This window comes from Hypanus sabinus, chromosome 2, assembly GCF_030144855.1.
Source record: "Hypanus sabinus isolate sHypSab1 chromosome 2, sHypSab1.hap1, whole genome shotgun sequence".
In the NCBI taxonomy this organism is placed as follows: Eukaryota; Metazoa; Chordata; class Chondrichthyes; order Myliobatiformes; family Dasyatidae; genus Hypanus; species Hypanus sabinus.
The window spans coordinates 162,278,355-162,557,196 of NC_082707.1; the positions used below are offsets into that span (position 1 = coordinate 162,278,355).

Genomic DNA, 278,842 nt, shown 5'->3' on the forward strand with positions numbered 1-278,842 from the left:
AGTTTCAAGAACAACGTTTCTCTGGCTTTCCACCTTCATATGTGAGTGATGTCTGCTGTAAGCATGGATGCTTCTGTTTAAGTTTCTCCAAACCTTTTCAAGTAGATGTGCATTAATGCAGCTCTGTTAGCATTTTTAATATGATGCTGGCAAAGCATTAAAAGGATTTGAGCCTTTATTCAGTTTGAGTTGGAACTGCTGCTTATTAAACGCCCACATGAACGAATGATTGTGGTAACTATGGTAAGCTGGTTACTTATATACCGCCAGAGGCATTCTTCTATCTTTAAATTTTGATTGCACAACCAAAAAACAGTTCACCTTTCTACCAATTAAAATTCTTTCCTCATGCTGTCTTTATTTTTGTATTTTCACTGGATAGTTATGTTGTAATGGAAAATATTTTTCCATCAATAATGTTGTTGGCAGGATACACAATTTCATTTATTCCAAACAGAACAACAAGAAAATATCCATCACATGTCGTTATGCAAAACGTACATAGCATCTAATGTGAAATATACTTACAGGAAGTATTTGCAGAATTTAGCTGTTATTACATTGTTTATATATTTCAGCAAAACATTGTACGTAATGGAAACTGAATTACTTATGTCAGACCTGGTCAAATTACCAACTGTACACATGCACAGTTGAACTGAAAAACTTCAGTTACTGGCCCTATTAAGATAAGCTTCATCGTCATTTCTCGCTTTGTTTACAGTCTTAAATTTGACGTATTTTGTAATTCCTAGAGAAGTCACAAGGTGGCAACATTCAGGGATTAGTGGACATTCATAATACTCATTAATATTAATAGAAGTTAAATTGTTTACTAAATCAACTTAGCTTGTCAGCCTTTCTTTCAGAGTACATGAATTTTAAGAATATTTTGAACAGTAAATATCGTTAAACAGTATGCTGCGACAAATGGCAGTTAAAAATTGAATCAAAAACAAAGAAATGTAAATCATTCAGTAGATCAAGCGGTATCTATGAAGAAAAAGAGTTAACGTTTCGAGTCGAAGTGAGAATTTTTGAATTTTCATTTACTGAAAGAAATGAGCAATTGTTAACGTTTGGACTGCAGTTGATTTCAATGTTCATCAGAAGGAAATGACATACAAGTCACAGTTGAAAACGTAACAATCAAGTCACTGTGCTAGTAGCCATAAGTGTGCACCCTTGTGGAAATAGTTTTTTTGAGCGTCGGGTGGGTGAGGGGGAGAAGAGGAAGATGGAGTGAGAGACAGGCCGTGCGGAGCGCCGCTGTAGGCCCGCCGCCGCCGCCGCCGCCGCTCGAGGAAACGCGCAGGAGCCGTGGGGCAGGAAATGGAGCGGGAGCCATATTTGGAGGCAGTGCACAGTTTACCAAGTGACGGCTGGGCTGCACGTAGCTGAGCGCACACGCAGACGAGCACTTTCGGAGGGATATTCGCGTCCGGAGACGGGCAGCGGGTGCTAGGGAAAGAAGTGGGAGTCCGAGGAGGGGAGAGTGAGCGATGAACCCTCAGGGCCGGGCGACCGTCAGCGGGGATATTCTGAGGAAAAACCCGCAGCTGGACTTCGAGCTGATCCAGAGGGTCGGCAGCGGTACCTATGGCGATGTGTACAAGGTTTGTGTTGAGTTCTCTTGTGTTGAGCCTGGGACTGGGCATGTGGCCTTTCCAGACGCCAATTTGCCACTGGTGGAGGGTGACGAGCCGTCCGTCGCGGGTTTGAAGATTCCGTGTTTTGGACCAGACGGGATCACCAGAGGGAAGTGGGATTAAACTGTACTAATCCTGCTTGCCTTGGTCCATTAATCAACAGTCCGCTAAAACGGCTTCAGCTGGAAACTGCTCATTTTGTGCCGGCGTTGAAAAAAAAAAGTTATGAAGGAGTTATTAAGTTATCAAGGACTACTCATTTAGCAATTGACAGTTCTTTACTAGATCAGTAGTGTACTGAATTACAGAGCAAGTTTTTATGTTACTCCGTTTGGCAGAAAGTTAACCCATATTTGCGTTACGAAGCGGCTAAATGCAAATGGTTTTGTAAAAGTTCACATGCTCGGGCACCTAGTAAGTCTCAGGAAGAAATATACAGAGTAAAGTAACTACGTTGATATATTGAGAAATCTTGGGTTTCCGAACAAACCCGCTTTAGAACCATATCCTCCACCCAAACTTGTTGCCGATTTTAACCACAACAGGTATATCTTGTCTAATTTTCGCGCGGGACGTCATTCTCTTTTTGTTTTGGGGAACTGATACAAAGCGTCTAAATTGCAGAGGAATCTTTAGGGAAAATTGCATTAAGCAACTCTTTGCTTCTGGAATCATTTTTTTCCCTTTAGTAGATGAAGTAGATGCTCTGTCTATTGAAAACATTTTTATCTTGTGCTTAGTCTGTACATCGTTAAAAACTTGGCAGATGATCAGATGAATTTTAATAGTAAATGGTTACTTTGTTCGAGCATAGAGATTAGTTTTGCGTATTGGTATTGAATTTTATTCTGTACTTTCGAAGAAACCTTAAACTTATCTGAATTCCTAGGTGGGTTTTGTTTTCGGGGGTTATCACTCACTGTCCTACTGGACAATGTTTATGTCTTCTTGCTCAGTACAAAAATTACAGATTGTTCTGTCATTTTCAGATTGCTGTTTATAGGAGCTGCGCCTGTGCAAATGCTACAGCAGTGACTAAGCTTTAAGAACACTAACTGATTGTCAAGTGTGTTGGATGGAGTATTTTGAAAAGTTAATTAAAGATTTTGCCCCCTAAGTTGTAAACATAGTGCTGGAATAACCAGTTTCTGGTATTATATTGCAGGTTTAATCACTTAATCATATTCTTACTCAATTGAGACAAAATCTTAAATTTTGTGGGTGGGGTTGAAATATTGTCTTGGTCTGCTCAGTAAGTAACTGCAGGAAATTGTGGCCTGTCCAAGCCAGGATGTCAGACAAACAGTCTAACAGATAGCAAAGAACTGGTTGCACAAGTATACATGGACTCTGGCATGTTTGTTGCTGATATAATTGAGCATCAGCATGTAGATGTGGGAAAGGATCAAGGAGTGTAAAAGTGAGATGGAAAACCAATTCTGTCACTCAAATTGGATAGATTGGAATAAAATCTAAAAAAAAAGACAGTCCTTGTGAGGTAATACTAAGAGTATAACCATTATGGGCATTATAATGCATTATCATGACAAACTTTCAGCTTAGATTCGAGTGGCTTTTAGGAGGAAACCTGATTTGAGATGCTGTGGGGAAAGCTGAGAATAGATTTGAGAGGTGATGAGTTTGCATCTTTGGACAGGAAGGAGATACAGATTGTAAAGATAAGAGTGAAGTGTGACTGGTATCTCTGCAAAGTGGTTTTACAGTTTTTTGCATTTTCTATCTTCTGCATCAACGTGGGTACACAAGTTTTCTGCTATTGTTAATATTATAAAGGCTGTCTAGTTTTTCCACTCTAAGGTGTACAGTAGTACTTGGGTAGTATATTAGCATTTGTAAGCAATTATAGCTCTCATTAGTTTTATGAGTGGACTGTAATTGTTACTTTTTTCAGTGTTTTCTAGGCTTTAGTAACCCTTGCTTCAAACCAAAATATAGTCATATTACTATATATGAAAAAGTGAAATTTTAATCTATTGCTGCAAATAATTTTAATTAAAATCTGAATAAGTAGTAGTCAAATATGTTGACACCACTGGTAACCTGGTCTCTGATTTGATATTTATTTCTCTGTAGCATCAACCAGTTAACAATTACCACCTTGTATTTTCAACAGGAGTTTTAAACATGATTCTGACTTTGAAAAAATATTGCCATTGTTTTATTTCCATTGAGTCAAAACTCCAGAACTATCTTGTGTTGCTGTGGAAGTAATTTGACTTCATATGCTGTAGTGGTTCAGGAAAGTAATTTAGCCCCAATGGATTTCATGATGGTGGGCAAGAAATCTACCTTGCTAACAGCAGCCGCATTCTATGAATGAATATATTTTTAAAAATATTATATTTTTAAAATGATCAACTTTGCTTTTGTCCTGTACTTTTTAAATTCTATGTATACCATACTTAGCTTTTCCTTTAATTCTATATCTATCTTGGGCTTCTGAAGTATATGCAAACCATGCATCTTTTAGTTTTTTTTCCAAATGATTAGTAATACAGTGAAATCAATCATGCAGCTCCCAAATTAATCGGGTTTGTATGCTCCATTCAGCCCACTGGTGACTTTGGAAGTGGACCTAATCAAAATATATGGTCATGTGCCTGGAAAATCTAACCCTTGTTCCTGGAAATTCTTAAAAATCTTCCAGAGCTTTGATTTTCCCAGGTGGGCAACAAGCCCCTGCTTTTACTGGGCATATTGATACTGTGATGCACCTGATAGACCATGAATAAGGCAAGGTTGATGCTGAAAGACCCTCATCTATCTTTTTTTCTTTGAGAAATGTTGATAAATTCTGAAGAAGTTTTGCAAGTTTCACCATCAGCAGAATACTGAGCCCTACTTATCTATGTGTCAGACTGATTTCAAAGAATTCAAGGATTCAAAGTACATTTATTATAAAGGTATGTATAAATGATACATTCTTGAGATTCCTCTGCTTACAGGCAACCACAAAGCAAGAAACCTGGAAGAACCCTATTTAATAAAAAGGCCAACACCCAATGCACAGAGAAAGAGAAAAATAACACACTCAAATCATGCAAACAACACAAGCAAAAAGCAACATTCCAAACATAACAGTGGCCTTCCTCTGACTCTCCTGTTGTCATCTCAACAATTGTGTGCCAGAAAATCTCCTGATTTGACCAATTTATCAATAATCCAGATTTGCATTCAAGGTATTCTGATTGATCAGGTCATCTTTATGAAGATGGAAGTCAATTTTGTTCAAGTTTTCAGTAACTTGCACAGTTTCAAAAAGCAGCACTGAAGATTCATTAATTTTCCTATTTTGGGTCCTAAAATGATTGGTGCTGATTTGATGGGGCAAAGGGGTTGTTTCAATGCTATTTGACTCGAACTGCACTGACCATAGGTTTGATATTTATGCACAATTGTGCCATAAACCTGGCTACTCAAAATTTTAGCTTGTTTTTCCATTAATGATCCTATGGAAAACTTTTTCAATCTGTCTTAATGTTTTGGAAATTGGGAACAGGAGTAAGTCATTAACTTTAGTTATCAAAAGTCTTTCATAGTCTAATTTAATATTAACTTTTGAGCTGTTATCAAGTATGATATGCATGGAGAGCTTCAGGTTTCCATCACTTCTGCACATAATGTTTCATAGCTTCTAAAAGTCATTATTCTAATTTTTAAACCATGCACTTTGTCCTAAATTTTCAATCACGCAGAAACGGTTTTTCTATTTATCTTCCCTTTTAATGGATCATATGGTCTCAAATGTCAATCAAATTACTATAAATTGCCAAAATATATCATTAGTTTTTGCAATCTTTCTATAATTCTCTAGACGCTATTTTGCTGAATCTCTGCTCTCCAAAGCTAATATACATTTTCTAACCGATGCCTCATTATTTTGAGTAATGATATAAAGCGTTAATCAAATGCAGCAGCAATACTGTCAAACGATGTATGGGATTCAGCTCTCAAGTTAGTTAACTCAACCTCTTTATGTGCCTGCCATTGCCTATTACAGTTCAAGGTCGTACACAGGGCCCATATGTCTAAAATTAAATTATCTCACATTTACCCAGATGTTAATCCCTGCTGCGACAAATGCAAAACGGGTGAGGCTTCCCTTATTCACGTGTACTGGACATGCCTGAGCTTAGAAAAATACTTGAGATGTTTTGCAAATTCTATCGAAATACTTAATTGCAATCTGGAACCTAACCCTTTGATTGCTCTTTTCGGCACCTCTGGAGAAGGGGACATGCACCTAAGTCCGATCAAACATCGCATACTGTCTTTTGGCCAGGCGCACAGTCTTGCTCAGGTGGAGGGGTGCTGCTCTGCCCACCCATCCTCAGTGGCTTAGGGACATCATGTCCAGTCTATACCTTGAGAAGATCCATTATTCAACTCTCAAATCGGGCATAAAGTTCCAAAAGGTGTGGGGACCTTTTCTTGAATATTTTCAGAATTCCCAGCCAAACTAAAGGTTCACCCCTTCTTCCTTTCCTCTGCATATAACTCCCTAACTTTCAGCATTCTCTGGTAAAATTCTACGCGCTCAGACGTGTAAACGTACAGCAGTTTATGTGTTAGGAATATACGCCTTCTCTATACCAAGCAGCTCTGTGGGGATAAAGGTTCTGTTTAACCCTTTTTGCTAATGCAATGATGGCTTGGAGATGGGAATTGGGAGCGTAGGTCAGGGCAGGGAGGCAACCAAAGCATGATTGTACTATGGGTGCTTCTCTTTCATAGATGTGAATTGTACATTTGTTATGTACTGCACAAACCTCCTTTGTGCTCTGCTTTCTTGATTTAAAAAACCAATACAAATATTGCTGAGAAAAAAAGCAATAGCAATAAAAACAGAAAATGGATGAAATACTGAACTAAGGCAGCATTGTAGTAAAGATAAAGAGTCAGGTCAAAGACCTTTTGATTAAACTGAAAAGAGAAAACAACTTTTCTACAGATGGTCAAAATTTCACAATGAAAGTTGGGTTGTTGCACTTACACCATGTCAAAAATATCCTCCTTTAAAAGGCCATTATTGCATGCGTAACTCCAGATGGGTTATTGCCATGCTATTTATTATACCCTTGCAGCAAGACATCCTTGCTCTTGTCCTTCATTGTGAGAGGGATTCAGTACAACATGTTTGTTTTCCTAATTACGTGTTGCATCTGAGCACTTGCCGTTGACTGGTGTACCGTGATCTATTACTCCTCCTCCTTTCCCACTCTATCATCGTTTAGCAAATCAGTCATTTTTTTAGAACCTCATATCTTTTCACATTAAACTTCATCCGTGTTTATTGATGGACTCACACTGCTTATCTCAATCACTATGGACCCTCTGGTATGCTGGTCTGGAACCAGCAGCATGGTAGGTTGGTCTAGAAGGTTAGGTCTCATGAAAAACAGGGAGAGTTAAGTGGATTCAAACTTAGCTCAGAGGCTGGAAGCAGAAGGTAGTTGAAGATTGTTGCTTGGATTGCTGGCTGCTGTGTAGTGTGCCACAAGGGTTGTTATTTGTTACTTATATAAATGATTTGGATGGAAGTGCACAAGAGTTGATCAGTAAGTTTTCAGATGTGTTGATTGATAATAAAATGAATTGCAGAGGGATCTTAATGAGTTAGGGAAATGGGCTGAGGAATACTAAATGAATTTCAATAGTCAAGTGTCAGGTGATGCATTTTGGAAAGTCAAGCTAATGTAGGACTTGTACCATGAATGGTAAGGCACTTTGGTTGTGTAATGGATAGAGGGACCTTTGAGTACAAGTGCATAGTTTATTGAAAATTTTTCACAGATAGACAGGATGATACAAAAGGCACGTATCGCACTGGCCTTCATCACTCAGGGCATTGACTATAGGAGTTGGGACATTATGTTGCATTTATGTTGGTGAGTCTGCAGTTGGAGTACCGCACACAAAATGCTGAAGGAACTCAACAGGTTATGCAGCATCTGTGGAGTGGAATAGTTGATGTTTTGGGCTGAGATCCTTCATCATGTTTGCAAAGAAGATTTGAGGACTAGGGGGCCTGAATTACTGGAGAGGTTGGCCAGCCGAAATCCCTATTCCTTGGAGCACAGCAGAATGAGGGGTAACCTTAGAGAGCTGGGTGGTAGCAATTTTCTCCCAAGGATAGGGGAGACCAAAATTAGGTGGCATTGATTTAGGGTGAGAAGGGAAAGTTGAGGGGCAACTTTTTCATACAGAGGGTAGTAAATATATGGATCAAGCTGTATGAGGGAAAGGTTGAGGCAGGTACAATAGTATCATTGAAGAGCCACTTAGAAAGGTACATGGAGTAATGGGACCTGGAGGGATAGTTGCAAGAAAAAGTTAGTGAACTTTTTGCAATTACCTGGTTTTCTGCAGTAATTACTCATGAAATATGATCTGATCCTCATCTAAGTCACAATAATAAACAAACACAATCTGTCTAAACTAATAACACACAAACAATTGTACTTTTCATGTCTTTATTGAACTTATTGCTTCATCATTCACAGTGCAGGCTGGAAAAAGTATGTGAATCCTTGTATTTACTAACTGGTAGCAGTTTAGTAGCAGCACCTTTTAGCAGCAGCACCCTTCACCAAACGTTTCCTGTAGCTGCTGATCAGACTTGCACAATGGTGAGGAGGAATTTTAGACCATTCCGCCATACGAAACTGTTTCATTTCATCAATATTTCTGGGACACCTTGCATGAACAGCCATAGCATTTCAATAGGGTTAAGGTGTGGACTCTGACTTGGCAAATTTTCTTATTTTCTTATTTTTAAACCATTCTATTGTTGATTTACTCTTGTGTTTTTGATCATTGTCTTGTTGCAACATCCAACTTCTATTAAGCTTCAGGTGATGAACCGCTACCCTGCCAATCTCCTGTAAAATGTCTTGATACAGTTTTGAATTCATTGTTCCCTCAACAATTCCAGGTCCAGAGGCAGCAAAGTGGACCCTAACCATATGCTGCTTCCATCATGTTTCACATTTGGGGTGAGGTTTTGCTGTTGGTGTGCAGTGCCCTTTTTTCCTTCATTTTTTTTGCACAAAAGTTCAAATTTTGTCTCATCTGTCCACAGAATGTTGTCCCAGAAGCATTGTGGAGCATCCAGGTAGACTTTTGCAAACTTGAGATGTGCAGCAATGTTTTTTTTTTTTTGGAGAGCAGTGTTTTCCTCGGTGGTGTCCTTCCATGAAAACCATTCGTGTTCAGTGTCTTTCTTTATAGTGGACACATGAGCAGAGACTTGCAAGGTCTAGAGATTTCTGTAGGTCTTTTGCTGTTACTTAACACCATTCAGGGCTCCAAACAGTCCTTCCAGGTGAGGCAACACTTCACTTGTGAGTCTGTTGGGGTAATCTATTGCATTCGGTGTTCCTGGTGCAGCCTCCTCTACATCAGCGAGAGCCGACGCAGATTGGGAGACCACTTCTTCGAGTACCTACGCTCTGTCTGCCACAACAGACAGGATCTCCCGGTTGCCACTCACTTCAACTCTCCTTCAAGTTCCCATTCAGATATGTCCATGTATGGCCTCCTCTACTGCCGTGATGAGGCCAAACTTCGGTTGGATGAACAACATCTCATATACCATCTGGGTAGTCTCCAGCAATGAACATTGAATTCTCTAACTTCTGGTAATTCTCTTCCTCTCCCTTCCCCCATCCCACCTTCACTCTGTCTCCTTTTCTAGCTGCCTATCACCTCTCATGTCTCTGCCTTCTTCTACTACCCATAGTGCTTTCCCCTTAGATTCCTTCTTCACCCCTCCTGCCTGCTTCCCCTCCCCCCACTCCTTGATCTTTCCTCTGATTGGTTTCCACCCTCCCCCTCCCATCTTCTTTATAATGCCCCTGCCCCCCCTTCTTTAGTCCTGATGAAGTGTCTTGACCTGAAACGTTGACTGTTCCTTTCAACGGATGCTGCCCGACCTGCTGAGTTCATCCAGCTTGTTTGTACGTGTTAATTTGACCACAGCAACTGCAGTGTACTTTGTGTTTTGCTGTTACTCTTGGGTTCTTTCTCAACTCCTTCAGCATTACACGTTGTGCTGTTTGCAGGGCGCCCACTCCTAGGGAGAGTAGCAAGGATACTGAATTTCATCCATTTGTAGACAATTTCTCTTACTGTGGGCTGATGAACACTCAGGTCTTCAGAAATGCCTTTTTTGTAGCCTTTTCCAGCTTAATGCATCTCTACAATTCTTCTACGGTCCTCTGAAAGTTGTTTAGATCCAGGTATGTTGGACATAAACAGATCTTTTTTGAGAAGCTCTGTCAGTACCCTGACTGTATCTTTTTTATAGGGCAGGGCACCTCTACAGCCCACACCTGCAATCTCATCTCAGTTACAACTGCTTCCAAATAGCTTTTGTAGAAGGCATTACTCCAGACTGTAATTGTTTAAATGATGTATTCAGTATTAATGAGAAGTACAATTGTTTTTGTGTTATTTGTTTAGGAAGATTGTGCTTGTCTATTATCGTGACTTGAGACTCGTACCACCAGGTTAAGAAACAGTTACTACCCTTCAACCATCAGGCTTTTGAACCAGAGGCTATAACCTCACTCAGCTTCATTTGCCCCTTCATTTAAATTGTCCCACAACCAATGGACTCACTGTCAAGGACTCTTCATCTCATTCTCGATATTTATTGCTTATTTATTTTTATTGAACATCAGACCACATTTTGAATAATTAATGCAAAAAAAGAGATAATTGCAAAGGGTTCACAGACTTTTTCTTGCAGCTGTATATTGGCTGAACGTAGGAAATTAGGATTAGCTGGGTGGGTGCCGTGGTATTGGATTGAAGAGCTTTATCTGTGCTGTATACTCAGACTCTATAGTCTCCTTGCAACTTGCATTTCTGTGTTAAATTTAGTTTGCTCATTGAAATTATTTATTCATTTTATATATTGTGTCCAACCCCTGATCTCTGCATCATTTCATCAGTCACTGCCTGTCACCAGGAAAAAAGACTTGTTGATTCATACTTGTGTTTCCTCTGCTGCCAGCAAATTTTCAATCCATTCCTGTTTAAATATCCTCGGTCCCTTTTATTTTAATTTTACAAATAACTTCTTTAAGAGGAGCTTCTTAAAGATCTACTGATAGTCCAAAAACATGACATCCAAACCAAGAAATGTTATTATACATCATTAATTTTACTTTTTATTGTAGCTTGTAATTTTTTTTGTCTTGTACTGTTGCAACTAAACAATTTTCACGACATTTGTCAGCGATAATAAACATAATTCTGACTCCCTTATTTGTATCAATTACATCTTCAAAAAAATCTACTGTAAGTTTCTGAGTTACATAAGAATGATGATGGAGCTTAAGAGGTTTGTATATGAGAACTATTTCAAATGAAAGTTATTCACCCAAAAAGTCAATTGTTCTCTTTCCATTGCTGATGACTTCCTGACTATTTCTAGCATTTTTGTATTTTACAGTTTATGTAAATTTGGCTTGTAGTCCCTTTAATTTGGAAGCTTGTGAATGTTATTGAGAGTGGGGTGGGGTGTATAACAATCAAAACAGATAATTGTAAACCGCTGGCAGGCATTGAATTTTCTGGACTTTGTTCACACAAAGAAAGGAAGGAATGGAAGGATACACTGTACATGTATTCTGGCATATAGAGTAGTAGTAGGAGGAGTTCAAAATAATAGGTGCAGACCTTTGCATTTGTAGTCCCAGGAATGAGTTATGGTTCTACAGTGCCTGAGTTGAGGTAAAAAGGCTTGGAACTATTTGAAAATTTTGAGTTTCCTAGTTAAATGCATGGCATGTACAGAATTAAATTGGTTTCTGTGAATTTGCCTTTGTTTATTGGTTGAAGCTAAGAAAGTTTATAATGCTCTTCTGGTTTTTAGTGCTGGCTAAAATAACAGGATTTTGGAGAGTGAGGCCTTGCAAATATTTGTTATCTGAAGAATAACAAGCAGTGTATATAATTAATTAAAAACTGCTTTTCAAGTAAATTTGACTTCAATTAAATTGTTGTTCAAATCAACAATAAATCTTGTGTAGAACTGTTTTGCAGCAGTTCATGTTCCCTTGAAATCAAAATTCCCTGAAGCTTTGACCTTGTCTCAGACCAAAGTAGGTAATTTTTGCAAACATGGTTGAAGAGAATGCTGCATTATGAAATCTGGAAGGAACCCAACTGTAGAAAAGTTATGCAGTAGTATTTCAAGATTGGTCAATTGCCATTTTAAAATTAGAAAAAATATTTCTATCAAGTACAATTCATTTCAATATCTCAGGTTGTCTCTCCTTTTGTTTGAGCCAGTTATTAATCCATGTTGCAGATAATGTTATGACCAATTGCACATAGCAGAGTGACAATAACCAAATAATCCAATTCTAATCAATTTAATTGAAGGATAAGTAATATTCAGATCACAGGGGATACATAGATGAGAGATTACAGATGCTAGAAATCTACAGCAACACACAGAAAGTGTTGAAATGTTAGACATTTTAGCTGAGTCCCTTCATTAGGACTTGAAACAAAAGAAGGTAGAAGCCAGAATAAAAAGGGAGGTGGTGGAGCATGAGTAGGGAGGTGGTATGTTTAGAATTGGAATAGATTTATTATTATTTGATGTGCCAAGATACAGTGAAAAGCTTGTCTTGCACTTTGTTTATACAGATCAAATCAGTACACAGTACATTGAGATGGAACTTGGTAAAATGATAACAGAATGTAGAAGTAAAGTCGAGCAGCTACCGAAAAGTGCAGTGCACTCCAGGAGAATGCAGGTAGCTGGGGGAGTGGGAAAAGGGGAATGATGTAAGAAGTTGGAAGGTGATGTATGGCAGAGGCAAAGGTCTGAAGAAGGAATCTCATAGGAGTGGACAATGGAGTAATATCAGAAGGTAGGAACCAGAGAGAGGAAGGTGATGGACCAACATGCTAGCATAGTGGTTAGCACAAAGCTTTACAGTGTCAGTAACCCAAGTTCAATTTCTACTGCTGTCTGTAAGGAATTTGTACATTTTCCCTGTGACCATGTGGGTTTTCTCCTGGTGCTCCAGTTCCCCCCTCAATCCAAAGACGTACCAGTTAGTAGGCTAATTGGTCATTGCAAATTGCCCCATGATTAGGCTAGGGTTAAATTGGGGGTTGTTGGGTGATGTGGCAAATAAATAAATAACTCAGATTAGACCTAGTCTGTGGAGAGAGAAACTTGTCAATGATGTACATCTTTGCTATTTGCTTACATTTAATCTAGAAGACACACACTTGGATGTTGCCACGCAGTCTTGAACACTATGCAGCTGTTAATCTTGCAGTGAATTTTATTTTTTGAAAATGCATGTGTACAGCACCCATTGTATTTCTTTTATAAACATCCTTTATCCTCAATTGCCACATTTTTAGGACATTTTATAAACTGCATGTGCGCTGCTTTTAAATTTGTAGTTATTTTCATTTGTTTATAAATTGACCATGTAAAGAATAGAAATCAGTTTTAGCATTTCATGGCTTATACCTTGCCTTGATAACAGCTTTGTTTCAGAATTGTGAAGTGAATTAGACTTTTTTTCTAAAAACATCTTCTGGTTTTCATTTACAGGCTAGGAATCTGCAGACTGGAGAGCTGGCTGCAGTTAAAATTATCAAGTTGGAACAAGGTAATTATAAGTTTGGCACATTTCAAATATAATGTTTTATACTTTTGTACTCATGGTAGAGAACTTTATTAATGAATACATTGCTATTGAATCATTTTACAAATGTAGTTTCATGAACATAAGAGATCCTGTAAATGCTGGAAATCCACAGCAACGCACACTATGATGCAGAACACAGCAAGTTAGGCAGCATCCATGGAAATGAACAAACAGTTGACATTTAGGCTGCAGCCCTTCTTAAGGAAGGTGGAATTGAGGAATGAGCAAGGCAGCTGTAATTGGTGGATTATCTCCAGTCCAGTAGTAGCTGTGAGAATATGGAATGGCTGGGATGTTGGGGATCTTTGGATGTTGATGTTTTGAGGCAGTACCTCCTATAGATAGTAATGGCGATGGGGGATGTGCCCATGATGTGTTGGGCTGAGTCCACTACTCTCTGCAGCTTCTTGTGTTCCTGTGCATTTGAAATGCTGTACCAGACATGATTCAGCCTTTCAGCATACTTCCAATAGTACACCTATGAGGGTATTTTCATACCAAAAGAATTTGGGTATGAAAATATTGGTAAGATAGCACATCGTTAAATATTAACATTTGAAGTTCTTGTAACTTATTTTCCTGGTTGAGAATAGAACTGCTCCAAGAAAAATGCATTTTTGTTTATTGTTACTAATCATCTTCAAAGAATCTCTATTGTTAACATTTAGCTAGTTTGATTTCTCAAAAAAGAATGTTCCATATTAGGGATTTCGAAGGACAAATATTTCCTTCCTGGCTGGTTTAGTGTTATTGTGATGAAAATGCTGTAGATGCTCTCAACTGTAAAGTCCTAAGTGACTTGTCTGAAACTTAATAAAGAGAGGTTATACTGATTTTTTTTGAATTGTTACATTACAATAAACAACAAATTATTTTCAAGTATAGAGCATTTATGTTTTCAGTATGTTATGAATGGGAATATTATTTTAATGCTTATTGAAATTCATAATTTTCCTGTACTCATTTGAAAATGTTCCATTTTTACACTAAAAAGCCCTTGCCATACTTGGATCTTTTCAAAATTTCAGAATTCAGTTGATTCCTTGATTTAAATGATCCAAATATAAATTGTTGACCGACTGCACAAGCCATGTAGATGGTTGATATGTTGTCAATCAGAGATGATACCATTTTATCTTCAGAACTTGATTGCCAAAATCCATAATAGTAAATATTATCAGATTGTGACTTCATGGTAAAAAGTATTTTTAAGTCATGTTTAAGAGAATGGAACAAAAGATGTTCTGGAGGTATGAGGACCAGTTTGGCTGGAAAAAACTGGGGACAAGTTATTGAAGCTCTTACAGAAATTATGCGTGGTTTTCAGTAAACATACATTCTTTTAAGACAAAGTGTCAAACTGAAAAGTAGCTCCATCATGATCACAAGTTAAAAATAGTATTACATCCAAATCAAAATCTTTAAAAAAAACAGTAAACTTGAGAATTGGGGAATGTTCTGGAATTCAGCAAAGCAAAAGCAGAATACGGGTTATCTGAAAAGAAAGACGGATCTGGCAGCAAATCATAAACATGAGATTCTGCAGATGTTGGAAATCCTTGCACACTTACATGCACATATACACCTGGAGAAACTCAGCTGGTCATGCAGCATCTGTGGAGAAATTAAATATTGATGCTTTAGACAGAGACATTTCATCAGGACCAGAAAGGATTGGGGTAGAAGCAAGAATAAGACAATGGGGAAGGGGGTGAAGTACAAGCTGGCTGGTGATAGGTGAAACTAGATGAGGAATGAGGTGTGTTAGTGAGGGATGAAGGATTGTAGTGAGAAGCTGGGAGGTGATAGGTGGAAGAAGCAAAGTACTGAAGAAGGAGGAATCTGATAGGAGAGGAGAGTGGACCATGGGAGAAAGGGAAGGAGGATGGGTAGGTGAGGAGAAGAGGTAAGAGGGAAAGCAAAAAGGAGGAGGAGGGTGGAGAAACTACCAGAATTTAGAGAAAGCGACATTAGAGAAGCTACCCAGACGGAGTATGACGTGTTTTTCCCAGAGAGTAGTGAATCTGTGTAATTCTCTGCCCAGGGAAGTAGTTGAGGCTTCCTCACTGAATATATTTAAGAAACAGTTAAATATGTTTTTACATAATAAGGGAATTAAAGGTGAAGGGGAAAAGGCAGGTAGATGGAGCTGAGTTTACGGACAGATCAGCCATGATCTTATTGAATGGTGGGGCAGGCTTGATGGGCCAGATGGCTTACTCCTGCTTCTGTTTCTTATGTTTATGTAACCCACGTTATGACCTCCTCGTGGTAGTAAACGAGGCCATGGATCAACATGTCGGTTTTAGTATATGGAAAAGGAAAAGTATAATATGTTTTCATGATCTTTTTTCTGAAGGTAGTTTAATGTCTTTTGACCAACTTTCTAACAAATTTAAGTTACCTAAATCTAATTTTTTTAGATATTTACAAATTAGAAATTTTTTATATAAAGTTTTACCATCCTTTCCTAATTCAACTTTGATAGATTTTTCAGATATGATTTTTACTTTAAATCCCTCTCAGAAGGGATTAGTGGCTTTTATTTATAATATGATTATGAAGATACAACCAGAGGTATCGGGTAGAATTAAACAGGAATGGGAAAAAGAACTTCAATACAATATATCAACGGAAAAATGGGAAAAAATTTTACAAATGGTTAATTCTTCTTCTATATGTGCTAAACATGTTTTAATACAATTTAAGGTCGTACATAGAGCTCATATGTCTAAAGATAAGCTTGCTCGGTTTTATTCTCATGTTAATCCTCAATGTGACAGATGTCATTTAGATATGGCTTCATTGACCCACATGTTTTGGTCATGTCCTACCTTACATAATTATTGGAAGGACATATTTGCCACCATTTCCTCAGTTTGGAATATTGATTTACAACCTCATTCTATTACTGCAATTTTTGGTATACCAAATGAAGATGATAGTCGACTCTCCCCTTCAATTAGACGAATGATTGCCTTTGTAACATTAATGGCCAGGAGGTCTATATTTCAAAATTGGAAAGAAGTAAATCCTCCTACCACATTTCAGTGGTTTTCCCAAACTATTTCTTGTTTAAGTTTAGAAATAATTAGAAGTACTATTTTTGATTCATCAATTAAATTTGAAGGAACTTGGGGACCGTTCATTCGATACTTTCATATGAATTAATTTGGCTTATTCCGGACCTTTACTCTTTTTATTCTGTTCTGGTGTGGAGTTCCGGAGTTTTTGACACTACCATATATATATAAACTATTATTATTGCCCATGTTAGTTTGTTTATTTTTTTTCTATTTCTTAATATACATTTTTTCCTGTATTTTATATATTTTTTTCTTTTGACGATTATCTTTAATCTTTTTCATGTGTAATTAATATAGGTTAGATTGATTATTGTTCAATTTTCATTTTTTGCTGATAGTTTAATAAGATATTATCTTATTACTAATTTAATTTCAAATTTAATGTATTCATAACCTATTTAATACAATACAATGTTATGTTTTTTTATATATATGAAACTTAATAAAAAGATTGAAAAAGAAAAAAGGATCAACATGTCGGAAGGGAAGTAGAATTATAATGAGTGGCCAATTCACCTTTTGTGGTGGATGGAGCAAAGGTGCTCAACGAAGTGTTCCCCAATCTACATTGGGTATTTCCTGACTGCACCAGGAGCACTGAATACAATAAACGACACCAACAGACTTGCAGTGGAAGTGTCACCTCACCTGGAAGGACAGTTTGGGGCCATTAATGATGATGAGAGATAATGTATAGGAACATTTGCATAGATAAGTACCAGGAGGGATAAGTGGCGAAGGGTCTCGGCCCGAAATGTCGACAGCGCTTCTCCCTATAGATGCTGCCTGCTGTGTTCCACCAGCATTTTGTGTGGGTCATGTAGAGTATGCTCCCTTCTGGAATGTGATGAGTTGGAGGGGAGAATGGAAGGATATATATTTAGTGGTAGGACCCCTTTAAAGATAGCAAAAGTTGCGGAGAATGAATGACATGTTGGATGTAGAGGCTCATGGTGTGATAGATAAGGACAAGGGGAACTCTATCCCCATTTTGGCGACCAGAAGATGGGATGAATTCGGAAGTCCGGGAAATGGAGGAGATGTGGATGAGGGCAGCAAAAGAAGGGCTGCAAAATCTTGTTCAGGTAATGTGAAGAGGTAAAATCCTGAGGACAAATGTGGGTGCCTTGCATTTAGAAATAGGAGAATTTTTAATTGCTGAAAAGGAAATGGCAGCCAAATTGAACAAATACTTTGATACAAAACCACGGAGACCAAGGAAAGAATACATTTAGTTTTCTAAATTTATTCTAAACTCTGTTTTATAATAGGGAGTGAATTCAGAAATTGGAGGTACAAAGAGATTTGGGAGTCCTATTGCACGATTCAGTAGAAGTTAACTTGCAGATCAAATTGGTAGGAAAGCAAATGTAATGTTTGCATTCATTTTGTGAGGACTAGACTATAAACACAATGCTTTTAATGCTGAGGCATTATAAAGTGTTGGTTAGACTATATTTGAAGTATTGTGAACAGTTTTGAACACCACATTTAAGGAAGGATGTGCAGGTATTGGAGAGGGTCCAGAGGAGGTTTATGAGATTGATCCCAGGGTTGAAAGGGTTGATATATGCAGTATGATTGATAGCTCTCGGCTTGTATTAGCTGGAGTTGAAAAGATGAGTGGGGAATTTCATAGAAACCTACCAAATATTGAAACGCCTTCTAGTGGATGTCAAGGATGTTTTCAATAGTGAGAATCTTCAGATTTGTTGTTTTGTGGCAGTGTTACATTGTGATACACAATAAAAAAGGCTATGAATTACTCGGGAGAGGTGTTATTTCTGATCCATACTGACTGTGGTCCCCCAGCGTGGAAGTCAACAATCCAGATGCTGTGAGAGGTATGAGGCCCAGGTTTTGGAGCTTGTCTAAAGTAAATTTATTATCAAAGTACGTAAATCACTGTATAAAACCTTGAGATTCATTTTCTTGTGGGCCTACTCAATAAATCCAATAACTGTAATAGAATCAAAGAAATACTGCATTTACAGGGTGGACAACCAGTGTGCAAAAGAGAACGGTGTAAATACAAAAAGAAAGGGGAAAAATTATAATAAATAAGCAATAAATATTAAGAACAAGCGATGAAGAGTCTTTGAAAGGGAGTCCATAGGATGTGGGAACAGTTGAGTGAAGCTATCCCCTCTGGTTCAAGAGCCTGATGGTTGAGGAGTAATAACTGTTCCAGAATCTGGTGGCATGAGTTCTGAGGCTCCTGTACCACTTCTTAATGATAGTAGCAAGAACAGAGCATGACCTGGGTTGTGGGAGTCCCTGATGATGGATACTGCTTTCCTGTAACAATGCTCTGTGCAGATGTGCTCACTAGTGGGGAGGGCTTTACCTGTGATGAACTGGGTCATATCATTACTTTTTGTAGGATTTTCTATTCCAGGGTATCAGTGTGTGCACACCAAGCTGTGATGCAGCTAGTCAATAGAACTGAGGGTGTGATTGTATTGAATACTGAGCTGGAGTCAATAAACAGCAACCTGATGTAGATATTTTTACTGTCCAGGTGATTCAAGGCTGAATCGAGAGCCAGTGAGACGGAATACACTGTAGATGCATTATGGCGATTGCTTAGGTGCTTGTTTAGGCAGGAATTGATTATGGGTATGACCAACCTTAAAGTACTTCGTCACAGAAGAATTAAGTGCAACTAGGCAATAATCATTGAAGCAGCTCACCCTACTCTTTTTGGGGACTGGTATGATTGTCAACCTTTTGAAGCAGGTGAGGACTTCCGAATGCAGTGGTGAGAAATTACAGGTGTCCTTGAACACTCCTGCCAGGTTTTCAGTGCTCTACCAGGTACAATATCAGGGCCTGATGCCTTGTGAGGGTTCAACTTAAAATATGTTCTAATGTCAACCTCCAAGATAGAGATCACAGTGTCACCAGTTGCTGCAGGGATTCACACAGGTGTACAGGCAGTTCCCGAGTTACGAATGAGTTCCGTTCCTGAGTCTGTCTTTAAGTTGGATTTGTACGTAAGTTGGAACAGGTACATCTGGTATTATTTAGCATCAGTCAAACATTTGTCTTGGTATATAGCATATATTTTACCTTTCTATGCATATAAAATATTTAAGAAATGTATGTATTTCAATAATTAAACCACTGCGTTGCTTAGTAATAATTGTAGCTTTCATCGGGGCAGAGCCTTGCTCACTTTATCCTTTAAAATTGTTCCGATCGTTGACCGACTGTAGCCTAATGCTTTTCCAATGACCGATGGCATTTCACCTCTTTCCGATCGCTTTATTATTTCCACTTTATTTTCAATTGTGATCGTTTCCCGCAACGGAACAGAAACATTGCAGATTCAGCAGCAGCTGCGGGCAGCTGGTCCTGAGCTCCCCCCGGGTCCTAAAGTCCATCCGCACTGAGACAGGTTAAATGGGACAAGTGGGGGCGGTGCTGACTGAAAAGGGGGGGCTGTCAGGGTGAATCTTGCTAAGAAAAATTTAAGCCAAGTACAAAGTTACACACTCAACACAATGTTAACGGCAACATGATCGACTTAAAATGGCAGACGGTGATGAATTTTTAATATAGTAGGCTTTATGGCAGGCTGCTTGTAAGTATGAGTTGTTCATAACTCGGACATTCGTAACTTGAGGACTTGCCTGTAGTTTTATTCTCCCTATATTATTTCTTTTTCTGTGTCTTGGTTGTCAAAAAAGTCTCAGTCTTTCTTCAAATTTTGTCCATATGTATATTCAATATAATTGTTGGTGAAGGGATTCTGTGATTTCAAGCTGAATTATTTTAAGCATACTATATCTTAAAATACCTGCTTGGAAAAAAAAAGTTGTACAGTTCTGGATTTTGTTAAAATGTGTGTCTTTCGAGACCAGAAGTAACTACGGCATATGTGATAGCTCGACTGCTGATTGCTTGACCTTAATTCAGGCAAAAAATTTGCAACTGATTTTTTTTTAAGTTCTTAATTTACATTGTTTTATTCTACTGTACATTTTCTCTAACACTTTCTATTTTGCAATGGATTCTAATTGAATTGCTTGAATACCTAACATGAAGATAAATCATGATTTTGATTTAATTGGTTTATGTAACTAATCATTTGAAATCATTTCAGTTGTAGCCTTTAAATATGGCTCTATATTTGGTAAATTTGGTGAACTAAAAAATGGAAGTTAGTCTTAACTGTTAAAGTTGTGGTTTGTTGGGGTTTTAATTTATAATTTTGAGCTCTGGATTGAATTATATTTAGCCAGTAGTCTAGTCTGACTTCAACCAAGAACTAAGTGATTCATTCAGGCCAACTGTTCAGAATGTTTTTTCATACAGGGATAATGGTTTTACAATTTCTATTGTATTATTGTCTATGCATTCTGATTCTGCATTGTAGCTGGTGTATGAAAGCAATGTTTGCCAATTAATTCGCCATCCTGTTATATTGATGATAAAACCAAGTTACTGGTTATCAACTCTTAAGAGATAGTGGAAGGGTGTGTATGTGACTAACCAAAGATGGTGTTTAGATTTGGAGACAATTCCTTGACCATGGGAAATGTGAATCAAAACTTGCCTTCATATGCCTCTACCTTCCCCTAAAATCACACCTTAAGTTCCAGCATTTAAAATATAATTGTTGGGCGTTCAAGTTGCCTGCACAACATAGCATGTTAAGAAAAGGAGTCACAAGAGATTGCAGATGCTGGAATTTGGCACAACACACAACAGGACACCATGGTAGCGTAATGATTAGTGGGACAGTATTACAGCTTGGGGCGTCGAAGTTCATTTCCGACACTGTCTATAAGAAGTTCGTACATCCTTCCTGTGGAGCGTCTTGTTTTTCTCCAGGTCCTCTGGTTTCCTCTAACAATTGAAAGATGCATGGGATAGTAGGTAAATTGGTCACTGTAAATTGTCCTGTGATTTAGGCTAGAGTTAAAGTTAAAGTGGGTTGCTGGATGGTGCGGCTCATTGGGCCAGAAGTGTCTGTTCTGTGCTGATAAAATAAATAAAACTAAAGACAGAGGAACTCGTCAGGGAAGGCAGTATCAATAGAGAGAAATGGTCAGTTGACATTCCAGGTTGAGACTCTTATCTGGACTGAACGATGGATGGGAGGTGGCCAGTATAAAAGGGAGGAAGAAAGCAGGTGGGGCAAAACTGACAAGTGATGGTGGATCAAGATTGATGATGGATGAGTAGATGGGGAAGGGGAGAGTGAATCGTGCCAGAAAGTGGGAAGTGATGGATAGAAGTGACAAAGGGTTGATAAAGGAATCTGATAGGAGGAAGGTAGAACATAGATGGGGAGAACAGATAGGAGAAGTGCAGGAAGGAAACCAGTGAGAGTCTATGGATATTGGGTAGATGGAGAAAGTAGCGGAGAGGAAAGAGACAAGGTGATGCACTGATAGATCATGAGGGGAGAGAAAAGGGCCAATTACTTGAAGATGAATGTCTGGGCATATCCTAATTGTATCTTATTTACTTTCTGCCAGGTAAATATTAAAATTTGAACCACTATATGGATAATACAGCTCAGCATTGTTTTGATCATTCTCCAGACCCACTTCACATTGTTGCATTTAATTGTGTTTTGAAATGGCTAATTAACTTGTGCCATCATTTCTACATTCAAATAAACAACTTAATTTTGAGCACCAGGCATTCATCTGTTAACTGAATTTGGCTGCAACTAAATCGTGGTTAACTTTGCAAAGATCTTCATACAAATATCTGGGACTGGTAGCTTAACAGGGAAGACTGCCACACGAACAAATTGAACAGCACCCCAACATAGTTGTACTCTCAAAATTGTACCTTGTAGATAACGTACCGGACTTCTCTGTTACAATCCTTGGACATGACCTGTCCTCTGGCGGAAAAGATCCACCAAGTACAGTCGAATGTAAGTGGGAGGGAGCAGCCATGAGTTCTCAATATTAACCCCAGAGATTATCATTACATTAGGTCAAATAAAAATAAGGAAGCCTTGATAAGCACCTTCTATCCATTCTTTACCAATGAATCAATGCTTCCTCGTATTGAACAATGCTCTCTTGTTACTTTTTAATGCCTTTTCTGAGCAATGTATTGCAGAGAGGTGCTATGATTGTCCATCGTCAAGAGTCTTGGTTGTACTGGTACTAATTTGATTGAATTTGAAAGAAGTAACTACAGAAAATGCCGTTTTTATTATTTTGTGCTGTAGCTTTTCTAGATTTGTACCTCAGTTTCAGGTGTGCCTGAAACTGCTTGCAGCATACACTTCACTTCTTTTTGAACCAATGCACTTGGCTTTGCGGCAGTTAATAAATGGTGTAATATAAAGAATAAACTTCTAGAACTGATCCTTGCCAATTTGTCAGTGGGCAATGTGTATGTCTGTAACAACATTGATTGAAGTGATCACTACACAGTTCTTATAGAAGCAAATCCTATCTTCACTCCCATGGACACACTCCATTGTATTGTGTGGCATGGCAGTTGATAGACTCCACAAATCCTGCAGTGCAAAACTGGGTTTCAGTGAAGACCCATGGACCATAAGCAGCAGCAGAAATGGACACCGTCACAACCTGTACCTTCATTCTTAGCATATTGTTCACTCCACCATTTAATACCAAGCTAGGTGATTAACATTGGTTCAAAAAGGACTGCAGAAGTGCATGCTGCAAGCATTATCATACATACCTGAAACTGAGGTGTGAATCTAGAGTAGCCTGCAGCACGGGACTACATAGAGAAAACTACATAATCTAGCGACCAGCATTTAGTGTTGCCTGAAGTCCAAAGACCAGTATTTAATCCTGATATATTCAGTTGTCTCCTTTTACTGTGTGCATTAACTCTGGGTGCTCTAGTTTTATTCAGTGCCCCAAAGGCACTGGTAGTTTAACTGTCTACAGTTAAATTACTCTTCGGTGTTGATCAAAGGAGTATTGGACATCTTTATTTGAACTTAAGAAGAGAGTTGTCCAATATTTCTTATGACAATGTTCACTATAACACAAGAAAAATTGGAGCAGGACTGTATCCTCTCAATCAATATGATCATGGTTGATCTGTGCAACCCTTCATTCTTCTTGTTCCTGTTCTTTCAAAAATGTATTTACCTTAACCTTAAATATGTCTAATAATCTGGCCTCCACCACCCTCTGCATAATTACAGAAATTTTTTACCCTCTGAGAAGAAACTTTAATGTACCTCTTTATTGCACCTTTTCATTCTGGTATTTTCCCACATTTAGTCCTTAGTATTTTTAGTCCTGAAGAAGGGTCTCAGTGCAAAACGTTGACAGTTTACACTTACCCATTGATGCCGCCTGACCTGTTGAGTTCCTCCAGCTTTTTGTGTATGTTGCTTTGGATTTTCAGCATCTGCAGACTTTCTCTTGTTTAATGCACCTCTTTAAACAATGAGCTGCTTATTTTGACACTGTTTACTCATAATTGGGACTTTACCAGAAATGAATCCAACATCATCTCAGCATCTACCCTCTCAAGCCCATTTAGATCTTGTCTGTTTGAATATGTATCTAAACTCTAAAGGAGTACAGAACCAAACTATCTAGCCTCCCTTGAGACAACCCTGTCACTCTGATAAATCTCTTGAGACTGCCTTCAGTGTTACTATATTTTTTTTCTCTCTTAAGTAAGGGAACCATAACTGCATAATATTTGAGATGTAGCCTAACTAATAAAACCTCCATAATTTCAAAAGTCCGGTTCCACCCCCACAACATCACTAGCCTTATGAATGAGTTTGTTGATTCTGTTGGTGTCTGCTACCCTCAGCCTGCTGCCCCAGCACACAACAGCAAACATGATAGCACTGGCCACCACAGCCTCGTAGAACATCCTCAGCATCGTCCAGCAGATGTTAAAGGACCTCAGTCTCCTCAGGAAATAGAGACGGCGCTGACCCTTCTTGTAGACAGCCTCAATGTTCTTTGACCAGTTCAGTTTATATTCCATTCGTATCCCCAGGTATTTGTAATCCTCCACCATGTCCACACTGACCCCTTGGATGGAAACAGGGGTCACCGGTACCTTAGCCCTCCTCAGGTCCACTACCAGCTCCTTAGTCTTTTTCACATTAAGCTGCAGAAGACTCTGCTCACACCATGTGACAAAGTTTGATTATACAGGAGACCTCTCATGTTAAGACAGTTTGGCTTACAGAAATACACCTTTGCAGAATTTATAAAGCACTATCCAAAAATCCAAGATGTAATACAACGTGTGGGGGAGGGGGGAGGGAAGCAAATTTTGTGGATTTTTATTTTTAAATTGCTTAGTATGTTAAGCAATGAAATTTGACTGCACAGATCTTGACAATTGAATACCTAATGGTGATTGCTATCCCTGTAAACGTGATAACATTGCATTAAAGTCTTATTGGCTGATAGTATTGACTATAAATAAAAGCTGAGTAATTTTGCTGCTCTTTCACATGAGCCTTGTCTATCCTGAGTCTAATGAGAACGGTGGGTCACTTTGCCATACATAATATCTATAAATTACAATAAGTATATATAAAAATGAAAATTAAGTAAATAGTGCAAAAACAGTGGGGGGAAATACTGGGGTAGTGTTTGTGGTTTCATTGTCCATTCAGTAATCTGATGGCAGAGGGAAAGAAGTTGTTCCTCAAATGTTGAGTGTCTGTCTTCAGGCTCCTGTACTACCACCTTGATGGTAGCAATGAGAAGAGGGCATGTCCTGGGTGATGGGGTTCTTATTGATAGATTCTGCCTTTTAGAGGCATCTCCTTTTGAAGGTGTCCTGGATGCTGCGGAGGCTAGTTCCCATGATGGCTGACTTTACAATTTTCTGCAGCTTATTCTGATGCTGTGCAGTGGCCCTTACAAACCAGATTTTGATGCAACCAGTTGGAATGCGCTCCCTGGTACACCTGTAGAGATTTGCCTATGTTTTTGTTGATGTACCAATTCTCCTCAAACTCCTAATGAAACAGTTGTTGTGCCATCTTTGTAATTGCACCAATATGATAGATCCTCACAGATGTTGACATCCTGGAATTTGAAGCTGCTCAGCCTTTCCACTGCTGATTCCTCAGTAAGGACTAATGTGTGTTCCTTGAACTTCCGCTTCTTGAAGTCCATATTCAGTTCCTTGGTCTTACTGAGTTTGAGTGAAAGGTTGTTGTTGCAATACCTCTCAACCAGCTGATCTACCTTGCTCCTATATGTCTCCCCATCATTGTCTGAAATATTATGTATATATTTTATTAGTAGTGGTTTCTCTAAAATTATGATGCAGCTGCAAGTGTCAAGCATATTGGGAATGTTTCTTGAGGATCTTTGTACCAGCATTATATTTTAGATGGTAGTGTGTAGGAAACAACGATGGTGAGCATCAGGGAGAAAGATGCCTTCTATATTACCAGTAGCAAGATTTTTGACAGCCTTGTGACATTCAGATCACTTTTGTTTTGGACAGTAATTGCACACTTCACCATCTTGAACAAGGAAGAAAGTATTTGGTAGAATATTAATGTACATAATGTGGTTTGAAGAAGGAATCTGCAGAATGATATGATGGATGGAGAACAAGGTTTCTTAATCACATTCTGAATTAGTTAATTTTACCCGCTTTCTCCATTTTGTTTGTTGTATCATGCACTTTGCCAAATCTATCAGGAAGAAAACGGATGTTAGAGGAGCAATTTTAAAAACATAAAGGGCTGTGGATGCTGGAATCTGAAACATAAAAACTAAATATTAGAAGAACTCAGTGGTCAAGAAGCATCTTTTCTTTTTCAATCTTTTTATTGAATTCCATATATAAAAAACATAATATAATAATAAATAGGTTATAAATGCATAAGACTTGAAATTGAATTAATAGTAGGATAACAATATCCTATTAAAATATCAACAGAAAAACATAGTACATTATCAATCGTCTATAATAATTATATGAAAAAATAAAAATAATAATCAAAAGAAAAAGAAAAAATTATAAAAATACAGGCAAAAAATATTTAAAAAATACTAAACTAAACTAACATGGGCAATAATAACAGTTTATTTGTATATGATAGTGCCAAAAACTCCGGAACTCCATACCTGAACAAGAATAAGTAAAGAGAAGGTCTGGAAAAGGCCAAATTAATTCATATGAAAATGTCGAATGAACGGTCCCCAAGTTTCTTCAAATTTAATTGATGAGTCAAAAATAATGCTTCTAATTTTTTCCAAGCTCAGAAAAGAAATAGTTTGAGAGAACCACTGGAACGTGGTAGGACGATGTACTTCTTTCCAATTTTGTAATATAGACCTTCTGGCCATTAATGTTACAAAAGCAATCATTCGTCTAATTGAAGGGGAAAACTGATTATCATCCTCATTTGGTATACCAAAAATTGCAGTAATAAAATGAGGTTGTAAATCGATATTCCAAATTGAGGAAATGGTAGCAAATATGTCCTTCCAATAGTTATGTAAAGTGGGACATGACCAAAACATGTGGGTCAATGAAGCCACATCTGAATGACATCTGTCACATTGAGGATTAATATGAGAATAGAATCGAGCAAGCTTATCTTTAGACATATGAGCTCTATGTACAATTTTAAATTGTATTAAAGCATGTTTAGCACATATAGAAGAAGAATTAACCATTTGTAAAATTTTTTCCCATTTTTCTATTGATATATTATATTGAAGTTCTTTTTCCCATTCTTGTTTAATTCTACCTGATATTTCTGGTTGTATCTTCATAATCATATTATAAATAAAAGCCACTAATCCCTTCTGATAGGGATTTAAGGTAAAAATCATACCTAAAAAGTCCATTGAAATTGAATTGGGGAAGGATGGTAGAATTTTATGTAAAAAATTTCTGATTTGTAAATATCTAAAAAAGTTAGATTTAGGTAACTCAAATTTGTTGGAAAGTTGGTCGAAAGACCTCAAACTACCTTCAAAGAAGAGATCACGAAAACATTTTATACCTTTCCTTTTCCATATGCTAAAGGCTTGATCTGTCAAAGAAGGTTTGAAAAAAAAATTAAGTAAAATAGGGCTATCAAGAACAAAGTTTTTCAGAGTAAAAAAATTTACAAAATTGAAACCAAATTCGTAATGTATGTTTGACAACAGGGTTGGATATCTGTTTATTGAATTTAACTAAATCGTCAGAAAGAGAAGAGCCCAGAACGGAGAATAGAGAATATCCCTGTGCCTCATTGCATTCTAAATTTACCCACTGTGGGCAATGGTGAATCCAAATCTGATTTCCAATAAATTAAGTTATGAATATTATTCGCCCAATAGTAAAATCTAAAGTTAGGTAGAGCTAAACCACCATCTTTTTTAGATTTTTGTAATTGCCTTTTACTTAACCTAGGATTTTTATTTTGCCACACAAATGAAGAAATTTTTGAATCAATGTTATCAAAAAAAGATTTAGGAATAAAAATTGGTAAAGCTTGAAATAAATATAAAAATTTCGGTAGAATCATCATTTTAATAGCATTAATCCGACCAACTAATGATAAGGATAAGGGAGACCATCTTGTAGTAAGTTGTTGAATTTGATAAAGCATAGGTAGAAAATTCAATGTAAATAAATCTTTATATTTCTTAGTAATTTTTATACCTAAATAGATAAAGTTATCATCAACAACTTTAAATGGTGTCCTTTCATTCAATAAAGTTTGCGCGTTTAAAGGGAATAAATCACTCTTATCCAAGTTTAGTTTGTAACCAGAAAAACTACCAAATTGAGCCAACAAGGATAAAATAGCGGGAATAGACCTGTCAGGATCAGAAATATATAACAACAAGTCATCAGCATAAAGTGATAACTTGTATAATTTCTCATTACGGGTGATACCAAAATATTAGGAGATTCACGAATAGCAATGGCTAAAGGTTCTAATGCAATATTAAACAATAAAGGACTTAAGGGACAACCTTGTCTCGTACCATGAGATAATTGAAAAAAAGAAGATCTGTAATTATTTGTAAGAACAGAAGCAACAGGTTTATGATATATTAGTTTGATCCATGATATAAAATTAGGTCTAAAATTAAAATATCTCGGTGTTAAATAAGTATACCCATTCAACTCTATCAAAGGCTTTTTCAGCATCTAGTGAAATAACACATTCTGGAATTGTGGGTGATGAAGTATACATTATATAAATCAATTTTCTAATATTAAAAAAGGAATACCGATTCCTAATAAAACCAGTTTGGTCTTCTGAAATAATCTGTGATAATACCTTTTCTAACCTAATAGCTAAAATTTTTGTAAGAATCTTAGAATCTACATTTAATAGTGATATAGGGCGATAAGATGCACATAAAGTGGGATCCTTATCTTTTTTAAGAATTAAAGAGATAGTAGCTTCATAAAAAGACTGAGGTAATCTCTTCTTAACAAATGCATCATTAAAAATTTCACATACATAGCCAAGGGGAAAGCAAAGAAGAAAAAGTTTTAAAAAATTCTATAATATAACCATCAGGACCAGGAGCTTTCCCTGAGTTCATTGATGAGATGGCCTCTCCTATTTCGGCCAGAGAGATAGGAGCATCAAACAAGCTACGATCTTCATCTGTCAGTTTGGGAATATTCAAATTGTTAAAAAAGTTATCCATCATGGACAGATCGCCGTCAAATTCTGATTGATATAAAGATTTATAAAAATCTTGAAAAGTGTTATTGATTTCTTTATGATCAGTAGTCAGATTGCCGTCTTGTTTACGAATTTTAATAATTTGTCACTTAGTCGAAATAGCTTTTAATTGGTTAGCTAATAATTTACCAGTTTGATCACTATGGATATAAAATTGGGCCCTGGTCCTAATTAATTGATTCTCAATTGAAGAAGATAATAATAAGCTATGCTCCATTTGAAGCTCAACTCTTTTCTTATAAAGTTCTTTGATAGGAGTCACGGAATAAATCTTATCAATTTCTTTAATTTTATCCACTAATAAAGCAATATCTAAATATCTTTGTTTTCTTTTACCGACAGAATATGAGATAATTTGTCCACGGATAAAAGCCTTAAAAGAATCCCAAAGTATTCCTCTGTCAATCTCTTCTGTATAGTTTGTTGAGAAAAACAAGTCAATTTGCTGTTTTATGTAGATGATGAATTCTGGATCTTGAAGCAAAGTAGCGTTGAGTCTCCAAGATCTAGTATTATTAGAAAAGTCCGAAACCTTGATAGATAACTTCAAAGGTGCATGATCCGAAATAGCAATAGAATCATATTTACAATCAATAACATCTGTTAATAAACGATGATCAATAAGAAAATAATCAATTCTAGAATAACTGTGATATACATGTGATACATATACATGTATCTTCAGGGTTCAAAAACCGCCATATTTCAGTAATTCCCGAATCAACCATAAAAGAATTAATAAGTGAGGCTGATCTATTTGGAAGAATTCGAATAGGTTTAGATCTATCCATTGAAGGATTCAAACAACAATTGAAATCTCCACCCTTTATCAACATATATTCATTTAGATTAGGAAGGGAAGTAAATAAACGTTTAAAAAATTCAGGGCAGTCAAAGTTTGGAGCATAAATATTAACTAGAACCACTTTTCGATTAAAAAGTGAACCAGTTATCAACAAAAATCTGCCCTGTGGATCAGAAATAATTTCATGATGTGTAAACGAAATTGAAGGGTCTATAAAAATAGACACACCCCTAATTTTGGCGGTAGAATTCGAGTAGAATTGTTGATCTTTCCAGAACCTGAAAAAGCGTTGATTATCCTCCCTCCTAATATGGGTCTCCTGTGCAAAAATAATATTAGCATTTAGTCTATGGAATACTTTAAATATTTTTTTACGTTTAATCGGATGATTTAAACCATTAGTATTCCAAGAGATAAAGTTAACAGACTTATCCATCATGCCAACATTAATTGTGTATATCATAAAAGGTTAAAATGACACATAACCCATAAATCAGGAAGAAGGAAAAATGATTCAGGAGCAACTGGAGAGCATGACACCTCAACAATATTAATAATTTAAAGTCGGCCCATAAACTAAAAGCAAAAAAATAAAAAGCAAAAGCGTGAAAGAAGATCCCTACCCCCTCCCCCAACCCCACGGAAAAAAGCCAAGCGGCAGGCGCACAAACTAACACTAATATTAGCCTCATTTTCAAGATGGCGACTTCATGAAAAGAAAGAAAAGAGAAACTATATAACACCCAGATATAAATACAGGGTTGTAAACAAAAAGAATATATATCAATCAAAATGGAAAAAAAAATATAAAAAAGCAAAAAATCATTAATAAAAAAAGGATAACCATTGAAGTTTAAAATAGTGTAATATGCCTTTAAAAAAAATTCCATATTCAAATATAAGGAAATGACGTTTCAAAAACAAAGATTTATGTGAAGAAAAAAACGACATTTTGAAAGGACCATATTACAAAATATAGATGTAAATTCACCAATCTTTTTTTTAAAAAAAGGTTATCAAAATGGAATTAAAAAAGGGTTCAATAACCACTACAATATATATATAAAAAAGTTCAAAAATTCAAAACATTCGTCCCATTCTCAAATACAGGCAAATAAATGCTTACGGAAAGCAAAATCTTATGGGAAGAAGAAACGACATCTTAAAAAATAAATCATTATTACAAAGTCTTAACATGTATATCTAATCCAGAGGGGAAAAAAAAATAATTAAGACAAAAGACATTATAGTAAAGTTAAAAAAGCATCTGTAAATCATGATAATAATAATTTAAAAAAACCAGGTCTACAGACCAAAATAAAAAGCTATACCGCAGCTTCATAAGTTAAAGCCTAAAACGGAATGGCGTCTTCTCTCCAAAAGTTCTTCCACATAACACATAGTTCAAGTTGTACTAGAAGAGCAATATTCTTCAACGAATTTCTTCGTTTCTTCCGAAGTATTAAAGAAACGCTGACTGTTGTCGTTCAACGTAATTCTGAGATTCGCTGGATATCTTAAAGCTTGTTTAAGTCCAATCGAATGAACCTCCGCCATCACCGGTTTAAAAGCAATTCTCGCCCTCATTACCTCGAATGAATAGACCTCCACAATACGAAACTTGTTGTCTTTGTGAGAAATCATACCTTTCTGACGAGCTAATCGAATTAAAAGCTCTTTCTCCTGAGGATAATGGAGACGGACAATCACAGCTCGTGGCTTGTCTTTCGCAGTCGAAAATCTCGAAACTCTGTGGGCACGATCAATAGTAGGTTTAACCTGCAAAGCGTCCTTGCCAAAAATTTCCCACAATAAATTAGAGAAATATTCAGTTAAGTCACCAGACTCGAGATTTTCGGGAAATCCAATAATACGCAAATTCTGTCTGCGAGACCGGTTTTCAAGATCGGTGATTTTAAACTTATACTGCTCCACTATTTTAGCGGTCGATTGTACCTTCTCCTCCAAAGTTTCGATTGTACGTATTTTTTCCACAAATTATCTTGTCAAGAGCCGCAAAATTTTCTTCATGGCGTTCAATAACTGCTGCCTGCGATTGAAGCTTGATATCAAATGATTTAATGACTTCTTCAAGCTCCGATATTTTCGCAGTAAGTTTGTTTTCCAGACTTGCAAGTTTAGTATCCAGTTTAGTATCCAGAAGACTGGAGATTGCATCGAGAGTTATAGGGTCTTTAGACGATATCTTAGGTACAGACATTTTAAGTTTGAAAAAATTAAATCCAGTGTTATTTTTAAAAAGAAAAATAAATCATAAATATCAACCCATATGATTAAGTACGAAAAGATTTGATTAAAGGGTAATTATAGCTTAAAAAATGATGAGCGCCTAAAAGGCAGGTGACTACTTCGCCATCTTGAAACTCCACCGGTCAAGAAGCATCTATGGAGCCAAAAGATGTAAATCAACATTTCAGGTCAATACCCTGGATTAGGGTAAAATAACCAGTATATATTGCAGTATGAGGGGTAGAGACTGATAGGTGATAGGTAGAACCAGATGGGGAAGGGGTAATAGGCAGGTAAAGTCTGCTATTGGGGAAGGAGGTAAAGGGTGATGGGAAAGATGAACAAAAAGAAAAGAAAACTTGGTGAATGGGTAACTCTGGGGGAGAACAGCATGGGGTGATGGTTTATCTGAAATTTGGAATAATCACTGTTGAACTTCAAGTAACCTATGCCTCCTGTGCTCTCCCCCACATCATCCACTGCCAGAAGATTGTCACTTCAGTGAGTATGTCCTCCAGTCTTCCTAAGTATTTTTTATTCCAGTGAAAGTAGCTCTCCAAGACCAAATATTAAGGATCGGTATATTCTGTGGTCCAGGATGGTGCTCCGCAGAGTGCACTGAAACTTGGTGTGGCTGCTGTAAAGGCTCAGTGGGGAAAGGCTACAGTTTTTGCCACCCCTTCCTTCCACCATATCATATAAATAACATTGTAAGGGCTGGAATCAGGTTTTTGTTTGTAAAAATATTTGTTCAAGGAATATATGCAAAAGAAAAGTGATCTAATTAATTTGGGGTTTTTTTACTGAGAATTGTGACATAGACTTTGACTTTATCTCACAAAAATAAAATGAGAAAAGGAAATTGATTTTTTCCCCCTTTCTTATTGTCTACCTCTCTACCAGACTTCCTTTGTCCCTATAAATGGATGTGATCTCATTGACAGACTTCTTGTTTGTTGGTTCCACTTTCTCTGAAGCAGTCTGTAACTGGGCAATTTTGTAGATGTGCAGCTTTGTTTCAAAACAACTACAGTAGCCTAGTCTGTTATAGCCCAACTTCAAGATAAATAGGTTTTTGTCTGTAATTACAACCATGCCGGCATTACTCGAGCTGCAGAAAGTTGAACAGTGCCTTTCTTTGGTTTGAACACAGCTTCTGTGTTTTGAGTATTGGAATACAAATGCTTCATTTGCGTTAGAATTCACACAATTTTAAATCTGAGAATTAAATTTTTTGTGCATTTTTTTTTACTCCTGACCCCAGCTGATTTTTAATTAATTTAATCTGTCTCTTGATTTATTAAAGCAGAGCTGCTAGTAATTATGTTTGCATGATTAGTTCTTCATTTAGTTTCAGGTTGAGGCACTTCAGTTTTTCATGTTCTTTATTATCTATTGTTTCCGCATTCTTGTTCCATTGTATTTTTAGTATGTCAAGCCTATTAGATTGCTATTTGCACTGATGGCAATTACTTTTGTAAATGTTATCAACAATTTGATAATTCTTTAAATAATTAGTTAAAGACACCTATGTCAGTTTATTGATTATATTTCTGCCATGCAAACTCCTCACTACTTCAGGCCCTTGAAGCCATTGTCTCTGTCTGCAACTGGATCTTTGACTTCCTGACCAACAGAGTGTAATCAGTAAGGACAGACGGTATTTAAAATAATCAGATGGGGCATTGAATGCAGGAGATGGAATATCATATTACAACCATACAGAACAGGGATGACAAACCTATGGCATGTGTGCCCAAGATGGCATATGCAAAAAATTTTGCTGGAATTTTTTGGGTGCCACCCCACAATTCATTAAGCCCCACAAATAATAAAAAAATATTATTATTATTATTATTATTATTATTATTATTATTATTATTATTATTATTATCTTTACTACCAAACAAATAATTGAGTCTGGGTAGTGAGGTTCTGCAGCTCTGGAATTCCATTCCCGAAAATTTTAACTGGCCAAAAACCTTGCAATGACAATATTAATGGTATTTTCATCAACATATATTCATGTGAGTCATTGTTTTCAGCAATGAAGTTGGTTGTCTAATTATAGGAGTAGCTTACTGATGAAGCTGTACATGCACAGCTCTCAACCAACCAACCAAAACAACCAAATACAAGCTGTATATAAAACAGATTGTGCTGCCACAAAAAGTCTCAGTGAGAGTAAAGAGTCTTTATTTTCTGTTCCTTGATCTTTTATGAATATACACCAAAGCTTAAAATTTCATGTTCATGTTTCTTGTTACATATGAGGTACAGTTTTGAAATTGCCACAATCTCCATCAGTACAGATGCAATGCAAGGTTGTCTGCTTAGTCCCCTGCTATACTTGCTTCATACATAACTGTGGCGAAGCACAATTCCAATACCATATTCAGGTTTGCTGATGATACCACTGTTGTTGGCCGAATCAAAAGTGGTGAAGAATCAGCATATGGGGGGAGATTGAAAATCTGGCTGAGTGGTCCCACAACAAATCTCTCACTCAATGTCAGCAAGACCAAAGAGCTGATTATTGATTCCAGGAGGAGAAAACTGGAGGTTCATGAGCCAGTCCTTATTGGAGCACAAGAGGTGGAGAGGATCACCAATTTTAGATACCTCGGTGTTATCATTTTGAAGGTTTGGTCCTGGGTCCAGCATGTAAGTGCAATTATGAAGAAAGCATGCCAGTGCAACTGCCTTAGAAATTTGCAAACTTTGACAAGCTTCTGTCGATGCATGGTGAAGAGTATATTGACTGGTTGTATCAATCAATATGGAAATATATTGGAAATGTCAATACTCTTGAACCTAAAATCCTTACAAAAGTAGAGTATATGGTTAAGTTCATTACAGGTAAAACCCTCCACATCACTGTGCATGTCTACATGAAATGCTGTTGCAGGAAAGCAGCATTCTCATCAAGAATCTCCACCATTCAGCCTTGCTCTCTTCTCACTTTTGCCATCAGCAAGAAGGCACAGGAGCCTGAGGACCCACACCACCAGGTTCAGAAACTGATAATACCCCTCAACCATCAGGCTCTTGAACCAGAGGGGATAACTTCATTCACCCCAATCACTGAAATGCTCCCATAACCTATAGACTTAATTTCAAGGACTCTTCATCTAATGTTCTTGATATTTATTGTTTATTTATTATTATTTTCTCTTCTGTATTTGCATAGTTTGTTGTCCTTTGCACCTTTGGTTGTTTGTCTGTCCTGTTGGGTGTGGTCTTTCATTGATTCTGTTGTTTCTTGGATTCATTGAGTATGCCTGCAAGAAAGCAACTCTCAGGGTTGTACTACAACCTTGTATATTATCTTAATTATACATATTTAAGCTAGAGAGTTTGCAGAAGATTCTCATAGATGTTGCTGGAACTTGAGAGTTTGAGTTATGTGGAAAGACTGAGTAGTCTGGAATCGTTTTATCTAGGGCATATGAGGCTAATTGACCTTACAGAGGATTATGAAGTCATAAGGTGAATGGTCAGTCCTTTATTGCAGGGTAGGGACTCTAAAGCTAAAGGATGTAGATTGAGGAGGGAAAGATTTTAAGGAAACTTGAGAGGCAAGTATTTTCCCCATGCAAAGGGCTGTTGGTATATGGAATGAGCTGCTGGAGAAAGTTAGAGGTGGGTACAATTACAATATTTAAAAGGTATTTTGACATCCTCATGAATTGGATAGGTTCAGAAGAATATTGGCCAAAAGCAGACAAATGAGACTAACTCAGGAAGGCACTGATCAGTACGGACGAGTTGAAGTGACATCACTCCAACTCTAATCATACCTCCAGCATTCCCATGCAGGTTGTTAATATCTATAACAAATAATGTTCCCAACACTGATTTGTGCAATGCAGTACTGGTTGTCTATAGGCTACCAGGTATAAAATAGTTCTTTGGTTCCTATCATCTTGTTAGTATTGGATCTATTTTGCCACATTTTCCTGGATTTTGTATTTTTGGACCTGTCTTCTGTGTGGGACATTGTCAAAAGTCTTTCTGAATGCACTACCCAGATGAATATACTTGTCTCTTGAAAAGTCAATCAAATCAATCAGAAAAGACTTCCCCTTAAAGATGTGCAGATTAAACCGGACCTCCGAATTCTTTCCAGTAATTTTTGTACCACTGATGATGGACTTTCCAACCTGTAAATATCTGGCTAATTTTTGTTAGTCTTGAATAAAAGTACCACTTTCATTGTTCTTCAATTTTCTTGCCTCTTTTGTAGTTGGAGAAGGTTTGTATCTCTCTGTCAGAGCCTCAATAATCACTTCTCTTCCAGCATTGCAGGCTGGGCATTATAGATCTTATCAAGTTCTGGGAATTCATCTGCTAAGGCACCTAATACATTTTTGATGATATTTTGTTCCAGAATTCCACCATTGCTTGAACTCTCCAATTACAACATACTTCTCCAGAGTGAATACATAGAAGTATTAATGTATAGCTTCCTATACCTTCTCATATTTCATTTTGGTGTGAGAAGTTGAGGAAACTTTATCAGATAAATGTTCTTAAAATATGATGTACTTATTCTTGATGAATGTTCTTGGCCTGAAGCTTTGACTGTTTATTCCTCTCCATAGCTGTCTGACTAACTGAGTTCTTCCAGCATTTTGTGTGTTGCTCTGGATTTCCAGCATCAACAGGATATCTTGTGTTTAAAATACTTCTGGAATTTCTATAATTCTATCTGCAAGTGTTATTTCGTGGCCCCCTTTACCCTCATAAATCTAGACAGAAAAATTGATTACTGCCTGTAGGGTCTTGCCTGTTTTCAATTCACTAAACTCATCATCTTTTTTTAAAATCATCCAACCATTTTTGTCCCGGTCCATAGAGGGTTCCTTGCACTTTTTGATCTTCATTCCATTATTGCAGGAACACATTAGAAACAAGCTATCTTTTTTGAATGCCTTCTGCTGAATACCTTTTGACTTGCTTACTCCCAATCCATTTTTAATAAACTAGACCAGAGATCTTCATTATTTTCTAGTTAGAATGCCACTTTGACAAACTATCGTCAATCTGAGGGACACATTAACTACTAAATTAGCACATTTTCACTACTAACTGATGTAATTTTAAAGAATGATGTAGAACTAAAACAAAGACTGCCTGTGCAATAAAATATCTTAGAATTAAAACTGTGGTGATAAGGAATAGTTCATCCAGCTCTGAGCCTTTTCTGCCATATATTAAGCTCATTGCTGAGCTCTACCCTGGCACTCTCTTTTAGCATATTCTCATGTCCTAATTCCCTTAACATTCAAAAATCTCTCTCTCTTTATTTCATATGAATAAAACTATTGAGTCTTGAGTCTTCCCAAAATTTACTACCCTCAGAAATGGAAAAAAAATCTTCAATCAATCCTAAGTAACCTGCCTCTTATTCTAAAGCTGTGCTGCTGGTCCAGGGTTCCTCATTATGGGAAAACTTAGCAATGTCAAGCCTTTTAAGCTGTTTTGGAAACAAAAATGCTGTGCGTCTATTGCAGTCCACACAATTACTTCTTGCACAGCAAAACAGATGTTCCTAGAACTGGTATAATTTATCTTTGCTACACTACCTCTCTGAGGAGTACATTCCTCATCGAGGGATCAGCAGTGGAAAGAGTGAGCAGTTTCAAGTTCCAGGGTGTCAACATCTCTGAAGATCTATCCTGAGCCCAACATACTGATGTAATTACAAAGAAGGCATGACAACAGCTATATTTCATTAGAAGTTTGAGGAGATTTTGTATGTCACCAAAGACTCCAGGAAATTTCTACAGATGTGCATTGGAGAGCATTCTGACTATTTGCATTACTGTCTGGATGGAGGATCCACTGCACAGGATGAGGAAAAAGCTGCAGAGCTATAGCCAGCTCCACCATGTGCTCTGGCCTCCCCAGCATTGAGGACATCTTTAAAAGGCAATGCCTCAAAAAGGTGGCATCTGTCATTAAGGATCTCTATCACCCAGAGGACATGCCCTCTCTTCTCATTGCTACCTGAAGATACACACTCAACGATTCAAAACAGCTTCTTCTGCTTCGCCATCATACTTCTGAATGGACTAAACCACCCAATGGACACCTCACTATTTTTCCCTTTCTTTATGTACCACTTATTTAAATATATAATATTTATTTTAAACGGGACAAAGTATTGGACAGATCTATTGTAGGCAGCAGAGAGAGAATTCTGGAGTTGAGGAAGTGATAGGGAGGCCAGGTACCTCCTCATTGGCAAAAATCGTGGCTTATAGAACATGGTGGGAGGAACAACAGGAGAAACAGTCAATTGACTGCGAGTACCAAGGGTCCTCACATTCAAGAAGATTGAAACTGGATCTGGAAGCTACGTGGTACATGCTCTCTGGAAGGATGCGTGGCTGAAGTAAAGGGTTTGGGTGAGCACATAGTCGAAGAGTCAGGGGGCAGGGGAGATCACAGAGAGCAGTGAAAGAGGGTTTCACAGAACTCCAATGGTGCGCATCCCTGGAAGAGACTTCGCAGTATAGTAGTAGAATCACAAACATGAGAAAATCTGTAGATGCTGGAATTTTTATTTTTTTGCTATATTTGGGCTTTTTTGTTTTTGAAAAAGTGGATTTATCTAGCTGGACTCTACCTGGAATGAGCCATTAGAAAAAGTGCTAGAGACAGGTGAGATTGTGACATTTAAGATGCATTTGGTTAGGTATGTGGAAGGGAGGGGCTTGGAGGGTTAAGGGCCGAGTGCAAACAAACAGACCTTACAGGGAAGATGCTGTGGTTAGTATGGACCAATTGGGCCAAATGGCTGTTTTGTGCTGTATTGCTGTGAATCTATCTGCTGTATTCTCAAAGTAAAAACTTAATTTAACATGGTTGCGAAATTTCAGCCACTTATTACTCTCATCTTGTTATTCCAGTATTTGATGTAGTTCTGCCTATGCAGGGCAATCAAAAGCATTTAGAGATGAAACAACAAACCATCTGCTGGAGCAACTCAGCAGGTTGGACAGCATGTTATATTGCAGGTTGGGAAGGAACTTATAATGTTCTTGGACTGGGGAAATATGGCCAGTAGAAAGTGAGGAGGAAAAATAGGAACACAGAGACTAGAGATGATAGATTGATTAGATGTCCTCATTTGCAGGTGAGTTTCCCCCTAATTTTATGGCCTATCTACAATAAATAACATTTTGATAATAACTGATGCAAATGAAGGGAGAACCTTTATGGGGGCATATCACTTCTGAAGATCTATCATTTGGACGTACTATCGTTTAAGTAGAAATTGTTGCACAGTTGAGAAACATAGAAACCACAAATTAAAATTAAAATCAGTTAATTTGTATCTGATGGTTTGGTTGAGATGCAGGGAAACACCCATCCCTTTAAATGTTGCAATAGAATTTTTTTTAATGCCTGCCTACATAAACCACGAGAAGAGTTAAATATATTCTGTTTAGGTCATCAAAGAGGTATCTACCATTGCAGCAATCCTTCAGCATTGTGCAGGTGCCTTGTATATTATGCTTTAGTCATGCAGTAGGGTTTGACACTTCAATCTCAACCTGACTTGGATGAGAAATTGCCATATAACATGAGCTGAGCAAATTTACTTCATCTAAGTAGTGTTGCTATTCCTAGTTTGGGGAAAAAATTCTCATTTCTTTCATGAAGGTCCATAAGACATAGGAGCAGAATTATACCATTCAGTCCATCAAATCTGCTCCATGGCTGGTTTATTCTTCCTCTCAACCCCATTCTTCTGCCTTCTGTCCTCACTACTTGACACCTTTACTAATCAAGAATCCATCATTCTCCACTTTAAATCTATCCAATGACTTGGCCTCCAGAGCTGTCTTTTTGTTTTGTTTTTGCAATGAATTCCATAGATTCGCCATCCTCTGGCTAAAGAAGTTCACCCTCATCTTTGTTCTAAAGGAACATCCTTCTATTCTGAGGCTGTGCCCTATGGTCCTAGAATCTCCCAGCATTTAAAAACATTCTTTGCATGTCCATTCTGTCCAGGTCTTACAATATTTGGTAGGTTTCAATGAGCCCCCCCCCCCATTCTTCTGAACCCCAGTGAGTACAGACACAGAGAAATCAAATGCTCCTTATATTAACCCTTTCATTCCTGGGATCATCCTTGTGAGCTTTCTCTGGACCTTCTCCAATGCCTGCACCTCTTTTCTAAGATGAGGGGCCAAAAACTGTTCACAATACCTCATGGTGAGGCCTCACCAGTGCTTATAAAGCCTCAATATTACATCCTTGCTCTTGTATTCTAGACCTCTTGAAATGAATGCTAACATGGCACTTGTCACCACAAACTCAACCTGCAAGTTAACCTTTGGGGTGTTCTGCACAAGGACTCCCAAGTCCCTCTGCACCTCAGATTCCTGGATTTTCTCCCCATTTAGAAAATAGTCCACACATTTATTTCTACTACCAAAGTGCATGACCATGCATTTTTCAACATTGTCTTTCAAAATGCATCCTTTTATATTCTAGCCCTCTTCAAATGAATGCTAATATTACATTTGTCTTCCTTATCAGTAACTCACCTGCATTTTAACCTTTAGGGTATCTTGCAGTCGAGTTCCCAACACATACAAATGCTGGAGAAACTTGGCATCAGGCAGCATCTGTGGAGGGGAATAAACAGTTGATGTTTCGGGCTGAAACCTTTCATCAGGTACTGAGTCTTGAGTTGCTGAGTTCCTCCAGTATTTTCTGTGTGTTCAGGATTTGCAACATCTGCAGAAGCTTTTGCGTCTAGGACACTCAAATCCCTTTGTACCTCCAATTTCTGAATGTCTTGTGTTTAGAATGCCTTTATTCCTTCCACCAAAGAGCATGATCATAAACTTCCATATTCTGTATTGCCACTTCTTTGCCCATTCTGCTAGTCAAAGTAAATTTTATTATCAAAGTCCATATATGTTACCACATACTACCTTGAGATTCATTGTCTTGCAGACATTTACAGGGAAAAAATAAATACAGAAATTTTATGAAAAATTGTATATAAACAGACTGACAATCAATGTGAACAATAAATAGTACAAGTAAAAAAAATACTGTGTCCAACTCCTTCTGCAGCCTCTCTGGTTTTCAACACTAACTGCTGCTCCACCTATTAATGTTGCATCTTCAAACATGGCCGCAAAGCTGTCAATTTCATCATCTAGATCATTAACATATCGTGTGAAAAGTAGCAGACCCTAGCCAAGCCCTGCAGAACATCACTAGTCACTGGTAGGTAACCAGAAAAGTCCTTTTTTTATTCCCACTTTTCACCTTCTTCCAGTCAGCCAACCTTTTGTCCATGTTAGTACCTTTCCTGTAATACCATGGGCTCTTACCTTATTAAGCAGCTTCATGTGTAGTACCTTGTCAAAGGCCTTCTGAAAATCGAAGTAAGCAACATCCACTGACTCTGAAAATCGAAGTAAACAGCATCCACTGATGAATAAACTCTCCTCAGGCTTCCTTCCAGGTGCGGGTATTGATCATAACCGGTGTTTCAAAGAAAAACTCTCATCTTCATCAGGTATGATGCCTGGGCATGTCTAGTCTGGTGGTATTTATACCCCCGTAGTCTGTCCCTCTTGATTGGTTAGTCCTCGTCTAATTAGGTTTCTGCCCTTCCACCTTGTTTACAATTGAATTCCAGAGCAGGACCTTTGTCTTTGTTAAAATTCTTTTTCTCTAGTTTTATTTCAATGGCTTCCTTTATCAGGCGGCCCCAAAAGTCATTGGTGCACCACCGTAATTTTGTGCCATCAAAGTCAATTCTATGGCCATTACAAATGCAGTGTTCTGATATCAACGATTTCTCCGGGTACCCAAATGGATGCACCTCCTGTGCTCCTTGATGCGGGTTTCGACTGTGCAACCAGTCTAGTTGATACATGGTGCTCCACATTCACAAGGTATCCTGTAATCTCCGGCCATCCTGAGTCCCAGGTCATCTTTGACCTGCATGAGTTGTGACTTGAGCTTTGTTATGGATTTGTGGATGGTATTAATTACAGGAGGTTTGGACGAGGACTAATCAATCAGGAAGGATGGACTACAGGGGTATAAATACCACTGGACTTGATATGCCCAGGCATTCTCCCTGATGAAGATATATAGTTTGCCATTGAAACATCAGTTGTGATACCTGTGTCCGGCTGCAACCCGAGAAGAGTTTATTCGTCATAAATGCCAGCAAAGCACGAGATCCTTTTCCAGCATCCATGGATTCTCTTTTATCTATCCTGCCTGTTATCTCCTCAAAGAATTCCAACAGATTTGACAAGCAAGAGTTCCCCTTAAGGAAACTGTTGACTTTGCCTAGCTTATCATGTACCCTGAAACCTCATCCTTAATAATGTATTCTAATCTGGTCCAGGTGACTTGTCTCCGTTCAGACCTTATAGCTTCCCAAGCATTTAACCCTTAGTAATGGTAACACCACTCATTTCTGTTCCCTGGTTCTCAAATTTATGTCATGTTGCTGGTTTCTTCCACAGTAAAGATTGACACAAAATACTTAAGAGTTCATCCACTTTTTTTTGTTCCCCATTACTACCACTCCAGCATCATTTTCCATCAGTTCAATGTCTATTCTTGCCTCTCTTTTATTCTTTATATATCTGAAAAAACTTCTGGTATCCTCCTTTTATAGGTTCAATAGATTCAATTTAATGTCAGAGAAATGTATACAATATACATCCTGAAATTCTTTTTCTTTGCAAACATCTGCAAAAAAAGTGCCCCAAAGAATGAATGATAGTTACAACGTTAGAACCCCAAAGCCCCCACCAGCTCCCCCTCCCATGCACAAGCAGCAGCAAAGCAACAACCCCTCCCCATCAGCAAAAAAAGCATCTGCGCCCCTCCACCGAGCACTCAAACATGCAGCAAAGCCTCAGTAAAGACATACTTACGGTACCCCAAAGACTACTTGTTCACCCAGTAATTTGACATACCATAAATGCGCTCTCTCTCTGTCCCTTCCCCCCCCCCCCCCAAATAGGGGAAAAAGAAGTGTTCCCATTTCACAGCAAGAGGGGAGACATAACAAAACAACTCTTTGATTTTTATAGTGTTAAAAGTCTGTTGAGTCACTTTTTCCAAGCTCTGCCAAAGATCTTGGATCTCTGGGCACACAGCCAGCAGCCAGCTCGCTATTCCATCTCCTATGACACACCAGTTTTCTGCAGTGGCACAAACCTCAAATCCACCTGCCTCCAGAGCCACAAAATTCCAGCACTCTGAAGGTGAGTTAGTCTTCTAGGCTGGGTTCTTGGCATATCAAAAAAAGGCCGGTTGTGAGGCCCTGAGAGCGGGTCCCATTTCTGCAAAAAACTGAAGTCTGTGTATAATTCCAGGTTGGTATCTTCAAAAGCAGGAGTCACCAACCTTTTTTGCACCGCGGACTGGTTTAATATTGACAATATTTTTGCGTTCCGGCCACCGAGGGGGGTGGGGGGGGGGAGACCAGAATATAGGTGATAAGTCAACTGTAAGTCACTGATAAGTGGCTAATACACTCAATTTCATTTCTAAAAGGGTTTATCTAACGAACCTAGTATTAAACACACAGTGCATATTTTCCTCGCATGAATATAGTGATAAGTCAATTTTAACTACTTATAAGTCAATAGCATCACAACATTTTAAATAACATCTGGATATTAAACACACAGTGCATATTTTCCTTGTATGAACATATAAAATCATTGCAACACACCAGCGAGAGGACAAGGTAAGGGCCGGAGGTCCCCGTACCGGGGCCGTGGCGGTCGCAGTCCGGAGAGAGCGGCCAACCAAGTGAGGAGTGCGACAGGGTGCATGCCCACCCCCCTTGTAGGTAGGTAGGATCTATCGGCTGACAAAAGTTTGGCTTGAGGGATGACTTTCAGTAGGCCGCAGTGAGGTAGTGCTCTGCTACTTAGGAAACCCTGAGCCCGAATGAGGTCATCTACAATATTTTAGCACCGGGTTCCCCACGTCATTCAGTGTGCTAAACAGGTTTAGAGGTGGCACCCATTTGTCTGCGCTCCATGCCAGTAGCAAGGGCACTTCTTGCCGGCTGTGCGAGGCAGCTGGTTACCTGAGGTCTACCAGTGATCCCTGGTGCTAGGGTATCACTACGTTTAGGTGATTGATGACTTCGCGTGGGTAATGACTCTGCGTGCGTTCAAGTTCAACAGTGAGCGTGACATGGAATGAGGAAAGGTGTAACTGACACATATTGTTTCATATCATCAAATCATATCGTTTCCTCGCGGCCCGGTAGCACATGGTGGTTGGGGACCACTGTTCAAAAGAACCCTGAAAAGGATAAAGAGATATTAAAGATAGAAATAGAGCTGCTTCCAAAGATGCAAGCAAAGGAGTCACCATTCAGCACCATCATCCTAAGCTAACTTGCCTTCATATTTCATCTTTTCTGTCATTGTTTTTTAGCTGTCTTCTGTTGGTTTTAAAACCTTCCAAATCCTCTAGCTTCCCACTAACTTTTGCTAACAGGTGGGTGCTGCAAATTTGCATTTCTAGTAGGCATTCAATAAAAGTGCTGAATGAAAGACTAATCCATACAATTCTGATGTGTGGAGTTGGGGTAATGCATTGGCGTGATTAGAGCCTTGCCCCTTTTGAACACACTACCCTCCAATCTCTGCAGTAATTCCAACCTTGCCATCAAGCCTGCAGACAAAGTTGGTGTTGCAGTGTGGCGGACTGACCTCTACCTTTCTGAGGCTAGGCAGCAACTCTCAGCCACCACCTCCTGTCTACCTCTTGAAGAGGACCCCACTCCGAACCATCATAGAACTGTCTCCAACACCATCACTGACCTCATAAATTCTGGAGAACTCCTACCTACTGCCACCAACCCTCACTCCACATTGCTTACTTGGATCTCCTACCCAAGGTTCACAAGCCTGACTGTCCAAGTAGGCTCATTGTCTCTGCTTGCTCCTATCCCACTGAACTTGTGTCCTCTGCAACACTTATCATGTTCTCGATCTCCTCATTAACTTTCAATTCCCTGGCCCTGACTGCCTCATTTTCACCATGGTTGTCCAGTCCCTATACACATCTATCCCCCATCAAGAAGGCCTTAAAGCTCTCTGCTTTCTCAATAAAAGAACTAACCAGTTCCCCTCTACCACCACCACCTTCTGTCTGGCAGAACTGTCCTCATGCTCAACAGTTTTTCCTTCAGCTCCTCCCATTTTCTCCAGATTCTAGGGTAGCCATAAGCCCCATCTACACCAGCCTTTTCATCGGCTACATAGAATAATCCATGTTCCAAGCTTTCCCCAGTAATGCTCCCCAACTCTTTCTCTGCTACATTAATAATAGCAATGGTGCTCCTTCATGCACTCACATTGAGCTCGTTAAGTTCATCAACTTTGCATCCAGCTTCCACCTTTCACTTAAATTTGTGCAGTCCATTTCAGACACCTCCCTCCCCTTTCATGATCTGTCTGTCTCTGGAGACAAACTGTTGAATGACATTTTTAAAATATATAAACCTACTGATTTCCACGATTAACTTGACAATATCTCTTCCCACTCAAAAATACCATTCCCTTTACTCAGTTTCTTCGTCTCTGTTGCATCTATTCCCAGGATAAGGCTTTCCTTTCAGAACATCAGAGGTGTATTCCTTCTTCAAAGAATGGGGGTTATTTTTCTTCACCATTGATGTTTCCCTCACCTGCATCTCCTCCATTTCCCGAACATCCGTGCTCACCCCATCTCCCTGCTGACTTAACAGTGGTAGAATTCCTCTTGTCCTTACTTACCACCCCACGAGCCTCCACATCCAATACATTGTATCTACAACTTCTGGCAGGGATTGCTCCCTCTGTCATTTCCTTGTCCATTCATCCCTCCCAGCAATTATCCCTGCAAGTGGCCAAAATGCTAGACCTACCCATTCAGCTCCTCCCTCACCTTCATTCAGGGCCCAAAACAGTCCTTCCAGGTGAGGCAATACTTCACCTGTGAATTATGTCTGGTGCTCCTGATGCAGCCTCTTCTACATTGGGGAGACATGTCGTAAATTGGGTGATCACTTCATTGAGTACCTCTGACTTCTCCCAGTGGCCAAACATTTTAATTCCCATTCCAGTTCGACATGTTGGTCTATGGCCTCCTCTTCTGCCACAATGAGTTCACCTTCAGAGTAAAGGAAGAAAACCTTGTATTCTGATTCTGTCTTGGTAACTTTGCAACTCCTCCCTCGGAGTGTCAGACACCCTGTGCCAATAGGCTGGTCCTGGACTTATTTCCACTTGACATGATTAACTTATTATTTAATTATTTGTGGTTTTATATTGCTATATTTCTTCACTATTCTTGGTTAGTGCGGCTGTAACGAAACCCAATTTCCCTCGGGATCAATAAGGTATGTCTGTCTGTAATCTGCAATCTCCAAGGGATTTACTGCAGTATTCAGCTGGGTCTGACTTTGAATCATGGTGGGATGTTACAGGTCTATCTGTCTGTAACCTCCAACCTGATGGCATAAATATTGATTTCTCCTTCTGGTTTAAAAAAAATTCCCTCCCCCTCCCCTCTTCTTCTATTCTCCAGTCTGGCCTCTTACCTCTTCTCACCTGTCCCATCACCTTGCCCTGGGTCCCCTCTTCCTTCCCTTTTTCCTGTGGCCCACTCTATTCTCCCATCGGATTCCTTCCTCTCTATCTCTTTATCTTTCCTATCACCTTCTATCCTCCTTCCTCGTCCTTCCTATCCTCCTTCCCTCTCCCCCACTTTTTTTTTATTCCGGTGTCTCTCTTCCCCCACTCCCTTTTCCCCCCCTTCTTTCCAGTCCTGAAGAAGCATATTGACCTGAAACATTGACTGTTTGTTCATTTCCATAGATGCTGCCTGACCTGCTGAGTTCCTTCAGCATTTTATGTCTGTTGCCTTGGATAAATAGTTGTTCTCTGGATGGCAATCAGTGGTGAATGGGGTACCAAAGGGGTTAGTGCTGTACCTGCAGTTGTTTGGGATATAAATTAATTATTTGGAAGAGGGCACCAAGTGACTTGTATCTGACTTTGCTCATGACACTTAATTTTATGGAAAAGCAAATTGTGTGGAGCATGTGAAGAGTCTCCAGAGAGAGTAGATAGGTTAAGTGAGTGGGCAAGGGTCTGGCAGATGGAGTACGATGTTGGTAAATGTGAGGTCATCCACTTTGGAAGAAAAAAGAGAAGATCAAATTATTTAAGTAGGAAAATTGCAGCATGCTGTTGTATGGAGTGATTTAGAAGTGCTTATGCATGAATCACAACGGGATGGTTTGCAAGTTCAACAGGCTATTGGGGAAATCATTTCTGGAGAGACTGGATTTAAGAGCAGCGGTGTACAGTGTTATATGCTGTTTTGATCTCCTTGCTTAAGAAAAGATGTACTGGCTTTTGAGGTAGTACAGAGGAGATTTCTAGGTTGATCCCAGAGATGAGGGGTTTAGCCTATGATGTGAGATTGAGTCATCTTGGACTCTACTAGCTGGAATTCATAAGAATGAGAGGGGATCTTATTGAAACATAAAATTATGAAAGGGATTGATAAGCTAAAGGCAGAAAAGTATTTCCACTGGTAGGTGAGATTAGATTTGGGGAACATAGCCTTATGTTTTGGGGGTAGTGGGGAAGAGAAGTAGCTTTAGGACGGAGATGACAAACTGCTTTTCCCAAAGAGTAGTGAATCTGTGGAATTCTCTGCCCAGAAAATCTTATAGAGGCCATCTCAATAAATATTTTTAAGACACAGTTAGATTTTTGCATAGTAGGGAATTAAGGGTTATGGGGGAAATGGCAGGAAGGTGGTGTTAAGTCTACGACTATGTCTGTTGTGATCTTATTGAATAGCAGAGCAGGCTCGATAGGCCAGAAGACCTATTCCTGTTGATATTTCTATGTTCTTATATTGTATGTCCCCTCTCTTGCTTTCATGCTGTCTTTACTTCTCGTCAGCCATAATTGACAGCATCTCGTTCATCAATGCTGACGGCAGTCTGTCTCCCAAACCATCCAGGTGAAGCAGGCGGGCACCTCGCTCACGCCGTGAGAGGCCAAAGGTCTCAATGAGCAGCGCTTTGAATGCTTCATATTTGCCGCCTTCTGGGGGCGACTGTATGAAATCCGCAACTTGGGCGGCCGTCTCCTGGTCAAGGGAGCTCACCACGTGATAGTAACGCGTGGAATCAGAGGACATCTGTCGAATCTGAAACTGGGCTTCTGCTTGGCAAAACTACACACGTGGTCGCAGCATCCAGAAAGTCGGCAGTTTTAGCAAAACTGCGTGAACAGATGAAGAGTCGGTCATCTTTGGTCCAAATCCTGTTTGGACTGTCGGGGTCACCAATGTAGTGATGTGCTACACACAGTGCTGAAATAACGACACGCAGTTGGTAAGCCGTTTCGAGACTAGTTTATTCAAACTTCACGGCGCTGGCATTTAATCCCTAGCGCCCGCCCTCTCCGGGTGGAAATGAAGTCAGAGGTGCATTACCAAAGTCTCTCCCTGCACGCAGGATATTTGTGAGCCGGTTCGGCTGCGCAGAAAGTGGGTCACCACAGTATCTTCCCTTTCAAATGCTGCTGCTTCTTTGGTTGAACTGATCCTGCATCTTTCGAATTACTCCTAGAAACTCTAGCTTTTGCTTCTCTACCATTACTGTCCTCTTCCAATCATCATAGAAAAAGGTCAAATGTCCTTACAAACCAGGCTAAATAAAAACAAGAATAGAATTGACAAACAAGAGAAAATCTGCTGCTCCTGGAAATCCAAGCAACACATATTAAATGCTGGAGGAACTCAGCAGGCTAGGAAGCGTTTACGGAATAGAGTAAAAAGTCAATGTTTTGGGCCAAGACCCTTCATCAGGGCTGGAGAAGAAAAGGTAAGTCAGATTAAGAAGGTGGGACGAGGGGAGGAAGAAATAGAGGTGTCAGGTGAAACCGGGGTGTTGGGGGGCGGTGGGGAGGAAGAAGTGGAGGTGTCAGGTGAAACTGGGGTGTGGGGGGGCGGTGGGGAGGAAGAAGTGGAGGTGTCAGGTGAAACCGGGGTGTGGGGGGGTGGTGGGGAGGAAGAAATGGAGGTGTCAGGTGAAAACGGGGAGTTGGGGGGGGCGGTGGGGAGAAAGAAATGGAGGTGTCAGGTGAAACCGGGGTGTCGGGGGGCGGTGGGGAGGAAGAAATGGAGGTGTCAGGTGAAACCAGGGTGTGGGGGGTGGTGGGGAGGAAGAAATGGAGGTGTCAGGTGAAACCGGGGAGTGGGGGGGCAGTGGGGAGAAAGAAATGGAGGTGTCAGGTGAAACCGGGGTGTCGTGGGGCGGTGGGGAGGAAGAAATGGAGGTGTCAGGTGAAATCAGGGTATGGGGGGGATGGGGAGGAGTGACGTAGAGGTTGGAAGTCGATTGGTGAAAAAGATAAAGGGCTGGAGAAGTGGGGAGCCTCATAGGAGAGGACAGAAGGCCATAGAAGAAAGGGAAGGGGGAGGAGCACCAGAGAGGTGATTGGCAGGCAAAGCGAGAGGAAAATGGGAATGTGAGCGGTGAGGGGAAGGACGGCATTAATAGAAGTTCAAGAAATAGATGTTTATGCCATCAGGTTAGAGGCTATCCAGACAGAATGGCGATGGTGCAGGACTTGAGGCCTCCTTCTTTGAAGAAGGACATCTCTTGGTTCTGGAATGAAATGCCTTGTCCAGAGAGCAGATGTGGTGGAGATGGAGGAATTGAGAGAGCCAGTGGTGTTTTTACAAGAAACAGGGTGGGAAGAGTTATAGTCCAGTTAGCTGTGAGAGTCAGTGGATTTATAAAAGACATCAATGGATAAGCTGTCTCCAGAAATCAAGACAGAGAGATCAAGGAAAGGGTGGGAGGTATCGGAAATGGACCGAGTAAATTTGAGGGCAGGGTAGAAGATGGAGGCAAAGTTGATGAAGTCGATGAGCTCTGCATTGGGTGCAGGAACCTGCACCAATGCAGTCATTGATGTAGCATAGGAAAAGTGAGGGACAGACAGCAGTGTAGGCTTGGAACATAGACTGTTCCACGTAGCCGACAAAAAGGTAGCATAGTTGGGGTCCATGTGAGTGCCCATATTGTTTCATCTAAATTGTTATCCCCACAAAGACCAGTCCACTGGCCTTTGTGAAAAACAAATTAAATGAAACAGTCCATCGGCCTTTGAATGCAGTGGTCCCTTTGGCACTTACCAGAAATACCTGGTGCCTATCCTGGACTTTTGTGTTCGGTTATATGAGGGTGTAATAAAATTTTCTCTAAATGCTGCAAAGAAGAGTGATACTTATACGTAGTGTCATAAAATAAGCATCAAGCTTGATGGTGGTAGTAATATTCAAAGTGATATCAGATTGAGAAAGAGGAGAGAGCTAGGAATTGTTTTAATATAGGTAAATTGATGTTGAAAATTAGTACATGAAAGTGGATTCCTATTAATAGAGCTAAAATGAAAGTTTTATTTCTGGTGAATGTTTCATAAAATGTGCTTCCTCAGCCTGAGCTTGTTTTCATTTGAAGTCTGGTAATTTGACACTCGTCTGATGGGACCCATCCATACAGCTTGGTTAACCTAGGGCAACCACTATTAGCTCTTATATACAAATATGTTTGCAATACTTATTTGTGCATTTTTCTGGTTTTATGCTGCCTGACCAGAAGGTACAATTTGTGCCAGGGATATTCAGTCATTGTGTAGGCAATGAGAGCTGTTCTGTTTGGGATAGGTTCCTGGAGGAAATCAATACGTGTTGCCAGGTTGGAGACAAGTGGTTGGAGGTGGAGTCTGAAGGATCCAGGAAAGGAGAGTCAGGAAATTTGGCTTAGAGAGTGAAAAACAAGTACAAAGGGTTTTGCAGGCAAGTCTAAAAACTTGAAACTCTGGCAGGTTAGGTTACTATTTTCCCACATCGACTGGGGATTCTTGCCATTAGTTGAGTTGGATTGAGTGAGTATGTTTTAAGAAAAAATATCCAGGTCCTCTGACTTCATGGCCATAGTGAGGCAAAGCTTGTGGGGATCTTTATTATTTCTAGGGCAAAGTTCCAATCTTCATATAATTATGCAACAGGATTTCTTTAGGTTTATGATAAGTATTGGTTTATTATTGTTTATACAATATAGTGAAAAAAATTGTCTTTCATTCTGTTATTTGTATTGTGTGTTTTGGATTATAAAGTTGAAACTTGTTCTTTTTGTATTTAGTTCATATTTATTTACCTCTGATTTTTTTTAAACACAGCTGTGTAGTCCAACCATTGCTGTAAGCAGGAAATTTTTGCACAGCCTGAAATCTACATGACACTTTTATTTTTTTGCAATATGCTTAGTATGAATATTTAGAATGAAAATTTAAAAATCACATACTTCTGATGTTTATTAATTGAAGGGTGTGATGAAATATAGTACAACAAAGAAAATCTCTATCATTTCATAAACTTTTTCTAGCTGGATCCAATTCCAGCAATGTGACAACAAAAGCTATGTGCCTGGGAATATTTCAGTTACTGTGTGGCCACACACCCGCACAGCTTGGAAGGAGCAGTGTTTATAGGTATTTTTGATTAATAACCCACAATCTTTCCATAGATATCACTTGACTTGCTGAGTGTTTCCAGCATTTTCTTTTGTTTATTGATTTCCAGCATCTGCAGTGCTTGACTTTCATACCATTAAGTTCAGCTGCCTTGCAGCATGTACTTCATCCAAGCCTGCCAGTGCAACCTAATTTTCTTTTGTACTGCATTTATTTTAAATTTCCTTTTGAACATTTATAGTAGTAAGTTCCAGTTTTATCATAACTCTGTGGAGGAGTGGAATATATTATGGTTGGCAAATTTTGATTAACTTGGTGTTTGAGTACAGTGGTCCTAAAAGGTTTGATATTAATCTTGCACATTGTTATTACAGTATAAAGCAGGGTGGAGAACCATTTTAAAAGTGTGTGCCCAAATTGGCAATAACCTTTATTTAAAATAAAATCTCTCTTGTCATGGTAATTTTGAACAGAGATTATCATTGATTAATGAATTATAACAATAATTATGGGCTTTTTCAAGGGAAAAGAATGAGTCCTATTGCTTATTTACATCTATTCATTTACTATTGATAAATGTATTAGAGGTTGAAATAAATGATGCATTTTTTAAATGTTTAAAGTTAATATTAATCTTTCAAAAAGAAATTCAAAAATAAAATTTCCAAATAGTATTGTTATACATGATGTATCACATTTGTTATTGTACCTGATATATATCATAAGAAATGTCAACATGAAATTAAAGCTTTGGTGATCCATATAAAAAAAATAAAGGAAACAAAAATAAACACACTTTACTCTCAGTGAGACTTCTGTTGCTGTACTAATGATGACAAATATTTTATATCCAATTTGTATTGGGTTGTATTTAGAGTTATGCTCAGAGTACTAGTTTCATCAGTAAGTTTACTCTTATAGTTAAACATGTTCAAAGCTCATTACTGAAAATGACACCTCTGAATATCTTGATGAAAATATGGTGAATTTTAGTTAATTGGGACCAGTACATTTTGGTCCAATTGCATGGCTGTCCCAATTAGTCGAAGTTTCAAGGAAATGATTAAAAAGGTATAAACAAGACAAACTGCTGTTTAACTGAGTAACAATTTATATATTTAAATGAAATTCAGAGCAAATTAGAATGCTACCAATACCTCTGCAGTACTGTAAAACTGTATTAGTTCCTAATTATCAATGGAGGAATTCCATAGTATGCTGTCATGCTCTTTTGATTGTAAATGAACAAGATCAGCATAAACACCTAGTAAAGGTAGCTTCCAACAATGCCTTTGACGATTGCCTCCTCCAAATCTTCATTTTTATTGTAATGTTCAAGATTATTATCATTAGCTTCAAGTTCTTCATAGTTTCTAACTTACCGAAGTAATGAAATCATTGTATGTATTTTCACTCCTGGCGGCCATTTCTGGCATCTCCAAGCCTGAATTCTTGAAATTGTGGGGATCAAAACAGTTCTGAATTATTTTGTTGCTTGTTTTCTTGCCAACTATCAGTGACAAAAATCACTGCTTTTTGAACCCAAACAGGCACAGATGACACTTTTAAAAACTGTCTGCTATAAATACAGTAGAGTGTCTAATGGCCACACAAGTGCACACAGCCGATGCTAGTTAGAAACTGTTTGGCAACAGTCTCCTGTCCCAATTAAACAGGATGGTGTTCCAAATAAATGAAGGGAATCCCAGCTATTTTCTCAATTTGTTTTTGTTTCTTTAAGTGTTGTCCCAAGCAAATGCCTGCCCTGGTTAACCAGTGGCCCATTTAACTGGAATTGTCCTAACTATTCATATTGCCACGACAGGAGTTTTTGCAATGCAAGGTTAATCTGTGAGGATGTCAAAACCCATTATTCAAAGTCATGTGTTCTTGCAATTGTTTAGCTAGTAGCAAGCCAACACAAGACACTTCCTGTGAAAAGATCTCACTGCTCTGGTTGAAAAAAGTCATTTGCTGCTTTGTTTGCCAATAAACATTATCAATATTTATCTTTTTATTATGGGTGGGCAGTAAAGAATTGAGAGGTAGCACTGCATGCCATGTGCCAACAAAATTGTTGTGCATGTCATCTTGGGCATGCATGCTATAGGTGTGCCTCTCTGGAATGGGGCCATCAGTAGTGACACAGTAAACAGAAAAGGGTGGAAACGCACACCAGGATAAGCAGCATTGTGACACAGTAAGTAGTGTACATGGAAGCATGGGTTACAAAGCCAGTCAAGAAAGCTAAAATGTGGGAGATAGATCATCCACTTCCTGTTGAAGAAAAGTTGTATTTTCCAAATGGTGAGAAGCTGCAGAATGTGCATGAATAGAAAAGATAAAGGACAGATTTGATAAACAATTTTGAAAGCTGGTGTAATGGTTACATGATCATGGCAGCACTACAATACAAAGTAAGCCAACTATATTATAGATGTGATACTGAATTTTGATTATATTTCATTTGAAACTGGGATTCAATTATCAGCACCCTAATGTTTGAAGATCAGCTTTTGAAGAGTTGCAGCAAAAATTGTCAGGATGGTATGAGGGCTAATATGACATTGATTATTTTAACTTTACATGCTCTGCACAGAGAACCTTAAGGCATGATCAGAGTGAGATATTTAGATCAACGGAGGTGTTCAGGTAAACAAGGTATTTTCTATGGTGGTTTTAAAGGCAAATGTTTTGGGGTTGGGTGGCAATGTAAATGAGTATAGGAGGGAATTAAATTTGAGCTTAACTAAGTCTAACCTTTTTTTTAAACAAATGGTACTGGGTCAACTGAAATTTCCAAAATGTGTTAATAGATTCTTATTTTTCAATTATTTAACATAACATAGAACAATATCTGTCAGTTATATTTGTACTGGCCTGACCATTGACTTATGTAAGAAGAAGGTATAAGAAATTGGTGGGATCAGGCATGCAGCCCCTTGATCTTTCACCTGTTAATTATACATGAAACTTTTCTCCCTGAATTAATGTAAAAGTCGGACCACATATTTTGCGACTTTGCACCCAAAATTTGCAGATGAAGGAAATAAACACTTGACATCTGTCCTACTAGCTTGTCTCAAAATCTTATGCCTCAATCACTTCAGTGTATTAAATTCCAATATGTTAATCTTATCCAATTTCTTCTTCTAGTATAACCATTGCCCTGGAGCAAGGGTTCCTAAGCTAGGGTCCACAGACCCCTTGCTTAATGGTATTGGTCCATGTTAGTAAAAAGGTTGGGAACTGCTGCCCTGGAGAAATGAAAAGTGCCCATAATAACTCAAATTAAGTCTCACAAAGTCTTGTGCAATTTCAGCAAGACTTCTGCACTTCGAGCAGCCTGGCAATAAAAGCTAAGAAACACTTGCCTTCCTGATATCTTGCTGTACATGTATGTTCTACATAAGCACCAATATACCCCACCAAAATACTTCTGTGCATTGATGACTTTAATCATCTAGAATTTTTAAATTTCATCCTACAAAAGTACAAAAGCATTCATTTTTCTATATTATACTCCATTTATCACACTTGATTAGTCTACTTGTATCTCTGCATGCTTACTGTGCCTTCATTTAAAAACCTCAAATTTATGTGTTATCGGAAAATTTGGAAATGCCACTTTCTTTTCATCTGTGTTTATTCATATAAATTTAAATCCCCTTGAACCAAGGAATTATTCCTTCTACTAATGGTCTGACCTGAAATTATTTATTACTACTTTTGATCTTTCAACTAATCTTCTATGCAGGACAGTTTAAGGCAACCACACAACAGCCATATTTGTGTGATTGTAATTGAGGCAGTTTGATGTTTAAGAAAACTTGTTCATCTTAATTAATTGAAAGAAAATCTTCCTATGTAGGTGAATCAAAAAGTGAAATAAAATCAAATGCTTTGAAGTTAATAGAATAAGGAAAGTAATGAATGAAGAGTTATGTTCTGTGTGTGTTTGTGTTCTCTTGCCCCCTCAACCCCCCTCCCTTCCCAATGTTGTGTGCAAGTTACAATGTGTAGTATCATTTGAGATATTGTAGCATGTCAACTTTGTCAATGTTTGAAATCGTGCTGGTGTTTTGAAAGACTGCAAAATCTACAATAGAAAATTTTCTGTTCAGTGGAACAATTGATGCATACTACTTGATACTACTAGGTGACCGATATTCTTTTGTATACTGCACAAATTTGTGTTCATTTAAACAATGTAATGTTGAATATTTCGGGCTTTCCTTTGCAAGAAATGCATTATCTTGAATGTCTATAGTGCAATTGGCAGCCATATGGCCTACCAGCTTTGCACTAGTTTTATCTAAAAACAATCCAGTGAGGGAAATGATAAAAATCATACTGGTATTTCCCCCTCTCCTCCTCTTCCCCTTGACTTTGGGTTACAGGTCTTTGGAGCTTATGTAATACTCTCTCCAAACTTGGATCAGCAGATTAAGTGTAATAAATGAGGGAAGGGAATGATGAAAATAATTTGAGAACTAATGTACACTTTGGATCAAGTAGCAGCCTCCTTCCTCTTTAAGAAATTAGAGAAATAATGAATATTAAATTAACAGCAAAGTTTAAAATATTTTAGCAACTGAGTTATTTCTTGTACATTTTTAATGATTACAATCAAGAGAAAGATCATGATTTCAGTTAGGATAAAATCAAAGTTTTGAAATGTCTTTCTGGTGGTTGAAAGTTGCATATTGAGAGGCAGCTGAATGTGTAGTAGGGGGAAGGGAGTGAAATGTAGAAAAGGTGTGTACGCTGCACGCTTTGACCTGCCTTTTGCAGCAGCTGCTGGTAACTAACAAGCGGCATCAGCTGAGGCTGGGTCAAACTGTCATTTTAAATACAGGATGTAGGTTAGCTGGATGTCCGGAGGGGTGAATCTACTTGATCCAAGTGGAGAAGTTAATGTTAATGCATTTGGGAATGGTGCAGTGGCTGGAAAATGCAGTATTGAGGAATGTACAGAAACAGACCTGGAAGCATATAGCACACAAAATATTAACCTTTGGTTCTGGCATATATACAGGAGCAGGAAGGTTCAGGTACATGTTACGTCCCATCAGAATATTGTGCACAGATCAAAAGAAGCATACGATAGCAGTAGATGAAATGCTCAGGAAATGTGATAGAATATTGACCAAAGATGTAGAATTTTACTCGTGAAAGATTGGTTAGGTTGGGGCTATTGTCTAAAATGGATTTATTTTTTGTCATTGTGTTCTGTCTAGTAAAAGTTATGTGTACCTTGTGATTAATTTGCTTATCGTGTGAGGGCTGCTTACATGATGCTATGTGCCCCTGACGTTCCTGCAAATAAGTTTTTCATTTTATTTGTGCATGCATGTATTTGTGCATTTGACCATAAATTTGACTTCACTGCAGGCAGGACTTCACATAATACTATTTGGAACCTAGTAGCTTCTGGCAGTCCTCTGAGCTTTGCAGAATATCCATGCAGCAATATTCACTGGACTAGGGAGGTTTAATATCCACAAGAAGGATAGCACAGCATTGGTTGGGACAAGCTGAAGAAATCCATGTAACTGCACCTAACCAATATTCTGTGCTGTGTTTGCTTCACATTTTTTTTCAAACCAAGGTTTCAGTGTAAAGCTTTTACACATTACATGCTGCATTGTTGAAAAAGTTAATTTTGTTTGGCATAATTAGTAAGCAGAGACAACACTAAAATAGGCAGTGAAAAGTTTATCTATAAAGGTAATTGTTGATAACAAGGCATCTTGATTAACTGGGTAAATGGGCTGAGGAATGGACCTGTTTCCAAATTATATAGCTCTGATTTTAACTGTGCATAATACATATTAGTAAACAGGAGTAGGCTGTTCACCCCCTTGAGCCTGCTCTGCCACTCAATACGGTCATGGCTAAATTAATCTTGAATTAATGCTTTTTGATGTTGAATTAGTGTATTAGTATCCTTCCACGTGTGAGGATGTGTTTTATTTACATTTGACATTTGCACAAAAATTAAGACAATTGTATATAAAATGCTTGAAGTCCCTGAGCCTCAGTACATTTAATTACCTGGGGATTATTCTTTCTCCAGCACTATCATAAAGATTTTAAAGTATTAGTACATTGCACTCATGCATTTAAAATTATATAATGGTGACAATTTCTTAATGTAGAGAAAACATTGGTTACATATATGAAAAGTGACGAAGGATAGAGAGAGTAGTTCCCAGCAAGAGCTCCACACTAACACATCACAATTTTTTGCTTTGGGACATACTTATTTCATTACTCTGGAGAGAGTTCGATTCTAGATTATCAAATGAAAATCTTCTAGGCTGATAAATGACTTCCTATGTCTTGAGTGTGATATCAATCATATTATGTTGTTGGGTGTAAAATGTCATATGACAGGAAGACTGAAGAGCACGAAACCTAATGCAAATTAAACAGTAATTTTAACAGTTTTCTCACTACTTTGAAGGCATGCATTGTTTATTATTTTTAAGACACTGGAACTACTGATGCTCCTTTTCACCTTAGCTAAACATGTAAGGGAAAAAAAAGTAAACTGTGAGTTAGTTGTGAAGAGGTCAAATTTTGGATAAATTAAGAAAGCAGGCTGTTGGAGAAATGTGTATTGAAAATGGAAGTATGGTGACACCTAAAGGCTGAAATATGTAAAACATGTTAGATAATAAAGTATGTATTGATAGCTGCCTTCTATCATTTATGTACTATACATATGTGGAATGTGTGCCTGTAATAGTGCTACAAGCAAGTCTTTCATCGTACCATACTTATACCAACGGCAATAAACTTGAAGATCAAAGATGGGTGAAAAAATGTGACAAGAAATTTTCAGTTGAAATTGAATAAGATAAACTTTTTTGAAAAATACTGCAGATCATTAACTTTTGTGTGTCTCTCCCTGTTCTGTCAAAGGTAAACATTTCTCTTTATAAAGGTGTTGCCTAAGCTACTGAGAGTTCCCAGATTTTAAAATAAAATTATGTTATACAGTCGGCCCTCCTTATCCGCGAATTCTGCATGCGCGAATTCAACCAACCGCGAATTGTGAAAGCCTGGAAGTGCTTTTCCAGCACTTGTTGTTCGAGCATGTGCAGACTTTTTTTTCTTGTCATTATTCCCTAAACAATGCAGTTTAACAACCATTTTACATAGCATTTACATTGTATTAGGTATTGTAAGTAATCTAGAGATGATTTAAAGTATACGGGAGGATGTGCGTTGGTTATCGTGGATTGGGATGGAAAAAAATTGTAAGTTCTCTTACTAAGTAAGTCAGAACAGGTACATCCAGTATTATTTAGTGTCAATTAGTCAAATGTGTTTGACTTAGTATATAGTATATATTTTACCTTTCTATGCATATAAAACACTTAAACGTATGTTTCAGCGCTGGGCTCGGGAACGGAATTTCCTGAGTTCAAATTAGTGACAGATCGCTCCCGACTGCATTCTCCACCGTGCCGGGTTGATGTGGAGGATCAAAAACCCAAAACCCCAAAACCCAATAATTAAACCACTGTGTTGCTTTGTAATAATTGTAGCTTTCATCGGGGCAGAGCCTTTCTCACTTTATCCTTTAAAATTGATCGTTGACCGATTGTAGCCTAATGCTTTTCCAATGACGAATGGTGCTTCACCTCTTTCTGATCGCCTTATTATTTCCACTTTATTTTCAATCGTGTTCGTGATTATTTTCGTGAACAGAAACACTGCAGGTTCAGATCCATGCCACTGGGTCCTACTGACCACCTCACTGAGACAGGTTAAATAAGGTCTGGGGTTCAGCTGGATCCTAAGGTCCACTGCATTGAGACAGGTTGAATAAGGGACTTGAGCATCCGCAAATTTTGGTATCCGCGGGTGGTCCCAGAACCAATCCCCCTATGTTAAAATATTGCAGATTTTAAAATACGAAATAAAAATGAAAAATGCATTAACGATGAGCATCAGGCATCATCTGAAAAGAGCAATGAAATATCAGGTCATGGAAAACTAGGCAGGAGAGAAGATGAGATGACAGAAAGGTGGAGGAGGGACAGGTAAAATAAAAGGAGCATCTCCAATCTCTCAAACAAATGGGGTTAAAGTGGCAGTTAGAAGCACACTATGCTTCTTTGTTAGTGTTATGTTACACATGTTTTGCCAGCCTGTCTGTAATATTGAACAGAGAAAATCTGGGGCAAAACCACAGTTGGAATACTGGCAGAAATGGCTACTTCTGAAAAATAAAGCCATTTATCTAAAATTGGAGAATTAAGAAGCGGCTGCTAAACATGAAGCTGCTGCATTCAGAACCTTATTCAGCTTGGCTGGTTGAGAGGTGATCCATCTTTAACAGACTAATTTAGAATACTGGATATGAAAACACTTGAACACTGTTCAATGTTGAAGCTGAGATGTTCTTTGTCCTTGAATTCTTCACAGAAGTTGAATTTGGATCCCAGTCAGGAAACTATTGGTGAACTGTTGCCAAAAAATTCAGGATTTTGGTATTTGTGCATTTCTGTGCAAAATCCTAGGTCAGAAGTTCATGTTGTAATTGTATAATTATTAATTTTAAAGTTAAAGTCTGTCCCGAGCCTTATAAGCTCATCAGGCTGGTGCTTATGCTGGTTTCTGTGGCGTGAAGTGACTGAGAGTACGAGACTCCCCCCCCCCCCCCCCCCCCCCGGATAGGATGCCAGTCTATCGTAAGGTTAACCCCAAGCATTTTGGCAGTACCCATTTTCAGCTGGGTGGACTGGAGCAATGTGTGGTTAAGTGCCTTGCTCAAGTACACAACATGCTGCCTTGGCTGTGGCTCGAACTTATGACCTTCAGATCACTAGTCCAATGCCTTAACCACTTGGCTACACGCACACAATTATTAATTTTCTGAAGATAATTTTTTGATTAAAATTAATGATTAACCAAGGTTTAGCACATCATACTAGACCTTTTTCCTATTTGGTGCAACCTGTTATTTCAGAAAACTGCCAGAGGTATAATCCATTAACTTGCCTTCCAAACTATTTTTGTCAAATTGATTTGCCCGGTCTTGTGATTATTATATTGCCCTTGCTTTGTATTCTCTGCAACATTTATTGCATGGAGCCTATTCAAGACTTGACTGGTATTTCTGATCCTTATAGTGAATCCCTATCCTTGCACCAGCCACTAAGATGCTGGTCTAGTTTTGGATGTCTTTCCCAATGGAACATCTTCTGTTCTCTCCAGCATCAGTACTAGTGCCAATGACTGCCTCACAATTAACTCCATCTGTATCTCCATCTTCAGTATGAATATGCTGTCATCAGCTAGGATCATTGTGGTGCCTTTATTCAGAAGCTGTAACAACCCCTCCCACCCCCCTACCATTAATATATTGGCATGACTTGCTGAAAGAATTCTTCAACAGATTATCCAGTGGAAGTCCTAGGAAAATGTAGCTAGTTTGTTTGATGCAGCTGAGCATTTTGTGGAATTTAGTGTCCAAGAAAAACTAGGAAATTGCCAGAGCTCAGCCAGTAACTTTGTTTTTGCACTGGTCTTGTGCTGTGTTCTGTGTGGAACTGCCAATTTTTCTCAGGCAGTTCCAGTCCATTATTTCAGGAAAATTTTCAAACTTGTAATCTTTTGTCCTTTGCCAATTGTACATAGCTTAATTGCCAAAAGATTATTTTGCTTATTAAGTTGTACCTCATCACTTCAAGTTACCAAGAATATCTCCATTTCTTACTCAAGCTATACAGTTTGTTAAGCCAGAATAAGGTCCTCCTCCTTTACCAGGTTCTGCACGCCTGAAGAATATGTCTTTGTCTTTAGTGCTGGTTAGATTTGATAGCTTCAAACCAAGCTGAGCTAGCTGAGTCAGTATAGCATAGGACTCAATCCCAGGGTTGTTGGTTAAGCCCCCTGTTGGGCGCTGACTATTTATGGGGTAGCATGGTAGCGTAACAGCATAACACTTTACAGTGCCAGCTGTAAGATTGGGATTTAAATCCCACCACTGTCTGCGAGGAATTTGTGCATTCTCCCTGTGACTGCGTGAGTTTCCTTTGGGTACCAAAGTTTCCTACCACGTTCCAAAGATGTACTAGTTAGGGTTGTTAAGTTGTAGGCGTGCTACACTCGTGCTGGAAGTATTGCAGCGCTTGCAGGCAGCCCCCAACAAAGCCTCACTTCAGATAACATTTCAATGTAAATGTCACAAATAAGGCTAATGTTTAATCTTTTTAACCAATCATGATTCTTCTATCCCCTGCACTATACATATTTCACCCAGCACCTGTCATCATTCTCTCTATTTTTAATCATGCCTTAAATCTCCAAAAGTATTTACCTCTGCTTACAAAGAAACTTGAATGCATTTTAGTTCACTTCTTCATAACTAGTTCATTTAATATTTGACCCTTGAAAATTTTTAAAGTAGAAAAGATCATTTTCCTTCTTCAATTGCCAGCTATGATCACAATGCCCTCATCATTTTACCCATTCTCTCTTCAGTATTTGTTTTTGTGCTCTGATTAAAATGTACGTGCTTTGTTCCAGTTTAGGAGGAATTGGCCGCCTAGTTCCTTGAACTGTTTTGCAACTTAAGTTCATGATTGATTTGATTTATTCCCATCTATCCACAATGACTTTAAATACCCTTCTCAAGAATCTGAGCTAAAATTATAGATATTTAAGTTCCTGCACTTCAGTCTTCATTTATTTGCTTGAATCATATTTAATACCTTCTCTCTCTGACTACGGAGGTAACCAGTAATCTAGCTTACCTGATTCTGAGAGCAGGTTGAGAAGCCATGAATGTTTTTCTGCTTGCATAGTAAAGAATGGAATCAAATAAGGCCAGACCCATCTGCTCTGGTGAGTGCATGGTATGATCAACATTTGTCTAAAATTGAATTTGTTGAGGATACTATCACACGATGTAATTTATGATCTTGAATGTAAATAAGTGCTAATGTAAGCATTTATAGAAGCGCTGTAATATTTTTCTTTTCACAGGAGATGACTTTTCCATTATACAGCAAGAAATATTTATGGTAAAGGAGTGCAAGCATTCCAACATTGTGGCCTACTTTGGAAGCTACCTAAGGTAAATATGGAAAATGAACATCCAAAAAAAAGTATCATTGCAAGTGTTTTACTTAACCGAGTAAAATGATTGCATGTTTTTATTTCAGAGCTGTCGAGTTTCAAAATTCATCTTTTAGTGAAATATTGCATTGATTTCAAGCAATGAATTACATTCATTTACTATATACTACACAAAATTGTCTCAAACACAGCTCTTCAAGTGCAATTGCATTTAACCTAAGTAAAATATAAGTACAGTAAATGCAAACTATGTCGCAGTGTATTTTCAAAGAGTTGACTTTTTGGGCATAAACAACCTGAGGTAAAATCCTGTTGCTTTTTCTAAAGTTAAGCTTGAGAACCCTTTCCTGATAGAATGCATCTCTCTGCAGCTGGGGAGATTATGTAGGCAGTCAGCAAAACATACCAAATGAAATAGAAGCATTGATGTGGATGGTCACTATCTTTTTCCCAGGATAGAGGAATCTAAAATAGAGGGCACAGGATAAGATGGAGGGGTGGGGGGCAACTAAATATTTGGATGCATTGTTATCTTGGAATCTTTTGAATTACATTTTTCACTCAGATGAAGAAATGGAAATCCATGATCATGCTTTTCTTCAAGCTATTTTACCTGAGATAGTAGCTCCATCTGTCTGCTGCCTGATCTCCAGGCTGCTTTGAGCATTCTGTTTTAATGTAGATTTCCAAAATCTGCAGGGTTTTTTTTTCAAAATTATGTGTTTATTATGTAGCTTGCATGTTCAGTTCTTAAGACTAGCCCTCCAAAAACATTCAGGTTATTAGTACAGAACAGTGGTTAGCTTCTATCTCCATGTCTACTATGATGTCATAAATCTGCAGAATTATAATGTAATTTGTTTCATTAGTTTATTAATTTGGTCATCTTCTGTTGGGATGGGATGGCAGTGGGTTCGCTGGCAGTGGCCTCTCAGAGGTGGGGGGGGGGGGGCCAAACAAAGATGCTTTTTTCTTTGTTAAATGTGCCTTTTATGATTATGTTCTTGAAATTCTACTTCAAGAACTTCGGATGCTGCAGGGCTACTCAATCAGTGGGCTCCTCGTTGATCAGAGAAACTGGAATGGTGTTGGTGGAGCAGGACATGATGTCGGGAAAGGAGCCAGTTTGGGTTCAGGGGAGCTAACTTGACTGCAGATTGGGTTGCTGACCACTACACAGAAGCATCAGATTTGGTGCATGAAGACAGTGTGCAGTATAACCGTGGGCGACTGTCTTGGATATTTCATTAGTGATCACAAGACTCTGTTAGACAGTGATAATTTAAGTTGCTGCAGACCTGTCATCCTGGTCTGGTGACACAACAGATCACATGGAGGCCGTGTAGCCTCTGTTGCAATAAGGACTATGTCTCAAGCCCCATTGGCTTGCCAACTGCTGCAGACCAGGTGAGGAAGCACCAGAGGTGGTGCAGCAAGGCATCTATGCATGGCAGGTGGAGGCCGGCCTTTCCTGTCACTGCTCCCTCTTGTCTTCGAGCAGTGGAATGATAGATTGGTTTGCGTGCCTCTGCGCACTGCTGGCAGATTGTACCAACAATTGCGGGACATGTCGCTGAGAGCCTTGGACTAAAGTGTATATATATGCTTTTTTGAATGTGCTGTTTTGTTTGTATTGCACCTTGGCTCCAAAGGAACGCCATTTAATTCACTGCATCTGTTATGGTTGAGTGATAATTAAATTAAATTTAATTCAATTGATTTGATCATTCACTGTATGAGTTAATCATTAACTGTTTGATATGACAAGTACATGTTTGAGTCTATTCATTACATTTCAGTTTTTAGTCAGTCCTAAATTGTCTAGTCTAGGAAATGTTTCTTTACTCCAGGCAGATTGAGTTTTCTATTGAAGATTTTTTTTTGACATTTAAATAGTCATCTCGAATAACAGCTCAGAATAGCCAAAAGAAGTTTCTTTTCCTGTATATGGTTTTGTGAATCTACGAGAGAAGTAAAAGGAAAGGAATGCTCTATGTTCTTATAAATTCACATACTGCCAAACTTTCAAGTAAATGTTTAGTCCGTTTGATCTTAGTTTTCCCTGAACCTGCAGCAGGTTTTAAGGTTGTGTTCTGCAGTGGGAACGTGGTCAACCATTTGAGAACAAACATTTTTAAATTGTTCTTAAAGCTGAGAATTGAAAATTAGCTTGACAAGGCCTTTTTACAAATGTTCAAATAGACTTCACCTATACTTTTGAGTTCTAATATTCTAGGAGAGGAAGAAGAAGAAGAAAGCCCTTAACTCTGAGTGGAGTCATCGGGACGCCGTCGTAATGGTGTTTTTTAGCAGGCTTTCTTATTTTTACAAGGCTGAGTCGCTAGCTCGACGCTCAACCCAGCACAGATGGAAAGCGTGCAAGGGTGCCGGCTGAATTCAAACTTGGCAACCTTCGCTCCGAGGTCCGGCACTGATGCTGCTACGCCACTACCCGGCTAAGGAGAGGAGAGAAAGTATATTAGTATAAACTCATTGGACAAGTCAACCACCATATCCTGTGTTGTTGGCAGTTACCACCTTGTGATGGTGTAAAAAGATTTTTCCTTCCATTGAAAAGTTAAGGAAAAGTGGAAAGGAACTATTTTTCAGTGTGAGGTCTAAATAGATGTCAGCTTTACATAAGACCATAAGACATAGTAGAATTCAGCTACTCAGCCTTTCTGAATCGGTTGTGCATTTCCCCAGTGCTCTGTAAAGGACAACTCACCAAAAATGAGCTTCATAGCAGTGTTCTCTTTAATGTTCTTTGATGTTACTTTCAGCAGAGTGAAATATTGCTAGTTTTTACATTTGGTAATCCTTAGCTTTGCGGTTTTGATCTCTAAATCCAGCTCTTAAAGGGTCTTGAGTATTGAGCAGCCAGAAAAACCTATAGGCAGACGGTCCTGACAGATTTTCAGGAAGGAGTTCTGCAATTGTTTAGTCAATAATTCTGTGTTGTTTTGGAAAGCTGCAATGTAAGTGTAGGCAAATTCTGTGTCTGGTCTGTCTGCTTTAGTGTGCTGGTGAAAAACAATAATAATCTTGAAAGTGGTTTTCTGGTAACTCTCCCTAATATACCAGTAAGCTGAGATCTATGAGATGTAGCAAAGATTCATATCAGAAACAGCCTGGATGATCATGAGGCTCAAAATATGAGATTGACTAAGACCTTGACCTCCATAGGCAAAACATCCAGTGCATTCTGTGTCTGAATTGGCAGGAGGCCATACATTAACATGTATGTCAGGTTGGAAAGCAGTTTGTATTGAGTCTTTAAATAGCATGATTTCAGGGAAACAAGGATAGCAAAAACTACTTGTTCTAAGAGTAAATAACTGACCTAATAACATCAAAAGTTGTATTTTACTTCATGCTTTTAACATGGGGGCTGGGTAAGGACTGGAACAAAAAATATCTACTAAAAAAAATTATGTGTTGGCACTACTTGTGGAGACTGAGAAACTCCAAAATGGATAGAATCTTGATTTACTTAAGGTATTGCTGACTTACCACTAACCATGCCTTTCTTCTTTAATCCTGTCTATCGATGGTAATGCAAAACTGTTTTGCTATACGTTTTGAGTTTTCAAACAAATTAGAAAGACTAATTGTACAGTTATACATGTCATAATTTACAGCTGCTCATTTGTCACCTTCATTTGTAATTTGATACATTTTTGACTGACTATCTCATCCAAGAGACAAATTTCATGTTCCTTCAAAAATTTGGAATGGTTCACCTATTTTTTGTGTGAATTTTGTTAAATCTTATCTCAAAAACTAAAAAAAAAATTAAAGGGAAGTCATATGCTAAAACATTTGTCATAATTGCCACCTGGTTTAAGCATAAGCTTCATTTTTTTTTGCCACTTAGGCAAATCTTTCTTTTCCTGTGGAAAAATTCTCTTTGACCACTAGACTTTTAAAAAATTTATAAGTTCTTGTCAAAACAGCTGTTTAATTTCTACATCAGACATATTTGAATATTACACTTATATAGGTGAAAAATTAGATTTACTACTTTAGCATAATGATTGTATGTGCATAAGCATGTTTAGTGGGGTGAATGAAAAAGAAATTGAGCTTGCTGCTTCTTTGGATTGTGTCTATTAAGATGGCCTACTTTTCATTTGGGTAACATCACCTTTGCTAAATTGCCCATCAGCTGCTCTGGTACTACTGAGCTCAGTTATTCCGAAGTCCTCTAGCTGGTTGCTTAGCTTTCCATCTTGCACTTCAATAAATATATTCATCTATCCTCTACCACCCGAGTCCTAATTTGCATATATAAAATCTTTTAAAGAATATTTAACCTTTTGAGATTACTCCACATTTGTCTTGTTTTCTTTGTAACCGTCTTTGGACACTTCTTGTGGATCCTATTTTATTTCTTGTTCCTTTCGCAGTTGTGCAGCCATACACTGCATTCTAAATCCCAGAATTAGTTTCCTATGTCTCCTCATCCAGAATGAAAGCATGCTCTTTGGCCTAGCTGCCCCATGGCTGTTCCTTTAAGATGCTCATTAAAATCTGTTTTTGTTTTCATGCTTCTAGATTAAGTTAATCTTTTTCCTCTGAAATACATTGGAATGTTTTACTATATAAAATTATGACAGTGCCTGTCATGAAGGAGCGGAAAATGGGTGGAGATAGTGGTGGTTGACTAAGCTGCTTACACTCTTTTCAGAATCAGGTTTATTGTCACTGTATGTTATGAAATGTGTTGTTTGGTTGCAGCAGTACCTAGTCATGAATGTAGGGAGAGTAGAGCAGTGGGCTATTCTTGCATGCTTTAGGTGCATCTGTGTTGATCAGTGAGGGGGAGATGTTAGCAGTTGCAAAGACATATGCAGAGGCCCAGGTTTTGAAACATAGATTAGTGCTGAGGGAATGGTGAGTATTGAATGTCAAGCTGTAATTGATAAGCAGCACCCTGACATTTGCATTGTTGTTATCCAATTTTGAGTGCAGAACCAGTGAGCCTGCATTTGCTGTAGAACTATTGTGGTGGTAGGCAAATTGCAGCAGCTCCACACCATTACTCAGGTAGGAGTTAATTCCAGCCATGATCAACCTTTCAAAGTACTTCATCAGTTAAGATATGAGTGCTACAGGGCAATGGTTGTTGAAGCAGCTTAACTTGTTCTTGGCCATTAGTATGATGCCCTTTTGAAGCAGTTCAAAACCTCCGACTGCAGCAGGATGCCCTTGTATACTCCAGGTATTTGGTCAGCACAGATTATCAGTGCACTGCCGGGTAGCCAGGTACAGTTACAGAGCCTGGTGCCTTATGAAGTTTCACCCTCTTGACAGATATTCTGACTTTGGCCTCTGAGACAGAGTACAGGGTTGACAAATTACAACATTGCCAGATTCTGAAGGAATTCTTACAGATGTAGTGTTATTCTTATAATGTACATAAAAGATCATAGGGTTAGTGAAGCAGCACTGCCATTTATACTGTTAGGTTTCACCTTCTAGGAAGTAATTGCATGCCAGCCCTGCCACAGGTGTCATGCATCCGATTGTGTGTCTAACTTTACATGGGATTGTGGCGACCCATTTCCTGGCACATCCGAACCAGCTCACAATTAGCCAGCGTTCCGGCTAAGGGAGATAGCCTACGGGGGTTTGTGAGTACGTGTCTTTTGGAGCATCTGCCCCCACAGGGGGCAGGTTGAGGGAGGCTTAAAAGCAAGGCTGTGTAGTTCGAATGAAGTTATCTTTGACTGCAGTTTACCGACTCCGTGTTGTTATTTTAGCGCTGCGTGTAGCACACCACTACAGGATTGCCTTTTCACACTCAAAATGACCTGTTGATTGTACCTGGACATCTTGTAGAGTTGTGGATTGCTGATCTTGAATAAGCCACAGAATTATTGATTAGTAATTACTTACACAACTTGTTGGGTTTTGCCACTATTAAGAAGAATTTTGGGAGTAAAAGCATGAATTGGCAAGAGTAATAAAAAATTGGAGAACTCTCCTCCTACATTGAATTGCCTTTTCTCACCAAATTTGTCTTTATTGATTTTTCACCAGAAATTTTTTTTTGAGGCGCTGGTCTTGCTTTTAGAAATTAGCATGATTAGTGACCCAAATTTTCTGTTCAATTTATAGCTTTCCAAAACACTGTAAGCACACAAGCATTAAGTTGGTAAACATTTTAAAAATACAATGTATGCATTAAAAAATTAATTTTTTATTACAATATGGGGGGATGTGATATTTGGCATTTGCCCTAGGATTTTTTTTACTCAATTCTTTCAATCAAATGATAGCAATTAAATAATTTTTTTCTATTACTACTTTATGAATCTTTTTTCTTTGGGTTTGCTTTCAGCTTTCATACATACTGTCATTTAACATTGTTAAAAGAAAAAAATATTAGTGTTCTAATGTTGTTAATTTATCCCATTTGCCTTTAAACAACTAGTAAACTATGATGTTTATGCTAATATTGTCTAAAAGGGTTTTTTTCTTACTTTTATTAGCCGTGAGAAGCTATGGATCTGTATGGAATACTGTGGGGGTGGATCCCTTCAGGATATATACCATGGTATGTTGCTTGAGTTTGCATAGTTTTGTTTTCCTTATTTATAAGCAACTTGTCAACTTCCTTTTTTCTTTGTCACTGACCATCCACGATGATAGCTGCTATTTCTTATCATTTATCTTGATCCAAGGTGCTGCTTATGCTTTGGTTATATCTGCAATAGTAATTGTCTTTCAGTGATAAACAATCTTGAATCTTGATTGGTGTCATAGTTATAGAGTATTACAGCACAGATGCAGCCCTTAGGTCCAAGTCCATGACAACCACAGTGCCCACCTAGCTAGTCACAATTCCTACTGTTCAGTCCACATCTGTCTAAATCTTGCCCTCTTCTCCCTACCCCATGTGCCTATCCAAATGTGTTTTAAATTATACTGCAGTACCTGCCTCAACTGCATCTTGTGGCAGCTCGTTTCATATACTCACCACTCTCTCCATGGAAGAAGTTGCCCCTCAGTCCCTTTTACAGTTTTCCCTTCCTACCCTAATCTGTGCCCCCATATTGGACTCCCCCACCCTGGGGAAAAGGTGCCATCTACCTTTATCTGTGCCTTACATAATTTAAAATGATTCTTTAAGGTCATCTCTGTTCTCTTGCATTCCAAGGAATAATGAACTAGCCTGCCTAACATGTCTCTATAATTCAGACCCTCTTGTTCTTGTAAATCTTTTCTGCACTCTTCCAGTTTAGTGTTATCTTTCCAAAGCACATTGAGCACATTGGTACACAATACTGCAAGTGTGACCTCACCAATGATTTAAACAACTGCAGCATAGTGTCCAGACTCTTGTGCTCGAAGTCCTGATTGATAAAGGCCAGTGTGCTAAACACCATTTTTATCATCTTATTTACTTCTGTCACCTTCATCGAACTGGGCACCTGTACTCCTTGAATGTTCCATTACACTAGTACCCTAGTGTTCCTAGTACAAACCCTATGCTGGGTTGATTTTCCAAAATCCATCACCCCATGCTTACCTGTATTGAAATTCATTTGCCTCTCCTTGACCAGTTAGGGAAGTTGGGCCAAGATCCCCCTGTAATCTACGATGACCGCCTTCACTAGCAACATCATAACCTAATTTCATGTTATTCGCAAACTTGTGTATTTGCACTTGTGCATTGACCCTTGTGCATTTGCATCCAAATCATTTACTTTTCTTTAAAAATCTTTTTATTAATTTTAAACAAAAGTAAATGAAACATGAATACAAAGAGCTTGAGAGTACATAATTAATAGGTTAAAATATAAATACAAATAGATGATAATCCATATATAATAACCTCCCAAACTCATAGTAGTTACACAAAATGGAGTAAATAAGAACCCCCCCCCCCCAAAAAAAAACCTAACCAACATGAGCCATTGCATTATGTCAAATGTACACAGTAGCGTCAATAACTCCGCACCTCCATCCAAATAATTAAGGAAAATAAAAGTAAGGTTTAGGAAAAATCAGTTTAGCTCATATGAAAATGTTGAATAAATGGTCTCCAAGTTTCTTCAAATTTAACTGAAGGGTCAAAGACAACACTTCAGATTTTTTCTAAACTCAAACAAGATATAGTTTGAGAAAACCACTGAAATATAGTTGGAGGATTAATTTCTTTCCAGTTCAATAGGATAGATCTTCTAGCCATTAATGTAACAAATGCAATCATCCGCTGGGCTGAGGGGGATAAACAACCATTGGTAAACCGAAAATTGCAGCAATAGGATGTGGTTGCAATTTGATATTCAGAACTCTTGAAATAATACCAAAAATATCTTTCTAATAATTTTGCAAACAGGAGCAAGACCAAAACATGTGGGTCTATGAAGCAACTTCAGAGTGACATCTGTCACAGGTTGGATTAACATAAGAATAAAATCCAGCAAATTTATCCTTGGACATAGGAGCCCTGTGTGCAACCTTAAATTGGATTAGGGCATATTTAGCACAAACAGAAGAAGAATTGACTAATTGTAAAGAGCAAACATGAGGAAATCTGCAGATGCTGGAAATTCAAACAACAACACACACAAAATGCTGTGTTCTACCAGCATTTTGTGTGTGTTGTTGACTAATTGTATAATTTTCTCCCACTGCTCAGTGGGTATAAGACAGTGAAGTTCTTTTTCCCATTCCTTCTTAATTTTTTCTGATACTGCTGGCTGTATTTTCATGATCATGTTATAAATGATGGCTACTAAACCCTTCTGGCAAGGATTCAGAGCTAAAAAATTTTCGGTAATGTCCTTTGGACATAATTTCGGAAAAGACTGTAACATATTATTCAAGAATTTTCTAACTTGCAAGTATCTATAAAAATGAGTTTTAGGCAAATTATATTTATTGGATAGCTGTTCAAAGGACATAAAACTGTTATCTAAAAATAGATCACGAAAACATGTTATACCTTTTGTTTTCCATAATACACAGGCTTGATCCATAAAAGAGGGCTGAAAAAAAAAGTTAGATATAATAGGGCTTGATAAGATAAACTTATTCAAGCCAAAGAATTTACAAATTTGAAACCATATTATGTTTAACTATAGGATTAGTTATTTGTTTATTCAATTTAGATAAAGCAAAAGGAAGCGAAGATCCTAAAATAGAAAACAATGAGAAGTCTTGTACAGATTTACATTTCAAATTTACGCATTGTGGGCAAGGTGCTATAATCAATTCTTGTGTCCAAAATATTAAATATCAAATATTAACTGCCCAATAGTAAAATCTTAGGTTTGGCAAAACCAAACCTCCTTCCTTCTTAGGCTTCTGTAAATATTTTTTACTTAATCTAGGACTTTTATTCTGCCACACATACGAGGATATTTTGGAGTCAATAATATTCAAAAAAGATTTAGGATTAAAAATTGGTAATGCTTGAAATAAATATAAAAATTTGTTTAATACTATCATCTTAATAGCATTAATTCGACCAACCAATGACAAAGATAGTGGGGACCACCTGGTAATAAGGTGCTTGATTTGGTCAGTTAAAGGTAAAAAATTAACTTTAAATAAATCCTTATGTTTCTTGGTAATTTTAATACCCAAGTAAGTAAAATGATCTGTGACAACTTTAAATGGTAAGTGTTTATCGATTGTCAAATCATTTACTGCATATAAATAATAACAAAAGTCCCAACACCAATCTCTGTGGTACACCACGAGTCAATTGCCTTCATTCCAATAAACAACCTTCAATCACCAATCTCTGCTTCTACCACTGAACTGCAGAATGAAAGAAACCCCTCTGTGAGTTCTGACAATGCACTGGTAAAGCAGCATTTGCTTTAATAAAAGGCAATAGTGTTTTTTGAGTGTTGGAAGTGACTTGCACCCAAAATACTTCCCCAACATTTCTAAGAGATGATGATTGATTGGCTTAGTGCTACAAAAATGTTTTCCTTGTGAATTGATTAGAGCTATTTCTGTTTAGTTTCTATATAAATGCCACATTGCCCTTTACTTTATGGAGGTTCACTTGATGATTTTCATTGTTTATTTCTTTATTTTACCCCACTTTGTTTGCCCGGTGCAAAAGATAATTATGTAACTGGATTGATAATTCCTCCAGAATACCTATAAAATTAAATATGAATTGTGTACAAAATAACGAACTGGTTATACCTTTTTGAGCAGAGGTGTTCTGGAATGTCCACCATGATGATGATTGAAAATTTCCAAAGTCCTCCTTTCTTTTGATATTGCATATTTCCTGATTTCAGTTTAATGTTTAATTATTTACTGTTTTGTGTCTTCATACTTTGTGATCATATTTTCATCTAATTTTCCCCATCTCACCATTATATTTTATGTATAGAATACAACTCAATCATTTTGTGTGTGTAGTACTAGGTAATTGAGATTAATTTCTCCATGATAAAATTTCATTTTACTATCTGTTCCTCACCCTCCTCTGGTTATAGAATCAATTAGTTTGAAAGTTTGCAAGGAGAGGCCATTCAATGTGGAACATGGAAGCAAACAATTTTACCCACCAGATCTTGCTGGTGTTTGTACTTCAGTTGAGCTGCCTCATGTCTTTAATCATCTAAATCTGTTAATGTAGCTCTTTATCTCAACCCGAGCCAGCCCCTTAAAATGCATCAATGCTATTTCAACCGCTCCCTCTCATTTTCACCATTCCTGTGTAAAGAAGTTTCCTCTGAATTTCCTGTTGAAGTTTTGAGTGACTTTCCTGCATTGATAGCTTCCAGTGATTCTCTTCCCCTCAAATGGAAATACAGTGGATTTCTGGTTCATTGAACCATCAGCTAATTGGGACGGCTGCTTATTTGGGACAACTCTTAAAGGACAAAAACTAATCAAGAAAATAGCCAGGATTCCCTTCATCTATTTGGGATAATATGCTGCTTTATTGGGACTGAAGGCTGTTGCCAACAGCTTCTAACTAGTGGCAGTTGCATGTACTTGTGTAGCCATTAGATACTGCGCAATGCTTAGAAGAAACAGTTTTTAAATAGCAATAATTGCATGTTTGTGTGAAAAGCAGCAATATTTGTCACTGGTTGATGAGAAATAAGCAGTAAGACAATTCATAACTGTTTCGAAACTGATACAATTTCAATACTTCAAGTTAGGAGCTATGATGGATTTGAAGCTATCGCCAATCATCTTGAATGCAGCAATGAAAATGAAGATTGTTGATTACTGGCACTGATTTTGTTCATTTACGGTCAATCAAAAGAACATGGCAGTGTACAGAGGATGAATTCCTCCGATAACTATTAGCAGCTATACAGTTTTATAGTACTATTGTAGTATAGGTAGTGTTCTAATTTGTTCTGTATTTTATTTAAATACATATTACTTAGTTTGTCCTTTTTATCCCTTTAACTGTTTCCATGAAACCGGCTAATTAGGACAGCTGCTTAATTAGGCCAGAATGTACCGGTCCCAATGTGTCCCAGTTGACCAGAATCCACTGTATGGTCTTCATAACTGCCTTATAAAAAATATTTTGTAATATTAAATGCCCTTGAGATCACTCTTTAGCTTTCTTATTATTAAAAAATCTGATCAATCTTTATGATGGAGCCTTCGGAGGCCTTTTGTTCTTTTTTCAGAAGAGAATTCGAAAGATTCATCGCTCTGTGGATGAAGAAATTTCTTTTCCCTTTTGGGAGACAGTGATTGCTGGTTTTAAATGCTCTTGCTAAGGGAAATAATCAATTCCACATTTAGCCTTTAGACTTTTAGATTGCAAAAAGAGAGCAAAATAATAAGGTAGTGTGTTCATGGATGGTTTCATGGACTGTTCATAAATCTGGAGGAGAAGAAGCTTTTCCTAAAACATTGAGTTTGTCTTTACTATCCTGTACCCCCTCCTTGATGGTAGTAATGTAAAGAAGGTATGTTTTGGGTGGTAGCACGTTCTAAATGATAGATGCTGCCATTTTGAGGCAGCACCTTTCGAAGATGTATGAAAATTATGTACTTTCAAAAAGCTGTGTGAAAATCAGTTACTTTCCCCATCTGCTATCTAGGAATTTGTCATCCTTGTGTGTCCAGTTATCATCTTAAGTCATTATGTTATGGTCAGTATGCCCAAATATTTCCCCCTTTTTTTTTTAGCTACAAATTCAAATTTATTCCCTATTATGAAATCTACTTGCTTATTTTGCATCAGCCATCAGTGACAAAAATTGCTGCTTTTTGAACACAAACATGCAAATATTGCTATTTTAAAGACTTTTTCTCCAGCTGTCATTCACTCCTTACTCAGGCACCACACCTTTTACATTAACTATGCCCCTCATTATAGACTCTCCTTTCACTATCACTTTTCTGTTCTGGTCTTGGCCCTCCTTACTTGAACCATAGTGCTTTATTCTTCATTGTGGTTGCTCATGCAGAAGTCTTTCTCCTTTCTTATGGATGGTATAATATCATACTTTGACCCACAATGCTGTGCCGTACATGTACTAACTTAGAAATTACCTAATGTTATCCATTGCTCTCTATTTTTCTAGCCTCCATGTAGCCATCCAGGAGTCTCTTAAAAGTTAACTAATGTATAATTATCTAATGAGTGTTCTGCTTTTCCAGTAACAGGACCACTGTCAGAACTGCAGATAGCTTATGTGTGCAGGGAAACCTTGCAGGTAGGACAATAATGTCTCTGAATTTACTGAACGTTAAGCACTTCTTGTCAGTAACTGAAACAATTGATTTATTATTGTCACATGTACCAATATGCAGTGGAAAAACTTCATTTTGTATGCCATCCATACACAATTTCAAACCAAATGCATCAGGTGATACAAGGGAGAAACTTAACTGAATATTACAGTTACAGAGAAAGCACAGTGCAGGTATACAGTAGGGTGCAAGGGCCATGATTCAGTAAGTTGTGAGATCAAGAGTTTATCTTTAATGTTCAGGGTCTTATAACAGTGGGATAGAAGCTGTCCTTGAGCCTGATGGTGCATGTTTTCTAGCCTCGTGTCTTCTGCCTGATGAAGGAAGTGGGTGGGAAGAGAGATTGTTCAGGGCGTGAGGGGTTATTGTCTATGTTGGCTACTTTTCTGAAGAAATGAGGTAAGGACTGAGTCCAAGGGGAGGAGGCTGGTTTTTGTGATGGACTGAACTGTGTCCACAACTTGCTGAAATTTTTTGCCATTGTGGGCAGAGCAATACCATAAGAGTGTGAGGTATCCAGATAGGATGTTTTCTGTAGGTACACAATAGTGATGTTATGCTAATATTCAAAGCAAATATAAATAATATTTGCCTACTGAAATATTTTTTAAATAGCCAAATAGACTGTGGTGTACATGTCCTACTTTTCCAACAAATTGCTGCCCAAGTAATGTCTCATATGATGCCTGCTATATCTGATTTTGTTGAATAAAGACACTGTTTTGAATCTACCAGTACCTTTCTCCAGTGACTTCATTCTTGCAGCAGGTTACTGGGTATTGATCAGTCTGACTGCTTGGTAAAATAACTATTTTTGAGTCTGGACGCCTGAAGAGCTCCTGCAGCGCTTCCCCAGCGCAAGCAGAGACGTAAACAACAACAGTCACATGAGACCCTCGGAAGTAGAAGGGTCTGTACTTCACCATTTTAAAAACTCTTATTTGCAGTGAGTAGTGGGCCCTGCTACCGAGGAATTCACACACAAGTTCTTACTGACGCACAGACTTCTTCCGTGGAGGTCGCAGCAATTCTGTCCACACAAAAGGTCTTCTAGATAAACAGCTGAGTCTGGAGCAATGTCCTAGAGCCACGTTTCTGTCAGGACAAGTGTGTAGCAATCCTCATAATTGTAAAATGATGCACTTTGGATGAATTAGTAAGGGTTAGGACTTGATAGTGAATAGCAAAGTCATAGAAGGATCTTGGTGTGCAAATCCAAGGATCACTGGAGATGGAGCAACGTAGAAGTCATATGGATATTTGTCATCATTCGCCAGGACATTAAATACATTGAGGGAAGTTATAGTACAAGTTTATAAACATTTTTAAGGTGACACTGGAGTCCTGTATAGTTTTAATCGTCGTATTATCGGAAGTCTATGATCACTCTTGAGGGTGCGGTGGAGATTCACTGGGATGGAGTGCTTTCCATAAGGAAAGGCTGAGTCTGTTCTCTTTGGAGTCAGTGAGCCTGATGGAAATTTACAAAACTGAGGGACATTTTTTAAAGTTGATAGTAGGAAGCTTTTGATAGTAAAGGTGTCCAAAAGCAGATGAGTAAATTTAGGTTAAGGGGCAAGAGCTTTAGCAGGGAACAGGATTTTCTTTTTAACTCAGAGGTTGGTCAGATTTGGATTATATTGCCTAAGGGGATATCAGAATGGGTACTCTCTCAAAGCTTAAATATTTAAACATATAACTTCATTTTTTTAAGTGAATTGGAAAAATTTTTGAGATTACTTGGTACGTTAATACCACTGGAAATGCAGGATTTAATCAAGAAAAGTGAAAAATTAACTGGGTTCCAAAAAACTATTGTTTAGAACTGAATGGAGCATTGAGAATGGTTAGATACTGGTTGGAAAGAAATAGGATCCTGGTAACTTTAGTCTGATTTTGTTTGTAGAGTTTATGTTTTGGAACTAGAGATTAAGTTGGTCAACTGAGACTGGCTGAAGTTGACTATGTAACAGTATTTAGCAAAGAAATAGAAATTTTGTATAGCTAGATAAGTAAGATAGTATATTAAAACAGTGGCAGAGCAGCACAATATTTAGATTTAACTATCTTTAATATTAAAAGGGGTATTTACTCAAGGGACGATTGAGTAATGTCTTAAAAAAGGTTATTTGAAACTTTTTTCTATGGGGCAGTGAAACAAAAAACCATAGTTGTAAGAGAATTGTTACAAAGGACTGCATTTTTTTTTTGGATAAGAGGAGACAAATGGCTGTCCCTGTCTGTGTTTGTTTTTCCAGAGTTGCCTTGTGAATACTTTTTATTTGTATTTAACAACATCTACCTTGCTTTGTAGGGTCTGGGTTATTTGCACAGCAAGGGAAAAATGCACCGAGACATAAAGGTGACTTTGTTTTACTGAATTTATATTTTATTTAGAAACATTTTAAGTGGCTTTTTTAAAAAAAAAGTCTTTTATTGTGAAATCAAACTGTATATATCAAGTTAGTGAAAATGATGTCTTTGAGCGAGTATACTTGTTGAAAGTATAGTAATATCTTTGATATGTAAAACAAAAAAAATTATGGGTGGTATTAATAGAAACTTGAAAATATGCTGTCTTGACTGTGAAGGAAAATTAAAATTAAGAACTGAACTGCTCTTAGTAGTTGCTGTTGACCTGGAATTATCCATTGGACCTCTAAAATTGATCTGTTGTCCTCCAGGGGGCCAACATTTTACTGACAGATCATGGTGATGTAAAGTTGGGTGAGTATTATAGCTTGAGATTCGGGACATTCCTCAAACGTATGTTATCTTTTAAGCTGAAAAGGCAATGCTGATCCTGTAAGGTTCAGAACTGGGTGAATTTACTATTATGTACTTATTATTGCCCTATCTTGGGAAAAGAGTAAAGGATCAAGTCAGTTTATAGAGGGCAACTATAATAGTATATGACATCAGTATGCAGGATCAGACCCACTATGAAATGCACAATTGACTTTTCTTGAGAATTGTTAATTGGTTATCAATATCATTTGAGATGATAATAGCTATTTATCAAGCAGTTAGTGACAAAATATCAGAAAATAATTTGGCATTGCAGAAAATTTATGGAAATGTATACTTGACCAAGTGCAAAGTACAGTCAAGGTACCTTTTGAGTAATGAGTATGTTGGATGTTTGAGGCTATAAAGTGGTATGATCAAAATCATTTGAGGATCAGTTGATACACGGAATGTCTTTAGTAGAAGGTGATGAAGTATATTTTAAAGGATGGCAACATGGAACTAAAAAAAATCTTTGAAACAGAATACCTTCAAATTAATACATTGGTTCGGGATCCTAATTATAACTCTATGTGCATATTTACTGAAAGCTGTTTTGAATTTTGCATCCTTGCCCAAATAGTGCTCTACTATGCTACTGTGCCACACAGAGAATCTCTTGTTTGGTGTTACACCTCTGCTGAATTAGCAGATCTCACATGGGTGATCTCCCAGGTTGCTTATTAGTGGTCAAGTTGGGAAGATGAAACTCCAGTATGATCCCAGGAAAGTGTAGTCATTGATTAAAAGAAATAGGATTGATTGTAATGTTAGTTCACTTTTCCCTTTGTGCCTTGTCCCTTTTCCAATGATTTTAGAAACATAAACAGGAAACCTTTCAGGCAACTACTTGCTTAGTTGAGAGGCAATTAGGAATGGATAATAAATGCCAGTATTACAGGAGAAATCCACGTTCCTCTAATGAATAAACAACTGCTCTTGGAACTCCTGATGCTAGGAATGCAAGAATGCTTAGTCACATCTTTCCAAAAGAATGGAAGGAAAATGCATCATCTTCTGGTGTTTATTTTTCCTAATTCAGTAAGACCTCGAGTTTTTAATGAATAACTAGATTTAATCCAATCAGAATGTGTAATCCAAGTCTAACCAGAATTATTGAAATCTATCTTGTTTAAATAAAATTTGACATAATTCATCCAAAATTCACCTTTAGTTTGCCCAATAAATTGCCAGTCTTGTAAAACTGTAGAATCAGCGTGTGGTGCCCAAAATATACCAGAGTCTCATGGAATATTAACAGCTTAGAAACAATCATGCAAAATTGACAAATCTGCGCAAAAATGTTAGGTATTTAATTCCATAATTTGCTCTTTGTGAATTTTTCCATAAGTTTCTTGTTATTGTTGCAACAGAGAATCATTATTTTTTTAAACCAACCATGTGACCATTATCCTCACTAAAATGCTTAGCTTGTATTTGTGTGAACTAGATCTCAAACACTGTTGAACTATTTATTCTCTCTGATTCCAGAATGTTTTGGGAACATCATTTTTATAAATTGGCGAGAGAAAAATTAAATTTTATAATTATAGACTCTCATCCACCTGCAATACTTGCAAATAACTTTGTTATTTATACTTTTTTACTTAATCATGTTATCTCAACTTCTTCTTTCTCTAAAATCATTAAGTGTGACTTTTATTCTCCACATTGTTTTCTGTGAAAATTCATTAATCTGATTTGCTAGTCAGCTTGCCCCTTTCACTGCCACTGATTCCCTTATGGGTGGCATCATCTGTGAAAATGGTGATAGGATAAAATAAATCTATCCTCTAATCCTTTTGATTCTCTATGTGGATACTGTCAGCAACTAGCACTGTTCTGACATTGTACTAAATAAACTGACTTAGCCAATCATTGATAACTGATCTTTTGTCAAAAAAAAGTAAGTGAGTATATTGATTTTACATTTCAGCTGACTTTGGTGTGGCTGCCAAAATAACTGCAACTATTGCCAAGAGGAAGTCCTTCATTGGAACCCCATACTGGTAAATAAAGTCCCTGGAGTAAATAATTCGAAAACCAGTCTTAAGCAGCTGCCTCTCATTCACTGATTCATATAATAGAAATAAAGATTTGAAGAATGGTTGAGAGAAGCCAGCTTTTTGTATGTGTTCCTGCACAATTGCATTCTGTACCTAATTTCACTTTAATAGTTGGAGGCCAAGATTTTATTTTAATTTGTTAATGCCTTTAAATGCATTTAATGAGCACACATGTCTGTGGCTAAAATATTAGCCAGAGGCATGTACAAATGAGCTGCAATATTATAGTAGTACATTCCAGACCTACTATAAACTTGTATCACTGCTGTATTCATTAATATATCTGCACAACACCATGACTAATGTACTAATTAAATAGTATATTTGTAACTTAGTTCATGAAATTATTTTGTTGCTATTTTTGAGTTCTATGAATTTTATAAGCCCTTAATTTATAATGGCTATCTGTACCTTTTGCAATTTTATTTCAGCAGACACATGCATTTTTAAAACTAAATATTTAGCTACAAGTTAATTATGCTCTTGAAAGTGTGTTTCATTGAGTTTGAAGCAAATATTTGTTTATAGGATGGCTCCAGAGGTTGCTGCAGTAGAGAAAAATGGTGGATACAATCAGCTATGTGATATCTGGGCAGTTGGAATCACAGCTATTGAACTGGCTGAACTGCAGCCTCCAATGTTTGATTTGCATCCTATGAGGTATTTTATGTTTTTTTTTACTGTGAAGTTGACAAGTTCTCTTTTGCATTTAGTGATGGAAAAAGCCTGAAGAATTTAAAGCCACATTGATGTGAATAATGTTATTTATGCTCTGTAGCAAATAAGTATAGATATCCTCCATAAAAATACATTATATCGGGTTTAATTATATTTCATGTTACTGATTTTCCTGCTTTTTCATATTCAAAAATGATAGCAAGATATTTTAGGAAAGTAAAGACATTAGATAGATACGTAGATACTTTATTGATACCAAAGGGAATTGTAGTATTGCAGCAGCATTATAAGTGCACAGATATAAATATTAGAAGAGAAGTACAAAGAATAAAAAATAAGTTACCACCAACAGTCTAACAGTGGCTAAATAACTTTGATTCTCCAAAGTTCTGCCAACTAAATTATCTTGGGATTTCCCCTTCCCTCAACTTTGTCTATCCCTTTTTCATCACTTTAACTCTCATCCTTCAACTAACCCAATTTGTTTTGCATGTAATAAATCATGTTTAGGCATTCCTTCCAGCTCTGTACATTGCTATCACCCATGCATTTTGTATTTTTCTCTCAAAGCTTATGGAAACCAACCCCAAAACTCCCTCTTCCCATGCAAGGTAATGAACAACTGTCTTTTCACCATTTTTCTTTTATACAGTCCATAGGTGAAACAGAATATATTTGCACACTCAGTTTAGCAACCTACATTCACTGCTAAGAACATGATCTCCGTTATGTTTGAGACAAGACAAATTTTAGGTGATTGCTCCATTCAAGCCTCACTCTTGAGTCTTTTTAATTGCTGGTAACTACAATTTGCTAACACTTGCTGACTCATACCCTCCAAACTTTACCAATGAAACTCAGACATGCTGTGGAACAACAACTAGTATTCTTTTATAAGGTGTATTACAATCTCCGTTACCTCGACCTCAACTTTTCCATGGATAGTTTTTGTGTTAATTAGACCCAGCAGTTACTACATATAAATCTGCTTTTGGTTTTGATTGAATGATAAATGTTACTCAATATGCACAGAGCATTTTACTGTTTGAATGATTTCATGAGAATTCTGCAACTGTCTTTGATAACTAAAGGATTTTTGATGGATGTTTTCAAAGATTCCTTTATTATCAAAGTATGTATGCAGTATACAACTGAGATGCTTCTTCTCCAGATAGTGATGGAAGCAAAAAAAATGCATGGAAGTCAGTTCAGAAAACAGCAAACTGAATCCCTCCCCACACAATACACAACAAGAACATCAGCCTCCAAATCCTCCTCTCCCCACACCAAATAATAACAAAAAACATCAACCCCAAATCTGCTCCCCTCCACACAAAATAGAAGAAAAGAGCAGTTGAAAGCACAGAATATAACAACTATAAAATGGTGGTAAAATGTCCATTGTCCATATTTTATATAAAAGATTACACAATTGGCAGGACAACGTGCCTGCATTGACGCCATGCCTGGACTTGGAATTAACTACTGATCACCTGAAGTGGGAGGGAATTCTATCACTGAACCAAAGTTAATAGTTAAAATAGTAATCAAATTGTTTTAATTATAACTTGTTTTCTTTTTCTAAGTATATAATGACTTAAGATTAAAAATAATTTTAATGCTGACTCAGGATATAATACAATTCACTTATAATTAACTGATTTCAGTCATCAATCTAATAACTTTGCACCTTGGATCTAGTGGCAAGTACAGATTTGGAATGAAAGGACAGGCTTGTGTACATCCAGCACATCCCATATCTCCACACTGCAGGGAAATATCTCAATGTATTTAATTTACAATTAAAGAATGCGTGTAGCTGTAGCAGCTAGGGACCAGGTGGATTGAATGCTGGTTACAAAACAGAAGTAGAATCTCTAAATTGTGAGAAATGTTCTGGATTGGCAGATTAGGAGTAATGTTGTCCACAGTGTACAGACTTGATTTATGCACATGTTGAAAATGCGAGTTCAGAGACTGCTGCTGATATTGGAGTTGTCGATGTGGGTAATAAAATAGAAAATGGTAACAAGAAATAACCAGACATTAAAAACAAAGGAGACTGCAGATGTGGAAACCTTGATAAATAAGTAATGTGTTGGAGGTACTCAACAGGTCAGGCAGCATCTGCTGAGAGAAAGAAATTGTCAATGTTTTGGGTTGGAACTGCATTAGAATTAACAGTGGAGAGGGAAGATAGCTAGGAAAAAAAGGAGATGGGGAGAGTCAAGACAGGGTCAGTGGATAACTGATGGAAGGAAGAGAGGTGAAGGATGATAGATAGATTGACAGGCAGAGGAGGTGGTATTCGGAAATGAGAGTATGTGGAGGTAAACATGAAGAGCCAGGTTCGGAAGGCAGGGAGTGGTGGAATGGACAATTAAGGTAGAGGCAGCTTGCAGGGTGATAATTTACACAAAAGCTACCATTAATGGAATCTGATGTAAGGAAGATGATAATAGTAGCCATTAGGGGAATGTTGAAGGAACAGGAACAGATGGAAAGGGGTTTCTAGTGCCATCAATGCTGATCATCTATTTCAGTACCCTGTTCCTGCATACCACTCAGTTCCTTTTAATATCAGGAACTATATCTGCCTTGTCCTTTTTTAATGTACTTAATGACTTGACCCCCACTATCTTTGGAAGAAAATTCCACAGTTTCAGCAACCTCAAGTGAAGAATTTTTCCAGGTCTTGGTTCTAATTGTCATCTTCTGTGTCCTTTGGTTCTAGACTCTCCAGCCATTGGGAGCAATTTAGATAGATAGATAGATACTTTATTCATCCCCAAGGGGAAATTCAACATTTTTCCAGTGTCCCATATACTTATTGTAGCAAAAGTAATTACATACAGTATTTAACTCAGTGTAAATATGATATGCATCTAAAATCACCCTCCCAAAAAAGCATTAATAAATAGCTTTTAAAAAGTTCTTAAATAGTTTACTAAAGTGCATTGAGTGGTAACTTAAGCTCAGTCCTAACCCCGGCACTTAACATGTCTTGCCCCTGGTGGTTGAATTGTAGAGCCGAATGGCGTTGGGGAGTAATGATCTCTTCATCCTATCTGAGGAGCATTGCATTGACAGCAACCTGCCGCTGAAGCTGCTTCTCTGTCTCTGGATGGTGCTGTGCAGAGGATGTTCAGGGTTTTCCATGATTGACCGTAGCCTACTCAGCGCCCTCCGCTCTGCAACCGATGTCATACTCTCCAGTTCTGTGCCCACAACAGAGCCCACCTTCCTTACCAGCTTATTAAGACGTGAGGCGTCCCTCTTCTTAATGCTGCCTCCCCAGCACGCCACCACAAAGAAGAGGGCGCTCTCCACAACTGACCGATAGAACATCTTCAGCATCTCACTACAAACATTGAATGACGCCAGCCTTCTGAGGAAGTACAGTCGACTCTGTGCTTTCCTGCACAGGGCATCTGTGTTGGCAGTCCAGTCTAGCTTCTCGTCTAACTGCACTCCCAGATACTTGTAGGTCTTAACCTGCTCCACACATTCTCCATTAATGATCACTGGCTCCATAAGAGGCCTAGGTCTCGTAAAGTCCACCACCATCTCCTTGGTCTTGGTGATATTGAGACGCAGGTAGTTTGAGTTGCACCATATCACAAAGTCCTGTATCAGTTTCCTATACTCTTCCTCCTGACCATTCCTGACACACCCCACTATGGCCGTGTCATCAGCGAACTTCTGCACATGGCAGGACTCCCTGCATCTAATCTGCCTCATGTTATTAAAAAAGCTTTCTATGATTTCACTTCTCATTCTTTTAAATTCGCAAAACTATAGATCTAATTCAACCAATGTCTCCTTGTGTATCAGTCACATTATACCAGATCTAGTAATTAGTATAGTAAATCTTTTGTTGTAGCTTTTCCATAGCAAGAACATCCTTTCTTGAGTAACCAGATGCTGCACATAAAACTTCGGTTGGGGTTTCACTAAGATGCAGTATAGCTGAAGCAAGACATCTTGGCTTGTATAATCAAATCTCTAACAAAGACGGCTAAGAAATTTGAATCTGATGTCTAAGGATTTCTAGATCTTGTTGCATCTCCCTCTTTCTTAATCTATGGCCATTCAGATAATAATTTTTTGGAGTCGGGATAACTTTACGTTTGTCCATAGCTTAGTGCACCAGCCATTCATTTGCACCTTTATCAAAATTGCCAAAGCACATTCGTGATTTTGCTTCCTCCTCATATCTCACATCACCACCCACATGCAATCTCTGCAGCTTTATCTGGTCTGCAAACTTGAAGATGTTACGTGCAGGTCCTTCATCCAAATTATGAATAAATATTGTGAATACTTGGAACCAAAACATTTATTCTGTAGCACCTCACTATGCCATGTCTGCCACCCTGATAAAGACCCATTTATTCCTGATGAAGGCTCTCAGCCTTACACTTCAACAGTTTATTTCCCTCCATAGTTGCTGCCTGACTTGCTGAATTCTTGTAGCATTTTGTGTGTGTTGCTCTAGGTTTCCAGAATCTGCAGAATCTCATGTTTGTGCCCATTTATTCCTGCTCTGTTTCCTGTCTGTCAACCCAATTCCCAATCCCCCATAATTTAATTTTCTGTAATGATCTCTTACTTGAGCTCTTGTTTGAGCCTTCCAAAATTCTAAATGCAGTAGCCACATTGTATCTCCCTTATCTAACTCTTAGTTACATCCTGCTTCAGCAAAAGAGTAAAATTAAGTCAGATCAAAATGTTAGGAAGAATACCTTTATGCATGTTTGAAGTGTATCGTTGCCACATCTGGTGGATCTTTGATGTCCACATAAGGAAATAGAGCAGTACAGGGGAAGAGGCTAACAGATGCAATTGTTACTGATTTCATTAAAACCTGTGTGGATGAGTGTGTGCCTACAAAGACTTACTGTACATTCCAAAACCAAAAGCCGTGGATGAACAAGTAAGTACGTCGTCTGCTGAAGGCTAGATCTGTAGCATTTAAGTCTGCCAACCCAGTCCTGTAACAGAAAACCAAGTATGATTTACAGAGGGCTATTTCAAGGGTGAAGAGACAATTTTGAACGAGCTTGGAGACAACATCAGCTGTACGGCAACTCTGGCAGGGGTTGCAAGACATTATATCCTACAAAGCAAAACCAAATAGCAGGAATGGCAGCGATGCTTCACTACCAGATGAACTCAGTGCTTTCTATGCCCACTTTGAAAAAGGGAGAATATAACTACAGCTGTGAAGATCCCTGCTGCACCTGATGACTCAGTGATCTCTGTCTCAGAGGCCGATATTAGGCTGTCTTTAAAGAAGGTGAACCCTCACAAGGTGGAAGGTCCCGATGGAGTACCCAGTAAGGCTTTGAAAACTTGTGCCTACCAACTGGCGGGAGTACTCAAGGACATTTTCAACCTCTCACTGCTATGGATGGAAGTTCCCACTTGCTTCAAAAAGGCAACAATTATATTGGTGCCTAAGAAGAATAATATGAGCTGCCTAAATGACTATCGCCCGGTAGCACTCACATCTACAGTGATGAAATGCTTTGAGGGGTTAGTCATGACTAGCCTCAACTCCTGCTTCAGCAAGGACCTGGACCCATTGCAATTTGCCTATTGCCACAATAGGTCAACAGCAGATGCAATGTCAATGGCTCTTCACACAGCCTTAGACAAACACCCATGTCATCAACTACAGCTCAGCATTTAATACCATTTCTACAGTAATGATTGAGAAGTTACATAACCTGGGCCTCTGTACTTCCCTCTGCAATTGGATCCTCGACTTTCTAATTGGAAGACCACAGTCTGTGCGGATTGGTGATAACATCTCCTCCTTGCTGACAATCAACACTGGTGCACTTCAGGGGTGTGTGCTTAGCCCACTGCTCTACTCTCTCTATCACCCATAACTGTGTGGCTAGGCACAGCTCAAATACCATCTACAAATTTGCTGGTGATACAACCTTTGTTGGTAGAATCTCATACAGAGACGAGGACGTACAGGAGCGAGATATGCCAACTAATGGAGTGGTGTCTCGGCAACAACCTTGTTCTCAATGTCAGTAAGAGGAAAGAGCTGATTTTGGACTTCAGGAAGGGTAAGACAAAGGAACACGTACCAATCCTCATAGAGGGATCATAAGTAAGAGTGAGCAGTTTCAAGTTCCTGGGTGTCAAGATCTCTGAGGATTTAACCTGGTCCCAACTTATCAATGCAGTTATAAAGAAGACAAGACGGTGACTATACTTCATTGAGTTTGAAGAGATCTGGTATGTCAACAAATACACTCAAAAAATTCTATAAAAGTACCGTGGAGAGCATTCTGAAAGGCTGCATCACTGTCTGGTATGGGAAGCTACTGCACAGGACTGAAAGAAGTTGCAGAGGTTTGTAAATTTAGTTGGCTCCATCTTGGGTACTGCAAAGTACCAGGACATCTTCAAGGAGTGGTGTCTCAGAGTGTTCATTATTAAGGACCTCCAGCACCCAGGGCATGCCTTTTTCTCACTGTTACCATCAAGTAGCAGGTACAGAAGCCTGAAGACACACACTCAGCGATTCAAGAACAGCTTCTTCCCCTCCACTATCCGTTTCCTAAATGGATATTGACCAAGTGAACACTACCTCACTTTTTTAATACAGTATATATTATTTCTATTTTTTGCACAATTTTAATGTATTCAATATAAGTATACTGTAAATTGATCTACTAATTTATTTATTATTATTTTATTGTATTTTTTCTTCTATATTATGTATTGCATTGAATTGCTGCTGCTAAGTTAACAAATTTCACAATAAATACCGGTGATAAACCTATTCTGATTCTGAGATTTTTAAATTGAGAAGAGGTTTACTGTATAAGTATTGTGCTAAATGAGTTGACTTATTTACCTTTAAATGTTATGCAGTGCAAATCTACTGACTTTATATTTTAATATTGTGACTATGCTTCTACCATAGGGCTTTGTTTTTAATGACTAAGAGTGGATTTCAACCCCCTAAGCTGAAAGATAAAATGAAATGGTGAGTATGCCTCTATTAATAGTTAAATAAAGCTTTGGTGAAGCCACATCTGCATATGTATCCACATCTGTATATGCTTTAGATCATCTTGTTTATGAGAGGATATACTGCTCGGAGGGGTCTAGAAAGATTGTTTCTTGGAATGAGGGCTCACCTAACTGAAGTTGCTTTTATGATTAGCAGTATACCACAGTGATTAGTACTGGAATCCATATTGTTTGTCATGTGCATTAGCAACTTAAATATGAATTTAGGAGTTTGATTATTAAGTCCAAGTGACATGAGACTTGGTAATGTTAATATTGGGTAGGATAGGTTTAGGATACAGAATGATACAGTTGGGTACTGAATTGGATAGGGTGATGTCAGATGAAATTTATTTGTGAGAGGTATGAGATTGTCCTTCTGGAAAGGGAAAGGGGGTGGGTGGATGGCTGATCTCATAAGGGCAGGGTATTAACCTTGTATGGTACCAGTTGTAACAACATTCTAAACTTAATTCATATGATAAATACAAATGAAGGAACATTATCATTTAGCTCATTTTAGTTAATATAGTTAAACTATTCGGACCTATACTCTTTTCCATAGATGCTGGCTGGCTTGCTGAGTTCCTCCTGCGTTTTGTGCGAGGTGCTTGGATTTCCAGCATCTGCAAATTTTCTCCTGTGTATGTTACTTATTTTAAGTTTTGCACACTCATCAGGAATCCAATTTTACTAATCATTGAATATGGGATCATTTCTTTGCATTCAGATTTGCTTTTATTACTTTGACCAATGCCTCTAGTTGCCCTACTTCTGCAATTTATCTTGGAGTTTTATTATATGTAGTATCTTGCCTAAAAGATTAGTCTCTGTTTTCACCTTTTTAAGATTGGAAATCTTCACTCAAAAATTAAAACATTCATACTTGGAATTATTCTTCTGACTGCTTCCAAGTCTTAATTATTTTAATGACCAAAGTTCCTTGGTAGTATAGTGGATAGCACGAAGCTATTACAGCTCAGAGCATTCCAGAGTTCGGAGTTCCATTCTGGTGCTGTTCTGTAAAGTGTCTCTGCATTTCCTCCCTGTGGAATGCGTGGGGATTTTCTGGTTTCCTCCCGTAGTCCCAACACCAAATAGGTTAATTGGTCATTGTCAGGTTGTCCCATGATTAGGTTAGGGTCAATACAGCCTGTTGGGTGTTTCTAGGGTGGAAAGGACCTACTCTGCGCTGTGTCACTAAATAAATGCAGGACTTGGTCGGAGTTTACCAGAATACATACAACATGAGCATAATTTTATTGTATTAATGTACGTGTGAACAGTATATCATTCAGCATTCTATTTCATTTGCCTGACAGTTGGATGTGGTTGGTAAATTTGCTGAGCATAGTCTAAGTACTTCCAACTTTGTCTAAATTCAGCTTGCAGAATATACTGTATTTCCTTGTTATTGTGTTAGTGCATCACTTTACAAATGTTGTTTCAAAGTTTGTTTACATACTTGAAATTGTGAGAAACCAAAGAGATAGTAAGAACTTACTGTTATAGTAAACAGAAAGTCTGGTGAAATTAAAATGATGCATTTCGTCAACTTAATATTTTAAAAGTAGCAGCAGCATTGGTTTTCATCTTCCAGACTTTTAGAAGGAAGTGAGAGTGGTATTGAATAGCACTAATATAAAAATGTAGCTTGTAACTTTTCAGTTTCACTTGTGGCACGTGGTATATTTTTCTCAAGGTGCAAATATTTATCTTTAAGTTTTGAAGGATCTTGGTGGGCTGGTGGCGTAGTGGCATCAGCGCCGGACTTTGCAGCAAAGGCTCCCGAGTTCAAATCCAGCTGGCTCCCTTGCACGCTTTCCATCTGTTCTGGGTTGAGCATTGAGCTAGCATCTCAACCTCGTAAAAATAAGAAAGCCTGCTAAAAAAGCACCGTCACGACGGCGTCCCAGTGACTCCACTCAGAGTTAAGGGCTTTCTTCTTCTTTGAAGGATTTTATGCTAAGTTGTTTATCACAGATAAACAATAAAATAATGATATTTGCATTTGTTCTGACTATAGTTTAATTATGAAGGAACGGTTAACGCAATTACTGTTTAAGGCCATAAAAAGAACCCTGTGATAGTTACATTAATTGATGAGACTAAAAGTATCTATATTTTCAAAAAAGGTCTAATAATTTAATATGTTACTTTCAGGACTGCAACATTCCATTCTTTTCTCAAAATAGCATTGACAAAAAATCCAAAGAAGAGACCAACAGCTGAAAAACTACTGACTGTAAGTAAATTTTAGTTGATGTCATTTAAGGCAGCTAACCTATTTTCTAAATCTACCCTCAAGGATAAAATTCTACTTATTGTAGAACAGATGCATATTTTAATAATTCTGTATTGTTCAAAGTAAACTTGTTGTTAAAGTACAACCCTGAGATTAATTTTTTGCGGGCATATTCAATAAATCCAATGGCCATAATAGAATCAATGAAAGACACCAACTGGGCATACAACAGGATGCAAGAGATGGCAAACTACAAATAATTAATTAACAAACAAACCAGCAATAAATATTGAGCACATGAAATGAAGGATCCTTTTAAGTGAATCTGTTGGCTATGGGGACATTTCAGTGACAGGCAGGTGAAGTTGAATGAAGTTATCCCTTTTGATTCAAGAACCTGATGGTTGAGAGGTGTTAATTGTTCCTGAACCTAGTGGTGTGAGTCCTGAGGCTCCTATACCAGCTTCCTGATGGCAGCAGAGAGAAGAGGGCATGACCTAGATGGTGGGCATCCTTGATGGATGCTGCTTTCTGCATCAACACTCCATGTAGATATGCTCCATGATAGGGCTTTACACTACTTTTTGTCGGGTTTTCCATTCAAGGGCATTGGTGTTTCTTACCAGGCTGTGATGCACCCAGTCAATGTACTCTGCACCACAAATCTATAGAGGTTTGTCAGGGTTTTAGTTGTCATGCCAAATCTTTGTAAGCTCCTAAGGAAGTAGAGGTGCTGCTGTGTTTTCTTTGTAATTTATAAGAAGATACTTGTGTGCTGGGCCCAGGACAGATCCTCTGAAATGATAACACAGAGGACTTTAAAGTTGCTGGCCCTCTGCACTTCTGATCCCTCTGAGGACTGCCTCATGGACCTCTGATTTCCTCCTCCTGAAGTCGAGAAATCAGCTCCTTCATCTTGTTGACATTGAGTAAGAGGTGGTTGTTGCAGTACCACTCCACTGATTTGTCACCACCTTTGATTTGGGCTACGGCAGTGGTGCCATCAGCAAACTTGATTGAATATGCCATTGGAGCTGTGCTTAGCCGTGTTAGTCATAAGTGTAAAGCAAGTAGAGCGGGGGCTAAGCAAACTCCACTATGATATAGTCCACTGGGATGGACTGTTTCTTGTTTTGTTAAGGTGTCATGCAGTATCTCAAGCAGTTGATAGATGTCAGCCGCTGGTATTTAAACTGCAGCTAAGTTCACGGATGAGAACATCCTTGGTAAGTAGAGCGGATGGCATTTCATCGTTAGGTGTTTAAGTTCAGGGGAACACAAGTTCAACAGAATTACTACCACAGGGAGTTTATCATGAAACCTATATCTCCATCTTTTGCCTTTTCTGAATCAGCAGTTTGGTCAATCGTTTGTATCAAGAAGCCTTCAGGTCTGATCACTGTATCCAGTGTCCTGGGAATAATCTCTGTCTTGGTAAAACACAGAACACATCAGTCTCTTGTTTGCCTTTGATATACCAATCTTACCCTCAGATCTTCCAATTTTGTTCTCCAGCAACTACATATTTGCTAACAAGATGGTGGGTAGAGGGGGTCTCATTACTCTGTGTTTCAAACTGGCTTGGAGACCCCTTTCTGCCTGGCTTCCAACCATGGTGATCTGCGTAAAGGTGCCATACCAGCATGCTTAAGCATTAAGTCTGCTGAGTCATTTAGAAGATGGTGAAATCTGTAGTACATTGTTATGGGGAAATTGTATAGCACAGCTTGCAGTGAGAGTAATTTAAAAGTATGGCATGCAGCCTGCAGCCCGTGGTTCATCTGCACCATCTTGCTGTCATATATTGTATGTGCTATTAAGTTATTAGCTGCTTAGCCATATTTCCTTTGGGCAAGATGATAGGATATTTTGCTCTGGAACTACAAATATTGTCATCAGAAGATGCACTTAGGAGGCGTTTAGGATGATGCAATCTACCCACTTGTACTTATGCATATTTCTTGTAAGCCTCCTCCATTCTAGGGAAAATAAACTCAGCCTGACCAATCACTCCAAAAATGCTGCAATCCCAACACTGTTCTGGTGAATTTTCAGTGCATCATTTCCTCCTCATAATGTGAAGATCAGAATAGCATTTGGCAATATTGCTCCAGGCATGGTCTTGACAATTTTTCAGTTAAGTCCTAATATCTCACCCTTGCTCCCCCTCCCCAGACTCTTCAGCTGATCCATATCATACAAAGTAATAAGGAGAGTAGAAAAGAGATTGAAAGCTGGAAATAGAGTAGAAGTACACCTTTTATTGTTGGTTTTAATTAAGTAGTGCTTAGTAGAAATATGCATCTGAAAACTTGAATTTGGCTTTCATATTTTTGTCTTAAAAGTATTTCAGAGTGTAAATAACTTTGAGATAGGATGGGCAAATAGATTACTGATATACTGCGATGTAGTTACTTTTCTGTGCAAACAGATTGGAAACTTCATGGGGTTTTTTTTGCAGTATTCAAATTGTTGTAAATTGTAGTAAAAGCATTTTGCATACTATAATAATAATAAAAGTCAGTCCTTATTATAAAATGCATATTTGTATACCTTCCAATATTTGTTTGATATACAGTTTTGAGAATTTAAAATTCCATTTATGGTCTTTTTTTTCAGCATTCATTTTTAACACAATCAACCTTATTCAGATCACTGGCAGTAGATTTATTGGACAAAGTCAATAATCCTGAAAATCACCATCTTTTCAATGAGGCGGATGATGATGATCTTGAGGTATGATACATTAGTTGTGTAATATTTCACCTTTTGTAAATTGGGTTGATCTGCTCCCAAGCATTTCAGATTCAAGTGGGCTGATTATATGTAGGTTAAATATAAAATCAAAAGTATCCAGATGTCTATTAATTTCACTGGAAGAGAAATTCAAGGATAAGAGTAAAGTACAAAGCAGAGAATGAAATCAAGCTTTGTTCAAATGCCATAACTGTCTACACCCAAAATGAGTCTAGTTCAAACTTGAAATTTCAACTTGTCTGTTTATTTACCATTTACTGCATAAAATATGCCACCTTTTCCCATACTATTAAAAGAGCTGAATCACTGAGTCTTATCAAGAATTCAGGACAATTCAGTTCAAGCCCTGCAGCAGTTACTGAGGTTGGATAGATTAATACAACACAAAAATTAGCCATTTAGCAGACTTTTGTTTTGGACCTTTTCAGTTGCTTCAGACATTGAATTTTTTTATCCGTTGAGATGTTATGTGGGCTAAAGATTTGTTGCTGGCAATGAGCTTAGTTTCATTTCTAAAGTAATTTTGTTTATAAAAATATTCAGCTCTATCAACCCATGTTCGTCTAGGGGAAACTGCTGTCTGCCCGCCAAGCTGTATCTGACGTTTGCTGTGTATGCATCCTTACACAACCCGCAACGTAAAATATCAGTCAGTACACAATGTACATTTAAATGATTACATTTTATAAATTTTACTGTGACTATTGGGGTTAGTAAAGAAACAAAAATATAAAATAAAAAGGCACCAAAAATAGAAATTATACAGTTTGTGCACACGTTGGAGCTCACCCAATATCTTTGGTCCACCATTTGATTTCCTCCGAACTCCACAACCTCGGACTGGGATCAACCACGGTGGTCGACCAGAGCGCTTCCCTCTTCGCTTCTCCTCGCCGAACTTCCCACGCATCAACTCCAGTTCCCACCCATACAGATAGAATAATAAGACTCATATTGGTTAGTCTCCCCATTATCAATAGTTATAACCCAAACATTTCAGCTACAGAAGACATTACCTCATAGTTAACATTACAGACAAGCCATTTCATTATAACACTTCAGAGAAGCCATTTTATGATTAGCAGTTAGCATTACAGTTAATATTACTGAGAACCCTACATTTGTCTCCCCTTTTTCCCCCTGCTATTTTATAGCCCCTCTCTGCTGTGCCTCATACAATTCGCTCCATTAACAAGAATACAAGAGCAGAAAGGACACAATCGGAGATCAACTGTAAGTATTTGCTGTCTATGGAATATTTTTGCTACAAAACCGTCAGCGCATGATGGCAAGAGATTTTTTCAAAGGAGTTTAACAATAAAACTGTAATCAGCATCAGTACTACTCTGCATTACAGTGAAGTCATTATCTCTGAAAATATTCTTGCTGGTATCTTGGAATTGATGTCTTACTTCCTGAATTGTTTTGTGAGGTTTGAAGTTCAATGTAGGAACCATAGACTCTTCCATATATGGAGCAGATGATGGCTGGGTGGTTTGAGGTGGATCACTCCTCATAGGCTCCTGATATGTAGCTTCCAGGTTCTCAATACCATTCCGAAGGCTGCTTCAGTTTGAGCGGTCATGGGTCTGTGATTCCTGGGAGTCCATAGTATGTTTGATTTCTTCCAGAGGCCTGGTAATGTCGTCCCTTGATGGAGGTCAGAGTGGAATGTCTGCTTTGATAGCCTAGTGTTGGGCATGTTATCAACATGGCTAATATGTTTGACTGAGTGCCAGAGCCTGAATACTGGAGATATTGGCCTGGGAAAGGAAACTGATGTTGGTTTGCAGTGTCCTTTAAGTGAACAATATTTGCAAAGAGGGATCTAGTGCGTTCCTGGTGAATATGACAAATATGCTGTTCTCGGGCTTCCAGTCAGGTACTTAATATGTTGACGTGGATACGCTATCCATGTCAATCCTGAGATCATAACCCTGGAAGTCCTGTCCTTTAAACTAGCACCTTACTCTCTGAACTTACTTTGTAGGACCTCGTCACCCTAGTCAACATGCCATCCGGGAATCTTGTTATTTATACTGGTTGCTCCAAAGTTGAAGATTTTAAAAAAATCTATATATGTTCACATCAGAGTTTAAAGGAGGACATGCAGTGTATCCTGAAGCACTTTAACATCGCAATCAATTAAATTTCACAGTTAGGTACATACCTACTTAGAAAATCTTATTTAATATATTTTTTATTTTTACTGTGTATATTACTAACAAATTACATAATTTTAACACCACATTCATACGTGTAATATTCATGGAATACTGTGTGTGTGTGTGTCTTAGATAAAACCCAATGTATGCAAAGGATGCAAATATCATTGCCATTATAATAACATGAATATTGCTGGCTGTAGCAACTATAAACAAATAACATTCTTGCTCCATTTCCTTTATTTTAGAATTGTTGAAAAAAATTGGAGTTATCGCATTGAAACTAATGGCACCAATATCTTTGAATTGAATAAAATTTTGAAATTTAATGAAAAAGCATATTTGTTTCATCCTGGTCACTGATGGAAGACTCAATTAGAGCAGGGGTACCCAGCTTGGGGTATACGGACCCCTCAATAGCAAAAAAAAAAAGGTTTGGAACCCCAATTGGAAAAAAAAGGTGCAGCCCAGGACTTAAATTCTCAAATGAATTGAAGCAGCTGAAGAAATGCTAACACAGTATTTCCTGATGAGACACACTAACTTTTAAATCATGTTGCAGTTTTCTACCAACTTTGAAATACTGTATTTTGTTCACTTTTCATTGCGTTACTTTGCGTAACTTGAACTTTATGTAAATCAGTGCCATTTCTGTTGTTAATTTAGCTTTAATTTGAGTTGTGCTGCATGGAACCAGGTCCTTTGCCGAACTTGTCCATGCCAACCAGGTTGCCTACATGAGCTAGTTCAATTTGTCTAGGATAGGCCCACATCCTTGTTATTCTGTTATTTAAATGTACAGTTTTGTACCTAAATTTTGGAATATTTTGATAGTGTAAAACAAATATTTGATTTTCATTAATAATTTCTGTTAGAATTTATTTTATCCACAGGTTTAATGAGATTTTGTACAACGTGTTGATTAGAACTACCTGAGTATACATAGGGTGAATTTTCTGGTCTTGGCACACAAGAAGTGCAGAAGTGCAAAACAAATAATTATCTGTTCACTGACTGTGATTTCACATTGAAGTGGGTTATCTTTTCAAATTGATAACACAGTTTTGAAAATTGACCTTTGGATTAATAAGATTTATTGACATCCCATTTTAGAAAAATAGCCAAATTGTTTTGCAGTGAAGAATAAGGAATAATTTGTTGTTTAGAATTGTTCTTAATTTGTTGCACTCTATGTCATGTTTATTTTAAAATGAGTGCAATTGCTTCCAAATCATGTGGCGGCATTGAATATTTTATTGAAATAACAAAGTAAAATGAATTAGTCAACCTATAGCACAATTCAGTTAAAAAAGCAACACACACAAAATGCTGGAGGAACTCAGCAGGCCAGACAGCAGCTATGGAAAAGAGTATAGTCGATGTTTCAGGCCGAACCCCTTTGGCAAGACTGTTCCATTTTCAAAATAAAGGTAGTATCAAAGTTCATATATGTTACCATATACTTTGTGAGATTCATTTTTCTACAGGCATTTACAGGATAATTAAGAAATAAATCAGATTTATGAGAAACTATGTATGATGACTTGACAGTCATATGCAAAAAGAAACCAAATTCTGCCAGTAAAAAATGATACTGAGAACATGTGCTGAAAGAATCCTTGAGAGTCTGTAGGTCATAGACTCGATACACAATTGGTGGATGAATTTATCTGCTTCAGAAACCTGATGGTTGTGGGGTAGTAACTGTTCTTGGATCTGACGGTGTGGGACCTTAAGCCTCCTACCCGCTGGTAGTAGTGAGAACAGAGTATGGTCTTGGATGGTGGAGGCCTTTAATTATGCATGTTACTTTCTTCTGGCAGCTCTCCATTTGATTGTGGTCAATGGTGTAGGGAACCTTGCCCCTGATGAACTGGACTGTATCTGCCATTTCCTGTAGTCTTTTTCATTCCTGAGCACTGGTTGTATCATGGCCTAGAATGGAAACACCAGTTAGGACACTCTCCACTGTGCATGTACAGAAGTTTGTCAAAATATTTGGTGACTTGCTGAATCTAAGCAAACTCCTAAGGAAGCAGAGGTGCAGTTGTGCCGCCTTTCTGATGGCATTTATGTGCTGGTTCTAGGACAGAAACTCTGATATGATAACATCAAGGAATTTAGAGCTACTGACCTTCTCCAAATCTGTTTTTCCCTAATAAGAACTGGCTCATAGACTTTTGGCCTCTTCCTCCTCAATCAGCTGTTTGATTTTGCTGACTTTGAGTGAGAGGATTTTGTTTCAATTTCTCTCCTTTATGCCAATTTGTAATCACCTTTGATTTGGCCAGTAAACGTGAGGTCATCAACAAACTAAAATGTGATATTGGAGCTGTACTTAGTCGCACAATTATAAGTGAAGTGAGTAAAGCAGGGGGCTAAGCAAACAGCCTTGTGGTGCACCTGCACTGATGGTGAGTGTGGAGATATATTGTCACCAATCCATACTAATTGCGTTCTGCCAGTGAGGAAAATGTGGATCTAGTTGCACAAGGGGGTATTGAAGCCCAGGTGTAGGAGCTTATTGATGAGTTTTTAGAGGAGGGTACTGTTGAATGCTGAACTATAGTCAATAAAGAGCATCATGATCTTCATTGTCCAGATGTTCTAGAGCTGAGTGAAGGGCCAATGAAATGGCATATGCTGTTATCTGTTGTGGCAGTAGGTAAATTAAAGATGATAGAGGTTACTACTCAGGCAGGAGTTAATAAGCTTCTTGACCAATCTTACAAAGCACTTTATCAAAGTGAATATAAGTGCTATTGGGTGATACTCTTTCAGGCAGATTACCATATACTTTTTGGACACTAGTATAAGTGATGTCTGTTTGAAGCAGGTGGGCATCTTGGACTGCTGAAGCGAAAAGTTGAAGATATCCATAAGCATTGCAGCCAGATGATTAGCACAGGTCTTCAGTACTAGGCCAGGTCCACCATCTGGGCCAAATGCCTTCTGTGAAATTGCCCTCCTGAAAGATGCTCTCACATCGGCCTCAGAGACTGAGATCACTGAGTCAGTGGGTTTATGTGGGCTTGCTTTGTTCTGTTGATCAAAGTGAGCATAAAAGACATTGAGCTCATCTGGGAGTAAAACTTTGTCATTTATATTTTATTTTTAGGAGGTAATGACATTCAAGCCTATAGAGTCTCTTAAATGACTCTAATGCATCTGCCTCTGCCACCACCCCTGGCAGTACGTTCCATGCACCCACCATTCTGTGTCTTAATAAAAGACCCACCTTTGACATCCCCCTATACTTTTGGCCAGTCACTTTAAAAGTATGTCCTCTCTTTTTAGCCATACTGCCCTGATAGCTCTTTACTCAATCCATGCCTCTTAATGTATAGACCTCTATCAAGTCATCCCTCATCCTGTGTTGCTCCAAAGAGAAAATTACTAGCTTGTTCAACCTTTCCTCCTAAGATATATTCTCTAATCCAAGCAACTTCCTGGTAAATTTCCTCTGTATCCTCTCTAAGGTTTCCAGGGCACAGGCCTGGGCAGGGTTGTATGGGAGACTGGCAATTGCCCAAGCAGCTGGCCTTCCCCTCTCCACGCCACCGATGTTGTCCAAGCTTGGCACCGGTGACGTCGCAGAGCAATGTGTTGTTAAGTGCCTTGCTCAAGGACACAAACACGCTGCCTCAGCTGAGGCTCGAACCAGTGACCTTCAGGTTACTAGTCTGATGCCTTGCCCACTAGGCCACGCACTTTCCTATAATGAGTAACAAAAACCGAGCACAATATTCCAAGTGTGGTCTAACCAGGGTTTTATAGAGCTGCAACATTAACTCTTGAACTCAATTCCCTGACTAGTGAAGGCAACCACACATACACCTTAACCATCCTATCAACTTGTGCAACAACTTTGAGGGATCTATAGATTGAACTGCTAGGAATCCTACCATTAACTTTGTGCTCTGTTTTTTGCTGTGTCCTTCCAAAGTGTATTGCATCACACTTTCACAGATTGAACTCCGTCTTCTTGAACACAATATCCCAGGTGTAGCTTCACCAATGCCTTTTTCAATTGTAACGTAACCTCCTACTTCTGTATTTAATGTCCTGGCTGATGAAGATTAGCATGCTAAGCGTCTTCTTCACTGGTCATACAAACTGTGCTTCCAATTTAAAGAAATTATGCACTTGTACTCCAAGATGCCTTTGTTGTACAACATTACCCCAGAGCTATTCCATTCAATGTAAAGTTTCTACCTGGATTTGTTCTTCCAAAGTGTACTTCCAAACTTTACACTTATCTATATTAATTCCCAATTGCCGTTTCTCAGCTCACCTACCCAACCGATAAAGATCCCACTGCCATTCTCAATACTCTTCTTTACTATTAGTACCATCTACAAACTTCAGAATGAGTTCTATTATTACTGACATAAGTTGTGAAATTTGTTTTGTGGCGGTTGTAAATTGCAAGGCATAAAATTACTCTTAAGTTAGAAAAGTAAATAGAGCAAAAGAGGAATGAGGGACTTTATTCTGGTGTCTTACATTCAATCTGATTCAATAACGTGTTCTTGACATTGGAGAATAAATATATTGCAGTGCTTGGCTGTGTATATAAACCATGTTCTCCATTCAACATACTGACGGGTATCATAAAACATTTGGCATTTTGTGAGATTAGTATTTGATCTTTATCTTTTAAAAAATTATCTTTACAGTTGACAAAATGCAGTTTGAACCTCCTTTGAGAAAGGAAACTGAGGCTCACTGTGAAATGGTAAGGTCTGAATTTCATCTTTCAATTACTCAAATTAAGTTAATCTGTTTATTATTTCAGTAATCCTCGATCTCCCATGGGTATGCTCTTACCAAATCAACTTGCTACACAAGACTGTTGGATGATTCTTAGAAATTGCTCAGCAATGGTATTCTTGTCAATAAGATATAATATTTTGTAGCTTTGCATAACATATTCACTGATTCTTTTCTGCACCCACACTGAAAGTATACTATCAAAACTTCCCCTTCCAGGAAATCCTTTGGAGTCATAGAGCATCCAGAAATGGGCACTTCAGCCCACTATGTTCATGCTGATCTCTTTTTTCTATTTGCATTAATCTCATTTGCCTACATTAGGACTGTATTCTTTGATGTCTTGCTTATTAGTAACTGTATCTGATAACACCACCTTTGTCAGATATTCTGGGTATCAGCCACTCTGTTAAAAGAAAACACTTTCCCCTCTGATCCCCTTAAAACCCCTTCCCTTCCTTTTGCCCGAAACCTATGCTCTTTCTGATGGTTATATCTTAACTGGGGTGGGGGGGGGGGGGGGGAGATCGATTTTCTACCATATCTGTTTCTCCCACAATCTTATATACTTCTATTAAGTAACCCACCAGCCTCTTTTACTCCAGGAACACCTGCCTATCCTATGCAACCTCCCTTTATAACTAAAGTTCTCCAATTTGGGCAGCATCCTGGTGAATCTCCTCTTCTGCAAATTTGCATCCTCCTCAATGTTTGGTAACCAGAATAATTGTCTGTATCAGTCTTGAAAATAAAAATTAGACAATGGTTTAAGATCATAATTTGATCCTTTTGATGTTGTACCATTTTGCCTTGGTAATGCAAATTTACTCTTAGCAATTGGCGTCATTGTAAATAGGTGACATAAACTGAATTTAATGGATCTAAAGCTATCTACTGCACAATTTAATTAATTTGCCAAAAAAATGTAATAAGCAGCTTAAAAATGTCAAATGTGTACTTTCTTTGGAAAAGGGACTCTTCAGTGTGTTCATGTTGTTTCTATAAAAAAAAAGAAGTTTTAATAAAACTGCTAAATATTTTAAACAGGAGGTAACCAAAGATGTAGGATTTGGGTCATCTTGGAGCCCATTTGCAGATGGAGGAAATAAGTAAGTTAATATAAAGGATGTCTCAATTCTTTGGACGAATGATCTGTAAAATTGTATAGTGTGTGTTTGTTGTGGTAAAGGAATGGGATCTAAATTTCCCAATTGTTTCTTAAATTAGTTGATGTAGACTATAAGACTTGAAATTGAAGGTTGATTGATCACAATACAAGGACGATGACTTAAATTTTAAAATTGGTGCATGACTTTTCACTGTATCCATCTGGATTTTAAGTCAGATCACAAAATGTTGTAGTATCAATTTTACTGTATAGTTTAAACTTGTAAATACTGTATGATTGCATGGTAGAAAGTCTACTAAAGAAGGCATTGCTTTTTGGATAAGATCCATGTATCAACTACAGGAAATTAATTGCTGTGCAAATTTTTATACTTACATAATTTTTTAAAATTTAGTGCTTATTAAATATAGAGCTTATACCTGGACTTCCAGAAAGCTTTTGATGAAGTTTTGATAAAATCCCACATAGGAGATTAGTGGGCAAAATTAGGGCACATGGTATTGGGGGCAGAGTACTGACATGGATTGCAAATTGGCTGGCTGACAGGAAACAAAGAGTAGTGATTAACAGGTTCCTTTCAGAATGGCAGGCTGTGACCAGTGGGGTACCGCAAGGTTCAGTGCTGGGACCGCAGCTGTTTACAATATAGATGAAGGGATTAAAAGTAACATTAGCAAATTTGCCGATGACACAAACCTGGGTGGCAGTGTGAAATGTCAGGAGGATGTTAAGAGAATGCAGGGTGACTTTTGGACAGGTTGGGTGAGTGGGCAAATGTATGGCAGATGCAATTTAATGTGGATAAATGTAAGATTATCCACTTTGGTGGCAAGAACAGGAAGGCAGATTACTATCTAAATGGAGTCAAGTTAGGAAAAGGGGAAGTACAATGAGATCTAGGTGTTCTTGGACATCAGTCGATGAAAGCAAGCATGCAGGTACAGCAGGCAGTGAAGAAAGCTAATGGCATGCTGGCCTTTATAACAAGAGGAATTGAGTATAGGAGTAAAGAGGTCCTTCTGCAGCTGTACAGGGCCCTGGTGAGACCCCACCTGGAGTATTGTGTGCAGTTTTGGTCTCCAAATTTGAGGAAGGACATTCTTGCTATTGAGGGAGTGCAGCGTAGGTTCACAAGGTTAATTCTGTCATATGTGGGACTGTCATATGTTGAAAGATTGGAGCAACTGGGCTTTATACACTGGAATTTAGAAGGATGAGAGGGGATCTGATTGAGACATATAAGATTATTAAGGGCTTGGACACACTGGAGGCAGGAAGCATGTTCCCGCTGATGGGTGAGTCCAGAACTAGAGGCCACAGTTTAAGAATAAGGGGTAGGCCATTTAGAACAGAGATGCGGAAAAACTTTTTCACCCAGAGAGTGGTGGATATGTGGAATGCTCTGCCCCAGAAGGCAGTGGAGGCCAAGTCTCTGGATGCATTCAAGAGAGAGTTAGATAGAGCTCTTATAGATAGCGGGGTCAAGGGATATGGGGAGAGGGCAGGAACGGGGTACTGATTGTGGATGATCAGCCACGATCACAGTGAATGGCGGTGCTGGCTAGAAGGGTCGAATGGCCTACTCCTGCATCTACTGTCAATTATCTATTTTAAAGGATCTCCCTTTCTAGATCCTTTTTTTTTTACAGGCTAGCCACCTAAGAGCATTGACTACATTAATGAATCAACAAAACATAGACCTGATCCTCAAATCTGATTTACTTTTAAAAAGAATGTCAACAATAATTTCATTTAAATCAGTTTTGTGTATGTTGACTTTTAAAGAAAATACTTGGATACTAGAAGACTGAAATAGAAACAAAATGCTTAAAATGTATTCTGTAAGACAGTGGAGCATTGCACTGAAATACCAGCTGAAATTATTTCCTTAATTCTATAGATTAGCTACTGAAGCTGCAGCTTTTTCACTCAGCAAAGTATTTGCCACAAGCCATCCCTGACACCATGGCTGATGCTACCAATTTCTTTCAACCTCTAGTTACTTGACATAGAATATGTCATGGAATTATTTTCTACCCATGATGTACACATAAACAGTCATCCATCATTTGACATATTTGTATCTTTAATTTGACTCTTTGCATGAACTCTGTACAGTATGAGGTGATTCCCTTGTCCATTTTGTAAATCTACCATCCAATTGTGCTGGAAGGAATTCTTTGTCATGTGCCATCCAACGTAGTATGCTTACATTTCTTTCAAATTTTGGGTCTTTAAATTCTTTATACCAGATGTTTAGAGGGACTGTTGTCCACTTAGCTTATTTAAATGCTTCTTTGGGAGTGTTTTATCGCCCAGTAAAGATTGGAGAGAGATATTTATTAGACTTTGTTCTAAATCCTTCCACTTTGCCTCATAATTAGGGTCACACCAACAGACCAGACTGCGCAGCTTTGCTGCTCTATAATAGTCTTCAAAGCAAATCCTCCTTTATCCTTAGGCAGCTGTAATGTCTGAAAACTATTTCTTGGTTTCTGTTTTCCCCAAATAAATGATGAAATCATTCTTTTCCATTCATTAAATTGCTTAAAAGGTACTTCAACAGGCAATGATTGAAAAAGAAAGAGCAATCTAGGTAATACATTCATCTTTATGGCTTCTGTTCAATTATACATATTCATTGGCAGCAATGACCATCTATTTAAGTCTGCCTTAATATCAGCTATTATGGTAATATAATTATGGAGTCTGAGAGGTTTAATCAGACCTTGCTAGACATGCTCAGGACCCTGGAGATCAGCAAAAAGAGCAGATGGAGTCAACACTTTGGGCATCTGGTTCACTGTTACAACTGTACATGCAATGAAGCTACTGGTATTCGCTCTATTATCTGATGTTTGGGCACGAGGAAAGGTTACCCATTGACCTTTGTTTCGGGTCTGGCGCGGGTGACATACCGCCAAAGCATTATCTGAAGTATGTGTCTGAGATGAGGAAGGAGCTGAAAAGGGTGTACGAATTGGTGGGGTGGTGGCCGACAAGCAGAATCAGGGAAATAAGAGGAGGTATGACTAGGAAGTGAAGTTCTCCCAACTCCTGCCGGGAGGCCAAATCCTTTGGAATTTGTTTTACCTGAATTTGTGCTTTCCTATACTGGAAAGCACAAGTTGGCTGACCGCTGAGTAGCCACACTCTATGTAGTGGAAAGTCAGGTGCCAAACCTACTGGTTTTCTGGGTGAGGCCCAAGGATGGGAAGGGGCCTGTCAAGATTTCCATTGGAACCACCTGTAGCCCCCGGGACAAGAGGCACAGGTAGACTTAGAACCCAACTTGGAGTCTATACCTAGTATGAGGAGTTTACGGAAGCGCCCACCGTGAATGAGCCTGGGCCGGGGGATACAGATTCAGATGTGTGGTACATCTGCTGTTTGTTAACTCCCCTGTGACAGAGCCCTTCTCCCACTGCGTCAGGTGAAGCGATGGCGGCTGTGGGTGGGCAGCCGGGAGTACAGCAGGACTCTGGAGGAGAGGAACTGGTGCCTGAACAAGAGACGGAAGATCCCGGGTGCAGAGGTGTTTGAGTGACCCCTCACGGGAAGTTTCACCCCATAGATCCAAAGGGTCCCCTGTAGTGTCTGAGGAGCAAGAGTTAGAAGAGGGGGTACGCAGGTCTCAGGGAAGTAGGAACCCTCCAGATAGGTTGGCCTGTGTAGCAGAGTGTGATCTCTACTGTTTTGGGGAGTTATGTCACTGCCTTCTGCACTTAGATTAGGCTCTGTGTTTTGCAGGAAGGGTTGGCAAATTATCTGAACATCTTGAGGGAATGACTAAATTCAGTGCAAGGGTTCTCAGTAATATTAACTGCTAACTGATAATAATGAAATGGCTTCCCTGTAGTGTTACAATGAAATGGCTTCTCTGTAATGTTAACTGATGAGGTAATGTTCTTTGTAGCTGAAGTGTTTGGGTTATAACTACTGATAACAGGAGAACTAGTGGGAGTCTTGTTATTCCATCTGTACGTGTGGGAACGGTGGTTGGTGCACGGGAGATTCGGCAAGGAAAAGCAAAGAGGAAGGACGTGTGGGAAGCACACTGGTAGACCACCGTGGTTGGTCCCAGTCCAAGGGTTGAGGAGTTCAGAGGAGATTGTTCGGTGGAGGAATACCTGCTGCTTGAGCTCCGATTTATTTGTGCACAAACTATTTTGTTAAAAGTGGCACTTTTTTCTTTTATATTCTGTTTCTCTCTTAACCCTTTAGCCAAAGTCAGAGTTATAAAGTGTAACCATTTAATTGTATATTGTGTACTGTCTGATATTTTACATTGTGGGTTTGTACTGGAGCGCATTACACAGCATTCACAGAAACATGATTACACAGTTTGGAGGGGCAGACGGCAGCTTTCCCTAGACAAATGTGAGTTAATCGAGCCTGAGTGTTACACTTAAAAGAAAAAAGCATCATTAATTATATTTTGGTAAAACATAAAACACATGAGTGGTTGACTGTACAATTGGGATTTCAATTTTCTCCTTGTCATGTGAATTGAACAGATTCTGAAATGGTTATCCAATCTCTGAGACAGAGACAATGAGAAGGTGAATGAATTAACTTGAAATGATAATGCAGTATGTCATTGTAAGGTGTTTTGAGCAACAGCATGCCTCCTAACCCATGAATTGTAAAAATTCAAAAAAAAAGAGTAGAATTAGAATTGTCAAAACTGACAGCAATGCACATTTTTATTTTAAATATTAATAGGCTCTAAACAAATTGTGTAGTATAATTGCAAAATATAGATGAACTCTGCATAACTGTTTTGTATAACTGTCTCGTTTGGATTCTGTAACTTCATCTGGAGAAAAAGAATCTTGTGTGTTCAAATGTTGTGAAATCTTTCTAATTCATTTATATGTAAGTATTCTGGAATCAGAATCAGGTTTATTATCACCGGCATGTGATGTGAAATTTGTTAACTTAGCAGCAGGGTACTTTGTAGGCTCGCACCCAAGGTGGAGTGTATTGACATGAATTGATGGTAGATAGATTACTCAATATATTGAAATTGTGATTTTTTTAAAAATGTGAATATAAAGATAAAGTGTATGCTTTACTTTGAAGTATTGCACTATTCTTTGCTAATTTAGTTCCAAGGAAAGTACTTTTATATAAAATAAAGTGAAATGCTCATTCACTCTTTTAGGGGACACATAGCACACCAAGAGGAGGATTTTGACAGTGCACTGTAAGTACCCTTTAATATAGAATGAAAGAAATCCATAAAGCAGTTAAGTAGGAAGTTCTAAAATTTAGACCCTGCAACTGAATATAAGTGCAGTTAAGTAAATAGTTTGGAACTGGAAATGTAATTTGAAATATATCATTTCCATGGTGTATTTGAATTTGCATCTCTTGCTTGTTATTTGCACATAGAGTTTAGTAGGATAACTATCACAAATTGTAACCATTGTTTCATTATGTTTCTGATAAAATGAATTAAAATTTTGAGTATTTTCATCTTGGTGTTCTAGTTTTCGGTTACTTATTTTCTGGCTGTTCTCTTTGATAAATATTTAAATTCTTGCTGTTTTCCATAAGGTCAACACTTAAAAGAGCAGTTGTAATTCCACCTCCACTTCCACCAAAGGTGAGTCTACTTGCCATAAATCACAGAGGAACTTTTAGCTTGCTGGTTAATTTTTAACATTAAAAGAGAATGTGATTAAGTACATTTGTGAGTAGATGACTATTGTTATTTGTTGCATCCAACCATCTTCAATCAATAGATTTGCTTCTTTGAATTAATTATGATAAATTTGTAATCAACTGCATATTACTGCTACATTTTATTATTAGTACTGCTACTTAATATTATTAGCTGTAGCCTATTCAAAAGTAACATTTGAATAGATTCTCGTTTATTGAATGGATTTGTTAAGCTTAATGCTCATAACTATTTTTGTAATTTTGTAATCATGGCTTTTATTCCTGGGACTAAATCCTGGATTTTCCTGCCTAATAATATTGTGGGATGTTTCCACCAGATGCTGTAATGGTTCAACAAATTGGTTTACCACCACCTACTCAGGGCAGTTGGGGAAATGCAAAATCTTTCAACTTCAAGCATAAAAATGGTAGTTAAACGATCACCGATTTTCCTTTCCACCAGTTTTAATGGGAGACAAATCTAATCTGCTCATTAGTTGGCTGGTATCACTGGTGCACTGGAAAAGGATTTGCTTAAGAAACTGAATTGGCCAGAGCTGCATATTTCCTCATCTTAAAATCACTTATTACTTTTATAGCCAAGAATACACAGCGTTTCGGATCTTCCAGATGAAGAGAGTTCTCTGACGATCAAGCGGCAGCCTTGTACCAAAAATGGACCATCAGCTGTGCCAAGAAGACAGAGTACTCCAACATCCCTATATCAATCAGAGATGCTTGAATCAGCCCTTACAAACAGTGTCAGTAGCCCAGGATTGCTTGATACCAGAGCCTGTGACTTAGGTAAAGAAATTAAATGTGAAAAGGGGTTCACTATACAGATCACTGTAGATATTACCTAAATATTTCTCTACATAGCGTGTAGTACTTCCTGTTTAAACTATTATGAATTGATTTAAATTGATTTATAGGCATCCTTGATATTCTTTGAAATCCATTTTAATCCCAACTTTTTGGAAGCATTGTAGTCAAAGAGAACAGTTTCACTGGCCTGATCATGGACTCTGTCTTGCAGTTGATTTCAAGTAACACATTCTGATGAAGTCCTGAGAAATGCTTTTTTAAGTTGCTAGATGTAATACTGTTAATGAATAGAAGTCAAGTCAAGTCACTTTTATTGTCATTTCAACCATAACTGCTGGTACAGTGCATAGTAAAAATGAGACAACGTTTTTCAGGCCCATGGCACAATACAAAATACATGACACAATACAAAAAAACTAGACTGAACTACGTAATAAAAAAAACAACAGAGAAAGCTACACTAGACTACAGACCTACACAGGACTGCATAAAGTGCACAAAAAAAGTACAGGCATTGACAATAAATAATAAACAGGGCAGTAAGGCAAGGTATCAGTCCAGGCTTCAGGTATTGAGGAATCTGATAGCTTGGGGGAAGAAACTGTTACATAGTCTGGTCGTGAGAGCCCGAATGCTTCGGTGCCTTTTTCCAGATGGCAGGAGGGAGAAGAGATTGTATGAGGGGTGCAGGGGTCCTTCATAATGCTGTTTCCTTTGCGGATGCAAAGCTGACTCATCGTTCTTGCTGATGAGACCCACCACGGTCGTGTCATCAGCAAACTTGATGATATGGTTCAAGCTGTGTGTAAACAGTAAGCTCTGCAGCTGCTTACTGCTGCAGAGTAAGCAGCAGTGGACTGAGCACGCAACCCTGGGGAGCCCCCGTGCTTAGTGTAATGGTGTTGGAGATGCTGCTCCCGATCCAGACGACTGAGATCTCCCAGTCAGGAAGTCTAGGATCCAGTTGCAGAGGGAAGTGTTCAGGCCCAGTAGGCTCAGCTTTCCAATCAGTTTCTGAGGGATGATTGTGTTGGATGCTGAACTGAAGTCTATGAACAGCATCCGAACGTATGTGTCTTTTTTGTCCAGGTAGGTTAGGGCCAGGTGGAGGGTGGTGGCAATGGCATCATCTGTTGAGCGGTTGGGACGGTACGCAAACTGCAGGGGGTCCAGTGAGGGGGGCAGCAGGGTCTTGATAAGCCTCATGACGAGCCTCTCAAACACTTCATGATGATGGATATAAGTGCAACGGGATGGTAGTGATTTAGGCAGGACACTGAAGACTTCTTCGGCACGGGGACGATGGTGGTGGCCTTGAAGCTCGTTGGAATGGTGGTGCTGCTCAGGGAGATGTTGAAGATGTCAGTGAGAACATCTGCTAGCTGGTCTGCACATCCTCTGAGCACTCTACCAGGGATGTTGTCACAGCAAAGTCAGCACTTTGGAATATTTTCCCTTGCACTTGGACTTCATTAATGTTGGTTTCCCTCCATTGATGGTCTATTTTTAATAAACCTTCAAAAATTCTTGTCCATGAATTTGTTAAGTGCAGGAAATCATCTTCTTAAGCCTATCATTAGTAAAGTGCAGGAAATGAGTGCAATAAATTTATTTTTGTGAGGTCTCTCCTATTCACATTTGAAGCTTTTGCATCCTCTGAACAGTTTCAGATTTTTTTGTGTGTAGGATTTGTATATCAGACCTAGTGCAACTTGTACATAATTGAAAAGAAAAATGAGCATCACATGCAAAGTTTGCTTTTCAGGAAAAGAGAGTGCAATTCAATTGCCTTGAAACCAATTATCAAAAAACAGTTTTTAGATATTATTGTTTTTGGACTAAATTGACCGTTTTATCAGAATACACGTTATGTTCTGAATTTGGTTTTCCTTTTTTTTTGGCTAATATCATGTGAACAAAAGCTTTCACTGTATCTTGATACATGTAACAGTAAAAAATCAATGCCAAAAGAAACATGTACCCATTATAACTAAACAATGATTAAAAATCTTAAAATATTTTGTTTATGGAGCTGTTGCTAATTTATATTACAGGAATGTGTCCAGTCTTTTGGTCTTTATTGTTGAATAGTTGTTTACAGTTTTATAGACGTTAAATATATTTTAAGTTACATCTTGTTTAATCGCTTTTCACTGCTCACCTTGATCTTCTTTCTAAGCATTACATTTTGGTCTTGCCAGTGATGCCCAGTTTTGATGTATTTTTTAAAATTTTAAACGCTTTGTAGTTTGATTAGCTAAGGTTTAACCATTAAGCAAATAAATCATTAAGCAATTAATGATTTTCTGCATAACAGTGAAGCTAAGAAACCAAAATTCTAGTGTGCTGAATAAGTAGCCCACATATTTATTTATTTCAATTTTTTTTATTAAAAGCTTAAGATTAGAATTTGCCCTACCCAAATGTCTTGAGAACCACCTTTATTCTATGATTTTGATTGTAAAATTTTCCAAGCTGCTGTTGTAGGTTTTTTTTATATGGATATTCATTTGTTGGTGGTTGTGTGTGAGCAGTTTTATGGGGGGGGGGTGTAAATTAAACAGCTTTTGTACGTGGAGCTTGATAAAATGTTCAATATAATTTAGAATTTGTTTCCCTTTAGAAAAATTGTCAGTCACCAGTAATATGTTTTGTATTTGTTCAAATGTTTCAGAAGGTCCTTCAGGCTTAAATGGTGAACATCCTCCAGTATTACCTCGAAGAAAAGAAAAAAAAGATTTTCCTGTACGTCTTTTCATAGTTTTTAAACAATCTTATAAAATCATTGTATCTCTTGAAGCAATATATATAAATTCTGCATATGCCTACTTTTTATTACAGAAACAAATGGCTCTCAGGTTTCACATGAATTTTTCTGTTAAAGGTTTTTACTATTTCTAAAGTCAGTAGGCCAATATGTACTTGCTATTACAATATCTGATTTTCTGCTCCACTTTTGGGGTTAACACTGACTAGGTGTAGAACATAAACATGACCTTATGACTGGTTACAATTTGCATCCCACTTTCAGCTCTGCACCATTGATGACTATCCTACCTAATACAGGTACGGTAGTTACATAACATGTTTACATAATGTAAATCAGACATGGCACGATTGGCGAATCAGGGAACTTTGTGCTACACAGGCTGAAATGGTCATTAAACAATTTTGACTGGGAACTAGGCCTATAGTTATCAGACACCATCATCTCTTAAGGAAACAGCCTTCTAGGAGGCTATATATAGAGTCATGAAGACATAGAAAAGTACAGCATAAAAATAGGTCCTTGAGCCCGTCTAGTCTGTGACAAACCATTTAAGCTGCCTATTCCCAAGGACCTGCACCGGGACCATAGCCCTCTATATCCCTCCCATTCATGTACCTATTCAAATTTATCTTAAGTTTTGAAATTGAGCTTGCTTGCACCACTTGTGTTGGCAGCTCAGTCCACACTCTCGCGACCCTCTGTGTGAAGAAGTTTCCTCTCATGTTCCCCATAAACTTTCACCCTTTATCCTTAACCCATGACCTCTGGTTGTAGTCCCATACAACCTCAGTGGAAAAAGTCTGCTTGCATTAACTTATCTATACCCCTCATAATTTTGTATACCTCTATCAAATCTCCTCTCAATCTACTGCTTCTTAAAAAATTTACCTGTTTAATCTTTCCTTGTAACTCGGGTCCTCCAGATCAAGCAACATACTTGTAATTATTGTCTACTCTTTCAACCTTACTTGCATTTTTCCTGTAGGTAGGTGACCAAAACTGCACACAATACTCCAAATTAGGCCTCACCAGTGTCTTGTACAGCTTCAACATAACATCCCATCTCCTGTACTCAATACTTTGATTTAATAGGTCAATAGGTACATTTAATGTCAGAGAAATGTATACGATATACATCCTGAAATTCTTTTCTTCACAAACATCCACGAAAACGGAGGAGTGCCCCAAAGAATGAATGACAGTAAAATGTTGGAACTCCAAAGAACCCCCCCAGCTTCCCCCTCCTATGCATAAGCAGCAGCAAAGCAACGAACCCCCCACCAGCAAAAAAACATCAGTGTCACCCTACCCGAGCACTCAAGCATGCAGCGAGGTATCAATAAAGATACACACTTGCAGTACCCGAAAGACTACTTGTTCACCCAGTAATTCAACATACCACAGGTGCGCGTGCCCCTTCCCCCTCTCCCCCTCTTCCCCCCCCATAAGGGAAAAAGAGATGTCCCCGTTTCACAGCGAGAGGGGAGACATAACAAAACATCTCACCAATTGATGGTGTTTGAAGTCTGTTGCATCACTTTTTCCGAGCTCTGTGCCCAAAGAACTCAGCTCTCTTGGCACACCGCCAGCAGCCAGCTCGCTGCTTATGATCTTCCATCTCCCACGACACACCAGGCAGTGGCATCGTCCACAAGTCTGCCCGCCTCCAGAGCCTCAAATCCAGCACCCTGAAGGCGCACTGGTCTTCTAGGTCGCGTCCTTGGCATATTGAAAAACGACCAGTCAGTGCCCTACCATTCACTGTGTGTAAGACCCACCCTTTTTGGTCATACTGAAGTGCAACACCTCACCCTTGTTTGCCATTTTTCAGCCTATTTTTTCAGCTGGTCCAGATCCATGATAGCCTTCCTGGTTGAGAGTTACTTTGGTAAAGGACAAGTAATTGCTTCTATTGATACTTGGGCAAAGTTGATCTATTATTCAATAGAGCATACCACCTTTACTTCTTTTAGCTTGAAGTAACAAAATAAACTAGTGCTTATTAAGATCCTACATTCGTAAACCCACAGGGAAAAATAATTTTATTTATTACGAGGATTAATTCATTAGTCCCTAACCCCCTTTAGCCCATAACACAATTATTTTTATAACACAATTTTCTATAACATAAGGTTTCTTAGGAATACAACTGCCACATTATTGCAGAACTGCCTGTAAAACCCTCTTCATTTCAATGGGTTCTCTGGTCTTAATTACAATGGGAAGAAGTTTTCTTTTCATTTTGGTTCTGATTTATTTGCAACAATAATACTTACTTAGGGCCTTCAAGGAAAATATGTCCAAGGCATATGAAAGATTGTTAACAAACGAACAAGCAACACAGTGGAATATGAGGGCATGCAGTTGTATGAACAGCTACAGTAGTTTTAACTATTTTTTTTAATGTTTAACATATTTAAATTGTTAATACCAGTTCAAATGGTCTGCCTCAGAGATTCCAAGAATTGATAAATCAGACTTTGAACATCATGAACTTGAATAATAGCTGGTTCATTCCACTTCATGGGCTTGCAGTTGCAATCATGCCTCTAATTGAATTGGAAGTACAACTGATGGGATTACAGGGGAGGAGGCAAACACAGGTTATAGGCCAAGCCACCATCTGGCTCAACACGATCAGTGAGTCTGTTGAAATACCAGCACGGCATATCATAAATATCAATTCCTCTTCTAATACATTTCCTTTGTGTTTTGTTTTACACTAGAGTTTTGTCCTGTGTTTAGCTTCAATGCCATGAATAAGATTGCCTATTTCCACTTTTGTAGTGTTGCCTGACTCTAGCCTGTCTCAGCTGGTGCTGCTGAGATGCTTATGGAATGCATCTTAACTACCGTAAATTCCGGACTATAAGCCGCTACTTTTTTCCCCACGCTTTGAACACTGCGGCCTATACTACGGTGCGGCTAATGCATGTTTTTTTTTCATGCCGCCAAAAACATTTTGCCTCGTATCAGTAGACCAATAAAATTGATGAGTAGTTCACAGAGGTCCAATGAAATTGTACGATAAATCAAGCGCACTTTCACAATTAAATTATTGTAAATCAGTCATTTGTACTCACCCTCATCAACATGGAAAACACTTGAAGAAAAGCATATGATGCAGCTTTTAAGTTAAAGGCGATCAATCTGGCAGTTGAAGAAGGAAATCGAGCTGCTGCACATAATCTTGGCATAAATGAATCGATGTTGAGACGGTGGAGACGCCAGCGTGAAGAACTGAGTCAATGCAAAAAGACGACAAAAGCTTTCAGAGGTAATCATAGCAGATGGCCTGAACTTGAAAACTTTCTTGAAGACTGGGTTAACACACAGAGAGCAGGCGTCCGCGGTGTTTCCACCGTGCAGATCAGACTGAAGGCTAAAGCAATCGCCACCAAAATGAAAATCGAAGATTTTAGAGGTGGGCCATTGTGGTGTTTTAGATTTATGAGACGAAAAGGCCTGTCCGTCAGGGTACACACGACTCTGTGTCAGCAGCTCCCTCCCGATCACGAGGAAAAACTTGCTAACTTCCGCACATTCACTCAAACAAAGATAGCGGAGAATTCCATCGGGCCAGATGATATCATAAATATGGATGAAGTACTTTTGACGTTTGACCTGCCTCTCACTCGGACCGTTAATAAAAAAGGTGACTCGTCTATCACTCTGAAAACAAGTGGCCATGAGAGAACGCATTTTACTTGTGTTCTGAGCTGCACAGCATCCGGACTAAAGCTTCCACGATGGTGATTTTTAAGCAGCTGACAATGAAAGTTCAGTGAAAGCTGCCATCAAGAGTACAAACTCAATTCCAACTGTGATTCCTGGGGGCACCACGAAGTATTTGCAGCCACTGGACATCAACGTGAACTGGGCATTTAAAGTGGCGCTGCGCGTTGAGTGGGAGGCTTGGATGACGAGCGGCAAGAAATCCTTTACCAAAACAGGACGCATGCGAAGAGCATCTTTAACTCAAGTCTGCCAGTGGATCCTAAATGCGTGGAGCCGTGTCACAACATCCACCATCACCAGCGGGTTTCGAAAGGCTGGACTGCTGCGTGATGAAGAGGACCGCGTGCGCTCAAGTGAGAGCGACAACGAAGAGACTGAAGTGAGTGACGAGATCCTGAGGTTTTATTCAATTCGGACACTGAAGAAAGGACTTTGATGGTTTTAGTGCGCAGGAGGAAGATGAAGAAGGCGATCAATAACTTTTCCTGGTAGGCTGCAGTATATATATATTTTTTTACCAGTCGTTAGGAGATATTGGAATGTTGTTCGTGCACTGTTCCGTAAAAAAGTATACGCAACGTAATTTGTGTGTTACCGATACATATGTATATTTAAAAGTAGCTGTGTTACAGGTACTGTTCGAAAAAAAGCATTTGCAATATATATTTGTTTATGTTACCATACGGATTTAATTAAAAGTTAAAAAATCCTCACGTGTAATATCTTTCTGTGTAAATATCTCATATTACAATGTGGGACACCTGCGGCTTAAAATCCGGTGCGGCTTGTACAAGTACAAAATTGATTTTCTTTCTAAAATTAGAGCGTGCGGCTTTTAATCAGGTGCGCTCTGTAGTCCGGAATCTACGGTATTACAGCCTCATTCATTCTGTTGTGTAAACACCACTGTGTCCTACCTCACATCTTCCCATCATGAGTCGTTGCTTCCCTATTCAATATCATTTTCCAATTCAGCAACATCTTAATGTTAAATACCTGATTTATGTTTACAAGTTCTTCAGTGGCCTTTCCCTTCCCTATCTCTACAATTACTTACAGCGTAAAGCACCTCAAAACCTATCTGTGCTGCATTAAGTCGTGCCTCTTCATTGCCAAATATAATTTCTATCTCATCTCTTCATCTGTCAAAGACCTAAATGCTTGAATTGCCTACCTTACTTCTCTACCTCACTTTTCACCAAAACTCTTGTGTATTTTTAATAAACTGAGAGTCCTTGCTATTTTTTGCTACCTTGATGGTCCTACACAAGTGAGATTTGTTATTTAAAATAATATTTTGATGCATCTGCATTCTTCCTAGTGGGTCAAATAAAGTATTGTAGGCAGAGTGATTATTATCCTGACAAACAGGGAAAACGCAACCAGATTAGACATTTCAGCTCTGCTAGGCAGATATTTGATTTGGTAGTGTTTGGCATGCTACATTGGGTTGTTTTGTACCTACAAAATAATGTTACTATTGAATCTCTTTCAATATTTATTTTTTATTGTTATTTAGAAGCCAGCTACCAATGGTCTTCCTCCAACACCAAAAGTCCATGTAAGTACAATATTTGGAGTGTTTCAGCAGAGGAACATGTCCACTGTGCGCATGGCATTTATCTAGTGTCTGTCTTAATTAATCTGATTACTGGCATTTGGTTTGTGGCTGCCCAAGATTTAGCAATTCAAGTGTTTGTATAGATACTATAAATGATGAAAGTGTCTCTGTCTGCATCATTACCTTCTCAGATTCTAACCACCCCTCTGACTGGGAAAAAATCTCCCCCCTCAGATCCCTTCTAAATTTCTTACACTTGCATGGAAACTGTGCCTCTAATTTTAGAGATTTCACTATGGGAATATTGTTTTCTGCTATCTACCTCACAATAATGTATGCCTCTATGAGGTATCCCCGCAGTTTTTCCTTATAACTGAAATCCCAGGGAACAACTTGGTGAAACTCCTTTGCAATCATCCATAATGCCTTCTTCACCGCTTTATCTACCTCTGCTGCTACTTTCCCAGATCCATGAGCTTGTACATCAATTTTGCTCTGTTTCATATTAATTTCTAGTGCCTTGCAATTCATTGTATATGCCGTACCTTAATTGTCAGCACAAAACATTCCTTGGGGAGAGGACAAGAACTGGAAGATTATTTATTTTTTGCTATAGAGATGTTGGAGGCTACCCCTCACTTACTGACATGTTTCTTTTTCTATACAACAAAGACAGATCATGAGTGGCACCATGTGTACCTAATTGGTTTATTTTTATCACTTGTGGAAAGCTGTTTTGCATACAATTCATACAGATCAGATCAGAGCACAGTCCATTAAGGTAGAACAAGATAAAACAATAGTACAGAATAAAGTGCAGCTACAGAGAAAATGCAGTGTAGGTAAACAATAAGCTGCAAGATCTTAACAAGGTAGATTGTGAAGTCAAGAGTCAAATTTATCATACTAGGAAACTATTCAAAATTCTTTATAACAGCAGGACCACCTTGATCTAGGTGATGTGTAAATTCTGACCTTTCTCTCTTTTGCCAGAAGAGAAGAGAGAATGTCTGGAATAGGTGGGAGCTTTGATTATGCTGGCTGCTTTACTGAGGCAGCAAGAATTATAGAGTCCATGGAGGGAAGACTGGTTTCTTTGTACTGTGCTATGTTCACAGTTTCTTGTTGTCACAAATAGAGCAGTTGCCATACCTAGCCATTATACATCCAGAGAGGATGCTGTCCAAGGTGCATCCATAAAAATTGGTAAGTGTCAGTGGGGACATATCATTTGAGGAAGTGGAGTTGCTGCTGAGCTGTCTTTGCTATGATGTCCATGTGGTTAGACAAGGTTAGACTTGTGGTGATGTTCTCTTCTAGGAAACTTGAAGCTGTCAGCCCTCTCAACCTCAACACCATTGATGTAGAAATGAACATCCCCCACCCCCATGCTTTTCGTGAAGTCAATTACCAGTCTTTTGTTTTGCTGATATTGAGGTTTGAGGTATGACCATGTTACTAAGTTCTGTATCTCCTTCCTTTACTCCAACTCATCGTTATCTAAGATGTGGCCCACTATTTTGGTACATCTCCAAACCTGTAAACTGAGTTGGGGCAGAGTGGCCATGCAGACATGAGTGCACAGGGGGATTAGCAGGCTGAAGGTGCAAACTTGTGGTGCACCAGAGTTTAGAATAATCATGGTAGAGGAGTTCCTGACTCTCCTTACAGATTGCAGTCTGTTGGTCAGGAAATCAAGGCTCCAATTGAAGAGGGAGTTGGGTGGTGGTGAAATTACATCACTGGTGTGCAAAGTAGCATGCAGTACACATCCAAATGATTGCATAGGATTTCTTTTGCATGGCTTTGGATGTTAGAATTATTTTTTAAAACTCATTAAAAATTATAGCTTTGACTGAAAGTGAAGCCTCCATCCAGTTGAAGGCATTGGGTAAAGGCCCACCACACAGATACTTATTTCAGATAGGGATCAGTCCAAGATCTTGCTTTCATGTCACTACAACAGCATAGGGATGCAAATTTCTTCTAATGTCTACCATATTTGTTTCTTCACTACCATCTTGCCTGTTCCCTGCACCCTCCCCCTCATCACTCAACTTGTAACAAGGTACAGCTGATTTCACTTGTGTGAAGTGTTTGAATATGTTCAGACAAATGAAAATAAAGAGATGTTGTAATGAATTAAATGTTGTGATATTGAATTCTGCAGTGCTTTCGTGTATTAAATGGTGACTATGTACTTTTAATGATAGCCATGTTGGTAATTTAGGCTCAGAAGTGCTATAGAGTAAAGGGACGTAGGAGTTACAAGTACATGGTTCCCTGAAAGTGGCATCACAGGTAAACAGGTAATGAAGAAGGTGTTTGCATTAGTCAGGGCACTGAGTATAGGAGTTAAGAGTATTATGTTGCAATTGATGATGCTGGAATATTCTGTACAGTTTTGGTTATTCTAGGAATTATGTCATTAAGCCAGAAAGTGCAAAACAAAGATTATGAGAATATTGCTCAAAAGCTTAAGCTTTAGGGAGAAGTTGGGCAAGCTAGGGCTTGTTTCTTGGAGTACAGGAGACTGAGGTGTGACCTTATTGAGGTATATAAAATCATGAGGGGCAAAGATAATGTGAATACAGTCATTTTTTCCAGGGAAAGGGAATCAAAAGCAAGAGTGCATGGGTTTAATATCAGAGGGGAAAGGTTTAAAAAATACCGGAGGGGCAACTCCACACAGAGTTTTGTGTATATGGAACAAATTGTCAAAGGAAGTGAAGTGGAGCCAGGCACAACAGCAACATTTAAAAGGAGAATGTGTAGTGAAAAATGGGCAAAACACCAAAAAATGGGACTATATGTTGATGGGCATCTTGGTCAGCATGGACAAGATGGGCTGAAAGGCCTGTTTTTGTCTTGTATTATTTTGTGACTCTTAATTAAATCATTTGTCTTCTACCACTTTCAATTCTTTAGTGTTAACTGTCAAATTTATTCTGGACTCAATTTGCAATTGTGTCAATATGTTTCACATATAGATGGGAGCCTGTTTTACTAAGGTATTTGATGGGTGTCCTTTGAAGATAAATTGTGCTACCTCCTGGATACATCCTGAGACAAAAGGTAATGAAAGCTAATCAGGGATTGCATTGGCATTGATGTATTTATCAGGAAATTTTATAGTATTGAAACACATACATGAATGCTCTCTTTTTTTCCCCCATTAAATTAGATCAGTATTTAATCTTTGGAACTGATGATGGCATTTACACATTAAATCTGAATGAACTTCATGAAGCTTCAATGGAGCAGGTAAGCATGATGAGTATGAATGATGGATTATCTCTGCTCTGTCTGGAAGCGATGGTGGTTAGGGGTTGGTAATTAGAAATACAGCATATTTTGAAGAATGGGATGTAGGTTAAAAAGCTTCATTTAATTATTCTTAATTTTTTCAAAGCATACTAATACAAAATGTATTTTCCAGCTTTTTCCTCGAAGATGTACCTGGCTTTATGTGATCAATGACATTTTAATGTCTTTATCAGGTGTGTATCCATTTGGTTGAGCCTAAGAGTGATACATGAATTATGCTCTATTATTGAAATTTAATATCATGTCATTTTGTTTCTGTTTAACAAATGAAAAAGGCAAAACTAGAAATTTATAAAGGCACTTTAATTCACTTCCTATGAAAATATAGTGCATTTCTTTTACTGTAGACGATGAAAAGCTGATTGATTATCCTTTTTAGCTTTTTTTAATATTCCCATGATTCATATAAATAGATTGTCATGTGGAATATGTATAGTTTAATTCACAGAATTATTTCACATATATATGAGTTAAGTCACAGTGACTTTGGGCTTCTTATACAAAGGTACTGGGGTGTCAGGCATCGTTGTTTTCTGGTCTCTCTTCAGTAATAGTTAACATTTCAATTTTAGAGCACTTGCTTTGCTGTGTTTGTGATCAGCAATGACCCTGATAGGTGTTCTGCAGACAGGGGCACTAACAAAATTTTTAGAATTTTTATGATGGTGCTCACTTATTTTTGGACCACAGATCTTGGAAAACCAGAGTGGTTTTAACCAAAGTTATCTAGTTGGATGGTGGACCAAAAAGCATGGTTATTTCTTATGCTTGCTTTTTTATAATAAATCTTCTTAATAAATATATCAATGTTTTGTGAATATTTTAACAAATACATCGCAGAATGATTATGAACTATATTTGATGGAAAAGTAAAACTTGGTTTGTTCCAAAGATAAAGAAACTAAGGGTATTGAAATTGATCGGAAAGGGTGAGGAAGACCTGAGACACTAAAAATGAACTTATCACATTGTTTTATTTGTATTTTTACAAAAAGTACAACTTTCTGACCCAACAGGTCTATTTGTGTATGAAAGACTTTAATGTACATTAAAATTAATTTAATGCTAATGACTACATTTAATTTAGCATTTTGAGATCTGATTTTGGCAAAAGAATGGTGTGAACCAATATTTTTATCATCTCAAACAGGACAGCACTAAGCAGCTTGCATCTCTTACATAGACAAAGGAGTAATGTAAAGAGAAATGATAGCTGACTGTTATCCAATGAAAGCTTACAGAATCTACAGATATTCAGAATTGTAAACAACAGTGTATGAAAGGTAGCCATCTGGAACAAGATGAAAGGAATAGGATCAAAGCTAAAGTCAGCTACAGTAACTATTAGTACATGTCACTTAATTGACAGAAATGGGAATGGGAGCACTAACTTCAATCCTGCAACACGCTCCATCCTCCCCATCAAATGCTAAACACTTTTTTTAAAAAGCAGCTCCAGCTCCAATGCCCATTATTTCTGAAAACATTTCAATTTATCCCCTCCTCATATCAGCTAACATGCAGAGGCCAAACATCATTCCTGCAATCTTTCACATGCATTATGCAATTAAGATGCATGGTAAGTTTGCCTTTGATATCAGTTGCAGTTAAGAAGAGCAATGAGAGAAGGTCATATTATAAAATATTTTTGACAGGGTCAGGACATGATGTAAGAAGCAGACAAGTGAAAAGGTACTGCATAAATTGGGTTGAGATGCTAAATTATAAGGTGTGTTATATTAAGCAATTACTAGAAGATAAGAAATTTATCTAAGATACTAAAGAACATCCACAGTCTTGTATATTTATGACCTTGAAATCTGTTTTGTTTTGTGGATTTATCCAAAATAATCCATGGGCTTTTCATTTACTATTTATGATAGCTGTTTGTCTAAATATGTGTGTGTGAACTTAATCAAATGTCTTTTGTTTTCCTCTTCACACAATGGCTTCACTTTGTTTCCTAATCATACTGATCACTGGGTGCAGAAGGTAATCAGAATTTCAGTCTTCTGTGTTTTTGCATGTTTTAATGTGAAATCCTTAACTGTTCACATATCAGGGTACAGCATTAAAACACACCTTGCAATTTCATGCCCTTAGCTAAAGCAATCCTGTTATTATTCAAAAACTAAAAATTATCAGAATTTAAATCCATACAATGTGTTCCTAACCTTCCATTTGAGTACACTTCACTTCCTCCTTGTGTATTTGTTTTCCTTCTCACACTTTTTCCTGATACTATTCTTCTTTGATTGTTAGGTCTTAGTAATGTGTTGGGTTTTAAAATACTTTTGTCATTGTTGTGAGCTAACTCCTTATCCACGTTGTAGGTATATTTGTATTAGTCTCAAGCATAAGACTCCTATTTCCTGTACATAAATTAGTCTTTAAATTCTGTATGCATGGTTAAAGTCTTTCTGCTGTCAATATATTGGGTCAATATATTCCAGTTCCAGTTAAATGCCTATTCTTCAGATGTGGCATCACAGCATGGCTATTAGATTACTGTACTTGATTCAGCCATGAAAAGGACTATATCTATAAATGAATATGACCAGTGTCAGTGAATGTCAGGTGAAATATTTACTGGTGTAACCTGGGTCACCTCAGGCTCGCTCACACTCGTTCTCATCTTGGGGGAGCAGCGTTCGGCCCCGCCAATCTGGGTAATCAGCTGGTGTGGATGCTGTGTGATGTCCCCGCCTCGCCCAAAAACAGACAGTACACCATATGCGATTAAACGAGTACAATTTATAAAGGTTACTATAACTAAGTGATTAATAACGATACAGTATATATGAAGAGAAAAAATAAAGAAAAGGCGCCAAACTTATCAAGGTCCAAACCACAACCGTGCACAACCGTTGGAGCTCAATTTCTGAAGTCTTCTGGCCACCATTTGATCCCCTCTGAACTCCTCGACTCGCAGCTCAGGACCCTCTGAACTCCTCGACTCGCAGCTCAGGACCCTCCAAGTGGTCAACCAAGCACATCTAGCTTCATCCCCCCCTCCTCGGAGTACCTCCTGGCCTTGGACCCCGCTTGGGGTCCGATCCTCGCCCAGCTTACAGCATTGCGTCCTCTCTCTCGACCCCCTCGCGCTGATCTCCCCAAAAGCCCGCCAACAAAAGCTTACGGACTCAGAAGAAACAACATTAATCCACATTTGGTTTACAAAGGAATGCAATTCTCCCAGCACTCTCTCACAACAAAGAAGCATTCCTGCTAGTTAACAAAACAAAAGAAGCCCTTTTGATTACATACACAGTAACAAAGAAAAAAAACCCTTTACACTGGGAAAACAAGATGTTAGTCATTTTGACAAAGAATAACAAAACAGAGACAAAATAAATTCTACAGATGCTGGAGATGTTGAGCAACACACAAAATGATGGAGGGAACTCAGCATGTCTTGCAGTATCTATGGAGGGAAAATAACTGTTGATGTTTTGGGTAGAGGCCAGAATAACAAGAAATAACAGAATAGCAATGCATTGTTAGTCAAATGGAATGATGAGACTACTAACTGTTGTATTTTTTTGACACAACTGGGTATCCACGTATAAGAAATACAAAGTTAGTGTGAAGTGCAACAAATAATTAAGGAAAATGTTTTAATACAAGGAGCTTGGACTATAAAAACAAGGAAATTTTGCTACAGATGTACTTGGGGTTTTAGGGAGTAACATGCACAGTGTTGATCCTATTTAATTGCTGTGGAAACATTACAGAAGGTCACTAAACTGATAACTAGGATGAGGGCATGAGCAAAAGACCTTTATTCTCAAATTTTGATGAAGATTGAACATGTTGAACGATAACACCCCAAAGTGGTAGGTGCTGTGAGGATATTTATTTTGATGGAGTTCTCTTGGAAAGAGTGATGGACTGAATAGGAATGAATAATTTCTTCATGAAATTTTCTGCTCCAGAGAGCTTCAAACTTGAGATGAATTTTGGGACTAAGCAAAAATTTGCTGAGCCAAACATCTGATCAGCCATGATACTCCTGAATCATATATAAGGTTCAAGAAACTTCCATAGCATAAAAAGAACTACAGATTGACTTTTCTGACTGACACTATTTAATACTAAGGCAGGTATAGAAACCTGACTGGAGAGTTTCAGACTTGAAATTGCAGAAATGAACAAAATGAAACAGTTCACAATTTTTATGCACATGGGGAAATAGGGTTCTGTGGAATTGGTTGATAAGTATTTGTTACCTCAGGAAGATCTTGCAGGCAAATTGGCAAAACTGGATTCTTGAAAAGATGCCATGTAGCTATGGATTTATTTTTTTAAAAATATTTGGTTATAGTGGGAATTGTTGGAAGTATCAATGTCTGGGTGCCAAGGAAGTGTCAAACAGTGTAATAGGAAGTAAGTGGTGGGCTCTTTCCAGAGAAGCAGCTAAAATGCACAAGTGAATGGGTGCAGGAATAGGATTATGTGGTTATGATAAAGAATTATGTTTGGTAGTGGGAGAATGGCAGAACTGCTGAGAATTGGAAGGAGTGAAGGTAGTATTGGGGAAGAGACATTGCTTGTAAGCAAGAGGATAGACAGGTGATACTGGAGAATCAGTGTTATGTTAAATTGAGATGTAAAGAAGATTAAATGTACTTGATATATCAGTGAGCCAGCATTTAACTTCCATATAACTCCATATGCTTGCCATTTCTATCGGTCAGTGTTCACTTCAACACTGTCACAATCCCTTTTCTTACTGCATTTTAAGGTTTTCTTGTAAATGTTAAAATTTTATCTGACATACTCAAGGTCAAATATCACATTTAAAAAAAAATAACCTTTGGACTGAAAACAGCTATTTACTGCATCTGCTTTCTTTCCCTAACTCACTTACTCCTCCATTCTGTCACTGGCCCACTTTTTTAGCTTCTGTTTTGATAATTGACTTTTATATGGAACTTCATCAAATCCTTCTGTAAATCTGTATAAATGCTGTCTACCATAGATGCCTGCTTGGTATAAAATTGAAATGACCTGGACTTGAACTTCAGTAAACCCTGCCCAACTAATTGTTGGGTTTTATTGGGCATGGGGTCAAGTAACCAGTCTGTCGAGTATGACAATGGGTGTGATTCAAAGCATCAGCCTTGATTGTTTGAGATCTGCCCAGGTGTACAGGACCTGTACAGCTGCCAAGCACTTGCACTAACCCTAATCCTAGCACAAGAGCTGGGGCTAAAGTTTTGCTGATTAACACAATTTAGGGTCTGGGTGCTAGATGCTACTTGTGGAACATTTCATTGCACTTGCAATATTTCTATGTGGTACAAAGAAGTGCGTATTTATGAACATTACTGTCGCATTGTGTTTAGAGACACTTGAACAGTACCAGATTGTACACTTAAATGATCAATTACATTTCTCTGTTTCTTAACTGTTTGCAGTGGAGTTCTGTAAAGACTTGGAAGTTCTCTAATACTTTTGGTAAAAGGGAAAAAATTGTGTAACTATTAATGTTACATTCCATATCTGTATTGATCTCAGCAGCAGAACAGTATCCAGCCACACTATGGAAGGGGTTTTGCTCTGGTTTGGGACTTCATCAGCTTTCAGTGAGTTCACTCTGGGCTTTTGCCTCCAGTTCTGGTCCCATCCACCCATCTCAGAGCCATTTCCTTGCGTCAGTTTATTTGTGATGCAACCACATTATCAGTACATGGAAACCTCATTTCTTGATAATCTCTGCACACTGTCACCCAGCAATTAATTCAAATAGTGATGTTTTTTAATCAGTTATAAAATTCTTAAGAGTCTGATTTAATGCAAGCAAAAGCAGTCTCTATTTTTGCTATCTGTCTCAAATGGACACACACAATTGAGTCTTATTGCACTAGGGACAGGCAGCTAGACTCCTCCCTCCCCCTCGCCATTCCTCTAAACTCCAGTGAGTACAGGCCCAGAGCCATCAAACGCTCCTCATATGTTAAGCTTTACATTCCTGGGATAATTCTTGTGTACCACCTCTGGACTCTTTCCAATGCCAGCACATATTTGTTAGATAAGGAGCCCAAAACTGCTCACAATACTCCAAGTGTAGGCTGACCAATGCCTTATAGAGTCAGCATTGCATCCTTGCTTTTGCACTATAGCCCTCTCAAAATTAATGCTAACATTGTATTTGCCATCCTTAACACCAACTCAACCTGCAAGTTGACCTTTAAGGAATCCTGCAAGAGGTCTCCCAAGTCCATTTACACCTCTGATTTTTAAATTTCCTACCAATTTAGAAAATAGTCTTCACCATTATTCCTTCTGCCAAGTCCATGCACTTCCCTACACTATATTCCATCTGCCATTTCTTTGCCCATTACCCCCAGTTTGTATGAAGTCTTTCTGCAGACATCCTGTTTCCTCAACACTACCTGCTCCTCCACCTATCTTTGTATCATCTGCAAACTTGACCACGTAGCCATCATTTCCTTCATCCAAATTGTCGACATATAATGTGAAAAGAAGCGATCCCAACTCCAACCAGTGTGACATACCACTAGTCACCGGCAGCTAACCAGAAAAAGCCCCCTTTATATCCACCTTTGCCTCCTGCCAGGTAGCCAATCTGATACCCATGTTAGTACCATTCCTGTAATATCATGGGCTCTTAAGCAATCTCATTATGTGTAACACCTTGACAAAGGCCTTCTGAAAATTCAAATGAACAACATCCACTGACCTGCCTTTGTCTATCCACCCTGTTAGTTCCTCAAAAAATTCCCAACAGATTTGTAAAGCAAGACTTCTCCTTCAGAAAGTCATACTGAATTTGGCCTTATTTATCATGTACCTCCAAGTACCCCAAAACCTCATCCTGAATAATAATCTCCAACACCTTTCCAACCACTGAAGTCAGGCGAACTGGCCTATAATTTCCTTTCTTCAGCCTCCTTCCAGTATTAGAGAGTGGAGTGACATTTGCAATTTTCCAGTCTTCGGGAATCATTCCAGAATCTAGTGATATTTGAGATATTACTATTACATGAATAATTTCTTCAGCCAACCTTTTCAGAATCCTGGGATGTAGTCTACAGATCTAGGTAACTTACCTACCTTCAGATTTCCAACTACCCAAGCCACTTCTTAGTAATAGCAATAACACTCACTTCCGCTCCCTCACTTCTCGTATTTCTGGCATTCTGCTAGTGTTTTCCCACGGTGAATACTGGCCCAAAATTCATCTTCCATTTCTTTATCCTGTAAGCTACCTCTCCAGCATCATTTTCCAACAGTCCAATATCGACTCTTGTCTCTTTTACCATTTGTGTATCTGAAAAATCTTTTTGTATCCTCTTTTATATTATTGGCTGGCTTACCTTCATTTTGTATTTTTTCTCTCTCTATGGCTTTTTAGTTGCCTTCTGTTGGTTTTTTAAAAACTTCCCAATCCTTTATCTTCCCACTAATTTTTGCTATATTAAATGCCCTCTCTTGCTTTTGCACTGTCTGTGAGTTCCCTTGTCTGCTATGATTGCCTCATCCTTCCATTAAAATATGTCTTCATCTTTGGGATGTATCTTACCTGTGCCTTCCAAATTTCCCCCAGTATCGGCAGCAAGTCCTGTTTTACCATCAACTATGCTAGTTTCCCCTTCCAAGCAACTTTGGCCAGCTCCTCTTTCATATCTGTTATCCCCTTTACTCTACTATGATACTGATAACTCCGATTTTAACTTTTCAAACTGCAGGGTGAATTCTATCATTACAATTACTGTCTCCTAAAGGTTCCTTTACCTTAAGCTCCCCAATCAAATCTGGGTCATTACATAACACCCGATCCAGAACTGACGGTCCCCTATTGGACTCACCACAAACTGTTTTAAAAGTCATTTCATACACATTCTACAAGTTACCTCTTGGGATCCAGCACCAACCAAAATTTCCCAATCTACTTGTATATTGAAACTCCCCCATGATTATCGCAACATTGCTCTTTATAGATGCCTTTTCTATCTCCTGTTGTAATTTGTAGCCCACATACTGGCTACTATTCGGAGGCCTATAGATAACTCACTCCCATCAGGGTCTTTATAGCCTTGCAGTTGCTTAACTCTATCCACAAGATTCTACATTTTTTTAACCTTTTTTTAAGAATTTGATTTCATTTTTTTTTTCCCAACTGAACCACCCTATCCCCTCTGCCTACTTGCCTTTTGATACTATGTATTGGATGTTAAGCTCCCAATTATGATCTTTCAGCCACAACTCAAAGATACCTACAATGTCATACCTACCAATCTTTAACTGCACTGCAAAATCATCTACCTTTTTCTATATAGAGCATGCATTCAAATATAACACCTTCAATTCTGTATTCATCACCCTTTTTGATTTTGACCGTTACACTTTAACTCGTCCCACTGACTTCAATTTTGCCCTATCATCTTCCTGTCCTTCCTCACAGTCTCACTACATACTGCATCTATTTGTATAGTGACAACCCCATCCTCTGTCCAGTTAGTATCTCCCTGCCAAATTAGTTTAAACTCTCCCCAACAGCTCAGGAAACCTGCCCACAAGGATAATGTTCCCATTGAGTTCAGGTGTAACCTGTCCTTTTTGTACAAGTCATACTTTCCATAGAAGAGATTCCTATGATCCAGAAATCTGAAACCCTGCCCTGCACCAATTCTTCAGCTATGCCAAAATCATTGGCATGTGGGACAAGCAGCAATCCAGAGACTACTACCCTGGAGGTCCTGCTTTTCGGCACCCTGCCTTACTCCCTATATTCTCTTCTCAGGACCACCTCCCTTTTCCTACCTATGTAGAAAAATATAGGAAATTTGGTAGAGGTATACAGAATTATGGGGCTAATGGTTAGCATAACTGCAAGTGGGCTTTTTCCACTGTGGGTTGGGTGGGACTACAACCAGAGGGGAAAGGTGAAAAGTTTAAGGGTGGAATGATGTGAAACTATTTCAGTCAGAGTGTCATGAAAGTGTGGAACGAGCTGCCAGCATACAAGTGGTGCATGCAACATCAATTTCAATGTTCAAGAGAAATTTGGATAGGTACATGGATGGTAGGGGTATGGAGGGCTATGGCTTTCGAGAGATAGTCACCCAGGTGAATGGGAGTAGGCAGTTAAAATGGTTCGGCTTGGACTAGATACTGTGTCTGTGCTGTACTTTTTCTGTGATTCTACTGTTGTTACCTATATGTACCACAACTTCCAGCTGTTTACCTTTCCCCGTTAGAGTGCCGTGGACCTGTTACAAGACATCCCTGATCCTGGCACCTGGCATGTGCATCCGGGTGTAATTTTCATGTCCACAGAATCTGCTTTTTGTTCCTCTAATAATGGGATCCCCGATTACTACTGCCCTCCTCTAATTTACCCCCCCCCTCCTTCTGAGTCACAGTGTCAGACTCCGTGCCAGAGACCTGGTCTCTTCAGCTCCCCATTGTCAGGTCATCACCTCCCCCCCACCCCCAAACATATCTAAAGTGGTATACTTATTGTGGAGGGAAATGGTCATAGGACGCTGGACTGGCTGCTTTTTTCTCTCCTGATGTTCACTCAGGTACCGGTCTCCTGTAACTTAAGGATGACTGCCTCCCTGTAGCTCCTATCTTATCACCCCTTTTTTGTCCTGTATGAGCTGAAGGTCATCCATTGGCAGCTTGGTACACTTCATGGAGATGTAGTTATCAGGAAGACTAGAGGTCTCCCAGAGTTCCCACATCTCACAAGGAATACCTTGAAATCTGGGCCCATTCTCATCATGCTTAATATGTACAAGGACAAACTCGGCTGATTCTCCCTTTGTTTATTCAGATTTTTCCAAATTAACTCACTTCCCCGATTATCTTTTTAAAGCTTTCCCCACCAACATAGTTAAACTAACTATTCTATAAGTTTGTCCTTATACATATTAAGTTCAAACAAGAACATATTCAAGGAGGATTTTACACTTATGGCCAGCAGTCCTGCATTTTCTACTTTCCTCCATCAACCAAAGATGCACCCTTTTGGACTGGTGACTTTTACAGCCTTTCCAATGCTACAATCTTGTCAAATATGAAGTATGTCTTTTATTTCTACATTGGATGTGCCCCTTTTATTAGCGAGACAAAGAGGGACAGAGTACTCGTTATACATCTTAGTCATGCCCTCCGCCTCTATGAATAGATTAGGTCCTGAATCAATCCCGGTCCTCGTCCTAGTCACTTACTGATTAGAAGTAGTTAGAAGATCATGTTAGCAGTTATTTTTGCATTGTTTCTCTAACCTTATTTTTTCACTTCCCTCTGAGTATTGCATATTCAATCTGGATCTCACTGTTGTGTCTGCTCTTTCTGCCTCATACTTTCCATTTGTTTTGCCATGAATGGTGAGCTCTAGTTTTGTTTGCTGTGCCTTCTCTCTACATGTGGCTACATATAGCCTGTACCAAACTCTAAATTTTCTTTCCATTTTTGCTTGCCAGAATTTGATTTTAGTTGTCAATTTTTTGTAATGGTCATGTTTCTCTACAATTGCAGGTAAAACGTTTCAGCTTTATTCACACAACCTAGTTGGCTTATTTGAACAGGCAAAGAAACCTGGGTTAGCATCCCATATTCAAACACATCGTTTTCCTGATAAGATAATACCCAGGTAAAGAAACTTCATTTTGTAGAATTAAGTGTTGTTTAACAATGTTTAAAACCTAGTACTGTTAAAGTTTGAGACAATGTTAAGTCTGCTTTCTTCATGCTGGAATGCTATTCCACATTCTATAGTCTCCTTTTTCAGTTAGCTCCAGGTAAAACATGACTTTACACTGGTACTGAAACATCTGCAATCAGATGTCTGTCTGATTGAGAAAATATGGTATGAAAAATGCAGGGAATGCAGCTTTTCAGATAGGATTAGCACAAAGAACTTTGTTTTGGATGCATAGTCCCCGGAAGGGCAGACTGATAAATTACATTTAAAAGAAAATAATGGAAAAATATGAACACATCATGAAGAATAACCTGTTAAGTGCTCATGGAATACAGATAGAAATGAATGGTAAGTTTGAAACAGCAAAAAAAAAGACTGGTTAATAGTGAATAGTTTAGGATATTAAATACTGGAAATAAACATGGTGTGTTAATGTGTTACAATATGAAGCTGTCAAATAGAATTTAAATTAACTTGTATACTACTTGCAGGAGATTTGCCTTAACAACAAAAATTCCTGAAACTAAAGGTTGTCACAAATGTTGCATTGGTGAGTAAAGTTTTGTTTTGTTTGTTTAACATTCCTATTAGCATGATGCCATAATTGGCTCTTTAAGAAGAAGTTAAGGATATGAATGTATCCATTTCACTGCCTGGTCACATATAATATGACTCTGGTAATTGACCAATAGTTCCTCTTCACAAAGCCTTTCTTATAGGCAATTCAACACTGAATGTGCACAAGATATAAAAATCATATATGGTGGTTAGCACATGAAAATTGAATTTAATGTTAGAATCTTAGAAAACCTACAGCACAATACAGGCCCTTCGGCCCACAAAGCTGTGCTGAACATGTTCTTACCTTAAAACTACCTAGGCTTACCCATAGCCCTCTATTTTTCTAAGCTCCATGTTGTCTATCCAGGAGTCTCTAAAAAGACCCTATTGTTTCTGCCTCCACTACCGCCGCTGGCAGCCCATTCTATGCACTCAGCACTCCCTGTGTTTAAAAAAAAACAAACAAACTTACCCCTGACATCTCCTCTGTACCTACTTCCATGCACCTTAAAACTATGCCCTCTGTTGCTAGCCATTTCAGCCCTGGGAAAAATCCTCTGACTATCCACATGATCAATGCCTCTCATTATCTTGTACACCTCTATCAGGTCACCTCTCATCCTCCATCGCTCCAAGGAGAAAAGGCCAACTACACTCAACTTATTCTCATAAGGCATGCTCCCCAATCCAGGCAACATCCTTGTAAATCTCCACTGCACCCTTTCCAGGGTTTCCACATCTTTCCTGTAGTGAGGTGATCAGAATTAAGCACAGTACTCCAAGTGGGGTCTGACCAGGGTCTTGTCTAGCTGCAACATTACCTCTCGGCTCTTAAACTCAATCGCACAATTGATGAAGGCTGGTGCGCTGTATGCTTTCTTAACCACAGGGTCAACCTGTGCAGCAGCTTTGAGTATCCTATGGACTTGGACCTTAAGATCCCTCTGATCCTCCGCACTGCCAAGAGTCTTACCGTTAATACTATATTCTGCCATCATATTTGACCTACCAAAATGAACCACCTCACACTTATCTGGGTTGATGCATTAATCTATTGAAAACTCATTCCTTTTATCATGCAGAAGTATATTGATTTTTAATAGCTTTTATCAACATTTGTAATTGATCTCTGTTCATTAATTTTAGTGCGGAATCCATACACTGGTTGGAAATACCTCTGCGGGGCACTGCAGTCTGGTATTGTTTTGCTTCAGTGGTATGAACCAATGCAAAAATTCATGCTAATAAAGGTCAGTTTGTTTCACCTTTATGCATATTATTTTTAAAACCCCTCTTTAAAAATAGAGAGGTTTAGTTGAGATTATACAGTGTGTGAGAATTCACTGGAAATGCAGTGTACAGTTTTGGTCTCCTTAAAAATATACTAACATTTGAAGCATTACAGAGGTGATTTGCGGTGCAGACTCGAGGGGCCGAATGGTCTACTTCGGCACCTGTTGTCTATTGTCTATTTACCAGGCTAATTCTTGAAATGGGAATATTTACTATTTTGGTACTGGATTTTTTGTTTCCATAGCATCTAAATGTTGACTACTAATAAATAGATGTATGTATTTAAATAACATGCAAATATGTGGTGTGTTTGTAATATTCAGTTATCTGTTTTTGAAAGTCTACATTTTTCTACTTGTGTCTAAGCATGTTAAAATGATTTAATGCTGGTTTTCACATGACAAAAACTTTCATTTTGTTTTTTTTATTCCTTCCAGCATTTTGATTTTCCACTTCCAAGCCCTCTGAAAGTGTTTGAAATGCTTGTGGTACCTGAACAAGAATACCCAATGATCTGTGTAGCTATCAGTAAGGGCAGTGAACCCAGCCAGGTGGTCCGGTTTCAGACAATAAACCTGAATTCTTCTTCCTCTTGGTTTACAGAGATTGGTTCAGGTATGACATACCTTTAGACTAACGTAACTTTGGTCATGGTCAGTAACTTAGTAGTTTTCTGTGAAATAGTGCATAGCTCCAATGGCATCCGGGTCTCCTTATAAATTATTGGAGGCAGTACATCCTAATTCCTAGGATGGGATAATCTGAATAGTTTGGGCCTGCTTTCCTTGGAGCTTAGAAGATCCTAAGGAAGCTTGACAAAGTAGACATTGAGGTGTTTTTACTTTTGGGAGAGTCTTAAACAAGGGCCAGCCATTTAAAATGGAGATATGTAGAAAGTTCTTGCACAGTGGTGAATCTCTAGAACTTTTTACCCAAGCAAACTGGAAGCTGAATGTATTATTCCACTCTGAGGTGGATAAATATTTGATAGATGAAGTAATAGGGAATATGAAGAAATGACATAAAACAGGAGCTGAGATCGGTGTAGGGCAGACCTAATTATAATAAATAGCAGGCATGGTTTGAAAGGCCTGATGGCCACTCCTGCTGATGTATTCTAATACAGTTTTATCTATTAACTTATTTACATCAGACCCAGCTTTATGCTGTTTTTCAAAACACCTTTTGATCACCTACTTGGAAAATAGTTTTCTGTTATGTGTATTATTTATAGCAGATTTTTAAAAAAATAAGTAAATAAATTTCTGCCTAATGCTTTAAAGGCCTGCATTTATTGTGTTTAGCTACCTGCCAGTTAGATACCATCCATGTAACCCAGTTGGAAAGGGATACAGTTCTTGTCTGCATGGATCGTAAGTAACTCTCTCTTCTCCATGAGTAGCTTCTGTAAATTCTGTTGTGTATTCCTACTTATGTTGTTCTGACCTATTATCACCCTTGCGCACTAAATTTGAGGAGCTAGGTAGTTGCCATGCATTTCATTTGTTTAAGCTGTTTATCTGTGCAAGATGGATGATGGACTTCATTTTTTCAATAGTCAGCTCACTTATGTACACTACATTGGCCTTCTGTTGAGAGTCAGCCAAGTAAAGTTGGTATTAAATCTGTAGTAAAGTAGTATCATAGACACGCGCTACAGAGCTAGCTGCATCACTAGCCAAGCCTCTCAAGTACTTGGCAACACTGGAATCTACCCGGTAATGTAGAAAACTGCCCAATTAGCCCTGTGACAAAAAGCAAGATGAATCAAATCTGGCTAATTACTGCTCAATCAGTCTACTATCAATGATCAACTTAGTAATAAGAGGGTCATTGTCAGTGTAATCAATCAGCACATTATCACTGTTCACCAGCTCACTAAAGTTTTGTTTTGGTGTTACCAAATCCACCTTCCCCAGGTTTCATTGTGACCTCAGTCTAAACAAAAACCAAAGAACTGAATTCCAGAGCTAAGTTGAGAATGACTGCTCTTGACTGAGTGTGGCATCAAAGAGCTCCTGTCTCTTCATGATGGCAGCAGTGAGAAGAGAGCATGGTCCTTGATAATGTATGCTACTTTCCTGTGACACTGCTCCATGTAGATATGCACAATGGTGGGAGGGCTTTACCTGTGATGGACTGGGCCGTATCCAATACTTGTTGTAGGATTTTCGGTTCAGGGGCATTGGTAGTTGCATACCAGGCCATGATGCAACTAGTCAATATGCTCTTCACCACACATCTATTGAAATCAGTCAGTGCTTTATATGTCATGCTGAAATTTTGCAAACCTCTGAGGAAAGAGATGTACTGCTGTGCTTTCTTTGTAGTTGCACTTGTGTGTTGGACCCGGGATAGATCCCCTGAAATGATAACACGGGAGAATTTAAAGTTACTGACCCTCTGTGTCTGAACCCCCAGTGAGGACCTTCTGGTCAATAATCAGCTCCTTGATCTTGATGACATTGAGTGAGAAGTTGTTATTTTGGCTTCACTGAGCCAGATTTTCAATCTTCCCTCTTTATACTGATTTGTCACCACCTTTTATTTAGCCAATGACAGTGGTATCATCAGCAAACTTAAATATGGCATTGAGCTGTGCCTAGCCTCAGTCATAAGAATAAAGTGAATAGAACAGGTGGTGAAGCACACAGTCTTATGGTACACCTGTGTTTTTGGAGATTAAGGAGAAGGCGTTGTTGCCAATCAGAACGATGATAGTATTGTATGCTGAGCCACAATTGATAAAGAGCATCCTGATGTGTGCATCGTTGCTGCCCAAATGTTCCAGTGTTGAGTGAGGAGCTAATGAAATGACATCTTCTGCGGGATGCCAATTGGAACAGATCCAAATTGTTTCACAGACAGGAGTTGATGTGTTTCTTCACCACCCTCTTAGAGCACTTCATCATAGTGGATGTAAGTGCCATTGGACAATAGCCATTGAGGCAAGTTACCATGTTTTTCTTAGGCACCAGCAGAATTGAAGCCTGCTTGAAGCAAGTGGTATCTCAGACTGCTAAATTGAGAGGTTAAAGATATCAGTGAACACTCCAACCAGTTAATCAGCACAGGTCTTTAGCACCCAGCCAGGTACCCCAACTGGGCCAGATGTTTTCTATGGGTTCGCCCTCCTAAAGGATGGCTTCACATAGGCCTCAGAGACTGAAATCACAGGGTCATTGGGGGCTGTGGGAGTTCATGAAGTTTCCTCCATGTTTTGACAGTCATAGCAGGCTTTGAGCTGATCTGGAAGCAAAGCCTTGTTGTCACCTATGTTGCTTGCTTTCATTTAGTAAGAGGTAATAGCATTCTGGCCCTGGCATAGCTGTTGAGCTTCCTTTAGTGATTCACTTTAGTCCAGAATTGTTACTTCTTCGATGAGGTGGCTTTCTGGAGATTGTATCTGGACCTCTTGTATCTTAATTAGTCGCCTTTTTGTTGCCCTTATCTTGAGAGCCTTATTCTTTAGCCTCTGCCTATATCCAGCTAGGAGAAGGCTAGCCAAGTGATCAGATTTCCTGAAATGCAGTCTGGGCATGGAACGGTAGGCACTCCTCATTGTAGTACAGCAGAATTCTATTGTTTTAAAAATCTGGTTCCGCAGATGATGGTAATGCTGATGGTAATTGGGCAGAAATTTCTTCAAACAAGCCTGATTGAAGTCCCTGACTATGATTTCAAATGAATCGGCGTGGACTCTTTCTTGTTTGGTGATGACAGTATTTAATATCTCAAGTGCCTGATTACCATCAGCTTTTGGTGATATGTAAACTGCAGTCAGGATCACAGAGCACTGTCTTTGGGCACAAATAGTCTTGAGTTACAAGGAACACCAGAGTGGTTATTGCAGTAAAAGGAGGCCAGCAAATTGGATGCCACAATTCAGATTGGGTGTTGATGACAGACTTGCTCATTGTTTACTTCAGTAATTCGTGTATCACAAATAATAGCTACAAGGCCCTTTAAATCCTTTGCTGATAAAAGGTCATTCACATGGATGGTCTAAAAGCTTCTGAGGACATAGAATGCAGACACCCAAAGTTAGTGTTTTGAGGCTCTTACTGGGTAACAAATAGCACAATTATTGCTGAATAGTTATACCTATGATGTGATTCTTGGGATCATAGTCTAGAGGAATGATTAAGGATGTGTCTCTAAACTGACAGTTTGCCTCTGCATGTAGAGATTAGTTCGTCAGGCAACAGTTTTATTCATTACTCGTCAAATAATTGTGTTTAAAGTGGAACTTCTAACTTTTTATTTGCAGAAAATGTTAAAATTGTAAATCTTCATGGTAAATTGAAGTCAAGCAAAAAACTGGCATCAGAGTTAAGTTTTGACTTCTGCATTGAATCAGTAGGTAAGTGAGCTGCTATAATTTTGAAAAACAAATGTAGAATTTTTTAAATTGCTTTTGGAATGCATCACTAAATCAGGCTGGTAAATTGGGTAGGTAAAGGCCAGATGAAATTGTCCAATAAGTGTGAAGTGATGTATTTAATTGGATAAAAACAGGAAACCTCTAGAATCTTATGTTTTATGTATGGGTAGAATTCAATAAAGTACCATTCATTGTCATTTAGGTTGTAGTTCCATTATTTATGAACAATTAGATGTGTCAAATTCAGTATTCTAAAGTTTTACTGAAGATTAAGGTGCAAATTTTGCTTGATACCTGTAATAGGATATTTTCTGAAGTTAATGGTGCCATCTAAACATAATTTGTTTTTGTTAAAATAAGGCAAACATAGCACTATTCAGAATTGGATAGAGGGGACAATTACTTTCATTCAAGATGTTGGGATATGAAGTACCTTTATAAAAACAGTGAAGGCAAAATAATTTTGTCTTTTAGAAGTAGTTCAGCAGAGAGAGGGTGTGGTAAAAAGTGGAACTACTGTATGTGGGAAGACTTTAGCTAAATGTTGGGCAAATGATACAAAATTCAACAATTCAAAATGTTTTGATTTGAAAGTTAGATATTCAAATAATATCAAACGTAATTAGGTTATCAATTATAAAAGAAAACAAAATTGTTTCTCAGTTATTGTGAAATTACCCAAAATTTTAAATGTACCTGTTAAGGATTATGTAAGAAAAAAAACTCTCCAAAGACTTATAACCTAAATGTGAAGTAAGTATTAACAAACCCAAATATTAAGTGCTAGCACACACAAAATGCTGGAAGAACTCAGCTGGACAAGCAACAATAAACAGAATTTACCTACTTTTATAAACGTACTGACTCTCATAGGTACCTTGATTATACCTTTTCCTACCCCGTCACTTGTAAAAATGACATTCCCTTTCTCAGTTCCTTCATTTCACATCTGTTCCCAAAAAGAGACTTCCCTTTCCAGAATATCGGAAATGTCCTCCTTCAAAGAACAGGATTTCCCTTCCTCCACTGTTGATGCTGCCTTCTCCCTCATCTCCTCTATTTCCAAGATATCAACCTTCACTCCATCTTCATGCCATTTTAACAAGAATAGTCCTTACCATGTTCTTGCCTACTACTCCGTGAGCCTCTGCATCCAGCACATCATTCTCTGCAATTTCTGCCACCTTCAGTGGGATCCTACCACCAAACACATCTTTACCTCCCTTCAACTCTGCTTTCACTCTCTGTGATTCCCTTGCCCAATTATCTCTCCCTATTGATCACCCTCCTGACACTTAACCATGAAAATGGAAGAAGTACTACATATGCCCATTCACCTCCTCCCTCATCTCCATTCAGGGCCTCAGACAGTCCTTCCAGGTGAAGCAACACTTCCACTGCATATCTGTGGGATCATTTACTGTATCTGGTGGTCATTGGTGAGGCCCGACATAGACCGGTCAAGCATCTTTGCTTCATCTGCAACAAATAGGATTTCCCGGTAGTCAACAATATTAATTTTAATCTATGTCAGTCCATGGCCTCCTTGACTGCAATAATGAGTTACTCTCAGGTTGGAAGAGTAATTTCTTACATTCCACCTGGGTAGCCTTCAACCTGATGGTATGAGCATCAATTTCTCAAACTTCCAGCAATTTCTCCCCCCCATTCCTCTTCCCTTTCCATTTCCCATTCTAACCCCCTCTTACCTCTTCATCTGCCTATCACCTCCCCCCTGTTGCCTCTCCTCCTTCCTTCTCTTGCATGGTCCACTCTCTTATCAGATTCCTTCTTCAGACCTTTATCTTTTCCACCTATCACCTCCCAGCTTCTCACTTCATTGCCCTACCCTCCTCCACCCTCCTGATTTCTCCTGTCATCTAATAGCATGTACTCCTTCCCCTCCCTCCCCTCCACCCCCGTACCTTATTCTGACTTCTTTCCCCTTCCTTTCCAATCCTGATGAAGGTTCTCAGCCCAAAATGTCAATTCCAGCATTTTCTGTGTTTTGTACTAGATTTTCATCAGCTTCATCAGCTGTGTTTATGAAATGCTAATACACATGTTCATGCTAATATATGCTATTTCAGTGTGTCTTCAGGACAGTATACTGGCCTTCTGGAAGCATGGCATGCAGGGCAAAAGCTTTAAGTCAAATGAAGTAAGTCTTGTCTCATTAAATGTACTGCTGGCATATGGATTATAATTATTCCTAACCTACTCTGTTTCAATTGATGTCCAGTCTAAACTTGTTTTCCCTAATTAATATGTACAAACATAAGATTCTCTCATAAATGTGGATATTTTGTTGTGAACTAATGCATACCAGATCTTACTAGCCTGAGCACACTGCCCAAAATTGCTTTTCAAGGGTGGTGTATCGTACTGACATCAATTGTCCTGAATTCCAACAGCATATTCTGCTTTGAAGGAGCCCTACACCTGAAATTTCCATAACTAGTGACAGATAGCTAAGTTTACCTACTTCTACACCTTGCAAAAGGTGTAAGATTCATTTAAGTCTTAAATTTGAAATGTCTAAAATGCAATTTTAAAAGCTGTAAAAATAGTATTATCTAAGAGCTACAAACATTTAACTTTTTTTCTAGAATGGAATTTGCCTATCTCCAGCTCTACTGTCTCCAATGAAGTTAAGGGGTTTTGAATGTCATGCCAGATTAGTTAACAAATAGTATTTTCTCTTGTCTAAGTACTAGGAAATGCAGCAAACTGGAACTCTGCTGTACTCTTACATCTAATGCAACAGAATTATGAACAGACAGTTTCTGTTTTGTGCATTTACCAATAAGCCTCAGCCCATATTTTGTTCTTCAGTTTATTTTCCATTCCAGTTTCTTTTTGAGCACATAACTAGAACAATGGTTGTTGCCCCACTTTTGAGAACTGGAAAAACTAGGATTAATACTGTCATAAGATTGGCCGGAATAAGACCACCTATATAATAAATTATTACTTTTTCCCTTGGACACAGGGGATCACCTTCTATTGTGGACATAGATCATAACCCTGCTTTATACTGCCCTTATCTAAAATGTATGTGCAGACATTTATCATTCTTATTTGATTAACTATTGGTTTAATTAATAAAGTTACATTTTCTCAAAATCATTCAATTAGTTATTTGCTGTACGCATTATACAAACCCAAAGAATGACATTTTGACGTTTGGAAACAGATTCACAAATGGATAACAAAACCTTTTGTACAAATGGGATTAGTCAGCACTAAGGAGTTCCTTACAAGTAATGTCAGCAGAACATTTAAGGAAGGTGTTGAAATGTAAACAATCAACAAGCTCCTTGGTAACAATAAACAGACTGAATATTGGTGTCAGATTCAGAACACTGATATTTTGAGTGTTTATACAGTAAGTGGAATGTAATGTGACTGCTTTTGAATAGGCAATTGAAAATTTAAGGGGAGGTAAATTTTATCATGTTTGTAATGAATTTTACATTAATAATCATTGACCTGCAGCAAATATGATTTTAAAATTTTAATGGCCAGATTTTACACTCTAGAGTAACAGGTATATAAACACATAAAAATGTCAAAAATGTTTACAGCCACACTTGATCTATTCCAGTGGTTTTCAAGCCTTTGTGTGTGGTATACCCTCCATGTATTTTGGTAAATTTCTTGCCCTACTTTCCAGAAGTGTTCACTTTTGAACACCTCTTTCAATATAATGTGAGTTTTGCGTTGTTGTACAAAACCCCACAAATAAGCTGAATTTGCCCAAAATAAACTGCAGAATTCTGCAAGAAAACTATTGCCCACTAATGCCCACAACATACTAAAACTTTAATGACTTAAATTGATGCCTGGCAACAGAGGAACAGATTGATTTCTAACCATTTGTACACTCATAATTAGAGCATGACATTTACGGTAGATAAATAAATACCGTGCCTTCTTAACCTTATTCTGAGATTTGTTGACAAAAGTGGATTTTGCTTAAAAGTTTCAAACGTAAGTAACGGATGGTTCTTGATTTGGCATGGCATCAAAGGTTATGAGGAGAAGGCCGGGAAATGGGGTTGAGGAGGAGAAAAAAGGGATCAGCCATGATTAAATGGCAGAGCAGGCTCAATGGGCCAAATGGCCTAATTCTGCTCCTATGTCTTATGATCTTAAGGACTTGATCCTACAAAACTCAACTGATATAACATCAGTCTTATCTTTAATGCTCCTGTAAGCATCTTTGCAGTCTATGTATAACCAATCTAATGTAAAATTTAACTTGAAATTTAGAGAAGTTACTTATCTCCAAATTTTCAATTCAGGTCACCCAGGAGATATCTGATAAAAGCAGAGTTTTTCATCTGTTAGGATCTGATAGGTAAGTTTTTTTTTGGTACATATTGGTCCTTGAAATATTGCAATATAGACATTATTGATATTACTGGTAGTATGTAAAAAAAAAACACAACAACTATTTCTGTCCAAGACCTTTATACTAGGCTCAGAAAGAAAACAACCTGTGAAACAGTCTTTTCTCAGTTTAATTCCCTCTTAGCTTTCATGGCCCAGAACATCAATTACTACAGGCATCTTTTCTCATTCTAAATCTACATTTTATTTTGTACTTTGATACAGCTCAGTTTATTTTAATGATAATCTCAAGATTTGTGATCGCATTCTAGTGTTCTTGTAAGGAGTTCAGTTGATTTTCAGTTGATCACCTGTAGGTCCACAGAGATTTTCCAAGTAGCTCTGAATGGAACTGATGCTAGTTTTTCAGCACAAGTTCCAGTGATTTTTCAGGAGGCCTGAGGGATAAGGAAGCCCCAAACTTGTTCAATGAGTTCCACCAGAGATTTTCTGATTGCACTTTGTTGCTGGATCTTGCATGGAGTTGCTGGCATTCCCAGGATTTGAAGTTGTGGGATACATAAGTACATTCAGCTGAATGATGATTATACATCCTTGAGCAAGAGAAGTAGAACACAATCTTTTTTTCAGGAATGTTGGCTCCTGTGTTTTATACACTATCATAACATTTAGTGGCTAAATTTGATTGTGGTGTCAAGTGTTCTAAGTTACTTCAGAAAATGGATTACATCAGGCTGTAGTAATGCTTATTATTTTGTTACATATAGAATTGAGAACCCTTTGAACAGTGAATGATGTAGAAATTTCCAGAGAAAATCTGAAAGTTCAGACTTGCTTTATCTTTTGTAAGGTTAGGTTCACGCAATACTAATTCAATATATGCCAATTATCTTGTATATAACGTATAGACAGGTGGAAAATATGGATTTACCCTTTTCAAGAAATAACAGGTTAATTATTTTACAACTGTAGAGGGCAATTGGAAAACCTTGAACTTGAACAATATTGATTGTAGCCATCATGTTTTAGAAATATCATTACTTTTTATAGTGGCATAAAGCAATAACTGTGGAATTTTGTTTTGTTCATTTCAGAGTTGTAGTTCTAGAAAGTCGACCAACAGATAATCCTATGGCTTACAGCAATCTCTATATCCTAGCTGGCCATGAAAACAGTTACTAAGCAACATCAAGAAACTTAATCACAGGGACTGCTGCTTCAATTGGAGCAAACAGAAAACAGCTTCAAACAATGAAGATTCACTGCTGAGAGAATTATAAAATGGGAGTAGAAGTCGGCCCAGGCCTTGACTAATTGAACTTTTGACTTGTATTCAATTCTATCATGAGGTAGATTTCCTAAGAAAGCGAGTAAATTTGGTGGCTAGATGTGGCTTATTAAAATATTCAGCCACTGTGTGGTTTGTCTGTCATATCAAATGTGCTTCATAAAATCCCTGACGAGCTGTGACTTTGTAAACCATAACAAATATATAATTTCTAATTTTACAAAGTGAAAGTATACAGAAATTTTTGTTAAGTGCCACATTTTCTAATACTTTTCCCAAAGGTCTTTTTTATTTCGTAAATGCCTTGCATCAAAGTTTGATGCTTTATTCTGCTTTTTGTCTGTGTGATCTAAATCTACTTGCAGAATAGTGTAACTATTTTATAGGAATTTTTTTAAGGCATCAGCTGCGGGACTGTACAGCTTTAAAATTTCTGCCATAGTATAACGTTAAACTGAATATTTAAATGCTTTATTTATTAATCTGTCAATGGTATTAAAAATTATATTCATTGGGGAAATAGCTAATGATAATTTTTCATATTTGCATTGCATTGTTTGGGGTTATAAGGGAAAAAGTGTTCTAGCATAAGCACATTGTAGTATTTAATTCAGACTTTAATTCTTACACATTGTATAAAGGCACTATATAAGCACTTTTTTGTACAACTTTTAAATTGGAAGGCTTAGCTGTATAGATGCCACAGTGTTTTTCATGCATTTTAATCTCTTTGTATGTATATTTCAGTTGCTTTTGTACGCATGTATTAATAGTGTATTGATGAAACAGGTGAAAATTAATAACAAATACACGTGTTTGAAAAATCTAGTTAAAATGCTCCTGGCTGTTTTAATCCTAAATGTGTGGGAACCATCACGTTTCATTCATTATTTACTTTGGAATTGGAATATGGTTTAATTTCCAACCTGAGAACATCTTTGGTTATCATTTCAGCTCTACCTCACCTTCTGAATATTATCCCTTTTTTCATCATCTAGTCATTTCAGTGAATTTTTCGTATTTTCATTTTTAAGTATCCTTTTTTAAAATTCAGTAACACTATAGCCAAATAATTTGAATTGATACTTTGTAATAAGCATCTGTAAATAATGTACAATAAAGTATTCAATGCTCTCCTAAATTTGTTTCATATTTGCTTCAAGTGAACAAGCACTAGAAAGCTGTTCTATTTTAATATCGGAAGCAGTAGAACATAATATTTCTTTGTGTAGAGAAAAGCTTGTGTGAATTTCATTACTGGTTTTTCTACTTCTTGTTGCTGATCTAGCTGTTATACACTCTGATGTTTCACCAAAATATTATTTTATAACTTTTGTGGTTTGAATAATTTACAAACTGAATTACAAAAATATTTTGCTTGTATTTTTAGTATTCTCGCATGCTGTATGAGCTGGTATTGTTACCAATCTGCTGCATTGTATATTTTTCCTTAAAATGATTGTTTAAACGATGACATCACATTAAGTGTTTTGAATGGTAATAAGTTTCTTTGATGATAATATTCAAATAGATTCTGAGGATAATTATTTTGAGCAGCATTTTGGGGCTCATTTCTAAAATATTTCTATCAATTAAAATATTTATTTTAAGGATTTTTTAAGTGTTATGATGCATTCATTGGGAAGATACTACTTCAGATTTTAAAGCTAAACTATTTACTGTTTTCCTACTAATGCTAATTGCTTGGAACAAATCAAATTGAGTGTTCTACAAATGTACTCCATTAAAAACAAAATCTGCAAAAAAAAGGAAAATGGAAGAGCAACATTTACAAATAAGCACCTTTTTTCGCCATCATCCCTATATCATCTCAGTGTAATTTTTTTAAAACTGTCAATTTTATATTTGGATTAATTTAAGCTAAGATTTGTGCCATCAATAAAGTACTATAAAATGAAAAATATTCAACTGCTTTTTCCCACCAAGATAACTTTTTGTGTGATGTTACAGGTTTAAATTTAAATTAGCTGAGGATGTCTTTTGTCCTAGAAATGCTGTGAATGTCAGACAATGTATTTGAATCTTTTGAATATCATACATGCTTCATAACGTTTGTATATGCATTAACTAAAATATGCTGATTTAAGGAAATCAGGACAGGATACTTAACCATCAGGAAACTATAAGTAATTTTTTATACAAATAAGGATTAGCAAATGATTATTTTCCCAGTTCATGCTCTCCTTAAAAAGGCTGCCTTATGAGTTTAAAAATGTGGCTTGAGATACCCTACAGTGGCATGCAGAAGTTTGGGCACCCCTGGTCAAAATTTCTGTTACTGTGAATAGTTAAGTGAGTAGAAGATGAACTGATCTCTAAAAGTTAAAGATGAAACTTTCTTTTCAACATTTTAAGCAAGATTAGTGTATTATTTTTGTTTTCTACCATTTTAGAGTGGGGGGAGAAAAAGAAAGGAGCACCATGCAAAGGTTTGGGCACCCCAAGAGATTTGAGCTCTCAGATAACTTTTACTAAGGTATCAGACCTTCATTAGCTTGTTAAGGCTATGGCTTGTTCACAGTCATTGTTAGGAAAGGCCAGGTGATGCAAATTTCAAAGCTTTATAAATACCCTGACTCCTCAAACCTTGTCCCAACAATCAGCAGCCATGGGTTTCTCTAAGCAGCTGCCTAACACTCTGAAAATTAAAATAAATGATGCCCACAAAGCAGGAGAAGGCTATAAGAAGATAGCAAAGTGTTATCAGGTCATCATTTTCACAGTTCGTAATGTAATTAAGAAATGGCAGTTAACAGGATCGGTGGAGGTCAAGTTGAGGTCTGGAAGACCAAGAAAACTTTCTGAGGGAACTGCTCGTAGCATAGCTAGAAAGGCAAATCAAAACCCCCGTTTGACTGCAAAAGACCTTCAGGAAGATTTAGCAGACTCTGGAGTGGTGGTACACTGTTCTACTGTGCAGTGATACCTACACAAATATAACCGTCATGGAAGAGTCATCAGAAGAAAACCTTTCCTGCGTCCTCACCACAAAATTCAGCGTCAGAAGTTTACAAATTAACATCTAAACAAGGCTGATACATTTTGGAAACAAGTCCTGTGGACTGATAAAGTTAAAATAGAACTTATTGGCCGCAATGAGCAAAGGTATGCTTGGAGAAAAAAGGGTGCAGAATTTTGTGAAAAGAACACCTCTCCAACTGTTAAGCACAGGGGTGGATCAATCTTGCTTTGGGCTTGTGTCGCAGCCAGTGGCACGGGGAACATTTCACTGGTGGGAAGAATGAGTTCAATTAAATACCAGCAAATTCTGGAAGCAAACATCACACCATCTGTAAAGCAAAAAAGCTGAAGATGAAAAGATGGTTTCTACAACAGGATAATGGTCCGAAGTACACCTTAAAATCCACAATAGACTACCTCAAGAGGCGCAAGCTGGAAGTTTTGCTATGGCACTCACAGTCCCCCGACCTAAAGATCATCGAAAATCTATGTATAGACCTCAAAAGAGCAGTGCATGCAAGACGGCCCAAGAATCTAAAGAAGTAAAAGCCTTTTGCAAGGAAGAATGGGTGAAAATCCCCCAAACAAGAATTGAAAGACTCTTAGCTGGCAACAGAAAGTGTTTACAAGCTGTGATACTTGCCAAAGGGGGTGTTACTAAGTACTGACCATGCAGGGTGCCCAAACCTTTGCTTTGGGCCCTTTTCCGTTTTTTAAATTTTGAAACTGTAAAAGATGGAAATAGAAAAGTAATCTTGCTTAAAATATTAAAGAAATGAGTAATCTTTAACTTCATGCCTTTTGGAAATCAGGTCATCTTTTACTTGCTTAGCTATTCACAGTAACAGAAATTTTGACCAGGAGTGCCCAAACTTTTGCATGCCACTGTATATGTGCAGCTCTCTATGATGCAATGCAACTTCTGTGATTCCTGTTTGTAATGGTTACTGCCTTGGACTGGACTACAATTGTTTGACTGGTTTCAAGAGCATGACCTCATTATATTGTAATTTACTATGATAAAATATTAAAGCAAGATCAAAAGCAGTTGTTCAAATTGCAAAAGGGTTTGCGTATATTTAGTGCCTTTCATGCCTTCGGCTGTAAAACACTTTGTGACCCAATGAAGGTCTTTTTGCAGCAGATATTGTTGTTTTGAAGGATGCATTAGAACCAAATTGCACACAGTGAAATGTCACTATTATTGGGATAATGGCAAATTACACCCTCAGAATAGACGTTTGGAAGGGTTACGAAAGATGAAAACTGCCCAGCATCTTATTCTGATTTGCAAATGTTCACAGTAAAAAGCTAATGCTAAGCTTTTGACCATCCATTCTACCATTTGCTGTTAGATACCTTGCATTTTACCCCTATATTCCTTCTGATGTCTAAAATAGATTTTAAAATGTGCACCTGAGTTGAATACAGTTATACTATTGGTTGCCTGTTATGACTGCCTTGAAGCTGCTACATGATCAGTCTGGCAACCACCAACTTTTCATCAGCCTACTTTCCATGACACCAGGAGTCTCCTGACCTAGTTTCTAATCAGCCAGCCATCTCTCCATCTTTGAAAGCTGCAATTATCAATTGCTCCTTTCTATCGTCACTCTACTTTTCCACCTCCATTCTCCCCACACAATTAAAAGCCCTTGAGTTGTTTCAGTTTCACCAGAACATCAAGGTCATCCTAATTGGTCACCAATCTCCTACATAAATAAGTTATAATACAGATGCCATATGATTCTTTTCTCTCTTTCCAAACTAACGAGCAGATCTCACAATGTCTTTGTTCCTACCAGACTGAACAGTCCTGGTGTACATCAGGGACCATTTCATGATTTAGATGTATTTGTATGTATCAAATATCTAACTACATTATCCATAAAGATCAGATCAGGTTGTATAGACATTTCTGATAGCAACTTTAGCTATCTACAACCATCTTTGATGTAAGTGCAGCAGTCACACCCTAAATGCTGACTGTACTTTTTTGCATAGATGCTGCCTGGCTTGCTGAGTTCCTCCAGCATTTTGTGTGTTCCTCAAGAACTTGGTCCTTCAGTGTAACCAGCATATTTGCATTCTATCTCAATCTGAGCCATTTCTATTCCCCAAATCTAATCTTGCTAAAGCTGATTTTTACTACAATATTACAGAAATGCTGCTCTGAAAGATGCAATGAGTTTAAATTGGCTCTCCTGTGTTCTGCAGATTAATGTTTTAAAAAATTCACTTAACAGATCGAAAATTCCCTATTCCTTGGTGTTATTCTACTAAAGTGAAAATATGGGTTGTTTTTTTTTAATTTCCATTTGCCCTTCAGAGTAAGTCACCCTTAAGCAAGCTGTTACACTGCAGTTACTACAGTGACATCTACTCAATAATGTTATCAAAAGCAGGAAAAATCTGAAATTAAAGTGCTGTAGGTTCTGAAAATCTGACTAAAACAAAATGTAAGAATCAAGATCAAAAGAAATAAATAGATGCTTCTTTGAACTTCTGTCAAAGGTGAGAAAAGTTGGAGAAAATAAAGGGTTTTAAATTGCAGAGATAGTGAGATTCAGCACAACGGAAATTTTGTGACAAGGTTGAGATCACGAGATTCAATATACAAATAATGGTGGATATTTCTGAAAGAGGGTGGTAAAGATCGAAAAACAATAATGTTCATGTCTAAAGGTATTGTAAGTATAAACTGAATGAAAATTTGTCAGAAGGGCATGGGGGGGTGGGGGGGGTTACTTTCCTGGAGATTGATAAGAACCAGGACCTCAAATGGACCAGCCACAGAAATACTGAAACTTCATGAGCTGGGCAGAGTCTGTTAATCCCGTGGTAATTGATGTATGGGACCGACAAGCTTTTCCAAAGTACAAGTCAAGAGCATGATGGAATTAACATTCCACTTGCATGAATGTGCAACATTATCTGGAAATATAACAGTAAGTATGATTGGCACCCCTTCAATCTCTCTGGACATGAAGCACAGAATCATAAACTATCCCTCATGGAAATATGCACTGTTCCTGGCCATCAATCAGAATTTCCAACCCATAACAGTGTGAATACTTTCACCAGAAGTAATGCCATCTTTTACAAAGATGGGTAGTAAATGTTGGCCTTCTTGCCGCTGTTTAATGTTATATCTCAGTATTGCAAACTAACTTTTTTTTCTGCTGTCAGGACGCTAATCCATGCCTATGTTCGCCTGAAAAGTGACTATCCGATGCTTTTCCAGCATCCTCTTCCCTTCCATCTAACCTCATTTCAAATTTTTCAGATTTTCACTCCTGGCGTGCTACATTGACATAGTATTTCTTTGCTTACTAATCTACATTCGGTCTTAGTTTATATCTAATGTTCCTCTGTTGCCCTGCATCTCTGAATATCAATAACCGCATCCGACCCTGATCTATAGTCCATTGATCCATCTTCCAATACTGCAGGTTGAGCATCCCAATATAAACTGCCACATCTTTGCTTTGACCCCGAACTCTGGCAGTCCTTCCCGAAATGTCTCTTACCATTACCTTCCTCTTTTAAAATGCTTCTTAAAATATACTGCTTTGCCCGAGTTTCTGTTCAACAATCTTATATAAATATTATAGATGCCAAGTGTTCGATACTACACTTGATTCTTTTTCCCCACGTATCAGAAAATATTCAACTTTACAAATACTCCTTTTTACATTAATGAACTGTAAAATCTCCTCGGTGACTACCTGCTACAATGATATTCTGAAGGTGAGACGGTCCCGCCCCAGCCAGTGCGATTGGCGGTTCGCTCTCCAGCCGCCGAGCTTCAGCTTCGCCCCGGTTGAAGCGTAGTTGCGTAAAGATCCCCTCCGTGTGCTGTTGTCCGCGCGTAAGGGAGGGTATAGGTAACCATCGCAGGAGCTCGGCATCGACTGCTCGTGGTCAGGAACTGAGTTGGATTAAGTCGAGCGGAGTTGAGTGAACTGGCTGGTGGGCTGACTGAAGGTGAATACCTTCAGCTGGGCTGACTTCACCGGACTGCGCTGACAAGGGCCAGAGTGGGCTGGACTGGACTGAGCTGTACCGGGTCGCATGGTGCTGGGCTCCTTTTGTGTTGGGCATCTTGTCGGTGACAGCGCTCCGGTGGCGAGAAGCGGTGCCCGGCAGGGACGGAGGGTCCGGGATTGCTGCGCGGCTCCGCACCCAAGCGCCCTTCGCGGACGGCGGACCCGAGCGTTGGCCCCGCCGGTCCCTGGACCATTTCAGCGGGACCGTTGCTGACCCGCAGATTTCTTCAAGCGTGCGGGGTGAACACGCCATTTTTGTGAGGTGCTCGGGAGGTAAATAGCCGCGATGGAGAAATACGACAAAATCGCGAAAATCGGAGAGGGTTCCTACGGCGTGGTGTTCAAATGCAGGAATAAAGTCAGCGGACAGATAGTGGCGATTAAGAAGTTCGTGGAGTCGGAGGATGACCCCGTTATCAAGAAAATCGCCATGCGCGAGATCCGGTTGCTAAAGGTAAGACGGGCATTTCGACCACGAGCTTTCCTTCTGACCCCCATTTAATACCCCGGCAGCGCGCGGTTGTTTATTTGGGATTTGGGCATTCCCCGCCCTGGTACGGGTTGGCCATGAGCCGCCCGTCAAGTATCAGCGTGGAGTTCGCTCGGCTGGCTGACTTTAGTCTCTGGTTATGTTGGTTACACTTGGTGAGCGAGCGATGCGGGTGGAGTCTGATGAGTAAATTCAGGGAGACTCTGCAAAGTGCCAACGCGCAGCTGACCCCGCGCTTTCTGTGTGTCCGGTGAGGCTGTCGCACGGTCAGCTGGTCACAGCCAGAGTGGTGTTAGTGACCCTGTCCATTCTCATTCCAGTCGAAAGTATACCCTTGAGTCACAGGATCTATCTGCAAGGTGTGCGACCACTCAACTCACACTGTGTATGTTATCTGTTTTAGTTTAAAAAATCAAAAGTACTGCATGTTTCCCCACGAGACCCCAGGCGACTGTCGTAGACCTGGCGTCGCGCTGCGAACTGCGTGAGGAAAATCACCCGCCCAGCATTCTAGTTTTGTTCAGGTCTAATCCATTAATCACAGCCTTCTTTGATCCCAATAGGTGTTCCCGGAATGAACATTTTAATTGCGGTCTGGAGCAAATTAATTATTACAGTTGTAAGTTGTCATTCCTTCAATGTCCAACAGTTGATTGGTCTCAGTTATAAATTGATCTTGAATATTTGCAAGAATGAATATTACACTTTTTATACATTGAAACTATTGACAAATATTTTTGCGATGTACCTACATGGGAATGTCCAAGTTCACACCAATAGCAGTGACTTGAATTGCAGGCCTTTCTCACAGATGATTGAGGAATATATCTTGTCCAGTACATCAAGGGAATTCCTCTACTTTGTCCAATAGTATCAACGGAAATGTTTCATTCAACTGACTGAGTCATGTTGAATCTGAAAAATAGCAAGTGACCCTCCCCCTCCCCCCATTATGAGGAACACCTGTGTGGATGGGGTGTTGTGTTGCAAATGTTGATCTACCAAGAAGATGCCTCATCTGTTCATGTGTCAAGAAATAGGAATTTGTGAATTCTGTAGAGGCTAAATTCTGTACCTGAAAAACGGTATTGTGGTGGTCACCTTTAGTCCCCCAGGACTACACTCAAATGTAGGTTAGACAATCTCTTTGTTCTGGGTCCTGGAGATCAGGCTTTGCCTCATAACCTATTTGAGATTGTGGAACAAAGTGAGGAGATGGATTTAAATTACATTTCAGTACTGTGTCAATCTGTAACTGCTTTAGCTGGATAGGAAATCAGCTGTGTGCTATGCATTCCTTCCTGTGAAAGCTGTTACCTGGTCTGGATTACACAGCTGATAAGTACACCTGGTGTGTAACAGTGTACTTGGAAATTTTACGTCATGTGCAGGGTAGTCGTATCTGATGAGGAAACTGGTTAAAAACTGCAGAGAAACATTACCTGTAAGTTCATATGAGAACATGCTCATATATCCAGGGATTTAGTGGCTGACATGATTAGGTTACTGATGGGTAAAGAGAAGTTGCTAAAGCTGAATAACAGAAACATCACCAACCAGCGGGGTATGAGTGCAAAGCATGAGGACACTTGTGAGGAGCTACTGGTACCTACTGCCCATTTAGCTCAGTCGTAGAGTTGTGTTTATTAGGCTTTAAATGGCCAGTATTAACAATATTATATCATGGTAGACAGATTGATATGTTTGGGACAAGGTGACTGCACAGCTTGTAGATGCTGTTAATCTGAATTAAAAATGAAAGCTGCCGAAGGCATTAAATGTCTCTGCAACATATGCAAAGTATTGAGTGGTATGTTTCTGGCAGCATAGGAAATGGGACTGCATAAGTTTACCTGGTTAAGCACTAGTAATATTCAGTGCATAATTCAGAGTACATGACTGCTCTGCCAACTGTGCCTGCACTTTCTAGATTTGGGCAAGAGCGTTTGACCTCCCAGTAAAATGGTTTCTAGTTTGAGTGAGCTAGGGATTTTCTCTTTGGAGTGAGGGAGGATAGGAGGTGATTTGATACAGGTGTATAAGAGGCATAGATAGAATGGACAGTCAGAGACTTTTTCCCAGGGTGGAACTGATTAGTATGAGGGTGCATAACTTTAAGGTGTTTGGAGGAATGTATAGTGAAATGTCAGAGGTAAGTTTGTTAGACAGAGAGTGGTGAGTTTGTGGAATGCATTGCCTGGGGTGGTGGTGACAGATACATTCGCGACATTTTAAGATACTCTTAGATAGGCATATGGATGATAGAAAAATGGAGGGCTATGTGGGAGAGACAGGTTAGATTGATCTTAGAGTAGGTTAAAAGGCCCAACATTTTGGGCCAAAGGGCCTGTATAGGCTGTAGTGTTCTGTGCATTTCCAGGTAAATAGAAAAGTTACTGCTCTTTGTTTCAAAACTCCTAAATATAATATTTGGTTTGCAGCGCAAAACAAAAATTGTACCACAATTGATATCCATGAATCAAGACAACTATTGTTTATAGTAGGGATTAAATTTTACAACTGTAATCAGTGCCTTGCTATAGCACCTAATCATAAGATCTGCTTTAGTAAAAAGAATGAAGAAATATTTAAATATTTTCCCCTTGCACTTTTTAATGTCAATTGCTATTGCCTGTGGTAGAGTCATATAGCTAAGAAACTGGATAGAGGCCACACATTATTTAAAAAATATCTTTATTTACTGTATTTCAATGCTCATCAGAAATGCTATTCGGAAGGTGGTAATGGGTCACTGTCTTGAGTCCTGGTGATGATACTTACACGGTGCAATTGGGTTGCGAGTTTGTGCATTTAGATCAGTGATACTGATGAGATGCTGATACATTTCTAAGTCAGGATGGTGTGCAACTTGGAGGTGAATATGCAGGTGACGGTCATACCATGCATCTACTCAGCTTAGTATTCGAGGTTGCAGATTCAGAAAGTGCTGTCATGGTAGTGCAGTGCATTTTGTATACGGAGCACACTACAGCCAACGAGCATATGTGGAGCGGGGAATGCACATCCAGAATTTGGAATCAGGTTCCATGCAAGTGGGTTGCTCTGTCCTGGATGACATCGAGTTTCTTTGGTATTGTTTGATTTGCACTTTTCAGGGGTATTCAAACTTGCAGATGGTGGAAGGACTTTGGGTGTCAGAAGGCAAGTGGATTCCTAGAGTATATCCAAGCCTCTGATCTGCTGTGTAACTGTGGTATTTATGTACTTGGTCCCACTAGGTTCCAGGTCAGTAGCTGTCAATGATAAGGTACTCATGATGGTAATGGTACTGATTGCCAGTGGAAGATAGTTAGATTTTCTCTTGTGGAGCTGGTCAATGCTTTGGCACAAAAGACATAAAGGCAGTGTAGGCACCTGGTCCCTCAGCATGCTCTGCCCTTCATTAACATTATACTGATCATTGCCATTTTCCAAGAATTTCCCCACATCCTTTGATTCCCTTTTGTATTTCAAATTAAATAAACAGGTATTTACAGGTCTGTCTTTTCAATGAAGACAGCAACTGAACCTTCACAATTCTCTGGGTAGGAAGCTCCAAAGGTTGATTATCTTTGGAATGAAGACAGTTCTCTTCACCTCAGTCCAAACAGCCTGCCTTTCATCCTAGACTGTGTGTCCTGCCCCTCAGCCAGGGGATACATTTCCCCTGCATCTAATATGACATGCCTTTTCGAAATTTTGTGTTGTAAGGAAATCTCTCATTCTTCAAAATCATAAAGAGTAGGCAGGTCAAAGCTATTCAACTTCTCCTCATATGGCAAACTTGACATCCTTGGAACTGTTCTGTTGAATCTTGGCTGCACTCCCTCAATGGCAACTAAGGAGACCAAAACTATACACAATACTCCAAGCACTTGTACGTTACTTGCCACTTATAAGCCCATTTCCTATGTCGACTATGTTTTGCAGTTTGGGGGCATGAATTGCCTCAATTACTGAGGAGTTGCAGACTCAGCTGGACACTGCACAATCATCACTGAACACCAGACTTGCAAACTTATGATCAAAGATCAAAAGCGAAGTTATTGTCACGTACAAGAACGTGTATGCACAGGTGCACTGAAAAGCTTACTTGCACATAGCATCATATAAGCTGCGTTTACAATAAAAACATGTTATATGCATTTTTTATAAGAAAGAATGCAATTAGAACAAAAAATATATGAAGTTTAATTGAGTGCAAAGTGAACAAAGTTGTCACTGTTGCCCAGTAGTAGCTCTGGGAAGCTGGAATGGCCCAGATGGTGGGGATCTTTGATGATATCTTATTAGGAAAGGTTAGGATTTTACTCTTTGGAGTGGAGGAGGAGGAGAGGTGTCAGTGATAGAACTGTATAAGGTTATGAGAAGCATATGAAATGTGGACAGTCAGCATCTTTTTTTTTCCAGGGTGGCAATCCCAGTACCAGAGGGTGAGTGGAGGGAAGTTTGGAGGAGAGGTCAGAGGTAGGATATTGACACAGAGTGAATGGTGTCTGCCAGGTGTGGTGGTAGAGGCTAATACAATAAGGGCATTTAAAGGACTCTTAGACTTTAAGAAAACTAGGTTGTGGGCTGTGTAGCAGGAAACGGTTAGGTTGTAGGTCGGCACAACATCGTGGGCTGAAGGGCTCATACTATTCTGTATTGTTCAATGTTCCGTGACGGATGTTACCTTCCTGAGCCAGTAATTACTATCGGTACTATTAGTCATGGGGAGAGATCTGCATGCAATGTGCTGTCTGAGCCCATTACTCTGCAGCTTTTATTCCTGCTCGTTTGAATAGTTGTATCAGATGATGATAGAACCAGTCATCACACTTTCAATAGTACAATTGAAGAAGTTTTTAAAAAGTGTATGGTGATAAGCTGAACCTCCTTAAAATCCCAAGGAAGTAAAAACTCTGGCACACCTTCCTTGTGATTGCATCTGTATGCTGACCCAGAAGAGATTTGTTAACACTCATTAATTTAAAGCTGCTGACTTGCATCACTGCTGATCTCCCAGTGTGGGCCAGTGCACAAGCACCCTCCTTTCCCTTGCTGAAGTCGATAACTGGCTCTTTAGTTTTACTGATGTTGGGCAAGAGGTTGGTGATTGGGTCGTATTAGCTGAATTGAATTTGAACTTTTTCTAGTGAACTCCCTGAGCAGGTGTCCACATCCTTTCATAAATATCAGTGTGGTAACTGTTCTGGTCAGTTTAGCTGAAGGCACAGCTAGTTCTGCAAAGTTAGGATGTTGTGTGGTCCCAACAAAGTCGCTGTGTCCGGTGCTTGCTGCCTTTTTTTTAAAGTTACACAGAGTGAAGTGAAGCAGAGGTGGATCATCAAACTAGCCCTTCTGACTGAACGTGGTTGTGAATGCTTCACCCTCGTCTTTATTGCCCATCAGTGTTGAAGATGGGGATGCCCATGAAGTCAGCAAGATGAGCAAGTTGGAGAGGAGCCTTTAAGAGGCGATGTTGCCGTGCTGCCACTGCTTTTAACCTTCATGGTGTTCAAGTGGTATTGCTGAAGTAGTCTTGGTGAATAATTGAAGTGCTTTCTGTAAATAGCACACACTGTAGTCATTGTTCAGAAATAGTGGAGCAAATGATTACAGACAGTCCCCGGGCTACACATGCTTGACTTATGGACACCATAACATATGAATGAGCTCCTGTAACATTGTTAAATTCGCAAGTCTGATGTACATGTTCATTCCTACAAACAATAGAGCTAGTTATCTCTTTCTCCACTTGTAGATTTGTAGTTTTACTTGTTTTTGATGCTATTCATTATAATTCTGCAGAGATATCGTTACCATATCAAGTGATTCTGAGCATTTTCTGACTTGCAAACAAAATTGACTTACAGTTGTCAGTAAAAATGAAATCCACTTATTGTCCAGAGTAATGCTTTGTACCCGAACCCTGCTGTATTTAGCCTGGTTGATAGGTTGGGAATCAAGCAAAATTCTGTTTTTTTTAACAGTGTTGGGTGTTTCAGTGGTGCTGCAGCACACACATAGGCATGTGGAGAATATTCCATTACAAAGGATGATAGTAGAAAGTTTTCAGAGAGTTTGATGTTCACTCACTTAGGAATATCCAGCCTTTGACCTGTGAGAGTATTTCATGCACCTGCATTCTTTGTCTTTTCAGATGAAGGCTATGAATTTGGGAGTTTCTTTTGAATCAGTTTTGGCGAGTTTCTGTAATTCGATTTGAATATTCAGGGTGGCGTATAGGGAGTCAATGTGGCGAGTTACTTTGACCTTGCTAGAGTGAAGCCTCTGGGGAGTTGGTGGAGCTATACACTTCCAGGGCAGTGAATGATATACTGTCATACTTGCAAGTTATGCCTTTTTGGTGTGAGATGAGCTTTATGGAATGAGGAGGTGCAGAAAAAGTAGTTGAGTAACCAAATCCTGACCTGCTCTTGTAACTACATCATTTATGTAGCTTGTCCACTTGACTTCCAGTCAGTGATGAGGATATTGCATTGGTAAGTCGCACTGGATATTACCATTTGCAGTTCCTTCATGATCCATTGTCCTTCTAGCATGGACAAACACCCTAAGTGCACCAGCCACATAAATACCATTGGCTATGATGGCACAGGGGTGGTGATGAGATTCTTGTTGGATTCAGTGAAAATATCTGTTTTGTCCTGACTGTGTTGTTCAGATTCTGATACAAACAAGCCTTATTCCCTGAAGAATTTTGTGATCATGAACAAACATCCCTAATTCTTTAGTGATGGGGGGAAGCAGCTGACGATGTTGGGCTCAAGGCATTATCAATATACTTGTCGTCAGGGTATTGCATGCTTTGGTGATGCTCGTTTTCATTAAAACTTGATTAGGATTAAGAAAGAAAACTTGAAAGCATAAAATTTCCAGAGGTACTAATTGCACACAGAGCTCTTTGCTAGACCTTGGATACAATAAGTAACACAAATCTTCCCAAACCAGACAGGCGTACACAATTGATGATAGACAGAACAGTCTAGCCTAGGCTGAACTGTTGACCTATAGTTCACTGAACTCCAGTCCTAGAGTGCTGGCACTGATACTGAGCTCCCTGTATGGCTCAGCATTCCAGTGCTAATTTCTATCCCTAGTCCATTTAAAGAATCTGTTCCCATCAATCCAGATTTCAAACTAACTCTACACAAAGGATGGACTTCAGGACATGAGGTCAAAAATGTCTTATGTTTTATAAGCTGGTTCCTTTGAAAAATATGGATAATTGGCCTAACATACAATACGTGAGTACAGTTCCAACTTGTCTAAGTAACAAATCAGGACCGAATCTGAATATGTGGGAATCAAGTTTGCTAGATAACCAACGCTGATAAAAAAGGATTTCAATAGGATGTTTTCCTAGGGAGATAAAATCTAATTAATTTGCACAAGAAAATCTGCAGATGCTAGAAATCCAAAGCAACACACACACAAAACACTGGATGAACTCAGCAGGCCAGGCAGCGTGTGTACAAATGAATAAACGGTTGACGTTTTGGGCTGAAACCCTTCTTCAGGACAGAATTTAAGAGTCTACCTGCTGAATTTGCTTTTATGTTCTGGTCTGCCACAGAATTTAATGATTTTATCTCGCATTCTATGTCAAAACATTGTAATGTATTGGCCCAGGGTAACTTCTGGGATTTACCTTCACTGAGTCAGACTATCTCAGGGGATAGTTTTGTATTTTAGCAAGGGGTAAAACAGGTTGCAAGATTTTAAAAATAGTTTTAAACGTGCCCTTCTCCCAGGTAATCGGCATGAAAAATCTTGCTGTGATTGTGAGCTGTAGTTATTTTGGGTGCAGATCAATATTCAAAGCTTCAAAGTCCATTTATTATCAAAGATGTATAAATTATACACCTGGAAACCTGCCTGCTTGACAAAGCAAGAAACCCAAATAACCCAATTTTTAAAAGACCAAAAACAAAGTGCAGAGAAAGAGAGAGGGAAAAAGAAACGCACATCATGCAAGCCAATAGCACCCCGAACCAAACTGAGTCCCAGATCCTCCCCCGAGTAGGCCCCAGTTCATCACCCCAGTGGGGCAGAAACACACAGTCCCCTGATCACCCTAAAAGGGGCACAGTGAAGAAAGCTCTCCAGGACTTCCCATCAATCATCAGTTTGTATGGTATCACGACCATACTGTGGGCTGATAACTGAAGTCACCAACAGGACAAAATCCGTGAATGAAAGAAGTTGGTTAAATTTATGTTAGCTACATGAGATCTGTGAGGAACTTTTCCTTTTGGCAGGTACAGGTATAGGCTTCATTATTTGCTGAGAAACTTGTTGTCCTGCTATGTTCCCAACAGATCAATTAGTTTATTAATGTCACCTCCTTAACCCTTTTCAAAACTGTAGGAAACTGTCAAATGGCGTTAATGGGCTGCAGTGAAGGAGGAAGTGGCAAGTGGTGAGCATAAGAATAGGAGAACTGTAGATTTACTTTTAATTGAGATCTGTTTTGTGTAGTGATGTTGGGATGGGGACAGGGTATTCAGAATCCAGTTAAATTATTTCATTCATGTTGAAAACTGAAGATGTTAAGCATGAGAAAATAAAGCCTTCTGGGACTCCAATCGAATCATTCCAATTAAAATTCTTCAGTGGAACTGACGTAAGTGAGATTGTGAGCACTAATCTGAGCAAGCAATACCTCCATCTGCGTTTTTTCACCAGATTCAGTTCTTTGGGATTCAGATTAGAAACTGACTACTGTACATTGAAGGTGTTGTTATGTAAAAATAAACTGTGAGTTTGCCATGTGAAGCTTGCTGGTTCCTGTTTGCACATCTAGAGATCTTCTGATTCATTCAGTTTTAATTATGCAGATCCATAAGCACCCTGGTTTTTATAGACAGTGAAATAAGTCTTATTTGTTTATAATGAATGCCTCATTATTATTATGTATGTTGTGTAGTTAGTGAGATACAGGAAGAGGCATCTAATTATTATGGAAGAAAGAATTTGAATAAACGGTAAAGCTGAACTGGCTTATTGTCAATATAGTTGAAGTCAATGTTAAAAATCGTGGTTAATTGCCGACTTGCTTTGGAAAGATAGTGGTAAATATTTATTTAAATATACACAGATAATTGGTACAGATAGAATCTGTACAGATATATAGAATTGGCTTTCATTGCAGAACTTTAGTTTAAAATTCTTACCCTTGTTTTCAGGCTTTTCCATGGCTTCTCCCCATCCTTTCCCTGTACTGTATGGAGTTGGAATTACTGCACATAGTTTTCCCCGTGTTGGAGTCTGCCTTGCCTTTCGCTACATATTTTCAAAGTTCTGCCCCTAAATCTGCTGCACTCAGTTGATCAGGTGACATATGACATATTTAATGACTCATAAATTTTGCGATAATACAATATATTAACTCTGCTTTAATTAAACTATCACTAAATTAAACCTACTACGAGTATCATTCCAGCAAGATTGATCTACACATAAAGGTTCATACTGTGCAGGTCCAAATGCCTAATTTGTCTCAATTCAGTGGTAAATAATTTTTCCTTTGATGTGAAGCATCTCTGAGTTAAAGGCAACACAAGTGCATACACATACCTGAATGGATTGTGCTGATTGCTGCCCACTGCTTTGGCTTCACACCCGTGTTCAGCGGCACTTTGCCACTGTGGCTCTTTGGTACCAGCTGACCCTCCCTGGCTTCTGAAACTCTCCTGCAGCCATGGCTGGGCCCTAGGGAGCAAATTCTGAGACCCAGACATCAGAAGTTCAAATACATTTATGTTTAAAGAAATTAAAATGATTAACTAATTTCTAATCTTAGCATTGTTATAAATTTAAGAACTTAAGGTAAAGTATAAGTAAAGAACCGTTTACCTCAGGATTGTATATTTGAATATTTTTGAATATTGTGATTGTAATGGCCGAATCTTGGCAAGAAACAGAGGGGATTTGTGCTGTGCTGTGAATTCTATACTGAATGCATCAGCAGAGTGGGAGTTCGGATGCTCCAGCAGATGATATCTGGCTCATCTCTATGACTTGTACACAGCCATGGAGGTGGGAAAGAGTTAGAATGTAAACAATAGTATTCTGTTGTTCAGCACACTCTATTTCATTGTTAAATTTGAATTAAATCGGGAACCTTTATTCAACATAAATGGGGGCAAGTTATTATTTTTCATATTATCATTGTAAAACTAATAATATGTACTTGCAATCTTGAAAGCTCGATGAGCTCAGAGAATGTGTATTCAAATACAATTCAAGTTAGCTAATGGCTGATGTCAGTAGAATGATTAATAAAGCAGCTTGATTCTTATAAAATAGCACCCAGTTCACAAATGCCCATTTAGCTAAAAACAGAAAGCTCCCTGTCTCGTATCATTCAGACCCAGACCTAAGTGATTGAGTCCTCATTGAACTCTGGTCTATTAAGCTGCAATAAACTGCTCACCACAGGAACAATTTCAGATGACAGTACACCATGACTGTCGCCTTCTGTCAACCAATACTGGGCAATAAATGATAGCAATACTCACGCTGACTTGGAATTTACAGTTGTAATCGTGTCAAGGCTGGCATTATTGGTGTGTAAAGCTGATAACAACTTCTGGTCTCCATGAATGAAGTTAAAGTCAGAAACATACAAGGTTACAGTGGTAACTTCCTACTTCACTGTTATTTGCCTATCTTGGAATTTCAATTATTTATCCACTGGCTGTAAGGATCAATTAAAATATTAAACCATATTTGGTCAGAATTAACTGAACTTGAACTCTGTAATACTGTTGACGACTCACTAACTTGAGAATCAGATTTTATAGATTTCTTCAATTTTTTTATATTTGTATTTCACTATTTATGATTTTCCCTTAACTCCCTTTGTATCTTTAATTTGGTTTCTCAACAATGATTCAAATGTGATCTATATTTCTTATTGTTTGATGGTTGGGCTATCATCTGTGAGAATAACTTGATCTAATTCGCTGTGTTACCTGTATGTTGTTGAAAGCCACAGATCCCATGTAGGTGTTAGGTTCAAGGCAACATTGGCCAGTGCAGTGCAGCTAATTAAAACCCAAGGGTCCCTTTTAATAAGAATACCGGTAGCTGTTTCTTTACTGCTGACTACAATATCCAAGGTCAATGATGACTTTCATTTTAAACACTGAGTCTGCTATTATCTTAATCTAGAAATTTTGCATGTGGTTTTCTTAGTTTATGGCAAATTAACACATCAACTATAAAATACATTTCAAAGTTAATTTTGTTGATTCTATTAATGATAATAATACCAGGAATATATGCTTCCCGGGCTTCCAGCAGGGTACAGTTGTTGATTATAACTGATGTTTTGATGACAAACTCTGCTGTCTTCCAAGAGGATCGCAGAGTTTGTCATTGAAACGTTGGTAATAATCAATCCCAGTACTGGCCTGGAAGCCCAAGAAGAGTTTACTTGTCATGTACACAGGGAAAGCACTGGATCCTTTTTCTGCACCAGAAATATGTTTTGCACTTTGGCCAATAAATGGCAGTATCACTTGTGTCCATATGCTGGCAAGTGTTTCTTAATATCAAAGGCTGGAGTTCAGGGGTTTATCCCTTTACAGGGGCTAAAACCATCTTCTATGGTTGTTCCCTCCGTCCTAATCAGAGCCATGAAGTCATACACCTTAGAAACAGATCCTTTGGCCCATTGAGTTTGTGCTAACTGGTACATTTTTCTATTTCATTCTCCACCAATTCTACTATGAGTCTTCACACTAGAACAACTTACGGTGGCCAGTGAACCTACTAACCCACACGGTTACAGGGAGAATGTCCATACAAACAACTCCATTGAACACAGGTGCCTGGGGCTGTGAGACAGCAGCCCTACTCACTATGCCATTCAATTTTTATCTTCGTTTTTCTCTTCTTCCTAGTGAGCCCAGTTAGCCTATCCTCTATTGTTTTCAGCCTTAACATTATCTTCATTGCTCTCTATTGAACAATTTCCAATGACTACTTCCTTTCAGAAGCGATCCCAAATTTGGATACGGTTGTCTCTGTCGGACCTTTCTAGAATGTCACACTTGTGTCACCAGACCAATAAATTATGAATCTCCTTCTGCTGTATAACTGAGCATTCTGTTGGCATTGGTGATCGCATATAATGCAATACTTTAAAGCTATTTCCTATTTTAATGTTTTAAGCAGTGTCATTTTTTCTTGCAACATTTACTAAGTGTCAGCAGAAGATTTTGAACAACATTTTCCCCAAGAGCGTTCACCTTTTCAAACCATTCTTTCTATGGGATTGTATGTAATTAATATTCTTATCATCCTAGTTATGTATCATATTGACAATTTTCTTTTAAAAAGGGTGAAGACTTGTAGATTGTCAAAGGATTTTGTGTAATGCAATACAGTGCTTCCTAAATAGCAAAATCAAAGACAGTTTAGCATATTTTATACCAACCCATGTTTCCCTAGTCCAGTACATCAGCCTTCATTCTTATTCATGATGTTGACTAGCAACCTGACAACAAAACAGATTTCCAAGTAGCACAATCAGAACATGTTTGTCAGCAGCTGCTAGTTGCATGAAATATTGCATTGTGAATGTAGACATAATTTATTTTTGTTTATTGGGCACGAGATGAATCTGTTCTAACATCACATATTTCTTAGTTTGGCTATTGAAGGTATACAGTAATACAAATACAGAACTGCCAAATAATTACTACTTCGAAGGCAAGCAACCATTTATTTTCTTACTGTTGTTGAGAATAAGTTTGCATTCACAGTAAATGTGTCAACTCATAATGAAATGGTTTGTTTATTTTTTGCATTTGAAGTGTGTTTTAAAATGTTGCGGGTGTGTCAAACCATGGGTGGCTATCTGAGACAAACTGCTTTTTTATGAAGCCCACACGAGGAAATCTGCAGATGCTGGAAATTCAAACAACAACACACACAAAATGTTGGTGGAACACAGCAGGCCAGGCAGCATCTATAGAGAGAAGCGCTGTCGATGTTATAAGCGCTGAAACGTCGACAGTGCTTCTCCCTATAGATGCTGCCTGGTCTGCTGTGTTCCACCAGCATTTTGTGTGTGTTGTTTTTTTATGAAGCCCCTGGTTTACTTCAGATTCACGTGTCAAGGCAGCAAATGCGCAAAACTGTAATATATTTAATGGGTTTGGGGGGGTGTAATTATGTAGAAATAATTACAAGGTCACGCACCTTCAGGTGGAGTCTACTGACAAAGTGGGTGACAGAAGCCTATGTACACTTCCAAATATTCTCCCTTTGATTAGGGGAGTTTTCAGTATTTGATGTGCAAGAAACTATTCTGGAGATGACATTGCGGATTTAATTTCCATCAACTTATTTCTTGTAGTAATGAGAACTGTTCACATCCAAACTCGAAATCTAAATCCACCTTTTTCTTTGGAATTGGAGGTTTAGTAGCAAGTCATTTAGAGCACGCTGCGCGACAAGCATCAAAGCCCACTTCTCCTCTGAAACCCACCTGTGCAATGCTGATCACTTCTCCAGAGATGCAACTGGTAATTTTTCCATGAATGAGGCTATCACTTTGTTGTGCCCATCACTTTATTGACAGCATGCAGGTAGACCTCTGGACCCAGGGTGTAGGCAGTGATGGCAGTCACCCCCGCCGCATATCCCAGCCAAATCACACACAGCAGCCGTGCACACTCACCGTCTCTGCTGCCCAGGGTGGCAGAGTGGCCGAGCACAAATGGTGCCACCACACATTACCCTTGATAGAAGCAGGGAGCCAACATCCGCAGACGGGTGTTTGCTCGTGTTCAGCAGGACGGTTAAGCTTGTTTGGTAGGAAAAGTGTTTACTGTCGATTGAAGGTATACATCAGAATGCTCTTTATTGACTACAGCTCAGCATTCAATACTATCATCCCTTCAGAACTAATCAATAAACTTCAAGACCTTGGCCTCAATTCCTCCTTGTGCAATTGGATCCTCAATTTCCTCACTTGTCATTATTCATTCATCAAAGTCAGTTCATCTTTAGCATTAATGAATCCTCCACAATCTCAATTTGCACAGCTGCACCACAAGGCTGACTGCTTAGACACTGCTGTACTCACTTTACACTTAAGACTGTGGCTAAGCACAGCTGCAATGACATATTCAAGTTTTGTTGACGACACCGCCATCGTAGGCCGGATGATGAATCAGCACATGCAACTGGTTAAAAATCTTGGTTGAAAATTGAATCTCATGCTGAGCAGTGCTGTAACAGCAACCTCTTAATCATTGTCAACAAAACCAAGGAGCTGATTTTGATTTCATGAGAAGGAAACTAGAGATCCATGAGCCAGTCCTCATCAGAGAATCTGAGGTGGAGAGGGCCAGCAACGTAAATTCCTCAATGTTATCACTTCAGAGGACCTATCCTGGGCCCAGCATGGAAGTACAGTTATGAAGAAAGCATGGCAGTGCCTCTACTTCCTTAGGAGTTTGCAAAAATTTCAGCATGACATCTAAAACTTGGACAAACTTCTATGGATGTGTGGTGGAGAGTATATTGACTGACTGCATCACAGTCTGATATGGATACACCAATGCCCTTGAATAGAGAATCCTACAAAAAGTACTAGATATTGCCCAGTCCATCACAGGTAAAGCTCTCCCCAACCTTGAGCACATCTGCATGAATGAAGCATTGTCACAGGAAAGTAGGAAAGCAGCATTCATAATCAGGGACTTCCACTGCCTAGGACATGCTCTCTTCTTGCTGCTGCCATCAGGGAGAAGGTACAGGATCCTCAGGACCCACACCACCAAGTTCAGGAACAGTTATTACCCTCAATCATCAGGCTTTTGAACCAAAGGAGGCAACTTCACTTGCTCCATCAACAAAATGTTCCTACAACCTATGGACTCACTTCCAAGGACTCTTTTATTTCATGTTCTCGATATTTGTTGCTTACTTATTATTCTTTTTGTATTTGCAGAGTTTTGTTGTCTTTAGCACACTGGTTGACACCCAAGTTGATTCCATTATGGTTATTATTCTATTATGGATTTAATGATTATGCTTGCAAGAAAATTAATCTCAAGGTTGTAAATGGTGACTTATATATGTTTGATAATAAATTTATTTTGAACTTTTGAGCTGTTTTTGAACTTTGAAAGTTAAATTCTGTAATAATACTCTATATATAAAAAGTACAGGAAGCTAAGGAGGGAGATGAGCAAAACTGGAGAATGAAGTTACAGATGAGGTAAGCAACATAAGTAGTCGATGGAACAAAGGAAAGCAGCATATAGGGTCAGAGTGCAGAAAAACATTGAAGAGCTGAATTTAAAGGCATTGGCTGTAAGTGCATGTGGTGTCAGGTAGATGAGTTAATGACACAAATCATCATCAATGGGTTATGATCCAATTGCCTTATAGAAACATGCCCTGGACTGACCAAAGGAAGTACATGTTAAAGAGAGGGTACGTGTGGTTGACCTGATGCTAGGCATTCGTTAGGCTGGATGTTGGCTCAGCAGATACAGTGTTATAGAATTTGAATCAGTTTGATAGGTTGCAGTTTAATTGAGGAAATCAGAAGGGCATTTATCAGGGTAATATAATAATCATGGGAGCTATAATCTACACATAAATTGGGCAAGTCAAAATTAATACTGGAGAGTGAATTCCTGGAATATAAATTAGGTGGATTTGTCAATTAAATATTGTAGAAAAAAAACATGTTTACAAACCATTTCAGATTTAATACTCAGCAGCAACAAATGTTCATTTATAATCTTCTTCTAAAATGGTGCCTTGCAAAATTTGATTCCATTTCCTGAAGAAGTGACCAAAAAGTAGACAAGTGCCGAAGATTAGATTAGGGTGAGCCAGCCTGGGATACAATATTGGTTTGGTGGAAGGACTCGGTGGGGGGGGGGGGGGGGTTAGTGGAGGCCTGGGACTAGTGCTGTGCCACAGGTATTGGTGACTAGTGCACTACTGTTCATTAATGATTTGAATGAGAATATAGTTGGCATGATGAGTAAATGTGTGGATGTCACCAAAGGTGATAGTGCAGTGGACAGTGAAGAAGGTTGCCTAAGGTTACAACAGGATCTGGATCAACTGGGAAAGTGGGTTGAGGAACAGCAGAAGAAAAACAACTCTTCACTATCACTCTGGAATGATTCTAATGCTTCAGGGTATTGCCCTGTGAAGAATTATATTTGACTTTTAATGCCATTTAATGTTACAGTGAAACATATAACTAGGTAGCTATATTCCCATATTAAATATGTTGGCTCCTTTTTCCTCATGTTTGGACCTAGGCTATTAAAGTTGCATTAATATATTAACCTTTGTTTCAAAATTAAATCTTCTATTGACAGAGCTGCTCTGCAACCAAGTAAACACATTAAATTTAATAATGTTGGTTACTTGACACTTTTATCTCTTTATTTTTTAAAGAGTTCATTTAAGAAGAATAAATCCCAAGAGAGGTGAGTTAATTTAGTAGAACTAATCCTCAGACCCAGTAACCTTTGAGGAAATGAAAAGCCAAAATGCTGAAAATTCTCAGCCGGTCAGATAGTATTCATAGAGGGAGAAAGCAGGTTAATATTTTAGATCTGAAATGTTAACTCTGCTTCTTCCTTCACAGTTGGTGTTAGATCCACAACACTTTGCCTTTTTATATTTTATTGTGACTCTATTACAGAGTTTAACTTTAATCCATATTAACGTTTCCTTGGAGAAACTTGCTCTTATTTATTTAATGCAATTAATTCCTCATGATATTCTAAATATTCAGCAGACTCTTCTTAATTCCAGAGTGATGAGATATCTGGTATATGAAAAGCAGATAAGTAAAAAGATATTAATGTTGATGTACCATTAGAAATTTTTAATTTTTCTGAAAAAGGAACTAATGTGTTAGTATTGGGTTTGCTGACTCTGAAGTCCCAAACTCAAATGAAGACCTTAAGCCCTATCAGATATAAATAGTCATGAGTATGCTCACTAAAGGGAGATTATACTATAACTACCCAATCATCAAAGAATAGTTTACTTCCGTGTTTATCCCCCACAGTGAGTTTAGCTATTATTCCAGCGGTGGGTCCCCTCCCTACCAAGGAAAAGATCATTCCTGCTAACAAAGTAGTTTAAAACACAACACACACAAAATGCTGGTGGAACACAGCAGGCCAGGCAGCATCTATAGGGAGAAGTGCTGTCGGCGTTTCGGGCCGAGACCCTTCGTCAGGACAGTTTAAAACAAAGTTAATTTATTTACTGTGATACACGTTTAAATCAAACAAAGCTCTTAAAACACTTATAAAACTCAGAGGATTTCCGCCTTAACATTTCAAAATTACTAAGCATTTCTTAAACATGAAGCATTTCTAAAACACAGGTAAATTCTTATAAACTAAACAGACATTCCATGATGTAAATAAACATGTCGTCTATCACAGAAACTGACGCTAGAAGAATGGATTCTAGTTCACTCTGTGTTTACTCCACGTTTCTTCTTGATGCTCCTCACTCCATTCCTAATAAGCCTGAACTGATCTCTACATTGATACCCTTTTCTCCCACCTGGGTAACTTCACACACATATGATTTATCCTTTTAACACAAATAGTGTAAGCCCCTTTAGAGACATAGACTCAGGTCATGCTGTAAATGTTGTAAAACTAACTTCTATGAGTACATAAATCCGTTCCAACTATAAACACATCAGTTATTGATATGCTAAATCTTGTCTTCCTTCTTTTGTAAGCATCCTTAAACTAAGCAACTTAAGAGTCAGCTTGTCTGAAACAACCCAAACTAAACAACTGTTGTCTTATACTGCATCTCCAGTAGCAATAAAACAGAGATAGTGAGCTAGCATTTGCTTTCACACAGATCATCGTCAAAGCTGTTCTATAGACAATACTTTGTTTTAACTTCAAGCTGATTACTGTTTTCCATGAGACATCAGAGCAGAATTAGGCCACTTGGTGCATTGAGTCTATTCTGCCATTCCATCCTGACTGATATGTTATCCCTCTCACACCTTCTCCCCATAAATTTTGATGCACTGACTAACCAGGAACCTATCAACATCTGCTTTGAATACACTCAGTGACTTGGCCTCCACAGCCATCCACGGCAAGGAATTCCACAGGTTCACCTCCTTCTGGCAAAAGAAGTTCCTTCTCATCTCTGTTCTAAATGGACATTCCTCTTTTGTGATGCTGTGCCCTCCAGTCCTACTATAGGAAACATCTGTTCCACATCTACTCTCTCTAAATGTTTGATAGGTCTCAATGAAATCTCCTTCATTCTTGTAAATTCCAGTGAATACAGGGGCAGAGCCATCAAATACTCATACATTAACACTTTCATTCCCAGAGTAATTCTCCAGAATTTCCTCTGGGCCTTCTCCAATGCCAGCACACTTCTTTTTCGGAACCTCTCACAATACTCCAGGTGTGGTCTGAACAAGTGCTTATAAAGCCTTAGCATCACATCCTTGCTCTTACACTCTAGTCCTCACAAAATTATTCTAACATTGCATTTGCCTTCCTCACCACTGACTCAACCTGCAAATTGACCTTTGGAGACACCTGCACAAAGACTTCCAAGTCACTTTGCACCTCTGCTTTGTTCTTTGCCCATTTTCCCAATATGTCCAAGTTCTTCTGTAGACTCCCTGCTTCCTCAGCACCACCTGCCCCTCCACCAGTCACAAAATAAACACTCACAATACTGATCCCTGCAGAACACCACTTGTTATTGGCAGCCAACCAGAATAGGCCCTATTCATTCTAACTCTTTCCATCCTGGCAATCAATCTTCTATCCATGCTAGTATCTTTCTTGTAATATCATGGGCTCTTATCTGGTTAAGCAATTTCATGTGCAGCACCTTGTCGGAGGCCTTCTGAAAATCCAAATAAACAACATACATCAACTCTCTTTTGTCTGCTCTGTCTCAAAGAATTCCAACCGATCTGTCAGGAAAGACTTCCCTTTTAGAAAGCCATGCTGACTTTGGCATACTTTATCATGTGCTCACAAGTACCCCAAACCATCATCCTTAATAATGGATTCCAACATCCTCCCATCCACTGAAGACAGGCTAACTGGTTGATAATTTACTTCTTCTTCAGCCTCCCTCCGTTATTAAAGAGTGTAGTGATATTTGCAATCTTTCAGTACTTCAGAATCATTGGATAATCTAGTGATTCTTTAAAGATCATTACAAATGCCTCCACAATCTCTTCAGCTACCTCCATTAGAACACTGGAGAGTAGTCTATCCAGTGACTTATCTACCTTCAGACCTTTAAGCTTTCTAAACATCTTCTCCTTGTTAATAGCAATTACACTCACCCCTGTCCCAGCACTCTCAAATTTCTGGCATACTGCTGGCATCTTCCACAGCAAAGAATGGCACAAAGTACTTATGTTCATCTGCCATATCTTTGTCCTCCCATTGCTACCTCTCCAGTGTCATTTTCTGGCAGTCCAAATACACTCTCACCTCCCGTTTTCTCTTTATATATCTGACTAGCTTACCTTCATATTTTATCTTTTCTCTCCTTATGGTTTTTTTAGTTGCCTTCTGATGGTTTTTCAAAGCTTCCCAATCCTCTAACTTTCCACTAATTTTTGCTCTATTATATGCCCTCTTTTGCTTTTATCCTGTCTCTGACTTCCCTTGTCACCCATGGTTGCCTCATCTCTCTTTAGAATACTTCTTCATTTTTGGGATGTATCTATCCTGTGCCTTCTGAATTGCTCCTAGAAACTCAGCTGATTTGCAACAGTGAGACTGATGCAAAATGCTTACTAGGTTTTTCCATTTGTCTCCCAAAGTCATTTTCTAGCTGTCGAATATGCACTCTAACCACTCTTTTACTCTTTATGTATCTGAAAAAAACTTAATATTCTCTCTTATAATATTGACTAGCTTATCTTCAAATTTCATCTTTTCTCCACTTATTGCTCTTCCAGTTCCCTTCTGTTAGTTTTTAAAAGTTTCTAATCCTCTAGCTTCCCACTAGTTTTTGCATTTGTATGCCCTTTATTTTGATTTCATGCTATCTTTGTCTTACCTTGTCATCCATGGTTGTCTCATCCTCCTTTTAGAGTGCTTTTGCTTTGGGATGAACAATACCTCACTATTCCTCTTTCGAACTATTTATTTATTGTAACTTATAGGACTTTTTTTATGTTTTGCACTGTACTGCTGCCACAAAACAACAAATTTCACAATGTTTGTCAATGATACTAAACCTGATTCTGATTCTACTGAAGTACTCCTGAGAACTCCAGCCCATGCAGCTCTACCATTATTCCTGCTAGCATTCTTTTCCATCTCCCACCTCCTCAGATATAATTATCCCTCCTTCCTTCTCCCATTTTGTTTTAATGTATGAAGTCGAATCTGGTTCATTACACAACATCCAATCCAGAATTGCCTTTCCTCCAGTGGGCTCAACCACAAGCTGCTCTAAAATACCATGTTGTAGGCATCCTACAAACTACTTCCCTTGGGATCCAATGCCAACATGATTTTCCCTATCTACCTGCATATTGAACTTCCCCGTGACTATTGTAACATTGCCTTAATTATGTGCCTTTTCTGTTTTCTGTTGCAATTTGCAGCCTACATTCTGGCTACTGTTTGGAGGTCAGTATATAACTCTCATTAAGGTCTTATTACCCCTGTAGTTTCTTAACACTACCCACAAGGACTCTACATCTTACAATCCTATGTCATCTTTTTCTAAGGATTTGATTTCATTTTTTACCAACAAACCCATCCCACACCTCTGCCTACCTGCCTGTCCTTTTGATACAAAGTGAATCCTTACGTGCTAAGCTGCCAACAATAATTTTCTTTCAGCCACGTCTCAATGATGCCTACAATGTTATATAAAAAGTATTCACCCCCCTTGGAAGTTTTCAGGTTTTATTGTTTTACAATTTTGAATCACAGTGGATTGAATTTGGCCTTTTTTGACACTGATCAACAGAAAAAGACTCCTTTGTGTCAAAGTGAAAACAGATTTCTACAAAGTGATTCACAATTGAGAGGCCTATTCTCCAGGAGTGAAGAAATTAACAAATTGAGATAGACTAAGAAGTTGGTGTGCATATTCTAGGTATTGCTGTACTTGTTGAGATGGACTTGGTGCTCTGTCTTGATCTAGAAGGATTTGCTTTGTTTAAATATATATTATTTTCCTAAAAATCCGTAACATACAAAGTAAGCAATATGTAAATGAAGTAGAACTTTGCTTTGTTGCATGATCTTTCCCAATTTATCGGATGACCTCACATCAGTGCCAGCGTGGTTTACTTTTTATGCACAACATCATTACCATCTCTACTGATCATTCCCACTCCTCCCTGCCCAACAATCCACTGCACCCTTGCCCTACATATTTGCCACTTCTTTCACATATCCGGTTGCCAGAAAGATTTCTTTTGTAACTCTTGGGCTATATATTTGGGGACCTTTAAATTAGCAAAGTAAAGGGAAGAGAAAGTTTTATTTTATTTTGGGTGGAGCAATCTACGTGCAATATTCTTATATACACTACAGTGTTCTTTGATGTGCATTACAATATTCATTCAAGTGACTATTCTGCCTACCACAGGACTTTCCTTTGTAACTTTTCATTGTAAGTAATATGATGCCTTTCGTTTTTGCAAAACATCACTCCTTTCAATTTCTCATTTGGTGAAAGGACTAAAAGTTTGGAAAAATAATAGTCCATTGAATAAGCAGTATCACATTTTCAGTACAAGTTGTATATATCAAATAACTAATACTTTAGCTTGTTCACTAGCAGTTGAGATTCAGCAAGCGGAAAAACAGAAAAGGTCATGAGAAATAAAAGAACCGATGTTTCCAAAGGGGTACAGGAAGTACGTGGATTCTTTGTGCAGGACAGATTACTTTCCCCTACGAAAAACTAAACCAATATGATAAAAAAACAAACAAATAATTGATTCAAATCACAATGTTTCAGTCAGTTGCTTTGGCATTTTACAGTGTTCACTGATCAGGTTTCCTATTCATAAATTTAAGAAGTTCCTGTCTCAAGACGGAAACTGTCTTAAGTAGAAACTGAATTGGCTCCAAGCTTAATAGAGTGTTATTGGGACTGATTAGTCAGCCAACAATTTGAGTAAAAATGGATCTTTCAGAATAACAGTTGCTCCAGTTTATTCAAATAACAATGCTCTATCTTCGACATGTAGAATGCAGATTAGCCTCGTCTTTCCTGTATCCAGGAAGGGACTGCTTCATTTTTCTTAGTAATACATGGATTTTCAGAGCAGTTAGCAAAAGAAAGAGAAAGTAGTTAAAACTGATTAGGCTGTGGACACTGATCTGAGGGACAACTGCAGCAATGCACTTGGGATGAGGGACTGTCTCCAACAGCTACAACAATCTTCATTTTAGTGAGAATTTTCTAACCAGTATAGAATATTTGCCTTGTTTCTCAAAGACTTCAATTCCACCCAAACTCCTTCATGCCTAGGCTGCCATTCTCCCTTCCCTTTCTGGAATTCAGCTCTTTTGTCTATGCCTGGGCCACACCTGTGGTGTAGCCTGGAGCAGTGATGTGCTCTTTTAAGCAGTATTGTTGGAATGGGTAAGTGTGTTTAAATTGGTGCACTAAGTACATTAAGTAATTGAAACCCAAAAGGATAAAGGCACTTATGATAATTTTATTATTGTTATTACATTCTAAGTACCCTGTCCACTCTGTTGAGGTTTTTATGCAGATCCCTTCCAAGTTCCATGTGTACTGTATCTGCAATTTGATGCATATTGACAGAAAACTATCAATTATTTATTGTGTTTTATTTTTTATATTTGCAGAGTTTCTCTACTTTTGCACATTGGTTGTCAGTCTTTATGCATGCTTTTTCATTGATTCTGTTCTACTGGGATTCTTTGTGCTTCTGTGGTATATATACATTCTTTGAAAATAAATTTACTTTGAACTTTGACTGTTGACCATAACTACCAAGTGACTTATAATTAAATCATATCATAAAAATAATTTTAATATTTTTGAAGGATAAAATTATTAAAAGGAAGTGAATCGGGGATAACTCTTAAAAATTGTTTTTTTTTTAGCAACTGAAACATGGCAACCTTGTCAACTTGATTGAAGTGTTCAGAAAGAAACGAAGACTTCATTTAGTTTTTGAGTACTGTGACCACACTGTGTTAGATGAATTGGACCGATACCCAAAAGGGTAAGTAATATTGAAAGTAATGTAGACAATAGATCTTTTTTTTGTCAGTAGAAACAGAATGTGGTATTTTGAGTTTGGAGGCCAGGTCTTTCCATGTTTAATGTCCTGATTTTGAAATCTGTTTATTCTCAGCAATAACTGTAGTCACTAGATAGTCATGATTAAATTGAAAGTTGGATGCAGGTGACCAGTGGATTCCAGTTAATTGGGCCACAGGATAATCATGGTAGCTGCTTATTTGGGACAACTCTTAAAGAACAAAAATGAATCGAGAAAATAGCCAGGATTCCCTGCATTTGTTTGGGACACTATGCCACTTAATTGGCTCAGGAGAGTGTTGCCAAGCAGTTTCTAACTCGCGTCAGTTGCATGCACTTGTGTAGCTGTTAGACTGTATACCATACTTAGAGTGAACAGATTTTAAATGTCAGTTGCTCATGTTTGTGTTATGTTATCCTTTGGGGCCAATAGATGACAATTCAAAAAGCAGTGGTTTTTATAATTCTGTTTTTCAGTTTGATTTTAAAAGATTTTAGACCCTTGCCAGGATGCCACAAAAAGATTTGACACTAGCCAAAAAACTACCCTGGATCTGCACTGATTTTGTTCATTTACAGTCGGTCAAAAGAACGTGGTAGTGCACACTGATTGAATTCCTCCATCGATAACTATTAGAAACTAATACACAGTTCTATAGTACCTGTAGTAGTACAGGTTTCCCCCGCTGTTTGGGTTTCTGCTGCATCAATATCTACCTGATGAATATGGGATATGATTACACTATAGTTATTAAACATCAAATGTATTTTGTCACATGCTGGTCTCTCTGAACAAATAAGTATCACAAATAAACTCTTCTCAGGCTTCCAGCCGGGTACAGATATCAATTATAACCAATGTTTCTATGACAAACTGCCATCTTCAATTGAAGTTAGCAGAGTGTGTCATCGAAACATTGGTTATAATTGATACCTGTACCCGGTTGGAAGCCCGAACAAGTTTATTCATCATATATGCTGGGGAAGTACTAGATCCTTTTTCAAATAAGTATTAGACAAAGATCGAAAGATCAGATGAATTTTGTTTGTCAGATGTACCTCAACACATCAAAACTCGCAGTGAAGTGTGTCATTTGTGTCATAGAGCAACAGTCTGAGGGTGCGCTGGGGTCAACTCGCAAGTGTCACCATATTTCTAGCAGCAGCATAGCATGCGCACAACTTACAAACCCTAATCCGTACGTCTTCGGAATGTCAAAGGAAACTAGAGCAGGTAAAGAAACCCACAAGGTCTTGGGGAGAATGTACAAACTCCTTACAAACATTGCTGATTGCTGGCACTACAAAGCATTATGCTGACTACTATGCTACCGAAGCTTAACAATTTTTTTTAAACTTAGAGGTCTCATTCGTGTCAAGATCATAGACTGTATTTACTAAATATATAATGACACAAATGATGTATGGGATTAGAATTCCAAGTCCAAGAGAAGTCCAAGCAATTAAATCTCTGATCTGTGCTGCTGGCTTGGAAAATATTGACCAATTGGCTTTCAGATTGCACATAGCATAACTGGTTTGGAGATATGACTTGTGAACATCTCACTGTATATAATTGCCTATTTGAAATGAAAGAAAAAATTGGTAGGTGGTTTGTAGGGTTGTTCATCAAGCCTGGAGGTTAGGTCATAAGCATTTCATCACCAGTCACTGTGACATTGTCTGTGCGCAATTGTTATTTCTGCCGAGTGCTTGCGTTTATATTGGTCCAACTAGTTGTTCTGATTGGTTGGCTGCCATGTTGACCTACTAGTCTCCATTGGCCCATATCCCTAGTTATCAGTTATTGTGAGTGTTGGTTCCTCACGTGTTCGCAACTCACCTTTTGGCTCCACTCCCACAGTTGTGTAGGTTCATAAATTCCATCCAGTTCAATATGCTTGTTACTAGAGACTTCTACTGAGGACCAAGCTTCTCAGAATTCTCTTGATTTCTCAGCCAGGATTTTTGTAATTCCCCAGACAAACTTGTGACCTTCTTGGCCCTCATTACTGAGATGAGCGACAGAGGATTTTGTCTTCTTTCATCTAGCTGATGTTCATGTAGTCTCATGGATAGTTTTCTCCCCATCTGTCCTACATAGAGTTTGGAGCGGTCTCCACATTGGAATTAGTATATTACATTTATTCTCTCCATGTGGGCTGTTGGATCTTTGGGTCTCAAAACGAGTGTTCTGATGGTTGTGCTGGGTTTATATGCTACCATTATTCCATGTGGTTGGAGCAGCCTTACTGAGGAAGCAACGTTCAGGACCACTGATGACCAGGGATACAAGCCAGCGGACATCACTCAGCTATCCATCTGGCTGGGATGTAACAGAGACTAGCATCCAGCACGACTGCCAACCAATGAAAACAATGAGTTGTACCAATATAAACGTGAATACTCAGCAGAAACAACACTCAATTGTGCACGAATGAAGTCACCTCAACTGATGACATAACATTTGCAACCTAACCTTCATTTTTGGTGAACAACCCTATAACCAAACAATTCTTTATCCTCAGCCTAAACCTAATCATGATGAGCAAAATTGCTTAAAATTTGCAAAGCAATACAACCCAAAATTTTATTAAGCCTGAACAAATGTTGCAAATAAAATATGAATACAAGCACTACAAATAACTGAACATTGGCCAGTACAAGAAGTAACTAAAGATTATAGGATGTAAAATACTGCAAGTATCTCTCATTATGATGACCTCTCTACTTAAATGACCTTAAGGGAACTTTAACACGTAACTGTAACTTAAGCTCACAATGTTTCCTCCTAATTCAAAGGACCCCATCTCCACCTTGGATTTTCATCTCTACTGAGTGCAAGTTCTCTTGTAAGCTGCATTATTATTTTACATATTACTTAATCTAGTTGATTTTAACCAATGATCATTGGAAGGCTTGTGTTCCCTTGCAGATGAGATCATCAACCTCTCTACAATTGTCAATATTTGCCTGAATCTTTCTTATTTTACAATACAAAATCATCCCCTTGACAATTTGAACTGCTGCTTGTTGTGGTGCTATGAACTGATGGATATAGAAACATCACTGTTTGATTCTCTACAATTAGAGTAGTAAAAAAATGAGAAAGATTTTATCATCATTCAGAAAAGTTGATGGAAGGGTTTATTCTTGTGGCAGTTCTGATGTTTACCACTTTCAAAGACTGTTAGGGACGAAACTAGATTTGCTGGAACCCATCTCATTACATATGTGTAGACTTGTAAACTTTGTTGACACTATGCCATAGGGTTTTTAGATGAAGACTGTGTGAACATTTCTTGAGCACTTCCTTTTGGTTTGCAGCCTGTTTGAAAAGTGCTTATAGGGCCTCGTCATTTCTCATAGAATGCTGTTAGGAATTTTGGTCAATTTTATAATAGGTGTATTAAAGGAATCTCTGTATAACAGAGATCAAAGAAAAACACTGTACACTTTCTATTGTTCATCTCTCCCTGATCAATGATTTTGTTGTATTTATTGAACAGTTCAAGTGAAAAATTCTTTAAAAATTATGTTATCACTGTCCCTTTAATCTAACACTTATTTACATGGAATATTCCCTTTAAATTTCAAATCATCTATTTAAAGGAAAGTATTTAATCAATACATTATTTACTTTCTTAGGGTACCTGATCACTTGGTGAAGAGAATCACTTGTCAAACACTTCAGGCTGTCAACTTTTGCCATAAGCATAATGTGAGTCCTCACACTCCCTGTTGTTATTGTTAAATCTTCTATTTTCCCTCATGTAGTGGTGTTCTGAGATACTTTTGCGGTACTTATTCACTTTATCATTGTCTAAAGCTTTTAAATAGATTAAAGTTCTTCAATTGAATAAATGTTTGAAAAGATCCTACTGTATTCAATTAGACCAAATCAAAATATTTATTAAAATAAGTTAAAATATGTTGATTTTATTTTGATTAAACTGATAGCACTTGGAATCAATGTACAACAATAAAAGCCACATTACCCAGGTGTTCTATTCTAAGTGCTGTTTCATGACTACAATGATCGTTTCTCTGGTGTTCCAAATACCTGTTCTTTCTCCCACCCTCATTCCTTTCATCAATGTTCCTGGAACATCCACAAACTACCAAAGTAAAATTAAAACAACCCGCTGTTCGACAACTCTGAAATCCCGAAGGTTTGACACAGGGTCACTGGGGTCTTGTTTCCCACATTTCCCAAGCTGCCTTGAAATTTAGCAGTTTTGCTGGGAGACGTATTATTCCAAGTAATAGCTTTAAAAAATGAGTTAAAATCGGGTGGGAGTATTAATGAGAATAATGTAGCAACTAAAGTCCCAAGCATGCAGAATTTTACTGTTATCGAATCCATATCTATCCTGATAACTGCCTTTCATGATCCCGTGTTTCCAATTTACCAGACTGCCTGATATCCAGAATAGGATGAGCAGAAAATTACACCTGTTTTTCCCTAAGACTGTCATTTCTATCTTCCACCCAACTTAACCTCTGCTGAAATCTCCATTCATCCCTTTGTGACTTGCAAACTTGCAGCTCCTGGATCCCCCTAATAGTTTTACTCTCAGTAGAGCTGGGGCCATTGAAATCTCAGCTCAAACTACAGGCGTACCAATTCTTGCTTGTCCATCACCTCTAGAAATGGTGACCTGGATTATAAATTGTCATTTTTTTTAACAATCCTCCCAAGGTCTTTTGTGGCATTTAACTTATAAATAACAATGTTCCAGTGAAGCGTGTTTGGTCATTTTGCAACATTTTTGGAGTTGCATAAATTCTAATCGTTTATGGTGGTGCAAAGTTTGGATATATAAAAATAATTCATATGTTTATATATCCGGCTATATCTTACTAAAGAATTTAACGTCTTTTATTAAAAGAGATAACTATCACTCAAAATGTAATAATGTACCATAAAATAAGATAATATAGTCTTTTAGGAAAAGTTATTAAAGCAATAATAATAAAAACTTATTAACAAAACCTATCAGTGTTGTATTCTGTTATTTTAACTTAAATTTTTCATTTGGTGAAATCCTTTATCGTCATTTGGATTTTAACAATGTTATCAGGGTATAATTAACGATTGGTCACAATAATGGTATTGCCATAAGAACACCAATTAAAGTCATAGAATGGTATCAAGGAATTACAGTTTAATATCTTGATGGATTATTGATATTAATGCATTTACATGGATTCTTTATTTGGTTATTTATTTATTTTTACAGTGCATACATAGGGATGTTAAGCCAGAAAATATCTTAATTACAAAAGATCACATCATTAAGCTTTGTGATTTTGGTTTTGCCAGGATATTGAGTAAGTAAAAGTTTTCTTTAAAGAAAAAAATATTTATTGCTAGGCCAAATGCCAATTTATACTGTACTTGTAATGAAAATTAGGTTTATGTGAAAAAAAACATGAAACTTGGTAACTAATTGTACTTTGTGTGTAAAATTGAGGATAACAATTTATTTGGTATATTTCACCACTAGTTGCAAGCTGATTACAGTGACAACAATAGCTTTGTTTTTCTAGTGTTCTTGAAGCATTAAAAATATCCTAGGGACTCCAGGAATATTATCATATGAAACTTAATGTCAAATCACTTGAGGAACAATTTGGTCAAATGTTTGGTCAAATTATTATGGAGAAGTTTTGGATGGGAATGCCACAACTTAGGGCTTGGACAAATAAAAGCATAATCATAGAGTGTTGAGGGGAGGGAGGGAAATGTCACTGTCAACGAGATGGTAAGGATTTGACTCTTGTTACCCATTGCTTTTTAAACATCTGCAAAACATTTGCCTAGATGAATATAACCTTAGCAGTAGATTAATAATAGTTTGCTATTCCATGATGATGCCCAAGATAGAATGGTCACTTTGCTGAAATATGTGAATGTGTAATATTATTAAAGAGAAAATATCTCTCTGGTCTTTGAGATTAACTAAAGTGATCCAGACGCACTGTTGCTCTTATGAAATGCTTTAATTTTATCCTTGTGAAATAACCAGCTGTAATTGTTGATGTAAATTAACAATAATTTCAATCTCTCAGATGTCTAGATTATTTTTTAAAATTAATTTTTATTTACATGTAGGTGTTAGACTGTTGTCTGTATTGGCAATAATATACCAAATTCACTAGTCAGAATACTGTATAACTATTTTCAAAAGAGTTGGTGAGAAGTTTACTGTCAGAGGAAAATAAATCTAATATCTTACATGTTGGATTTAGTATTTGATAAGTTTAAATGGAGGAAAGAAAAAGAAAATAAAAACTTATTTGAAGAAACTCACTGATTGTCTACTTTCAAAGCTACACTATTTAGTTATATAGTGGTAATAATTAGTATCACACAAAGACCCTTTGTAAATTTTGTATTGAGTATTTTAAAAAATGCTAAACAGTGTTTTTTAACAAAATGAATCATACTTCAGAAGAGTAGTGTACTCTTCAGGCTCTTTAGAATTTGGAAAACTGTCATGATAATTGATAAGTCTTTGTCTCTAAGGCAACAGATTAAGGTTTAAAGTACATTCAAAAATTTAATTCTGTAATCTAGGCTGAGGTGTGATTGGAAAACTGACCTTGGAGTTAGTCTTTAAAAGTAAATCTGTTTTTTTTTACTGATAGTCAGGTGTGAGTTTAACAAGTGGCTCTTTTCAATGCCATTTCTGCAAATTAACTCTTCAAAAATTGTAACTGTGTTTACTTATTTTGCTAAGTTAACTGCACTCCAAAAGTTTAAAAAATCATTATAATGCATTTTGGGGAGATATTGATGATTCTAGGCCACTAGGTTGTTCTTAAAAATAACCTATAACATCCTGTTAAAGGCCATTGAGGATTTTGTAGTCTTTTGTTAAGTGTTTTTACAAAACATTTGAAATATTTAATCTTTGTTTATTTTGTAGCTGGTCCAGGAGATTACTATACTGATTATGTTGCTACCCGGTGGTACCGTGCTCCTGAACTGTTAGTTGGAGACACTCAGTATGGTCCTCCAGTGGATATTTGGGCAATAGGCTGTCTTTTTGCAGAATTATTATGTGGAGCCCCCTTGTGGCCAGGGAAGTCAGATGTTGATCAGCTCTATCTGATAAGAAAAACACTAGGTGAGTACAGTATTCAAAAAAATCTAAGAGTCACACTATGTTCATTCAGAGTAGATTTGAATTACCATATCAGTAAAATTATCAAAGCCTTTTTCTCACAGTATGAATAAACCTGTGAAATAATTCTTTTGAAGATTTCGTTGGGTTAAAGTAACTCCTTCTGCTAACTACTTTTCCAGGAAAAGAAATGCAGCAGTCTTTATTTTGATTTGTTATTTTGTCCACAAGCTATTACACATATGGCTAACCTGCAACTCCTGAGCCTCATGCAGCTCTTTTTACACTTCAGGTGCAGTTTACGTTCATGGTAAACTTATTCTTGCATGGACTTATTCCAACTTTGTCAAACATGTGTTGAGAAGTCTACGACAGCAGTGTATGTTGTCTTCTTAACTCACCAAGTCATAATGGGCAGAGGCTGTACGTTCTGCTACACATTGCCTTCTAGCCTCTGCAGACGATATTCAGATTTAGATTCAGTTTATTGTCATTTAGAAACCACAAATGCAATGCAGTTAAAAAATGAGACAACATTCCTCCAGAATGATATCACAAAAACATATGACAAAACAGACTACACCAGAAAATCCACATAACATTTGGCAATCCCCAATCCAGAGGCTTGCTGCTGTGTATTAATATCGCGCTACCATCTTAGCGCATTCCCCAGAAAGGAGCTCCAAATCCACCAGACAAATAAGACCAAAAACTAAAGCTACAAGATCTGCACAAAACCACATAGTTACAACAGTGCAAACAATAGCATAATTGATAAAAAAAAACAGACCATGGGCACAGTAAAAATAGTCCAAAGATGTTAAAGGACTATAAGTTCAAAAGAAATCACCACACAGTTTCCACAAGTCCCCAGGGTCCCAACAGACTCGCCATCCCACGCTGGCGGCAGAAGGGAATACCCCCGCTATGGACTTACATGGTGCCGCCCGACTCAGCCTCGCAGACGCAGCACACACTGAAAGCGACCTGACTACAGCAGACTCCGAATCTGTCAAACCTCCGAGCCTCCGACCATCCCCTCCGGCACAGCTTCTCCGAGCACCATCCTCTGTGGAGCGTATTAAGATGGCCCCACCAACGGCCATCAGCAACGTGACCCCGAGGACTGGGGGCCTGTTCTTCCCAGCAGAGTCCTGGACCTCAGCAGCAGCAGCAACGAAGAAGGTCTTCCTGGAGATTTCCTGATGTTCCTCTGTGCTCCCACGTCCGTTTTCAATCGATTATGATTGCGCACTGCACCCCACTTCACAAATAACAGATAATCAGCTCTGGAGTGGCCGCTGCAAGCCGCGTCGCGCCGCCATCTTGGAAATTATAAAGCACTACTCACAGTTTCAAAGGAGTATGGCACAGAAGCCAGCCACAATGCAAAATATTTTTGCAGAATGCAGTGTCCATAAGTACAATCTGCACTCTTGTCCTATGAGGGTTAATCGGCCTACATTAATTTTGTACCTGACAATCATCTCAGTGAAATAAATAATAAGACATACCAACAGAATTAGGCCACTCAGCCATTCGATTCTGCTCCATTATTCAATCATGGCTGATTTATTATCCCTCTCAACCACATTATCCAGCCTTCTCCTTGTAACCTTTGATGCCCTTACTAATCAAGAATCAATCAGCCTCTGCTTTAAATATACTGAAATGATTTGTCCTCCACAATTGTCTGTGGCAATAAATTCCACAGATCCACCACCACTGGCTGAAGAAATTCTTCCCTAGTGTAACCACAATGTAACAATCTGTGGATAACACCATCAATCCAGCAGTAACTGTAAGCTTTAATTTAAAATTTCAATAATCTTTAAATCTCAATGAATATCACATTTCAATAGACTTTGTATTTAAAATCTAGAATGTAATTTCAATAATTTAAAAATCAATTATCTTAAGATTTTCTTTAAATTTAAATTTCAATGGGCTTTAAAATTAACTAGCTTTTAAATTGTAAAATGTGTGGGCAAGTAGTGGAAAATAGGAGTTGAGAAGTAAGAGCAACACACACAAAATGCAGGAGGAACTTAGCAAGTCAGGCAGTACCCATTGAAATGAATAAACAGTCAACGTTTCAGGCTGAGGCCTTTCATCTGGACTGGAAAGCCAGGATAAAAAAGTCAGGGGAGGGAAAGAGTTACTAGTTAGAAGGTGATTGGTGAAGCCAGCTAGGTGGGAATGGGGGTGGGGGGTGCAGTAAGAAGCCTGGAGGTGATAGGTGGAAAAGGTAAAGGACTGGAAAAGAAGGAATCTGATAGGAGAGAGTGGACCATGGGAGAAAGGGAAGGAGGAGGAAAACCAGGGAGAGGTGATAGGCAGGTGAGGAAAAGAGAAGGGGTAAGAGATGAGCTGGAATGGGGAATAGAAGAGGGAAGAGAAAATATTACCAGAAGTTGGAGAAATCTATGTTTGTTCCATCAGATGGAATATGTGTTGCTCCTCCAATCTGAGAGCAGCCTCATCATGGCGATAGAGGAAGCCATGGACTGACATGTCAGAATGGAAATTAGGGTTGGAATCATAATGTTTGGCCTCCAGGAAATTCTGCTTTTTGCAGATGATGCTTGACAAAGTGAACCCAATCTGCACTGGATCTCACCAATGCACATCGGGAGCACCAGGTACAGTAAATGATCCCAACAAATTTGGAAGTGGAGTTTTGCCTCAACTGGAGGGAATGTTTGGGAATTGCTTTGCAACATTAGTGAGACCCAATGTAGATTAGGAGTCTGCTTTGTCAAACACATTCACTCCATCTGCAAAAAGTATGATTTCCTGGTGGTCCACCATTTTAATTTCTATCCCCATTCCCATTCCAACATGTCAGTCCCTGCCACGGTGAAGCTGCTCTCAGGAAGGAGGAGCTGCACCTCAAATTCATTGATTTCTCTAACTTCATACTTCTTCCTTCATCACCCACCTAGCTTCACTGATCACTTTCTAGCCTGAACTTCTCCCCCTCCGCCCTCCCCTACCTTCTTATTCTGGCTTCTTCTCCCTTCCTTTCCAATCGTAATGAAGGGTCTTGGCCCGAAACGTCGAATGTTTATTCTTTTTCCATAGATGCTACCTGGCCTCCAGCATTTTGTGCATGTTGTTCTGGAATTCCAGCATCTGCAGAATTTGTGTTTATAGTGTAAAAGACAGAATGAATGAGATTTTTCCATTCACATTTAATTACAATAAATTGCCGTGCCTTAGCTCTGAGGCATTATTCCTCACTCATTAGAAAACAAACAATTTGAAATGTCACCACAAAGCAAATGGCAAGTTTTCATCTGAATATCATTCTGGTCAGAGCAAAGAAAGTGAAAAGCAATTACGTTAAAATTATATGTAACATACAGGACTGTTTGTCTGCTGGCAGTAACCAAAGATCAACCAAGATGGTTTTAATTACTAGAATATACTTCACAATAGATCTCCATATTCTGCTAGAAATTTAAGAAGAATATTGCAAAAGCTGGCTTGAAATTTACACACAAAGAACAGAAAACCAATTAACCAAATTCCAACTTCAACTCCCAGAAGACTAAGTCACAGGAGAAACAATGAGGTGAAAGTTCCCCAGACTGATTCCGCAGACAGACGGTTTATAATTTGAGGAGCCATTAAGTAGACTTGATCAATGTGTTCTTGAATTTAGAGATGAATTAGAGGCAATTTAATTGAATCCTATAAAATTCTCAAGGAGCTTTGCAGGGTAAAAAATGTTCCTCTCATCTATGGTGTCAGGAACAAGGGATTAAAGTAGAAAGTTAAGGGGTAGGCAATTCAGGGCTGAGAATCAAATAAATACCTAAACACAGACCACAGTGATTGTTTGGAATTCCTGACCGAAAAAGACTGGAGCTCAGGTTCAATGCATAGGGAGCATTAGAGATTGAGGGAACCAAGGGATACAAAGCTAACACAAATTGTACAGAAGTACGATCTAATTGACTGTTACAGACACAAGGTGCTGAAAGGCAACTCTTGCTTCTATTTCCTATGTCTGTATAGTGTTCATATGTTATGTTATACCTCCCCTTTCTATAATATAAATGTATTCCTGACCAACTTCAGTTGTTTAAATTTACAGTAAAAGTCAAGTCACTTTTTATTGTCATTTCAACCATAACTGCTGGTACAGTACACAGTAAAAATGAGACGTTTTTCAGGGCCATGGTGCTACATGAAACAGTATAAAAACTACACTGAACTACATAAAAACACAGAAAAAAACTACACTAAACTACAGACCTACCCAGGACTGCATAAAGTGCACAAAACAGTGCAGACATTACAATAAATAATAAGCAAGACAATAGGCACAGTAGAGGGCAGTAAGTTGGTGTCAGTCCAGGCTCTGGGTATTGAGGAATCTGATGGCTTGGGGGAAGAAACTGTTACATAGTCTAGTCGTGAGAGCCCGAATGCTTTGGTGCCTTTTCCCAGATGGCAGGACAAAGAAGGGTTTGTATGAGGGGTGCGTGGGGTCTGTCATAATGCTGTTTGCTTTGCGGATGCAGCATGTAGTGTGAATGTCTGTAATGCGGGAAGAGAGACCCCGATGATCTTCTCAGCTGATCTCACTATCTGCTGCAGGGTGCATAATTAATTATTTTTCTTTGTAATTATTTGTATAAGAATTTACAAAAGGATATGAAAGTTAGAATATGGTACTTTCCAAAGTTCCATGTCACCTGTTCAATTTTCATTCTTTAATCATAGATAATTGATTAGTTGATCTGTCATGGTATGCCACAGAACTTCAATCTGTTATAGACAATAGACAATAGGTGCAGGAGTAGGCCATTTGGCCCTTCTAGGCAGCACCACCATTCACTGTGATCATGGCTGATCATACACAATCAGTACCCCATTCCTGCCCTCTCCCCATATCTCTTGACCCCGCTATCTATAAGAGCTCTATCTAACTCTCTCTTGAATGCATCTAGAGACTTGGCCTCCACTGCCTTCTGGGGCAGAGCATTCCACATATCCACCAATCTCGGTTTTTTCACATCTCAATTCTAAATGGCCTACCCCTTATTCTTAAACTGTGGCCTCTAGTTCCAGACTCACCCATTAGCGGGAACATGCTTCCTGCCTCCAGCGTGTCCAGTCCCTTAATAATTTTATATGTCTCAATCAGATCCCCTCTCATCCTTCTAAATTCCAGTGTATACAAGCCCAGTCGCTCCAATCTTTCAACATATGACAGTCCCGCATATGACAAAATTAACCTTGTGAACCTACGCTGCACTCCCTCAATAGCAAAAACGTCCTTCCTCAAATTTGGAGACCAAAACTGCACACAATACTCCAGGTGGGGTCTCACCAGGGCCCTGTACAGCTGCAGAAGGACCTCTTTACTCCTGTACTCAATTCTTCTTGTTATAACGGCCAGCATGCCATTAGCTTTCTTCACTGCCTGCTGTACCTGCATGCTTGCTTTCATTGACTGATGTCCAAGAACACCTAGATCTCGTTGTACTTCCCCTTTTCCTAACTTGACTCCATTTAGATAGTAATCTGCCTTCCTGTTCTTGCCACCAAAGTGGATAACCTTACATTTATCCGCATTAAACTGCATCTGCCATACATTTGCCCACTCACCCAACCTGTCCAAGTCACCCTGCGTTCTCATAACATCCTCCTGACATTTCAAACTGCCACCCAGCTTTGTGTCATTGGCAAATTTGCTAATGTTACTTTTAATCCCTTCATCTAAATCATTAACGTATATTGTAAACAGCTGTGGTCCCAGCACCAAACCTTGCGGTACCCCACTGGTCACAGCCTGCCATTTCGAAAGGGACCCGTTAATCGCTACTCTTTGTTTCCTGTCAGCCAGCCAATTTTCAATCCATGTCAGTACTCTGCCCCCAATACCATGTGCCCTAATTTTGCCCAAAAATCTCCTATGTGGGACTTTATCAAAAGCTTTCTGGAAGTCCAGGTACACTACATCCACTGGCTCTCCCTTGTCCATTTTCATAGTTACATCCTCAAAAAACTCCAGAAGATTAGTCAAGCATGATTTTCCCTTCATAAATCCATGCTGACTCAGACTGATCCTTCTACTGCTATCCAAATGTGTCGTAATTTCATCTTTTATAATTGACTTCAGCATCTTTCCCACCACTGACGTCAGGCTAACCGGTCTATAATTACCTGTTTTCTCTCTCTCTCCTTTCTTGAAAAGTGGGACAACATTAGCCACCCTCCAGTCAGCAGGAACTGTTCCTGAATCTATAGAACATTGGAAAATGATTACCAATGTGTCCACGATTTCTAGAGCCACCTCTTTAAGTACCCTGGGATGCAGACCATCAGGTCCTGGGGACTTAACAGCCTTCAGACTCAACAGTCTATCCAACACCGTTTCTTGCCTAATATAAATTTCCTTCAGTCCATTCTTTACCCTAGTTCCTTTGACCACTGTTACATCTGGGAGATTGTTTGTGTCTTCCCTAGTGAAGACAGATCCAAAGTACTTGTTCAACTCATCTGCCATTTCCTTATTCCCCATAATAAATTCACCTGTTTCTGTCTTCAATGGTCCAATTTTGGTCTTAACTTTTTTTTTGCTATTCACATACCTAAAGAAGCTTTTACTATCCTCCTTTATATTCTTAGCTAGTTTACCTTCGTACCTCATTTTTTCTTGGCGTATTGCCTTTTTTGTTATCTTCTGATGCTCTTTAAAAGCTTCCCAGTCCTCCGGTTTCCTGCTCATCTTTGCTATGTTATACTTTTTCTCTTTTATTTTTATACTGCCCTTTACTTTCCTTGTCAACCACGGCCGCCCTTTACTCCCCTTAGGATCTTTCTTCCTCTTTGGAATGACCCGATCCTACACCTTCTGCATTATTCCCAGAAATACCTGCCATTGTTGTTCCACTGTCTTCCCTGCTAGGGTATTGTTTCATTGAACTTTGGCCAGCTCCTCCCTCATAGCTCCATAGTTCCCTTTGTTCAACTGTAATACTGACACATCCGATTTTCCCTTCTTCTCAAATTGTAGGTTATCACAGAAGCATAAATATATTATCCTGTCGTTAGTGTATGTACCTGCCAGTTTAAGGCTCAAGGTGTAATTGTACTACATTCTTGAATTGTATGCTTGGATTGAACGCAAGTCATATTAGTTGCATTTTACCCTAATTCTAATTATTAAGAATACATAGACTGAGTGCATCTAGAGTTCAATTATTATATCAACACATGACTGGAAATTGGATTTCTTAACCAGTTTCACCTTACAGTTAAGCATTGACTACTGTGATTATTTGCACTGTTCCATGTGACTTTAAATGTGCACTGAAATATGGTGTTGAATATACTTAATATAGATTTAATAATTACTTCTGCATTTTCTTTACCACAGGTGATTTGATTCCACGGCATCAACAAGTCTTTAGTTCAAACCAGTTCTTCAATGGAGTGAGCATACCAGTGCCAGATAATTTGGTATAGCATTGTATAAATTTGATAAAGTACACTGGGGAAATGTAACATTTAATAGGAATTGGTTTGACACAGTTTGATTGATGGAGTCTGAGTTGTTGATTCATTACCATAGAACTCAAGCCCTCATTAATTAAGGTATTTTCTGCCTGCCTCATCTCAGGAATCATTTAAGTGGTAATCAGGTTTATTATCACCGGCATGTGACGTGAAATTTGTTAACTTAGCAGCAGCAGTTCAATGCAATACATAATATAGAAAATAAGAAATAAAAAATGAAATAAAAATAATAAATAAATAATTTGCAGTATACATGTATTGAATAGATTTTAAAAACATGCAAAAAAACAGAAATACTGGAAAGCAAAAAAAAAGTGAGGTAGTGTCCATGGGTTCAATGTCCATTTAGAATTCTGATGACAGAGGGGAAGAAGCTGTTCCTGAATCGCTGAGTGTGTGCCTTCAGGCTTCTGTACCTCCTACATGCTGGTAACAGTGAGAAAAGGGCATGCCCTGGGTGCTGGAGGTCCTTAATAATGGACGCTGCCTTACTGAGACACCACTCCCTGAAGATGTCCTGGATGGTGCTGGATTACAGGAGGGGGAATTTCTAGAGTGCCTACAAGATGGTTTTTTAGAGCAGCTCGTGGTTGAGCCCACTAGAGGATAAGTTATTCTGGATTGGGTGTTACACAAAGAACCACAATTGATTAGAAAGCTTAAGGTAAAAGAACTCTTAAACAAGCCGAGTGATCATAATATCATAAATTCACCCTGAAGCTTGAGGAGAAGCAAAAGTCAGATGTATCAGTATTGCAGTGGAGTAAAGGGAATTACAGAGGCATGAGAGAGGGGTTGATTGGAAAAGAACACTGGCAGGGATGACAGCACAGCAGCAATGGCTGGAATTTCTGGAAGCAATTCAGAAGGCACAGGATATGTACATCTGAAAAAAGGAGTTTTCTAAATGAAAGATGACATGAACATGGCTAATAGGAGAAGTCAAAGCCAACATAAAATCCAAAGAGAGGGCAGATAATAGAGCAAAAATTAATGGGAAGTTAGAGGATCTGGAAGCCCTTAAAAACCAACCAAAGGCAACAAAAAAAGTCACCAAGAAGGCAAAGAAGGAATACAAAAGTAAGCTAGCCAATAATATTAAAGGGGATACCAAATGTTACTTTAGATAAATAAAATATAAAAGTGAGGCAAGAGTGGATATCAGAAATGATGCTGGAGAGGTAGTAATGGGGGGTGGAATAAACAAGGAAATAGTGGATGAACTGAATAAGTACTTTGCATCAGTATTCACTGTGGAAGACACTGGCAGTATGGTGGAAGTTCCAGAGAGTCAGGGGTCAGTGAAGTTGCCACTACTAGGAAGAAGGTTCTTGGGAAACTGAAAGGTCTGAAGGTTGATATGTCACCTGGACCAAGGTGTACACCCCAAGGTTCTGGAAGAGGTGGGTGAAAAGATTGTGGAGGCAGTAGTAAGTTATCTTTCAAGAATCACTAGATTCTGGAATGATTCAGAAAGATTGGAACATTGTAAATGTCACACCACTCTTCAAGAAGGGAGAGAGGCAAAAGAAAGGAAACTATAGGCTAGTTAGTCTGACTTCAGTGGTTGGGAAGATGTTGGAGTGAATTATTAAGGCTGAATCCTCAGGGTACTTGGAGGCACATGATAAAATAGGCCATAGTTAGCATGGTTTCCACAAGGGAATATTTTGACTGACAAATCTATTGGAATTCTTTGAAGAAATAACAAGCAGGATAGACAAAGGAGAATTGGTTGATGTTGTGAACTTCGATTTTCAGATGGCGTTTGACAAGGTACCAAACATTCGGCTGCTTAACAAACTACAAGCTTATGGTTTTACAGGAAAGGTTCTAGCATGGATTAAGCAGTGGCTGATTGGCAAAGTGTCAGAATAAAGGGAACCTTTTTCTAGTTGGCTGCTGGTGACTAGTGGGGTTCTACAGGGGTCTTTGTTGGGACAAACACATTTGTATTATATGCCAATGATTTGGATGATGGAATTGATGGCTTTGTTGAAAAGTTTGCAGATGATATGAAGGTAGATGGAAGGGCAGGTAGTTTTGAGGAAATAGAGAGGCTACAGAAGGATTTGAATAGATTAGCAGAATGGGCAAAGAAATGGCAGATGGAATATTGTGTCAGGAAGTAATGGTCATGCACTTTGGTCAAAGAAATTAGACAGTTGACAAAAAATTGATGCTCAAAGGGACTTGAAAGTCTTTGTTCAGGACTTCCTGAAGGTTAATTTGCAGGTTTAGTCTGTGGTGAGGAAGCCAAATGCAATGTTAGCATTCATTTCAAGAGGACTAGAATATAGAAGCCAGGATATAATGCTGAGACTTTATAAAGCACTGGTGATGCCTCACTTGAAGTATTGTGAGCAGGTTTGGGCCTCTTAACTGAGAAAGGTGTGCTGAAACTAGAGAGGGTTCAGAGGAGGTTCATGAAAATGATTCCAGGATTGAATGGCTTGTCATATGAAGAGCGTTTGATGACTCAGAAGAATGTGAAGTGACCTCATAGAAAACTTTCAAATAGTGAAAGGCCTTGATAGAATGGATGGAGAGAGGATGTTTCCTCTGGTGGGAGAGTTTAAGACGAGGACACAGCCTCAGAATAGAGGTATGTCCTTTTAAAATGGAGATGAGGAGGAATTTCTCTAGCCAGAGAGTGGTGAATTTGTGGAATTCTTTGCCACAGGCAGCTGTGGAGACCAAGTTGTTATGTATATTTAAGGCAGAGGTTGACAAATTCTTGATTGGTCAGGGCATAAAGTGATACGGGGTAGAGACAGGAGATTTGGGCTGAGAGGAAAATTGGTTCAGCCATGATGAAATGGCAGAGCAGACTCGATGGGCCAAATGGCCTAATTTGCATTTTCATTGTCTTTACATGCATTTGTCATGCTATTCAGCACAGAGAGTGAAAATGGGGTGGGGTTACAAGGTTTTTGGTATATGCCAGAGTGTGTCCTGTAATTTACATCATCTCCTTCCCGATTTACTGAGGCAGTACTAGGTAAATATCCAAAGCATGGGTACCCACAGTTCTGGATTTGAAGGCCCATTTTCAGGTCTGACCAAAAGATATGGGGAAAATTTGTTGCTGCAAATTACACATATTGCAGAGTCAATTCCTGCCAGGTATGTGCAGTGATTCTAAACTACAGTAATTCATTCTGGAATTTAAGATCTCATCTATAATGATAAGTATGAAATTACTGGAATGTCATTAAACACCTACCTGGTTCACTTTTGTACTTCAGGGAAAGAAGTCAGCTACCTTTACACAGTCAGGTGTGGATCTGATTACAGAGCTGCCATATGTTTGGCTCTAAACTGCTCTTTGAAATTGCCTAAATTGAGACACAAAGCTGAGGCAATTATTTGGAATTCTGGCCTTGCCAAGAGCATCAAGAATGAATACTTAAAATAGCTCACAGTGTTAATTTGTGGTCACTTTGGCAACATTCTACAGCGCATTGGAAAGCTTATTAGAACACTTTTGTTAGACTTAATTAATGAGTAGAGGCCTGCTTTGGCATTAATTATACAGCTCCTCCCAGAGATGTCCATCTTCCTTCATCTAAGTCTGTTCTTTAAATTCCTCTCTATGTTAATCACAAACAACATTGGCAAACACAATCACCAATGACTTATGGAGGTAAAGGAAAAAATATCAGCCTATTCCATTATATTTATGATCCTATGATGACAAAACCTGTACTGTATAAGGTAAAAGGTGCCAAAAAGGAACTTCTATGGTTTCACATGATTATATTGTCAGAATTTGTACCACAATAAAATTGTCATTTACAAAGTACATTCTACAATTTTTTCAAAATTGCGACGAACTATTCATTCAATTAATTTCCTTTTTATATGCTGTAGTAAATTCCACAATTGAACATTAATGGATTGGATGATTAAGTATTTACTTAGCTTTACTTAACCAATTAATTATAATTAATTACCTTTTACTTTTTGCATGTTTCCACAGATTGTTCTTGTAAATTGATTTTTTTCTTTGTACAGGAAACTTTGGAAATGAAGTTTGCAAATATTTCTCAAAATGCCCTTGGATTAATGAAGGTGAATACTCTTTGGCATGTAAATATATCGGTGTTGTCATAAAAAGAATGATAGAATGTGGCTACAGTAAATCGTTGAAAAAGCTATATTTTTAGTATTTTTCTTGAACTGCTGAATCTTGTAAGACAGCTTTATGACTTGAGGCGGCTGAAACTAGTCTGTTCTGTTATAGCAGTTTTAGCAACATTAAATTAAACTAATCCTCTTCCTCTGACTTTTAATGGCGGTTGGCAGTCCAACTTAAAGGTGCATTACTGCCACCAACTGGACTGGAGTGTGGTTTAGAGTTCTTTATCAAATGAAAACTAACTTACCCCAAAAGCCCTATAAATTGTAAATAATGAAAGATAATATTGTGAATTAAAGTCATTTATATAAATTAGTAAGGTTTTTAAATGAAAGCTATCAATCCCTGGAGATAGTAGTGCAGCCTGCATTTGCTTTATTACAACTTGCATGCTTTACATTGTGAAAGAATGTGTTCAACTGTTTCATAATGATGACAAAACCGATACACCCCGGGTGCTTTCCAACAAGATTAAAGGCATAGTGTGCCCAATTCTAAGTCAAGTCAATATAATTCCTTCCCTTCTTGTTTTACCCCTCCTCCCATCAATCCAGCAGTTTTATGTATTCTGTAAAGGTGTCTCCATTATCCCACATCTCACATGTTTTGCCATAATCCTCTAATTCTAAGGCCCACTGACCCCTTAGCTTCTGATTTGCTAAGGGGAAGGTCTATATCCACAGATGACCTTTTAACAGCTTTTTTTTTGGCCAAACAATCAACCCACTCATTCCCCTCAACACCTTTATGTGCAGAGACCCATAAGAGGAAGACATGTAAACCAATCCTTTGAATATGAAATAATTTTTGAAAAGCTTCCAGCCGTAAATCTGACCTACTGCTAGAATGACCTGTTTTAAGACTAGTCAAATCCGAAAAAGAATCTGAACAAAATACAACTTTGCAAGAACAAGTTTCCTCCACCCACTGTAAGCCCAAAATGATGGCAACCAATTTCACTGTAAATACTGATAAAATGGATGTTTCTTTATTGTTACCTGTAATTCAGGCACAGAAACAGCCATACCAACATTCCCAGTTAAATTATCTTTTGATACATCAATAAAAATGGTTAACATATTACAATAATTTCCCTTAACATATTGATGAACCAACAGACTCTCAAGATCTTTGGACTTCATTAAATTTGCAACCTAAAATGAACTAAAGCTATTGGTAAAAACCACAGTGGGGTTACTGAAAAATATACATTGGGACATACTGCATAATCCAGCAAACCCATATTCCTAACGTGATAAGAGCCCAGCCACCCAAAACTAAAAGCACTCTTCTTGTGATGTTCCCAACAGTCTCCCAACACTCTTGAAACAGGGTGACCCCTCAGATTATTCTAGTATGTTAACATCAACTTCGACCTCTGCAATTGTAAGGGTAATTATCCTATTTCAACCAGTAAAGCTGAAACAGGAGACAACCTTACTGCACCACAACACAGTCTTAAAGCCTGTCCTTGTATCACATCCAAACATTTTAATTTTGAAGATGAAGCTGATCCATAAGCCACAGAGCCATAATCAAGGTACAGATCTAATTAAATAAATATAAATGGTCAACAGAGATTTTCGTGTAGCACCCCAAGGATACACACATAGACACACAAAGATATTTAGTGCTCATTTACATTTATCAATTACTCTAATGATGTGGTGCTTCCATGTCAGCTTATTACCTAGCCACATGTCGAGAAATTTCACCACTGACACTTTTCAAGAGTTTGACCATATAATTTCCAAATCAAGTGCAGGTCTATTGAAATCTTAAACCCCCATCTATTTGCTTTCTGTTCAAACCTATTAATCACTAATTGCATCCTACATACAGTTAAAATGAAATTTCTACCTCTGATCCATAAAGCACCATCTTATCTGTATAGATTGTCCAAATGAAAAAGCTCAGAAAAATTATATAGCCTTCCTCTCACTCCTAATTTCCAAAATTTAATCCAATGATCTTCCTTGCATAATGTACTATATCATTTTTCAATATCAAAAAATACTTTTATTACAACTACTTTATTTGCCTGTGCTTTCCTAATATCATCTTCAAACATAAAACTGATTCAATTGTTATTCTACCCTTCCTAAATCTGTTCTGATAAAATGCTATACACCTCTTTTTTCCCCAAAATATAATTCAACCACTCTAATACCATAGGTTCCATAAGTTTACACAAATGGGACGTTATTGATATTTGTCTATAACTAGAAGGATCCGATGGGGGTTTCCCAGGTTTTAGAATAGGCACTACTGCTGCCATTTTCCATGAGGAGGGAAGATGGCCTAAACTCTAAGTATGATTCAAAAGTTTTAATATTACCTGAAGAGAGTTGTCAGCCATATGTTTAAACATACAATAACATAGATCATCCTTTCCTATATCTGTCTGACCTGTAATATTAATAGCTTTCTTAAATTCACACAAAGAAAACTCTACATCACTAATATTATCATTGCTACAGCTGGCTTCCAACACATCAGAGTGTTCACTTAGAGCCTTGTCCCTACATTGTTTAGCCTCTTCACTTACATTATCTTGATTATGAATTGCAGCAAATGACCATGTCAGTAACTCAACTTTCTCTATTTCGGTAACAGTCATATAGTTTCCTTTTCTGTTTTCCAGATCTGGATTCGACTTCATTCCAACCTCCTCCCGCCAACCGGCACTCACCCGAACCCTCCATTCCCGGTTCCTTTTCCAGATCCTCCCCCCTACATGAACCTAGAGTATTTCCCGTCATCCCCCCACTATTCACAGCCAGTGTACCAGCCAACACTCTTCCTTCATTGAGCCAAGCCCACACAGCAGCTGTGAGCCTACTCATTCGCAGTCAGCCAGATTAAAGTAATGACTCAGAAAGACTCAAGTAAAGCAAGACCAAAATAATAGGGTCAAAGTTCAAATTAAGTTGATGTAAAAGGAATCAGGAATGGCAAATTTTTGATAGATAAGGAGAAAAGTGCGAAGTATTTAAGCAGCGATCAGATTTCAGGAGAAAGAAAATAAAACACCGGAACATAAAGAGATAAGTAACAAATGAACAGTAGAAAAAGGGTGTACAGTGGATGATAAAGCAGTTAACAACAAAAAAGAACAAGAAATTATTAGAAAATAATACAGAAATCAGTAAGACCCATTCTAGACTACAAAGTAAATAGAAAACTATTCTACAGAGCTTTAAATTAAAGGAAAGACAGAATAGAGATAATGTTGCTAAAAGAGGCACAAGGTAAACTTGAAAAATGTCAACTGAATGTCAGAAAATTGAAAAATTACTTTGTCTCAGTGTATACCCTAAAAAAAGGTGTCTATGATTTTATTATAAAGTGGTTAGATACAGAAGACAAATCTGTACACAATTCTTTATATTAAGTGTTAAGAATAATGGGAATCTGAACGCAATTCAGGAACAATGAGTTATTTGTGTAAAATTATGTCAGTTTATAGGACCTGTTAAAACAAATGTCCTCTTTATATTATTCATAGAGAAACAGTACTGAAAAGCAGGGAAATTTGTCAGTCTTTGTATGGAGTTTTTTTTTGGTAGAAAAGAGATGAGAATTATCTGATGGAAGTTTGGAAGGCAAAAAATAAAAATAATCCACAACTGTAGACTATAAATAAATGTAACATACTACAATAAGTCCAGTAAAGAGTTTGGGATAAACTTTTTTTTTACACACAGTGTGTTAAGAAAGCACCCTATTATCATTTGGTTTGTAGATTTTATTAATAAAGAGTATACAGATTGGATATAAAATCCCCTTTCACCGGACAATCACTAAAGGTCACTTAAAGTAGTAAGGGAAAGAGATTGACTACTAAAATTTAGGTTTAAGATGGGTCATCTTTTTAGTACCTCAAAAACATGTAGAAACTAACAAGACATTTCAGATACCAATTTTGGAAGTAATTTTATTAAATATTTATGGCTATAAAAGAAATCCCTCAAAACGCTAATACTTCGTGGACCAAATTTCTTTATTTCCTAATTCAATTATTTCACCTGGATCTAACTGACTGATGTACATATTTTTGGAATGTTAAATATATATATTTTTCCTCCGGATGTAACAGGAGTGATGGTGGTGGTGGGGAGATAGCACAATGTTGAAAACTAACCTAATAAAGGCCAAACAACACACACAAAATGCTGGTGGAACACAGCAGTCCAGGCAGCATCTATAACCTTCTCCAGCTCTTATCACTTTCGCCAATCACCTTTCCAGCTCATAGCTTCATCCCACCCCCTCCGGTCTTCTCCTATCATTTTGCATTTCCCCCTCCCCCCACTACTTTCAAATCTCTTAGTATCTTTCCTTTCAGTTAGTCCTGACAAAGGGTCTCGGCCCGAAACATCGACAGTGCTTCTCCCTATAGATGCTGCCTGGCCTACTGTGTTCCCACCAGCATTTTGTGTGTGTTGTTTGAATTTCCAGCATCTGCAGATTTCCTCGTGTTTGCTAATAAAGGCCATATCTTAGCCCAGGTAATTCCAGACTCCCATTGGCTGAAAATAACACTGCTGCCACTGTTAAATTTTAAATTGTTGGCTTCTGGCTTTTATTTATAAAATTCTAAACGCCTGCCTCAAATATATCATGTATTTTCAACCTGATCTCATCAGTAAGTTTGTCAGTCTTATGGCACTGGGTAAGGAGTTTTTATCCTTTGTCTCTGTATCTGGAAGTGTCTAAAGGGAGAAGCCATTCCTTCCTGATGTAAACAAGAGATGGTAAATAAAGGAAGGCAAATATTAGAAGAGGGAAAAATGAGAGTGTCTATAAAATCATCTGTTTAAAAAGAAAAATTGAAACAGTATTACTTTTAACACAGGGCTGTTTGAAAATGGACCCTGACGATCGTCTAAACTGTGAGCAGTTGCTGGATCTCCCTTACTTCAACAACCCTAGAAGAGAAAAGGAAATGGTCAAACAAAAACCTCTCAAAAGACGTGTGAGACAACCAAACAGAAATGTACCGGTAGTAAGTGAGATTGTTGGAATCAGAATCAATTAAATCCTGCTTGTAGGCAGCACACTGTCATTCAGTTTCTAATTAACTATTCACTCAGTTACTTTTAAGTGATGTACCTTATAAAGGCCAATCTGGTAGCCATTTTATGCATAGCAATATTCTACTAACACTTTTTAAGTAATGATATCTGAATATAACTTTAGTATTTGTGCAAAGGGCGGGTATACACAGTTGTCTTGTTCTAGCTGCATCATCACCAGTCATCAATCTATCCCACAGACATTCCTCAGAACTGCAGCCTGGAAACTGTGCTGGAGCAGTAGCTCTCCTCTGTGGGTTAGATTGATTACTGATGATGATGCAGCTAGAACAAGACAACTAGGATTTTACAGTGAGGCACCTTAACTAATAAGATTTACAGATTTAAAAATAAAGAACCATCAACAGGTCAATTAGGAATTCTAAAGACAGAAGAAAAGGTCCACAGCTTGGGATAAATATTCCGGGCCTTGGAAATGGGCCTCAAAGCAAGGTGGTAGAGTGATTTCATGGTCATTGCCAAGCTTTGAATTCATTGAGATGAAGCTGAGGGCGTTGTATAGAACAGGCTGTTCAGAATTAAAGAAGGAAAAAAATTGGTAGAGCTAAAAAACTATAGCAAGGTTGGGAAGAGAGACGAAATCATGGGGAAAGGAAGTGAGAAAGGAATTTAGAAATTGAGGAAACCTGACGAGCTTCTAGCCAATATGTGATTTAATAACAGGCTCCATTTCTTAGAAACAATTTGGCAGGAGTCTGGAAGTGGTTTTAAAGATGATTCAGAAGCAAAATTTACTAATTCTTTCCAATCTGTGTAATTTGTTTCTATAATATAGTCACATTTTGGGATTTTTTAAAATTGGCTTTTCCATGGAGAGGATTTAAGGAGCGAGTTATATTAAAATGTTGCAGTTTGTTTTTAGAGAGCAATAGACTAAGATGGGCCTCACAATCAATCCCGACTTCAGATGTTGTCTGTGTCGAGTTTGCACATTCTCACTGTGACCATCTAGCTTTCCTCCAATTGCCCTGACTTCCTCCCACATCCCAAGGATTTGTAGGTTGGTAGATTGCTTGGTTGCTAGTATGTAATTGAGTATTAGGCTCTGAGGGATGCTAATGGGAATATGGGGAGAAATAAAAGGGATTAGTTTAAAATGCATATAAATGGTGCATGAAGGTCAGCACAGGACCAGTAGGCTGAAGGGCCTGTTATGTGTTGAGTGATTCAATGATCTTGACTCAATTTTTAAGAAATTAAATTGATACAGAAGACTGTTATGTAAAATAAATTAAGACTTGTTGCTTGCATAAATATTATGAATGCTTATAAATTTTCCCTGTCGATTAAGAAATAATGCACACCCAGTGTGTATGGTGTTTATTGATCATGTTTTTGATTTTTAACATGAAGCAAACCTCATTTATACCAAAATTTCATGGAATTACATTCCTCTATATTTGTTTCTTTCTGGAGCCTCCTGAAATATCTGCAGTTCTTTTTGAGCTTTGGGATGAGAAAGCGAGATATCACTTTTAACTCTTTCTAGTAAACCATTAAGCGTAAAATGTGATAAGCAGTCAGGAATTTTTTTTGATTGAACTGAATATTCAGGGATCAGGTTTAACTAAGTAAAAGGACTAATAGCACATAAATGCTCAGGGTCTGATAATCTGCATGGCACAGAATTAAAAGAGTTAGCCATGGGAATAATACAGGTATTAGTAGTTGTCTTCTATAGATTATAACTGATGGGTAGCAAATATAATCATGCTATTTAAAAAGGGAAGGAGAGAGAAAACAGGAATGATAGGGAAGTTAGCCTAATATTAATACTAGGGATGTGATTAAATGACAGGCAGGAAATAGTAGGAATAAATTTGTCTTTTTCAGGGCATCCTAGATATCAATGCTTGGGCTGCAGCCATTCACAATATACTTGGGTGAAGGAACTGAATGTAATACTGTATGCCCAAGTTTGCAGTGATATCAAGTTAAGGGGAACTGAGCTGTGAGGAGTCAACAAAGAGACTGTAGGGCAATTTAGGCAAAAGATGTGGCAGATGTAGTATAACATGAAATGTTAGCAGGAAAAAAACAGAAATGCATTGTATTATGTAACAGGTAATAGACTGGGAAATACAGGATTACAAAAGGACCTGGGTAGCCATTGAAAGCAAACGAACAGGCGAATGGTATATCAGCCTTTGACACAAGAGGTTTTCATCCATTTACCTCTCTATTTATTTATTTATTTACAGAGACAGTGGGGGATAGGCCTTTCCAGCCAAATGAGCCACTCTGCCAAGCAACCCACCTACTTAAACCTAGCCTAATTACAACACAATTACAATGACCAATTAACCTAGTAATGGTACATCCTTGGACTGTGGGAAGAAACCCATGCACATACAAACTTCTTACAGGCGGTGTTGGAATTGAAATCCGAACTCTAAAGCTCCAAGCTGTCGTAGTGTCATGCTAACCGCAATGCTAACGTGCCATACAGAAACAAAGATGTCTGCCTACAATTAAGCACAGCTTTGATGAGACCTCACTTGCAGTTTCAGTCTCCTGACTAAGAAAGAATATATTTACCATAGATAACCCACAATGAAGAAATCACCTGATCTTTTTGGAATGGCAGAAATATCATGCCTGCACTCTCTAGAGTTTAGAGGATCTCACTGAAAGCTACAAATTTCTGAATAGTCTGACCCACAGGGAGGATACTTTCAGTGACTGGTTGTGAAAGAGGTGTGGGGGGGGGGGGATGATTTGGGGAAAAGAGAACTTGAGTCACAGTCTCAGCTATGAGTTAAGAGAATTAAGATTTAAATGAGGAGGTGGCAGAATCCTTTACTACAGAAAGCTGTGGAGGCACAGTTGCTGAATATGTTTGAGGTGGAAATAAATGGTTTCCAGAATTAAAAACATTAAAGTGTACAGGGAGAGAGAAGGAATATGCAGTCATTGTAGAGGATCAGCCATGATCATATTGAATGATAGAATAGGCTTCATTGGAGTTCTGCTTCTGCTTCTCTGTTTATCAACACTAGTTTAAACATTCTAGACTGTTCATACTACTGAATGAAAGAATTTAAATATATTTGACAAGTTTGCTGGGAATATTTTGTTACCTTTTTTATATACTTTCACAGGCCATTGATAATATTTATTGTCCTTCTCTAATGACCCAAGAACGGAGTGGGTCACTGCACCATTAATGAGAGTTGTTATGAGCCATTGCTACTGCCAAAGGGTTGCATTTAATCAGAAACAAGTTTAATATCACTGGCATATGTTGTGAAATTTTTAACTTAGCTGCAGCAGTACAATGCAATACATGACAATATAGAAAAGATAAGTCATTGAATTACAGTAAGTATATATATAAATAGTTATAATTAAAATTAATGTAAAAACAGAAATAAGTGAGGTAGTGACCATGGGTTCAATGTCCATTTGGTCATTGGATGGCAGAGAGGAAGAAGCTCTGCCTGAATTGCTCAGTGTGTGCCTTCAAGCTTCTGTACTTCCTTCCTGACAGTAAGAATGAGAAGATGGCATGTCCTGTGTGATGGGGGTCCTTATTAATAGACAGATTTCCTCACTGAGAGAGTGCAGAGCTCTGTATTGCAGAGGAATATGGATGATACACAAAATTCTAGAATGCAGGTATAGCGAATAATTAGGAAAGTGACAGAATATGAATATTTATTGTTAAGGGGATTAAATACAAAAGTAGGGAGGTTATGCCTCAGTCACAGTCAGTCAAGTTTATTGTCATATGCATGAGTACATGTATGCACAGATATAATGAAAAACTTACTTGCACCAGCAACATATAGGGCATTGATGAGACAATGTCTGAAATAATATGTCTAGTATTGGTCTGCTTATTTAAAAAAGATAAATACTTTGGAAGCAGTTCAGATCAGGCCAGCCAGCCTAATAGCTGGAATGGGCAGGTTATAACCATATACCAATCACAGCACGGAAACAGGCCATCTCGGCCCTCCTAGTCCGTGCCGAACTTTTAATCTCACCTAGTCCCACCTACCCGCACTCAGCCCATAACCCTCCACTCCTTTCCTGTCCATATACCTATCCAATTTTACCTTAAATGACACAACTGAACTGGCCTCTACTACTTCTACAGGAAGCTCATTCCACACAGCTATCACTCTCTGAGTAAAGAAATACCCCCTCGTGTTTCCCTTAAACTTCTGCCCCCTAACTCTCAAATCATGTCCTCTCGTTTGAATCTCCCCTACTCTCAATGGAAACAGCCTATTCACGTCAACTCTATCTATCCCTCTCAAAATTTTAAATACCTCGATCAAATCCCCCCTCAACCTTCTACGCTCCAATGAATAGAGACCTAACTTGTTCAACCTTTCTCTGTAACTTAAGTGCTGAAACCCAGGTAACATCCTAGTAAATCGTCTCTGCACTCACTCTAATTTATTGATATCTTTCCTATAATTCGGTGACCAGAACTGCACACAATATTCTAAATTTGGCCTTACCAATGCCTTGTACAATTTTAACATTACATCCCAACTTCTGTACTCAATGCTTTGATTTATAAAGGCCAGCGTTCCAAAAGCCTTCTTCACCACCCTGGCCAAGAAAGTTTCATAGAATCAACTTGTATTCACTGGAGTTTCAAAGAGTGATAGGTGACTTGACTGAAACATACACAATTGATAGGGTGGGTGGACATGGAGAGGATGTTTCCTCTTGTAGGTGAACCTGCAGCTTGATCTCACTGTTTAAAAATAAGGATTTTGTTAATTTAAGCTGGAGAAGAGGTGATTTTTTTTTATTAACTCAAAGGGCCACAATTCTTTGGAATTGTCTCCCTTAAAAGGCAATGCAATCAGTCTTTGAATACTTGTACAACTAAGATGGACACTTGACAAACATGGAGATTAAAGATTATGGAGAATTGAGATTACAGTCAGATTGGCCAAGATCTGAATGAAGTAGATTTGTGGGGCCAAGAGGCCTCCTCCTGCTGTTAATTTGTATGTTCGCATGTAAAGGATTTAAAGTGGTATTTTTAAAATGGCATGAAAAGTAGTGGATTTCAGAGAGACCTGGGTACGTCTGCACATGAATCACTTATTGCAGCTACACAGGCAATTAAGGAGAGTTGTGTGTTGACCCTTACTACATGAAGATTAGTGACAACTTGTTCCAATTATATCAGGCCACGGTAAGACTCCATGAGTCTGGGAACACAAGTCTGATCTTCAGGTGTTGAAAGGAACACAACAAACATTCACCAGATTGATTCTTGGAAGCTGGGGATTTGTCATATGAAGAGAGTTTAAGCAAACTGAGCCAATACTGTGTTTAGAGGAACAAGAGTAGACATACATAATTGTTACGGTCTTGGCAGAATAGGTAAAGGGATAATGGTTTCTATGGCTGGGGTGTGCAGAAGGGAGCAGAGTCTTATGATAAAGGGCTCAACATTTCAGGGCTGAGATGAGAACATCTTCACTCAAGAGGATATTAAATCTTTGGAATTCTCTAACCTGGAGGACTGCCATGATGCCAGTATTGTACTGTAGGTTTTCTGTTTCTATTGATGTAATGGTCACTATGACTAATTTTATTCTGTTATTCCATATTTATTTAACTATTCAAATTTTCAGTCCCCATCTGCAGTAATTTGAATTCCTAGCATAGCCAGGGTAGTGGCTGCCTCAAGCCTCCATCAACTTGGGTTCAGCTCTGACCTCTGATGCTAACTGTGTGGAGTTTGCAAATTCTCCTTGTAACTGCATGGATTATGTTCCTGGTGCTCCAGCTTCCTCCCATATCCAAAGATATGCACTGATCACTATAAATTGTGCATGTGGTAGTGGAAAGTATAGAATCTATGATGAGTTGGTGAAATGTGAACAGAATAAAATGGAACTTTTGAAAGATTTGTATCAACAGTGTTTGAGGGTTGGAATAGACTCACTGAGACAAAGGGTCTATTTCTTCTACTACTTTATGATCTCTATCATCTATTCCAAACCTCCAGTTATAAACCCAAGAGCCTAATCACGATGTTACAGGATCATTTTACATGTTTAAATCCAGTTACTGTATTTAATGTATTTTTTTTAGATGCAGTATTTACCACATCTTACTGGCAGCAATATCTTACCATCCATGGAAAGCAAAGATTACTTCAAGAAGAAATATAATTACCATCTACCAAACATTTGACTAAACGGGATGCATATCCAATCAAGAATTTACCTGAAAAGATGCTCTGAGGGAAGTGTACAAACTATTGTAAAGTGAGGGCTTGGAACAGCATATCACCTAGTCTGGGATATGTCCTTTCATTTTAGTTTATATTCTTGTTTCTTTTCCTTTTATAATGTTCAGGCTTTAGAAAGGCAGATATTTATAATAAATGAAAATGAATTATGAACAGGAAATACTGTACTTTGTAAAAGGTTTTTTTAATGTGTACAATATTTGTATAAAGAAACAACACTATATACTATGCACAGCTTGTTGCTTAAAAGATAATTAGAGTTCTACTTCCTGGAGAAACCTAGTAAGTCATAACATCTCTGAAAATGAAGTGCTTCTTTACATTCATCCCTAACAAAAGTTGACTGTTAAACCAAGGATACTGCCGATGATAGTCCTCTATATTTTTAGCAATAATTACCTTTTATTGTGGGGAAAAAATAAGATCCAATTTTCTCTGCTGAGCAAAATTTTAAGGTCAGGCAAGCTGAGTTTACAATCTGTCTGCCTAACAAAAACAGAATAATTTGTTTTCAGTCTTAATTTGACTTCCACATTAATTTGATTTTGAATTGCTTAGTTTTGATTTTGTTGTATAAAAATACAAGTTTCAGTATAGAAGATTTCCTCAATTCAAAGGCATTAAGTTGTTCATCAAATATTTGACTGTAGATTTGACAATTAATCAACAAATTAATGTGAATACTTGCCATGTAAAATTCAAAAGGGTCTTCCTATTTATTTTTGCATGCTATTGAGCTTACTAATCAAATATTAACAATAAGATTAATGGAGCTTGAAGTTAATAATGTGTCTGAAATCACACAGGAACTCATATCCTAACATTATTTGTATCAGTAGTGAAAAAACAAAGTGCTAAATCACTCATCAGAATTAGATGTCATAGGCCTAAAATAATAATTGTTCCCCTCTCCACAGAATGCTGCCTGACCTGTTGTGTTTTCTGCTTTTATTTACAACAGCAGTTTTTTTAACCCTCCTATTCAATGTTAGATTTAAATCAGATAGTTAAAAGCAAAAACTGTAGCTGTTATAAATATGATTTTTACACAAGTACTGGCTTAAACCTTAAAGCTACAACATCAGAAAAGTCACTTAAAAACAACCATATTGCTGTTGATATACACCACTCTACGTCAAAATAGCACAATTCCACTCTTTAAGAATGTTGTATGTCATATTAAATTTTGTATTACTCTGTTATAAGAGGAAATCAGTGATCATTGTTTAGTCTGGGGCAAATGTGCCCCCAGGTCACAGCAATTTTGTTGACTGTTAACCAGCCTCTGAAATGACCAACCAAAAAAGCTTTTCATTTGATTTGCCAGCAACATCCACACACCATCACTGAAAAAAATGGTTCTGAATAGTTACTAAATTATACAATTTATATTTAACGGCAATTTGCTCTGATTTTATTTCTTTATTATATTTTATATTAAATCATAAATTTAGTGAAAGACATCCAGTTGTCTATATGTATATAATGCAACAAAATGTACACCATTCTACTTCATAATTACAAATAAAGTAATAAAATAATGCAGTTTCCTACTAGCTGTGTGCACACACGTCCAAGGAGTTTTGATGTGAAGACTACCAAGGGGAGTATTTCTAATAGTATGTCAATTATTAATGCTTAAACATTTTCAGTATAATTATAATTTGACTCATGGATGTTTAGTTTCCTCATCTCAGGACAATAGGGTGGATTAAGCCAAATTGTATTTTTTATTTTAATTTATAGATGAACGCACTAGATCTGTCATAATTTCATTCCTAAATAATACTAAGGCTATTTTTGAAATATTTTCTGAAGTTATATCCATATGCAAGCTTTTTATTTGCATACATTACTGACATTATAAATATTTCAAAAGTAGTTTTATGGAAGATCCACTTTCAGCTGGCAGGAGGGTAGAGCATTTTGTAAAATCTGAAGTGTTCTTTCTTTTTCTTCTAAGCCAGGAAGGTCACTCAAAAACAAGTAACTTAAAGTTCTGCAGTAAAACAAGAAAAACAATACTTTATAACATCCATTTTAAAAAGGTGACAAATTGGCATTTTATTGTATTTTAACTCAAAATAGAAACATAGAAAACCTACAGCACAATACAGGCCCTTCGGCCCACAAAGTTGTGCCGAACATGTCTCCACCTCAGAAATTATTAGACTTACCTATAGCCCTCTATTTTACTAAGCTCCATGTACCTAACTAAAAGTCTCTTAAAAGACCCTATCGTATCCACCTCCACCACCATTGCTGGCAGCCCATTCCATGCACTCACCACTCTCTGAGAAAAAAACTTACCCCTGACATCTGTACCCTAACTTACCTCTGTACCTACTCTCCAGCACCTTAAACCTGTGTCCTCTTGTGGCAACCATTTCAGCCCTGGGAAAAAGCCTCTGACTATCCACATGATCAATGCCTCTCATCATCTTGTACACCTCTATCAGGTCAACTCTCATCCTCCATCGCTCCAAGGAAAAAAGGCTGAGTTGAAAGCAGAAACACTAAAGACCTTGAAAATACCACCTTTGAACTGTAATTAATAGGCTTAAACTCTTTCCTACTGATGTCTGGTTGCACTACAAAGATCCCAAAATTTCAAGTTGCTTAAAGAAACCATCTTGGCCTACCTGTAGCATGTCATCTTTGAAGTCCAGAACAAGCACATTTCAGCATGTCACCCACTGTAGTCCAGGCTGGTGCCTAACAAAGTATTTTAAAAATTCCCACTCCATGTCAGACCATCCAATATATAGGCCACGTTGAAGTTACACAAGAGGTTCCAGAAACTTCAAATGATATAAGTTCTATCCCTAATGCTTAGCTGCTTTTAGCATACTTAGCAGAACTATACCAGATAAAAGTCAGTATGTCTGTATTTTGAGTAGAGAATCTGATGTTTGTAGTAATTATGTAGTTCTGTAATGAATGTATAACAAACACACAACAGTTGGCTATGAGAAGAATACAAATGAGTATTTAGATTTTTACTGTGGCCCTGACATCCCACATTAAGTCATCAGTGTACAGACAAAATGTTACACATTGAGGAATTCCTTTAAGGTTTTAAGGTCCTTTGAACTCATTGATTCAAAACTTCATTCTGCCTTTAACTACTTAAAAATAAACTTGCTATACATTGAATACATTTTTAAATGCACTTATAAGAGAAAAAGATCATAGCTGCAGCATCTGCAAGTCATATTCAGGAGGAAATATTTTAAATATATTCTTGTGATTACTGTTGTTTTCTATAATTATGAATTTAGCACAGAATACAATCCAATAAGAGTATTTTCCTTGAGTGCTTTTCCTATTATTTCAGAAGCAAACATCAAGAAACTTCAGATGAGTCAGTTAAAGAAAACGAAATGCACTGACAAACATTAAACACTGTAATAGTACAACTTTTATATTGAATATATTCAGCTACAACATTTGACCAATAAGGCTAATTTCATTCTGTTCTTATTGTTGTACGTTATAGTAGTTTTTAATATTGCAAGACTGAGGATTCAAAAATATAATCAAAGGTGCATTCAAAGTAAGGGAGTTTAGTGACATTGTATTTTCCTGAAGTTAAAATGTACATAACCAACTGCATACTGCTTCCTTCAACAAGAACTACTTTCTACACCACTACTGATAACATAAAAGAATGGGGAAGATGAGGACAGAAGAATGGTAAGCAAATAACAAAGTTTACCATGATCTTACAGGAGATCTGGAAATGAAAGGTATTGGCAGCAAAGTACCAATTTGGCTCCTCTCTCATTATAAAAAAAAAGCAATATCTACGACTACACTACAGGCAGTCCCCAAGTAACGAGCATCCAATTTACAGACAACTCGTACTTACAAACGGAGGGAGGAGAATGCCATCTGCTATTTTAAGTCATTGCCGTTAACACTGTGTTGAGTGTGTAACTTTGTATTTGGCTTAAATATTTCTTAGCAAGATTCACCCTGACCCCCCCCCCCCCCGCCTTTTCCAGTCAGCACCATTTAACCTGTCTCAGTGCGGGTGGACTTTAGGACCCAGAGCAGCACAAGACCTGCTGCCCGTGGGTACTGCTGTACTTTTTTATTAAATGCGATTGTGAACAATAGCAAGATCAGAAATGTTGATCAAGTCAACTAGTTCCTAAAGAGAACTCTGTTAGGCCAATCAGACGGTTCACTGCTGCTCAGTGATAGAACATAAAATCTGCAGTTTTCTGTTCCATTGACGGAAAACGATTGCGATTGAAAATAAAGTGGAAATAATAAAGCAATTGGAAAGAGGTGAAACGCCATCGATCATTGGAAAAGTTTTAGGCTACAGTCCGTCAACGATCAAAACAACTTTAAGGGATACAGGTAAAGGATAAAGTGAGAATAATGGAGCATGTGAAAGGCCCTGCCCCGATGAAAGCGACAATTATTACAAAGCAAAGCAGTGGTTTAATTATTGAAATACATACATTTCTTAAATATTTTATATGCATAGAAAGGTAAAATATATGCTATATACTAAGACAAACGTTTGACTGACGCTAAATGACAACGGATGTACCTGTTCCAACTTACATACAAATCCGACTTAAAGATGGACTCAGGAATGGAACTCGTTAGTAACTCGGGGACTGCCTGTATATTAAAGTACAGCATACTACAATTCTGTCAACTAATAGTTATAATGCCTGAATGTATTGCAGTTCAAGAGATCTGGTTTGGTAGTTAAAGATATAGGATATTGGGGAAAAAAAATTAGGTTATTTGGCCCATTGAGTCTTCTCTGCCATTCAATCATGGCTGATTTATTATCCCTCTCGACTCCATTCTCTTACCTTCACCCCATAACTTTTGACACCCTTACTAATCAAGAACCTATCAACCTCTACCAATTACTTAGCCTCCACAGCTGTCTGTAGCAGTTAATTCCACAAACTCACCACCATCTGGTTAAAGAAATTCCTCATCATCCGTTCTAAAAGAATGTCCTTCTATTCTGAAGCTATGCCCTCTCATCCTAGACTCCCCCATTATAGGAAACATCCTCTCCATGTCCACCCTCTGTAGGCCTTTCAATATTTAATAAGTTTCCATGAGATTCCCCCAGTCATTCTTCTAAACTCAGGCAAATACAGGCCCACAGCAATCAAACACTCCTCATACAATAAACTTTTAGTTCCTGGAATCATTCTCATTAACCTCCTCTGGACCATCTCCAATGCCAGCATATCTTTTCTTAGATAAGGGGCCCAAAGCTACTCACAATACTCTAAGTGTGGTCTGACCAGTGACTTCTAAAGCCTCAGCATTACATCTTTGCTTTCGTATTCTAGTCCTCTCAAAAAGAATGTTAATATTGCATTTGTCTTCCTGACCGCTGACTCAAACTGCAAGTTAATCTTCAAGGAATCCTGCACAAGAACTCCCAAATCACTTTGCACCTCTGATTTCTGAGTTTTCTCCCTGTTTAGAAAATGGTCTGAACCTTTGTTCCTTCTATAAAAGTCCATTCTATAAATGTCCATACCAAACACTTCACTACACTATATTCCATTTGTCACTTCTTTGTCCATTCTCCTAATCAATCCAAGTCCTTATGCAGATTTAATGCTTCCTTAACACTGTTTGCCCCTCCACCTATCTTTGTTTCTTCCTAAACCCGGACACAAAACCAACAATTCTGTTATCCAAATCACTGACATATAACATGAAAAGAAATAGTCCCAACACCAATCCCTGCAGACCACCACTAGTCACCACCAGCCAATCAGAAAGGACCCCATTTATTCCCACTCTTTGTCACCCTCCATGGTAATGACACTTGTGTAATATCATGGACTTTTACCTTGTTTAGCAGCCTCCTATGTGGCACCTTGTAAAAGGCTTTCTGAAAATTCAAGTAAACAATATCCGCTGTCTCTCTGTCCAGCCTGCTTGTTGTTTCTGCATAGAATTCCAACAGATTTGTCAGGCAATATAGCCCCTTAAGGATACCATGCTGCCTTTGGCCTATTTTATCATGTGCATCCAAATACCCCAAAACTGCATCCTCAATAATGGACTCTAACATCTTCCCAACCACTGAAGTCAGGTTAACTGCCCTATAATTTCCTGTCTTTTGTCTCCCTCGCTTCTTAAAGAGTGGAGTGATTCTTGAAAGATCTTCAACATCCTCTTCACCCTATCTCTTTCAGAACTTTGGGGTATAATTCAATCAGATCAAGTGACCTAATTACCTTCAGCCCTTTCAGCTTCCCAAACACCTTCTCCTTAGTATTAGCAACTACACTCACTTTTCCCCACTGGCATTCTCGAATTTCTGGCATACTGCTGGCGTCTTCCATAGTGAAAACTGATGCTAAATACTTAGTGAGTTTGTCTGCCATTTCTTTGTCCTCCATTAATACCTCTCAGGTGTCATTTTCCAGTGATCTGATATCTACTCTTGCCTCTCCTTTATTCTTTATACAACTGAAAAATCTTTTAGTGTTTTCTTTTATATTATTGGCTAGCTTACCTTCATATTTCATCTTGTCTCTCCTTATTGCTTTGTTAGTTGCCTTCTGTTGGTTTTTAAAAGTTTCCCAATCCTCTAGCTTCCCACTAATTTTTGCTATATTGCGTATTCTCTCTTTTGCTTTTATACTGTTTTCGACTTCCCTTGTCTGCTATGATTGCCTCATCCTCCCTTTAGAATACTTCTTTGGGATGTAACTATGCACCTTCAGAATTGCTCCCAAAACTCCAGCCATTGCTGTTTTGCCATCGTCCCTGCTGTTGTCTCCTTCAATCAACTTTGCCCAACTCCTTTCTCATGTCTCTGTAGTTCCCTTTAATCTAAAATAATGATACATCTGATTTTATCTTCTCTCTCTAAACTGCAGGGTGAATTCTATTGGATTATAATCACTGCCTCCTGAGGCTTCTTTTACCTTAAGCGCCTAATCAACTCAAAACACCCAATCCCGAACTGCCTTTTCCCTAGTGGGCTCAAATACAAGTTGCTCTAAGAAGTTATCTTCTAGGTATTCTCCAAATTCCTTCTGAGATTTTCCCAAACTACCTGCATATTGAATCCTCCATGATCGTCGTAACATTGTCCTTTCGACATGCCTTTCCTATCTCCTGTTGTAATTTGTACTCCCATCCTGACTACTGTTTGGAGGCCTGTATACAACTCCTATCAGAGTCTTTTACCCTTGCAGTACCTTAACTCTAAATGAGGATTCTACATCTTCTGATCCTATGTCACCTCTTTCAAAGGATTTGACTTCATTTTTACCAACCGAGCCATCCTACCCACTCTGCTACCAACGTGTACTTTTGATACAAAAAGTGTATCCTTGGGTGTTAAGCTCCCACTATGATCTTTCAGACATAACTCAGTGATGCCCACCACATATTTACCGATCTCTGAATGCACTACATGACCGTCTACCTTATTCTGTATACTTCATGCATTTAAATATAATACCTTCAGAGCTGTATTCATCACCCTTTTCAATTTTCCATGATACCAGAAGTTTAAATTCTTATCCCTTTCTAAGTTACACACTGCATCTATTGTCCCATTCTCTGCCCTATCACTCCAAATCCAATCCCCCTGCCAAATTAGATTATACCCTCCCCAACAGCGACCCACAAGGATATTGTCCCCACTAAGTTCTCTGCCCTCACACCAATTCCCGAGCCACGCATACATCTGCCAAGCCATCCTATTCTTACTGATCTGCCTCTCTACCAGAGGACTTTAGGTTTAGACTCAGGGAATAACTGTCAAACACAGTTTACTTAAAAGTACATACCATTTATCAGCAAGCTTGCGTTCTCAATTGGCAATACAGAGTCTCTGCTCACCGAGCTTGAGAAAATCTGCAGCCAAGTGGGCCCAGAATACTGTTTGGAGCTGTTGATATACATTATTATCACAAAGAGATAAGGGTAGACCGAGGAGCTTCTCATGGAACAAACACTTCTTTGTTCATACATTATTCTCACAGCATGACTTGTCAAGCTGCCAGTAAGTCAGTTAGGTACTAGCCCCTTTAATTCTGCATAAAATTCCTTAACTTGTGCATAGCACAGGCAGCAATCCAGAGATCACTACCCTTGAGCTCCTACTTTTCAACTTTCTACCTAACTACCTATATTCTCTCTTCAGGACCTTTTGTTACCTATGTTGTTGGTACCAATATGTACCACAACTTCTGGTTGATCACCACCTTCTTCCTCCGTTTAGAATACTGTGAACTTGATCCAAGAGGTCCCTGATCCTGTCAACACATCATCCAGGTGTCTCTTTCACATCCACAGAATCTCCTATCTGCTCCTCTAACTATGGAATCCCAAATCACTACTGCACTCTTCTTCTCCCTCCTTCCCTCTGAGCTACAGAGCCAGACTCAGTGTCAGAGACCTGGACCCTGCACCTTTCCTCTGGTAGGTTGTACCCTCCCCACCCCACCCCCCAACGGTATATCCAAAGCAGCATACTTGTTATTGAGGGGAACAGCCACAAGGGTACTCTGCACTGTCACCCTTTCCCTCTCATGACAGTCACCCAGCTACCTGCAACTGAGGGATGACTACTTCCCGGTAGCTCCTGTCTATCACCCATATGAGCTGAAGGTCATCTGTCTGCAGCTCCAGTTCCCTAACACGGTTTGTAAGAAACTGCAGCTGGATGCACTTCGAGCAGACATAATTATCACGGAGACTGGGGGTCTCTCAGAATTCCCAAATCTCACATGAAGAACATATCACCAGCCATAGACCCATTCTAACCACACTAGTTATGTACTAATAGACAAGGGGAGATAAAATCTTACTAGGAACTTCCCTAGAGTTTTTGCCTCTTCTGTATGATGTGCAAGTCTTACTGATCAAATGCTAATAATAAAATGCAATTATATTTATAGCTGCTAGGTTAAAAAAAAAACAAAAAGTTAGACATAATGCTCAACCATTGGCCAATATGGTAAACCAAACCTGTGGAGGACTGATTTTTGTAATGATAGGGACCATGAGGTGACAGAGAGATGTAGCACCCTTTCACCACTTCTGACTGAAGATCGATGCGTTCCCTCTGGGACAAACTTCTACTCTCACCTTCTGAATTCTATGATGGCTGATCAGAGGCTGTTCATGCAGTTGACTATCTCCTTTAAGTTTTCAAAATGTCTACCTATCTGTCGGCTGCACTGAGTTTTTACAACATACTGGTTCCATTTTGAGCAAACATGTAACTCAGGTTGGAGGAGCAACACCTCATATACCGTCTGGGTAGTCTCCAGCCCCTTGGCATGAACATTGAATTCTCCAACTTCCGGTAACTCCCTCCCTCTCCCTTCCCCCATCCCAGTTTCACTCCGCCTCCTCCTCCAGCTGCCTATCACCTCTCTCATGATTCTGCCTTCTTCTACTACACCTAGTGCTTTCCCCTTACATTCCTTCTTCACCTCTCCTGCCTATCCCTTCCCTGCTTCCCCTCCCCCACCCCTTGATCTTTCCTCTTAATGGTCTTTCAACTGGCACCTACCAGCCTTCTCCTTCCTACCCTCCCCCTACCTTCTTTATAGGGCCCCTGCCCCCTCCTTCTTCATTCCTGACAAAGGGTCCTGTCCCGAAATGTTGACTGCTCCTTTCTACGGATGCTGCCCGACCTGCTGAGTTCTTCCAGCATGTTGTACGTGTTGCTTTGACCGCAGCATCTGCAGTGTATCTTTATGTAGCTAAGGCTATAACTTACACTGGTTAGAGACCTGATTGTTAGGTCCTGACATGTTCTTGTAAATTCCACATCAAACCAAGGTTGATTTGCTGACTTAATAGCAATGATCAAGGAACATGTCTTCTCATGTAGTTACAGAACTGGTCTAATTTGTCTTGTAACTAAAATATGACAATAGTATGCCAAATACATTTTAATGTCACTATGCAACAAACACAAAATGCCGGAGGAACTTAGCAGGTCAGGAACGATCTATGGAAATTGTGGCAACCCACTTTCTGCGCAGGCGAACCGGCTCACAAATAGCCAGCGCGCGGGGGGAGACTTTGGTAATACACCTCTGATGTCATTTCTGCCCGGAGAGGGCGGGCACTAGGGATTAAATGCCAGCGCTGCAAAGTTTGAATAAACTAGTCTCGAAATGACTTACTGACTGCGTGTCATTATTTCAGCTGTGTGTGTAGCACATCGCTACCTTGGTGACCCCGACGGTCCAAACGGGATTTGGACCAAAGATGACTGACTCTTCATCTGTTCACGCAGTTTCGCTCAAACTGCCGACTTTCTGGACGCTGTGACCACGTGTGTGGTTTAGCCAAGCAGAAGCCCGGTTCCAGATTCGGCAGATATCCTCTGATTCCACGCGTTACTACCACGTGGTGAGCACCCTTGACCAGCAGACGGCCGCCCAGGTTGCGGATTTCATACGGTCGCCCCGGAAGAAGGCAAATATGAAGCATTCAAAGCACTGCTCATTGGGACCTTTGGCCTCTCACGGCGTGAGCAGGGTGCCTGCCTGCTTCACCTGGGCGGTTTGGGAGACAGACTGCCGTCAGCATTGATGAACGAGATGCTGTCCCTGGCTGACGGACACATGTTCGAGCAAGCGTTCCTGGAGCACATGCCCGGAGACATACATCTGCTACTGACCGATGCAGATTTCAGCGACCCCCAGAAGGTGGCGACCCAGGCAGACGTGCTGTGTTAAGCCAAGAGGGAGAGCGTGGTGTCCGTCGGTCAGATTACCAGGCCACGTGCCCAACAGCAGACCAGACCAGGCCCGGCAAGGGAGCGCACACAACACAGAGGCAGGAGTGAGGAGGACAGTGAACAGTGGTGTTTCTACCACCAGCGGTGGGGCACAAAGACCCGCCGTTGTCGCCCGTCCTGCAAGGGCCAGGGCCAGCTGCTACTAATGACTGTGGCGGCAGGCCACCAGGACAGCCTCTTGTACGTCTGGGACAAACAGTCGGGACGCCGCTTCTTGGTCGACACCGGAGCGGAGATCAGCGTTTTGCCCCTGACGGGGTACGACACCCGCAACAGGAAGCCAGGACCCACCCTGAGGGCCGCAAACGGCAGCACGATACAGACCTATGGCACCTTCACAGTGCAGCTGCAGTTCGGCGCCAGCCGGTTCACGTGGGTCTTCACACGGGCCGTCGTGGACCAACCACTCCTGGGGGCAGACTTCTTGCGAGCTCACAGCCTGCTGGTCAACTTGTAAGGGAAAAGACTGGTACATGCTGAGACTTTCCAGACATTCTCCCTGGGTGAAGCCAAGTTGCCAGCCCAACACCTGGACTACCGTGCTGTCGGACAACAAATTCACCAGAATCCTGGCGGACTTCCCATCGATTCTGGCACCGCAGTTCACGGCAGCCATGCCCAGACACGGGGTACAGCACCATATTCCGACCCAGGCCCGCGCACGAAGGCTCCCCCCAGAAAAGCTCCGCCTGGCGAAGGAGGAGTTCAAGAGGATGGAGCAATGGGGGATCATACGGAGGTCCGACAGCCCATGGGCCTCCCCCCTGCACATGGTGCCCAAAGCAGCCGGGGGGGTTGGAGACCATGCGGCAACTACCGCAGACTGAACGAGGCTACCAGTCCAGACCGCTACCCCATGCCGCACATACAGGATTTTGCAGCAAACCTGCACGGGGCCAGAATCTTTTCCAAAGTAGACCTCATCCGGGGATACCATCAAATCCCGGTGCACCATGAAGACATCCCCAAAACAGCACTCATCACCCCGTTCGGCCTGTTCGAGTTCCTCCAAATGTCGTTCGGCCTGAAGAATGCCGCACAGACATTCCAGCGGCTAATGGATGTGGTGGGACGCGACCTGGACTTTGCGTTCATCTATTTGGATGACATTCTTATAGCCAGCAGTAGTCATCAGGAGCATCTGTCCCACCTCCGCCAGCTCTACTCCCGCCTGAGTGATTTCGGCCTCACGATCAACCTGGCCAAATGCCAGTTCAGTCTCAATACCATTGACTTCCTGGGCCACAGGATTACCAAAGACAGGGCAACACCTCTGCCCGCCAAGGTAGACACAATCCACTACTTTGCCTGGCCCAACACAGTCAAAGGCCTGCAGGAGTTCGTTGGTATGGTGAACCTCTACCACCGTTTCCTCCCCTCAGCAGCCCGTATCATGCTCCCTTTGTACACCTTGATGTTGGGTAAAGGCAAGGACATTACTTGGGACGAGGAGGCCGCAGCCGCTTTTGTTAAAGCCAAGGAAGCCTTGACAGATGCTGCGATGCTGGTGCACCCCAGAACGGATGTTCTGACCGCCCTCACGGTGGACGCATCCGACACAGCAGTCGGTGGGGTGCTGGAGCAGCTCATTGAGGGGCGCTGGCAACCCTTGGCGTTCTTCAGCAAGCACCTACAACCACCCGAACTCAAATACAGTGCTTTTGACTGGGAGCTGTTGGCACTGTATCTGGCAATCCGGCATTTCAGGTACTTCTTGGAAGGCAGGCCATTTGCCGCGTTCATGGACCACAAAACGTTGATCTTCGCGTTCACAAAAGTGTCCGATCCTTGGTCGGCTCGCCAGCAGCGACATCTGTCCTACATCTCCGAGTACACAACGGACATCCAGCATGTCTTGGGGAAGGAAAACGTCGTGGTGGATGCACTCTCCAGACCAGCTGTCCAGGCCCTGTCCCTGGGGGTGGACTATACAGCACTGGCGGAGGCGCAGCAGGCAGACGATAAGATGCCCAGCTACAGGACCGCAGTCTCAGGTTTGCAGCTGCAGGACTTTCTCGTAGGCCCAGGTGATAGGACCCTCCTGTGCGACGTGGCTACCAGCCAACCTCGCCCCATCATCCCGGCAGCCTGGAGGCGGGCGGCGGGTTTTCGACTCCATACACGGTTTGGTGCACCCATCTATCAGGACAACCATCCGGCTGGTCTCCAGCAAGTTCACGTGGCACGGACTTCGCAAGCAGGTCAGTGAATGGGCCAGAACATGCGTGCAGTGCCAAACAGCCAAGCTGCAGCGGCACACTAAAGCCCCGCCGCAGCAGTTCGAGCCCACCCACCGGAGGTTCGACCACATTCATGTGGATATCGTGGGCCCCCTACCAGTGTCCCGAGGAGCGCAGTACCTCCTAACTATGGTAGATCAGTTCACGAGGTGGCCAGAGGCAGTCCCGCTCACCGACACATCTGCCGATTCCTGCACCCGAGCACTGATCGCAACCTGGGTAGCACGCTTCGTGGTACCGGCCCACATTACCTCCGACAGAGGCGCCCAGTTCACCTCCAGCCTGTGGTCGGCTGTGGCCAGCCTGTTGGGAATGCAGCTGCACCACACAACTGCCTACCACCCACAGTCGAACGGACTGGTGGAACGCTTCCACCGTCACTTGAAGTCGGCTCTCATGGCCCGCCTGAGAGGACCTAACTGGGTGGATGAGCTTCCCTGGGTCCTGCTTGGAATTCGTACAGCGCCCAAAGAGGATCTGCACACCTCGTCGGCCGAATTGGTGTACGGCGCACTCCTGGCCGTTCCAGAAGAGTTCATACCAGCCCCAAGGGGGCAAGAGGAAGAACCCACAGCAGTCCTGGACAGACTACGCGAAAGGCTCGGCAACCTGGCCCCATACCAACTTCACAGCATGGACTGACCCCGACCCACGTACCCAAAGACATGCAAAACTGTAAGTTTGTGTTTGTATGAAGGGGCGGACACCAGGCGCCGCTACAGCGGCCGTACGAGGGACCGTTCAGGGTGATCAACAACAACGGGTCCATGTACATTCTGGACATTGGGGGGAAAGAGGAGGTTTTCAAGGTAGACCGACTCAAACCAGCCCATGTGGACGGCGCAGCCGGTCGAGGTTCAGGCACCACGGCGCAGAGGCAGACCTCCCAAACAGAGGCTGATCCAGACTGTGGACATTGGGGAGTGTATCGCAGGTTCTTGGGGGGGGGGGGGGGGGTTATGTGGCGACCCACTTTCTGCGCAGGCGAACCGGCTCACAAATAGCCAGCGCGCGGGGGGAGACTTTGGTAATGCACCTCTGATGTCATTTTCGCCCAGAGAGGGTGGGCACTAGGGATTTAAATACCAGCACTGCGAAGTTTGAATAAACGATTTATCGACTGCGTGTCGTTATTTCAGCGCTGTGTGTAGCACATCACTACAAAATCAACATTTTGGGCAGAGACTCTTTGGACTGGAAAGAAAGGGGGAACATCTGGCAAAAGAGGAAGCAATGGACCAACATGCTGGAATGGGAACAGCAAAAGGAATTAAAATTGATGGCCACCAGGAAATACCAATTTTGGAGGATGAAGTGGAGGTACTGACAAAGCAGTCCTCAGTTTACGTCAGGTCTCACAGAGGCTACATTGGGAGTACTGGATATGATTGACGACCCTAAAAGATCTGCAGGTGAAATGTGGTCTCAACTGTAAGGACTGTTTGGGGCCCTGAATGGAGGTAAGGGAGGAGGTGTAGCATTTCTGTCACTTGTGATTGGTGCTAGGAGGAAGACTAGTGGGAGCAACGAATGGACCACCGAATCATAGAGGGAGAGATCTCCATGGAAAGCTAAGAGTGGTGGGTGTCACTATTCCCCTTATCAGTGTTGCATTTTCATAAAATACTTACTTAAGATGGTAAAGACTTAGGATTCCACGGTCTGTGACATTTCCACAGGAAATTATTTCCAGTCGTTGCAGGCTTTTTTGCAAATTTTCTATCCTGGATAGTCGCTCAAGACATTCATCCTGAATATATATACACCTCTGGAACTTAATTTCTTCAACATGTTCTAGATTATCTGCAACAGAATATACCAACAAAGTACATACGAACATTATTAACCTGTTTCCCAACATATATATATCTTTACATTTTAATATATTTTAATCAAAATGATTGATTTTAAAATAGCAGATTTACATCTCTTTTTATCTCATTTACAAACATCAAAACTGAATGCTGGCTCTGCCAATAAAGGCAAGAAAGGGGCTGTAACTCAGAAGATTATGTAAAACTAAGAAGGGATATTGGCACAGAAGCAGAAATAAGCAATGCAGGAGAGGCGAAATTTGAGGAATAGATGGAGAAATCAGGATGTTAGGTGTTAAACTCAAGGAATTAAACCATTTAGGGAAAGTGAAGGTTTGGAAACAATTATGTTGACAAGACTGGTATAGATAGTGTGCAAGAACCATTTGAATTGTGATATAGAATGAATAAACAGTGGAGGATTAACTGGGACAGCTGAAGCACAGATCAAATGGGGTGGACTAGACGGAAAACACTGGAGATTTAAACTCCACAGGGACTGGGGTGATGGTATTCAGAAAGGACAGCTGGGGTTTGGAGGAGAAGGATTTATTGTAAATGGAAAGCCCTCTATTATTTTCAAAGTAGTTTAGGATAGCTGGCCAAACTCCAAATACTGGTCTTGACCCAGTCAAAGCTCTAAACAACATTTGGAGACACTAACATTTTGGCAACTATTAAGCAAGTGCAAGAACGTAGAAGGCATAGCTGGCAGAGTAAGTGCTGTCCCTACACCTCCTCCCTCATTACCATTCAGGGCCTCAAAAATTCCTTCCAGGTGAGGCAATACTTCACCTGTTAGTGTGTTGGGGTCATATACTGTGTTCAGTCCTCCTGTTGTGCTCTCCTGTATATCGGTGAGACCCGACATAGATTGGGAGACTGCTTCGTACCTACACTCCGTTGACTAGAAAAAACGGGATCTCCCAGTGGCACCTATTTTAATTCCACTTCCCATTCCTACTCTGATATGTCTATCCATGGCCTCCCCCACTGTTGTGATGAGGCCACACTTAAGTTGGAGAAACAACACCTTGTATTCTGTTTGAGTAGCCTCCAACCTGATAGCATGAACATCTATTTCTCAAACTTTTGGTAATGACCCCCACCCACCCTACCTTCACCAACTCCTATCCCCTTTTCCCTCCCTCACCTTATCTCCTCCCCCTTTTCTTTCTTCCATAGTCTTCTGTGTCTTTCACCAATCAACTTCCCAGCTCCACTTCATCCCTCCCTCTTCAGGTTTCCCCATCACCTATGTTTCTCTCTCCCCTCCCCCCACCTTTTAAACCTACTCCTCGGCCTTAAATGCAACTGTACTCTTTTCCATAGATGCTGCCTGGCCTGCTTTTTTCCTCCAGCATTTTGTGTGTGTTGCTAAAAATAGTGATTTTTTTTTAGATCAGGAAATCACTATTTAGGAAGATAATGGATACAAGTAATAATCACAATCTCTTGAGCAAAGTGAGATGTAAATAATTGATATAAAAACACTGCCTTTTTGGAAATTATTAAAGAAAAATCCATGAGTATTAGCAGGAAAAATTTAAAGGCCAATTATTTTGCAAGCAACTTCTCCCACTTCTAGCCAAATGCCATTAAAAACTCATTCTATGCATTTTTCACACTGGACTTCACAGATCAATAGAGTACTAGTTGGGCTACACAGATTAACAGAGTACTAGTTGGGCTACACAGATGAACAGAGTACTAGTTGGGCTACACAGATGAATAGAGTACTAGTTGGGCTACACAGATGAATAGAGTACTAGTTGGGCTACACAGATGAACAGAGTACTAGTTGGGCTACACAGATGAATAGAGTACTAGTTGGGCTACACAGATGAATAGAGTACTAGCTGGGCTTCACAGATGAATAGAGTACTAGCTGGGCTTCACAGATGAATAGAGTACTAGCTGGGCTTCACAGATGAATAGAGTACTAGCTGGGCTACACAGATGAACTGGAAAGCAGCTGAGACCAATTCAGAACACAGGTTCGTCCAGATATCATTTAGGGGAGAAAAACATAAGGCTGAGGTTTATCACAGGCTAGTAAATGAGGAAGGATTTATCTGAAGGGGTGAACCGCTAAGAGGTAGAAAGTAAATAATCATCTTGCTCAGTGAAGTACTCTGCCAGGAATAAAACATAGTCATTGCTGATTTTAATCCTTTGACAATAATTAGTAACTAACTTGCATTCTATGGCATTCAAACAACACAAATGAAATAGCTGGGCACAAGTTCAAATTTAGACCAGAATATGGGGAACAGGTATAGGAATATATGAAACACAGCAGGGCCTGAGTTTACTCAAAACAAATAAAGGCTGGCATGATGTATTCATCTAGATATCAGGTGAAACAAGTGCATTTGCAAGCAAATAAATGTGATAACCTTCAATCCAGCAAGTGAAACTTTAAAGAAATATTGCAAAGTAAGTCATGTCCTCATATAGTGCCATAAACCACAAAAACTAAAATTTGTTCAATATTGCCTATTATTTGGTAGCTTATGAATGCCACTTTTCAAAAAAAAAGTGATTTAATTGGGTTTTGTTACTAATCACTGATTTTATAAAGATACTGAAAGATTTCAGGTTCATTCCGTATATTTGCGAAATGCAAAACTTAATTAGGTGGACCAGTTTTACAGTATAAAAAATGTGGACAGAGAAGGGACAAGAGGGCCATCAGAGTGAAGGGAAACAAAGTGGGGGAGGGGCACACAAGGAAAACAGAGGGAGCGGTTACCAGGTCAGAAAAATTGAAGTTGTTCACGCCATCAGGTTGGAGACTACTAAAACATAACATGAATTGTTACTCTTCAATCTGCATCTGGCCTCATAGTGGCAGGAGAGACATGTCAGTGTGGGAATAAGACATGGAATTGAAATAGGTGGTCACCAGGAGATCCACCAGCATTTTGTGTGTGTTGATGAATTATAGCCTGACTGGTTTACATATACTCTGCAATATAAATATTATGAAACAATTATAATGGAGAAAAGTTATGTGTCAAACTGAGTAGCTGATCTTTGTTTTTTTTTGCTTCATATAATAAAAAAGATGGTAATAATATTGCTTAATTCAATATTTCAACAATTTGTTCTTAAGTATTTAGAATAATTATTGAAGACAATCTAATACAATACCGAGGTAATCAAATCCTTTGAACATAATGCATGATTCGGTGGCATCAATTGCTTCAATTCTGAATTTTTCTAATGGACCAGTGGGTAAGTGATTGTAATCTTTCTGCCACTTCTCAAAACCTTTGTATCGCACACTGGCACCACATCGAAGTAACCACTCAGATGCGGCTCTGTCTGGACCAACGGCCTTAATACGATCATAATCCACCCTATTTGAAAGGAAATGTCATCTTATTATACACATCACTTACAAACTTTCAGCCTGGAATTATATTCAATTTTCATCTTACTTGTTGAAAACAGCATTCAGCCACCCCCAGAAACTCCTCCTGGTAACGTGAGGATGCAGGATCCGTACGACGCTCAAAGGTTTCGTCTTTGGAAACAGCATCTTGTTAGATTTTCTGGAGTACAAAGAAATGATTTTGTGCATCAGTACCAGCAAATTTTCATTATAGCATTTTGAAAGATTTTGAAGTAGAGTTAGGGGGTTACGCCAAGAACGTGCCAACACATTTTAAACGTAGTGTCGCAGATCCGGCACCTTAACTGTTTCTCTACCCATGGAAACGGTCTGCCCGCTGGTTTGTCTTAATGTTCTGAAAACTGCCGAGGTTGTCCTGTTACGTTCAACAGGAACCGTAACTGTTTAGTCTTTGTGGGATTTGCAAAGAAACGGCGAGATCTAACGACCTTCCTGGGCCATTCACAGGCTGCAGCCACCGCGCAGGCGCGTTGCCAGGTCAGGCGGGCGCGGGGTGAAAGGTGAGGGGGCGGCGCCAGCGCCATGCCAGCGCCGGTTGTTTTCGGCGATGGCTGGCGGTGCTCGGAGTCTCTGTGCCGGGTTTCCACTCTGCAGGCAACTCGGTGGGCTCAGGACGAGCGACGGCGCACGAAAGAGGCTCAGGCAAGTCATGGAGTTGGAAGAACGCTGGTCAGTCTCGGGTGCTTGGTTGATGTGGGTTCGATGTTGGGGATGAGTGACCGAGGTTATGCGGAGGCGCAACTCACATCGTCAGGCTGTATCGTTGTATGAAGCTGACAGGGACCTGTCGTGTCACTGTGGGTGTTCTGCTAAACTGATAAGTCAAAAGGTGCTTTCGGTGAATCTGCTCTGTGCCAAGCTGCGTCGTGATCGTCCGTGCAAACGTAATTGATACGATTATATTTAACATGAGTTGCAAATTTTAAAAAGTATGGAAGTTGCTGCCCCTGGATGAAGTTAATTTATAGCAACACGTCAGGCGGTTGATAGCATTCTTGCTTCAGGTGAAAAGTACTTGTTCGATTGGTGCATGAAAACTTTTACTAATAGTTTCAATGGCGTTTCTGCCACCTAAATATTAATACAGAAGTAAAATACTGCTGGAAATACTCGGCAGGATGTGCAGCATTTGTCTTGAAGAGGTCAGCCTGGTGAACATTAACCGGAATGGTAGAGGTTAGAGATCCAAGACAGAGGGGAGGGCAGAGTGCCGGTGAAACAAGTACAATGTTATTTGATAAAAAACGCAAGAGATTAAATGGCAAATGCTGATTAAAGGTGGTGAATTGATTAGAGGATAACGATAGGTAGATCTAGGGTATTTAAAGTGATGCAATAGAATACTAGTCTGAAAAAACCAATGGACAAAGAGCAATGGTTGCTGGAAATATGAAATTCAAAAGCAGAAATTGCTGATTGTTTGAAACATTTGCATTTGTTGAGTCCAAAGATTTATTGGAATGATGCAGGAGTTTGTAGAATGATCTCCTAAAGTTTTGCTTAATTTCTATTTGGGTTCCTTGTAGTGGGCTGAGTTGATCAGCCCAAAGAATTCAATTGTCTAGGAGATGTGGTAATAAGCGTACAAGCACAATAAGCCTAATTTATTATCATTAAATAGAAAACACAGATAAACCACACGAAATACTACATAGCAAGTCACAAAGATTTCAGGTTCACGATTCTTAGTCACCACTTGATGATCACTTTTGTTATGAGAGCTCCTTACGACTCACTTGTGAAACCCTGGATCGCGATTTCCAGCCCTTGGTTGAAGTCCAATGAAACCAAGAAAGGCAGTGCAATATATTTACAAACCTCAAGTTGAATTCTTGTCCTCATGCCATTACCTCAGCTTGGTTTTTTGCATTCAAACAACATGTGTTAATTAACATAGTGCTCAGTATACTCTCATAAATCAATTAGACATTGTAATGGTCACTCTTCATTCTTCATCCATTCTACAGACATCAACAGTGTTTAATCTGTACACGTGCCTCACAAACATTACTAACTAACAGACTTACAGACACCACATGCAAAGGGTTCAGAATTGTCATTTTGAACTAGTCAGACATTCATCCAATCTTTTACCAAATTTAATATGACACATTCCTCAGAAGTTTTAAAATATGGAGCAAAATGAGGACATTTTGGTGTGGTGAAAATAATGGCCATAACTCATATGCATCATAGTTTCTTCAATCTTATTGGTTGTTAAGATTTCACTATGTATTTGTATGTTTCGAGACAAGGTTTTGAGTTGACTTTGAAATTAATGTGATGCATTAACTGAAGCTGAGAAAGATCCAGTGTTCCCATGTAATTGGGGCTTTGTTTTTTATGACATTGATTGCTGTTAGGCATTTCTTTTGAATGAATCTTGGTATTTAGCAACAGTGAGATTGTCAGATTGGTTGAGCCAGTAATCACAGCATAAAATTCTTACAGATCCAACAAGGCAAAAGGTAAATTACAGTTTTTCAGAGGAAATATAATGATTGGAATATACACCTATTGTATTAATTGACCTAATAAATGTTCAAAATAAAAGATTTAGTTTTAGAATGCCTACACATTTGAGGCAATTATAATCCACATGTGTTTGAGGTTAATATTTTATAACCAGAGAGAGATTAATCTTTAATAATAGATTACCGTAGTACACCAATAAAACTTTATTGCAACTGTGCCTAACACACTAGGCAGGGGAATTTGTTCCTCCGGCACTCTGTCCCTCCCTCTCTGACTTGTATCTAATATAATTCTAATTAAAGATCATCAGGCTAAAACATGATAGATCCAGAAGATAATGTCAGCTTGTTAATTTTTAAATATTATCCTGGAAAACAATGCAAAATAATTTCTCGTAAAGCAACAGAAGTCAAGTAAATAATGGATTTGCATATCTAATCTCACTTCAGAAATTTCTGTCTATTTCATGATGTAAATAGTAATTACCATCACATCAGCAAATCCTGGGTCATTATTGTAAATTTAAATCAAAAAAATATCAGTGTAACAAAAAATTGTTTCATATTGAGCCTATATTTTGAACTAATACAGCCTGAAAATTTGAATATCTATGCTTATGATTGAACTTCCCTTTTCTAGTTATGATGTGGCCATTGTTGGAGGAGGAATCGTTGGACTGGCATCTGCTAGAGAACTGATACAGCGGTTTCCTAAATTGACATTCATTGTACTGGAAAAGGAAAAGGAACTTGGTATATTTGGAGGATAAGGCTTTTTATGTTTTTTTTAAATTGAATTAAGCAAAATACAAACCTTTGGAATAAAATCAGAAAATCCTGAAAGTACACAGCACATTCAATTCATTAAGGTGAATTTTAGGGAATTGTATGTTTACAGTTCTGGCTGATGTTGTGATGAAGTGTTTCAGATGAAAAACAATAACTGCTCTTTTCATATCTGGCCTGCTGAATTTTCTGTTTTTAATTCAGAGTTGCCATGCTTGTAGATTTTTGATTTTATTTTAATAACTTATAGATTTGCCTAACCAGTTGTGTTTGCAAGTCATTACAGTAGACCATGAAACAAAATCTTTATTGACAATTCCATACATGTGGTGCTATGATGCATGGATGCCAATAGTAATATCACTTGCTGATAGTGACAAGTGATATTCAGTACAAGACATTTGAAATAAACATTGACAGTACACATGATATGTAGAAGAACACCAGAACCATTTTTGTACTGGAGAGTTGAGTCTGGCTTTGGTATTTTAATTTTTTTTAAATGTGCCCAAGACACTGCTGGTGCATCACCATCCTTTAGTTAATTCCATCATAATGTTCTATCATTACTGCTCATTCCCACTCTCCCTCAATTTTTCCCCAATTCCTGCTGATTTCCACAGCTCCTCCTCAGCTGCTCATTTCATGTCCCCCTCTCCCTTGTAAAACTCTGCTCAGTTCACTTCTACAGATAACACTCCTAAGAGGGATAGCCTGTGAAAATAGGGCCTCATCTACTGTGCATACTCCTTGGACCTCTTGTAGGATATTGGAGCCTTCCTCTCAATAGCACTTTTTTCAACTTGCTAAATGTGGTCTATTGGTCATAGTTTAGTAACTGGAGAAAAATGATGGTATGACATTTTTCAAACTGATTATATATTTGTATTAACAGAACATTCTCACAACTAAGACTGTAAGACACAGGAGCAGAATTAGGCCATTCAGCCGATTGAGCCTATTCTGCCATTCCATCATGGCTGATCCTGGATCCCACTCAGCCCCATACATCTGCCTTCTCCTTTGATGCTTTGAGCAGGAAACTATCCAACTTCCACTTTAAATATACCCACATACCTGGCCTCCACCACAGTCAGGGGCAGAGCATTTCACAGATTGCTGTGGAATAGCTCTCTGGTGAAATAAAACCCTCTGCCTCTGTACTAAACGGTTGCCTCTCAATTTTGAGGCTGTGCCCTCTAGTTCTGGATACCCCCCAGCATAGAAAACACACCCTCTACATCCGCCCTATCTAGTCTTTTAACATTTGGCAAGTTTCAATAAGATTCCTCCGCACTGTTCTAAATTCCAGTCAGTACAGGTCCAAAGGTGCCAAATGCTCCTCGTTTGTTAACCCTTTCGTTTGCGGAATCATCCTCGTGAATCTCCTCTGGACTCTCTCCAAAAACAACACATCCTTTCTGAGATATAGGCTCCAAAATTACTTTTAAAAGAAGATTAGCTAACATTTTAACATAGTGGGTGAGTATAATACTGTTGTGAAATTGTTACATTGAATTCTTCATGGCAGATTTTGGGAAGAGGATGTTGTAAATTTGCTGACTAGTTAGGGGTCTAGCTACAGGAATATCTCTAGACATAAACAAATCTTAATAATATTGATAAATGCACTTTAATGATAAATATTCATTCATATTACAGTTCAAACATATTGCAAACATTGTGGAATAAAGCACAATAAGTTATTGTGATCTTTCCATTTTTAATCACTGCATCCATTCGCAGCAAGACCTTCTGCTGCACAAGCCCCAAATTTCAGAATTTTCTACTTGAACATTTCCATCCTTCAATCTGTTTATAAGACACAATTATGTACAACCAACTTCATGTTTATCCATATTAAATGACTAATGTAAATAAATGTAATGTATCAATATAATGCCTTGTGCAATACAATCAGGTCAAGTGGGTTAAGCTGAAAAGAGCAACACAGACAAAATACTGGAGAAACTCAGCAAGTCGGGCAGCATCTATGAAGGGTAATAAACAGTTAGCATGTTGGGCCAGGACCCTTCACCGAGATTGGAAAGGAAGGGAACAGAAGCCAGAATAAGAAGATGGGGGCAGGGGAAGGAGTACAAGCTGGCAGGTGAGGAGGAAGCTGGCTGGTTGGTGGGGAAGGGGTGTTGAAATAAGAAACCAGGAGGTGATAGGTAGAAGAGGTCAAGGGCTGAAGGAGAAATCTGATAGGAGAGGACAATGACCATGGATGAAAAGAAAGGAGATGGGACACCAGAGGAAGGTCATGGACAGGTGAGAGCATAACCAGAATGGGGAATGGATAAACAGAGAAAAGGAAGGGGGGGGGGGAATGAAGAAATTACCAGAAGTTATAGAATTAAATTTTCACACCACCCGAAAAGACCTGCCCATGTGATTACATTGCTAATTATTTTTTAATAAGAGATTTTGGAAGTCGGATTCAGGAAAATACCCGTATTCTCAATATAGGAGTTTTGGAGGATGAAATGACAGTGGCATAGTTCTGAAGTTTTAATGTGAAAACAAGAAAGAATGTTAGAACATTTACTTCAGATAACTTAAAGGCCTGTGGCGATGAACCTTGTGCAATGCAATCAGGTCAGGTGGGTGAGCCAGCAAAGACGTACCCATATGATTATATTGCCAATTATTTTAAAACAAGATCACTTCAGAACCACTGAATATTTATAAATTGTTATAGGCGGGGATGGTAGTGGGGATAAGCTCCCACTACCTAATAAATGCTCCCAATAGCATGCGTCTCAAATTTATTTATTGAGATACAGCATAAAGTAGGCCCTTCCGACCCTTTGAATCATGCCGCCCAGCAACCTTCAGTTTTAATCTGAGCCAAGTCACTGGACTGTTTACAATGACCAATTAACCTACCAACTCGTGCGTCTTTGTAAAGTGGGAAGAAACCCAGCTTTTGGCCCTCGTGTAGTTTAGCTACTAAACCCAGCGGAACTGACAAAAGGGTCAAGGGTGAGTTACTGGTGCCTTAAAACCAGTTGCTTCAGGCAGATGGTACTCATCAGCCATGGTTGGCAGCTCATTTAGGAGAAGGAAAACTGATCTCAAAGCTCCTTATGGGGAAGGTTACGGGACTAAACCCTGATGAAAAATCCAGAGCTGTAGTTCCTAGGGAAGACCTAATTGAGTTCAATGCTGACTGGCAACTCCGCTGTTTCTTTGGATTCATTAGCTGTATGGAGAGGGGAAGCCCGTTACATGATCAATAGCTTGTTCCCCACATCATACTGCCTTGGCTAGCGTATCCTGTAGACAGCTAGGATGCCACTTCCATGGTCAACCCCAGCCAACAGAGGGCCTAGTATGAATAATGTATTCTTTAATTGTAGCTTGCTTTAGGCTTTTTTTGCTGCTGTAAACGTAGCTTTCTCACCGTAGGCTTATGATGAATTAACTATTACTGTAAATACAAGCTGATAGCAACATAAGACAATGCATGGGGAATAACAATGAGAAGGCCATTTCCAATTAATAGACAGGACTAGGGTAAATATGATTCAGGTACACACAAAACATAAATGTTTGAATGTTCCTTTAAGGGAAAATAAGATTGTACTTGTATGAATACTGACACACCCATTCAACTTTACTGTTCGCCAAGAAGCAACAAATTAACTCACAACAGTACAAACTTAGATTGAATTTTTATTGATAACATATTTTAAACTATAACAAAGTAAAGAAAAAAGGCCCTTTTACATACAGTATATATTAGTCTATTACATGCACATAGTCATTGGAGCTCATTGTTTTGTAATCAGTCTAGTCCACTTCATTTACTCATGATAAACAGTTCTGGGCTGAAGAACAGTCTGAGTGAAACATAAATCATTATCCACGCAATGTCAAAGGAAAAGGTGTTGAACTTTCTCCAAGATCATGCACTAATTAGCTAACTAAATGTTATCTGTACTTTCTCCATGAAATCAAAATCTGCACAAGGATTTTCTGATATCTTTTTCTATCCTTCCGAATTTACTTCTCTGTGTGTTTTACCATGTTCCTGCACTACGTTTGTTGTCCATTTCTTTCCTCTAACATTCTCCTTCTTCCATCCTAAACTCTCTCCAAAATGGATAACCCTTTTTCTTCCTGGACAACTTATTGGCCATAAATAGTTCTGGCTAATTACAACAAAACTAACTTATGAATCAACTGAACTTTTATTTTAAACAAAATGAAATACTCAGTTATATAATGTAATGTAATTAAAAGAACACTTATTGAGTTTTGAGAAAATCTGCAAAAAAAAAACCCAAAAGCATAACTGTATTAATAAAATAAAGCATGGTCTTAAACTAGGGTATTACATAAAGTACCTATTGAAATTATTTTTTTAAAATGTGTTCATTTTTTGGGACATGAACGTAACTGGCTAGACCAGCAATCATTGCACTTATGAAGATGGTGGTGAGTTTCCACTGCAATCTTTATGCCAAAGATGCTCAGCAGTGCTGCTGCAAAGAGAGTTCCCAGAATTAGACTCTGCAGTGATCAAGGAAGGTGGGTTGTCTCCAATTCAAATGGCGTATGACATGAGGAAAACTCAGGAGCTGATTCTTCCCCACTGCCATCAGATTGATGAATGGTCCTTGGATCTGTGAAAACCAGCACATTATTCCTTTTCCTTGCACTATTTGTTTTGTAATTTATGATAATATGTCTTTGTTTAGTATTGCTGGTACAAAATAACAAATTTCACATCATACAATACAATAGTGGTGCTTTCATGTGTCCTCTGCCCTGGCTTTTGGCAGTAGAGGCAGGGTCTGTGACAGGTGTTATCAAAACTTGTTTTGCTCTTGCCAGCATTGAGTTGGAACAGCAGCAGCTTACAATAAAAGCTGTAAAATTGAGAATAAATGAAGATCTAATATTAGATTCTGAATGCATCTATGAAGAGAATCCCTAACTTTAACGGTCACAGCAGTATATAAAAATATAGTTTAGAAGTCTCATGGAAGAAAGTCAGTGGGTAACGAAAGAGCAGAAGCATTTCAGTGTTGTTCTTTTAAACTGGGTTAAATGGTGAGCTGTCAAGGACAAAAAGCTGGACAAAACTGTGGTGACTTGGCAGTTTCTTACATTAAATGCAGGGTTGTAGGAAGGCAACGACAGTTTATAGTGGAAAACAGCAAGTTAATTTTTTTTTGCTCTTTGATGCTGATCTCTTGCTCTGTAGTGTTAACTTTTGACTTGAAGGTATATCATGCCACAGAATTAGTGTTCTGGTTGTTTTCATGTGTTGATAAAAAGAACAGCTTCAATGTTATTACGTTGGTATAATTTTGTAACAGCAATTAGTTTTTAATTTTAACTGTTTGCTCTCTGTACTAATCACTGTAATCTTGTTCAGCTTTCCATCAGAGTGGACACAATAGTGGGGTTATTCACAGTGGAATTTACTATACGCCAGGATCATTAAAGGCTAAACTGTGTGTGCGGGGTGCTGAACTAAGCTATGCTTATTTTGAGAAGAAAGGCATCCCTTATAAAAGATGTGGTAAAGTGAGTATTTTTTTTGGTTGTATATATGTCTTTCACCTGTTGTTCTATTGCTCAAGGCAACTAAATTCATGTTCCTCGATAGATACTTGATAAGGAGAATGCTAGACCTTGATTCTCCAGAGAATTGTTCTCAATGGAAATTTTCTCCCCACAATCTCAGCATACCTCCTCAGTTTCTACCATTCACCTACATGCTAATGGCATGTGCAGTGATCAATTAACCGACCAACCTGCACATCTGTGGGGTGAGGGAGGAAACCTACTGGATGTAGTCATGGCGAATGTGCAGACTTCAAACAGAGAGGGCTGGTGTGAACCTGGATCTCTGGCATTGCAAGGCAGCAGTACTAACAGTGGGATAGATTGCCATAACCAGTACCATAAGTCTTTTTGATAATGGGGGCATGCTACTTGTGAAATTGTCTTACTTTATCAGTTCTGAATTTTCATAATCAGTCCCATACAATATTCAAAACTTTCACATGCTAAATTAGTGAATTAAACCTCATGGTTTGGGAAAATGTCTTTTTTAGATATAAGAATATTCACAAGCAATATAGTTGATTAATGTTATCAATTCACTAGAAATAATGTCTACTCAGTAGAGTTCTTCATTGACAGTAAAATATTTCTTTCTACTTCTGGCTGCCTTAGGGAAGAATTCATGTCCAAAACAAAAATGGATATAAATTTATTTTGAAATAAATTATGCAAATTCAATCTATTTCTTTCAAATTGTTTTTTTTAATGCAGAATTACTTTCTCTTCATGAGATTCGGGTAGCACAGAAGCATAATGGTTAGCACAGTGCTTTACACCACCAGCAGCCCAGGTTCAATTCCCGCCACTGTAAGGAATTTGTACATTCTCCCTGTGACTACATAGGTTTCCTCCAGGTGCTCTGGATTCCTCCCACAGTCCAAACACATACCGATTGGTAGGTTATTTGGACATTATAAATTGTCCTGTGATTAAGCTAAGCTTAAATTGGGGGATGCTGAAAGATGAAGCTTCAATGGGCAGAAGAGCCTACTCTGTGTTGTATCTCAATAAATAAATATAGAGCACTTTCCATTCCATTCTTCTCTTCCTGTTGATGTACATCTTTCATGCAGGGAAATTTATCAGATTTTATGCAAATGTGATAGATAGTTCGGGTCAATTGTTGAAGCAATAACCTATCCTTGGGGAGGAAATTTCAGTCCTAAATTAAAACTTTACTGAAGATGTTAAAAGTTACAAATACATATTATAGGAATATTTAATAAGTTTACTTTTTACTCTTAATTCTCTGAGAAAAATTTGAAAAAATAAATGGTGATATTGATTCATCAGCAATTGGGTTAACAGTGAGGAAGTTAAAATAAAATTGTGACAGCAGGAAGTAGTTTATGGTCAGAAGAATATCAGTACACAAGGTGTTGCTCATCTAAATGTCAAGTTTCTTCCTAGAAGTTGTGTTTTCTTTTATTTTCAACACAATCTTTTTGCAATAGTCTTGTTAGAGGCTCTGTCCAACATTCAGGCTGGTTTTGTTTGTTATCCTGTTAGCCTCATCATTGCCGTATCTCTCTAGTTCTTAAAGCTGTGTATCAAAAAATCACTCTCCTTTTCTCATATCCTCCAAACTGCACCTTTGATGTTCCTATTTTTTTTGTTAAATATGTTTCAAAAGGATAGCAATGGTACTGACCGCCTCATTTGAAGAGGTAGTCATTAAGCCACTTATCAATAGACAGTATAAGTGTTCTCTTGCAGGGGAGTAAAGGAAGTCTGGATCTCTTCCAACTGTACCAGATAAGTAAGCCTTGGAACAAATACATTGAGGCAGATATGCTTCAACAATGTGGGGGAAAAAAATCAAACATCAAAGAATATGAGAATCAGCCGTGGTTGACAAAAGAATTTTGGGGTACAAGCAGCTCTAGGTAAGGGGAAAAATGACATGGGGAGTTTTTTTTAAAAAAAGAAGGGAATATTAGGAATAAAACATTGAAATATTAAATGTGTTGGCAAAAACATCTCTAGCTCCATAATGCTGAGCAGCAGTGCCTCTGGGGCCATTTGCTCAGTCGACTGCTGTTCATGCTGCTGATCGTGACTGCACTGCTAGATCTAGTTCAAAACGAATCATCAAGCTCGCTGATGACACACCACTGGATGGTCTCATCAACAATGACAGTGAGACAGCATACAGAGAGGAGGTAGAGCATCTGATAGAATGGTGCGAGCACAACTTGAGCCTCAATGTGGACAAGACCATAGGGATGATGAGGAACCTCAGGAAGATGCAGACTGACCACTCACTGCACACAAGTGATTCCTCCATGGAAAGAATTAGGAGAACAAAGTTTTTTGGTAGCGGACAGAACATACGATCTCACCAGGATCTTTGGTCAACACCGGATCTTTGGTCAAGAGGTTGAGGCAAGTGAGGCTTCCTTCCCCCCCACCAACCGTACCAACTTTTTACAGGAGTATTCATCAAGTGTGTCCTAACCAGCTACATCACCATCTGGCAAAGGAATTGCAAGGCAACTAATTTCAAGTTCCTATAAAGGATTATGAGGACTGCTGAGAGGATCATCAGGAAGCTTAATGGCCTAAGGGTGGATAAATCTCCTGGACCTGATGAAATGCACCCTTGGGTTCTGAAGGAAATAGCTGGAGAGATTGCAGAGGCATTTACAAGAATTGTAGCATTGCTACAATTGTAGAATTGTAGCAATGACTGGCATTGTACTGGATGACTAGAAAATTGCAAATGTTATTCTGCTATTTAAGAAGGGTGGGAGGCAGCAGAAAGAAAACTATAGTCCTGTTAGCCTGACATCAGTGGTTGGGAAATAGTTGGAATCGATTGTTAGGGATGAGATTATGGAGTACTTGGAGGCACATGACAAGATAGGCCAAAGCCAGCATGGTATCCTGAAAGGAAAATCCTGCCTGACTAACCTACTGCAATTTTTTGAGGAAATTACAAGCAGAGTAGACAAAGGAGATGCAGTAGGTGTGGTGTACTTGGATTTTCAGAAGATCTTTGAGAAGGTGCTGTACATGAGGCTACTTAACAAGTTAAGAGCAGAGGAATGGGCAAAGAAGTGGCAAAAGAAATACAATGTTGGAAAGTGTATGGTCGTGCTCTTTGATGGAAGAAATAAATGGGCAGACTATTATTTAGATGGGGAGAGAATTCAAAATGCAGAGATGCAAACTCTAAAGGTTAACCTCCAGGTTGAGTCAATGGTGCAGAAGGGAAATGCAATGTTGGCATTTATTTCTAGAGGTATAGTTTATAAGAGCAGGGATGTAATGTTGAGCCTCTATAAGACACTCGTGAGACCACACGGAGTATTGTGTGCAGTTTTGGGCTCCTTATTTTAGAAAGGTTATACTGACATTGGAGAGGGTTCAGAGAAGATTCACGAGAATGATTCCAGGAATGAAAGGGTTACACTATGAGGAATGTCTGGCAGCTCGGGCTGTATTCGCTGGAGTTCAGTAGAATGTGGGGGTATCTCATAGAAACATTCTGAATGTTAAAAAGCCTGAACAGATTAAATATGGGTAAAGTTATTTCCCATTGTAGGGGAGTCTCAGACAGAGGGCACGACTTCAGGATTGAAAGGCGTCCATTTATAAAAGAGAAGTGGAGAAATTACTTTAGTCAGAGGGTGGTAAATCTGTGGAATTTGTTGCCATGAGCAGCTGTGGAGGCCAAGTCACTGTGTGCATTTAAGGCAGAGATAGACAGGTTCTTGATTAGCCAGGGCATCAAAGGGTATGGGGAGAAGGCAGGGGAATCAGAATCAGGTTTATTCTCACCAGCATGTGACGTGAAATTTGTTGACTTAGCAGCAGCAGTTCAGTGCAATACATAATCTAGCAGGGAAAAATAATAAAAAAATAAAATAAAACAATAATAAATAAACAAGTAAATCAATTATGTATATTGAATAGATTTTAAAAAGTGCAAAAAGAGAAATACTGTATATTTTTTTTTAAAGTGAGGTAGTGTCCAAAGCTTCAATGTCCATTTAGGAATCGGCAGAGGGGAAGAAGCTGTTCCTGAATCATTAAGTGTCTGCCTTCAGGCTTCTGTACCTCCTACCTGATGGGAACAGTGAGAAAAGGGCATGCCTGGGTGCTAGAGGTCTTAATAATGGACATTGCCTTTCTGAGACATTGCTCCCTAAAGATGTCCTGGGTACTTTGTAGGCTAGTACCCGAGATGGAGCTCACTAGATTTACAACCTTCTGCAGCTTCTTCTGGTCCTGTGCAGTAGCCCCTCCATGCCAGACAGTGATGCAGCCTGTCAGAATGCTCTCCACGGTACAACTATAGAAGTTTTTGAGTGTTGACATACCAAATCTCTTCAGACTCCTAATAAAGTATAGCTGCTGTCTTGCCTTATTTATAACTACATCGATATGTTGGGACCAGTTACATCCTCAGAGATCGTGACACCCAGAAACTCAGAGCTACTCACTCTCTCCACTTCTGGTCCCTCTATGAGGATTTATATGTGTTCTTTCTTCTTACCCTTCCTGAAGTCCACAATCAGCTCTTTCATCTTACTGACGTTGAGTGCCAGGTTGTTGCTGTGACACCTTTCCACTAGTAGGCATATCTCACTCCTGTACACCCTCTCATCACCATTTGCATTTCTACCAAAAACAGAGTGAGGATGACCGGAAGAATTGGGTCAGCCCATGGTTGAATGGCGGAGTAGACTCGATGGGCCAAATGACCTACTTCTGCTCCTATGTCTTATGGTCTTAAATCAGGCTTCAGATGTGAAAAACTGCTTTGCACGGAAATCCAATAACCAGAGATACCTGCTGTTGCTTACGTGTATAGGGTTCCAGGGAGGGGTAGCGCCTCTGGTGAAGGGGCTTGTCATGTCCAGTCTGGGGCAGCTGACTCACCTTTGGTCCTCACCAGATGCTCAGTTCTAACCTGTTGCTCCAAGTAGCTGTTTGCATGCCACAGTGGTACAGTGCTTCGACAGGCGAGCTAAACTAGGTGACGGTAGCTGATGGGCCTCGTACCTCATTAGATAGGGACATGCCTCATTCCCCATGAGATAAGGATGGCCAGGAAGTCAATTCTGCAACACTGTGTGGAGAGCAATGGGCATGACGAGGCACAGAAGATGCCATGGTCATCCACTGCAACTAAAGAAGACCCAGTTTGTGACACTTGTTCCACCACTGGATGTGGACTTCTGAGGTCAAGAGTGTGGAACTGCCCCAGTGGCAAGGCTTTTCTGCTTCAAAAACTCTCCTGTACAGGCTTCCTTTAATCATTGGACATGATAGATAATGAACAGTATGCCCTCAATGTAGAATAGCTTTGCTATGTGTCAATGAACACGATTCATTATGTGACAAATTGTTCCACTGTTTATCTTGTAAGTATACCATTTATCTGGAAAACAACTAGCCCTGTCATGTAATGGCAGGGTGGATGAATTCAGACATTTCTATTTGAGGGATTTCCAAAGGAACAATTGGATTTACAATGATTTCCACATACTGAATAAAAATATATAAGATTTTAAAATGTAAAATAAGCTTCTTGAAATATCTTCCTCTCGCCCTCCTCCCCACCACCACCTGTAAAGAAGACACAGAATCATAGATAACTAATTTATAATAGCAACAGAAAAGTTCCACTGATTAAGAGCAAACTTGTTGAATTTATAATCAAATGGTAGTTTATCATTCAGGATTTTGTTTCAGAGACAACACATGATTTGTGAATTTCATTTTTATTGCAGCTTATTGTTGCTGTTGACCGAGAAGAAGTTCCACGGTTAAAAGCTTTGTTTGAACGTGGACAGCAGAACAATGTCCAAGGCCTGAGACTTATTAATGCAAAGGAAATCCAAGAGCGAGAGCCCTATTGTAGGGTAAATTTTTATAATGTTTTAATACTTCCAAATTTCCTCTATACAATGCATAGATCCATGTTGGTGGAAAGTTCCAGAGTGGTGGAAACCAGCCATTTCTTTGAATGTACAATTGATTGTATCAAATTCAAAGCCATAGTAGAGACATCTTTTTCTCCAGTATCCACATAGGATATCTTACAGCAGGGTGTTTAATCAAGGATTTTTTAAAAATTACCTTATATTATGACTTGTGTTATCAATGTTAGGAATCAAATATAGAATGTTTATTGTTGTACACTGCCTTTTCCAGCCAGGCTAAGAAAGGATAATTATTTGAGTACATTATGGAGGTTTATTTGTTTCTACCCTCTTAAAAATACTGCAACACAAATTTTCTGAAGAATACTATGTGAAAAGGGTTATTTTTTGTGATTTACAGTCATTTTAAAATCAAGATACAAATCAAAGGTAAATACAAACTACAAAAAATCTGCAGATGCTGGAAATCCATGCAATGTACACAAGATGCTGGAGGAACTCAGCAGGCCAGGCAGAATCTATTGGAAAAAAGAACAGTCGACATTTCAGGCCAAGACCCTTCAGCAGGACTGGAGGGAAAGAAAGCTGAGGAGTAGATTCGAAAGGTGGGGGGGAGGGGCGAGGAGCGGGAAACACAAGGTGATAGGTGAAATTGGGAGGGGGAGGGATGAGGTAAAGAGCTGGGAAGTTGGTGAAAGAGATACAGGGCTGGAAAAGGATCAGCATGAGAGGAGAGGGCAGAAGGCTAGAAGAAAGGAAAGGGGAGAGGAGCACTAGAGGGAGGCGATGGGCAGGCAAAGGGATGAGGTGAGAGAATGGTGGGGGGGGGTCATTACCTGAAGTTTGAGAAATAAATATTCATGCCATCAGGTTGGAGGCTACCCAGATGGAATATAAGGTGGTGTCCTTCTGTGTTCCTCTTCCCCCTTTCTCTTCCATGGCCTTTCTGTTCTCTCCTATCAGACTCCCTCATCTCCAGCCCTGTATCTCTTTCTCCAATCAACATCCCAGCTCTTTACCTCATCCTTCCCCCTCCTGGTTTCACCTATAATCTGGTGTTTCTCTCTCCCCTCCCCTCCCCCCACCTTTCAAATCTACTACTCATCTTTTTTTCTCCTGCCCTGCTGAAGTGTCTCAATGCAAAGCATCGACTGTACTTTTTTCCAAAGGTAAGTACAGTGTGTTTTGGCATGTTATAGAAACACAGAAAACTGAGAAAACCTACAGCACAATACAGGCCCTTCGGCCCACAATGCTGTACCAAATATACCAATGCTGTGGTATATTGAAGGGTGATAAAAACATGAAAAACTACATTGCATCCCTTTTGCATTTTACTTGGTAACACTTATTTTTGAAATTATTTTTTCCTCCTTAAACTCACATTATAGAGCTCTTCTAAAATCTTAATCTGGATTCTGTTTGATATATTAATTCTTTACTTAAAACATGGTGTTCCCGTGAAATTTTCAACTGCAGAAGCCTGTGAAGGCACAGTCACTGAATATAGTTAAGAAAAGGATAGTTAATTGGACACAAGGGCATTGAGGAATATGAGGAGAGAGATGAAATATGGTATTTAGATACAGGATCAGCCATGATCACATTAAGAGGATGTTTGAATGGCCAAATGGCCTGTTCCCATTTTCTATGACTCTCTATCATAGAATCTACACTATAGTATATGTCCTTGATTTTTTTTTTCTTCTTCTGATTAGAAACAGCACATTGAATTGCTGGCTCCCAGGATTTTTTTTAAAAAATGGTTCATCCTGTCTGATGTGCATTAACTGCTGCAGTTTCTGGAGACTTTTATTTCAATAACCAGTAGCAAGCTGATAAATTCCAGTAGGGAATCTTATATTTTTTTCCATTATTGCTAAATTTCATTGTTGGCTCATAAGTCTGAGCTAATCATATATCTTGCATTGTTGCTTTTTTTTCACACTTTTCTCTCAGTATTGTTAGAAGCACATTTTGATTTTCTTTAACTTTAATATTAAATATTTTGATGTTTGTGGAAGTTCATGGCTTTAAATATCAACCTGTTAAATGAACTAAAACACAAAGTTTTATAGAGAATATGTTTTAATGTATAAGGACATAAGATAAGTAGTGGACAGTAGTAGTGACACAGTAACCTGGTATAAGTTGTATTGAACTTTTATGTATTCGGCTTTGTTTCTTAATTGTTACTTAGGGTTTGATGGCCTTGGATTCTCCAAACACAGGCATTGTAGATTGGAGAGAGGTGGCCCTATCGTATGCAAAAGATTTTTGTGAAATGGGTGGGAGTATAGAAACACAGTTTGAAGTAACTGACTTCCAGAGTACTAAAGAAAGTCCTGAAGGTAGTCAAGATGGTAAGTGCAATTTTGTTGTCATGCCATTGAACAGGTTAACTCGAATGCAGTTTTTGACCATTTGATGCAGAAGACAAGCCATCAAGTTCGTGTGGCATACTTCAAAGTAAAATAGGAAACTGTCAAATCTCATTAACCCTCTTGAGTTGGTCAAGTAGCTGTATTGCAGTTAAAGAACATCTATAGAGTTCTATAGTGTTATGGAGCACTATAGCACACAAACTGGCCCTGTGGCTTGTCTAGTCCATGCTGAACTGTTATTCTGCCTAGTACTATCGAGCCACACCTGGTCCACAGCCCTTCATACCCATCTCATCCATGTACTTATCCAAACTTCTCTTAAGCATTGCAATGAAACTTGTAACCACCACTTCCACTGTCAGTTCATACCACACTTGCACTACCCACTTAGTGAAGATGTTTCCATAAACAAAGGAGCAGAAGTCGGCCATTCAGCCCATTGAGTCTGCTCCGCCTTTTATCATGAGCTGATCCATTCTCCCATTTAGCCCCACTCCCCCGCCTTCTTACCATAACCTTTGATGCTCTGGCTACTCAAATACCTATCCAATCTCTGCCTTAAATACACCCAATGACTTGGCCTCCACTGCCGCCCGTGGCAACAAATTCCACAGATTCACCACCCTTTGGCTAAAAAAATCCTCTTCACATCTCTGTTCTGAATGGGAGCCCTTCAATCCTTAAGTCATGCCCTCTAAGGTTACCCTTAAGTATTTCACCTTTCACCATTAACCTGTGTATGACCTCTAGTTCTAGTCTCACCCAACCTCAGTGGAAAAAGCTGCTTACATTTACCCTGCCTATACTCCTCATAATTTTGTATATCCCTATCAAATTGCCCCTTGTTCTCCTACACTCTGGATATAATTTATATTGGAGAGCTACAATTTAATAATTGTTATTAAGTAGTCTAAATCACATTATATTGTGGAGTGAATCTACTGAGCTGATGACTCTGAAATGTGCACACAATTTTTATGAATGTGTAAGTACTTAAATTCATTAGTTTGTGGCTAAGGTCCTTGATGTCCGAGGAAATGTTGCAAAGAAATATCACGGTGTAAGCATCTGCTCTGGTGTGTGCAAGAGGGTTTTAGATATTGTCAATATTAAGTGCAATGTTGGTAGTATTTTGCCGCCTAGAAGGAAAAAATAAAAAGTAAATTTATTAACTGGGTCTCTGTTAATTTTGAAAAGTTCTGGCATTGTAGTAGTTTATACCCTGATGTTCTTACATGGTCAGAGTGGTGTTGCAGCTACTGTAGCACTTTTGCATATGTATTTCTTACGGAAATGAGAGTCATGCAAAATATAAAATTAGCAGACACTAATTAAGATTGACACATGAAGAAATGTTGTCAAAGTATGTGGGAACATTTAAAATGACCACCTGACACAATAAATTAATATGAGGACACGAGACTGTACCTACTGCTGGAATCTGAATCACACAATATCTGTGGAATCAAAGTGAAGGTTGATGTTTCTCATTATGAACCTGTATCAGGACTGAGAGTGTAGAGGGAAGATGACGAGTGTGTGTAAATGAGAGGGAGAGATGTGACCAAATAACGAAGGGATGTTGGGCAATTGTGGGAAGGTAATAAAGGGGGGTAGGGGTGAAGAATGGACAAGGGGATTAAGGCACTGAATGGACGTGTAGGAGTAGAAAAGGAACTCAAGGAGTAGATTATCTGAAATTGGACAATTCATTGTTCTTATCACTGGGTGAGAGTTCATTTGGTTTGCCTTTGGCCTCACTATGGCAGAGAAAGAAGTCTGGGTATACGGTTTTGCATTTAACAAATTCTTGCTTACAGTTATTTACAAATTTCAAGCTGAGTTACAGCAGACTAATGGCACAAGCTTTACTAAAGTTTTCGGTGTAAATGATGTATGCTGCAGAAGACATCATAATTATTCTGCTAGGAAATGCTTTTAAAATGGATTTGTTTTGATCACAAGTTGGAACAAGATTCAAGATTGCTTAATGTCATTTCCAGTACACAGGTGGAAAGGAAAATGAAATTATTGTTACTTCAGATCCAATGCAGCACAAAAAATACACAATAAAATAAAGAACACAATTTTTTTAAAAACACAATAAATATAAATACATAAGGTATTTATATACAAAGTGAATGGCTGTCAGTTTGTGCAATATATGATCCTGAGTTAATAACCTCTAACTAGGAAAATTAAATTCAAGGAAGAGTATTTCTCAAAAACAATATTTTGCTCATAACTTTAGCTAAGAAAAAGTAATCTGTTTTATTTTGCTTGATTGATAGTTTAACCTTCATTGCTATTTTTAATTGTTAAGTTTATTGCTTGAGCATGACATATCTTAGAAACCATGCACTAAGTTCAATATTTTTTTTAGGTTTAAAGTATCCAATTACCATCAGGAGTCTGAAGGTAAAGATTTGTTTAATTTCTATTATTGTGCTAGGTAGCAGAATGAGTTTCATTATTATATTTCCAAATTTGTTATATATTTAAAAAGGCTTTTATTTTTCACTTGTAACCCTACAATGAATCTTCATCAAAGAAAGCTAAATAGGGATGTATTTTGGACTTTAAGATCAGAGCATAAATTCAGTGTGTGGTTAAAGTTTCCTTGTTCAAAGGACTTCATTTTTATGTTCGGACAGTTGCAATGTGCTTGTCACAAAATAGAAGATAAACTTCAGTGCAGGTTTTCCATCGTACCGCAGAGAGCAAACAATCATGGCTGTAGTAAGCAAAAATATTCATACTGCAGTAGTAGGTGTTGAAGCAAGTTGTTAGAAAGTAAGTATTTTTATATCTGTTAATATTTGATGTGCTTAGTCTGAGAAAACTGAAACTACTATATACCTGATCATTAGTATTTGAGCAAGTGTGAACTTTTAGGTAAATTTCTGTCAGATATCGCAATAAGTTATAAATTTACAGAACCTTTATCATAGCTGTGTGTTGCAAGTTGATACACAACAAAGGGTGCAGAGAAAATTTACAATGATCTTGCCAGGAGTTGACTACCTGAGTTTTAGGGAAAGGTTGAATAGAATAAAACTTTGTTCCCTAAAGTGTAGGAGAGTGAACTTTGACAGACAGACATACTTTATTGATCCCAAGGGAAATTTGATTCATGGCAATTTGATAAGGTATACATAATTATGAGTGGTATAGATAGGGTAAAGGCAGGATCTTTCCACTAAGATTGGGTGAGACTAGAATTGGAAGTCATGGGTTAAGGATGAAAGGTGAAATGTTTTAAGGAGAACATGAGGAAACCTTTTTCACTCTGAGGGTTGTAAAAGTGTGAAATGAACTGGCAGCAGAAGTGGTGGATGCAGGTTCAATTTCATCATTTAAGAGAAATTTGTTTTGGTGCATGGATGGAGGATGGTATGTAGGGTTATAGTCTGGGTTCAGGTCAATGGGACTAGTCAGATTAATAGTTTGGCATGGACTAGATGGGCTGAAGGTCTTTTTTCTCTGCTATAGTGTTCTATGACTCTATAAATCAAGAATTCAGACTTTGAGGAGACATTGGAAGATCAGGAGAATGGTTACGCATGTAGTTAAATTTTGCAAGAAAATGCATAAGAGCAGATGATGAGCTGGTGCAAGTTGAGAAGAGGGATTCATGGCAAGTTCCATAGAATTACATTTTCAATGAAGGACTCCTAGGATTTTGCAAATTTAGTGTGACCTGAGACCATATTGCAAGGTACCAAATCAGTGGAAATCAACAAGGAAAGAGATTGTAGGTGAGCACATTGTCAATGGAGATTGCTGTTTGCAGAGCTCAGAACTAGAAAGGCTGACAGAAATTTATTGTGGGGGTGGGGTGAAGGCTGCAAATTGATGGAGTGGAGAGGATAGAGGTATGAGTGAAAGTTTCACCAGTGATGGGGCTCTGGGTAACCCCAAAGGTGATAGTCATTATGACCATATGGATTTCTTTCTACATTCCAAAAATATTTTGGTAGATTAACTGGCTGTTGTAAATTAGCTCACTAACAAGGAAGTCAATGGGCATTTGAGAGAGAATACATTGGAAGGTTACAGGGAAAATAGAGAGGGCAAATTAAACTGATGCTTTTGCTCTGCTAGGAGACAATATGGACCCAATGTGCCATAGGTTTTAATAAATAAGAACTTGGATTTCATTACAATTCAAAGCTAATTAAAAAACAATTAAAGGGGAAAAAAGCTAATCTAAATACACTTGCCACAATGTCAGTTTGTTTGGTATATTTCATTGGTATATTATTGTTTTTAAGCAGAAAACTGCGATACAGTGCAGGTATGTTGTGACATGCGGAGGTCTCCATTCAGATAGGCTTTCACAGAAATCTGGTTGTAGCTATGATCCGCGTATAGTGCCTTTTCGAGGAGATTACCTGATGCTAAAACCAGAGAAGCACTACTTAGTAAAAGGGAACATTTATCCTGTAAGTATTTGAGATACACTTAATAAATCTAATTAGATGTGATCAATTTCATAAAAGATTTCATATTTTTACATTTTTCTAAAATTGTTACAATTACACTTTTTGTTCAACATTCACAAATGGCATAGTTTGATTATAGTTTCACATTCTGTTCCAATTCTTAGTTTAAATATATCTTTGAAATAAATTGGTGTTCATTTTTGTATGTTGTTTTCATAAATAGTAATAATTGGACGCACATATGTACTTGTGGAATTGTATGCTGAGTTTATATATTTGAACTACAAATATTCTTTATCTTAAAATTGTTAATGTAAATAGAAATGTGCACTTGAATCTGGTGTCTCTTGGGTTCATTGTTTTTTTCGTACTGAATTGCTGTTAACAGTAGAGTGTAGGAACAGGCCCTTCAGCCCATGACAGCAGTGCTGGCCATGATGCCAGCTTAAACTAAACCTGCACATGATGTGTGTCCCTCCAATCCCTGCATGTTCATGTGCCTGTCTGAATGCTTCTTAAATGTCACTTATTCTACCACCCTGCACATCTGTTTTAAACCTTGCCCTTAACACCTTAAAGTTTTGTCCTCTAGTACTTAATATTTCTACTGTATGGGAAAAGAGACTCTTGTCTATGCCTCTCATCATTTTATAAGCCTTTACCAGATTTCCCTTCAGCCTCCAAAGCTCCAGGAAAAAACAATCCAAGTTTCTCCAACCTCGCCTTATGGCTCATACTCACATGAACCGAGGCAGCATCCTGGTGAATGTCCTCCGCACCCTTCCCAAAACCTCAGCATCCTTTCTGTAATGGAGTGACTATAACTGCGCACAATGCTCCAAGTGAGGCCTAAACAAAGTCTTATATATCTGAAACATGACTTCCTGATTCTTGTACTCCATGGCCCGACTGAAGACAGTGTTGCTATATGCTGCTTTTACCACTCTCTTACTTTTGTTGTCACTCTCGGGGAGCAATGGACTTGGACCCCAAGATCCCTCAGCACATCCTGCCATTTGCTGAATACATTCCCCTTGCATTTGACCTCTGAAAGTGCAACATCACACTTGCCCAGATTAAACTTAATCTGCTATATTTCTGCCCATATATGCATCAGATCTGTTACCTGCCAATTCCTTCAACAACCTTCTTCATAATCAGCAATTCTGCCATTTTAAAATTTTGAAAATATTCACTTTCAATTAAAGGACCTTTATAAACAAGAGGAAGGTTTGTTGCAGTAAGAGACAATGTGCTGTCAGCCTTTGTAGTAAAATGCTGCCTAACCTGCTAAACTCCATACCATTTAACTAACTGCATTTTGTCAGAACTTGTGTCCAGTTCTTTTATTTTTTTTAATATTGAACTAGATTTTCAAAATGGAAAGTCTTTGTTTAATTCCCTGTCTATATCTATAATAATTCTTTAAGTTGTCCTTTATTTTTTAGGTTCCAGATCCAAAGTTTCCTTTTCTTGGTGTACACTTTACACCAAGAATGAATGGGAGCATCTGGCTTGGACCCAATGCAGTTTTGGCATTTAAACGCGAAGGTTACAAAGTTTATGATTTTGACCTGCATGATTTTAGAGAAGCAATAAGTTACAGGTATCACAAGATTTCCGACATATGTAGAACAAAACTATGAAATCCATAATATGAAAGCATATTTTTCAACATTGACAATATAAAACCATAAGATATAGGAGCAGAAGCAGGCCATTTGGCCCATCAAGTCTGCTCCACCACTCAATCATGAGCTGATCCAATTTTTCTAGTCATCCCCACTCCCCCTGCCTTCTCTCCATACCCTTTGATGTCCTGGCTAATCAAGAACCTATCTATCTCTGCCTTAAATGCACCTAATGACTTGGCCTCCACAGCTGCTTGTGGCAACAAATTCCACAGATTTACCACCCTCTGACTAATGGGTCACTTCTTTGCCCATTTCCCTAAACTATCTAAGCCTCTCTGCAGGCTCTCTGTTTTCTCAGCACCACCCATTCCTCCACCTACCATCAGCAAATTTAGCCACAAATCCATTAATACCGTAGTTCAAATCATTTTCACACATCATTAAAAAGCAGCAGTCCCAACACCAACCCCTGTGGAACTCCACTAGTAAACAGCAGCTACCCAGAATAGGATCCCTTTATTCCCACTGTCTGTTCTCTGCTGATCAGCCAATGCTCCACCCACGCTAGTAACTTCCTTGTAATTTAAGCAGCCTCGTGTGCGGCATCTTGTCAAAGGCCTTCAGTAAATCCAAGTACACCACACCTACTGCATCTCCTTTGTCTACCCTGCTTGTAATTTCCTCAAAAAATTGTAGTAGGTTAGTCAGGCAGGGTATTCCTTTCAGGAAACCGTGCTGGCTTTGGCCTATCTTGTCATGTGCCTCCAGGTACTCTGTAATCTCATCCTTAACAATCGTTTCCAACAACTTCCCAACCATTGATGTCAGTGGTTCTGACATGCCTTTTGTATCTCCTGCTGTAATTTATAATCCACATCCCAGTTGCTGCTTAGAGGCCTGTATACAACTGCCATTAGGGTTCTTTAATCCTTGCAATTTCTTAACTTAATCCATGAGTCTCTACACCTTCCGATCCTATGTCATCCCTTTCTAATGATTTAATATTATTTCTTATACACAGGCCACACCACCCCCTCTGCCTACTAACCTATCTTTCCAATACACTGTATATCCTTGGACGTTCAGCTCCCAATGGCAGCCATCCTTTAGCCAAGTTTCAGAGATGGCCACAACATCATACTTGCCAATCTGTACCTGAATTTCAAGATTGTTCATTTTATTTCTTACGCTGCGTGCATTTAAATATAACACTTTCAGTCCAGTATTTGTTGCTTTCTATTGTAAATCATCCCACTGGCTATGATTATGCCTCATCTCCTGCCTGTCCTTCCTATCATCTAACAATATGGTTAAGTTCCCTGTTCACATTCTTTCATGTACCTGCTCATTAGTGGTAAAATGGAAATGTAAAAACACATTGCAATAGTCATTTTAATTACTTGACATAAATAGCTCTGAGATGTTTGTTATCTTTATGCCCGGGCTTCTTCAAGTAACTTCATCCACGTATATAAAACATAAGCCTTGTATTTTGGATTGTATTGCAGAAACTTCAAGTTCATATCACGTATTTTGTTTCTGTGGTGTTAACCATGTATTTTGAATTACAATTTTAACAAAGCAGAAATTGGTCATATGTTAATTTAAAAAACACTGTTTTTAGTGTTTTAAGTTTGAATGTGGTTTCTAATCGGTATCTTCAGATAACTTGTACGATTTCCAGAAGTGTAAAAGCTAACTCTTCGCTCTCCCTTTACCAGTGGGGTTCAAAAACTTGCCATGAAACATATTGTATTCGGTATAAGTGAAATGTATAGAGGAATCGTTATCAGTGCCCAAGTGAAACAGCTTCAGCGGTACATTCCACAGCTTACTGTCAATGATGTTATGAGGTAAGGAGAAAGATTGACATGCACATTGAGTCTTGCATGTTTTCACTTATTACTTCTTCCCTGCTTCTTTTGTATTTCTTTCCTCCATAAATATATTTTACTCAATTATAATTCGAAGATCACATAGTATTATAAAAGTTTTGGGTTAAGTTAATTGTATTCAAAAATGTTGGAGATTATGCAGTCTACCAATAAACAGTTACTGTTTCAATTAACTACTATTTTTCCATAATATTCTTATGTGAAAAGAGGCCATATTTAACATCGGCATACTGAGTTAAAGATTTATGTAATTGGTTGTGATAGCTAAATATTAAATGTTGCTTTCTTTTCAAATACTAAATATGTATACTGTGCCATTTTCAGATCTGTATTGAATAGATGAAGTTCAGAGACTTTTAGATCTTGGCATGCATGATGGCTAATATTTCAGGTTTAAATCAGCAATAAATAAAGCCAATGGATGTTTGTATATACAACCAGCAAAGCAGACCACCAGTCAGAATGGGTCAATATCAAAATAACAGACAAGTTTGTATTTTCAAGAGTAACACTTAGAGACAATAAGTGGATGAGTTACTGAAGGATCAGCACGACTGAATGTGGCCATATTTAATTTGCCAAATTAATTACATATTGTATCTACATTCTAACCCTCTACGAGAATCTATTCCAAACCATGTCATGGAAGCAATTATAAGACTCAATAATGTGCTCAAAGTCCTTGAAGAAATACAACATCTTCACTTACTCTGGGGAGGCTCTGACCCAAACACTGAAAGTAGAGGAGGAGTAAGCAAACTGTGCTGAGATCCTCAAGGACATGCATCAAAAGCCCTGTGTCTGACCACCTCATGCAGTACTTACTCACCTTCACACTCCATCAGCCTCAATCCGCTCCATCTTTGGGAGAGTTTGTATTTTTCTCATTAGCCTCTTCAGGGTTAGAATTAGACTTCCACTCAGGTTTTGTGGATTAAGTCAAGGATGTTGTATTTCTTCAAGGACTTTGAGCACATTATTGAGTCTTATAATTGCTTCCATGACATGGTTTGGAATAGATTGTCTATTCCAGGAGTCTGGTATTAGGTGTGTAAGTAACATAGAAATGAGGTGACAATATTTGTGGTAATTCTTCAGTGCCTCGAAATGTATGGTCAATATGCTGTAGGTCGTCCAGGTCTCAAAAGTTTATAGGAGGGCAAAGAACACTGCCGCACTGTAGGCCATGAGTTTGTCAGATCTGACATTTTGATAATCTTTTCTCCCAATTGACCAGAGTGTGTATTGGCACATTAAAAGTGTTGCTATGCTTCATCATTAATGTCTGCCCTTACAATAATAATATTTTCAGACTTTCTGTGATGCAGATTGTGTTTGGTTATACCAGAAGTTTACATTGTTCCCAGATGCATATCTGGTGACGAGGCCAGATCATCGTGAGCTGGGTACTTGTCTTAGATTTGTAGGTACCTTATGCACTTGGCAAATATGCAGAGTCCTGATTGAACTCAGTATGGTGAATCTTGTACTTCACTATTCTGATTAATGCAAACAGGAGCTAACATGATTGGCTCTTATGCATGCTGATGACATGAGCCTGAAAAGCACCACCCACTTATCCTTCCCAAAAATATGTTTTCCTCATGGAAAAGTCTCTATCAAACTGGATAAGTGATGGATTTGGAAGAGTCTGAGTGTCCATCATTAATGTTGCAAGTTAGTCCATATTGGTGAATATGATTTCACTCAAACTTTATAGATTTCTGTCAAGGTTTCTCTTTTGGTGAGATGCATATAAACATCATTTGTTGTGTTAGAAAAGCAAGGACCATTCAATAGTTTTGTTGAATTAGTTGGTTTCAGCCATAACTGGTACAGCTAGGATAGACTTACAGACTTTGTAATATAAGTGGGGACTGTTATTGAAAGGAAATTTAACTTCAATTATATATTTTTGTTTACATGAGTGTTTATAGAAATTTTTAAAAATTCTAAATCTGTGTGATGAGCAGGATATGCCTGTTGTCTATGTAGTTACAATTAATGTAATTTCATGAACGGTTCTCTTACTGTGTTTTGGTGAGTAGAAGAACTCCTGTGGTGGTCACTATTATTTGTGTTGTCTGCCAATTAATTAATAAAGATTCCATGAAGTAAGATGTAACATAAATGTAGTGTCTAGCATCATCCTACCCTGGAGTGCCAAACTGAGCAAGTTCATTCCCCGGGGTTTTAGTCTCAAGAAGCTTTCTATCATTTAGCAGTACAAGTGCATTGAAAATTTGCAGCAATCGCAGGACTGTTACCAGCAGGTGTCACTCATTGACAAGTTTAGGACATTTCCAGTTCTGTGTGAGAGATCAGCTTCACAAGCAGACAGGGTTATAACGAACACTGTGGGCTCAGCTTGAAATGAGCAGCTCTTGCTAGACCAGCACCTTCTGACAATAGAAGAAGGTAAAGTAATTGCTTACCAGCTGAGAGCTGGAACTGTCAGAGTGCAGCATTAAATTCCCAAATTCGTTAATGTACATACTAACAGCAAATGCTAAAAGAAAGGAATAATAGATCTGACTAACTTCAAACATCAACACATTCTAAGAGGTGGACACAATTAATGTAATTTGTGATTTGAATATGACCACCTTGATACTGTGCCGAAGCCAAAACATGAGTTTGAACCTTCTTTAATATAGGTTCCTTGTCAAAATATGTCTCGGTTTTGATGAAACTAATATTGAAAATGGAAGTGAATAACCAGGCAGGTTGTATTTAGAGGAATATCACTGTGAGAGCTCTTTGTCATTTTTCAAATGGTATTGAGGAATATATACACTGCATTTCATTATGAGGCACAAATGAATTAAGTGGCTTTGCTGGTTGTCTGTTGAGCCACCTACAGACTTAGAGTAGTAGTACAACCTCGAAGAGAGAAGTTTAGAGAACTATTCACACTCGGAAACTATGTAGTCTGTATTTGATATCGTCATCACATTGAGTTCTATTAGGAGTGCCTGACCTAAATTATCCTGTTGTCCAGAACATAAGAGCATATTTAAGGACCAATGTAGATGAAAATAAGATTTTGAAAAGACTTAAGTTTTCAAATCTGTAACATAAAGCTCAGTATTAATATTTTGTTCAATTTTAATGTCATGTTCTTATGTTGAAGCTATCTTCAAACAGATTTATAAATTTAATTCACAGCTGAGTCAATATAAAAAACATAAAATTAATGTCCACAATATAGTTCGAATTAAAATTCTCAGGTTCACTGAAACAGAAAACGTAATGCATCATTTGGTATAATCTGATGTTTGAACTTATTAGGACACAATAACATTAGACTATTTAAAGAGAATTACAGTTAAAGTTATTTGATTTGTATGTTACTATATGGTATGTAACCTCTTTGATTTGCTGTACTTCTACAGAGGCCCATCTGGAGTAAGGGCACAAGCCTTGGACAAAAATGGTAATCTGGTAGATGACTTTGTGTTTGATGGAGGCTCTGGACCTGTTGGGAGCCATGTTCTTCATGTTCGAAATGCACCTTCACCTGCAGCAACCTCATCCTTGGCCATTGGAGAAATCATCACTGATGAAGCAGAGAAACGATTTAATTTGTAGATTTTACAGCTTTAATTTTGGGAGATGGAATATTCTTAAACTCAGGTTGAAAATGGGAAGCTGAGAATATCTGAACTGTTTGGTTTTACATGTGCAATGCTTTTAATAATTTTACAATACTGTATTTGAATACTACAGATTGTTCTGATTTAAAAATTGTTACACTATTGTATGTAACTTTCATTTGAGTTTGATCAGTGGTATTTTTTTTAATATAAGCTTAGACACTAAGAAAGTTTGCAATTTAATATTACTGTTGTACTGTAACTTGGGTATGAAATATTAAAATGAATTTCTTAAAAATCATACTTTGAACTCCTTGCCTGTGTAGTGTATGAGTATTGTACTGAAAAAGTATTTTATAGTTCTTTGCTCAATGGAATGACTAAGACAAAAAGCATGTTTGGCTTTAAGAGAATGCAAACTCGAAAATAAAAAAGCTTGTACTGATCAGCTGGGTGGGGGTGGGAAGAGAGTTGAACTGAGATGGAAAACAACTGAGATAGAAGCAGATCTACAGAAGTATTTGTGCATGATATAAATTCCATTGCAAACACATCGACAGTGATTTGATGTGGTTGATAATGCTGCTTGTGTTTATTAGGGCTGGAGATTCTTTACAACCAAGTATGTATTTAGATTCAAAGAAAATCTTTATCAAGGTACATCTGTGTCAACATATACAACCCTGAGATTCATTTTCTTGTGGACAATCACAAAAAAATACAAGAAACAATAGAATCGATGAAAGACCACACGCATCAGGACAGGCAACATTGTGCAAAAACAAAAAGAGAGAGGGATGAAAATACATATTAATAAAATGAGCAATAAATTACAAGAACCTGAGATGAAAGTCCTCGAAAGTGAGTCCACTTCAGTATTGGGGCAAGTGAAGTTGATCTCATCTTTCCTATCTGGAAGTTAGTGATTTCTTGCTTGGAGTTCCAGCATCTGCAGATTTTCTTGTCTTTGATGATTCCTTGTTTGTTTTTATTCCCTTGGTGTTTGAATATTACTGGCTTAGGTTTCACAGTGAATGACTAATGTGATGGTGTGGTTTTTGGGCAAGAGGCATATCAGCCATTTTGGTCCTCCACTGGCATGCTTTTGCATTTTGTCTAATTACTCATTAACAAGCCAAAGTAAACACTCATAACTCAAGTGCTGAGACAAATTTTTGTATCACACTGCTATCTCACTTTTGGCTCTTTCACATGCCTCTGGTGTGCCATTAACTACACTTCAAATATCACACACAAAATGCTGGAGGAATTCAGCACGCCTGACAGCATCTATGGAAAAGAGTAAACAGTTGACATTCCCGCCAAGACCCTTCAAAAGTTCTCCTGATGAAAGGGCTTGGCCTGAAAGGTTGACCGTTGTCCTGATCTACCATTTGAATAATGTCATTCTTCATAGAATGTATGGTATCAACAAAACGAGCATTAATTGACCATCACTAATTCCCCTTGCATAGATGATATTGAGCTACTGCTGTTTGGTGAGCATTTACAGGCTTTAGGCCCAATGATGAAAGAAGAGGTGGTAGAACAGATACATAGATATAATGGAAAGGTGCAGAAACAACAAGATTTTAATAATAGGGGATTTTAACTTCCCCAGAATTGAGTGGTGCTTCCTTAATACAAGAATCTTAGCTAGGGCAGGATTTCTTCAGTGCATCAAAGAGAGGTTCTTGAAACAATATGTGAAGAGCCCAACCAAAGGACAGAACATACTGGACCTGGTTTTGGGAAATGAGCCAAGCCAAATGACGGACCTGATGGCGGGTGAGCATTTTGGAAAAAGTAAGCACAACTCAATAATTATGAGTAAGTATAAAATTGGATCTTGGTCATGGGGGGGAAGGCCATATTATGACTGGATAAGACAGAAACTAAAGGGGATTGATTGGGAGCAACTGCTGCCTGACAAGAGCTTGAAATCAGCTTGTTTCAGTAAGGAGTGGGGCAAGGAACCCTAAGGTAAATAAACATTGTATGACCCGAGAGGTCCTAACTTTATTCAGAAAGGAAAAAGGAACATAGAGTATGTAAAGTTTTGGATGCAAGGAAGTACTGAAGCAGATGATTAGGAAGGCCAAAAGAGAATCAGAATCAGGTTTATTATCACTGGATAGTGTCGTGAAATTTGTTAACTTAGCAGCAACAGTTCAATGCAATACATAACATAGAAGGAAAAAAAAATAAGTAAATCAATTACAGTATACATATATTGAATAGATCAAAAATCATGCCAAAAAAAAATAATATATATTTAAAAATTCAAGTTGTGTTCAAGGGATCAATGTCCATTTAGGAATCAGATGGCAGAGGGGAAGAAGCTGTTCCTGAATTGCTGATCCATTTGTCCATCCAGCCATAGGCCTAATTTTCTTCCAGACAGATAGAAATGCTGTGACCTCCAGCAAAGCCTGCAGAGAAGGTCTGTGTTTATGTCAATAAGGACTGGTCTATGTTCTGGGAGATGGGCCTACACTTACCACAACAACAATGATGAATGTGTGGGATTGGTGACTGGCTACATTGGAAAACGCATTGAGGATGTCATCATGATTAAACTCTACACTGCCAGGGCAAACCAGAAACTATGTGTGGTGAACTACATATACCTGTCTGGACACCCCCCCCCTCCCCCCCCCCCCCCCCCCCCGCTGACTGCTCCTGTGGCTCCTCCCTCAGACCCCTGTATAAAGGCGATTGGAGGCACTGCTCCTCCCTCAGTCTCCAGGATGTTGTGTGATGGTCTCTTGCTGCTGATAGTGCTTTCTCTTCCAGCTAATAAAAGCCTAACTCTCACCTCACCTCTCCGAGAGTTATTGATGGTGCATCACTATGTCTGACTGCAAATGTTTGTGCATCACTTAGGGTAGGGACGCTGCCTTCAGGGTGGGGGACCAGGACAAATCTAAGGTCAGTTAGAGTCACGGTCTCCCTTGCCATCAGGAAGAAAAAGCATTAGCCCTCACAGAAAATTTATAGAAGCCTTTGAAACACCAGGAACACACTGCACATGTGGCAAGGTATACCAGCCAGGACCATCAACGACAGCAACACCTCCCTTCCTGATAGGCTGAATGCCTTCTATGCACGATTTGACGCATTTAATGACGTGACTGAGAAAAGCCCCCTCACCCCTGAGGAAGAGGCACCCTGTAGCCAAGGTGAGAAGAGTCCTAGGCAGGTAAACTCATGCAGAGTTGCAAGGTCGGACAACATAATTGGTCAAGTGCTGAGGAACTGCGCAGCCCTCCTAACAGAGGTCTTAATGGATAACGGATATCCTTAATATCTCTTTGAAACTGTCTATTGTCCCTGCAGGCATCAAGGCAGCTACCATCATTCCAGTGCCCAAGAGAGTGGCAGTAGCTGGCCTAAATGATTACAGCCCAGTGGCACTTACTTCAACAATCATGAAGTGCTTTGAGCGGCTGGTAATGGATCATATAAAATTCCACCTTCCATCTACTGTACACTGGATCCTTTCTAGTTTGCCCACTGTTCAAACTGGTCCATTGATGATGCCATAGCCACGGCCCTACACTTCATCCTATACCACCTAGAAAATGATGGACCATACACCAGGGTGTTGATCATTGACCAGCTCGATCATCCCTCAGGGGCTGATGGGTAAGCTGTCCTCGTTGAGAATCAACACACCTCTCTGTAACTGGATCTTGGACTTCTGAATGGAAAGACCCCAGTCAGTCTGAGTTGGCAGCAAAATCTCAAGCTCCATTATGGTAGGCGCTGGTGCCCCCCAGGGCTGTGTGCTCAGCCCACTGCTGTTCATGCTGCTGGCTCACGCACGGCTGCACTGCCAGATCCAGCTCAAACCACATCATTAAGTTCGCTGATAATGCAACAGTGGTTGGCCTCATCAGCAACAATATAGAGATGCAATATACAGATGCTGTATATACAATATACAGTATACAGAGAGGAAGTAGAGAGTCTTGCCACATGGTGTGAAAATAACAACTCAAGTCTCAACATGGACACAAAAAAAGAGATGATTGTGGATTTCAGGAAGGCACAGGTCAACCGCTCTCCATTTTGCATCAATAGCTCTGCCACAGAGAGAGAGGAGAACACAGAGTTCCTCAGTGTGCACACAACGGATGATCTAACCGGGACCACGGCACTTTCTCATCAGTCGAGAAGACACAGCAGCATCTGCGCTTTCTGAGGGGATTGAGGTGTGCAAGCCTCTCTGCCCCCGTTCTGACAACTTTCTACATGAACTCCATCAAGAATGTCCTGTCTGTGTGGTGCAGAAACTGAAAGGCATCAGACCTCAAGACCCTACAGAGGATTGTAAAAAATGCTGAGACGATTATTGAGGTCTCACTCCCAGTATTTGTAACATTTACTGGGAGTGTTATAGACGAGGGCCTGAAGCATTGTTGAGGATCCCTACCACCCATCCCACAGTCTGTTTGACCCACTACCATCAGGAAGGAGGTACAGGAGCATCAGGGCTAGAAATGCCGGGCTGGGTAACAGTTTCTTCCCTCAGGGTGTGAGACTAATGAGTACCCTGCTGCCACTGAGGTCTCGTCACTCTTTCACACTATATGCATTTTAGGTTATATTTTATTAACTTACAGCAATATTTTGTGTTATGTGGTACATGATATATATTTTGTGGGTCCACCACAGTCCAGAGAACCACTTACTCGTACAGTCAGATGACAACAGACGTGATCTTGAACTTGACAACAGGGACAAAAAGATACCCATTGTCGCCCCACCTTGAATGCCATCTTCCCGTATGGCTGCATCAGGCTGTGCATGGAACCTAAATATATGGGCACAGAGTACCTCTATGTGCCAGGGTTCTACCTGTCCCTGGTGTTGTGAACAATGGCTCTGGCCCTGTGCCAGGCAACAGCCCAGTCAGCTGGACTTTGCCATGCTACCTGTCCTTTGTGGAAGAGTTCTTCCTGACCAACACCTTTGACCACAAGTCCATCAGGTAGTGATCAGCACAGAATGTCCTACAGACACTGCAGCAGAATGATTTGATGGACACAGTGGGGTGGTTCCTCCAGCAGAATATCGAGATCATCAGGCAGAATGCCTCATCGCCAGGCCTCACCAACCTCGCAGGGCTGGTGGGTTCATTTTAAATCTTCCTCGTCATTACTGTTATGTTTTGTAACTCCAGTAAATGATTAAATGAAAAACACGGGAGACGAGAAACGGGTCTACTTAGTTTTTCTATTGTGAGGCACTCACATATGACATGGGGCCATAATGATGAATGCCATTCACTTACTTTTACATATAACCCATAGTTAATTATGTAAACAACAAAAATGCTTAATCAGACAATATTGCTCAAATATTTCTGAGATGTTAAATACACTACAACCAGGGGCTGTTTTGAACAGCCTCATGTGCTATACCTTATTATAGGCCTCCTGAAAATCCAAGCAAATAATATCCATTGGCTCTCCTTTGTCTATACTGCCTGATATTTCCTCAATGAATTCCAACACATTTGTCAGGCAAGACTTCCCCCTAAGAAAACAATGTCGACTGTGGGCTTTTTTTTTAATCATGTGACTCCATCTTTAACGATGACTCCAACATCTTCTCAACCTCTGAAGACAGGCTGGCCAATAATTTTCTTTCTTCTGCCTCTCTCCTTTCTTAACGAGTGGAGTGATATTTGCAATTTTCAAGTCCTCCAAAACCATTCCAAAATCTAGTGATTCTTGAAAGGTTACTAATGCCTCCAGAGTCTCTTCAGCTACCTCTTTAAGAACCCTGAAGTATAGTCAGTCTGGTCCAGGTGGCTTGCCCACAGAAGGCAAAGACTGGTTGTAGATGGGTCATATTCTGCATGGAGGTCAGTGACCAGTGGTGTGCCTCAGGGATCTGTTCTGGGACACCTCCTCTTTGTGATTTTTAGAAATGAACTGGATGAAGAAGTAAAAGGACAGGTTATTAAGTTTGAGTTGACATGAAGGTTGGGGGTATTATGGATATTGTGGAAGGTTGTCAGAAGTTACAGCAGGACATCAATAGGATGCAGAACTGGGCTGAGAAGTGGCAGATGGACTTCAACCCAGATAAGTGTGAAGTGGTTCATTTCAGTAGGTCCAATTTGAAGATAGAATATAATATTAATGTTAAGACTCTTGGCAGAATGGAGGATCTGAGAGATCATGGGGTCCATGTCAAAAGGACACTCAAAGCTACTGTGCAGGTTGACAGTGTTGTTAAGAAGGCGTATGATGTGTTGGCATTCATCAACTGTGGGACTGAGTTCAAGAACCATGAGGTAATGTTACAGCTTGGTCAGACCCCACTTGGAGTACTGTGTTCAGTTCTGGCCACCTCACAATAGGAAGGGGACAGTGCAAAAGAGATTTACAAGGATGTTGCCTGGATTGGAGGGCACACCTGATGAGAATAGGTTGAGTGAACTCGGCCTTTTCTCCTTGGAGCGACAGAGGATGAGAGGTGACCTGATAGAGGGGTATAAGATGATGAGGGGCATTAATCGTGTGGATAGCTAGAGGCTTTTTTCCAGGGCTGAAATGTCTAACACAAGGGGGCATAGTTTTAAGTTGCTTGGAAGTAGGTACTGACAAGATGTCAGAGGTAAGTTTTTCACAAGGAGAGTGATGGGTGTGTGGAATGCACTGCCGGCAGAGGTGGAGTTGGATACAATAGGATCTTTTAAGAGCCTGTTAGATAGATACATGGGGCTTAGAAAAATAGAGGGCTATGCGCTAGGGAAATTCTAGGCAGTTTCTAGAGTAGGTTACCTGGTCAGCACAACATCGTGGGTTGAAGGGCCAGGAAGTGCTGTAAATTTCTATGTTCTATGATTTATTTAAGTTCAGACCTTTCAGTTTCCCAAGCATCTTCTTCTTAGTAATAGCAACTACACTCACTTCTGCCCCCTGACATTCTTACATTTCTGGCATATTGCTAGTATCTTCCACAGTGAAGATTGGCACAAAATACAAGTTTATCCACTCTCTCTGCCTACCTGCCTGTCCTTTTGATAGGATGTGTTTCCTTGGATGTTAAGCTCCCACCTATGATTTTCTTTCAGCCAGGACTCAGTGATGCCCACGACATCATAGCTGCCAATCTCTAACTGTTCTAAAACATCTTCTGCTCTCTTCCATATACAGTGTGCATTCAAATATAGCGCCTTCAGTCCTTTCTCAGCCTTTTCAATTTTGCACGTTACATTTCAACTCATCTCACTGACTGCAATTTTGTCCTATCATCTGTCTTGTCCTTCCTCAGTCTCGCTGCACACTGTATCTACTTGTATACCAACTGCACCACCGCCAGCCTTATCATTCCATTTATTCAATATATTCATATTTTCATATGATGTAATTTGACCCTGTTCCAAACCTATTTGTTTTTCCGGTTTTGATTATACATATGTTGAGAGGATCGGAGTTGGCGACACTGATGATTTTGTATTTCTTTTATAGATACTATAAACAGCCCATTTTCTATTTTTTCCCCTTTTTTTTCTTCCTTTTTTTTCTCTTTATTAGTTATTAGGTTGTTAGATTAGTTTTTCTTAGGGTTAATTTTTTTTTTTCTTTTTCTCTTTTCTGTTTTTTACATATAATATGATATACCTAGTTTTGCTTTGTTTATATGATATTTGTATCATTCATGATTTGGGAAGACTTAACTATATTGTAACTATTGCTTGTGTATTCTTTCATGTTCAGTTTAAATTTGTAAGTTTGTAATCCCACTATCTATGTATTAATCTTATCATGTTGATATTAATAATAATAATAAAAAGATTGAAAAAGAAAGAAAGCCTTATCATTCCAGTTCCCAACCCCCGCCAAATTAGTTTCAACCCTCCCAACACCTCAAGCAAACCAGCCCACAAGGATATAGATACCCCGTGGGTTCAGGTTTAATTATGTCTTTTTGTACAGGTCAAACCTTCCTCAGAAGAGATCCCAATATCCAGAACTCTGAAACTCTGCCCCCTGCGTCAATTCCTGTTAACTAATAAATTAAATTAATTCATACATATTGAATATGAATCTGTTAGCTTGATCTCAAATATTGAATTGAATTGAATTGACTTTGTTTCTTACATACTTCACATACATGAGGAGTAAAAATCTTTACATTACATCTCCATCTAAATGTGCAATGTGCAATTTAGAGTAATTTGTAATAAATAGTATGTACACCAGGACAGCCAATATAACACAGGAATACAATTGTATCAGTGTGAATTAATCAGTCTGATGGCCTGGTGGAAGAAACTGTCCTGGAAACTGGCTTTTATGCTGCAGTACCATTTCCCAGATGGTAGCAGCTGGAACAGTTTGTGGTTGGGGTGACTCGGGTCCTCAATGACCTTCAGGCCCTTTTTACACACCTGTCTTTATAAATGTCCTGAAAAGTGGGAAGTTCATAGCTACAGATGTGCTGGGCTATCTGCACACCTATCTGCAGAGTCCTGTGATTGAGGGAAGTACAGCTCCCATACCAGGCAGTGATGCAGCCAGTCAGGATGCTCACAATCGTGCCCTTGTAGAAATATTCTTAGGATTTGGGGTCCCATACCAAACTTCTTCACTGCTGTGCCTTTTTCACCACACAGCCAATATGTACAGACCACGTGAGATCCTCAGTGATGTGTATGCTGAGGAACTTAAAGCTGTTCACCTTCAACCCCAAATCCATTGATGTCAATAGGGGCTAGCCTGTCTCCATCCTCTCCATTCCTCCTGCAGTCCACAGCCAGCTCCTTTGTTTGAGCATCAGTTTGGATTTAACTAATATTTGGGGGTATAATTATTTGTCAGTATCAAGATCAAAGAGTTTGCTCCAGTTTCTGAAAATAGAATGTCTGACTTAAGATTCTGGGAAAAAATAAGTCAGATGATTTCCAGAAAGGAAATGACTAAAGACAACACAAATGCCTATGTTTTATTTTAGTCATAGTTATAATAACGTTTTAGTCATAATTATATGGAGCTAGTAAGGCTACTGTAAATGTTATTGTCCTTATTTGCCAAAAATTGTGAGGTAGTAGAGCAGCAAAACAAAGCATGACAACTAAAAGGCTACAAAAGATGCTGGAATTCAGAAGTAGATCAGAAAATGTTGGCAACTCTCCTCTGTACAGGTTAGGCAGTACCTGTGGAAAGATAAATAAAATTAAAGTTTCAAGCTGAAGACTTTTCAAAACTGGGAAAGTGGAAGCAAAATTGTTTACAGAATTTTCCATTTGTACGAGTTTGGGCACTTTTTGAGGATAATAAGAAAGCAGTAGTGCACAAATTTGGCCCAATCATTGAAAAAGTGTTAACAAAATTTCCATTGACTATCATTTGTGTGCCATGAATTTTATTGAGACACAACAGCAATTGAAAATAATACAGGAAATGGAGAGTGGCAATAGGAAACAAATGTCATCTATTGACAGCAATCAAAGCTAAACATACACAGGATAAAAACACCAATAAACAAGATGGACAGCCTTGAAAGTATTTTACAATATACGCTCATCAGAATCTTAGAGACCGAGTCTTCTACATATTTCATAATCTCACCTCCAGATAGACAAGCAGATAGAGGAAGTTATTAATGGTGAGAGGAGCCAAGGATTCCTGTTGAACTTTCCTTGTGTGATTCAATTTTAGATTCTAATGGGGGAGGGGAACTGACAGGATGGGTGTAACAGCATCTGGAACAGCCAGGTATTATTGTGCATTACTTGTTTGTTGATGTGTCTTGTCTTTTTTTGTCTATGTGGTGTAGAGCATTGCACTTCTAGGTATTCCCACAATGGTAGGGTAGGTTATTTGTCTAACTGTTGGCAATGGGTGTTTCTTTTGATTACAGAGCCATTTGCCTCCTTTCAAAGATGATGAAATGACTGCAACTAATATTACCACATAGAGCACAAGAAAAGCTGTTCGGGTTCACAGTTTTTGTTATTTGATTAAAGAGCTAAGTTAGCTGTCAGCGTAATTGACAACTGCTTTGACCCTGTCTATTCTAATCTTGCACTGGCTGCTAAGTATATCTGGAGATTTCTCAGTAAGCAAGCTTCTTCACATTAAATATGGTAGTAAGATCCTGTTTAAAGACTTTCTATTCAGTGCTGCAGCTTCCTTACAGACTGCTTCCTTTCTTAGAGACTGGAATTTAAGAAATCCAGAGCATTTGTGAGAGATTAAGTAAGATTTGGGACTTCAGTCTTCAGAGACTTGCTTCTGTTCTCTAGAGATTTGCTTCTGTTATTTCATTCTAGTTTTCTGTTCCAAGTGAGTGAGAGTGCAACACAAGTGTCTAATGCTAGTCCTGGATTCTGGGGGAGGTATTCTGCTTCATTCTGGTCTATTCTGATATGTTGCTGTATCCAACCTTTAACTGAATTACCTTGATTAAACTTTTCTATTATCTCAAAAAAATCTACCCCTTTACTCGGACCCATCTGCCTTCAAGCGATGCTCCTTGAATAACCAAGGCTAAAATAAGAAAGGCTTAATTCATGCCTGTTTCTTCTGTAAAGTACTGCTTTGTTCTGCAGACCTAAAAGACATGCTGACACATTAAATGTTCTTCGACCACAAAGATGATCACACCAAACAGTCATCCTGGATTATATTGTGTCAGAGTAGTGGACACAATAAAACTGGATTTTTTTTTGCAACAAAATATTCAATGTTAATTCAATATATAATGCCTTGTTGAAATATGGATAAGATGGTTAAAGAGCAACATTTTCTGAAAAATAGAAACAAAAATACATTGGAATCACTCTAAAAGCATGTAGGAAAATGAAAGAAAAAGTGTTTTTGTCTTATGTTGGATATCATTGTAAAATCAGTGATGCAAAAGTTTACCTTGTGTCTGAGCTAACATCTTGCAATATCTTGATTACAACTTAGCAAAGATTCTTGTGAACGTTCAGGAGAAAGACTTAATTAAAAATACTGGAATAATTAGAAAGAAGAAATTAGGGATGAAAATGTGATCAAGTGATCTTGTTTTCTTAAATGAGATTGGAGAATGAGTTATTAGAATAAGCCTGAAATAGATGAAGGTTCTGCTGCAGAATTGCTGCGTACTTAGAAGCTGCAGGACATGGCAGAAGTGTAAGACCTCTCAAAGAGAGTGAAATGAGCCTGTGCAAAGCCATGTGGAGAATAGATCTGATAAATTTCTGGAAGAACAACCCAAGCAGCTCAGTAGGAAGGGGATGATAGGTGTCAGGTTTGCTATTCCAAATTATCTTTCAGGTGCTGTGCTTTACATCGGGTCAGTGTCCAGGGAAAGTTGAACATTGTAGTTTAACAGAGTGGATATGTTGTGGATAATCATCTCAACACTAACAGAGGTAGGTTGGGTCAGAAATAAGGAATTTTGAAGAGCTTATTTGTAGTAACATAATACCTGAAACTCAATTTTTAAACACAGAGGTCACTTTTAATATTGTTTAGTTTATGCTATGGAAAAAGAATCAACAATGGGAAATTTTAATGTCAGATTTATAGATTGGGAAATGTGTGTGCTAAGACCAATGAAAGAAAGGAATTTCTAAATTGTGTACAGGAGAATATTTTTGATCAATATGTCTCTGATCTAACAGGGTCAAAATAAATTTTCACTTGGAAAGCCGGGGTTAATCGGGTGCCACGCTCAATATGTTAAAGGCAAATTGCATCTGATGAACTAAAGTGAATTTATTGGGATAATGGAGAAGATTGATCATGGTGTTTTAGTACATACTGTAGAACATAGAACATTACAGCATTGTACAGGCCATACAGCCCACAATGTTGAACTGATCTTTTAAACTACCCTAAAATCAATTTAACCCTTCCCTCTACATAGCTCTCTAATTGCTGCCATCCATGTTGCCTATCTAAGAGTTTTGTAAATGTTCCTAATGTATCTGCTTCTACCACCATCCCTGGCAGGGATTCCACACACCCACCACTCTTAAAATCCTTACCTCTGACATCCTCCAATCACCTTCAAGGGTTAGCCTTAGGATACACATTGTATGGAAAGGACAGGCAAGAAGGCAGAGGGGGTGGTGTGGCTTTATTGGTAATAAATGAAATAAAATCACTAGAAAGATATTACTTAGGTTTGGGAAGTGTTGAATCGTTGTGGGTGGAACTAAGGAACTGCGAGGAGTGAAAAAAACCCTGATGGGAATTATATACAGACCCAAAAACAGTAGTAAAGATGTGGTCTACAAATTACAACGGGAGATAGAAAATGCACATCAAAAGGGTATTATTACGATAGTCATGGGGAATTTCAATATGCAGGTAGATTGGAAAAATCAGGTTGGTGCTGCATCCTAAGAGGATTCCTAGAATGCCTATGAGAAGGGTTTTTAGAGCAGTTCATGGTTGAGCCCACTAGGGGATCAGCTATTCTGGATTGGGTGTTGTACAATGCACTGGAATTGATCAGAAAGACTAAGGTAAAGGAGCCCTTAGGGGCCAGTGATCATAATATGATCAAATTCACCCTTAAATTTTGAGAAGGAGAATCTAAAATCAGATGTATCATTGGAGTAAAGGGAAATACAGAAGCGTGAGAGAGGAGCTGGACAAAATTGATTGGAAAAAGAACACTGGCAGGGATGATGGCAGACCAGCAATAGCTGGAATTTCCAGAAGAAATTCAGACGTATACATCCCAAAGAGGACGAAGTGTTCTAATGGCAGGATGACACAAATGTGACTGATAGGAGAAAGTAAAGCCAGCATAAAAGCCAAAAAGAGTGCATGTAATAGAACAAAAATTAGTGGGAAGTTAAAGCATTGGAAGGCTTTTAAAAACCAACAGAAGGCAACTAAAGAAGGCATTAAGAAGGTAAGGATGGAATATGAAGATAAGCTAGCCAATAATATTAAAGATAATACCAAAAGTATTTTCAGATGAATAAAGTGTAAAAGCGAAGGGAGAGTAGACATTTAATTGCTACAAAATGATAGTAATGAGGAACAAGGAAATGGCAGATGAACTGAATAAGTATTTTTCATCACTCTTCACTGTGGAAGACACTAACGGTATGCCAGAGGTCCAAGAATGTCAGGGGACAGAGTGTGTGAAGTTGGCTTTATGAGGAAAAGGTTGTTGGGGAAACTGAAAGACCTGGAGGAACATAAGTCACCTGGACCTATGTTATATACCCCAGGGTTCTGAAAGAGGTGGCTGAAGAGATTGTGGAGGCATCATTAATGATCTTTCAAGGCTTAATTGATTCTGGCATGGATCCAGAGGAATGAAAAATTGAAAATGTCACTCCACTCTTCAAGAAAGGAAAAATGCAGAAGAAAGGACATTATAAGCCAATTAGTCTGACTTCAGTGGTTGGGAAGATGTTGGAGTTGATTGATAAGGATGTGGCTTCATGGTACTGGGAGGCACATGATAAAATAGGCCATAACCAGCATGGTTTCCTCAGGGAAAATCTTGCCTGACCCATCTGTTGGATTTCTTTGAAGAAATAACAAGCGGGATAGACAAAGGAGAATCAGTGGATGTTGAGTACAGTACTTGGATTTTCAGAGGACAATTGACAAGGTGCCACACATGAGGCTGCTTAACAAGTTAAGAGCCCATGGTATTACAGGTAAGATACTAACATGGGTAAAGCAGTGACAGACAAAGAGTGGGAAGGAAGGGAACCTTTTCTGGTTGATTGCCGATGACTGGTGGTGTTCCACAGTGGTCTGTGTTGGGACCAGTTCTTTTTATGTTATACGTCAATGACTTGGACAATAGAATTGATGACTTTGTGACCAAGTTTTCAGATGATATAAAGATAGGTGGAGGAGAAGGTAGTTTTGAGGAAGTAGAGAGGCTACAGAAGGACTTAGACAGATTAGGAGAATGGGCAAAGAAGTGACAGATGGAATACTGTGCTGGGAAGTGTATGGGCACACACATTCTTAGAAGAAATAAAAGTGTAGACTATTTTCTAAATGGAGAGAAAATTTAAAAATCTGAGGTGCAAAGGGGTTTGCGAGTCCTCCTGCATAGTTCACTAAAGGTTAATTTGCAGGTTGAGTCAGGGGTGAAGAAGGCAAATGCAATGTTAGCTTTCATTTCAAGAGGACTAGAATATAAAAACAAGGATGTAATGTTGGGGCTTTATAAAGCACTGGTGAGGCCTCGCTTGGCATATTGTGAACAGTTTTGGGCCCCATATCTTAGAAAGGATGTGTGACATTGGAGAGGGTTCAATGGAGGTTCACAAAAACTATTCCTAGATTGAATGGCTTGTCATATGAGGCTCTGGGCCTCTACTCACTGGAATTCAGAAGAATGAGAGTTGACCTCATTGAAACCTATAAAATGTTGAAAGGCCTCAATAGAGTGGATGTGCAGTGGATGCTTCTCCTGGTGGGGGACACAGCCTCAGAATAGAGGGGCATCCTTTTAGAACAGAGATGAGGAGGAATTTCTTTAGCTAAACAGTGCTGAATCTCTGGAATTCTTTGTTGTGGAACAGACTGCTCTGGAGGCCAAGTCAGTGAGTATATTTAAGGCAGAGGTTGATAGATTCTTGATTAGTCAGAGCATGAACGGATACAGGGAGAAGGCCAGGAAATTAGGACTGAGGGGGAAAATGGATCAGCCATGATGAAATAGTGGAGCAGATATTGGAACAAATTTTGTTCCTGTATCTTATGTTCTGAAGGAGCTAGTGTGAGCTTGACAGAATCAGTGGTTGTTTGTCATGATGTATCATAGGGTGAAGTAAATATGTGGATGTTACTGGATTTCCCTTGCCCATCAACTCTGGCACAGCTAAGAATCACCCATTATGTGGGCCTGGAGTCATACATACTGTAGATCAGTCTAGATAAAGACAGCAGATCTCCTCCTCTGACAATATTAGTGAAATAAATTGTTTACAGCAATCTTCTACAGTTCATAATAACTGCTACTGAGACCAATATTCTTTTAATTGCCAGATTTATTTAATTGCTTGAATTTAAGCCTCCGAGCAGCCACCATGGATGCATTCCTGTCTCTTGATCAGCTGGTCTACAACTCCGACTCCCAGACCAATAACTTAAGCATTATAGCACAATACCCACATGTTGTTAATTACTTGGTTGGTGGAGTGGGAAAGGCACTTCAGAGATGATTTTGAAAAAGAAAAAAAAAGATGTATTTGGAAAATGAAAATGAATAGAATACACAATTTCAATTCAAGAGTGAAGTTTTTTAAGTTTGGTTTCACATGGTAATAAATGTACTTTGAACTTTGAACATTGTCATGTATATATTGCAATATGGTAAAGTCAAGTACTATAGCCTTGTTTTCTTATTCCCAACCCCTTGTCAATAATACAAAAGCAAAACACCATGGATACTAGAAATGTGACATGAAAGTAGAAAGTATTAGAAATACTCAGAAAGTCAGGCAGCATCTGTAAAGAGAAAATATAAAGTTAATGCTTTGAGTCATAAGGTTGTTATCTGAAATATTAGTGCTATTACTCTATAGATTGTGTTTAACCAGTTGAGTAGTTCCAGTATTTCTTGCTTTTATTTCACACCCTATTTACTGAAAGACAGTCCACCCATTCTAGGTACTAATCTGGTAGTAGATGGAATAGATTAACCTAGTAAACTGCTGAATTGATTCCAATGTGTTAACACTCTTTCTTACACAAGGGGACAAATACTGTGCAACGCACTTGGGATATTGTCTCACCAACAGCCTATGTGGCTGAAGTATGACCTAGCTGGTGATTTACTGCAGGGATGAGCAGTTTGATCTGGACTCAATCCTGACTGTGGCTGCTATCAGAGTGGAGTTTGCATATTCACCCCATAACAGCGTGCGTTTTCCTCTCACACCCCAAAGATGTACAGTACTTGGTAGGTGTGACACTTTGGTTCTGCTGGCTGCATAAGTCTAGGGAACACAATCTCTGGCCTCACCAAACATATGAGACTGAGATGCAAACCCCTCTGTTTGTGTGGATGCTGCATGATTTGTAACCCTGTTACAAATCAGTACAACGAAATAACAGGCAGTACACCATAAACAATTAAAAGATTTAGCTTTACAATTCTTAACTTGACTGAAGGGTTAGTAAAGAAAACAAAAAGAAAAGGGCCCATTTTAATGAAACAATCCAATGTACACAAGTTGGAGTTCAGGGTTTCCCTTTCGCCAATCATCCATCAATTTCCCCAGACTTCATCGACTCCCAGCCCCAGTCCAAATCCATTCATTTCTGGTGTCTATGACCTCTCCTTTTTGGCACCTTCTCTCTCCATTTTCCGCCAAACAAAAGACCCAGGCACACAGCACGAAAACACACTCCCTTCATCGGATGGCTTACATTCCAAAGCATCCGTTAACTCTAACCATAATCCAAACACTGCTTCTACAGAAAGGCCATAACATTAGCAGTGAAACCTTTCCCAGGGTGTTGCATTGGTTAATTAGCTGCAGTAAAGTCCCTAGTGTGTGTGACTGCCTGGAGAGTTGGTGGGGAATGTTCTGTTTTGTCACTCCAAAACATAAATTTAATTGCAAGGAAAACAGAGAGCTGAGAAATAAAGGTGTGCACTTCACTTTTACTTTAGTGAGGTGCACACTTCTCACATGGTAGCATCGTGACGTATGCAAATCACATATTTTATATATCATGCATGATAAATTATTTAAATAAACAAAAATGCTTAGTCAAATATATTTACAATATTACTCAAATATTAAATACACAACAGGGAATTTATAGGCTTGTAAGAGAGATTAGATCACAGGGAAACATGAGAAATGGGACTGATGTGAATGCTTAAAGAGCCCAGCGGGTTAACTAGCAACTTGTGTTGCAACAAATTATTATAACTTGCTTTGATTTTCCTAATGTTGAGAATCTTTTTAATACAATTGGTACAAACAATGATAGAAATATGTGAATAAAGTGACAAATTGTTACACTAATAGCTACTATGATAGTCTGTTGAAGTACAAAGTGACCGATTGGAAAGCACTCATCCTCCACATGTGTAATGTCTGATTGAAATGGCTGAGATTACACCCAACAGTGGAGCATGACCTCAGTAATGTGTTATACTATTGGGTGGTGAGATGTTTATAAATTAATTCCTGCAACCAGCCCTAGAAATTAATAGACTTTGCTTCAATTCCTTTCCACTTTATTTTGAAACCAAGTTTCAATAAGCTTCCACTGCCACCAATACAAAAACTATGAGAACTGCAACAAGCCATCAGGGGATGTTGAGGTGAAAATCTGGACATGTATTATAATTAACCTCACATGCCATATAATTGTGCTAAGAAATAAATTAATATTTACCATCCAATATATCCATTTTAAAAAAGACTCCGTCTCAATTTTTATTGTTTTTAGCTTTATTTCATGGTATTTTCTTAATTATACTGTGACTATTACAAGGCGACTGCTTCAAGTTTACACACAGAAAATCTAATGGTGATTTTGTAGCAGAAGTCACAGCATATACGTTTACAATTTCACTGGAAGGAATTTGAATATTTTGCTTTTGTCAAGCTGAAGAAGTTTTGTTTTTTGTAAAGCTTAAGAACTGAACTTGTATCTTCAAGACACACTTCACCTTCTTCGCTTTGCTGGATTTCTTCTTTTCCATTGGTTAGCTTTAAGTAATTGTGATTTCAGTAAAATATTAAATAACCTATTCAGAATATAATAGAATGTTAGAATATAAATACAGCAAGGCGGGGTGGCTTTTGAACAGCTGCCTATCTTTAAAGTACATGCAAAAACTAATAGAGGGAAAAGTGACTCAGAAACTTGATGTAATTAGTGAATTATGCAATACCTTTATGTTCTGAGTTTGTTTTTAGAACAAAATAAGAGGTCAATAAGCTTCCTGCATTCTTCATGATCAGACCAATAAATACCTCCAGGGAAATAATACTATTTTACTTCAGCTAGTAACAATGAAATTTATCTGATCCATTTTGCAAAAGTTTTATTTGCTTTATTTACCATGAAATAAATGGTGATGATAAAGTGAAAATTGTTACTAATGCTTGGGAAAATTGAATAAAATGCCATCACAGTGTTTCATTCTAACATACAGCTTGAAGTAGTAGTTGGTATTGTATTTGCTTGAACTTCATATTTACATACTACAGCTGGCTAATATCCTATTCATACTAAAATGAAGAAAATGACAATGTCCCCATATATTAACTGATTCTCCTTGCTGATGATCATATATGCCCCATTTTTCATTGTTCAATATAATGGATTCACTTAACTTCCATTATTTAATCAAATGCAACATTTATTTTAGGAATCAAAGTCAAGAAACCTTAAGTTGTTTCAGAATTCAAAAATGTCATACATGTTAATGAGAGACTTTATTCTGTATTATCTTGCTTGGCTTCACGAAGAGCAACTTAGGTCTTTCCTTTCCTCCCTAGAAGGAAATCAAATCTATGGAGACACAAGAGACTGTGGATGCTGGAACCTGAAGCAAGAACATTAACATTCCTACATAGAGTCTTTATCCAAAATTTGACCAATCCTTTGCCTCCACAAATGCTGTTTGACCCACTAGGTACTTGTAGCTGTTTATTATTTGAATCAAATGCTCAGACTTTAAATCCCAATGTTATTCATTGAACTGTCTGGGGATCTGTACAAGGTTATTGAATTAAAAGTTATTTGAGATCTGGTCCTTTGATGGTGTGAAAAGAAAAAACATGTTTGATGCTACAGTTTGGTCCTATTTTAAGTGAATTGGTAGATTATAACCATATAACCATATACCAATCACAGCACGGAAACAGGCCATCTCGGCCCTCCTAGTCCGTGCCGAACTCTTACTCTCACCTAGTCCCACCTACCCGCACTCAGCCCATAACCCTCCACTCCTTTCCTGTCCATATACCTATCCAATTTTACCTTAAATGACACAACTGAACTGGCCTCTACTACTTCTACAGGAAGCTCATTCCACACAGCTATCACTCTCTGAGTAAAGAAATACCCCCTCGTGTTTCCCTTAAACTTCTGCCCCCTAACTCTCAAATCATGTCCTGTCGTTTGAATCTCTCGTTTAATTATCTTGTCAAAATTTATATTAAGCAATTCTCAAACCTGACAGAGCGCCTCCAGGCTGAAATGTTAACTTAGTTTCTATATACACGGATGTTGTCTTACCAGTTGAGCATTTCCTGCATTTTTTGCTTTAGTTTCAAAATTCCAAAATCTGACCTGCTGAGGTTGTCTTGAAACATCGTGTCTCCGTAAATTTTATTTCCTTTTAGGAAAGGGAAAGGAATGACAGTAATTGCTCTCAGTAAAGCCAGTCTAGATAATACACAATGGAACTAAAATTTCTCATTAAAATATCTGACAGGTTTTCTTTCTAATCACCCTTCCAGACCTCAGCCCTAAATTAGTGGAGAATCTTAACTGCAACACTAGAAGGCTGCCTTTCACCCTGTTCACAAATTCATCTTTCAAATATAATCCTAATTTCTGTTCATCAGGTTGTGAAGTACCTGGCAGGCAGGGTGGACTTTGGGGGCAAAGAGTCCAGGCAAGAAAAGCAGGGACAGAACTGAGAGATTGTGGATCAGAAGGAGTTTGTCGGAAAAGAATTGAAGAGATTGTACTGTAGTTTAGGAAGGTAATGCAGAGAAAATGTTAGCAGAGTACCCATGAAAGAGATTGGGAGAGAAGGCATGAATACAGAGAGATTGCATGGCAGGAGTTATGTTGAATAATTCAGGCGAAGCATCTGGGAAGAACTCAAGAAACAGAAGCATATCTGAGGGCATCAGTTTGTGAGGAAAAAGGAAAGTGCCGGGGAGGTAAACGATGCACAGAATTTCCCTAGGGCAGGGGTTCCCAAACCTTTCCATCTCATGGACCAATGCTGTCAAGCAAGGGGTCTGGGACCCTGGGTTGGGAACTTGCTGTAGGGCAAGTTGACTGCAATTCATAATGGTGAGACTGAGTGAGGAGAAGAGGGTGAAATTTCTGGTCCAAAGCCAGATAAAAGTACGTTGAAGATATCTGCATTTTCCATCAGCTCATCCTCCCCTCTCTTAGGCTGTCAGTTGTTGCAAGACCAGGTAAATCCAAGTGGTTAACACTAAGGTTAGAAGCCAAGTAAAATATAACACGTAAAGCATTAATAAAACAAATCAACAAGTGGCCTTCACAAATCTGACCAAACATTTTTAAAGTACTTTCACACTAGGAACAATAATGATAAAATGTTTCATTAATTTCAATAAATGTTTCATCAGGGAATTAAGTGTAGTGTTTGTGTGATTATTTGATAAAATGAAAGAATTATAGCAAACGTATGCAGAGTGATACCATATGGTAAAAAAAGAATGTTTGTGAATTCTTTAGAAAACTGACTTTCAGAGAAATTGGCTACAGAAAGTTCTTAGCCTTTACGTGACCCATGGAATGCCAATAATTCCTTTATGATCTTAGGCATGGGATAATAATTAATGTCTTACATCATCTTGATATAAATCTATTCTATATCCTTTATTCAAAATCAACCTGATATAACATTAATAAAGTAATTAATCTGTTTAAATTATCCTTGCTTGTGGTTGTTTTGTAAAAAAAATTAAAAACATATTTTGCCTTCTCAGAACATTTCATGGTATTTCAGACTAATTAAATAATTTCAAATCTACGTATTAATGCTTTATAGTTAAATGCAACAGGTGGCTTGCATGCAAGATTCCATAATCTGTATGGAAGTGAATGGAGCTGAATTTTGGCCAGATAACTATTATTATTCCCAGTTTCATTTGAATAAGTACTAATGAAGCACAGCATCTCTGATGCTCACGTAAGTGTAAATTATATGCTTGAATCTCTGGAGCGGAGCTGTGATCACTCAATCTCACAGGCAAGAAAATCACTGTTGAGTCAGGGCTTACATGTTTACTGGGCCATAGCTAGGGCACTGAAGAATAGGTTTTATGATGTTTGTGTATAAAAATCATGCCAGCTTCCAATAAACCATGATGCTTGAGAGTCATGACCTGACCCCTCTACCACCATGCAGCATCCACAGAAAAATCCAGGTTCGGTACAAGAATTAACAGTCCTGAAATGCCGACTGTTCATTCTCATCCATAGATCTTGCCTAACTTGCTGAAATCCTCCAGCACATTATGTGTATGACTCTAGATTTCCAGAATCTGCAGTGTCTTTGGCACTGGTGCTATTTCTCTGATCCCTCATATATTCAAAGCCAGTTGATGGAATGTGGTAATCATGTCTTTCCTTTGTTATGCAATCTCTGTCAAATCTAGATCCCTTTTGAAGGCATACTGCAAGAACACAATGCACCAGCTGGCAACACTCTATAGTCTCACTACACATTCAGTCTATTCCTACTTTAACAGTTTAAATGCATGGGAATCTCCCCTTTCAAATCCATCACACTGGAAAATTTGTCTATTCAGACCTTCCATTAATTTATAAATATCCATATAAGGTTATCTCTAAGTCCTTGCTGCTTTAGTGTAAACAGATTCAGCTCTTCAAGTTTGTCTGAGTAACAGTCCTTTTTATGCTCCTGTCTTTATATAAGTCCTGAATAATGGGAGGTTCACATCTATAGATGCACTGGGCTGCAGAGTCCTGTGGTTGAGGGAAGTACAGTTCCCATACCAGGCAGTGATGCAGCCAGTCAGGATGCTCTCAATTGTGCCCCTGTAGAAAGTTCTTAGGATTTGGGGGCCCATACCAAACTTCTTCAACTGTCTGAGGCAAAAGAGGCGTTGTTGAGCCTTTTTCACCTCACAGCTGGTGTGTACAGATCACTTGAGATCCTTGGTGACATGTATGCCAAGGAGCTTAAAGCTGTTCACCTTCTCAACCCAAATAACCATTCTTTTCCAATATTAATTCAAACAGTGTCTAAAATCTTGTCTCGAGGAATTACATTTTTCATATTACAACCAGTAGGAAGCAATCTTTTACATGAGAAAGTCCACCAATAATGTAAATCCAGATCAACACACACAAAATGCTGGAGACTCAGCAGCTCAGACAATGTTTATGGAAATAAATAAACAATTCAGGTTTCTGGCGAAGTCCCTTCTCGTGAGACCTGAAGAAGGGTCTCAGCCCGAAATGTCGACCATTTATTAATTTCCATAGATGTCATCTGACCTGCTGAGTTCCTCCAGCATTTTATGTATTTGTTGCTCAAGAAGCAAACATTATCCCTTTTGGTGAATGAGATGAAATTCAGTCCATGCTCTCAAACGAAGATCCAACAGCTTACATTGACTTTGCTTGTTTCACATATAAACTATGTGAATGCAGTTTTTATCTCTGAAGAAATTTATAAAGTAATTACAGGCTCATTAGTAAGCTCCAAATATATTCAATATTCCAGATATGTGAATATATTTTTTAAAATTGTCCCATTTCTTATCATTCAGCTCTTGATGTAAATTGTAAACTCACAAATGTAAGGTATCAACTCAACAAAAATTGTTATTTTTCACAGATGGTTGTATTTTGTTTGAGCAGCACATTTATATAAAGTGGTAGTTCTACATTCTTGAGCATATCACTTCTGCCTGTTTTTCTCCAAAGCTGCAGCTATTGGCAAATTAAAATGTTGCTGCACTTTCTTGGCCAGCTTACCTCTTTTGGGCCCCAAACTGTTACACTAAGCAGAAGTCTTCACAATGAGATGTTAGTGATTAAATGATAATAACTACCATTAAAGATACCATTTAACTAGAGCCCATAAAAACGAATCCGTTTTAGAAAGAATGAATCCCCACTAATCAATCTTAAAGTTATATATAGAAACAATAAAACATGCTATTTCTGATATGCAAAAACTAACTTTGTCTAACATTCATCAATGTGAAGAGTTATCTCTTTCTCTCCCCACAGATTCAGTCTAATGTGCTGAGTATTTCCATCAATATCTATTATCATTTCAGTGGGAGGATTTTTTCTGCCTCCAAAAAGTCTTTGCACCATCCATAAGGCACGAGTCAGGAGGATGTACTTGCATGAGTGCTACTCCAATAACACTCAGAAAGTTTTGCAATAAGGAGTTAAAAACAATCTACTTGACTGGTATTGTATCCAGCACACTACACATTCACCCTATCTGTCAGCAAGTACTCTGTCTGCAGAGTACCCCATCTACAAAAGGACTGCAGCTGCTTGTCTAGGCTAATAGAAATCAATGACCTCTAATACAATCCGAGCAGTTTCTCTCTCCACACTTGCTGCCTGGCCTGATGAACATTAACTGCATTTTCTGTTATTATTTTAGACTTTCAGCATCTGCATTATTTTGCTTTTGGATCACAGTGTCTCTGCTATTGTTATAGATGCACTTCTGTATTTGCGTGGCTTCAGTAATGATTCCCAGGACTTCAATGGTAGAAGATTCAGTGTTAATGATGTCATTGAATATCATGGGAAGTAGTTAGATTCTCTTGTGTCGAAGATGATTATTTGTGTGGTGTGAATGTACTTAACATTGTCAGCCCATGTACGTTGTATGTGGGCATGGAGTGCTCCATTTGTTAAATGGCTGCAAACAAAACTAAATCATCTGTGAACATCCAACCTCTGACTTTATGACAGAAGGGCCATTAGCAGAGCAGCCTAACAGAGGCCCTCGTGGAACTGATGCTGTGATTTTCTGGAACTTTCCGTTGTTCAATCATATTATTTTGCCATCCACTTTTGATTTTTATTTACCTAGGCCATATCTGTTCTCAACTCATTGAAATTTATCCAATTAACCATTTTTGCCTTAGAGTGGTTTGTCACATCATGTTACCATTCTAAGTATTATGACCTTATATAATTGTTTTGTATCTGTAACTCACCTCTCTCTCTCTTTCTCTCTATCTCTTCGTTGCTGACAATCAACATAGGATGCATCCTTAGCCCACTGCTCTACACCTTCTGTGTTCATGAATACGTGTCTAGACACAGGTCAGACGACATCTATAAATTTGGCAATGACTTGACTGTTATTGGCAGAACCTCAGGTGGTGTTGAGGAGGCGCACTGGATTAGGATAGTGTAGTTGCAACAATAATCTCTTACTCAATGCCAGAAAGACCAAGGATTTGATTATGGACTTCAGGAAGGGAAAGTCAGCAGAACACACAGCTGTCCTTACTGAGGTAGAAAGGGTGAGCTGCTTCAGGTTCCTTGGGGACAACAACTTGAAGGATCTATCTTGTGCCCAACACATTGATCTGATCACAAAGAAGGAATACTAATGACTCTACTTCAATAGGAACTTGAGGAGACTGGTATGTCGCTAAAGGCTCAGCAAATTTCTACTGTGGAGAGCATTCTGGCAGGTTGCATCATACAAACGTTGTAGATTGGCATAGAGGCTCTAATATGTAGGATCACAAGAGGCTGCAGAGTGTTATAGACTCAGTTAAGCTTCATCACAGACACAACGCTCCTCATCAATGACAGCATCTTCAGAAAATGATGCTTCAAGAAAAGGCATCCATAATCAAAGAGCCTCACCATCTGGGACATGCCCTCTTTCATTACTCCCTTTGGGGAGCAGGTACAGGAGCCTGAAGATCCACACAGTGCTTGGGGAACAGCCTCTTCCCTCCACCATCGGATAACTGAACAGTCCTGGAACCCATGAACATTACCTCAATGTTCATCTTTTGCATATTTTTGTAACTTAGAATCATTTTTATGCCTTGCACTGTTCTGCTGCAAAAACAACAAATTTCACAATAAAGGTCAGTGATAATAAAGCAGATTCGGATTCTGACATTTCCGCAATAATAATTTCCCTACTTGAAATTACATATTTCTAATAATTGAGATTAGAGTTGTTATCTTCCTCCCACATCAGAACTTTTTGAAGATAGCAGTGGCTCCTCCTCATCTTTGCTCCTTATGTTACTTGTACTCAGTCTATTCCTGGATAAAGAACTGAATTATCAATACTCAATGCCGTTTGCACATCTTTGCACTTTCCCTTCAAATCTGCATCCCCATATGCTTCGCATTTGCTATAGAATAAGTCCAGTCATGGCTGATAAACTGTCTTTTTTGCGGGAAGTACAGTATGAAGTATAAAGTTAGGGAAGTGTTGAGACCTCACCCGGAATACTCAGAGTCAGTATATGTCATGAAATTAGCATATACTTTATATACTGTATCTATTTGACGTCAAGGGTACAGTTTTCTTGGAAGCTTAAGGAGCTTTGGCATGCCATTGAAAACTGTGACAAAATTCTACAGATGTACAAAGGAATGTACTATAACTGCTTGCATTACAGACTGGTATGGGAGGGCCAATGCACAGGAACATGAGAGACTATAGAGTGTGGTTGACATCCTGATCCATGATGGGTACAGCTCCTCCCACCATCAAGGACATCTCAGGAAGGCGACATCCATCATCAGGGACCTCTGCTCCACCAACTGAACCAATCCCTCTTCTCAATGCTGCCATCACGCTGGAGGTAAAGGAAAGTGAAAACCTCAACCTACAGGTTCAAGAACAGGTGCTTAACCACTGCAGTCTGGTTCTTGAACTAATCTGAAAAATCCTAACACTACCTTGAATTATAGATAATATTTCTCTCTGTTAATGCTACAAAAGTGTCATTTATGTTTTTGTTCAGTTTGTGACAAGTATGTTATGTATATTATCATGTTAAATTAATTTTAGGTTAAATTATGTTGGTAAAGTATTATGTTGTCATTGCTGCTGCAAAAATGCTAATTTTCATGGCAATTATACCCTGTGAATATGTACAAATAACTTAAGTTTCAGTCCTGCAGTTCAGCTCCTCATTTCATGTTTGTTATGATGAGGACTGGTTCCTAGTATTAGAGGCACAATCCAAACTGAGTATCAGTATTGCTGAGACCATCACTCACATTGTCTGCCTTTACTGATTATTGAAGGTAGACTAATTGGTTGATAAAAAGAAAATTGGATTGGTCTTAAAAAAAACTAAAACTAAAGTAAATGCTTAAAATCTGACATATTAGTATCAAAAACTGGGCATGGTCACCAGGTCAAGCAGCAGCTATTGAGATAAAAGACAGGGTTAATGATTCAGATTGATGAATCCTGGAAGTGTTGGAAAATAATCAAGTTTTGCCTTGCAATTAATGGATGGGGTGGAGGCAACAAATTGAAAGCCTGTGATAGGGTGGAGACCAAGAGGTTTCTGGTAATGCAAATGCAATCGGTGCCTTTTAAGAGATGGAACTAAATGCTCGTCAACTGCACTATCCAGAAGACATGTAAATAAAAGACAGTCAGTGTGTGCAGAAGAGGGAAAGTGCCATAAGAACCAAGAGTAGAATAGGTTGTGTGGACATCATGCTTGCTTGGCCATTCCATGAGTTCATGGCTGATCCCATCTTGGCCTGCACTATCCTCAAATTCCTTGACTTCCCTGCATTTAAATGTGGGTCAGTCTTTGCTGTGAATATGCCCCCACTACTCTTTGAGTTTAAGAATTCCATAAGACTTATGATTCTTGGAGAGAAGAACGTCCTTCTCCTGAGCTTCCAAAATGGGCAACACCTTTTCTGAAGTTATAGTTACTAGTTTTAACTTCTCAGTATCCACCCTGTAAATAGCTCTCAGGATTTCATAGGTTTTCAGTGATGGCCAACTTGCTCAAATTTGATACAGCAACCAGTTCATTCCAAGAATGAGCTTGTGAACCTACACCATAATATCTCCAAACAACTATATCCTTCCTAATATATGGAGAGCAAAGCATATGCAGCAATTCAAGTGCGGTCTCAAAACTTCTCTAATTTTACAGTCCATATCTCCTACAATAAACACCAACATTGGATCAGTCTTTCTATTTGTTACTGTACTTTAATGCTATATTTGTATTTCCTATACTAGGATCTCTATATCTTTAACATGACAGTATTTAGCCTCATTCTAATTAAATAATATACAAAGTAGTTTTTGTTGTTCCTTCTAAATCGGATAATTTCACATTTTAACACATTACACTGCATTTGCCATCTGCACTTAAACATATTTTTAAAATTCTTTTTCAAGTTCTTTGTGTTCTCTGGATAACCAGTATTATTTACTTATTATTATACTTATTATTACTTATTATTGTATCAGCAAATTTAGCTGTAGAAGATTTTATCCCTTCCTCCAAAAAATTGATATTGGTTGTAAATAGTGGAAATTCCTGCACTAATTCTTGTGGTATAACAAGACACTAAGACATAGGAGCAGAATTCATCCCATCAAGTCTGCTCTGCCATTCCATCAGGGCTGATTTATTATCCCTCCCAATCCCATTCTCCTGCCTTCTTCTGATAACTTTTGACGCTCCAACTAACCAAACAACTATCAATCCCTGCTTTAAATACACTCAATGACTTGGCTTCTGCAGCCATCCATAGTAATGAATTTCAGTTTCACCACCATCTGGCTGAAGAAATTCCTTCTCACCTCTGTTTCTTTCTCATCTCTGTTTCTAGATGGACACCCCTCTATTCTGAGGTTGTGCCCTCTAGTCCTTGACTCATTTATTATCAGAAACATCCTCTCCAAATCCACTCTGTCTTGGCCTTTCAATATTTGGTAGGTTTCAATGAGATCCCCCACCATTCTTCTGAACTCCACCGAGTACAGGTCCAGAACCATCAAATGCTTCTCATACATTAACCCTTTCATTTTCAGAATAATTCTCATGAACCTGCACATCTTTTCTTAGATAAGGGGGCCAAAACTTTTCATAATACTTCAAATGCAGTCTGATCAATGCCTTATAAAGCCCCAGCATCACATCCTTGCTCTTATATTCTGGTCCTCTCAAAATGAATGCATTTGCCTTCCTTGTCATTGACTCAACCTACAAGTTTAGGGAATCCTGCACTAGAACACCCAAGTCTCTTTGCACCTCTGATTTTTAAATTTTCTCCCTTCTTAGAAAATAGTCTACACTTTTATTGCATCTACCAAAGTGCATGACCATAAACTTCCCTACACTATATTTTATCTGCCACTTGTTTGCTCATTCTTCCAGTCTGTCCAAGTCCTTCTGAAGACTGATTGCTTCCTCAACACTACCTGCCTCTCCACCTATCTTCATATCATCCTCAGACTTGGCCACAAAGCCATAAATTCCGCCATCCAAATCGTTGAGATAAAATATGTGTAAAGAAGCAGTCCCAGTACCGCCCCCTGCAGAACAACACTTGGCACTGGCAGCCAACCAGAACAGGCCCCCTTTCTTCCAACTATTTCCTTTCTGCCAGTGGGTCAAGCTTCTCTCCATGCTCTATCTTTCCCTTAATAGAATGTGTTCTTACCTTGTTTAGCAGTCTCATGTGTGGCACCTTGTCAAAGGCCTTCTGAAAATCCAAATAAACAACATCCACCGGCTCTCCCTTGACTACTCTATCTGGTATTTCCTCAATGAATTCCAACCTATTTGTCAAGCAAGATTTCCCCTTAAGGAAACCATGCTGACTTTGGCCTATGTAATTCAATTGAACTGAGGTGTTTTTCCAAGCCTTGTTCACCTAATCTGTGTTTGCTTTCTGTAGAGAAGATCACATTGCGAGTACATTGGAGACAATGTATGTGACTATTTGCATCACTTAGAAAGATTGTTTGAGTTCTTGGATAGTGAAAAGGCATGACCTGCAGTTGATTATGAAACTGCTTTGAGAAGGAGAGTGGATAGTGAAGATAGAAGAATGAAAAAGGGGGTCTCAGAGGGCTGCTGAAAGGAAAAAGGTGAGGAAAATGCACCCAGGGGTTGGCATCTTTCAAAGGTGGTGGAAGTAACAGAAAATGATTCCATGAGTGTTGATTCAGGAAGGTGTGGAAAAGTGGGAGCACTGTGACTATGGTTAAAAGGGAATCCATGGTTAAGGGAAAAGGAAGCACTGATGTGGAAAATCTCATGACCAGAACAAAAATGTCAGAGCCTTTCAGAGAATGTGGGAGAATGCACTGGAGTCTAACTGCAAGGAAAATGAATGAATATGGCCATGGAGCCTCTGGGCTTGTATTATATTGGAATTTGTATTATGGGCAGAATAAAGCTAGCAATTTTCCATATCGTCAGGTAGATGTCATCGTTGTAACTGTACTGGAACAGCTTGGTTTTGACACGCCTAGCTATACAATGTAAGTCTTTAAGAATCAAAGTCAAGATGTTAGTGGTCCCCGTTGCCTTTGCTTGTTGT

The 278,842-nt window shown here is 38.8% G+C and overlaps 4 protein-coding genes across 9 annotated transcripts; 3 read left to right on the plus strand and 1 right to left on the minus strand.

The window, feature by feature from the left end:
• Positions 1-441: 441 nt before the first annotated feature.
• Positions 442-143,267, plus strand: map4k5 (mitogen-activated protein kinase kinase kinase kinase 5). The gene is made up of 32 exons (XM_059958132.1): positions 442-1,616; positions 13,264-13,321; positions 62,753-62,843; positions 69,343-69,407; positions 75,467-75,522; positions 77,874-77,921; positions 78,244-78,286; positions 80,283-80,355; positions 80,941-81,072; positions 88,043-88,105; positions 90,295-90,376; positions 92,996-93,112; positions 94,288-94,366; positions 99,978-100,036; positions 101,119-101,180; positions 106,368-106,409; positions 106,763-106,811; positions 107,470-107,674; positions 110,370-110,440; positions 115,723-115,764; positions 118,755-118,839; positions 118,949-119,028; positions 119,204-119,264; positions 129,607-129,721; positions 130,264-130,322; positions 131,480-131,583; positions 132,064-132,241; positions 132,931-132,999; positions 135,897-135,989; positions 138,101-138,171; positions 140,318-140,373; positions 141,461-143,267. The coding sequence occupies exons 1-32, from the start codon at positions 1,503-1,505 to the stop codon at positions 141,546-141,548; spliced, it is 2,610 nt and encodes an 869-aa protein (XP_059814115.1). The 5' UTR covers positions 442-1,502; the 3' UTR covers positions 141,549-143,267.
• A 5,124-nt stretch (positions 143,268-148,391) lies between these two features.
• cdkl1 (cyclin dependent kinase like 1 (CDC2 related kinase)) lies at positions 148,392-202,646 on the plus strand. 2 transcript variants are annotated; one of them, XM_059958148.1, is made up of 9 exons: positions 148,392-149,139; positions 172,317-172,438; positions 176,125-176,197; positions 177,720-177,810; positions 179,412-179,612; positions 187,006-187,061; positions 191,163-191,219; positions 196,145-196,294; positions 202,458-202,646. In XM_059958148.1, the coding sequence occupies exons 1-9, from the start codon at positions 148,972-148,974 to the stop codon at positions 202,557-202,559; spliced, it is 1,020 nt and encodes a 339-aa protein (XP_059814131.1). In that variant the 5' UTR covers positions 148,392-148,971; the 3' UTR covers positions 202,560-202,646. The 2 variants fall into 2 exon arrangements, with proteins under 2 accessions (XP_059814131.1, XP_059814125.1); XM_059958142.1 differs by having other exon boundaries at positions 148,396-149,139; positions 187,006-187,088.
• Positions 202,647-202,782: 136 nt separating this feature from the next.
• On the minus strand, positions 202,783-221,350 carry dmac2l (distal membrane arm assembly component 2 like). Of its 4 annotated transcripts, none has more exons than XM_059958156.1 (5): positions 221,158-221,350; positions 220,904-221,017; positions 220,614-220,822; positions 217,275-217,446; positions 202,783-204,616 (listed from the first exon to the last, which is right to left on the minus strand). In XM_059958156.1, exons 2-5 carry the CDS (start codon positions 221,002-221,004, stop codon positions 204,502-204,504), a joined length of 597 nt encoding a protein of 198 aa, XP_059814139.1. In that variant the 5' UTR covers positions 221,005-221,017; positions 221,158-221,350; the 3' UTR covers positions 202,783-204,501. The 4 variants fall into 4 exon arrangements, with proteins under 4 accessions (XP_059814139.1, XP_059814146.1, XP_059814141.1 ...); XM_059958163.1 differs by having other exon boundaries at positions 221,128-221,350; XM_059958158.1 differs by having other exon boundaries at positions 221,122-221,350.
• Positions 221,351-221,388: 38 nt separating this feature from the next.
• Positions 221,389-249,873, plus strand: l2hgdh (L-2-hydroxyglutarate dehydrogenase). Of its 2 annotated transcripts, none has more exons than XM_059958176.1 (10): positions 221,389-221,520; positions 223,993-224,105; positions 229,531-229,682; positions 235,466-235,597; positions 237,819-237,981; positions 240,386-240,420; positions 242,277-242,447; positions 243,896-244,053; positions 245,803-245,934; positions 249,372-249,873. In XM_059958176.1, exons 1-10 carry the CDS (start codon positions 221,426-221,428, stop codon positions 249,565-249,567), a joined length of 1,347 nt encoding a protein of 448 aa, XP_059814159.1. In that variant the 5' UTR covers positions 221,389-221,425; the 3' UTR covers positions 249,568-249,873. The 2 variants fall into 2 exon arrangements, with proteins under 2 accessions (XP_059814159.1, XP_059814161.1); XM_059958178.1 differs by having other exon boundaries at positions 242,280-242,447.
• The last annotated feature ends 28,969 nt before the right edge of the window (positions 249,874-278,842 follow it).

Excerpts from the sequence above, each read along its gene's own strand:
- map4k5 (XM_059958132.1), top strand. The coding sequence starts at position 1,503 with ATGAACCCTCAGGGCCGGGCGACCGTCAGCGGGGATATTCTGAGGAAA. Across the intron at positions 101,181-106,367 it reads TTTGCAGATGGAGGAAATAA|GGGACACATAGCACACCAAG; the intron begins GTAAGTTAATAT and ends TCACTCTTTTAG. Across the intron at positions 135,990-138,100 it reads CTTCTGCATTGAATCAGTAG|TGTGTCTTCAGGACAGTATA; the intron begins GTAAGTGAGCTG and ends ATGCTATTTCAG.
- cdkl1 (XM_059958142.1), top strand. The coding sequence starts at position 148,972 with ATGGAGAAATACGACAAAATCGCGAAAATCGGAGAGGGTTCCTACGGC. Across the intron at positions 191,220-196,144 it reads ATGCCCTTGGATTAATGAAG|GGCTGTTTGAAAATGGACCC; the intron begins GTGAATACTCTT and ends CTTTTAACACAG. Across the intron at positions 196,295-202,457 it reads CAAACAGAAATGTACCGGTA|ATGCAGTATTTACCACATCT; the intron begins GTAAGTGAGATT and ends TATTTTTTTTAG.
- dmac2l (XM_059958156.1), bottom strand. The coding sequence starts at position 221,004 with ATGCTGTTTCCAAAGACGAAACCTTTGAGCGTCGTACGGATCCTGCAT. Across the intron at positions 220,823-220,903 it reads CTGAATGCTGTTTTCAACAA|GGTGGATTATGATCGTATTA; the intron begins GTAAGATGAAAA and ends CCTTTCAAATAG. Across the intron at positions 204,617-217,274 it reads CTAAGTCTTTACCATCTTAA|AACTTTAAGTTACTTGTTTT; the intron begins GTAAGTATTTTA and ends GTTTTACTGCAG.
- l2hgdh (XM_059958176.1), top strand. The coding sequence starts at position 221,426 with ATGGCTGGCGGTGCTCGGAGTCTCTGTGCCGGGTTTCCACTCTGCAGG. Across the intron at positions 237,982-240,385 it reads TCCTGAAGGTAGTCAAGATG|GTTTAAAGTATCCAATTACC; the intron begins GTAAGTGCAATT and ends TATTTTTTTTAG. Across the intron at positions 240,421-242,276 it reads TTACCATCAGGAGTCTGAAG|CAGAAAACTGCGATACAGTG; the intron begins GTAAAGATTTGT and ends ATTGTTTTTAAG.